The sequence below is a fragment of the Balearica regulorum genome, chromosome 3 (assembly GCF_011004875.1).
Source record: "Balearica regulorum gibbericeps isolate bBalReg1 chromosome 3, bBalReg1.pri, whole genome shotgun sequence".
NCBI classification, from domain to species: Eukaryota; Metazoa; Chordata; class Aves; order Gruiformes; family Gruidae; genus Balearica; species Balearica regulorum.
The window spans coordinates 124,735,600-124,989,101 of NC_046186.1; the positions used below are offsets into that span (position 1 = coordinate 124,735,600).

Below are 253,502 nucleotides of genomic sequence, written 5' to 3' on the forward strand. Positions count from 1 at the left end.
CCATAACACGTTTATTCTGCTGCAGGTCTGAGTGCAGTCCAGCACTGCCACATACGGCAGATCGGTAACAGCCATCTATCCGAGCCCACTGTGCTCATCCCCGCTCAGAGCCCAGAGGTGCAGAGTAAACGGCGCGATCGGCAGACCCAGCCAGCCTCTGGAGCAGCTGTCGTACCTCCGTGTCGCTAACCCTGTGCAACCTGCCCCTGCCCGGGGGTCTCCCAGACCTAACGGGACACCCAATCAATCCCTAACAGCTTACTGCCAGCCTTTATCCCGACATGCCTTCAGAGCTGTCTTTCCATAATCTTTTCATGGAATCTCAGGGATCAATTTAAAATTATTACCAGGGTTGCAGAGATTTTCATCTTCCCACAGGAACTGCTCTCACTTTTTCTGTCACAGCAAGGATGGTGGTGTTCCTCGCCTTTCAGCATCCTGCTGCCATACTTGACTCAGCTTCCTTCCTATGGTGATTCATCCTGCCACAAGTTTATGTAACTCTCTTAAAATCTGACTCTTTCAAGTTCAGAGAACTTTCATCCAAGCTCTTAATTCTCTTGAGTACACAAATACTACTCGACTGCTCAGGCAGTAGCGGATCTGTGGTGGCTAAGCATCCCTCTGGATAGAGTGACCTCTCATGGATAATGCTGGTAACTCTGTGAACAAGGGAAATTTTTTCTCAGCTAGGTGTGGGAGTAAACAAATAGCAGTATTAATAAGAAACTAGGAACAAAATTCATGTTAGGCCCAGGTAGTTTCTACTGTTCAAACACAATGAACCACAACACATTTCATTTAAAAGTTAAAGATTATTACGTGAAATTCATTAATATACAAAGTATATGACACTTCAAACATAGAACAACGCATGCAATTAAACTGCATTGTAGATTTGATGTTCACCATCACCAGGCTAATCAGGATGCTGAGCTTAAGCAGCAAGGCAGCATTCATTCTGAAATACACACTTCTGCACAAAGCCCTTCATTTCATACTTTACAGAATAAATTAGTATTTTATTGCAAAATAGACCATTTTAGGTCTCCCACTTCTCTGTCCTGGGACTCTCCCGCAGGTGTGATGACAGGGAAGCACAGGCTCTCCCCCTCGGCCGCTCCGGGCGTGCGCTGCATATGCTGCATTATGACACACTGCAGATGTGACCACGTGGGCCTGCTGAAGCGACTCCGCTGCCTCGGCTACACCGAGTGACTCGGATGTCAGGTGACGGCACACGCAACTCGGCTATGTTCGCTTCGATTGCATTAGCACATGTTGTAAGACACCTTGGCCCCGCTAGGCTGTTGTCAGAATGCACCATAACAAAAGGTACAAAGCTGAATTAGAAGCAAAACCCCCTAAACTCCTCTGCTTGTTGCATTTAATTGCTCTACCTTGTAGTACATTTCTCTTTATCATCACTAGTCATCCCATGTACCGTAACATTTACAGTACTGCACTGTGGGTTTGTTTTACGCCTTGCCTTCTTTGTACTTTAATCTTGTTTAAAATCCTTTGAAATAAAAATCTACCAGAACTGGAATAGTCACGAGGCTAGAGAAAGATGCTTGACAACAGGGACAAATCACATTTGGCAGTAAGGAACAGAACAGATTAGCGCCTCAAGTGCTGAACACCGATTCCTCAGCCAGGCCCTGCACACACACAGCTGTGGGGACAGCCCAAACCTGGACGCTAGTCTCTGCTGCACTGAGAACACGGTGCTTCCTTACCTGAGCTTTGTGCTGCTGGACCTCAGAGCATACCTTCTTGATGCCAGGATGCAGGAAAGCAAGCTGAATCCTTCTTCCACGTCGGCTGGCTGAGAGCTCCCGTTCCTCCTGTTGTCAGGATGTGACCTCGATTGTTCAGTCCACAGGTCGAGCCGTCATGTCAGAGAGCTGAACTCTGCTTTTTCCACTAATTTAATTCTTAACATTCACTCATTTACCACAGTCTGATTTTCTGAGTGGGTTTTCTTTAATGAAAAGGACTAATGTTTGTTCCAACTCATTGTGATTTAAGTTTCTATATTTATTCAGCCACCTGTGATCAGTCAAGGTAGAAAAAGCCAAAACAGCCACCAAAAAAAAAAAAAAGCAAAACTGTATGATACCTGCAAGTTATTTATTACAAAAGTATGTTCTTAAAGACCCTCCACATTTGAAGTCCATTCTTTATAAACTCAATCATAAAAAGAGAACATGGTGAAATGAAAAACCGTCTAAACCAGTATCTCACGGGAACAGAAATTAATCATGCGTTTCTTTTACTTCACCATTAATCTTCCTCATACAGAGTACAACCCTGCAAGAGAACATATTCTCTATGCAGAACAAATGGATTAACATTATTTGCATCCATCTAAAAGAAACCCCTCCCACCCAACACATGCTTAATTCCGATGGCTAATGAGTTTTGGGTTTTTTCCCTCATTATACTTCAGTTGTCGGGATATGGAAAGGGCCCTTCTAGTGGAGCTCTCGGATACCTTCTCAGCTTAGAACGCAATACAACGCTCCCACCAAGAAGGGAAAAAGGAAGGCAGACTGACCTGACTAGTGGATGATTTCTCTTCTTCGTAACAATTATAGCAATTCAGCTGGAAAGTGGCTGGCTTAGTGATTCTCTTTGAAATTTTTAAGGTTCAACTTCTGTATTACTTTCGCAATCTATCTCCAAAGGAATCATAACTTAAACATGGGTTATCTCACAAAACCTACCAACAAAGGAAATTGCAATGTAGTGTTAAACTCATTCTTCAGTGTGGTAACCAGAAGGGATAGAACCTTTCACCTGTCGGGGGTCTCGCCACACTTAGTGGTGCAATTTAGAAAGTAATAGAGCCACCTCTGCAATAGTTAACCCGGGTGGCAACAACAACCTGCTCCCATTTCAGTCCCCTTCCCATCATCCATACTTGGTCCTTCTTCTTCCTCTGATCCTTTCCAGCAGTCCCTTCAGATAACCCAAGCGAGATTCCCCCATTCCTTCTCCCTCCTGCACACCCGACCTGACTTTTCTGACCTGGCTTTGTCCGAAGAGGCTCTTCCTGACCCACCAATTCTCTCTGCACGGAAACTGCGCCCTTACAGTCCAAAGGGGAAAAACAGGCAAGGCTTACTAGAATTCGCTCTTGTTCCTCAGCAACTTGAAATCAGTTCCTAAGCAGAAAGGATTTTTATTTAAGTAGTTTTCAGGAACAAATTGCAGTAAGAAGCAAGACAAAACAAGAAAAACAATTCTGAAGGCATGTTCAACCAAGACACTACAGGCTTACACACAACAGGCAGTCAGGATCAATCTGTTAAATTACTCATCCTAATAGCTTAAGTGACAAAAATGGTAAGGCATCAACATTTTTACATACTTTAATCAACTGTTTCATATCCTCTTCTAATGTTAAACCTCAGCTTTCCATAGTGTATTAAGTTTTACACTTACAAGACTAGTGGTGTTATCCTACATTTTACTAATAATTAGACTGAAACAATGTCATATTACAGGAGTAAAAACTCATGTGCATGAATATTTGACTGTTTAATAACCCAAAAGAAACAGAAAAGCCCAGAAAACACAGTATACTCCATGACAAGAACTAAGACACTGTATTGGTCACATGTTCAGGAAACCGTCGCTTGGAAACACATTAGTTTGCAGTTTATCTGCTTTCTGTCTCAAATGGTATTGAAAACCCAGATCCCTTACATTTCGGTGATTTTATGACTTCTAATGCCTATTAGGGCTTCTTGGAGCCATTCCTTTTAAATGTTGCCCTAGATGGCATCCAACTTAAAGAAAATTCTGCAAAGATGCTAGTCTTTGAAATGCTGACAGCATCAAGGAAGCAGCGAGCTCCGGAATCACCTTAGCTGCACTAAACGCATGTCATCACAGAAGTGCAATGGTGGCTGTACCTTGAGAGGTGTGTTTTAAAAAAACTGACATAAAAACCCCAGTGAACTTAAACTGGGCAGGACAACAAGTCTTCAGTAAATTATAAAGTTCAATTATTGCCTGGTTTACTGAGGACTTAAGCATTTGAGCAAAGGGTAGGTAGAAAATTGGAGAATTAAGATTACTTAAAACAATGTTTTCTTTTCCTGCAAACTAGTACATGGATATTTACCTCAATCGGATAAGCCGTTCAGGTAACTCCTTCACTTGCCCTAGTTTATGCTTACTTCCCTTGATTCTGCCAGATTTACTGCTCAGAAAAAATATCTATGTCAAAATATTTTACAAGCCATTGATTTAATTCCTTCCCTCTTTATACTTTGGCACTTATTTGGGGGGCAGGTGGTAAGTGAAGGGAAAAGGAAGGTGAAGAAAAGTGGAAAGAGAGAAAACAACTATTTCAGTATGAACTTTAGCACACAAAAAAATGGAGTTACATTTGAAGGCATTCGTTTCAGTGCACAGCAGAGATGACATTTTAAAATAACTTTATTTTTGATCCTCTTTCAAAATTATGATTTAACATCATCAGAAATGAAATGAGAAACTTAACCAGCATATTTAGTTTTAAAAGCATTTAATGACATAGCATATATTTAACAGATAGGGTAAAAGTCTAGAGGTACAGTTCGATACAACTGAAAGCCAGTTCCAGTACTACTCTTGACTACAGGCCCAGTCATTGAAAGTTCATTCCTATTAAATGTAATTTTTGATTGTGCAGTAAGATGAAAATTTTTCATTACAATAGTTACAGTGACAGAGAAATGCACACTATGTATCAAATAGCAAGGTAATGTAGCAAAATTATAACACACAGTGCTGCAGCTGACAAGCAAGTAACCATTTGAGTAACATTACTTTTCCAGTAAATGCTTCAGTTCCACTTTTACACTTACCGATGATTTAGAGGGTTTATTATACATCTAGTCTTATTATACTTTGTACTAGAATTATCTGAAACATACAATATAATGTATTTCAGCAAAAAAAAAAATTTTGAAATTACAGATTATTTAAAACTGTATCAGCCTGCTAATCCATCTTGTACACCAACATTCTTATCTGTCGTACTCGATGCAGAAAAGCTTCAGGTTGTGTTAATAACCAACGCCAGGATATAAATGGTTTGCCTGTAAGTTAATGCATACCTGCACTCTGTTACAGCAAAGATAATACACTATCATTTTAATAAATGTTAGAATTGTAATGGGAGGCTCTACTAGTCAAGACTCAGCATAACAACCTTAAATGGAAGTGAACATTTTTGAAAATTTGTACATTGGTTTTTGATGTGCACAGTAGATTCGAAAGCACCGCTGCCTTGCATACCAATAGCACTAGGAGTGGGTTATTTTCCAAGACAGCCTCACAAAATTGAGGAACAGTTTAAATATTAAGATCTAATCTACATTAACTTCATTTAAAAAAAAAAAAAAAAAAAAAAACAAGAACAAAAACAAACCCCCAAAACCTGGTCCTCCCCCTCCTACAGAAGCTGCCCAATGCACCTCATACATTTGTAACTTTAGATTCTTTTTTGTTGGCTTTTTATTTTAAAACGCTCTATAAATAAAAAAATGTCAATCACATTGAGGAACATGAGGCACAGAGAGTAACGTATTGGTTCTGAGCTCGCATGCTGGAATTCCACTGGAACGGTCAGAGAAGTGCAGTGTGTGGAGATGGAGTTCACTTCTTTTTACCAAAAAGGCTGAATCTTTTCTCTTTATCTTTTTCCTTGTCTTTCTCCCGTTTGCCAGGGCTGGACTCGCTGGTTATTGTGACGCTGGCAGGTAGGGTCTGGGCACGGCTGGAGGCTGGAGTGCTCTGGGTGGTCGGGGACACTTCAATTTTATCGGAAGAGATAGCTGATGTGATGGCCTGAATCCACGTGTTCATCTCCTCCTTCAAGAAGCCCCAAAGGCAGAAAGCCATTACAATCCGTGTGTCACACGCCCTCACTAATTCACTCAACATTGTGGAAGGAACGGATACAAGTGGGAAACTAAAGGAAACACGGCGCTAACTCATCAGCTGGCACTCCTCTGGTTACACACCTGCAGAAGATGTCTACTAGAAGGTGTACCTGAAAAGCCCTGCTGCCCGGGTGGTGCCAGCGAGAGCTTCTGAATCTACACATTACACGCAAGACCACAGACCAGGAAATTAAAACGCACCCCTGAGCTCCTAGCAGCTATTTTTCTCCTGTTGTACAACAGCACAGATATCACATCAGTAATAAACAATAAGAAAAACAAACTTACATCATCTTTGGCTTGGAAGAGGTATTCGTTGCCATCAGTCAATCTGTAAAGAAAACAACCACCACAAACTTAGCTTGGTAGCAGTAACACTGCTTCCGCTCCTGCTTGTTTAGCTACAGCACATCAGACTGAGACATACGGGGCAGTCATAACACCTGTACGGGCACAAATACACCCCAGCGACTCGTGGTTTGGGATCTTGTACTGTTGCGCAGAGGCAGCCAGGCACACTGCATATTCTGGTCTCTAGACATGCTTATGGTAGCGGACGCGTTTCACTATGTCAGGACGCGCTGCAGAGCTTGCGATCTTCAGCAGCTGACGGTTGCTGGTTCAGTATTTGCTCTTTCGGGCAGATCTTTGCTCTTTTGCAAAAGACAGTATAAAAGTCGACTCAATGCTTTAAAAAGACAAAAGTCACAGGCAACACCCAGAGTTTTCATGGCTTTTGTAGAAATGTATCTGATTTTACTCAGACGGTTTAACTGGAATACATTTAACAATGTATGTGAAGATATGTATTAATTAAAAAAAAGACTGAGTAACATCAGATCAGGCATCTAAAGAAGAAGGAGGCAGGGCCAGTAGGAGCTGTGTTGCAAGGCTTCCTGATCTTTCCCCACAAAAAGAAAGCATTTTAAAATCTCTTTATGAAATTAAGTATTAAACAGTAAAATAACAGCGCAGACAGACACTAGGAAGAATATAATTCTGCCTTGCTTTCTTCTTTAAAAATATTAAGAAAAATATTTCCAGTGTACTCTCTAGAGACCACAACTAGACCTTTCTGTGAAAGGCCTGCGTGCGTGTGAGATCTGTAGAGACCTCAGCCTCCCAGGTGCCCAACAACATACCCCTTCTCAGCTTGGAGAGACGGACTTTGACATGATGAGCTGGTGAGCGCTCGGGGGACTCTCCTCATGAGAATGAGCAAAGAAAACACTCTACATGCAATTACTCGAGAGCGCTGATGCAGGTACTGTGTAAAGGAGGGCAACTGATTTTTCTGCCTAACTTTATATTTGGAACAGCATATCCTTACATTATCAGTTCAGAGGCCTTTAAGATATTATGAAGGACGAATCACGTAGCTGCAGGCCTGTCTTCAAGAAAGGTAAATTTCCCTAAATATTTTGCTATATATTTCCCTAAATACTTGCTATAAAGCAAATTTTGCTGCATATGGATTCTATCATCTTTAGGGGATTCTTGTATCCCTATAAAATTTTAAAAAAATCTACCTTGGAATACACAAACTGATCAGTTCATAAAATGAGTCTCCTTTGACAGAATCACCTAGCAGCTGTGTATTAACAGAATACTTTTTCACTGTTTGCACTAAAAGATTGATCAGCAAAACAGAAATACAACTTCGGAAGGAAAAGCCTTATTTTTTTTAACCTTTGAACAGCAAATACTTCACATACATCAAAATGAAATGGTCTGTAACTACACGTTCTAGACCTGAAAACGTGATAGATGTCTTCAGTAGTCTCCTAAATCCATACCAAAAAAAACTAAACAAGAAGCTTGATTTTGGAAAGAGCAGAACCATGAAAATTCGGCTCTTTTCAATTAATTCCATAGGGAGCAGCTGAAAAAGCTCAGCATTTTTAAATGCAGGCCCCTAACTTTAGGCAGACATGTCTAGTCTTGTCCCAGATGTAAATAAAGTGCACAGATTATTCTGACACTGTTTTGTGCTTGCTGCCTTTGATAAATATACCATGTCTCAGTGTTGGGAAGAGCTTGTTTGGAAAAGCAGATACTGCAGTTAGTAATTATGATCAGTTCCTAGGCAGGATTCTCCCACGAATTTGCACGGTGAACACACCCACCACAAACTAATGGCAAGATGCTTCAACAGGTTTACCTTAGCTTGAACACATGCTTTTTCTTTTTATAATCGACCGCTATTTCACAGACCGCTTCTTTCAAGCTGACAGGAATCTCATTGTGGTAGGGGATGCCGGAAGCAGCGGCTTTTGAATCCTTGTAGAAGCCCATCTCTTGGTTGTTTATGACACAGTACACGTTATGCCATGATCTTCGAGACACAGAAAACAACAAAAGTATTTATAAATCTAATGCTCTTACTCACAGAACTGGAGAAACCAAACACAGTTATTTCTATAAGATAATGGAGACCAGGACAGTCCGAGGATGTGAATACAGCATTCTCTCATAAAAGCGTGGCTTCAAGACAAAAGTACTGACTTTGGGCCAGATGGAATAGAGCTCTGTGATAGCACATAAGCACATCCCAACAGTGGGAGGATTGTTTGGCAGACCAGGTAGTTTGCATACTTGGGTGAGAAACTGATTGACCTTTTAATGACTACGCTTTACTGTAGAAGGAATTCTCACTGCTGCAAACGAACGAATGCATGTGAAATGCTCGATTGTTACAAACACTCTTAGTAGCATCATCTGCCTCATTTTCTACTGCAGCTATAAAAATCAATGATTACTAGAAATAAGAGTCCCTAGATACTAGTATTGGTAGCTTCACTGCCTCAAAGTAGTTCTCTCTCCAGCGTGAGGAACTCCAGCTGAACAAAAATCATAGCAGTACTGTACTCATTTGTGCTCTGCAGTCAGCTCTGCTGAGTACTTCGGCTCCTACCAAAGCCTTCAGATGTTGGTGTAGCTCACCACTTGCTACTCAACGCTTTCCCTGTCAGCCAAGTCATAAATTTGGTTTCAAGGGCTCTCTTAGGTTAAGAAGGACCCCAGTCTGCTTTTCCAGCACAGACAGAAATCTTAGAAGTTTTGCCTGTTTGAGAACCGCAGGATCAGGTCCTTAGGAATGGAATCAACTGAGGCACACAGAATCATCTTCACCCACTTTTCTCTTCTGAACAGATTAGAGAGTAGGTGGAAAGTGCTAATGTGCAAACAGAAAATGTCAGAAGAATATGGACATTTCTATTCTGCCACCTACGCATTTTTCTTTTCTGGTAGTAACGTACAACTTGAGAGATCTGGAATCAAATCCCACTACTGCCACAAATTCATCATGTGAAGTGGGAAAGTCACGGTATCTTTATGCCTCAGTTTTCCACCTTCCAAATATGGCTAACATTGCATTTTCTACCATGTATCTTTAGATTGCAACTTATCAAATATGCTGTTGAACCATGCACGCACAGTTCCTATGACAACAGGAACATAAGCCTGATGGGTCTTTAGGAGCTGTGAGAAGACAATAGCAGCAGGGATAATATTTACTGTCTTACATCTTGGTGAGTTCAGATGCAACTACCTGCCTTAAGCATCGAGTACTTTACCTGCTCGAGGCTTTCTTGCTGTGTGTCTCCCATTCATGCTTGCGATGTAAGAAGCCCTCCATCTGAGCTGAAGGAATCTCCTGTGTTTTGGCTGGTAGGGTAGCAGCAGTTTGGGCCTGAACGGCACTCTTGGCTTTGCGGTCTGCCGTCGGAGAAGGGACGGGACTAGACTCTTTCGAACTTGTCCTCTGCTCTGCAGCTCCATTGACCATTTCGTTTGTTTCTGCAGTTTCTGCCACCTAGGGACAGCGGAAAAAAAGTTCAGCTAGAAGCCTCACAACGCAGAGGTATCTTGCAGTTAATCTGTTTCCCTGCACAACGTGGCTGTGTATAAACTTTGCCTGGAGAATGACACAGGCCAATAAGATCTTTTTCACACTCCATGGAGACACAGAAGGCCAAGGAAATTAGAAGGTATAAATGGATTAGTACCCATTTTATAGGTAGAGAGATGGGAAAATAACAGCAGCTAAACATCAGTGTGAATTTTACTGTGCTTTGCTCTGCTGGTCAATTCGTATTCTTTTATATATTGTTATTCCTAAAATGTTTGGAACAGTAATAATCACACTTTCTGCAAACCTAGAGGAACAGTAGAAGTTATACACATCAGCCACCTTAAATACATTTATGACATTACTGGGGTATTAAAAGTCTATACAAGATATTAACCACAAGTCAGCAGAAAAAGATGTCAAAATTGCCCAGGAGCATTTACAAAAATTTGTGCTGTTTATTTGTTTCTGTAAAAGCTCCTTTCCCCCTTTCCCCATTCCCCTAGTGACACAACAAAATCAAAACATGCAGAAATTAGAGAGATTACACCATGCATTTCATCTCCACCATCCCAGTTAGGATATTGGATCTTAAAGACAAGGGAAAGGAGGTCACGTGTCAATTCATCGAGGTCTTTTTCAGACTTTTGGTATTAGGTGGATTGGATTTGTGTTAAAGGAACTGAAAACCACCACAGTCACACAACATCACACAGCTATTTACCCCCAAACAAAGACAGAACCAAGGCCTTGCCCATCACTTGCTTTGTTGATCGCGTTGCCTGTCGCACTGTGATCGAGATAGCCTAGAGAGCAGCCGTGTTTCCAGCAGCTCTGACTGGTCAAGCTGTCGACGTCTTCAGGAGCCATTCATCCAAAAATCATTTAAATTGGAATCCTAATGGCTATAAACTTTTGAAATGCAGCTTGGTCCCAGTTTTTTTTCTTGTACCATTACTTTGACATGTAGAGCCATTGGTAGCAGCTCAGAAGTTACACAACCAGTGTGTATTATTATTATGATTATGATTAGCAAGTTACTAAAGCTTAGTGCTGCTAATGCTCTAGTAGATTACAAACATTCTGGACTGTTTTTATGCAGACAAGCAGGTATTTGTGAATGGCACGATAATTAGACATTCCCACTTCTGCACATGGCCTGGACAATTCAAAAGCAGCCAAATTATTATGCAACAAACTAAATTTTGCCACCGATTGCTAGAACTTCTCATACCTGCCAAGTACACGTTGTTGTACCTCACACCTTTGTACCTCATATAGTGACCTAGGAAGATCTAAGTGTCAACTTGCTATGAATATGGGAAGGATTGGTTAACTGCCTTTAAGCAATCTAAATCTCCAGACACTACACCACTGAGACAGGGAAAGAATCACAGCTCACATTCCACTTCAGTCACATCTATTTTACTCTGTCCCTAAAGATATGTAGCCTTACAGCCTAGTTTGTGAGAGGAAACATCTACCCTGCACTGTTATCCAGTGGAAGTAAAAATCAATGACGCTGCTGCTTCTTCACAATTAGGACAAAGCTGAGCCATCAAACCTCACTATTTGTATCCAAATCTCAAAATATACCAAAAATGCTGCATCAAAAGGGGGAGAGGGTAAATAAAGAGATGAGGCTGAAGATGACCCAAACACTGCCAGCACAGCTACTACACCGGTAGGGAAATGAACAACCCGTGATTCACCAACGAAAGCTCAATAAATCAACCACCACCAGTGCTGACCACTGCTGGCCAACAGATCGCGGTGTGCATGGAAAAGGACAGCCCTTTGCAAATCTTACTGCCCAGTGACACTGAACTTCAAACTCTCTGCTTTTCAACTGGCTGGGTCCTGTCTGAGATCTACGAAGCCTTTGTGACCAGCGAATAAGGAACTACATAGACCACAGTAACTTACCTCAAAAACTTACATAAACTACCCAGAACTACCTGTGACCTAAACTGATGCTGGAGGCAGCACATTTTCTGTAGCAATACCAGCAAGATGTGAAAGTATTACTGATTTTTGGGTACCTATAACCACTAATCTGAAGTCAACCAGACCAGTTTCCAAACAGCAGCCACTGCACAACTACTTAACGTGTTCTTATGGGAAATAACATGTAATTCAGTGCTACAATCTGCAACCCAGTGGTTTTAAAAGGTAACCGCCAACTTTAATCACACAATCAGACCTGCAACTTCCACTTAAAATTCTACTGATTTTAAAAGGTCTATGAAAAGCTTTTCTGATGCTCTTTCGGGTTTTATTTCCTTTTCATGTGTTATCTACAATTAACAGAAAACAAGCAAAATAAATCTGAATCATGAACAGCTATGTGAAGAATGTGTCATGAAAATAGAGAAAAAACAGGAGCTAAACAAACTTTAATGGAAACATGCATCTGGCATGCAGAGACAACGCAACGGAGGACAAACATTAATAGCAAACTGTACTGTTACAACAAAACAGTTATCACGTACATGAATACAGTTTTCTTAACCGTGACTGAGAGGTTAGTTGCAAGTGCTTTAGTGGCTAAAGACTACTCCTGAGATACTTAAATCAGGACTATAACATGCAAAAAGACAGCTGGTGACATTGACTGGAGACATCCCTTTGATTTTCAGAGTGCTTGAAGCAACGTTATATTTGGTTCATCAACTTAGGTCTCCGCGCCACAGCTTAAATAATAGAGACGTATTTGCCTTTTTCAGATGCAAATAGGTGGCAGCCTATATATTGTTCTGGCATACGTACCATTTTAATGTTTTAAGCCAGTACCATAGGCCATAATAAACAGGTGAAATCTTACACTTCTAGTGCTGAAAATGATGACCTTAATCAATGACTTAATTCATTTTTCTTCATCATAAAAGTGTAATTTTTATATATATAGGCATACTAATACAAGTAAAAAAGTGTATCTATATAAGTTACTTTTACATACTACTTTTTAGCCAGAATACATCTGAAGGCTTCCCAGATGGTGGAGTCTGAAGCTACAGCTATACTGCTCTGAGAACTGTTGTACTCTTACAGGCACAGAGAGCCAACACTGGTATAGGTAGTCACCAGATCATCTGCATAAATTTATATGGAATTTTTAAAAGCATTAAGAAGCTATATGTTGTTATCCTGACAAAAGAAAAAAAAAAACATGCATCATGAAGTGGAAAGACAAGTTACAGCAAAAGTACAATTACTGAAGCACATCCTTTCAATCATCTTTTTCGCTTTATGAGCTCAGCCAATACAGAACAATTTAGCTACTGCACAGCTAGCTGCCAGAAGTCTAAAATCAGATCAACAGGAGCATATTTCACTCCCCAAATCAGAAATACAGCTGTGTACATCTGATGTATTGCAACACAAGATTCAGTGAACTGAGCTAAAAAGCTCTCATGAAAGACCGAAGTGCAGATGGCAAAGATTAACGTGGAAATGCATTATGTATCAAAAACAACAAAAAAAAAGAAAAAAAGAAGCAAACAGGCGATGTGTAAGGCTGTGGTAACCAACAAGATGAAGATGATCTGGGATGCGCTTGCAGGCCACTTTGTGTTCCTTGCCACAACTATATATAATTTCATAAACATTAGAATGTACAACAGAGAGCTCACGTCATCATTTAAAGTTAAAGATGAACCGAAAGGCTTTATTTAAAGGAAGAAAAAGGTAGAACCGCTTAGTATCCTAGAGCATTGATAGAGTCTGTGTGCAGACCCAAAAGGAACTGGGACGGGCTGTTTGAAAGATAAACTTATGCTGAAAGGCATTTCCTCCCCAGAGTCCCAGACGGGGACCTGCATTTCCTTTGCAACCCTGGCCAGAGCTCTAATATCCACGGATCTGAGCCTGCCAGGAGCCTTTCCTGCACTTAATATGACCTCAGAGAGTGAGGTTCAAAAAAGGAAGAAAGAGAAGTGTCGTTTTTCTCACCACTCAAAGCGTTAATTGAAGCAAGTAGGCTTTACAGGAAGGTAATGGAGAGATAAGCCAGTTTTCAACTACTGTGTTGCTTTAACTATATATACATATTTACTGGTATTTTTATGGCTGCACATTAGGATTATTGGCATGCATCCTGACTCCACTGGGACATCCCCTATCAAGAAGGAATGAGTAAGACATGGACCATTCAACCTGCATCTATATCAAATAAAGAGCTGGGATCTTAGACCAATGTATTTTATTTAGGTTTTAAAGAAAAGCACCATGACCTCTCCATAAGGGTCTGCACCCTACTCGCATTTATACTACTGTCTCTCCAGTGTCAGTAAATGGAATTGCTGTAGTGTAAACTGGACAGGACTGAGGCAAAATGGGGCCCCAAAACAGCTGTTCAGCAAGATCACAACCCTTCATGAGGAGTGAATACCAACATAAATCTAGATACTAGGTTTTCATGTTTTATTTCACGTTTATTTTTATCTGCGGTCAATGAGTCCATTCTGCATGGAATGTTATACAACTAACCTTAAGGCTTTTTCTTTGTCGATAGTTACAACTCTCCCCTCCCTCCCAGCCTCTACTGCCGAGCTCACTTGCATGTATTATCTTTGGCCTTGTAAATAACTCGCTCGCTAATGCAGCTGATTTAATAATGTTGCCGTGCTGAAACCTGTTAGTATAACTCGATGCGTCATACCTGTCAGATTCTAGTTCTCTTCTTCATTATGATGTAATCTCATTAAATCTCAATTACTCATATAAAGGACGATTTAGCTGGAAAATCTTAATACTATTAGCAACATGAAAAACTCACAGTAAATAACATGAAATAAATGTGTCACCTTAAAGCAACTGAGTGTCAGTGGGGAGATTCAAATAAACAAGGATTAAACTGAAGCAAATATATCTCCAAGGGGCTGCTAATTAAATAAAAGTCAACTGATGGGAAGGAAGAGAAAAGCAGCAGGGAAATCCGAAGCCAGAAGATTAAACCAGTACCAGTAAACCATACTGAAAAACTGTGTCTTTTGCTGCAAATGATTCTGTATGTCACAGTCCAGACCACGATCGGTCATTGGCTGTCCGTCTGCTAATAAAGTTTTTGTAGTTTTGGTAGGTTTGGGAGCGGTAACTAACCCGTGGAGATTCCTGGTCTGATGGCAAACCATTTTGGGAAACCTGTTCTCCTTTTGTCCCATCCCTGTTGGGAGAGAGGAAAGAGAAAAGAAATTGTATTAACTTCTGGAAAGTCACTCATGTTTTTCCCCAAAATGAGATTTTCCTGCTGAGTATCATACATCTCAGAAATTCAAGAAAGTTCTTAAAATCCTCAGGCCCAACTGAGTAAATCCAATGTTAAGTGAGATGAAAACAGGCTTTCCTGACAGTTACCTTACAAATAAGTCTACTCCTATCACACCAGTCATTTTATAATGTTAATGTTCCAGGGACGTGGCTATCTGTAACTGATGCTCCTTAAAGAAGAAAGCCAAGATTTTTCAGAAATTTTAATTCATAACATATGTGTAACCGGGTGTAAACCCAGTATTTTTACTTTAGGACCGGGTACACTTCAGCAGTTGTAACACTGCATCATGATGAAAAATTGGAACATTCAACTTAGCAGTGAATTTAGACATCTGGGAAAGTTCCTGTCCCCATAAACTACATCCAGCAAGTCTTCTAAAGAGGGCTGCATTACAAAATGATGCACCCTCCAGACTCTCCCTTTACCATGCCCGTTCAGCCTGAGAACTCTGTCTGAAGAAACTGTGTGAATTACACAGCTCAGCTTCCCACACCGTGGGCTTACCATTGCTGCTGGGAGTCTGCATCCTCTGCAATCTTTGGGCTTGGCTCTGGAGTGGGCGGCTGTCTCTTCCTCTCCTCTTCCTCTTGTTGCCGACGTACTTCCAGCAGTTCCAACTGAGAAATGAAACATTTTTTGTCCACTTAAGAGCACTGCACATTTTTCAGGGGCATTTCTAGAAACTAAAAATAACTCTGTACATTTTTCTGAAACGTTACCGAAATTAGATTTTATTGGAATAAAATCTGAAGGCATCAGTCTTTAAAAGTATTAATCATGCAAAGTTTGTTGCACTGAATCTGTCAGTAAAGGCATACAGTATCAGACCCTTCAACATCAAGTAGACTGCCTGAGCAGCAGCTTGCCACTGTCCATGCTTCTTTTCTAATTCATTCTATGGAACAAAACCCAGCTATTAAAATATTGAAAAGTGACATGCTCTTGTCTGCTTGCCATACATAGAAATAAAGTGTTCCACAGTCGAATCCCTGAAGTTAACCATCTAAATAAAACCAGCCTGATTTCTGAAGATGCTGAGAAACTCCAATGCATTTTATCTGCAGCTGTGACACTCGGTGCGTGTGAAAAATCAAGCCACTTCAATTTTAGTGTCTAAAGTAAAATTATTCTCCAAAGATGGTGACATGCTCTCCAAGCATTAATTACTGACATTGCAGCTGTGCTCAAAATGTGGTTTTTGTTGGGGTTGGGGTTTTTTGCTTATTATGTCTTTCTAGGGGTACAACATAGCCCGGTACTGGAGCAGTCTGTCAAACCCCTCCTCCTTCTCCGTCTCCTCACACTGTCATCTTTAACTGAAAATAATTTCAAGGATTTGGATCTAGGTCGTTTTCACTCGGAATCCCCCTTCCCTTTTAGCAGTATAACCTGGATGGCAGAGGGCTGGAACAAACTGCTCAGTTCTTGAATTTGCTTCTGGGTCATCACTCCTGGGCCTGATGCAGCTCTTGTTGACTACTAAGGTCATTTATCACTTAAGCCTTCCTTGAAGGAAATGAACCTGAGAGGTTTTTAATGTTGCTGGGAACACGGAACTTCAGGCCCTGGGTGATTGGCCTAGCTTGATTAACAAACAGATCAACCAAGGGAGATTAGGCTGGTGATTCTGAACAATCAGATGGCACCAGAATGAAGGGAAATGGCCAAGAGAGGTTATTCTCGCCTATACCACTCACCGTGGTCAGTCTTTCCAGTGCTGCAAATCTCTCATCCCAAGTAGCGGCGGATTTTTCAAATGCTTCATGTCGCTTAATTAATTTTTCCACTTCATCAACACTTTGACCTATTTCGCGACTGGATAGGTAGGGCTCCTGTCCCAGCAGCCAGGCCTCAGCCACACTTGCATCTCTTGAAAACTGGTGTACCTCCAAAACTGAGCAAAGAATGCACAGATATCAGCGCCACAAGCATCAAAAAGAGCATCATAAAGTCATCAGGCATCTTCTGAATTTACTTAAAAATAACTTGGGAAAAAAGGAAATGTATTTGGCTAAGTATTTTCCTTAATTAAGCTCACTGAAATTAATCATTTAAAAGACAGAAATTTGTCCTGCTAGTTTTGATTTGAAGAAAAATAAAAGTTAAGGCCCACCTTCACTTCTTCCACGGACTATTTAATTTTGGAATTTCAGAGTTTCCTTTTTGTTCTAATCTGCTGTAACCTACTAACTTCAGAGCAGAAAGTCTGTTATCTGCTGGTTTTCTTCCTCAGAGTGCCCTGTCTACAGAACAGCTAGACTGTAGGCTGTAGCTCCCTTCACAAGCAGTATTTCTGTACTTTATGCTTGTCTCGAGTGCTATAGTTCCAGATTTCCTTCTGTCTTCACAGCTGAAAAAAAGCTACCACAGCTTTTGCAAAAGGGACTGAGCTATTTTGATGAATAATATGGTGCAAACACCCAAACTGAGGGACAATTGCCCATGCTACTGTATTTCTTAAAGCCTGCTGAGGCTCAGAAACAACAAAGTATATACGGCAGCCCAGAACCCCACAAAATGAGTACGCTGCACTATCCGTGTTGAGATCCTGGACATCTGTCTGCTGGAAAGGCTTCAGTCCGTCTAGGAGATACAGATCACTTTGCTAGAGTATCAGAACTGGGTTGCCGTTGCTGGTGTAAAACTTGCAAAATGCCGCAATGCTTAAAAGTACACCTTTTGTCAGTAAACTGCTCAACGTGCTAGCCTCTCAGATAACGCAGGCACGTTACATGCATAAGGTAGCAGGGCTTCACTTCTCCCTGTTTTTTAGTAGTGCATCATTTGTAGAAACACCGTTGGAATGTGACCATCTGCAAAATATGGTAGACCTGTTTCACCCAGCTCCAAATTTGATCATATACAATAAGACCTCTGGTGCAGGTTTCTTGGGTTCAAATTCTCAGTTATTTTACAATCAACAGGTGTGAATCTTAGTTATGACAGTACAAACACACTTTGAAGCACTGTTAAATAAAAGACTAAGGAGCTGCAGGTTTTTTTCAACACTCAGAAAGACACAGTGAAGAGAGAATTAGATATGGCCCCGCCCAAAAGTAATCCAAGGATGTCCTTACTCAGTCTCAGCCACTCCCATCTGTCTTCCCATTTGTCAATCATTTCTTTTCTCTTTTCTGTCAGCTGCAGCAGCTTTTCTTTGATCTGGATTGAAGAGAACGCAGGACTGTTACACAGGCACCAGGCTTGCCCCACCGCACTGCGTAAGCTGTTACCACCAGCAAACGGCACTGGCATTTACAGACAGGACACACTGTGCTAGACTGTCAGGAAGTGACTTAAATGTGAATAGAACAGGTGTTTTTCTCTTCAAAGTATAAATAAATATGCCATTTGTATTAAAATATCACATTTGCATAAGCACACAGTATCTGTTAAAACTACAGCACCAAGTTTATTTGATAAAAAGACTATAATGGACAAACAAATCTAAATAGCGCAACCATGTATTTTATCTTCTGCCCTTTTCCTAGCAAATAATGCAAAATGCGCTGCCCACGATTGTTACAAAAAGCCTGCAGCTACCTGCACTAACAACGCTGACGTGCCAGCGTAAGGCCCGTGTTATTCTCAGGGTGAACGCTGGCTAGCAAAACCTCATGGTTGGCTCTGCTCTTGCTCAGAGAAGTCACCTTTCCAAACACAGCCGTCCCAGAGCGCGCGCTCTGCAGAACCGAATGCAACAGCTTCTTTGCTTTTTCTGGGCTGAAAATGATACTTTCAATTTCGGTGCCATCTCTGCTACCCGATGTGAATTCACAGACTTAAATTACACACTAATTTCACAATGGCAAATAAGTGGAACAGTCCCTGCAGGGATGCATGTCATTATAAACACACAGCTTATTAATCTGTAGATTGCACCATGCAAGTTTCTCCAGCTGAAACAGAATCTCTAGGCCAGCTGCACTGCGGTCGTTACACATTCAGGAAGCACAGTACCTCCTCTGATGCATAGTGTTTTCTGGCCAGAAGAGATTTGCCGAGCTCAATGCAGGTAGTAAAGCTGTCGTTCCGGGCATCGATTTCTGCTTTGATTCCCTGGTGATTGTTCATTAGCAGTTCAACAGACGAAACATCCCTAAAATGATCAATCCATGGTTCAGAAACATGTCTTCCAGATTTAACAGCGGCTACATTTTCAAACAAGTAAACTAACCCAGCAGTGTACAATAAAAATATTAATTCCTAGACTGTCTTTGTAGTTCAGGAAGCAAGACTGTTAGCAGCCTTTCCTTAGGAATGGCACCATTCTGGTCCAAATCAGAAATCAAACAAACAAAGGTGTGGGACTTAATCTCTTTGATTGCAATTTTACATTGCAATTTCTTCAGCAGCCCTCAGGCTCTGCTGGGCAGCACTACACAAAAGCAAGCTGCTACGCCACCACCTCACTTTGAGAGCCTGTCTCTGAATTTCTGGCTCAGTGATGCTCAGGCTTTTCGTCAACTGACCTGCAGCCTTCTCTTCTGCTTGAGAGGAAAAACTTTACATTACCTTGGCTTTTCTTGGGCTTCTATCTGTCGGATAACGTCTTCCATCCAAAGCATGAGATCACGAACCATGCTGAAGAAACGGAACTTGTCTCCTGTATCCACCAGTCTCACCCTGCGGCCCTCGCACGCATCCAACAGCGCCTTCCACGCTTCTAGGACCTCGTTCTCCCTCTTCTGGATGTCATCAGCTTTGTCGCCAGCATAGGCAGCCTGAAGGCGTGCGGCATCCTCCTGCAGCTGTCTCACCTGGTGTGTTTTTGTAAGAGAGAAACGCATCAGCATTTGGATACTTTTGAGTCACAAATGCAGGAAAATTTTAGCTGCTAATTGATCATTTGAATGGCTTTCTAAGGTCATTGCAAATATATTTGGGGTCTGTTGATACTAAAAAGGTTTGTTCTGTTATTAAGTCAGTATATCCCTCTGAGAATATTTCTTAGAGAAGACTGTTGGGTCAAAATAACAAAGATTTGCCGCTGCCTAAACCTCCCGTAAAACTGGGTGCTAATGCAAAGTGACTGTTAAATGTCAGGGGAAACGGGGACCATTTTCATCACCAAATTTTGAATGCCACTCAGGAACTCCTGTATCAAAACCACTACTCTGACAGAGGATGAAAACTATTTTAATGACAGAGAGGCTTTTCCAAAAATGGAGATAATGACTTCAAACCAAAGAAAACTGGGAAATTCAAAGATCTTTCTACTGTTAGAAATCTCCTTTCCTTTCAAACACTGTCTTGGGACATCAAATGCTATTTCTTGACTTTCACATATTTTCGAGCCAGGAATCATTTTATTAGCTCTTTTCCAATAATCTTCTCTTTTTTTAAAAAAAAAAAGTTTGAACATCAAATTAAACAGTGTTCTAGCTACAGGCACAGAGATCATCGCGCCGCTGTCATAATGAGCCATCTCAGCGCGCTAGCTGTTTCACCCAAAGCTATCCTAAGTGCTTTCACTGCAGCTCTGCGCTATGATTACACATTCCTTCATTTAGGCCTTGATTATAATTACCTTTCTGAGAGACTGGGATTGGTGTTCTGTGAATGGCTCCCATTTTATGTATAAAATCTACAGCTTCTGAAAGTAAAACACTGGGAAAATCAAATGGTTGCTATATCCCCTTTACTCTAGTGTAAACAACTATGTAAACTGCAACATTATCAAGAGTTGGCAGGCAGCTTGGCCATAAAAGCCATCTTTTCCGACCTGCTGGGATAAATGTAGTCAGTCGTAATTCCTCCACTCCTTAAGCAACTTGTTCTCTTCCGAAATTCTTATTTTGGCAGCTGAACATTGTTTTTTGGTTTAGAATCCCCTGTGTGCTGTACAAAGGGCTGCCACCTTCTATTTAACATACCCTGGCTTCAAAAAGATGTGGAATTAGATCAAGTTTGGCTGCTTTTAGCCTGGACTATGTACTTTAAATCTCTTCAGACTGCTGTTAGGAAGCATCATAAAAAGCAATATTTAAGTCAGAACGCCCACATTCATAACCAAGTCAGAAAGTCTCTATGTAGGTCTACAGACTTCCTCTGCCTCTCAGAAAGGAAAAACAAAAAGTGCCTAGTGGAAGAGGATTTGCTTGGGGCTTTTTTTGTGGTTTTTTTAATGAAAACCCCAAACAGCCAGGGTTACACATCCCTTCATATCTGCCCCTGTCCTCCAAGTATCCTTTGGAATATCGATTCTTCCATGGGACAGGATAGTCGCATCTTGCGTTCACCGAGGTGAACATGGCTTAAGGAGCAGGCAAATCTGAGGTGGCTTCCAGCACAACTAACATAACGCCCAAGAACAATGATAAGGACAGAAAAATCTGAAATCTGTATTTCATACTACCTCTGGTGCATTAAAAATTCTTTACAGAATTTTTAGTATCAGTTCAACGTCTTTCAGAAATTTATGTAAGAGCCAATATGTTAAGTCAAATGAATCTTTTTTTCTTCAAATGTAAGCTATTTTCCAGCCACATCAGCCACACAGTGTACTGCTGGTGCTGCTGCTTGAGGCAATCAGAGAAAGGTCCTCTGAGGAGCTGAAGTGTGCTGCCCACGTGCCTCTCCATCCACCCTCTATTCCTACCCACGCAGCAGGCTGAGACTGTCCGGAGACATCACGGCTTTTTACTTTACTTTGAATCAATACAGAAGTTCTCTGCCTTTATGATTTCTTCTTCAACCAAGGACAGGAAATGGAATAACGTTCAGCAATTACCTATGTATTCAGAAATCTGTGTACTTATGGATTCCTATTTTAGATAAACTAATTAACCTAATGCAATGACAGAGAAGCAGAGAGACAGATAAGAAAATGACGCAGGTGAAGTTGTTCCCACAGAAGCACACTTGAAAGCAGCTGGCAGCACTCTGTCTCCCAGCCATGGAGGGGGCCAAGAGCAGCAGAATTCTGCAGCTCAGGATCCTATACCCACAGACAGCATCGTTCACTTGCTACGTACCTGGGTGCCGAGTGCCTGGATATCGTGCTCAAACGTTGTGTGCATTCTCTGTAGTGTTTCCACTGTGTTTTGGTCTCTACCAAGTTCTTCAGGTAGTTTCTTATGTTTGTCTTGAATACGCCCTAAGATCTCCTTGGCATCATGGTAAAATTTGTGCAGTTCATAAGAGGCTGCTAGAATTTGTGTTCTTGTGTCAATGAGCTCCAGGAGATCAGCCCAGGCCTCATTGAGTCCGTCCTTCCACTCTGCAATTGTCGCAGCATCTGAATGTCCAGAGTTGATGAGCTCATCCGCCATGTGGTTAACAGTATCGACACGCTCCTGTCCAATGTTTCCAGTGTCTCGGGCAAATTCTCGGAATCGCTCCTGTAGCATCTGAAACGCAGAGAACCAGACTCATGCAGCGCTGTAATTGCAAACTGATCTGAGCAAACCAAGCAAACCTGCCATCCATTTGTATTAATCATCTACTCTGTGCAGCAGGCAGAAAAGGAATGTCAACCTGCAGCCACCTCCAAAGGACGTACCGTTACATGTTCGTAATCCTGTCCCAGCTCGTGGGATCCTGCCACCACCTCCCTTTCAGCAATCCATTGTTCCAGGTCATCCACCTCGCGGTTAAGCTGGAACAGCCTGTGTCTCTCATCCAGCTTGCCCCGTCTCTCTTCAGCTAGATCCTTCAGGCCTGCATACAGCTTATCCACTTTGGACTGGCGCATGCTGATGCGCTCACTGAAAAAAAAACAGAGAGCATTGAGTCCTCATAGCCCTTTACAAATAATAAAAGTAAACGGGGAAAAAAAATCTACAAGGAATAAAAATCACTTTTGGGGTATTTAATCCAGAGAACACGTGTTTGCTGCATGTACAAATTTGACTCAGACACACCGGACCAATCCTCTGCTGGCATAGTTGACTGCACTAACTGGAAAATGTCTCTGCCCTGTACATATAACCCCCCTGGCTTTAGAGGGTGAAGCTGGGAACCAAGCTCTCCATTGGTTTGACCACAGATCATACCAGTCCTCTCCTACAATCAGAGGCAGGATCTGGGCTGCTGAGGAAAGGAGCATTTCTTTTTCATTTAAATCCTACTTTGAAGTTCAGAAGTACTCATGGGTTTCTTCCTCCCTAAAGCTCAGCATTTCCAAAAGTGATTAATATTTCTACTTGCTGTAACTTTTGCCTGTATTTTGTCTGAGCCATATAGCCCTGTCAAATTGCCTTCGTTCTGCCTTGTAAAGTTGATTACGCTCTTCCAGTACTCAGTCAGCTCAGCCAGGAAATCCGCTCTCATCAGAAATTATCATGACCACAAGAGAGTGCTTTTGAGTTAAATAACAATCTTCCACCAGAGGCAGAGAGTGTCTTTCCTAAGATAGTCCTAACTTCCTATCTGCGAAGGCAGAGCAGTTGAATACATCAGCCTCACAGTCAAATCAGCCTTGCAGTCAAAGCCCATGGAGAATTCTGTTTGCTTAACTGCAGCTCTCACAGCAAAACAGTTCTTAAGCTTCCTGAATTCTCCCACAGGGAAAGTACGTTGAGATAAATTTACCAAACCCAAGATGTTAATGTGCCCATGTTTAGAGGAACAGATTCCAGTCTCTGATTCTACTGGAATCTCAAAGAGAGGAGGCAGATCTTGGGGAGCACTGCCCTACAGAAGGATAAATGACTGAGACCCTATGGGCTGGACATAAAAGTTGGCTGTGAATACGGAGTGAATACGGATGCTTGTCCCTCAGGATTGCTGTACCTCCGTAAGGTTCAGCAGTGCTGGCAGACCGGACACCACTAGCCTGTGTAAAGGATACAATGGACATTTGTGAAGGTGTCAGTACTACCCAGAAATCAGCAGCTGCACATACTGTCCCTGTTCAGGACCCCATCTCTGGCCAAATCAGGGTGGTCCGACATGCATCGTGAACTGAGTGAGGCTGAATTCCTCTTCCTCTGTACACTCTTCTGAGCTACTTACTCTTTGTTGTAGTCTTTGTGTGTCAGAATGACCCAATGAAGTGACTGACCTACTAAAAGAATGCATAATCCAAATAAAAATGGCAGTTAATACCTTTCTGGGTGATTATCTGCCACCAAAGTTCTGCTGGTCTTTGAAAGCTGGTGCACAGTTTCAGCATAGTCTTCTACAGCTTGTTCCAAAATCTGGTGTTTCTTCAGCATGGACACTGCACTCTGTTCATCCTGTAATGGTGACAGAAAATGCCAGTCAAGTCCTCCACTTCAGAGAAAGACATCACACACCAAGTTCACCTTGGTGTGCAAGCAAAAAGTGGTAGCCAGAAAGACTGATAAAGAACTGCTCCCAAGTACAGCTTGAAGACAAGTTGTTCTGACGATGGTATATTAATAGTTGAGTTCACAGCAAATGGTACCCACAGAAAGCAAAATAACAAGTGAAAGAGTGCATGCCGCAACTCCTCTGGGATGCAGAAGAAAATTACATCAGCTATGCACTGAGCACCTCGAATTTCCTCCTCTGGGGAGCTCTTTGTGTGTTTACACAACACTGGTGATTATGTAGGGCTCAGAAAAATGGAATCATTTTAGGCACATCTCGTGGTTCAGCCCCAGCCGGCAGCTGAGCACCACACGGCCGCTCGCTCATTCCTCCGCCCGTGGTGGGAAGGGGAGGAGAATTGGAAGAAAAAGGTAAAACTGGTGGGTTGGGATATAGACAGTTTACTGGGACAGCAAAGGGAGACGGAACTAACAACAATACTAATACAAGAATATACAAAGGGGGTGATACACAATGCAATTTGCTCACTGCCTGGAACCTGATGCCCAGCCTGTTCCCAAGCAGTGACCCCTCCTCCCTGGCCAGCTTCCCCCCTTATATACTGAGCACGATGTCACATGGCATGGAAAATCCCTTTGCCCAGTTTGGGTCAGCTGTCCTGGCTGTGTCCCCTCCCAATTTCTAGTGAAAATTTACTCTATCCCAGAGGAAAGCCAGGACAGCACATCACTTGTCAGGCTTTTCAACCACAGCCTGCGTCAAAGAAAAGAAATCCTGCGGAGCCCATGCCAAAGGATTCTTCACTAACGTGCCTGGAGAAATTACGATCAAAACTTTCTATGTATTGCTATGATTAAGAAAAACAACCCGCAATTCTCAGTGTTAACTGGTATTCTCAATAAGCCTTTTCATTAAAATATTTTTTACGATGTACTCTTCACATTAATATCCCTTTTTATTTGCATTGCTTAGATATAAAAAAGGAAACAAATCCTTTTTAACTGAAGACTGAACACCCATTGAATGTGTTATACTGATACAAAGCAGAGTTTTATTTTGTCAGGGCAATGAACATAGTATATTTATGTAAATAACAAATAAGATACAGCACTCTAATACCTCCTTGAAAATGAGAAGTTCACCTACTCTTTGGTATAGTCTGATGCTGTTCCAATTTCACTTCACTGGGAGTAAAAACTGATGACTAACAACATCAGGTTTCACAGACAGGTGCGTCGTGCTGTTCCCAGTGACTCAAAACTAATTGAAAACTTGACCTAAACCGGACTGTACTGGTAACTCTGACCTTAGGGCAAAGGCAGCACACAGCTGCCATCCACGGTCTGAGGATGCTTCGCTGACTCAGTGCAGCAAGGCCTATCCTCCACACTATCAGAGATGTCGTAACAGATAGAAGAGATGATCACTTGAGATTTCACAAGGGAGTTAAATTTGTTTATGGTACCATTACACTACTGACATATTAAATTATGTCACCTCCCCCCCTCTAGCTAAGCAATTAAAACCAAACTAGTGTCGCTGTGGAGCTGCTCACCTTGGCTTTCTCTTCTGACATCATGTAGAGTTCCTGCTCGCTCATCCAGGCCTCAGCCTCGGCAGCATCGAAGTAATACTGCTGTGCTCTGTGAGACTCCTCCAGGCGCTTGTGGCGTTTCTCTGTCTCCTCAATTAGGAGGTTCCACAGCTGCTGCAAGTCTGCAAGTCTCTGCTGAATTGCTTCAGCATTAGGGCTACTCTCTGTGATAATGTTTTGACTTCTCTCAAAAATGTCATCAATACGAGGCTGATGTCCTTGGATTTCTTTCTGAAGGGTCTACACAGGAGAAAAGCAGACTGATGAGACACTGCACCAAACAAGAAAGAAAGGTTAGGCAGTAAAAGGCGTGCCATCAGCTTGTGTGGGCAAACTGCAGCTGTGCCCTCTCCGAACGTGCCACCCCCACCCCGCCCCATAGCACATCACCACTGCAGCACCCATCACTGTACCCCAAGCCTTTCCTTCCTGAATTAGTCAGCACTAAGGAGAAGTAACAGGTATGGAGCTCTAACAGCACCTACTTACCTGATTTTTCTTTATTAGTAGCTGCACGGTCTGAAGGTTGTGTCCGTGATCGGTGGATGTAGCTATAGGCATCCTCTCTCCGACCCACAACTGAAAGTAAGAGAAGAGCAGCACATATGATTTCAAGCAACCCCAGATACAGCTAGGCCATCTGGTGCACAAAAGATGCAAAAAGCAGCATTACTCAAACATGCTATTGAGAGACAGGATCAAAAGGTTTCTTCCTGTGATAGCTCTGCAATAGGTGTGACATTTTCCTGTTGCCTGAGGAATAGGATTTCTTTTATACTCACAATTTCATCTTCCACATCCCGGTTGAACTGGTGGATCTCTTTGGAGGCCAGCAGGTTTGCCTTTCTTTCATTCAAAGGTTCCAACAACTCCAAAAATTTCTTTTCTACAGTAAGGCGTTTGCCATCTACTTCATCTGTACTCTTCCCTTCTTGACTTAAAGCCCGTGCCTGGCTTTGCAGCTCCTCTATCTCCTTCTTACGAACATCCATTTGATTCTCTAGCATCTAAACAGAAACATGGCAAAAAGGTCCTGAAAACCGGGGTAAAAGCAGTTGATATGACTAGGGTACGTCAATAGCGTCATAAGAAGGAAAAACAGATGCTGGTCAGTAAGGATTTACCACATTAATAAGTATTGTAGCATTCATATTGCAAGGAACAAGGCTTAAACACAGATTCACAACTGTGGCCACCTGCTGATATCCCTCAGTTATGCCTGCTTGTGCAAATGGTGAATTTGGCCAACGGCGCAGCTGAATCTCTTCTATCAGTCATTCACAAGTCACCCTGAACAACTCTGGAGCACAGCGAATTGCACACAAGAGCTTCATTGCTCCCTGCTGCCCCTGCTATTCCTTGCTGCCTTCACAGCAGGGAATCTGGGACTGAACAGCTTCGGACAAGTTTGAATCGCAGGCAGGCGGCCATGTACGGAGAGGGAAAGACCAGTGACTGGAGGACTACAGCGGGAGACAGAATAGAGATATTAATGTGGGGAAGGCAGGCAGGATAAGATAGAATTTGTATCAAGAAATTTACGGCTGTTTTGTTTCTGGGTGTGTTTCTGGTTCTTCTTAAAGATACATGAAACAACAGGAAGAAAGAAAAGCAAATAAATTCTTTCCTAAACTGAAAGGATCCCCCATCTGCTCCTTTGAGTGCAGATACCTGCTGTTTGCCCACTCTGCAACCTGCGCTCCATTTACCTGCTGCTTCTTCAACAGGATGTTGACACTGGTGAGATCTTTTCCGTAGTCGTCCGACTGAATTTGACTCTCCAAACCATTCAGCCACTTATCCAAATCAGCACAGCTCTGGGTAAAAAGCTCCGCCTTGTTTGCATCAAAGAGACGCTGAGCCTTGGTCTGGGTGGTGGATTCCAGCTCTTGCCACATTTGATGGAGACCTGTCAGCTTTTCTTTCACTACAGCTTCAGTCTCTGGTTTCTCTGCAATGAGCTGCATTCCCTCCTGCAATGCAAAGAGCAGCAAAATCGTACCTCCTCGCGAGCACTCACAGACCGTTAGTTAAATTATTCTGATTAGCAGGCACTCAGGATTCCTCATCTGCTGGCAGCATCAACCACTCATTTTCTGTCTCCAATTATCTAGTGACTTCTTCCAGAACATCAGCTCCCAGGTCCATCTGTTGCCAGGAAGAGGGTTTCTTGGCAATGGGAAGGTCAAGCAACGCCTCCTTTCTCTTCCCCACTACACACGCTCCTTGGTGGAAGCTCCAGGGACGCTGCTCAGATGGGAGTGAGGGTTATGTCAATGGGTAAAAGCAATTACCATGGGTCTAAGCTAATATCGGAGAGGACCAATCTTCCTTGGGAAGCAGGAGCCCTGTACCTAGGTGCACCAGCAGAGCACTTGGACTTCAGCTATCTTTTTGCCTTTACAAAGATTGTATTAGTTTGGGAAATATTTTCTTTACTTCTAATTACACTTCTACCTTTGCAGCTGGGTGGTGCTGACAAGGGACGAAACCTTTTCAGATGTGAATGCTACTCACAACCCAGCACATCCAGTAGCTGTGACCACCAGTAACATTAGCACAGTGATTGTCAGCTGTGGTTCCATACACAACTTTGGTACTTCGCTGCAATCTGATTTTTCAGAGGCACAGGGTGAGGATGTATTAGCATCACTAAAAAAGTACTTCCCGTACTAAGAGCAGCCTTCTAATTACACCATTAAAGGGTATTGCTATTTGCAGATCACAGAAAAGCCTCTAATGGGATACAGAGTGCCAAAGTGGGAGAGGAAATGAGCAATTAAGCTAACTTACACTGAACAGAAACCCACTGTCAGAGCTAAAGACGAGACCTCCTTAGTGTTCCAGAGCTACACGTGAGAAACCAGGAAAAAAGTACAGCTCATCACAGCATATTAAAGCCTTCAAAGTAACTTGATACAGAGCTGTGAATCTTAATGAATCACAAAACTGGCTGTACTTTACCTCATGCACTACTTTCGCACGGGGAAAGGCAGCCTTAGCATAGCCCTGAATGAATGAAAACCAGCATGGGAATCCAAATTCAGTTATTTGCCTACATTGAGTTATTTCGCAGGAAGTCCTTCTACATTATTAGCTCAAATCACAACATTAGCCCCTTTTACCCTTTAGGTATGAAAACTAGGTTATGCGTACCTCCTAACAGATAAGAAAGACTAGGCAAAATTAAATCAGCAACTTCACCAATGACTATTCTTTGAGAATGTCTTGGATAAAAAACATTTAACGTCAACGAGGAATAAAATGGGTTAGGTGGAGACACACTCAGACGTTCAGATGTTCTTTAGTTACCTTTTCAATCTTCTCCAGCCACTCTTTGTTGGATGCAAGTTCTGCCATAAACGCCTGATGCTTCAGCCATTTGCTATGCAGGTTCCTTGCCTCATCATAGGACATATCCTGGGCTGTAAGCATCTTTTCATTGATCCACAGCGAGAGCTGAAAAGGAAAAAACACAGGCATTTGTGAAATATTGCAAAGTATCAAAATGTTTCCAGATCAAGGATAAAGAAATGCCTCTACAGAAGAGTCGCACGAGATTCAGAGACTGCTTTTACTCAGCGTTCAGTTTTGTACCATTAATTCACACCACGTTTGTACCTTTTCCCCATAGCCTTCTCTCTATATAGGCTTACATAAATAAATTTATTTGTCCAATCTCCAGTACGGTTTTGGTACTCAAGACTTTCCTTTTCCCATTGTATAAAATCCAAGAAGGATTTCATTCTGATTTTCTGCAAATGGAAAGACATTGAGAACAATTTCCAGATCAACAACGGAGAAAATCAATACTTTAAAAAATAGCGTATTTGCCAAGGGCAAATGGAATGTGAAAATGTTCATAGCAGTCAGCATCAAATTTCCTCCTAGGGTGAGTCCGACTGCTTTATCTATCCCTTAGGTGTGGATAAAAAACACTTTCACGGGAATGTTTATAGAATTTGAAAAAGATTCATTTTCTGCATATTTAGAGTCGCCTACCCAAGTGGAAAATGTCAAAACAAATCTCAGCTTTGTTTCTAGAATGCCGCTTCAGTGACGCATGCCGTCCTGCCGAGGAAGCGCCCAGACAAGAAGAGTAAGAGAGCCCCGGCGAGACTTGCCAAGTCTCCACTATGTGCTCAGGATACAGGACAACAAATTCATTCAGCATTCACAGGCCTTTTTAAAATTGTCCCTTAAAAGCACTGTTAAGCTCCACAAAAGGGAAAACTTATCAGAGCAATCAAAGAAACTCCTCATCTGATCTTGCTATCAAGTCTAAAAAGAAAAATGCTCATGTTAACGAAGACCTTCTGTAGGCAGTGAAGGTTACAAGTTACAGCAGGCTACTGTGCTACTTAACAACGCTGCAATGGCTGCATTAAGGAGTACAGCATAACCTGAAATTAGTGGCCTTACTCCTGCCTTTCTGGGTAGGAGACAGCTGTTATGCTCCGCAAATCACACTGCTTGTCTTTCGTTGTCTGCTTTTACTCAGCCACGGCATTAAGTCTTCTGAGGATTTCAAAGTGCTTCCCAAGGAAAGGCAGTGTCGTCCATATTAACAGATGGGGTGAGCCGAGACACAGAGGATACGCGGTACTCAGTCAGCCAGTGTGTGGCAGGATAAAACCCTCATTTCTGACTCTCACAATGTTGTTCTGTTCCTTCTGGTAACACAGAAGTGCAAATAGAGCATTTAAAGGGTGACTGTTAAAATCTGGGTTTTGCAACCACTCTCGTCACTGGAAGTCAGTATCTTCAGTGCAAAGGTAGATTTAAAAAATAAGACAATAATTCCCTAAAACGGTGCCTCAGATTGACACTTGGAGTATTTATTTCTCCAGGAAACCATAAGTGAGTTGATAACGCCAGCAGAGTTAGCTACTGGGCTACCTCCTGTCCTTTGCACCTATAACACAAAATTCTGTTTCTGCTATCAGTTCTGTAACACTCTGCAATGAAAACCTGGCACAAACTAAGGGAAATACAGAGACAAACCCCTTGTAAATCTGGCAGAGCAACAAGGGAAGGTGAAAGAGCACCAACTGCTGCTGCACTTCCCAGACATTGCAAATACCCAAGTTGACACAGCCCATCTTGCGGCGTAAGGTTCACAGATGTCTGTGCTGCATGACAAAACCTGCCGGCACACTCCGTGAACAGGCAGAAAACTTCTGACGTGCAGAGTCTCGCCAAGTGCTTTCACTCTGGCGTCCCTAGAGAAATTAGCCCAGACAGTGCCGGGACTTGGAAGCACTTACAGGGAAGATCAGCTTTAATCTCGGCTAAGGTGAGCTGTGAAAGAGCAGGAAGTCGAAGAAAACTAAATGGCAAAATTTATCACATCTCCTCAGGACTTTCTGCTGTCACTCTTTATTTCATTCGCTCAGCAGATTTATTTAACACATTTGTGTTTATGAATGTGAGAAACAGACAAAAAAAGCAACACCCCAGGATTAACCTGAGACTGCATCTGACTACTGACTCCAAGAAAGTCTGCTGCGTTTTCCCTCGCCTGTGACCTGAAGGACAGATTTCTCATTGCTGAGCTGTTGTTACGAGCATTGTCCTGCCACCTCCTCGAGCGCCACTGACCCGGCTCACTGCCTCGCCTGTGAGTCAGAGGCAGGAAGGAGCGAGGGGCAGGAGGCCACATTTACAATAATACTTCAGCACGGGGTGACCGATGAGGAAAGTGGCTGCCCTGGGGAAGGAGCACACTGCAGAAACCACTCTTCCTTTCCTCAAGTTACAGACGGATGGGAAACCGTCCCTAAGGCAGCAGGCAGGAAGGCCGGAGGATCATTGCTAGGTGAAACGGAGACTGGCTCAAATCTGTTTTCTAACAATTCCCAGCTTCACGGTCAGCGCTAACAAAAAAGCAAAGGGCAAGGTATTCCCTTGGCTCGCTTCCACCCTGCAGGACAGCGCCGCTCCACCACACAATCCCTCCAGCCACACGAAGGTATCAGCAGGCACTTTGTAATCACGCTAATGCAAATTCCAAGTCTCATTATGGCTGTCTTCTCAGAAAACAACCATTCAATTATCATCAAGGCTAACGTCCTCTCAAAAAGGACTGGAGAAATTTGTTACATTTGGGTATTGTAAGTTCTGTCTTTCAACCGTACAGTCGAGACACCCATGCTTTAGTGGCTGGAGAGAAACAATCGAGAGGAAAGGCATTCAGGCGGCCAGACACTAGAGCTTTTATGTTTTCCTTTTTCTGTCAATGATATAGGGGGAAAAACAGATCCTAGGGAACACAATCACATTGACACAGAAGCTAGAAGAGCTCCAAAAGCCAGAGGATTTTTGTACTAGAGATGTTGCAGAGGAAGGAAGAAGCTGCTGCTAATAACAGCAGAATTTTTGCTAGTCTGTCATGTTTTTACTACCAAGGAAGGAGCAATTTAAGCGAAGTTCATGGTTAGCTTACACAATGCAGGAAAATAGACTGCATCTAGGCAACCAAGCAGTAAACATCATTTGCCCAGTTCATGATCATCATTTTGTTTGTTTCTTGAAGGAAATTTCAGCTGTGGGGCAATTCCATTCAGACACACTGCAGTGACTTCCAGTCCCTTGTAGCTGGCTATGATGTGCAGCTAATGTCCCGACTCCTGAATTTAAAAGCACAGCTTTGTCATAGTCAGCTGTTTGCAGGCCTCAGATAAGGATAGCTAGTTTTTAATACACGTCACAGGCAAGGCTCTTTAATATCTGTCAGTACTGCATGAAAGAACCTCAAAATTACTTGATTAATTCTTCGTGCTAGGAACAAGATTATTCCTAACTTTAAAATGTTGCCTCCAGTGTAAACAGTCACTAGAAAACCTGGAAAGGATTTCTTTTTTTAAATGTTATAGTACTTAACAATTTTAAACACATGCAAACTATCAGATAAATAACACATTAAAAATTATCCAGTTTAATCCTGCTCCCCTCTTATTCCTAACCTCCTATTCTTCTCACTAATGTTCTGTAGAAATCACTTGAAATCTCCTGCACCAGGCCACATGCATAGATACAGCTGTAAACAAAATTCTTAATGAGTTCAGTGCTAATCCCACCCCATTCCACATGATTAATTTATACCACAGCAGAAAATCTTCATTGCTTTTGGCAATTTTCCCTGTCTTTAGCTTAGATAACAAAAGGAAGTTCAGTTCATGAGGAAAAAACCAAACAGAATAATTTTTGCAGGGTTTTGGGCATTGGCTTGTTGGGGTTTTTTTAATTGTTTACTGCACACTAAATACTACTGGATGACTTGACTGCAAACTGCTGAGTATTCCAGACCTCATAAAATACGGCGTAAGAACATTCTTCTGCAGGATGCAGCTTTTAGCAATAAAAATGGAAGGACATAATTTACCTCTTGACAATCCTGAAGAAACTTCTGAAGATCCCTGTTATCTTTCAGTCTCATCAGAAGTTCACTGGCTGCTTCACGGTTCTTCCTATGTCTAGTAAAAAAAATAACAGAGGAGAAAAAAAAAGCTTGAAATGGGCATTTCATGCAAAACCATCACTTGTTCATTTCCGTAGCCTCCCTGGGCTACACGTATTGAATAAGCACATGGTGTGTGTCTTTTACTGCCTTTCAACCAAAGGGCATTTTTGAGGCTCAGATACGCATGCGTTATTTAATGTGCTTACTTAAGTTCAGCGTCTACTTGTTTTTGTGACCAGTTAAATACACAGGGAAAATTATGAAGTCAGCAGGGTTTCACAAGTGTTATGTACAGAATTTGGCCCACTAATTCCAAGACCACAGGAAAGTTCAGATTGTTTGCCAAAACACATAAGAAAACTATCTGCAAAATCGCAACAATAAGATTGCACGTTACGTGGCTCTTGCAAAGTGTGTGCTTGCTGCAATGCTCTTTATAATATACCTTTGCTATAGCTCAGCGCCTCCTTCTCCTGAACAAAGCTGGAGTGGTTTATATAACCTTCCAAATGCTCTGTTGAACAAACAATGCCTGCAACACACCTGTGTGTTTCTGCAAATAGAAGCTTTATGCACATTGGAACGTATTTTTCAGAGCATTTAATAGAGAGGAGAGAAGAAAAGGTTTGTCTAGAAGCCCTATTTTTAGTTCCTGTTTGCCCCTTGAAGGATGAGTCATGCTGGCAGTCCCAAAGGTCTTGATGGGCTCTTCAAATGGACATGGTGCCTGAAGAGCTGATTCCCAAGGTATCTCTTGAACGTGTTTTTAACTAATGCTTAATCTGGGGTAGTTATCCCTGTCCTTCAGTACTTTAATTATTTATGAGGTGATTTAGATGGAGGAGGCAGAGTAAAGAAGGTAATTATTTACCACTCATTGTGTTAGATTTGTTCGTATTTCACTGGGCAGGGTCTTAAAGTGAAATATTGCTGCCCTTTGTAATAACCTAAGATAAACAGGGATAGAGAGTTGGAAATTATTTTAAAGGGTGGCAATTTATAAGATGATCTCAGCACGTACTGGCAATAGCTAAATAAATCCATGCTAGTGGAAATCTCCAGAGACTCACGATACTCTAGAAGACTATAAATTACATGTCGATGACAACAACTGGATTAAGATACAGCTTTTCCTGATCTACAGTAAGTTGCCAGAGCAACTGGCACCAATTTAGTGACTCCAGAAACACAAGGAATACTTAGGTATATGTTTTACATAAAAGGAAAAGGTCTGTAGGCAAAGGAATAGGAGAAAACCCTTTATAGGGTACAAATTGCTTCTCTCTTGTCTCAACAGCTTCCTCTGAATAACCAGGCAAGCAGCACCTATATAGCTGTAGGTCAAGAAAATTGATTTACAGATCAGATGGCAAGGAAGACATATGTAACCATTAAAGCAAGAGGCTGGAGTCCAAGCCCAGGTAATCTTGAAGTTCTGACAGGTGTTATCTGAGAGAGCACAAAGGAAAGGACACACAAATTGTGCCTTAGGAAACATCTCTATAACATAGCTAACGTCATTGGGTTTGATTCCACTCTTTCTTGGCTGGTTCTTATATGCCTGGGCAAATACAGTGCATTACTCAGGTTGCTAAAATGAAGCAAGGAATTGCTTGGGTGATTTTATCATGATGATATCATAGGTTTAAGGCTAGATTACATTATAGACTCATGTATTCTGGAGAGGACACAAGTTGTGAAAATAGAGAATTTTCATGACGCTTATTTGAATAGAGTTAAGAGTAAGTAAAGAAGATCTTATGTTGAAAAAACTTCAAGTTTAAAAAACTAACAAAAATATCTCCCAGACAGTGTTGGAAATACTACCTTCAAGAACTGTGAAGGGAAACCGTGCAGAGATATCAAACAGATGATGACATACTTGGTTGGTTGGGGGTTTTTTTTGTCCTCAGCATAACAAATATGATCTTTGGCACTTAGAGCTATTTAACTGTAACAGGTTGGCTGTCCAGGATGACCTGGAGTGAGACTGAAAGATGAGTTCTGAAGAACATCAGGGCTGAACTGTAACAAGGTTTAAACTGGATACTTGAAGATGTGGTAGTAGTAGCATTTTGAGGACACGCACTGCTGCAACAGGCAGGAATTCCTGTATTTTCATCATAGAATTGCCGTTATTTTTAATGGGAATAAAGGCCCTTAAGAAGTAATTTAGTCTGTTCTGCCCCAGGCTGGCTGTATCTAAACATTATTTATTCCTTGTTCATGTTTCCCTAAAGTCTTTAAAAGCTCCAGTGACAGAGATTTTAGAATTTTCTGTGCATAATCACACCTACCACTAGAAAGCTTCTCCCACCCTCTACCACCAGTACGCCAGAAGAGCTTCAGGTAGAATAAACAGGCAGACAGACTGGAGAACAGATGTCTTTGTAATACAATTTTTCATCCAGATACTAGAAGAGCATGGTGTTCAGGTGCAGAGGCCCCAGCTGAGCCAGCCGGGCATGTCGGGGTGGTGGACAGGCTGGACTGCAGCTCTGCTCAAGGCTACAAGCACTTGGCCATCACTGGAGGGTGGAGGAAAACTCAAAGCTTACTGTTCAGCTGCTGATCGCAGTCATAGCTATTAAAACCCTGCTCTTCACACGACAGGGAAGGGCCAGAAACTCAGACCTCGTCACACTTAAGGCTGTCAATGACTGCTTCTTACTAATTTGCTAAAACTATGGAAGAGGATCCTACACTTGTACAAAAGAGTTTGCTCCGCAGACTCTAATTATTTAGAATGACTTTGAATTCATCTGCCTGTTCACATAAATAATCACACATACAACTTACACCATAGCAGTGTCTAGGGCTGCATTAAAAGGAGGCTTCCCTATGCATTTACTGAAGAGACAACCTCAGATCCAAATGCCCAAGCTAAGCCAGACCTACGTGGCAAAAGCGAGGGTAGAGAATGTACTGTAGTCAGTTAAAATACGGGGACATCTTCCTTCCGTGGCAACATTATGAAGAATCTAAAACAGGAAAATGAGATCTGTTCAGAAAAAGGAGGTGTCTGACTCAAATTAATCCAAGAGCAGAGCACCAAAATTTGCCACAAAGTTCCCATGCTGTCTCACCAGAGGCCCCTGAGAATGCTAACAATGCTGAAAACTGACAAAATCACTTGTCGTTTAACTGTAAGCCTGTGGGTTTCAAAGCCTGTGCAGGAATAATAAATCTTACATGTCATGTGAATGCAACTGCCTGCTAAGAATACTGAGACAAATGCAAGGCAGTTTTAGCTTCTTTAGTTGTTCCAGCAATCAAGAGGCACTCTCCTTTCTGAATTGGCAAGAACAAAAATTATTTCTATTCTCTGTTGAGCAGAAAGATGCACAAATACAAAAGTTGACAAAAAACAGATCCAGATCACAATCTGAGTCAGATCTGCCACTGTCTTTAAATTAAATCTCACTTGCAGAATCAGAGAGGCCATGTGTAGGTGCACAGACTAGGGTAGTCCCCTTGCACTCTTCCAAGAGAAAATGGAGGAGAAAACACTTCCCCTGTGGCTGGCAGAAACAGCAGCAGAAGTCACCAAAGCAGGGACAGCTGCACGGAGGAGACCAGTTTCTCTCCTAGCTGGAAAAGCTAGGTAGTGATAGCTTTAATCAAACCCACCCTCCCCTTCCCTCACCCTGTCTCCATGTCCTTATTCCCATTTATTATCCCCTGTGAACAGCACTAAAAGATAGTGCTGAAATGTTTAGCTCCTATTGCACAGCTCCACTCTGCTTCTGGACTCTCCTCTCCTTCCTTAGCCTGATGCCTACCATGTCTATCTAGATGGTAACCGTTTTAGGGCAGGGTCTGTCTGCTGTGCCAACGGACAGTGGAGTCTCCTCTGGAATTGCTTGAAAGCACGACTGTAAGAAACACTATTAGCAATACTAAAAACTACAAAGAGCTCCAGATGGGAAGTACGGAGCCACTGCACATATTTGTACTTGTTTGTTTTGGTCCTTTGTTATACATCCAGGTGGAGCTTGGTTGGGAGAGCAATTTTTTGTACAACCAAAGAGGCTTCCTTTGCTACCACTCCCACTACACCCAGCCCTAAGGCTTTGTTCTTGAGGCTTATCAGCCTTACAGACTCAGAGAGCAATCACACGGATTTCCTGAATAGAGTGCACCGGATGGTTTTTGCAGCGCTCTGCATAAATAGCTTTGGAATTGAGGAAACGGGTTGGAAAAAAGTGACCTTAAAAATACAGTCCCTAGGACTTGCCTGCCATTCAGAGTAGGAACTCCAGCACACGTCCCGCAGCCAGGACGGCCCAGGTGGCCAGCTGGGATGCCACAGGACAATGGGGACACAGAGGAGTAGCTGCACTGGGGGGAAACAGTCCCCAGAGCAGCACAGGCAGGGCAGCAGGAACCTCTCTGCAGAGCACAGAGGACAGAGGCTGAAGCTCTCTCCCACTCCAGCCACCTCAGAAAGGGCTGCAAGAAGCAGCTGACCATTTGCGGCAATATCCTCGGATGCCATCTGTTAATATCCCAGAAGTTGCAGAAAGAAGACACCTGACCAGAAGGCCAGGATCAAGTCCTCCGGCTTTCGTAAGTGGATGGGAAAACTTATAGCAGAGAACATTGAAAGTCAGAGACGGTGAATAAGGAAAATTCACTTCCTAGCTTTCACCTTGATTGCTTTCATATAACCTCCTCTTCCTGGCCTTTGCAGATTCTCTTTGGGATCTAGAGAGTCAAGCTGGTTAGACAGAAAAAGAAAACAAGAGGTATCCTCAGGGTTAGGTTGTCAGAGGGCTCAGAGGTCCTCAGCAAGCTCTGGGAACAGGAATATCCGCCCTTCTTGAAGCCACGAGTCACAGCTGAAGTGGGAGCATACCCAGTGGGACATGTTTGCCAAAACAGGAAAGGCACAACATTTTCTCGACTACTTCAGTTCAGTTTCCCCTTGGAGATAAAAGCATCTGGATAACTCTGAGCTTACCAGCTGTGGAAGGATGCAAGTCTGACAGAAGGGTCATCAATAACATTTGACATAAAAGTTCTGTATGAGCTTATTGCTGTGTTCTGATACTCATGATTGAAAGTGCCTTGAAAGACTCCACTATTATTCACACCAAAAGCAAAAAGAACCATGAATCATAGCTGTCAAAACCGAACATTTGATTTTCAAAGAAAAAGAAACTCTTAACGTTCTATTGCATCCATGCCACAGCAAGAGAGACAAAGCAAAAGACTTGTTCTGGGATGAAAGACACATTTGTACCAATGCTTCCTAATGTGCTTTCAGAAGGGCCAGACAAGTTGGAAAAGGCGATCAAAGCCAAGTGGGCGGGGTAGATACAATGCCAATTACACTCTTGAAGAGCCACATTCCTTCCTCAGAGGAAGGACAGGAATACATTTTTATCATTAAATCAGCTAGGAGCTAGCAGAGGAAACTTGTGGAAGCAGGTATAGCTAACTGCTATAGCTCCCACCATAATATAAAGTCTGTTAATACTCCAAGAATTATATAGCAACACCTATATAGCCAAATTCTGGGTAGTGAGCTCATTGCCATTTTCTAACATGTTACTTTGCCTTCAGATTCCGGTAAGATAATCTCTCAGAGAACAGAATTAAAGTATGAACAGCTACATTCTGCCATCATTCTGACCTTACCTGTCATCAATAGAGTCCACTTTCTCCTGGATTTTATCAGAGTTAATGTTCCCATCACTAACTAGCCTCCTGCCAGTCTCTACAACTGCATTGATCTTTTCTTCATTGGCATCCATTGTGGTCATGAAGTCCTCCTGTTTTTTAATAGCAGCTTCTGCTCCTTCCAAGGTAGTGGGCATTTCCGTGTGTGCCAAAACATACTCCTGTGATTAAAGCATAAATCAGAGAGATAAAAGTATTACACTCAGGCTATGCTGTCTGCTCCAACAACAGCTTCACCACATCTGAAAAGAAACATCTCCCAAGAACAGTTAGATGTAAAATAGAAAAACCAAATTATAGTTAAAAAAAAATAAGGTGTATCTTGACCACTTGCCTGGTTATTAAGAAATGCTTCTGCTTGCTTGGTATCTCTGAGAAACAGCTGGTAGGCATGAGACTGGGAAAGGAGATTTTGCCTGTTTTCCCACATTTTGTGAAGCTCATTCCATCCAGTGTCCAAAGCTTGTAGGCGCTGGCGTAAGAACATGTACTGAGCGTCAGTTTGACCTTGTGTCACCATCTCACCCATGTCCCGCATCTTCTGATAATCCTCCTCATAATTGTTGATTTCATTCTTAATATTCTCATGTTGAGTGAGCAGCTTCTCAGCTTCTGTCAGTGTGTTTGGCATATCTTCGGATGCAATTGCAGTCTGTGTTCTGGATAGCCAAGACTGGAAGTCATCCAGATCTCTCAGGAACTGCTGCAGCTTGCTTGCCTCTCCAAGGGACTCTTCCCGGTTCTTGAGGGTGGTCTTCATTTCTTCCCATACATCGTTGATTTCTGCCAGCCGCGAAAGGATAGCTTGTGCCTGGTCAGGGTGCTCCGATTCCAACTTTTCTGCCTCTTTTTGCAGGTCGCTTAGCTTGGCTTCAATGGCTACCAGGTCACGTTCCATGCCCGTCAGCTTCCTCTGCAGGGCCATCACTCCAGCTAGATCATTACCCAGATCCTGTGTGGATTCAATCACTTTGGTCTTTTCCCTGATCCAGGATTTGGTTTCGTTACATTCAAGATGGTAGTTCTGGATACTCAGAGCAGAGAGCAGAGCATCCTTCTTCCTGTCTACCAGTTCTCTGAACTGGCTCCATCTGAAATTTGTGAGGAGAGAAAAGCAGAGAAATTGAGATTTGTGTATAAGAAGGGAAAAGGATATGGCAACACTTCTGAGTGAGCAATTGCTCACATTAGCTTGGCAAGCCATGAAATAACCTAACTATTCATGGGTTTTTTCAGTCCTTCCCATATCATCAATAGTTTCAGCAAAACAACCATTAACCAAGCTATGGCATATATTAGAATATGACAAGTACCAAGTCCTTAAAAGTATAATTTTTCCTCAAGTGAAAAATTGCTAGTTGCTACATTAAATGTACTCTCTCGGCTTATTCTGAAGCCAAAAAAATGAGTTTACATGAAATTATGTTGGTTTCTTTTTTATCATAATAGTCATTACAGTAAATTTCCAGCTCTCAAAACAAGGTAGTGATACATTCAGGACCTGACTGAAGTCAACAGCAAAACTCCATCTGTTAATCAAATATTTGAAAGACACAGCTCTTTTTCCTTCTGAAGCTTTAAAGGCCTACCTTGAAGATACTTCAGGTAGCAGTATCGGAATATCTTAAAAAAAACCCATAGAAGAAACACAAATGACCCCACTGTACTTGTTTCAGCCAGTGTCATGTTCATGAGTGTGAGGCATTCGATTACCTTGTGTTGAGTTTATCTTGTTGTGCTTTGATCTCCTTCTCACTTGGATGGCCGCTGTGCATCAGCTGTCTAGCAATTTGGTTCACTACTGCAACACGGGATGCCTGATTGTTCATTTCTGGTTCTAAGCTTTCAAATCTGATGGAGGCGGGGGGGCGGGAAACAAACACAAAAAGATCACACAGGCATTAGAGAATCCGAGCCACAGGCAAGCTGAGAAAAGCAGCTGGTGTAAACAAACTTCTACCCACTATTCCCCAAACTTCCTGGCAACAGCATTCTCACCTGTGCTGGATCACCTCCAGGTCCTCCAGTTTCTCTGGAATCTGCATATTATTCAGCCACTTCTCCTTTTCGTCAATCCAAAGCTCACAAGCATCTGCCTCACTGAACATCTTATAAAGAGCAAGGGTATCCTGCAAGGCCTGTTTACGCAGCCGAGTCAGCTCAGCAACCTCTTTGTATCTTTCCTCTATGCCGGACAATCTGCCTTGCACATCTGGAGATCCAGCATGTTCCTGCGGTAGAGCCTTTGCTTGTTCGTGAAGCGAGTCGATGGTTGGCCGGTAGCTTGCAATCTCTTCAGCCACATCTTTGTGTTTCTTGACCAAGGACTGAGTGGAATATTCATCATGGCCAACATCATTGCTGGAGACAATTTTGAGGATGTCCAACATCCATGCATCAATGTCATCCGCGTCAGCCTGGAACTGGTGAAGGAGAGAGGCTTCCTCCAGACGCTTCTTCCTAATGGCAGATAACTGTTCCAAGTTAGCCCACTGCTCCCGGATATCCTTAATTCTTTCTCTGATTTTCTCAGACCCAAAATGCTCCTCCGCAATCATGTCTTCACCTTCTTTTATTGCCTGCTGAAAGTGACCACTACGACCACTCATTTCGTCTTCAAACGCCTTATGTTTACTCAAGAGACGGACGACACTGGTTAGGTCCTTCCCATAGTCATCAGATGACAGGATCTGTTCCTTCTCCCTGATCCAACCTTCCTCTTCAGCCATTTCCCAGAAGAACTTCCAGAGGCGCCGGGACTCCTCCAAGCGGGCCCGGCGCTCGGCTGCAAGCTGGCACAGCTCTTGGTAACAGAACTCCATGTGAGCGACGCGGTCCCTGATAACCTGCGGGTCACACGGTTTGTAACCTGTTCAGACAGAGAATGTACATTACAACTTGGACTGACTCATTTTCATCTCTACAGCTGGGGCATACACAGAGTTCTTAATTACTCTTTATTCCATTTACAAAGTTTACGTAAAAGAATTCATAGCTAGTCTCTTGAAAGTGAGTGTGAACTATTCAAGCTCCACCATACAGTAACACAGATCAGAGAATACTGTTCTTTGCATAAAGACAAAAATACCCCAAACAACCAAAAACAAAAGGAAAGATATTCATGACTGTTTTCAGTGAAACAAAATTCACTGCTCCAGATTTATACTGGCTTCATACACATAACTGCATAAAATGAACATAATTTACTCTAGCTAATGACACTGGTTTAGTGGAATTGCTTTTATTTAGCATAAATTGGGACAATATCGGACTGGGTACAATAATTTGTATTGTTTGCATTTCAAACACAGAACGGGGAATTAATCATGACTACTACAAAGTTACAGCAGCTGCTGGTTAGGAGCGTGACATTCCATGCAAAACAGAATGTCACAATGAATTCTCGAGCAGGTACCTGGACAAATTAATCATTGACACAGTGAGCAAAGAAGGAACAAATGAAGCTGGATTCTCTTATTCTGGTAACCTAACGTGCCTTGCAGAACTAATGAGGCTTATAGATAACCTCATATGTAATTAAGACAAAGAAGGACGTGTTGGTCGCTAGTTACCTTCTCCATCGGTGGCAAACTTCTGAGCAGATGCATTGACCCCTCTCACTCTCTCAGCCTGAATAGCAATGTCAGCTTCCACAAGAGCATGTTTCTGCAACAGGTCTTCAACCCCTAACAAATGTTTGCCATAGTCTTGAGACAGCAGAAGCACCTGATCAAAATGTAAAAGACAAGTAAAATGGTCTGATGGCCATAAGCTGTTTGTTTCTTAATGACTCCAGGGATTAGACTGTTCTCTGCTGTGACATTGATTTAAGTCCAGAGAAACAACAGGCCCATAAGGAGAGCTATTTCAAACGTATAGAGACATGGCTAATATGAATTTGAGCCAAAATTTTTAAAATCACTGGCAACCATGAAGAACTTGACAGCTCTTCAATGCAGTTTTAAGTCTAGGATGATGAGAAGCTAAGTTAGCTCAGCAGGAACAATGAAAAGCACTCAGCCTAGGTGCTGTGAGCTGCCACTGAGCTACACACATCTTCCTTTCCTCCAACAGCTTCCAAGTTCTGCTGGCTGATGGACAAGAACAAAGTCCTGGTCCTCTCCCTTCCCAGATCCCAGGAGAACAGACAGGAAGAAATTCATGCTTTTTAAAGCACAGAGGTGAAGAGGTGACTTGTTCCCCACGTAAATTGTGATGAACAGAAATTATTTAATTCCCTTTCACCAAAACCGTCATCCTTACCCAAGCACTGTGACCAAAGCTTCTGGCCCTTATGAGAGAGGCATGAAGCTGAAAAGTTTTTTATAGGAGCTGAACTTGTTCTTTTTCCTTAGTTGTTTTTAATCTTTATTTTTTAAAAATCATCATAAGGTATAAGGAATTCATTCACTGTTCTTGAATGTGGATCTTCTGCATTTGTCTATTTAACCAGAGCAGCAAAATGAATCTTAAAAATTTATAAAAAAGGACACCCACACCTCTCTGAAACATTTGGCCTACAATCTGAAATGGCCAACACCCACCTTCATCTCATCCATCCAGTCCATAATGTACAGCATTTCCTGGAAAATCTTTTGCAGACCAAGATTCATCTCCAGCCGCTGTCTCCGTGCCCTGAGCAGCTCCAGGAGATACTCCCATAGGCGTATAACGTTGTCCTTTCTTGCAGTAATGCGTTTGATATCATGGTAATTTTCAGTCTCAAGCTCCTTCGCAACCGCAACCACAGCCTGGACTCGTTCTTCGTACGCTGCAATGTCTGTTTCAATGGCCTCGTGCTTTTTTGTTGCAGCCTCTACTGCTGGAAGGTCAAAGCCAAAATTATCCTGTAAAGACAGAGAGATTTCTTCAGTAATGGCTGCTGAGGAGAAAAGCCTTACTGCTCATAACATGATTGTGCAGAATACACTTGTTAGCAAATTTGGGATCTCAAAATGATCTGAAAGTCACCTTTAATAGAATCAGAGATATCTCTGATAACCAGAAAACCACTGATACAATCAGAGATATCATTTACTACCTTTGGGGGAAGAATCATGGTGACCATTAGGATTAGGCTGGGGCTTTGGATTTTTTTAAAGTCATCTCTAATATTAAAAAATAAAATTAATTCCTGGGCTAATTCCAGCAAGTTGACCAAACTATTCAGATAAAGAAAATCTTGACTGTGAGTAGGTATTTCCACATCAGTATCTTCTGAGTACAGGCTGACAGATTCAGGGAAGGGCTATCCCAAATGCATGAAAGATAGCACATACAGTACATACACATATATACTAAATATACATTTGTACACTCATACAACAAATATAAATATACATAGATTCAGTAAAATATGAGGCATAGGGGAGGAAATGTTCTCTTTGTAAGAACTGTATCCTAGAATTACTCATGGGAATCCTTTTAGTCACACAGACAATTTCTGAAAACAGCACCTGAGAAACGAGACGTTGATTTTCACTCAGCCAAGTTTCTCTCATAGCTGCCTTGCGATCAAATCTGCGTGCAAGTTGTTCCAGTTTCTCTTGTCTGATGAGCTCATTTCGCAGTGCCAGTTCTCTTTCATGTTCAGCTTTTTCCAGTCTTTCCCAGGCCTGAAGATGTACAGAAAGAAACCCATGCATCTTCTAAATACACATTCTTACAGGACTATGATAAATCACATCATCTTTGCATGAAATTGGGACTGAAGTGACTACACCCCAGCTTCACTAAACTGGCTTATCTATTTATATGCCAATAAATCTGGTTTGCGTTGCCTGGCCTTACACCTTGTTTGCTAATATAAGCGCATGACTTAAAATTTTGTTGTCAATTCATTCATTCATTTTCTGAGTTAGGGGTATAAGACTTGTTTATCTCAGATGCATTTTCTCGAGTTCATTTGGGTTTTGTCTCCAACAAAGCCTAAACAAACCACCTGGCTTGAATGTATAAGAGAGTATTTGTTTAAAAAAAGTCTTCTGAGCACTACCCCCTAATAAGTGGATTCTATCTTTCTCCCATAGGAAATGAGAATTAGAGATTCACGCCCTCTCACCTCTAAAATCAACGTACACTTGTTGTTCTTTATTACAGCCACTTTGGAAAAGAAAACAACTGCAGAATTCGGTTACTTTTGCTGCACACAAGTCCGTTTTTCCCCCCAAGGCCAAAAGTTATTCACATGGATGACATTAATATTACAAAAATAGAAAGTCTCAGAAGCATGTTGAAAGGCAGCTAATCACCTTTCAGATCTTCTTACAAACAAGAAAAATACCCCCAATTAAACACAAACTACCCTAGATTCTTCTAAATCCTAACAGATGTGAAACTGCCCAAACCCCAAGTATTTTAGGCATTCACAGGCACAGGGGCTTAATGCAAAGAGGAGAGCTGTGCAGTTTACTGCTCTCTAGGATGCAGACCGAGGCCACAGACACGCACAACAGCTGCTCTGGGAATGCCAAGCATGATCAAACACAAATGAGGAAAGCTCACAGTTTTACGTTGTTTGTTATCCCTGAGAGAGCTTGTCAGCTCTGCTGCTGTTCTGCCAGCTGCACCAGCATAAAAAATAGCTGCATAAACCCTGAGAGGGAACTTGCAAGACCAGTCATGGCGCTTCCTTCACTCTCCCACACTGCCGCAGGGGGGCTGAGAGGCAAACGGGGAGGGCTACAATACCTAAATGTTGTTGCTACTTTCTGTGGATGAACTCCACAGGACCCCGGAGGAGCAAGGCAGGGCTACGAGATCCATAACCAGAATGACTGAGCACTTTTCCAGTGCAGAAGATCTTACAGATGCTGAGGATACCCAGAGACGCAGTTCAGATCAGTGAGTCTGAGCTCTAAGAAAAGGTCACCCCTCCCCACCCCACCATCCTTTATGGTCCCTCACATCAAGGCTGGACAGCACATGCGTTTCTCCCCACTACACCAAGAGAGACACTGAAAGAAACAACAAAATCCTGCATCACGCAGGAGGAGCTGGCTCAGTTTACCTTGTTAATGTCAGAGATGAGTTTGCCCTCCCTTGGCATGTATACTTTCTGATTGTTGGCTCTCATTTTGCTTTGGATGGTAAAAAGCAGCACCTCTAGATTTCCTTTTTCTGTAAATCTAAACAAAATTTTGCAAAAGAACTGAGTTACAATAAAGCTTTCATTGCTACTAAAGTATTATAAAGCACTTCCTTAAAAAATTGACATTATGAACGGAGCATTCAGATAAACACCACCATCTTGTGTGAAAGCTGGAAGCAATTGCAATAGCCCACACATCCCCTGGAACCAGCTGGGTCAAACAGCAAAGAAACTTCACTGAAGTCAGTTGTCTGTGCGTTTAGATTTAAACCCCCTTGAGAGGCAGAAGACTGCCTTTTTTTATTCTATTACGTGCATTGTCCTAGTTTCTCTATCAACTCAAGAAATGGAAGTTTTATTTAAAGCTCACTGCAGTCAATAAACTCTTCCCACTGTTTTCCCCGAGTTGTACGCCTGGGAAATAAACAAACCCCATAGGCACTAGGGAATAGACTGCAATTTTAGAAGATGTCTGGATACTCTGTAATGGTTTGCATTGTGATTATTATCCATTAGAACTTGTATTAGACAAAAATAAAATAAACAGATGATATTATGATATCATAATGCTAAAAGAAACTTTCCAGAAATAAGTTGCACAGTTTTGGTTATATCAGTTTTAGTAAGCATAGCTATGTTTTACAAAGCCAGACAAACTTCCTCTTGATTTTGGATAAGCAGTAAGATTCTTTTAATAGCAGTGTGTTGGTATTAGCAAGCATGCCTGGTGACATTACTTACTAACACGGTATGCTATTACCACTCGTATTATAAGGCAGGCATCTCAGTGAAGGGACAGCTTCCAGGACTCTCAGGTCCTGCAGGCACAGGATCACTAAGACACACTTTTTATTATTATTGGTTTTGTTGTCATTATTGTGTGAATATTGAATAGCATAAAGCAAACAGGCTCTGAGTAATAACGATGAGTGCCAATTAGAAATACGATATCTGGGTTTGTTCAGAAAAATAAATTCTTAAGCCAAGATTAAAATTACTTGGATGTGTTTGTTTTTAAAAAAATCAATGATTGACTGAACGAAATAAGACCACTGTTGTTTTAAGCGAAGATTAAAATTACTTGGGTGGTTTCTCTACTGTGCGGTAAGTGTTGAATGCCTGTAGCTGCTGTTGCACGCCAACTAGCGAGTTGGCAAATTTGCGATTGTTGAGGATGATAATGGTTTGCTCGATCCACTCAAGAAGGTCAGAAGCCAGTGATTCATATTTTTCAATCATTTTCTCCGTTTCAATGGCATTGTCAAGCACCTGCAACAAGCAGCACAACATAACATGAATAATGAGGCCAGCGCTCTTCAGTCATTTAAATCCAACAAGCTACATAAAAGAAACTGTTGAGAGACTTGACTTATGAATCAGACCACTCTACTCCTGAGCGCCACAGGGGCTGGGATCCCCAAGGAATGAGGGCTTTGCATTTTTCAGCAGTGAATTCCCATGATCCTAGGCCAACAGAGGGGCAGAGGTGAGGCTTACAAAAGGATTCATGTTCAGTCCGGCAGTTGTAAAGACAGGGGCAACTTCGCCAAAGGGCGGAGAATGACTGTACATTTTTTAAACGAGGGACTTTTCTGGGCTCCAGAAGAGACAGAGGACCCAGTGGGTGAGGAGCAGTTAGTGAGAAAGGAAAAGCAGCAATGATGCAAAATTAACAAGAAAAAGTAAAACACCAGCCAAATGTCTTCTAATACAAGGCAGCTGGAAATTAACTACTCCTCACAGTCATATGGGAATATTTAACATTCAAAACACTTTCAAAAGCAAAGCTATAAACTACCATACAGTGGACTCTTAAAAAACTAACACCCAAGAGGGAGGGAAAAAAAAAAAATCAGAAAGATTTCAACTACTTTATAACAATTTATGATTTGAACTTGCAAACCTTTCCAATACGTTTTCCTTCAACAGCTAAAGCTTTCATCTTGGAGAAGTAGTGGTAATATGTCACCACGTAGGTGATGATTGACTTCTCATCAGGATGATCAACGCTGATATCTGCAAACCAAACAAGAGTTGTCTTAGCATACTGAAGGTGCACAGGTTAAAACAACAAAGCTAATAATGCTACAAGGATGCATTTAAGAGTCAGAGAGATGGGTTCAGTGGCAGTTCAGCTCCTAATCAGAAATAAATACAGCAGCTTTGGACTGGTTCTGGATTACTTGGTGTTGCACAGTACTGAACTCTGTCACTAAGAAGCGCTGCTTTATCTATTTGTCTTGGTGCGGACTGTGGTTAAAGCACGCATCTGTGGGCTTGGGCCTTTGGGCCTTCGAGTCACGTTCCAGACTTTGCCACAGCTTCTGCACGGCCGAATAACTTTTCCAGTGTCTGTGTGAGTTGACAGAACCACTGTTCATTGAGAACTTTGACACTGTATCAGTATTTGGAGAAAGAAATTCAAACCTAATTGTATGTCTGCCCAGGCAAATCTTCTGAGAGATACAGATGGAAAATAAATTATTTCCTTTCCTGCAGCAATTCTGAGGCATTGGAAAATGCACATGAAGAAACTCGCCCAAACAGATAGCCTCTCTTTGCCCTGTGACAAGGAAGTTTTTTGTCCTAGCATTGTGAGCATGCTTTCCAATACACACGAGCACACTCTCATGAAAGCACAGGCTAAAACTCACTGACAGTCTGTGAACGAAGCCACTATTTGCCGAAATCCACATCACTCATCTTCCAGCTCACAGAAATTATTTCTCAGAGCAGATCAGATCAGAAGGATGTCTCTAACCGGAATGATTTTATGTATACATGGCCAGTCCCGTGATTATGTCAGATGGGGGAAAATAAACACAGGATTAAGGACTCTGTCCTCTGCAGGAGACATCTTGCATTCTCTCCTTCCCTCTCGGGCTGTATCACCAGGTGAGTCAGCAGCACCCAGCTGCTCTTTAACACAAAAAGCTATCACAAAGCTCTACCCTGTGACAAGGAGGGGTGGGAGGAAAGAGGCCACATCGAACTGTGAAGTGCTGAAACTGCAGGAATTCTTACCCTCGGGGTCCAGGAGCTTAGTAAGACCAAGGTGTTGCTCTGCAAGGTTAAAAGCATTCTGCAGATTGTAGTGTGCATTTGATTTCTTCAGCTTGTCAAAATCAATCAGATCAGGCCTAGACAGGATAGAAAATTCTTTAGATTTCCCAAAGCACAGTGCGGCCACCCTCAAACGAGCAAAAGAACTAAAACCTGCAATCCTCAGAAAACCTGGTCCCTCATGCTGCCCTGTGCATGTCAAGGGCAGTATGGAAGGAATGAAGTAATGCCTAGCACATGCCATGGCAGAACCTAACCCATGGCAAAAAATGGAGGATAGTTTACCAGGGCTAAAGGTGACCTGGAAAACAAAGGAACAAAGCTGTGGTCATGCAGTGTCTCCTCATGCCCATGTAAGCACGCGAGCTGTCCCAGTGACTTCACCTGAGCATGCCGATGAGCAGCATCCCCAGCCACATCAAAGTCTAGCACCCGATTTTGCCATCCCTGCGCAGGGATTTCTTTCCCCTCCAGGCTGCTGTTGTATGTCGTGTCCCCCTCCCACCCCCAAATTCTAGGTGACCAGACCCAATCATCAGTTACTCAATGAAGTACAAAAGCTTTTCTTCCAACCTGGTCAGTCACAAACCAAAACAATCACATGCATAATTTATTGTCTCGAAACCAAATGCAACCTGTTTTGACTTGTGACGTGAGCAGCTGTTGCCCAGATGAGCTCACAGTGACCACAAGAGCTGTAAAGCTCTGAAGTGAGGCAAGTTGCTGTAAAACTCTCAGCGATTCTTCAACTTCCTCCTCTCCACAAATTTTAAAATCAAGCTGCAAGGTAACAGCGCAACCCAAGCGCACACTGCAACAGTCCAAGCTTTCAAAATCCATGAAGACATTTACCCACACGTACCTGTGCTTATGTATTAGTGCATTGAAAGCCATCCCATCCCTCCAGCTTGTCGTGAAGTTGTGAATGTTGACATTGGGGTAACTGAACAAAAACCAGAGAGAGCACAATCAATACAGCATCCCTGCTGCAGCTCTGCATGCTCTGTCACTACAAGCTGCTTGCAGGAGTCACACATTTATTGTCAACCATATCACCATCCCACATTCTATCATGACGACTGTTCTCTAATCAGTCATAAGTGCCCCTCATTTACTCTTGTACACCCCGCAGAATTGATACACAGTCCGGAGAAAGGCTCTAAATGAACTTTGAAGTAATCACTTGAAGCTATGGTTTTATAACTTGCTGCCCAACCTGCAGCCTGCGAGGTTTCAAATCCCTGCAAGTCTAAGGCCTGCTCCTGATTTACCTGCTGGCAAAGAATTATTTTCAGGTACTCAATATATCAAGTTCAAGAGCAGGAACAGCTGGAGGAACAGAGAAGAGTAAAACCTAATACATTAAAAAAACCTAAATACATTAAGTTTTCCTTGGAATTGTCTGCTGTCCCAGGGCATCTTCACAGAGTGACCCTAGTCACTGTCTGACTTTTAAACAAAGCACATATGATAGCCACCTTTGTGCCCCACAGGTACACAGATGCAAAATTAATTTGTTTGGTGATCTGGGTATTTTGCAAGTCTCCAAAAATTTCAGGCTGCTCACAAACCACTTTCATACGAGTTCTTGGAAGAAGAAGATAAAGTACCACTAGAATAAATGCTGAAGTGCCCCAAATCATCACAGGGGCATCCGGGTTTCATGGGGGAAACATACTGAATCTCTACAAATGGGTATTTAATTATGCAAGAAGGTTACTGTCAGAGAAAGACATTTTGGAAATATTTCCATATATATGGAAAGAGGGAAAAGTTGGTGGCAAATATACGAAGCATCACTATTTCTTCAGAGTAGGGTGAAAAAGAGTCAGCATATTACTATCTATTCATGGATTATCAGATTGGTATGTTTATCACACAGCATTAATACAATTAATTCAGAATTTTCTGACTTGTAAACATCAATTAACTTCTCTTGGTTGAATCCACTTAAGGAGGGATATGTGTTTGCCCATTTAAAATTATTTCAATGAAAACTCAAAATGCTGTAAGAGCTTTAGAGCTAATCACTTAATCCACACTCACCCAGCTGTCTTCATCTGGCACCACAAAAGCAAAGCATCTTTAGCAGATTTCTTCTCCTTGTTGTCTTCAGTTTCAACACTGATATCTTGGATCTAAAATTAACATAGAAGTTTTAAATATTTCTCTGAGAAAACACATTTTTTTGCCTTTTTTGAAAAGATGAAAGAAATTATATCAGAATGTAAGTAACAAAGGAAATCTATGATGACAGGCAGGGTGGAAGTAGGTAAATACTTTTCTCATTTAAGAGCATTCATCTCAAAAGAAAGCTTCATCTGCCCTTGTTTTACTGCAGGATTACTCTTTCTTTAGTTCATTGGCAAAACAGTTTAAGCTTCACCAGAAAACATATTTCCAACTGTCAAGGCAAACCCTGCCCAATTCAGCATTATGGTTTCACCCTGCGAGGTGTCTCTGGCAGGATGCTGAGCACATCCAGGAGCCGAGGGGGTGCAGCAGGTAGGGTCCTCGTGAGGGAATCCACAGGCAAAAGCTAACCAGGAGTTTCATGGGAGCAAACATTGTGGGACCTCAACCTTGGAGGAAATAGTGTTTGCCCTTAGCAGCACCACAACTATATATTCCAGATTCAGGGCTGTTACTCAGTTTTTAAAAAGAGGAGAGAAAAATAAAAAAAAGGGGTGGGGGGAAACCACTTATTACTTCATATAGACAAATACATCTCATTTTATAGATATAGTTCACTGCCTTTTAAAAGAGTGTTGTAGCTTCAGTGAAGTTCCGTTGCTGTCACTGAAAGTTAGGCAGACGCTTTCATATTAGGAGAACACTAAGCAACACAAAAATTAAGAGAATGTTAAATTTATTCAATATTTATTACTATGTTGTTTATTATAAATTATATATTATATAAATTTATTATATAAATTTATTATCCTCTCTGTAAAAGGACTTTCCAGTCTTTTTTAACTGAGGGCAAAGACCAATGTGCAACTTGCTGGCGAACAAGAAATCTCAGCCTTTAGCTGGGACACTAAAACAATTCCTGTGGGCACCTTTCATCTGCTTCAGTGCCAAGTCAGCCAGGTTAACGATAACCACCACGGCGGTGAAGAGCTGCCAAGGGCAGCATTTGCTCCTAGGTCGGCAAGAGTGTATAGCCTGGAGCGTCGTGTTTATTTTACAAACAGGTACGGAAAACTCAAACGTGTGTGTGTGTGTGTATGTATGTATGTATACATCTTTACCTGGAATCTCAGGATAATAGTCCAAATAAGGCCAAGGGTCAGCCTGTGATTCCCATCCACAATATCATGGGATCCCATGTTTTCTAGGTGCACTCTTTGCTCTTTCAGGAACTGGAGGGCTTTATCAACATTTTCCAGGCAATGGATGCGCATCCTTCCCTTAGTTGGTTTAGGCTAGAAGGTAAAAGGGAAAAGAGAAACATGGATTACTGTAGATGGAAGAGGCGGGGGGGAAGTGCATGTCAACTCTTCAGTCCAGGCAGATGAGTCACCACGTTGACCACTCCCCGCCAGCAATACTCCATGCATTTGTTCTTCAAATTCCGTGGACAAAACTGCTCCTTGCATTTACAGCACATCATGGTGGACATGCCAACATCCTAGGCCTGAGCCACACACACTGGGTGCCAATTTCATTTGCCTTTCAAAGTATTTTGCCTACTTACTTCCTTCACGTTTTCTGTCTAGTATATTCATTCACTAGCTGGAAGATTTTGTTTTGTTAAGTTCATGCTAGAACTTATTTTGTTAAGTTCATGCTAGACCTGTTACATTTTCCCAAGATGCTTTTATTCTCCCTTACAACTTCTTCCACACTTCAGAAGATTCTGCAAAGACAAAGATACGAAACAAACTGATAACTGGCACACACAGGCAATAGAAGGAATGGTAATGAACGCTCCAGAGAGTTTCTGTAAACACAGATACACACTCTGCAAAAAGGCAGCTCAGGTTTGGACCGTAAGCTACTCAAGAAAATTCCTCAAGAAAGAAATAGCATTGCTTTCTTTTTTTTGGTCAGTTGAAGTAGGATAAATAGCATGAAAATAACAAAAGAGATTTATTCAAAACAATTTCTTCATAGGGGAAAAAAAAAGGAGGGGAAAAATGAGCCACACCCATGTAACAATTTTAGGAAGGCTCAGTGCAAATGACAAAAGCTATGAATATATTAACAGTATGTAGCAGTCTGTTGCAAAACCGAATAAAACTAAAGCAACTTTGCTTTTGCAGATAAGGATTCCAGCTGAATAGCCTGTTCAGTGCTCACTGAGATGTCACCAAAGGTACTCAGCCAAACTACTAATTGACATAATTTCCTTGTTTTCTGCAGTGAACATAATTAACTGGCCATGGAAATAGCTCAGGCAAAATCCTCGCCTCAGACTGCATTCAAGGGGAAGAGTTTCAGCTGGAGCCATATTACGGTCTCTAGAAACAGCAGCCTGCACAACAGCGTGTCATAACGATGAAACGCTTGCTAGAAAGATGCCCTTCAGGGCACATAACCCCCCAAGGTCATTAGTTTCACTTCAGCTTTCAGTTAGCGCAGTTCTCCAGAGGCCGTGTAACAATGCAGAGAAAGTCAACCCACAATTCCCAGCAAAAGCAAAAATTGCCAGGACCCTGTCACTGCTTTTGGGTACAGAAGTCCCTCCAAAGAGGCCCAAATTGCATGTATGCCCCATGCACATAACCATGCACCCCAACCGCTGCCAGTGTAGGGTGAAGAGCCACTGCATGAGCTGGAGCAAGAGTGAGGTTATGCTGTTGGCTGAAACAACCGGAGATCCATCGCTATCAGCAGGGACAATCCAGGATCCATCCTTTTGCTGGTACCATCCCAGGAGTGTGGTAAGCTGGACCGTGGGTTTAATTTCATCTTGCAAAATACAGGTAGGAAGGCTGTTCCCAGGGCAGGACAGGGAGCGCCCAGCTGCAGGGGAAGGCGGAGGCGAGGCTGCGCCCAGCAGCTGCCCAGCTCCAGCCCACTGCCAGACCTGAGAGCCTGAGATCAGTGTTACACAGTGTGCTCGCCTGTGTGGCCATGTTCCCAAAACACAGGCACGGCTGTGGCAGCAGCCATTTCTAAGCAGCAGTGGCAGACTGGACTCTGTCCTCTCTGTCCCCCTCACCCTAATGCAGCTCTTCTCACTTGCCTAAGCAGTAACTGCACTGCCTCTAATGCCTAAGTTATTTAGCAGAAAATGGGGTTAAAAGCGCTTTTTCTGCCCTCAGAAGCTCCAGCACCAAGGTGACAGAGCTAATAGCATTTGCAATAGATGTTTTATTTAGTTCCTGAGACTGCCTGCTCCCACCCACGCTCTGTACGATGACATACTCTCCGATTAACCATCTGGGAAATGTAACCTTCACGTTATTCGCAGGAATTTTTCTCCCACAACCGCAATGACTGTACGTGAAGCAGCAGAGCACACACAGTAAACCTGAAGAGGACCCTGCTCCCTGTTGAGCAGGAGCGCACTGACATATTTTTCTAGTGCTCCAGCACTAGGTGCACTTTCTAGCTCAGAAATTCCCCGTTGGGACTGTAACAGTTTATTAGCAGCGTCATCTAGGGCAGTTCAAACTGTGACTTACGAATGGCCTGAGAAGGCACTTCAAATTTCTGCACAGGCGAGAACGACAGCACTGCCTGGCCAAAAAAGAAGCGTCAGGCACCCTGAGAAGACAGAAGGTTCAATTTTTCTGTGCCTCCGCACAGGCAGGCCATACGGCTTAACCCACCGTTCTGCAACAAAAAGAGGAAGAGGCATCCGGGTCCGGTTTGTACGAGGTGTGGCTGCGCTGGTCACACTCTCCTGCACAGCCTCAAGGGGAGACAGAGTGAGACACAACTTTCGCCTTCACTGGGCTAAAACAGATCCAGAAATTACCAGAGGAAAAGAAAGCACGCTGAATCCATTGTTTATTGTATTTACCTAAACTCAGAGTCTTCACACGCACATTGCCAGTAAAATCTTTCACATAAAAATCTTCCCTTTTCCAAAAGAAAACGTGACAGAACTTACTACAGAGAATCTGCTTCAACAGTTTGACCTTTGAGCATCCCGGAATTGTAAGGAATTTACTAATCCTTTATATAGTTATGGAAGAAACTGAGCTAAATGCTTCATTTTATGCAGAAAACAATTCTCAGCTTTATTTTTCTGTTTGGGAGAAGCTGGTTAACAGTGTGTGCAAACAAAATTACAACTGCCTTTTCATACTGGCTGGATTCTTTTCTGCTTTGCTCAGTGAGGCTCTTGCATGCTATCAATTTCTTTCCGAACACTGTGCTGTACAGAGGACCTTATGTAGCAAGGTCTGGACTGAGCACTAGGATTAGGAATTGAGCTGAGCAAAGACAGGGAGATGCAGATGTTGCCCTTATTGCATGCTCTTATTTTGAGTTTCTCCAACCTGCCTTCAAGGACTCTGGGTTTTCATCACCAAAACATCACAACGGCTTTTGAAAAATGCAGGGTTCACGCAAATGAGGCTGGAGGTCTTACAGAGGGCAAAGAGCAGTCCTGCTTCTCTGAGTAGCGTCTGAAACCCTGGACTCTGCTCCACAGGCATATGGCTCCAGCTCCAGAATCTCAATCCCAGTTTCGAAAGTGACAAACCCATTCCTGTTTGTTCTACTACATCAATAAACACACCATATTAAAATAATTATCTAGGCTAGTTTCTGCATTTGTTTATTGTTTTCTTACCATTTGATGTTTCTTGTCTTGATTTTAAGCTTTCTGCGTAAGATACTGCCTTTAGATTTCTTCTTAGGAGTCATGGAGATGTCGGAACCTAACCAATACCAGCTAAAATAAATTCCAAAAGGCTGGAGAACATCAGCAAGTGGATGCTACGTGCCAATCCTCCTGGAATATTTTTTGGTGTGTGTAACTGTCTCAAGGTTTAGTGCATTGCGTTATCTGTATTCTTGTTTGCAGAGGAAGGTGTGGTGGAATGTACTGTTCAAACAGAGACTGCTGTCCTCCATCGTGAGATAACGAAGCTACAAAAAGAATTTGTGGTCATGCAAACAGCTGCCAATGCGATACGCAAACGATGATGCAAGTGCAGATCCAGCATTTTCACAGCATGGCTCCTGCACCCTCCCCACCCGAACTGCTGCGTAAGCTCTGTTTGCATTTTTCAAAACCTGGAGTGAAAAAATGAAAATGAATCACGCACCAAGAGTCACACGACTGGTCTGAGCTTCACCGCTGCTGTTTGACACTACAGTCAAATCTTGGCAGGCAGGTACGAAAATTTAAACAGAGGTGTCACGGTTGCTGTCTGAATCCTCAAATAATGGGGCATGTTGGTCTCGGTTATTCCTGTATGAATAACATCTGCTACCTGCAGTGAACATGTCATACCCAATACCTCACGGAAGTAAATGATTTGGCATAGAGAGAAAGATGTTTTGAGCAAACTGTAGTTGACAAACATTGCGATTGGTTACCTCCATCCACGCAGGGTACTTCTATGCACATCAGAGTTTCCTTACCCTCACAGATGCATTTAGAAATCTCCCTCTCCTGCCTTACTGTACAGACACTACACTGTGGGCCATATGTTCAATTCATTAACCAGAGTCTTAAGCCATGGAGCGTCCATTAATAGGAGTGCTTGATGACAAGCAATTACACAGTTGCATCCTCATGTAGCCTTAGGTCTTAGCTAAAGACCCGTATTTCTTTGAAAAGATTGCTTTAAATCAGGTAGTTAAGAGTATAGCCATCATTTAAGGAACTGAATCAAAAACTGATACCCAGCCGTTTCCTGACACCCAGTTTTCCTGACATGCAGCCGCATTTTTCACTATAGGGATTTTCTTACTCACCACTCCCCTGCACTGCTATCAAGGGGGCTCTCAGTATACCCAAAGAATGAATTTGCCCCATTTATTTAAATTCATTTTAGATACTCCTCTAACCAAAAAAACCCCCAAGCCTTACCTATCCTAGTAAAATTAAGTAGGCTCAGGAGCATTCCTGAGCAGCGGGGTAAAATTAACACCACGGCTAAAACTGCTGCAATGCTTCCCAGAGTGGGCTTGGCCCTCTCCAACCAGCTGTCCCCACGACCCCGCCGTGTGCTCCAGGGAAGGGAGAAGGGCTGTTCCAGGCCTTGGGGCAGCCTGCACGCAGCCACCTGCATCCCATGGCTGTGTTTACTAGCACAGAAACGGGCCAGCTGGCCACAGTGCCCGGGAACATTCCTCAGCACATCTAATTCACCATTACCGAGACGGTCTAAGGGGCTGGAGAACATTTAGTGCTCTGTGTCTGTCAGGCTCAGGAGCAGGCAGTATGCTGCTGGAAGCACTCAGCATCTCACCAGCAAGGAACCTTTGAAGGAGACTTCCTTTGATTCCTACTGAAACCAATAGGAAGGTATTTAATGGTGTCTGGACCCAGCTGAAACAATAGACTCCTTTTTTTTCTTTAATACTTAAAAAGACATTTGCAGTGCTGAATCTACAGTTTCACTGTACTTCTGCTGAGCCAAGGATTCACCAAAAAACCCCACCCAAACCTAAAGCAAAAAAACCACAGAGAATATTAATAAAGACTTACAAGTCTCTCTCCTGAAAGAACCTCCAGAAGTTTGATGAGCATCCTTCCATCGCGAAGGTCAGTGTACAGGTCTGTAATTCTGCATGACACGCGTGCCAAGTGGGAATTAACCCACTTTGTGAAAGTCTTCTTCTGAACTGCCTCACGTTCATCTGTCAGGAAAACAACACAATGTTACTCTAAATAAATTACCATTCACATACCTAACGTGATAAAGTGATGTTCAAATGCATCTAATATATTAAATGGAAGGTATGGTTTGTTTGCTTAGCAGAATCATTGAAGAAACTGGGGCTTTTCACTGAAAAGTCACCTTTCTTCCTATTTGTTGACATTTCCTAATGTCAGTGAGAACTTTACTGAGTTACTATCTATGGGATAAATCTGAAGCATAGATCGCAGGCTGACTTACTGCTCAGATAAGCAGCTTTCTCAAGGTGTGAAGAGGTCTGTTGTAGAGCTACAGTGTAAAATCCACTTTGGACTCATCTAACTAATTTGATCAAGAGTATCTTCCACCACTGGAAGAAGTCAACTTCTGCTCTCGAATACACAAACAAATCCACAACAGATCCTCTGAAATACCAGACGTCACTTTGGTTTAAGATAGGTATAAAGGAGAGCAGAGACCAAAGCTTCCCATTTACTTTTTTTCCCTTCTCATTTCGATATTTACTTGCAGATTCAACATTTGTAACTGTATTTACACAATGTCAAGATGAACTTTTCCATAACTGCATGTTTGAAGGAGACTTGCATTTATTTAAAGCTATAGAAAAATAGGCTCTTTCCACTTGCCCTTCCCAGAGTCTTTCACAACTGTTTATACATGAAAACATTGGCTAGGAGAGCTCTCTTAATGCACAGACTCACTACAGGCCATGTTAATTCAGAAACTCCTAAACAGCTATCTGCTGAGCTGAGAAAACTCAGACAGAAAATGTTAGACATCTTTATGGTTAAATTCTTTTGCCAAGGGCTTTGGATGAAGCCCACCCTTGTTAGCAAGAAGTCATTTCACTGAGCTGGGAACTACTACAGACCAAATTTGTCAAAACACAGGTGCTCAAACTTGGGTCCAAAGTCCATAATTAGACACACGAATGAAAGCGGTCTGCTTTTCCAAGCAGCTCAGCATCTATGCCTCCCATCAGTCTCTTTAAAGTTGTTGGCACGTCAGAAGCAGGACATGAAGACTGGTAAATCCTAAACCAAAATATAATGTGTGCAGCTCTGAAAAACTCTGAGCACATTGTTTGAAACACAGAAAATGTTAACAACTGTGCAGATCAACACAGTTTGTATCTGACTAGCCAAGGTTTCGGTCGATACTGTCCCTCGAAAGGCAGGATGTGCCCCCTTCCTGGCAGCGCAGCGTGGTGGGCCACGATCCCAGCACCTTCAGAACCAGCTATATATCAGCCTCCACACCCGGAGGACCTTGGGGACACCAGCAAAAGCCTGACTGTGGTGACAAGAAATGAAAAAGCCACCAGGGCTGAAGAGGATAGAAAGTTGGTAAACAAGAAGGAAAAAAAAAAAAAGACAATAAGAAATCATAGAGTAGAATGGTGGTAAGGAGGAAGAATCTGAGAGGGAGTGGGAGAGCAGACCAGCACTTCAGTGGCCATTTGTCCAATTACATAAACCCCACCCTAAGATTTCAGTTCCTCCCATGTATTTCTGAATTTATTCTTGCTACCCGACCAAGTGGCAGGACGTGACCAAACCTAATGCACTGAAACCGTCCCATTTGTAACAGTTTTTACCTACCTGTAAGGTGTGAAATTCAGAAAACAGGGCTTGGAAAGATGTAAAAGGTGGGGTTTGTGATAAAACAGCAATATGCTTTCAATGAATTAACAGTTTGCGTTGCTCGTTTGTCCCCACTCTGTATGAAGCAGATTGCTAAGATACAGGAAGCGAACAGGAAATTAGCAATAACTGCGGCTTGCTTTCCAGTGCACCAAGAAGAGCCAACTGCAGTTTCTCCTAGGCGGCACCGTGTGCTCCTAGCTGCCCAAACCTCTGCTCCCCACCACGTACCACCAATGCCACGTGATGCACGTGCCCTTTACTGCCAGAACATCACAGCGTCAGTAGCACCGGGCGCCACTGCCCAGCATTAATAAGCCCGGTGCGAACAGGAGAATGGTCAGCTGGTTAGAAAGCCCAAACCTTGTCACAGCAAGGCAATACTAGAAAAATAAACATTATCTTTGCAGGCAAAAGCTGCAGCGTCTCCTGTGTTGCAACTTGTACCAGTGGTGTAATAACACAGCTTGTTCAATCTTGGACTAAAGAAGAAAAAATCCAACACATTCAACTGGTGAAAATAGTTATCTATCCAAGTAATGATTTAAATATAGCCTACTAATCTTAAATATACATTTTATGAACTATTTATAGCAAGTTCCTGGGAATGCTGTATCTGCATATCTGCTTGTCTAGTAATCCATGCTTTTAGTTGGAGTATTTTCTTGAAATGAGTCACAGAATAAAAACCTTGCAATAGTTGGTGCTTTTTAAAGAAAATTTCAACAGAAATTACCACATCTCCCTTCACCAACTTGAACAAGCCCCAAAACAGCTCAGCAAGTTTATTTAATCACTGTAGTCTCTATACAGAAGCACAACATTCAGAGATCCCTGTGGTTACATTCATTACAAAGAGAAATACGGATGTACATGATCCTAAAAATAGAGTTGGATATAGAAAATATTGTGTAAAACAAAAAAAAGCTATCAAATTTCATCATGAAGCCATCTATTAAAAAAAATCTTTGGTCAAAAGTTATGGTTATCAACAATCCTCCTAATTGTTCATGATAAAAGTAATGGGTAGGAAAAGAACATCCATGTGGTTTTAGTAAAAGAAGATGAAGAATCACGGTCTGATTTTGAACAGATTAAAAACATGATGTGGGAAATACACTGACATGTCACATCAGGTTGTGAAAACTTTGGTGCCATTGTATTAACTGATACCAGCTTAGGATCTTCTGTTGTTGAGAGCATGTCAAAGGAAGCCAACAGATCAGCCAGCTCCAGGCAGCCCTTCCAGGAGGGGGAAGAGGGGTCCGTCCTGCGGATGGCACCAACGTGGCCCAGGGGCCACTCTCCCAAAAGAGCTTCCCCATCCCACCACCATTGCTGGGCCTAAAAAAGGATGTGAAAGTGTGTTCTTCGGGCAGTGGGGATTCAGGGGAAAAAGCCTGAGAAAGTTCCAGTGCTGACGACTCTTCTGTGTTGCCTCAGCATCCTTAAGCACACTAAATTACCAGCGAGGGAGAGGCTGAGAACACCTACAGCCTCCCCCCGTCTAGCCAGAGGCCCTCCGTGCTTTGGTAGCTGATGCTTGGTGCCGTTACACGTGCTTTCTTTCGTCTAGTTCAAACGCAGTTGCTGCCTCTCCCCTTCTGCCTTCCCATTTCCTCTGTCTCTCTGTGGTCCTCGATTTCCTGTTTACAGCAACCGGCTGTTTTTTTGGGCTCCTCACCTCTGTACCCGCCCTGCGCCCTCTCTCGTCTTCACTCCTCTCACCTGATCCCCACCCATCCTCTGCAGCGCTGTCCTCCTCCCTGCTTGCCCCGCTAGATAAAAATAGTATGAAAATCTCTACTGAGACCACACCTGCGATGGTTTCAGCGCTATCTCTGCATGCTGAGCCTACTATTGGCTCTTCAACGTGTGTCTGAGCAAATTCGCTGCTGCAGACTTTAACAGCTTTTCATTTTCTTTTCGTCTCTCCTCCCTTCCTCTGATTCACAGCAAGAACGGCCAAAACCAGTGAGATCCCTGCCTGCCAGGGTGTAGCCTCCAGCCCCGTGGGAAAACCCTGTGGCACCCTGCTAGAGCCAGGCCCCCACCTGCTCGTTGCCAGCTTTTGGGGACAACTGACAACTTATCTCAGAAAAATGCCACCGGAGAGACACAGCAGCTCTTTCAGGCCCCTAATGGGCCGGTCACCCAGGAAGGCCACTCTTTATCATGCGCTTGGCACAGGCGGAGTGCAGCTCTCTAATTCGCCGCTGACACTATTAGCCATAGAAACACCAGAAGGGAGAAGGTACAGCCATTCTTACCCCCGCATCGCTTAACTCCTCTTGTGCTCCCGCAACGTGGGAAAGCAAAACAAGCCCATTTTGAAAGTTGTGTGACTGGGGTTGGTCATGTTAAAACCTCTCCTGATTATTTCTACATGGTGTTTCACAATGACTGCAGGTTTTTGCAACGCTTTTACCAACCCTTTCACCAACCCTTTCAAACTGATAAACTGTATTTTTCTGCTCTGGAGTTTCAGGTAAAAACATGCACAGAATTGAAACCAATGAATTTTGGTTATATGCTTCAGAGAAAGAAATACATATACAGAAGAGTGGTCCTTGCAGCTCTGACAATTCAGCTAAGCACACAACTGTGACTCTTTTACCATGCAGTCCTGTGCAAAAACCTACATGCTAAGGGCCAGGTGCATCCCTGAGCGATGATACCAGGGAGTTAACGTCAGTGATGGGCCCTGAAGCGCTATTTATGAATCTCGTGATCGTTTTGACAAATGTCCTTCATACTTTCAAAAACACAATTTTAGATTTTGAAGATTAATTAAAACTGGAGGACATGGGTGGAGCTCTGAGTGTCCTACAGCTTGTAAAAACATTTGTTTCCCAAGGGTAAAGAGAAATGCGCAACATGCAAAACATGCACAGCAGGAAAACGGAAGCCACTCTTAACAGCAGTATTGATAATAGAGAATCCAACTTATCTTGAAGCAACACTGGGAAGGAAATTTCCTTTATGCGGAAATCCCCGTGACAATACTACTAGCTATCCCAGCTCTGTGACTGTGATAAATCAAGGACTGACTTTGTTTAGGAGTTTAGTAAATAAACTGCAGTTTGTACATTGAAATTCGCATAAACTAGGGCTGGACAGGATCACAAGCAGACATCTAGCCCCTTCCCCGCTTGAGGAGAGTAATTTCTTCCTCTACTAATTGGATGAGAAAAAGCCCTAACAAAAATGTAGCTAACTTTCTGAAAGCCCCGAGCCAGGAGTGTCAGTTGCTGAATGCCCAGTGCAGGACAGCAGGAGGGAGGTTGCACGCACCATCCTCCCTCTGTCACACGCTCAGCTCTGCTGAGTGAACTCAATAGGGCTGTGCCAGAATAATGGAGAATTTGTCTTAATAACTGCCCTGGAAAATGCATGGCTGCAGGAGCTGGCTGAGAGCAACGCGGGCCCCATGACCCCTTTGCTTCTCCCACACGCCAGAAAGCGTTATCACAGCCCCAGTCCCTTCGCACGACCGCAGCACTAACTGCTGCCGCGGCAAGGTTACCTGTGCGGCCGCCTGGTTTCTAAAAACAGCTTGAAGACGATCTGCTCCCTTCCATACCGGTCAAACCACATTTTCAACAAACTGACCTTGAATCCATTTCAAACTGAATGGCAAACATGTTTGGCGCACGCTGCTGCCAGCCAAGCACAGGTAAAACGACTTTCAGTGTGCAACAACAGCTCCTGCCGGCCCCTGGATAGCAAAGGCCTCCGACCCCAATCAGATAAACAGTGAAGGGGGTGCTCTCAAAGAAAACAGAAATTAGACACAAAAAGAAAGCTGAAAGGAGCACTAGGACTGGTTGGTGTGTACACAGCAGCCCTCAGAGGCACCGAAATTCTCCCTGCTGAGCCCCACTGGCAGGCAGCTTGCTCTATGCATTATCAATGTCTGTGGATCCCTGTTAATACCTCGAGCAAGGCAAATTAAGGATGAGTTTGAATCCTTAACTCCAAAAGCGCTGTCTCCTGCAGGTTTAAGTCTTTTTTGATTTCCATGCTGAAAGTAATTTTTCCAGCTTAAAATTATTATTTTTTCACTATAGCAACAAAGGCAGCCAGTGTGCACCATACACGAAGCATTGCTAAACACACTGACTCAGAGATCAGCTGAGTGTTGCTCCAGGCACACCACTTTTGCTGATATCCAATATCCACAGCTTCCCAGAATTCCCCGGATCATAGCCTAGGTTAACTGTGCACAGAGAAAACAGAGCTTCCTTTCACAGGACAACATTCCCATTACTGTAGGTTTGCAGGATGCAAGATATCGCTCTATGTTTTTCTCCTAGATGTGAGGATACAGAGTTAAATAGCCAGTAATATTTACAGTTTCACAAATTGCAGCCGTGCTTGAAAGTTTTTCAATTGAGAAAGATGCCTAAGAGGATGGCAGATCAGCTGCTAGGACCAGAATACTGTGATCAAACCAGATTTTATCAGGAAACAACACAAATGTGTGTACTGCAATAATCTTCACCATTTGTTATAGTAACAGAAGACCGACACCAAACATGAAATAATACTAAGACAGGTCTAATCTCTGTTGTTTCGGGCAGGCTTGAGCACAGGCTTGTACAAAATAACTCCGCTGCGCCTGGCCCCGAGGCCAGTACGCCAGACCCCTCAGCAGATCTGACAGGACCAAGTAAGTGCTCCTTCGCTCACCACCCCAGCAGCACCTTAAGAACAACGCTGGGGGCTCCTGGTCCTTACATTTCCTGTCCGAAGCGAGGGCTGCACGCTCAGAGGCAGGCTGGGGACTGCCAGCAGCTCTGGCCTGCGACCTGTGCCAGGGAGGGAGGCTGAGGTTGGGTTTTGTCCCAACCTCACCTTGGGGTGAGACCCTTGGCTGGGACCCTCTGTGGGACTGCCAATGCTTGTCAGTCAACTGACACAATACTAAATATAACCCAGAGAGGAAAAAAGCACCTCTGTGTATCTGTACTACATCAGCTGAGGAGAGAAACATCTGCTCAGATAAACCCTCACAAAACGATGGCCTCTCCACAGGGTCCTGGTACACACTATGTTAGTACGCATGGCAGTAAGAAGGCCAGAGAGAACAATGCATAAGCATGCATGGTCAGGCACAGAGTCTAAATTAAAATATATTGGAATTGATCACAGGGAAGAAAATGATGGAAGAAGGAAGGATGACTCAGTCAGGAGGAAGACTATTAGGTGTCTGTAGAGAAAAGGAAATAAAGTTAGTTTCTTTTAACATTCAAGTGTCCTGTGACTATCTCCCCTTTAGTAGTAAGACAATAAACCTGAACAGTAGATGCTGCTTTTCTCCAGCTGCAGATAACGGGAGTTGATGAAAATAGAAAAAAGTGAGTTTACTGTAGAAGACAGAAGTCTATAACACACACACATGCAGAGGCAAGCAACAACCTAGAAGGAAACCTGCAGGAAGTCAAACTTACACACATCTTATACAGAGAACATGATATACATGGGTCCGATGCTTAGAAACAACAGGTGAACTTTAAAAAAAAAAAAGCATCTCCATTTTTACTTCAATCTTGCAGACAGTTTAACATGGAGAAGTGACTTCAGCTGACGGTTTTGATGCAAGTAGGATGTATTTGTTATGGTTATTTTATGGCACACAGTAACCTGTGGTGTGACTTCCCCACCAAAAATGGTGAGATTGCGCCAAAGCTTTTACGTGCTCGAACATGACTTGGACAAGAACTTGAATGCAAATGTGAAAGATGACAAAGCAACAAGGTGATTTTGTTCATGCTGTGTTTAGCTGGTGATTTCCATGAGGAGCAAAATCCTTGCTGCTTTCCCGACTCTGCTATACAGAGACCATTGTTCAGAAGTCAGGGGTGTGTTCTGCAATCCATTCTCTTTTACTAGGAAGCTCTGGCCAGCTTCTAAATCCTATTTAATATCTACCCTTCTCTACTAAACATTACAGCATGTGACTACTTTCACTGCTGAAAATGCTCTGAAAAGGGAAAGCAACATAATGCAGCGTGTGGAAAAAACAATTCCGCTGCTTTCACCCTCTGATGTTACTAAACCTCACGCACACAATAAAATGATGCACAGAACAATGTCCAGTAGCCAGCCAAGCACTACAGGGTGTGGAAGGGCAGGTCCCTTCATTGTCTTTATTTTTACACAGAGTTTATGGCATTTTGGTGTCAGCGATACAAAAATAAAGCTGCCTGAAAGGCAGCTTCGGATTCATGTAGAAGAATGATTATGTTCATGTGCAGAAAGTTGCTGTAAAGTCTCCCACATCAAACAAATAAAACATAAAAGTCATCTGGGTTTTACAGATTAAACTGGAAGAACTCAGCTTTTTTTTTTTTTTTTTTTTACTTCAGAAGATAAAAATGACACATTTAAGCAGATTTAGAGAGAATATGTGCTCAGCTCTCCCTACATTGGTGCAAGCTATGCAAACTGTTTAACTTCAGGAAAACTGGAACACAGAATTGTATAAATATTTCCTGCATCACGACCAGCTCCCTGCCACACAGCCCATTTCAGAAACATTAACCATTCAGGTTTTTTCCTGGTACCCTAGGCTACCAGCTGACTTCTTGTTTTTCTGCATGAAATGCAAAGCAGCGACAGAAATGCAACCTTTCCAGTGGATGCTTAAAATGGTTTAACTCTTCTAGGTGCTGCTTTTGGAAACATTTACACCCATCTTCAGCTTTACACACCACCCTCTGCCCCGGTTTCAACAGAACCCACTCACATTACTGAAGTCCCTTATGAGAAAAACGCTAAAGAGGACCAAGCCTGGTCTCCGAAATGTATTGAGAAAGATGTTACAAAACCGTTTTTACAGCAAAATAGCAAAAGTACAGTTGAATAAAGGAATAAATTTATGGCCTAATGAGCGTGCAGTATAGAGTTCAAATGGATCTCCTTTTAAAACCAGCATGAAAAATACCTCAGTGTTGTCAGCATTTAGCACAGGATGACACAAATGCCTTATGGCTGATTTGATGTCAGTGGTTTACACTCATTGCCATTTTTCCCTTCGCGTAACAGACAAATCACTTAATGAAAAGGAACATGGAAAAAGCATCGGCCCATCCCAGGACACTGACTGTGAAATTCCCACAGAAGAACAATGAAAACCTGAGGTCACTGCACTATTTCAAGTACACACAATCTTGTGGGGTCTTTGCAGTTTCCTTCAAAAAACATTATGAGCATAATGAAGGGAAGTGCCGGGGGGGTTTCGTGAGGGGAGAAGCACTGTTATTTTCCACGGTTGCCCAAACCACTGTCTGATTAGGGGTGTTAGCAAGGGTGAGAGCAAGGCTTGGCACAGGCAGAGAACGTGCCAGGTACTCCACTACAGAAGGTCCATCTTAACTTCTTCCCGCGTTCAGCAAACCCAGCAGAATGAAAGAGTTTTACAGTGGATTCCCACTTGCCTATAGGAGGAAAAACAAGTGCAGGAAGGAGGAGGGCGGTTTGGGTTTTTTTATGATTTCTGTTGTTCTCTTTTTCTTTTCAGCACTCCTCCCTCTTTGCAGCTGCAGGTAATGCCACAGTTCTCACACAAGACTACTAGCAATCTGCTATTTCTACAATCCAACTATGTGACCAGACTGGGATCCTCCTTATCTAGGTATTTGGAAATATGAAATGGTAACTGTTAAACAGAGATGAGTCAGTACGGGATGGGCATCACGACTCGGCATTCACCGTGGACAGAAAAATGGATGCAGAAACCCCTCTTTTACAGAGCAAACTGAGGCACTGCGGACAGCTTACAGCAGTACGCACCACCGGAGGAAAGAGACCTGCTGGTGATGCAAGGCTGGATGCAGCAAGGGGAATTCTGATGGGCTATCAAGGAGAAAGCTGTCACCATGAGGGTGTTCAGAAACGAGATCCCCCAGCTGCTGTGGGCTCTCCATCCTTAGGGGTATTCAAATCCCAACAGGACAAATCCCTAAGCAACGTGACCTAACATTGCAGTTGACCCTGCATCGAGCAGGTGTGTTGGACCAAATAAACTCCTCTTCTGACCCAAAGTATTTTGTGATTTTAACAGAACAGCTTAGACAAGGCTGGCCCAGAAGTCTGAACTGCCAGTGGAATCCCACTGAGGGATTTCAGAGAGCTGTGGGATCTTTTCTTTCATCTGAGGCACAAGTTGAGACATCACATGGAGAGAAAAGTCAAAGCTGTGGTATGTTTTGACCAGGCTTCTTAAAAACCTCATTGAAATCAGAAAGGAGAATAAAGAAATGCCAAACCTTTGTTGGGCTCATGTTTAAATCTAATTTCACTTTAATGACAGAAAAACATGAATAGAAAATAAATAAATCTATGATGAATGCATTAAATCTCAGTGCTAAGAGATGTTATCATTATAATTAATTGCTGTTAAATTATAATTTTCATTATCACAGAAATATTTTAAATGGAAGAACGTGTATTTAAACAACCACTGAGTTGATCAGGGATTAATAACAGCTGATTTCATAGCCTTGCTGAACAATGCGTTTAGTTCATCCAGTTTCCATGGTCACGCGACAATTTACTATTGTTAATTGCATGCTATATTGTAGAGTCAGATGCAGTCTGCTGTGCTGACGAGTTTTACAGCACAGCAGACTGCTGTGAAGAAGCAGTAACACCACAGGTAAGCCAGGCCATGGCTCAGCAAGCCTGACATCTAAGCTACATCCCAAAGGTGAAAGCTGAATAACAGCAATAAAAATATTGGAGATTACAATAAAAATTACTTGTATAACTGAAGGAGCCATGGTACTTATAACATGCAGTGATTTCTAAGAAAGGAGTTTTAAAAATGAATGAATTTGAATGAGATTTGAAACAAACTGCTAATAAGAAGAATTAAAGGAAAAATCCCTAATCTTCTCCGGCTCTAATCTGCAAACCCATCACGCAGAGCTCCAGCTGAAGTCCTGGAGTGGTTGTCTTTTGAGCCTGGCAGAACTGGTGCCTTCACCTGTTAGCTTAAGAAAAGCACCAGAAAACTGAACCACAATGTAAACTAACACACACATTCCCATTAGTCACTCAAGTTCTTTTTTTAAGAAATCTGTGTGGTATTTAAAAATAATAAATCTTTCTTTCCATGCCATCCCTGCTTTCTTGGGACTTCTGAGGTACAAACAAGTTGACATACATTCTAATTCCTCACCTCAAAATTTTCCTGCTGGTCTGTTTGATTCCAATCCAAAGGTCATTTAGTGATCTGCTTTTGTGGGACAGAGTGTAATGTTTAAGCAAAATCATTTTAGCCTTTGGAGTTATGCAAGAGTGGGAAAAAAAAGATACCTTTCCAGCACAGTGTTTCCTGCCCATGTAATAACTTTCAAAGCAATACCAGAAAAAAACCCCTTTGTTTGAAACTCTCAAAGATCTCTCTGAGATTTAAAAGGTGACGCAAATTTGAAGGAATTAGCTGGGTCAAATTATACTTTGAACACCTTAAATGTGTATCTTCAATCCAGAAACATCACTTGTTTTTCTAGTCTTAAAAGTGAACTTGTAAGTCGTACTGATTGTGCAATGCATTGACTACACAAACTGAAAAGCCTTACCTGGGTACAAAGGTGTGGCTTCTGTTAAAGTTATCCATGAGAGCTCCCAATAACTTACCTTCACTTACTTTAATTTTTATCACACTGAGAAAATTAAGTCCCAAACATCAGCTCCACTTAATCAATAGAAGCACCCAAACACTCCTGATCAAAGTCATTTCACCGATGCCTTCTTAATCATGTTGCACGTGGGCTACGTATTCCGGGCTTTCCCCTCCCTCGAAATGTGAAACAGTGTTGTTGGGTTTAAGAAAAACTAAAAAATAAAAAAAAACTATGAAATACGGCAATTAAGTAAGGAAGCACAGAGCACAACAACTTCCGAAAGCTACGTGTCTGATTAATGCTCCCAATTGCAATTAATGCAATATTAATGTCATTAAAAATAATTCAGGTATTGGTTAAGCACAGAACTACTGCACATTTGCCTTACATATGTGAACAGGCTCTTTGAACTAAGACTATTTCTGTGCTTATACCCATCTTACACTCCTTCGTAGCCAAAGCACACTGATACGTGTGTGTACAAAGGCATGAAAATGCGTTTATCGCCTCTTACACAGATTGCGTGCGCCTTATTTGTGTGTTCCTGAAGCCCGAGACATGACAAATCACCGATTTTTCAGGTCTCCAAACTTACAGGCACATTTCAGCCTAACTCAAACGCACAAGATGTTCACGCATAAGAAAAAGCTCCATGAATACGTTTCTGAATAGGATGTCCACGGTGACCTGCCACTGGTGCCAGGGAAATGTTTTCAAACTTGGCAACAGGAGCAAAACCAGAAAGGAGAGCTGACTTATGTAGCACAGAAAACAAAAGGTGTTCTGGCATTAGGTAGGTCCCAAAGTTACACTTGAAAACTGCTAGGAACTGGTTGGGATCGGCCGCGCTTACGGAGACTGGAGGAGAGTAAAGGACAGACCCATACCCAGCCCACTAAAACACCACTCTCAGATCAGTCATTTTAGTCATTCAGGGAAAACAGAGCAGGAGAAGTCGCCTCTCAGCTGCTGCTTTACTCTGTGCTGGTCCCAGCCCTGCCATCCCCAGCCTAGAGCCAGTGCAGAACTACGCTCCATCCCTATGGAGGACGCCACTGTCAAGAACATGCTGCACGGCTCAAGATTTTACACATTAGGCGTCCTTTAAGCATTATCTGTTCTCCAGGACAACTTGTGACTCCTTTTATTTAGGAAAGAAGTATCCGCAGCGAGGAACTGGCTGGAACACAGCTGGCCCCAGGCACAGCATCTTTCAAGTCACACAGAGCATCATTAGCATCAACGTGCTGGCAAGTATCAGTGCAACTTGCCTGTTAAGAGCAAATGTTCCAGTAAATAAAGATTTGTATCATGGGGATTTTATAATACCCTATCAGGCATCATTATTAACATACTTATTTTGGGGGCAAGACAGAGAAAGGATTTAGTAATATGTCACAGCAGTGGATTTATGGAAAAAATGTGCCATAACTCCCGTGTCTCGCTCCGTGAGCTCCTTCCATAAGGACTTAGGCAACGGCTATGAGCAATCATGTCCAGATGCAACCAGCACAAAATCTGCTATTAGAGGCTGCTGGATTATCAGCACACCTGTAAAAGTGACAGTGGCCAGGACGTCACCTAGGGAACAGTCGGGAAATTGTCTACAGGCATTGCCAACTTTCTAAAACGACTTCCTTGAGCTAGAAGTGAAGCACACCTTCCCGTTACCAGGTGAGGCCGTGAGGATGAAATGCAACTCACACCCGCAGAGAGGGAATGGGGTACAATTCACCTGTGGAAGGCAAATACAGTTCCCGCAGCCATAGCTAAAATAGTTCCTGATACTTAAGAATCTCAATCCAATTAGACTTCACCCACTTGAACAAAGAACAGCCACGTACCCTGTGGCTTTTGTCAGCACCTCCAGCCCCAGTGCGCAGGGGCACAGCACAGCCCCCTCAGCACAGGGGCTGAGAGTGGGTGCACTCCCCTGCACTGTGGGTGCAGACACTGCCCTCCCAAGGAATTACTTTTATTTAAACAACGTGACACACTGAGCATTTAAAGGTAGCGTGAACCCAAATTATCGAACTCCCCATGCGTGCGAATAACCGAAAGGTCAGGAGTTCAGAACACAACCAACATCTGATGTTTCTAGACACCTCCCCTATTTATTCAGAGCCGTATTTGATTGCCATTCCGTAATGGCTATTACTCATGTTAAATTGCCATCAAAGTACAGTCACATCCGCAATTTCAGTCTCTTTCATTATCTTGCCAGACAACCTGGAAAAGCTGAAGAGAGGAACACACCCTGAAAAAAAATGGCTGTTGCACTACCAGAGTAAGTCTAGTGTCCCTGGAAATAACTGTGAAAAGATACTAAACTAGATGCAGAATTAATTATTACCCAAGGCAAACATTAGTTGACTACAGATGAGATGGCCATGTTTCGCTTTCCTTTTTTCCTGGAATCCAATTGGAATCAGATCATATTTTCAAAAACTGAAAACACTGAACAAAATGAACACAAAGAAGTGGACTTTGGGGAGTTTCTTTTGGAAGGAGAGGGCTGAACCCAACATACAGTATCAGTGCAGAGAAGGTGGAACCAAAGAGCAGTTGTTATTTGAGAAGAATGAAGGAGCAGGCCTGAATTTGAGAGAAAATCCCACGAGGGAGTCCCTGTGCACTGTACCGTTGTGCAGTTTCATTGCCTTTAGTGGGGCTGCCTGGGTTTAGATTATCTGAGAAGTGGGCTCTGCATATTGGCTGATTTTCTGAAGAGTTTGCCACACCACTAAGATAAATTTAGGTATCTTTATTAAACCATAGGGTTTTTTTCCAAGAAAAATCTGGGCAGCCAGCACTTATTTTGTTCAGATAAACCCTCAAATCACTTTGTAACAACACATTGCTTTGTTTAATCTTTGCAGGCATAAGGTCACCCCTTGCCTGTGATTAGAGTCCTGTGGTAGTAACAGATCATTTTTGTACCTTGCCACCACACTTTCTTCACCGTCTCTTTGGTATGTAATTCTCCAGCTATTCTACCTGAAAACTCAGTTCTGATAGAACTAAAATAGACAAGACAACTTAAAGAAACCAACCCCAAAATCAAAGCAATCCTCAGAAACATAACCAAGGCAGAGATGTTTGCAGTCTCTGCAAGGGACAACAAATGTGATTCCTGTGCAATGCCCATTTGGGATGATACTTTTTGTTTGCTAACACAGGAAGTATTCAGAACATGCAAATGAGAAATCACATTTGCGATTTCCTGCCCCCACCCAACAACCTTAATACAGTTTTACTAAAAAGAGTGCAGGATTGTGCATCCTACCGATTACACAGCCAACAGAAAACTGACCCTGTCTGGTCTAAGTTTGTCATGTACGTGTAATTGGGCCTGTGCTTTCAAGAGTTCCAGCTCCTATTTTTTATGACCAAACCAAACTTGACTGAACATGGAATTATCTGCATTTCCAGTTACCTCGTGAAAAGGCCACTTGGTAATGCCAGATCTTTCACAAGACCTCGGAAAAGCCACAAATGTGGCCCCTAGACTGTGCCACAGTGACTGCCTGTGCCTCTGCTTAACTGTACTGTTCCCCTCAAAAACGGAAGGCCCTTTTTCTTTAAGCTTCTTTCTAAGTGAAACAGTGGGGCATTCAGCACGGCTACGAGACTGGTTAATATTAGTTTGGCTACAGTAGTTCTCTTTCAACAAAGGAGGCTCTCAGCCCGGGATACCCTCGTTCTAGCAGCAAGTGTACAAGGTCTTTTGTGTTTAACGTGGGCTCTCCTGGCCATTGCGACCTCAGACTCCACATCAAAAGTCACAAGCATGAGTGGTCACCATCCCTCTTGTCCCTTCTCCTCTGAAACAAATGCAAGGATTCAGCTATATGCGTTTTTAGGAGCAACAAGCAATATTTTAGGCTCCCATGCCCTCCTTAATTACATTCAGGCTATCATGAAGGACAGTAGGGGCAGAATTACTTTGGGTGCTAACTATGTTAACGATGTGAATGAAACTACGTGCTCAAGGCTGAGTTAAGAGTAAGGCTCTCCTCCCCAAAGCACCCGTGCTCCCATCGGGCATGGTACCCTCTGCGTCTGCACACCAGGCCACCACCACCACCTTCTTGTACTGAATTTCAGAACTGCCAGAATGCAGAGTAATCCATGAGTTTCCTACTCTCTCCACAAATGACCCTTCACTCTGAAAGGACTAATTTTGAGGTGGGAGGGGAGTTGTTTGCCAATACCCATAAAAATTTTGGAGTCGCTATGTCACTTCACTTGGACACTGGGAAAAGGACTGTTACCTGCCAGCCCCAGATATAAATTTCCAAATGAAATTCCAGATTTGATTTCTTGTGCAAAGTAGAAGAGCAAAGTAGATTCTAAACCACCTTATTTATTTTATTCTATCTCCTTCACCGTAGCTTTTAAAGTTAACAGAGACCGATTCTCAATATTTGGCTTAACGGCTTTCCCAAACCTGTCTATTCAATGAAGATAAATCATCTTCACGTAAGGAAAAAATATGCCATTGTCATACCTTGCTACTTAAAAGCTGATACTTAATACTTCTCAATTCAGCTTAAACAGGAACAAAAACACATTCAGAGCTGTTAGTAATCAAATACTCCTTCAGTGAATTCTTACATGAAACTCAGACTCCGAGCAGAAGAGGTGCACCTACCAAACCCCACGTCCTGCACTGAGATATCACGGGGGAGCAGTTTAGTACAGAGAATAGGACATGTGGATTTTGTGAATCGCGTTGCAAATCTCTAATTTGATTTCCTTCATCATCTCTCCTTAGCTTACGTAGCATTTCATCCACTTTAATAGTCAAAGCATGCACCCAACAGAAAACAGAAAGACGAAAGAAATGAAGAAAAAGGAGGAAATCACAAAACAGATTTGAGAAAGAACTCAGGAATGAAAGCCTACCATTGTTCTGGCTTTTTATCATCGCTTTCATCTCTGCCCATAGTCTTTTTTATTGCCCCACTTTCCACAGAAGGTAATGGCAAAACCCACAATCAATTTGAATAGGGCTCTTGGATAGGAAAAATATTTGGAATAGGAGCCTGTACTCCTACGCGGTGACAACACGCCTACGAGACATTGGGATGGGCTGTGGCATTTCGCTTGAGACATCCAATGCAGAAACACAAAAGGGCCAGTTCCTGTGCTAGCACGAACGCCTGCACTTCCAGACTCCCAGAGCTACAGGGATTTACACCAGTTCAGAACATCACGCAAATCATTTTACTGTTCTAACTCCGGCCACAAATCACCCCCAGGGTATTCAAAATACCTTACTGTCCCATGTGAAAATATCTGCTTACAAACTTTGTTTGCCTCACAATTTCAGAGCCGCAGAAAGTACCCCAGAATTGCCCTTTTTTAAACAATATTAGGCTCCAGAGCCTAGAGATTTCTGTTTAAGTTTCTTATACACACAGTTTAAAAAACAAATGTTACAAACATTAAATAGAAACTGAAAAGAACAGGCTACAAAAAACCTGAGGCAACAGCTCAGAGTTGTGAATTTTCACAGTTATTTCAGTGTGGAGCCAAATCCAAACGTTTACTTTTTCAACTGTACTGACACTGACCATATTAGCAGAAATACCTTACCCTGTGCTCTTTTAACTTGTGTTCTGTATTGTCACAAGTACCAAAACCCATAACCAGAACAGGTAAATTTCTGGAAATTATGAAGACATAAAGGAAATTTCAGAGCTTTTTGAAAGAAAAAGCAGGAGTTTGGGACAAAATGTTGTCTTTGGTAGCTATGGGATTATAAAAAATCTGGTTTATTTCTCTAACAATGAGAAATTTCTTAGTCCTCATTTAATCTTGAGCCATGGTAACAGTTTATCTAGCAGTAAAGATGGAGCTGCCATCTAAAACCGGGGAAAATACAAAATAATGTTAGACTTTATTCTTCGCTGTTCATTTGGAAAGTAAGTCTTTCACAAGAACTTTCTGTTACATTTTCCTCAAAATCTTGTATTTAGTTTTATGTTTGGTTTGGGGTTTTTTTTTTAAATATCAGGATTGGGAGTGAAAGGTTTGAATGTTTTTTTTAAAGGTCCTGGTTGTTTTTGAAGTTTATCCTTCACAGACAAAACTATTCCAGAACCTTCTGCAAAACCTTGTTCCATGGGTTTGCTATACATCATCTAGGCAAAAATTTAAGAAGTGTGGAGGCAAAGTTAGATAGTTTATGTGCAATAAAATTAACAGACAACACATGTGGTCACTGAAACATGGCTTTCACCATCAGCCCCTGAACGAAGGAAGGGCATGAAACACAGATTCCCTGTCTCCTGCTGCAATATTTAGGAATAAATAACAGCGTCTGTGTGTCATTCCACAATTTCTACAATGTAATTGTAGACTTTTATTTGTGGAAAGTGCAGAAATGATAAGGCCTGCATCAGTTCTGTGATACAAGGGGATGTGCAAAGACTTGAAATCTGACCAGTTGGTTTTATGAGTAGACAAATACAAGTCCTAGCAAATGATTTGCTACAAATGTCCATTTTAATGAAGAACCTGGACATGTTAGTTACAACACTTACCCAGTCATTTCCTCAAAGTTAAATCCCTAAATTATACACTCAATTAGTTGGGAAGATCGCCTTTATAACCTGCAAATTTTAAATATTTCTAGCCAGAGAAGACTTTCACCAATATTCAGCTACCATCTTTGTTTCAGATAGCAAAAATGCCCTAAAACTGAGCCTACCATTCAGATATGTGTGCAGAAATCTTTAAATTGGAAATAAAGGCCCAGTTACCACAGAAATGCACATTCAAAACACTGCATTTGAGAGCACTTAAAAACTCTTTGCAAATCTGACGGGGCTTCCAATCATGTAGCTTGTGCTCATGTGTTCACCAAAACCAGAAGACTGAAGTATGCTCTGACACATGCAGGCTTTGGAATGGTTGCAGACAGCAGAAAATGAAGCAAAATTTGCCACAGGAACATGAATATATTTGCAACTTCAGTGGATCTGAGAGGGTGTTAAAAAAAAAAAGTCCATGTAAACCAGACACATTTAATCTGAAATGAAATTCCACCTTCCCCCATCTCACCTTTAGCAGAAATTACCATGACAAGAAATGCCAGTGACCAATTTGGTAGACAAAGTAGGATGTCCTTCAGTTCACTAATCACCGCCTGTAGCTATGCAGGTCACTGCTCGCAAGAGACCAAAATCCTTTAAAAGGTAAATCTTGCAACAAGAAAAACAGCTGTTGAAACTGTCTTTTCAAAGGGCAGCCAAGTAACTTCAGAGGATCCTAGGTGCAGCAGCAGATCTCCCTGCCCTAGTGCAGGACAGTACTCCTGCAAACTTGTCAGTTCACAGTGGGAGCTCCCTGCTTATCCCTGGGCAAAGGCAGGGATTTGGGGATAAGATTTTTCTTGCAGGAAAAGCTGTGAGAAAACCCTGCTTCAGAATAGAAAACCAGGAACATTTTCCTGCTGTTCTGCAGCCTGGATGGGAACCAATCTATGCATACAGATCCCTGTATTATTGAAGCCGATTATCATTGACCACTTAAAAATAGAAACTGCGTGTGTGTCTTTCTACGCCAAACCGGAACCCAGACCAAACCTACTCGAGTCACTGCAGATCAAAGAGCTCCCCTGCTGAAGGGCACTGCTATCAGAGCAAGGTTTGTTGCCCCAGACACCCAAGATACTCATACAATTGCATTTTGTTTCCTTGTGCAGGTAGTGCTGTGTAGCCACAGTCAGTCTTTCATCCTGCGAAACAGAGTTCAGAATTGATCTAAAGCTGGCTTAAACACCTCTGACGGGAAAGACAGCTCACCTTTCCTACAGGCTTATTCCAGTGGTCACTACATTAGGCGTCAAGTTTTGCAAACCATACTATTTCTAACATGGCTCAAAAGCAGTAATAAAACAAAAGCACCTCCACCCAGGCAGCCTGGTCACCAAAACACATCAGGTTCCCACTAAAAATGAACAGTTTCCAACCTGAAATGCAACATTGAAAAAAATACACAAAATCAAAACGTACTGCAAAGCAGGGTACATGACAGAGCTCCTTTGAAAGCTGGCTTTCCTCTGGGGATTTATCAGGAGCACAAATCTGGCCCAACCCCACTCCCCAGGATTTTACATTTGCAGTTACCACTGGAGATTTCACACCTAGGGCACAGCCTTAGAGCTGAGACCCAACTTTCCAATTACACTGCGGGAGCTGATAAAGTCACGGAGCTACTGAAGGCCAGAAATGTTAATAAATACCAGGCTGTCCTGTTAACCAGGTGGGAAGAAGCCAGTGAGCAGGGATGATAGCTGCTCTGTGGCACTGACACTCGCTGGCCTTTGCTGTGGAAGGTGATACAGCTGCAGGGATCTACTTCCAAATTCCTGACTTGCATTAACCTCTTCCTGCCAATTCGTTACAACTGCGCCAAGCCAACCCACAGGATCCTGCCAGTTAATGCAGCACAGGTGACAGCCTTGGTTTGTAACTTACCTGGTTTGCTTTTTACTTAATTCCTCAACTGAGCAGGACAAATTTTCTCCACTGACATACCCTGCGTAAGTTACATGGCAACAAGTTCTCCACAAACAAGTTTTGGGGTCCTGTCTTTACTTGCAGAGAGCTACTCCAGCCCTGGAACAGGATCCCTTTCTACCGAACAAGTGGCCATGAGAACCAAAACTCCACACCTAGGTTTAAGATGATAGCAACCACTGATACCATCTCTCACTTATCATTCCAGGACTGGGAGAACTAACCATAATAAGAACTTAACGAAACTTAATAAAGGAAACAGAATTTGCTACAGCATTTTTTTCACCACACCTGCACTGACATTCTCACAAGGACTGAGTATGCTAAACTTGGATTACCACACACAAGACTTCAGGGTTTCTTTTGACACAAAGACAGCCTTGATTACACAAAGACAGCCTTGATTCAGATCCAGCAGTGACTTCTGCCACATCCTGCTTCACTCCGGCCCATCAAGGTGAACGGGAGGTGGGATCTCCTGCAAGGTGATCCTTCCCGCGTGCAGAAGGAGCCAGCCTGGTCCCTTCAGAGTAGTCCCACATCCACTGGCTTCACACCAGTGGGACAGGGCTGGAAAATCTGCTTTAATTGCTCCACCATCATCACCAAGTTGAACAACAGCTTCCCTACAATCATCACTTCAAGGCTGGCTCTTCTCTCCTCTCACATGAAGCTGCCAGTGCCAAACCTAACGTATCCGCTACACCTTCGGAAAGAGGAGATGAGAAAGAGTTATCCTCCAATCATTGCTGATTCATACTTCTGTTTTGTACAGGGTCCGAGTACTTGCTCTGTGTTATTTTAGTCAAAACAATAAGCTCTTAAGTGCTTTTTTTGCGGAAAACTCCCAATCTTCGCTAGCTCTGAACAGTACCTTGCCATAATCTAGTGCAAAGCTGTGGATTCACATGAAAACTCCAGGAATTGTGAAAAATGAGGGGCAAATTTAGTGTGGGAAGAACATGAGTAGAGGCCACAGTAACCCTGCATGGTGCCCATACTCGTGCTGCTCTAGAGAGCCAGAGGCAAGAGGGGTGAAACAGTTATAAAGGAGGCAAATGCAAAAATAAAAAGGCTGGAAAGCTTCAAAAGGTACTTTTTACCAGAGACTGAAGAGGGTTTGAAACATATCTGCTCTTACTTGTTTGTACACCTCCACAGTCAAAAAGGTAAAACTGGTGATAAATTCATAATTTAAAAATACTACATATATTGGGGTCACCCTTGCTGGGTCTGAGTCTGGGTGCACTGAGCAATGCCCAGTGCCACACAACACCCGATGCTTTCACCAGAGCCTTCTAGCAAGAGGACAGTAATCAGCCCAACATTTTACAACGACAAATTAATGGCTTTTTCTATATTCTTCAAAGAGCCATTAATCCAAGGAAAGACACCTTCTGTGTCAGCAGAGTTAAGCCACTCCCTTTACAGCACACAGTATTTTGTATCATTATTTAGCATTTCATGGAATATCTAGTGCATAATTTTAAACATTTTCTGTACCTAAGCTCCAGCCTGAACATCATTAGCAGCACTATTTTTCAAGCCTGTCTACCTTCTCTGCAACAAATCCCTCCCTACAACTGCAGGAGAATTCACTGCATTTTATCTCTTTTGTTAGAGGAAATTGTAGTACATTTAAGGAGAGCACTGCAAATTTTTTTTAAGTCAAGACAGTGCATTCCACTGAAGGGAAAACTCACTTTCTGTGCTTTCAACACTGCGGTCTGCTTTCCTCTTTCAATGTGATGTAAACACATAGATAATGGATTCCTGAAGCAGTGACCCTGAAAATGATAAAATCTGCCTTCTTTAGACTGCTAACTTAAGCAGCAAAGAAAGAGGCGCAAGCCATTATTTTTTTTCCCCGTGCCACAAATTTACCTCATTCTTTTTAAAGCAAGTACCACAGCCTAAGATCTGACAGATGTCCAAGATAAAGCCTCCAACGTATTCCCTCCTGTGCAAGTTTGGAGCCTGGATTTTCCATGCCTTGCCTGAGGAATGTCTATGTTGCCAGTGTTTAAGATACTGTCATTTTTTCTTACTATATCCAGTACGCAGCCATTACTGTGAGCCAGTTTACAAGATAAACACAGTACTATGAATGAAAGATTTTTTTTTTTTTCCCCTCCCTCCTTAAGCCAACAAATATGAACATTCTTTGCACTAACCAGGCTCTTCCTCCTTCTCTGACAGGAACCACAGGACCACACTTGTGGCACAGACCAGAGTAAAATAAGAAACATGCACAGAAGGGCTGAACTTCACTGCACTCAGGCTGCTCTGGGATTATTTACGGAGTCACATGGATGTAGAAGAGGAGGACGTTTGGTTTTGGTTAAGAATTCTTTTTTTATTTTGAAACTGCAATGCCAGAGTTCATTCATCCCCAGGACGTGCCTTACACAGGGAAACAGCAGAGCTTGTTTTACCCTGTCTGAGCCAGAGAGATGCTGGGTACAATCCTCCTCCACCACGCTGCTAGTAATCTGTTGGAGGCCTACCCATTCCCCACGACCATCCCCCAGAAGAAATGTCTGTTTTCTCACACAAATAGAGAATTTAATGGGAAGACATTAAAGGACATTCTCTCTCTCTAAAAGTAGAGTAATACAAAATGAAGAAAATTTGGAATGTTGAACTACACAAAAGCTTTCTCGGAGCTCTTCTACAACCTGAGCAAACGAATTTGTTTGGCAATTACACAACTATTCTCCGTTTGAAGAAGTTAAGCCACCCGCCTTTACAGGAGGTACACAGGGAGTTAGAAAGGGCTCTCGCACTGCAAACTGCACCCAAACAAAGCTAGGATTTTTACGATTAATTTCCAGATTTATGACTGTATTTTATTTAAGGATAAAATAAATAGACTGCTTCCTCACTTTCCCCCTTATTGTCCTAAGCGACTTGGTCTGGGTTAGCCCTCATCCGTAATGCTGAGTGGCTCAGAACCCTGCATAAGACTGAGGACACCTTCAGAGAGATAAAAGCCACGCAGTATCTCTTAAAGGAACACAAAGTTTTTTCCTAAAGCACCACTTTTGGCCCCTCTCATTAACACTTTGATGCAATGAGAACAAGCCCAGACTAACATGTTTACAGGCATCATATCATAGCAACACCTACAAAAAAAACCAGGACAGGCTTACCTTGTAACTGCTTGAATCTTCCTTCTAACTGATTATAGTTATACGGCACCTGAGCTGCATATCCTGGGGACAATGGCCCAGGCATACTGGTTGATTTTTGTAATTCCATTTACAGGTAACACAGGGATACGATGAACTGCAGCATAAAGGCACCACAGGTTTCTCTACCACACATCCAAGTAAATCCCAGCTTCCTCAGTAGTTTGGCTTCAGTCCCTAGCAAAAACGCTTTCACTGAGCCCTAATTAAATAACAGCTTCGGTTCAAAATCCAGCAGTGTGGGTTGGCGGTGAGTTGTCTGTAACAGATTCAAACTTAAAGCACCATGAGGGTTTTTTTGGTGGGTTTTTTTTCCCCCGCTCCACTACAGGCAACTCTCAAGTGCTCGAATCTGGTTTCAAATGCTTGCCTGGCTCTGGCGAAACAAAATCAAATAAAAGCAAGCCTGCGATTCAGCCCAAAGTAAAAGCAGCATGGAGCCACGCGCTGCCGTCCTTGCCAGTGCTTCCAGGAGCCGCGCACACCTCAGACCTTTCTGCTGGTTTGTAATATAATCAGCAGCCGCCCGGGTGCAGGCTGATGTCACTTGATTACCATACAGCACCATGGAGGAAACGAAGGCTGTACCAAGGGTGAAGGGGCGGCGGAGCCGGGGAAGAGCTGGATGGCTCATGCAATGCTGCAGCAAGTTCTTCCGCTGGGTGCAGCCCGCGCCGCCCTGAGCTCCGGGAGGAGAGGCGGCAGCAGGGACCCCAGCCCTCCGCTCCCAACACGCCGCCGGGGCCACAGCAGACAGTGGTATCTTCCTGAGCAAAGCTGGTGGAATTACAATCTTTTGTTAAGAGCCTCATGTAACGGAAAAGTCTCAGATTACTATCACATGAAAAGGAGGGCACTTTATTTATCTGCAAGACTGTTCACTTGAAAAAGTAACACACACACAGAGCAGCACTCATTCGGTATTTAGCAACAGGCGAGGAGAGGAGGCAGAAAGATGTATGCTCTAGCACGCTGGGAACAAACAAAAGCTGTGTGCAAAGATTTTTTCAACAGGTAATTCCTGTTGCTTAATTTTACATTACTTGTTGATATGGAGGATTTTGACATCTCCTATGTATGTGGCTCCTTGCCCATTTATCAGCACGCTGGGTATTACTGCAAGATTAATGGTTGTCTGGGCTATGCACTGGAGGGGGAGGGCCGTAATGTAAATAAGGATGCCTTGCCTCTCGTTGGCACCTTAATACCCTCCTGTAACATAAATGTGCCCAAGAGCAGCAGCAGGGCTAGGTACTAGAAGTCAGTTCCTGCAGATGGTATTAGAGAGAGGATGTCAGTTCTCCCTCAGGGGCATGAGCTCCTGGCCCTCCCTTAAGTGAAATTAAAAGGTCAGTTCCACATCTTCTCAGTATGGAGCATTTGCCTGTTCATTTTTAAAACTGCTGATAAACTTCACATAAACGTTTACTCCTTTTTTTCTTCTCTTGCATTTCCAAATTCCTTTCCAATGGAATCCATGTTCTCTTCTCCTCCCACTCCATCCCCTCATTAAACATTTCAAAATGTTGCCTTTGTTTTGATACTGTCCTTTCACAAGTTTTTAGTCATATAGTGATTTATGCGAGGATAATTTCTGTGGGAGAAGCTCCGTCCAGCCCACTGACTCGTTGCAGCCCTAGCTCCTGCTGTAAGGTGGAAATTCAACCAGCCGATACCAACACAGCGGGGAACAAATATGCAAGAAGTCCAACCACGAACACTGCTAATTTAGGGGGAAGTGATGGAAGTCAACACTTCTCAACTGCAGCTGGGGTTTCCAAAAACACATGGACTGTTGAAAATGCCTGGCACATTGCTCCCAAGGCCATAAATACACTTAAAATATTTATGGCTTTTAACTATAGTGTTTTACTTAAAACAACAACATAGCCCTAGCCCAGAGTTGCTTATTATATTGCTACAGAAGAGCTTTTACTAGCATATTTCAGCGAAGCCCTTTCTAGCAATATAGTTGTATTTACACAAGACTTTTGGTACTACAGCAGACCTCAAGTAGCGCCTAAAACATTTTTGAAAGTTGGCCTTCAATCGGCTCAGCACTACCTACACTTGTGCCACCAAAGACTACTCAGCTGCCCAAGACAGATTTTACAGCATCAGGGAAGAAAGTGACCGTCCGCAGGGGCAGCTAGAACATGGCGGGGACCAAGGTACTGCAGGCTTATGCCCTGAAAGCACATCTGCAGGACGAAAGGGGGACCTGAGGAAGCACCTGCGCTTGTCGCTGCGGCAGGCAGGATGCTGCTCTCTGACAACAATGCGCTGATGTGGCATGGCCAGTCCCCCGTTCCTGCTAAACCTTCCCCTGATAATCTCTGTACAGCCAGCTGTCCCTCCAGCACGCACGGACCCACACGTTGTGGTTGCGACCGTGGGATTTCCAGGCTGGGGTGGGAGGGAAGAAGGGCAATGCAAAAATACGAAAGCCTCCAAAATTTACAGAAACAGAGCTCGGTAAACTGAGCTGTTAATATACAAACGCAAACTCCTCCAAAGCTCAAGGAGCATGTTTCACCCAGCACACAAGTACAGGCTTATTTCCGTCACAACATTTTTTTTCCTGCAGCTTTCTACCAACGGCAGCTTTTGCCTGTGATGCCTGACCTATGTTATAATTAAACGAAACCCTTCCCCTCGAGAGCAGGCAGGCAGCCAGGCCCTACCTGCAGGCATATCAGCTCATTACTGTCCCACCTTGAGCAAACAGGTGTTGCTATGTGAGCTCAGAAGGTAAAACTAAAGTCCAAGTGACTGACATGGGAGCTGCAGCATTTTTAACACCATGAAGGCCGCAAGTCAGGAGCCAGGAACTCTTCCCCAGCTGAAAGCTTTCCCAAAACCTTTGGCAGACGATACACTAATGCACATGGTCATTATTAAAAATATTAAAAGTAAAATATTACAAAAGCGAAACACTAAAACCTCATCATTTGGCTTTGACCTATACAAAACACAGACCAGCTTCCCCCCTCATCATAAAACATTCGCACCACACACACAAATTTACACTTCATATTGTCCCCTGTGGGACAACTGAATCTGGTAAACTGAAGATTCCCAAGCAATAGTGAACAAAAGTTGGGGTTTGAGTGGGTTTTTGTCTATTTCCCCTCTCTGTACCCCCCAATTCTGGCCTGCCCAGTAGCACTAAATGCTACCTTAAAAAGAGAAGGAATTGCAGCAGGAATGGAGCAGTACAAGCTACACAGCGAGTAGGGGGAAAGCTAAAGGACAAGGGAAGAATCTCTTTGAACTGAGCTTACATTGTTCAAGGTTTGAAGAACAGAGACACAAGACCCTAACACATAGTGGAGAATTCAGCAGCACTCGTGAAATTCTGACCTCATTTTAGCTGCCATCCAGGTTGGAATCAGGGCTGAACAACAGGTCCCCGAGCAACAGATGCGACAGACATGGTTAACGATGGTATCAGCTCCTGGGGATGGCCCCAATAGCCAGGTGCTGCTGACTCATCTGCCAAAGCATTACTGCTGCTCTGCTGGGCCCCTGCCGTACATTTTGAAGGCTCCACTTCACCAGTTGGTGGTAATTCAGTAGAAAGAACGCAGCAAAATGGAGATCTGTCTGTATTTCTGAAACTCCACACCGTATGTAGCAAGGCTTCTTAAAAACGGGCATCCAGCTAGTTCCCATTTTTGAGTCACATCAATCCTAAAACACTCCTTTGCTGTTGACTCCAATTAGTAAACTTGAGCCCTGTTTACTGTTGCTGTGTAGCAATGCATCAAACCAATTACAAGGTTCTCGCATGCAAAGCCCTTTTTTATACCTGGTTTCGACTCATTTTCTCTGTTTCTCTTTAACTGACATTACTAATTAGATAATACATTATGGAGGTGAATTAATGTTTTAAAGGCCATAGATAAGGTAACTTTTAGCACTGCTCCAAGTGTAACTTATCAAATCAACACAGCTTGAAATTGTCCATGATGTAATTCATCACTGATTACACTGTTGGAGAAAAATAATGGCCAAATCATATATTAAGTTTAGTACATCAGGGAGGGAGGGTGTTGCTGGGTTTCTTCCTCCCTCTAAATTTTGTTCTCAGTTTTCTCTCATGGCTGTGAAGTAATTTTTGCTTGCGTCCTTTGAATTGTAGCCCTCCTATAGTACTCGACTGGTAATGAAGGCTTGCATTGTTTGTGTACTTGTTAAGAGTTATTAAAGAAAAACACAAATGATTATCCACTTAACCATAATGCAAAATGTGACTTGGTTGACATGATTAGAGCTTTGCAAAGCCTCAAGGAGAACAAGAGGTTGATTACAGTAATAGTGTGACTGTAGAAGTAACATCTGGAGGCAGGTGCTTACCCCAGAACAGAAAAGAATCTGTCCCGGGATCTGTCTTTACATGGTTATGAGAATTGCTGCTGAAGTGAACAGGCTCCTACCACAAAGGAAAAAACTAATGTTTCTAAGGAAAAAAAATAATGTTAGACCTAGCAAAATTACCATCCAAATCCCTAATCATTGATGGTTCTAAGACTGAACAGAACTATCACTTTTCTGAGCCAAAAGAAATCCCTTTAGAAAAATCTTAGCATAATCTCAAAACAAGTATAGGCGAAAGACCCTCTAAGAAATTCCTGGCCAAGGATCCAGTCTGTAACTTGTGCAGATGAGAACTGGTAAGCCTGCAGCATTAAAATTACTCGCACAGCCTTGCTAGAATTGGAACAGCTAGAAATTCCCTGGCAATCTCATCCATCAATCTATACTATCTTTCACCAACAAAGTCAACCAATATTGGCCAGCTTTACTGGGTCAACGATGAAGATAGTACGTGTGGTGGACACAACGTTCAAAACAGGCCCACCCTCAAAATACATTCACACCATGCAGACGTGAAAAAAACAAGAAAGCAATGCACAAAATGTTCCCTGGGTACCATAAAACAAATGCATGCTTTGTACTGTTGTGTTGTGAAAGAGAGACGCAATTTTACAACTCCATGAAGACAATTCTCTTCCTAATGGGAAGCAGAATGCACACCAGAGCTTACAATAATTAGGAATCTGGTCAATCATCACCCTTGTCTTTCCTCTCTGCTCTTATTTGTTCTTGTAAATTCTCTAGTTGGTGACTAACTAGAAAAAAATTACAAGATAAAAAAGATGATTTATTAATCTCAAATGTCACAGAAATCACATAACATTTGCTGTTCTCCTGAAAGAGGCTAAAGTTCTTACATATCCCCTCAGCACCACAGGTGAGAACTGAAAACTCGTAATCACGTTTGCCTGCCTTCACTCCTCTGCCAATACCCTCGTCTACACAGTAAAACCAGCATCTTTCCCTCTGTACGCAACAGAGTAAGGAAAGATGAGTTTGGCTGTGGATTGTTCTAGAATGTAATAGAAAATAGTTATTTTTAACATATTTGACAACTGGCATAACATTAATCCTGAAGGATTACCTGTTTTCCCTCTAAGTTTTTATCTAAGATGCTGGAACACAGAGAGAAGCAGCCCACACACTGAGCAGAAATTAGCATGCCAACTTAATTACCTCTTCTGCAGGTATTAGTGGGAACAGAACCATTCATCTTATAAACCTGCCATTTCCTGAGCAACTGTCTCAGTGAAAAAAATACTAACAAAACAAGAGATCTTCTCTTAAGTAACATTTCTATTTCAGTAAGTATTTCGATTTTTCTGTTCAAATGGAATTTTAGGTCAGTGGCAAATACCAAGGCATTTGGTCCTCCAAGTCCCTTCCAGATATATTCTCTGACACTCATGTGGGCTTGGGAAAGCCAATACAATCAAAACGTAAGGGAAAGTGGCAGATTAAAAAGCAAGAGACAAGGATTTTTATCACAGAAGGGTCTGTTCACGTGTTCTCCTTTTGCCATGTCCAGGTTGGCCTTCCAGCAGCTCCGGACACAAACCAGCTTTGGGCTCAAGACGAACCTGTAGGTCGCGACGTCTGAGACCAAAGCAGCACAAAACCTTTGGGAATCTTTCCACAAGTCAGGCCAGAAGATCAATTTATTACTGAAACTGGGTCAGTTCCACCTGGTTTCGGGTTTCAGTTTACACAAGTCCCAGATTAACAGGAAAGTTGACATGACTTTTGTAACAGTGTGTCCTTGCTAACTGCAACAGTGGAACCCTGCCAGGAGAGCCCGCAGGAAAGAGCCACATGAGCCACTCGTGTTTGGAAGAAATCACGGTTGTGTTGGTTTGGATTCCAGTCCAAAGGGGGTTTTCTGAACTGGACTGCTCCCGTAATCTGTCAGCTCATCAAAGCAGGGAAGCCATCCCTGAAAAACTGTAACGACTACATTCACAGGTTTTGTTTGTGGCCCACGAAATGCACTTGGTTTGCTCACCGACTTGGATGAATAACCCTTAAAAAGCCTATTAAAATCAAGCATGGTGCACAGGTACGCACTTAACATACTTGCTTTCTGTGAAATTTTGGCATGAAAACACGTCTTGATTTTCATCCAGAAAATCTTTTTTATGGGTTTTGATGTGCTTTTTTAGAAGCTGGAATTATTTTCATTGCCTCTCCCTCCTTCCTTTCCTCCTCTATCAGAACTGCATCTATGTTTAGATGTAGGGGAGAAAGAGAGATTCCCACCCTCCTTTTTTTTTTCCTTTTGCACTTTTTTTTTTTTCCAGTTTGACCATGAACACAGAAGATTCACTGTTGCTACACCATAATCGCTCAGCCATGAAAATTCAATCTCCTGCTACTCCTAGCAAAATGGAAATTGGGTGAAAACAACAAGCAGAACACAATGATCTTTACAAATTTCCATAAGCCAGAGTATTTATTTCTACTATTTCCCTTGCTTCACATAGGTAGAACAGAAAGCATATAAACTATATTAACATTCACAAATACATCCCAATTGTGACCAACCACGTTCACATGTGGTCAGTTTAGGGGAAGGGAATAAAAAAGTACCTCTCCATTTTGCCAGTTCCATAACTGGAGGAGTTTGAGCCCCTAAATTAGAAACCACTGAAGTTAACTGGGCTCCCTACAGAATTTTAGATCCTCTTATACCTAAGCAACAAAGTTCCCAAAAAGCCGAGGTGGTAAAGGCTTGCGCTGATCCTGGTTAGTTCATTCAAAATGAAAGAGAAGGAAAATGTTAGAAAAAAAATTGTTGGAAGTATTAAAAATATAAATACTAGATGCAGAAACATGAGCTGAAAGCCTCATTTTTAAAGCCAACATAAAAGAGTCATCTCTGTTTATTTTCAAAAACCTTCTTTCATCAAATCTCACACACCAAATTTCCCCATCTGGGAATTACCTATCCTCTGCAAAAAAGCTTAGTGATCAATTGACGAGTACTAACTGTCCAAAACTTGTGAACTTATTATTCCTGAGCAAACCAGGAATTATATAAAAATTTCATTAAAATTTCATTTTTATATAATGTATAGAATACATGTAAGAATGTATTATATACTTATGTGTACAAATACTGTCCATGTCTGACACCCATCTGCCTTAAAGGCTTGATGACATTTAAAGGAAGGAAAACTTCAAAAAATTATCATAAGACATACACATACAAAGTGTATGTGTGTGCAAAAAAACCTAGTGTTTGCATTGCTCATTAGGAGAGTTCAAAACTGTTAGGAAGACTGCTAGAAACTAAAACCATGGAACTTGGAAATGGATTTTAATCATCCTCTCCACTTGCCTGTTCCCCATCCCTGTTGCCATTCTTTTTGCCTCTTCCCCATCAAGGCAATTTGTCTCAAGGCAATCTGGGTTTATATCTCTCCAGGATATTACCTCAGATAAGAATCAAAGCTCTGATCCGAGAGAATGATTTCATCACTAATCTTTGCCCATTAGAAGAGCTCCAAGGTTAACAGAAATTAGTAAACATTTTTTAATCCTGTATTGAATTTTGCTTTGCAGTATGCTCTGCTAGACATTATTTATACTTCAGGGAGTGCTTTCATGCAGTATCCAAGCAACTAATAGAAGAAAAATGCAAGGCACATTGCAGATTTGGCTGAATAAATAAAATAAATACAGAGACATTACTAGTTAGATGCTAAAGACTCGAGACGAGAACATTCTCTTCTGCATACGCATTTTTTGTGGACAGACTTCTTTTAAATTGCAGGCTCATGACTAGGTTTTGAAATGCATCCACAGCCAAGCTCATCCCTGATACAGTTCATAATTTAAAAAAAAAAATTAAAATATCAGCATGTAGTTTCTATAAACAAGAAATTCTTTCCATTAAGACAACTCAGCAAACTATCTAAAGACAATCACATCATTTCAATGAAGGCTCCCGTGGTTCCTCTGTATTAAATATCCCTAAAACATTGATTCCAACAGCAAAGAGAACATTGCAGTCTTCACGTTTCCTGTGATGGGCCACTCTGGGTCAGCTTCCCAGCTGTAAGTAAGCATGGTCTCACAGAAGCCAAGGGAGAATGCCAACTTATACCAGCTGACAATCTGGCTGGTAGGTCTCCTCGTAAACCACCAACTTCAGCGTGATTTTATCCCAGCTCTATTATTGTGCCTGGCTTCGCTCTCACTAACCACATGGAGGGTAACTCACAGTGAGTGTTTTTCCTCTCCTTGAGCAGCTGGTGCAGCCAAAGCATTTTACTCCCCTTCACAAATCCTACCCTGCCTCTCTCCCTGCCGGGCTCGCCTGTCCCTGCTTCAGCTGCTGCAGAATGCTGCATCTCGCTCATCTCAGTGTTGTAGGCAGCCAAAAGCAGGTCCCCCCGTGCTTTTCCTCTTTACTGATGCCATGGTGATGAATGGGCGATGAAAACTAAAATAGACAGGAGCGCGCTGCGCTGTGCCAGTCTGGGAATTAAGGCATAGTTCTCAGCTGAAATCAGTGCAAGGAAGGAAGCACACTACGAAAGTCAGCGCAGTGCCAATGGGCCTAATACCCAGGCATGATAAAGCAGATTTACCTGCTTTCAGGATTACCCTCGTGCATATCTCATCGGTAATACCCTAAAAGCAGATACGCATCTCCACACATGCACACAGAGTCAGCACACATATATTAGTTTTCCATCTTCTTTCTCTAGGTACAGATGGCTTTTTAATCACTTCTTAACCACAGTACAGAATTCTCTTGTACCTTATTTTGCTAAATGACTGAATTGCAGTCCAAGCACAGAGTCAGCCCTTTGTGAATAAGGACTGGTGTATGCCTGGAGTTCTCCACGAGAAGCTATGAGAAGCAGATATGGTACCTGTAATCCAGCCCAGGAGCTTAATGCGCAGGAATTCAAAGACCTGAAGATTGATCAATATAGGGTCATTTGCAGGCAAGATGCTGGGCTCTCCTGTGTACCTGTCCAACTCAATATTGCTTAGTCTTGAAAGAATTTTATCAGAGACGTAAAGTGACCATAGCTGTGAGACTTTCCAGAGTGGGGCTGCCAGCAACTGCTCCTACCCTGCTCCCTCCCTAAAGCAGCAAGAAGCGCATTTTTCCAGCTCTGCTTGTCCTGGCTGAGCAATGTATGCTGGATTATGGTTATTCACCAGGACACAAACACTTTCACTGTGTTACAAAGGAATCATAAATACTATCCATGGACCAGACAAGCATGCATGATTCCAGAAAACTCCTAAGGTACACTCAGCAGTACTTTTGTTCAGAGGCTCAGGAAGCTACATCGGACCATGGATCTGGTGTCTAACCAGACTACAAAGAACCTGACTTACACCTCCACGTAGTTTGCACACTACTTGTTTGATCCTAAAGAGAAAGAGCAAACCCCCAAACTATGCGTAACAGATACCAAAAATCATGTTACTGTAACAATGAGATACAAATTACCTCTGCACCAAATTACATTTTTGATGGGACATCATTGAATACGAGTTGTTCACGTTTACTTGAAAGTTATTTTATGTTCCGTACACATACAGGGACACTGTATGTCAATATTATTTATTGTCTGGTTTTTGCTATTTGCTTTAGAAACAGTTCTCCACCAGCAACTTTAAAAGCGAACACGTTAATCAGCAGTGACAGATGGGCCAAGCTTTTTCTTGTTTTATGGTAAGAGCACAGTGTTCATCAGTAGTCACAGCCAGCACTGCAGGTGACACGCATAAGGACAGCAGCTTCTCTGCTGCCGTGCTCTCTCTCTTGATGCCTGCATGACACAGAACACACAAAATGATACTCCTGCTTTTAACAGCAGCCTCCCACAGATTCTGGTTAAGTACTGCAGCTTAGAAACTACAGCCGAGAAACTGTTCCAGAAGCAAAATTCAAACGGAAAGCATTGGGCGAGGCCGACATTTGGAAAAGCTTTTGTTGAAATAATTCCATCAGCTTTTATCTGAGCAAAATAAGGCTTTTCAAAATAAGCCCTTTCGTGCTCACCTTAGTAAGTCCGCATTAGGCCTTTGGCCGCTAAACAAGAACATGGGCTAACAACCAGCACTGCCATGCCAGTGCTGAGAAGATGCATCTGCAGTTTCACTGCTGTAAGGTTTTTATTTCTGTTTAACATCAAGTGAATCCTTCACATGCCCTTCAAACCTGACTTACAAGCATCAATACACTACCGAGTTCTCTTTCCCTAACCATTTGCATTAAAATTAGTGGACTGATTTTCAAGTCCCAGATAGCCCAAGGTACTGGATACTCATGAAATGTACTGCAAGAGATTATCCTCAGTATGCTCTTTCAAATATTCTCTTAAGCTCGAAATCGTTGTATTTTATCCTTTTTTATTGACTTGAGACCTGAAACTTCATTCTGACTGTGCACATTTTTTCCATCTTCAGTGTATACTCAGACTGAAGCAGTAGAAACTTGCTAGCTATGGGAGAGACGCTGGACAGCAGGGGCAAGCAGGTGCCTGATACCTGAAGAGTACTACAAGCTGGATCTTTCTTTTCACTCTTTTGGGGGGTGATTCTGCTGCCTTTTTGCATTGGAGCTGTGGGGGGAATCGCTCAAATATCAGGGCCTAGCCCCACATATGGTAGCCAGCACTTTCTCATTGTATCTTTTATCCTTAAGAAACGGGTTTTCTGCTATAGTAAAAAGAAAAACTTTTCAATAGTATAACTTCAGTAACAATTTCAATGATTTTCCCCTTTTGCTTCTGGGAGAATTTAAGTTATTAGCATGAATTTCAAGCCTAGTTTCTCTTTGTGCAAGAGGGACAACTAAGGAAAGCTGCACGACAAACGCGGTCTCCTTGCCTGTATTTCCCTGTAAGGCTCATGAACAGTGACGTGCAACACTAGCAAGTGTCCTGACCTAGGTACAGTCACTTAGGTGGAGCTGAAAAAGGAATGCACAGCTTCATCTGCCCTGTGCAAAGAAGATATGCCTCTGTTATTTCATAAACTTTGAAACTGTTTTTAATTCATACGCCAGACAGCTGAGTCACAGACTTTCTGGTCACTCGGGTCTGAGGACAAAAGGGCAAAATACAAATGAGCAGAAAAGCGAGTAACTTTAGCCAAGCATTTTTTTAATATTCAATTAGCTAACTGAAGAAATGAGAAGTTTTGGAGGCGACAATTCTCATACTAACTCAAAACAGCATCTGAGACAGCGAGCATGGTACATCTGAATGTCACAGTCCTAGACCGAGTGTGAAAAATTCTCCTAAACAATTGAACTGTTTCTTAAGGCTTTCGGAAGAGCTCTACGTACCAAGGTGCTGCACTGCAAATCTTGTTAGCTAATGGTCCTCGACAGACGAAATCCAACACCTGAGGATTTGTGAATGAAGAATTTTGCACAAACATGATCTCTTTTTGGCTTCTACAGAGCAGGTAGAATTACCTGGTCTTCCAGCAAGACCTTCCAAAGAACCACAGAGAACAAGGACAGGTGAAAGATGATTTCCTACAGTGGGATATCTTACTTTACGAAGTAGAGATCAGTTACCACCTTCTCCTATCAGTTGCAGAGTGAGTTAGTTCAACATGAATGGCAACCAATCTGGTTGCATATCCCTTCAAATCTGGATTCTGATTGAAAGCTGAGTTCCCAGATGATTTATTCGTTTGAAACTGAAACAATCCTTCACATTCCGGTTTTCAAGGTATACAGACCACTTTAATAACATCAGTTATTAGCTACTGTGCTGACTACAGTGCTTTTCTACTATTACTATACTGGCTTTAACTGAGCTTTTCACCAATACATTGTCTGTTCTGATCACAGATTATTCTGAGCACCACCTCCTGCTTTGCACTTTAAATATTTCAGCATCCTGCTGGAACACGGGGCCACTGTGATTCTTTCTAGAACAGGCTGTCAGATCTCTAGCTACAGAACTCACTTCTCACCCACTCACTCTCTACCTTTCTTTACCTTAAAGGAAATAAGCTTCATTTGAATTACAGTAAACTAGAATCAATACAAGACCGAAGCTTCACAGAAGAGGCGCTTCACAATTGGTTGAAGAATGTGGACAGAAGATGTTTGCACCAGCAGAAAGATTCACATTGAATATATAACCATTAGTCAGGCAGCGTAAAATGCCTACGGCTGTCCTACTTTCAAACGCAACAGTTTGCATCTTATAGATGGGGAATAAAGAACCAGTGCCTGGTCTGTTTGTTTTAAAACCTTTTGTACCAGGCCAAGGAGCTACCAATACATGTGTATATTGTAAACTGCAAGACATTGATAGTCTTTTGATTTACCTTCTAACTTCAACGAAAGGCAGACATACTGAAAGAGCTGGATGTCCACAAGCAGTGTCCAGATACAACTAACCTGGGACCTCTGGGTAAAAAAATGCTGTTGTCAGAAGATGGCCAAACTTAGAGACGTGGGAAGATACTCATGCCCGCAAAAAGCCAGTACCTAAGTCAGACTGGAGGATTATTCAGTAAATCCAGGCCCTGCAAATGAAGCACAACTACTTCTGCTTCAGAGAGCAGTGAAACTCACCCAGGAGAAAGTGATGGTGCAACAGAGAGACAAATTTATGGGGTCTGGAGCCAGAAGATTCTCCTGATATCACCCAGCATGGCTTTGTGTGCACTACCAGCTGCAGGCTTTCACACAGTTATCATGTCTGATCCTGTGACAAGCAGCTGAATTAGAGCACATCGTTCCAGAAAGAGCCTGTCTCAATTTAAAGAGTACCATGACAGATTATTGCTATCCCAGCTCCAGGCTGTAGCTAGTAAAAACTTGGAAGTGCCTTTCTGGGGAGATGCACAGGAACATTACCCACCAGACAGCACATCCGAAAATATACGTTGGACAGTGCCAGGAGTACCATGGCTCAGCCTTTAACTATAACCTTTGATTTGCAATACAAACCTCTCTTCGTTCCTCTCTCCCTGCATCATGATCAGGCTTTCAAGCAGTGCTGCAGCAGCGCAGGATGCTAAGTCAAGTTTTGGCAGCACAGAGCACTCTCAACACTAACAGTAGAGAATTACAGGTATAAAATGTATCAAATTAAAATGAGTAAATCTTATTAAGAAAAAAAATAAATACATCATACTCTGGGAAAATGTTTAAATATGCCTCCAAATTGAGTCTTCAGCAAAATTATTTGCTTTGACATTGGTATTTGTTTTAGGCTATCTAAATAATTCAAGTACTTTCCTTACATTACTTCTCCTTGAAATAAGAGTTTCACGTTTATTATTCATTGCTCAGGTGGGGAGCTCTGCTTGCCATAAAACTAAGTGGAACAACCAACTGCAGTAAAGGCTAGATCTGGGACCCAAATGCAGCTAACGAGCTTAGTACTAAAAGCACTTCCCACCCAAGGAATACAGTATAACCTACAACCACTAGTGCGGCAGGAGTAAAATAGCTTCTTCCTCAAACAAGATCAAACTCTAAAAAAGCCCATCAAGATTCTTCTCACCTACCACCAATCTACCACCACAGCATCAGTCGGGCTGCTTCTGACCCCACTTAGCACAGCTGGTCCAGGTCAGGCATTTTACCTGTCACTTCAAATGCACACTGTGCTGAGAACTCCTGTAATTAAAAGTCTTCTAAAGATAGCAAAATTTAAGACACCTCCTTTCTGCGAGCAGTTCCATTAAGTCAATACGATTACTATTCTCAGTAAGAGTTATATGATCTGCTCTCTGCCTGCCCGAACTATTTTATTTCCCTGTCGCTCAGCTCCAAACCTGATCCTGCCCTGTGCCTGGCACGTAAAGGTGTTCTGCATCTAACGCGCTCCAACAGTCGGCATCAAGAGGAGAAAGGGCACGCTGCACTCCAGAGTCACTCTCATTGGAATCACAAATGAAACAGATGATACCTTTGCCTCAGTACAGTTAATTTAATAAACCTGCTTCAACACGTTCTAAAGTGTTCGGTTTAAAACTGTCCTTGTAACTAAAATTTCACTAGCAGAAAGCTCAGCATATTTTGAGCTGATTTCCATGCTTACAGTATGTCCCACGCTACTGAGGCATTTTGTTCAGAGGTCAGGAATGTGGGCATGCTACCATAAGAGTCAGGAAATCATTTACAGAACGGATAAAAATTGCTTTGCAGGGCAATGCTTCAGAGCTGAGAGGACATGACATAATCTCCTTGCTGCATAAACAAATTTGGTTAATGTACAACCTTTAATACACAATAATCAAATGTTCTAAACACTGACAAAAGAAAAGACCCAATCAAATTTCATTTCTCTGCTGACGACAGTGGAATTCAGCAGAAGAAAACCTGTGTTTCAGATGCTCTGTTTCTTCAGAAAAAAATTATAATTTCAGCATTATTTATGAAATGACAACTATCTCCACCTACCACATTCCTCCATTTCAGGACAGGTGAGATGTTTTGAACCCCTCCAAATGAAAATATTTTGAAGCAGAATTTTGTTATCCTTACGATTTTTTCAAAGTCTGGAAACAAACATTATTGCTAATCACAGAAACCCAATCAAAACAATATGAATACATCGCCAAAATGGTTAATATCTGATGAGACTGATGAGGTGAGAAACAGAGTCAGTGTAACAACCTTCTAATTAAAAAAACTGTCCCGTACACAGAGCAGCGGAGTTCTGCTCACGTGATCAGTGCTTACCAGCCAGGGCCTTGATGCGGGATCGTTCAAACAGTCGAGCAGAACTATTTTCATTGTCCCAGTCATCGACATCCCAGCGGTTGTTGACATCGCTGTACTGCTGTTGGATTTCAATATTGTCATAATCTGTCGCTACTGTTGTCGTCATCCTGAGTCTTCTTAAGCTATTCTCACCATCAGATTCTTCTTAAAAACCTCTGTAAAAGAAAAATATATAATGATAATTCAGACAATATACATATATTGGAAGTTGTAAAATCCAAGCTCAAGACTTCTGGTTTCAAAAATCAATGACTTTTGCTTGAGGCCTTGGCACAAGCTCAAGAACAGGTTAGAGACCAACCAGTCCTTCAAAAAGCAACTGAATGCTCCAAGTCTTCTTAAAAACCAAAATACTTCACAAAAGCAAGATTTCAAGCCAGTAGCTTTGCTGCATACACGTATACAGAACTCTCATGTTCAATTCGGCAGAAAGTGGAGCATGTATGAAACCGTGCGGTAAGATACTTTCACAATTGTTATTTCCAAAAGCAGCCTGTTGGCTTTATAAATCTGTGAATGTTGACTAAAGCATATGGAGCTATGGATAACTCGGCTAAGAAAAACCTAAAGTGCAAAGAAGGCTTCAACACCTTTACAAAACGGTATGCACTCTGATGAAAAAATGCAAACGCTTAAAAAGTCTTATAAGCATTTGACCAGCAGAAGCCTTTTAACGTAGATCTGAAGAAACATTTCTTTCTTTGCATGCAAATGCTGACTTTGTGACCAGTCTTGGGAATTTATTTGTGAACTAACCCAGACAAAAACAAGTAACTGATGCATTGCTTTGAACTCTCGCTAGCAACAAAATGGTAGCCCACCAACACAACTCTTTACATGAGGTTCTCCTCTTTCAGACAGTCTGATACTCTTAGAATATTCATAGTGTTTTCTAACTGGAATTTGCATGTACTTAGCACTAAATATAAAAGGGCCTAACACCTCCTTCTAGGGGAAGAGGAGGGAGGTTATAAACGGCTGCTAAACGAGAGGCTGCGAACCCGCAGGAACAGCCATTGGCCTGGGAGCACAGATCCCAAGCTGTCCCCGTCACTGGGGGTGAAGTAGCTAATGGCAGCGTGGCATCCTCCGTAACCTCATCCTTCCAAAGTCAGTGCTCAGAGACACCCCAGGGCTGGCCCTGAATAGCAAATGCACAATCTGCCTTTATAAAAATAAGAGAGTTATAAAAAAATGCAGTTAAAATATTTGGGAAAGTGGGCATGACTAGGTTTTAATAGAGGCAGTCACATTACAGGAAGACTGAGAAAAATCTCTAATTTTGTGGATCCATCTGTTCATTTCCTTCTGCTCCCACTCCTGCAAGCTCTCAACCCCTGTGCTGTTTAAAACAGCAAAACAGACAAGGGCTCCGTCCCAAACGCTGCACCTTTTACCTCAGCAGAAGCTGCAGAGCGGGGCCCCCGCTCTTCCCTCAGAGAACCCAGCGCTGGGCGGTTTCCGCTCCCTGAGCTGACCGCGGCGACACCCAAGAGCCGCCGTAGACGGGCGGCTGTTTCCTCCCGCCACAACCGACCTCCCGGGGTAGCCGGTGGTCTGTCACCTCCGGCTGTCAGAGAAGGGAGAAGGCCGGGGCTAGCGGCAGAGCGGGCCCCGGCCGGTCCGGGCCCCTGGTGCCACCTACTGACGGAGGGGAGCAGGGCAGGGCAGCCCCGTCCCGCCAAATCCCCGCAGGACGGCTCAGGGACGGCGGTAGCGGCCCCGCGTCCTGCCCCGAACCCGGCGCTCCCGCAGCTCACACGGGAAAAACAACGCGTTCACTAGCATTTTCGCAGGCATTCATTTTTCCTAATTATCCTACGATAAAAAGGCCGGGTTGGTTTTCCTCCTATTCCCCACCACAGATAAGAAGGTTCCTCATAAATTTACTTGGAAAATAATCCCTTCGTTTTGCACAGAAACGGGAAACGAGCCGCACTGGAGGCTGTTACATAAGAAGCTGTTGCCGAAGCCCATTTTGTGAGCGATTCAACCTTCACAAAAGTGGGAAGAAATCGCTTCAGTTATGGTAAGCTGCCAACAGACTGAAAGAATATGAAAAAGAACAACCTTGCTCTGGGTAAGGTCTTTAAAATGATACTGCTTTGCTGCAGACGCCTAGGCTGACATTTTCCAGCGGGAGCTCTGGGGATGGGTCCTTCCCTTGGCCGAATGGATTCTGCCGCTACGAACAAACAAAAGGATGGAGGCAAAGACGGGGGAGAGGATTAAATCCCATCTGAAACATTTCTGCACAACGTTCACCGCTGATCCTCATCTAGCATCAAGCCTGGACAAAAGCCTCCCATTGATTCCTGTACACAGGCAGAAATCAGGGTTAATTCCAATTAAATCCGTGGAGTAACTGCGGTATAAACAACGCGTGGTATCAGACTGTTCTGCAGCATCAGTTTCAACCTTTTCAGCTTTCTATATTCATCAGTGCCCAATGCAGAGGAGGAGGTATTGCCGCTGGAAAAGCAGCAGCTCAAGCTATAAAAATAAAAGCGGTGACCCTAAAAGCGGGATGCAGCGACATGCTAATTTAGTATAGATGCTACAAGCCATCAGATTACATTTATTTCTGTATCATCTGTGTTTAGATGTACACATAACTGGATCCAGAATAAATTCAGCTATAACTTGTGCTTTATCACCTCTCTTAGCTAAATTGAGCATGCAGCAAGCCTGTTATCCCACATCTACAGGGCCAGAAAACTCATATCCTTGTTCTGATTCTGCAGAGATGCTGAAAATAAAAGCGGTGCCTCTTTCACTGCCTGACAGCAAGCTCCCTTTGCTGGGATGCGACACAGGGACAGCAAAGAGGGGCAGCAGACCAACACTACAATAAAAATAAGTACCTTCCAGCAAAGCACTTCTGTGGTGATGTAACCCATGGGATAGAAACCTTGGGATAGAGGCCATGAGACAGAAACTATAGAATGAGTACTCTGGAATAATTAGTTTGTAACCAAGGTAATAGGTAACGAAGCTAACTGACCACAGCAAGGTACAATGCTGCTATAGTCCATGTACGATCCCTACCCAACCAAACAATAGGTCCAGAGATACCAATCTTATGAAGTAAGTCGTTATGGACAGGTGCATCCACAACAAGGATACTGTGCACGCCCACAAGAAGAGGGTCATCCAGCGGACACGGGCGTGCAACCACCGACAACCACCAGAGACCCCTTGAAGACCACCGACTCAAATCGCTGAGCATGTGTGACAGGGAGGAGAATAGGTAAATTAAGTCCAAGAAATTATTATCATAGGACTGCCTTTTCTGAGAAAAACAATGAATATGTATATTTTGATCCGATATAACCTGTGTGTTGGTGATCACCTGGCATGCACGTTGGGTGGAGCTATCCCCCGTGCATCCAGCGCTGCGATAAAGAATGCCTGCCTGTGACACTACATGGGTGTTACGAGGTTTATTCCCAGGGTTTGCTGACAGTGAGGTGAGGATAACACAATTCAATCCCAACTGAAAAAAGCTGCTCTGCCTTCTTCCAAAGAAAGACCCAGCTATGTAATGTGCAACCTCTGCCTTAAGCCTGCGCTGAAAAACAACTTTTCCTAAGACTCCTGCAGCAGCTGTGGTCCAGCACAACTCCCTGGTGTCTCCGGGAGCAGGGAAGGAGGATAAACACCAGCTCCAGCAGAAATCTCCAGGCTTCTTACTGCAGAAATGGAGGTCCTGCAGATGGGCTGAGCTACAATGGCAAATCTTGTTTCTAAGTTATGGGTGTCACTTTTTGACAAATGGAAACACCAACGCTGTCTGCAACTGCCCAGAGAGGAACAGGGAAAAACATTTGGGAGTTTTTCTGGAGCTCTTATTGTAGCTGAGTTCACTATTAATGATCTCAAGTGAGATCTGTCATCCATAAAATTAGACATACAGTTGAAAGACATAAGCTGAAAAAAAACCTGTATATAACATACACATACGTGTACCACATACGTTTACATCTTTATTTTAAGCCTGACACGCTATGTGCGCTAACTGCTCAATACCATAACTTAATTTGGTCAGACCTCCCCTGCTCAATGATTTCAACAAGTATTTTTTGAGTAGAGATTTGTTTTATTGACTGTGCAGTCAGCACAAAGCAGGAGGCAGCTGTATTGTGCACCATTAGCTTACCGCAGCACTCTCCAATCATGCGCAAAGCACCCACTAACACCCTTGCAAGAAATCACTATAGAATATGTGGCACAAGCAGAAAGCACAGGGACAGAAGAAAGCCTGTGCTCCAGCAGGAACAACCTTTGTAATTTAAATATCCCAGCCTGGCTTTAAGCTGAAATACCAATCTAACAGAAGAACAATGTTTTCTGTGGAGAGCCAAACATAACATGAATTTCGGCTGTCAACATCCTGAGCAGTCTTAATACGGAGGAGTCTGAGCCGACCCATTCTCCGAATACGACAGACATGAGCCTACTGATAACAAGACATTTTAGAAGTGTCAGGTCCCAACTTCACTACCATTCACAATTCAGATGTGGACCCTATGTGGCCTTTTCAAAGAGCTTAAAAACAGAAGAAAACAGGCATTGGGCTTGAAAACAGGCACTGGAATTTCTCAGCTAATCCACCTAAATGTACATGCCAGCGCTGTGTGCACCTGGGCCTTCGGGACATGAGCAAGCAGTTACAGGGATAACAAGCACAGGGATGAACTAATAAATAGCACGCAACTGCTCCGGTCCCCAAAATACTCAGCACAGGCCTGCCATGCTGGGCAAAGAAAGGTTTTGTAGTTTTGAAAACATAAAATGTAACCCTATTGCCTTCTACAGTTGATACAATAGTAGAAGAGTTCATGAGACTAAAGAGATCAAACCATTTCATTTCAAAGCGTTCTTTTAAATGTATTGCGTAATTTGAGGGCGGAGGGGGTTGGCATTATCTTCAAAAAGAAGAAATGGCTCGAAGAAAGAATCAGCTACCAGGAAGAGCATTTTCTCAGACAATTTTCAAAGGCAATACCCAGGGGTCAGACCTTTTGTATTTACTTTCATAAATAAACCAGATTCTGCTCTGTTTGTTTCTCAGATAATAGAAAATAAATGGTTTTATTATGACCATCTGAAGAATTAATTCATTTTAAAAAATTCATTGGCTACTTTTAAAGGCAATAATGTAATTCACAAAACAGGCTAAGACTCTAATCACTAAAATTCTGCCATAACCACACATCTGGAATTACTTCCTAATAGTTGCATTTATCTTTAAAGTAAACATTATTTTTCCAAGAGTCACTGTTTTTCCATGAAACATTCTAAGTTGAGTTAGTTTCATGTTACTCTTACTATCTACAGATTGTCAAGAGGTTTTTATGGTGTTATGATTGAAGGAATTATATTTTGCACAGCAATCCCCAAACGGTTTAATTCCTTATGTAAATAGACGGTTCCCTGCCTAACGCACAGTTCAACCGATTGCAGTTTTTCTGACAGTTCAGATAAATCGTCTATGACTGAACGGCTGCGAGGACTGAAAATGGGATACAGGCGCTTCTGCCTCTAGGTTACTAGACCAGAGACAAGTATGAGCACAACCACTGTACTAAAGAGAATGGTCTCTCTCCATTTCCTACATATCAGATATGTACATCAAAGAAAGCAAAATTACAACCCGCCTCCTTTCTGGTAGCCCTCTCTGAAACCAAGGCTGGATGAGCACAGAAATCAATTCAATTACCCTTTTGCAGCACTTCCACCTCCGGATGCTTTCGCTCCCAATCCGCACTGCTTCTCTCCTACTGATGGCTTGGACCAGGGTAATTAGTTCAGCTCTTTAGCAACAAATTCACTTTAGAGTAATTATTATTATTAAAAGGAGGAAAATCCAGTTAAGATGTAACTGAACTTTGCATTTATTCTGAGCAATATTCAGCTCCCTCCTAACAGACATTTATTATTTTTTAAAATGTCATTTTAAACCCGTATTTAAGCTGGAGAATGGAAATTCTTCTGAGCTCCCAGCATCCAGCCGCATCTTGCCTTACCATCAGGGAGATTCTCACCATAGCTTCCACAGAAAGGAAACCGGCCCGATCACAGGTCAACAGAGACACCTGCAGAGAAGCTCAAGGCTGTATGCAAAGTAATGTACATAATCAAACACCCCCACAAGTCAAATTCTGCAAGTTAGAAACTCAGAGCTCTACAGAACACCTGAATTGAAAAATTGAAGTCCTGAGCTTAGAAAGACTGGAAAATGCATGTCTCAATTCTACCCACTTCTGAACCTGAAGCCTAAGGAGCTGGTTTCCAGCCCAGAGGCCATCGCTTCGTGTTATATGAACTCCAACATGGTCTTCAGAGAAAGAAGCTTCCCCTGTCCCGATAGGGCAGCATGGGCAACACCATCACTTACATTTTGGTTTGTTGTTTCAGCTGCTAAACCAATTGTAAAATAATAAAAGTAGTAATACAGCAAGGCTTTAACTCCCTTGACCTCCAATATCCTCTCTCTCTCTCTTGCGTGCAGGGTCTGGCTCCCAATCCCATCTTTCCTTCTACAAACAGAACTGCACTGTTTCTGCATTTTCCAACCCCATATATTTTGTCTCTGCTTTCCTGCTTGCTGCCTGAGTCAACCCACTTTGTGGTGCTGACTACTCGGGCTGTCCATGCTCTGGGATGTGGGGGCCGAGAGCTGAAAGCACCCTGAAAGGTCACAGGAAAGGGGCAGACAGGCTGTGCTACCAGGGAGTCAAATGCCACAATCAGCGGGTAGGGCACAGACGCCTCAGGAATGCACAAACAAAGCAAGACTGAAGCCTCTTTATTCCCAATACAGGCTGGAAAAGCGTGCAAAGGTCATTAAAATCATGCAGCCTGTCCTTCATGAGTGAGGTCTACTTCCCACATCTCAGATAAGCCATCATTGGAAAGCCAGCAACCAGGGAGTTAAGAGTGGTTTACAGGCTCTTATTTTTCTTCTGAGGTCCCCAGGATATCACGCTCTAGCTGGGAGACTGCTACACATTACATAAGCATTGAAACAACTTCAAAAAGTGTTTGCGCTGTTTGCTGTAAACAAAAATACAGCTCACTGTACTGGAAACCCACATGTTTTCAGCAGGGGTGACTGTTACACACCCGTGATTCAACATGTGTAACGCACGGGACAAAGATTCAAACCGGTCCAGTAAATGCAGTGCTTACAACTAAGCACAGAGGAACTAATAATGACTGAAAAAAAGTTGAAAACCTCTATTTCAAACCTTTCCGTTCCAGCAAGGATCATTAAAATCTTCTAGTCTGCTTCCCTCCACATTTAAAGCTCCAAAATTTTACCAGTTTCTCATGCATTGCCCAGCAAATCTGGACTCCAACATTTTTTTTCCTGAAAACTCTAGAATATATTAATTGATATACAGAGTCTAACCTTGTCCTCTGTAATCTGAGGTAGCTCCGCCCATTATTTGAAGAGCCTCCTAAAACCAGAAAAGGGTTGGGAGGGGAGGCTTCATACTGGTTTCATCTGAGATCAGACACACAACAGGAGTTGTGGGTTGAGACTCTCCAGGTTCCTACATTTCCCTATGGAACATCCCAGCTTAGCTACTCCCTCTGAATCATCCTCCAGACAAGCACATGCACCTCCCTCAACTATATACAAACTATGAAAAAACTAAACAGAAAAAACCTGAGACATTTTGGGTAGGAAGTGGCAGTTTTTTGAAAGAAGTTGAAAAACAGGAGTACAAAAATCAAGCAGAAGGGTACATTATTACTACACGTAACACTTAAGGGTGGAGTAAGCACCAAATCCTTTCTGGGACTGCCCTTCCTTTTCCCCTCATCACTTGAAGAATGTAAAAGAAATATTTTGTCATGCTGCTAAGGGGAGGAAGGTGGGGAGGGCTCTGGTAATCAGCCCTTTGCACACTTCTAGCGAGCAATACTCTTCCATCTCTGCTGAAAGGAAAAGACAGAGACTGGATGGCAGCGCAGCCTGCACCGAGTTACACACACAGGCACGTAACACGCGAAGACTGTGTCCATAAAACTCCGCATACTGTGAGTGCTAGTCCCAGGCTTAAAGAATACAACCTCCTTATTCAGTTCTTAAGCAAACCACTAAGTACTCAACCTCTTTCCTCATGTATTTCTGGTTTTCCTTCAACCATCACTGCTGGGCAAGGTTTACACGAGCCAAGTCAGGGCTAAAGGCAATTTAGTAGTTTTGTAAGACTAAAGTTCAGCTCAAACAGGTACATCACAAGCTAGTCCATGGCTGCTCAAGCGAGGTCAGTGAATTAAATACGGCTTCAATCTCACAAGCCACCTTTATATCCCATGTGGCCAAAAGAGCATCAAAAAAAATAACTCAGCATCCAAAAACTCTTGTCTCGTGAAACATCAACTGGGCATTTTCTAAAACCTGTCATCCTCTTTTCTGCTCCTAATCAGGTCAATAAAGAAATGCCCATAGATTTCAATTTGTGCAGCTCATAGCCAATTGCTTTTACAAAACACTGTCATCACCCTCACAGAGTCTTTCCTGAGTTAAAGGCAGCCTGTTGGATTCTGATTATTATTATTATTATTATCTGGGAGTGTTCTGCTATGCAAATGGCTTGGCTGGAAAAAACCTGGGGGACCAGCTCATCAGCTCGGCTGTACAGTTTCTCTCCCAGTTAATAGATCTCCCACCCATGTTCAGAAAGAGCTGCGTATCTGTGTAGGGTAACCCATCCAGAAGGTACCTTCTACAAAGCCTAGGCTTTGCAGACTTGTTCTAGTATGTGACTATCCAAAAGCAAATGCAGCTGGTCTCTTTGAAACTAAAAAAGTGAAAAATGAGCAGGAAAATCAGGGACTATATTCTGGACAGTGACCGGAATAGCATCCTGACAAGTAATACGTGCTTGTGCACCTGTGCACACTGATCTGTGGGGTCATCTGCAAGGAACAGTTGGCATGCCAATACTTTTTTCTGAGGAATATGATTGTCAGGCCAAGAGCCTGTCAGCTTTTACAACCCACATACTTCTTTTACTATAAAACACTTACAGAGAAAATTTTAACCAGGGAATTGCTTGAACTTTTCAATAAAAAAAAATAATAGCAAAAGCCTTCTGATGGTGGTAAATTAACATAAAGTGATTAAAAATATTAGCAGGCTGGATTAACAAAATGTTCGCTGTATATAGCACAAAGGTACTCATAGTTATAAGCAGAACGAAATCAACAAGAGGAAATCAACTGGCGTTGAAATCGAAAAGGCTCCAGGTCAGCTCAGCCCCTTCTGGAATTACAGGAAGGACCTTTCTTAGGTAGGCTCCCACTGTCAAGATAACATTTGTTCTGATACATACTTAAACTTCAGCACAATTCAGATGTTTCACAGTTACAACAGAAGAGACAAGGAAGTGAAAATACAGCCGTCTCGGTATTTATGAATGGACACCTACCCCGGCAGATTTTTAGAGAGACACGCCATGGAGCTGGGACGTTGTTTCAAAGGAGCATTCAGATTTCAAACCACCTTGTAATTTTGGTAAAAGCCTCTGCATTTGACCCTTCTCAATCCTGATCGTGGAGCAAGACAAAGGTGCACTTTCCAAACACCTCTAAAGAATCCAGCTGAAAGTACTCGTGGATAAATATGCTGGGTCTTTAAGCTGGTGGAGGGCACCTGGAACATCTTGCCTCATGGTCTGGCAGGAAGGAAAGGTGACATATTTCAATAGTTATCAACAGGCTTCCAAAGAAACTACCAAAAAACTCCTTCCACAGTCACCAACAGTTTAAAGGACAATATTTAGTATTACCATGTTCTAGAAGCTATCTGTAGGTTGACCTTCACCAAAAGAATGTGAAAATAAAGGGCAATTGTCTACAATGGTATTTACCTTTTTCTTCAGTGGAACAAAACAAAACGTCTTTTTTAGTATTTTTCAAGTGCTTTCACAGAGCAGAGTTCCAATGAAAACCGGTTACCCTCAGGAAGGAGTTTCTGGTCTCTACTCTCTCATGACCCAGCTTACGAGAAGCAGAGCACCGAGCTTTGGAAACCAGCTGTGTGTCAGTAAAGGACTGAAAACTGAGACGCTCCCGCTGCCTGAAGCCTGTCAGGCATTTGGTTCTTCTTTGGCTGAAGGCATCACTGTCTGTGCTCGGAGAACAGCAGAAAAACCTTAACATCTCGACCCTAGCCATGACCCCAACTTGGCAGGAAGTCCCAGACAACCTGACTGCCCCGGGTGACATCAATGTTTCTTTTGGTGATGCTCCAGAACAAGCACTTCAGCAAACTGGCAGTGCCAGGTGGTATCCAGCCCATCACAGGCTGCTGAGAGGCATCACGGAAACAGCAACCGGCTGAAGCATCTAGCTACTCTGTCACCTGAAATTAAATATTCCTTAGGAAAACATTTAAAACTCAAAAGTCACTTGATCAATAAATACTGTGATTGCCTGTATGTGACCATAGAATTTATAGATAAAAGTTTACATCTGTTAAGTCAAATGAAGCGAGCTACAGCCAAGTTTCTGGGGATGGGAGAGGGACTAGAAATGCTGTGCAACCTGTCATCTTCAATCATAAAGCTGGAACTGGAAGTTTCTGTCTCACTTCTCACTCCTACTGAGAAGGAACGTCCCTGAATTACATTCACAATGAGAGAACATTTGCAATGAGAGGACAACCGAGCCTGCCATTGCTCTGCGTGAGCGCAAAAGCTAACTCAAAGCTGGCTCCAGTGGATTGACACACATCCGTGAGCATACTCCTCCTCCTGCGGTCTCTCCCCGGGAACCTGAGATGCGATAGCTCCGACCTCCTTACAGAAGAAGGGCTGCCAAGTGAACAGGCCTGAGGATTCAGCCAGCCAGCTGCTGTCTCCCTTGCACTTCTATTTTCCCTCTCCAGTTCCACACCCCACCCTTCCTAGCCTTGTTAGTAATGTATCTTCCAACTTCTTTGACAGTTAATAAATGTACATAGTCGGCTTTGCGACAGGAACCACTGGAGGTCAAGAGCATGGACCAAAGGTACAATCTGTACAGAGAATACAAAACGCTGTTTCCCAGTGCTGTTGCCCAGCTACTGGAACACTATATAGCTAACACGCACAGAACAAAAAAGGGGTCAGCAAAGGATTACTTTTTGACCAAAGTAATGCTTCAAGCACTGAGACATGTTTGATAAACTGGAACAAAATGAGAATGTCCCCGGGTATAACAGCTACTTCAAACTAGAGAAAGAAAGAAGTTGATAGCACCTGGCTACCACACTCAGATTTGGATGTACGTCCAGGTTTACTTGCTGGGGAGAAACAGGGCAACACACAGGTCCCTGCCAAATCAACATACATTCAACCTATAGACGAGTAGGAGTGAACCAAGGCCTCTGTGCCACTTCCCCTTCCCCGGACCCCCACAAGCTTCCTGTTTCCTTCCCACTGGGAGGAGGATGCGACGCCCACCTGAGTTGAGGCACCGCCAGAAGAAGATGCAGCCATGGGAGGCTGAGCACGCTCTCAGCCTTGGCAATCCAGGTGTGTCTACCAGGGAGAGAACACAAACCAGGGAGTAATCTCAAGCTACACTGCTTTACACCTAGACAAACCTCCTCTCTTTTATTTTTCAGCCTTTTACTTAAAGGCAGAGAAAGGCTCCATCACTCTCAGCCAAGGAGGAGATATTCGGGAAAGACAGACTACGTACAGACCACCTCCTCCCTCCTCGGAGGTGCTGGTCGGGGGAGGCTGCCTGATGACAACTTCCAGGGCAGGAAGAATGAGCCTGAGCTGTTTTGGCTCTGCCTCCAAACTGCAGAGCAGCAGTGGGAAACCGCACCCAGGGAGCCGCCTGGGGAGAAAAGGATGTTTTGTTGTGTAGGCTTTTGTTCCGGGCTTTGTTTATTAGCAATATTTCACAGCCAGGCAGGCAGAGCATGGAAGCAATTTAAAGGGCTAGCCTGGAAGAAATAACCTGCTACAGTCGGCAGGTTTTGAACTAGCAAACAAACAAACAAACAACAAAAGCCAGATCCCGGGGGCGGGAATGAGGAAAGATTTACTAACATACTTCACAACACAACAGCAGGCAAGAGAGTTGAATCAACAGCTGGTTTCAGCAGCACACTAAGCTCCAGCACCAGCCCACGAAGAAGCAAGCCCCAGTCCAAGAAGAAGCTTAAGACAGCAATAGCTATACCACGGCAACGCCGAGAGAACTTCTGCCTGCTCCCATACCAGCACTTGGTACGGGTACCAGAGATTCCTGAGACCTCTCTAGCTGAGCTAGCTCTGCTTTAACCAGAGATGCTTAATCAGCCCAGTGAGGTCTGGCCAGAGAACTGGCCTAGTAAAGAATTTGGTTTTGGACAGTGTGCTGGTCCCAGAGGAAGCTCATCAAAGACAGCTCCAGAATGAGCATTTCCTTCAGATGTTGAAACCCAAGTCACAGCCAAGATGATGCAAAGCTTTGCCTCTCAATGGCCAAACAGTGCAGCACTGGAGTACGTTAAAGGTATCATATGGATTCTAGTTGTTATTTCTTTAATGAAAATAAACCCAGAATTACTAACAGAATGGGACAACTTTTGCTTTGGTGAGATTATGTGATACTTAACTGTTGGTTAGGGAATGCCAGCATTTCTTTGAATTCAGAACTGGTTGGAAAGCAAGCTGAGAAACCGAGGAGAGCAGTGTGATATTAAATCCCCCACTTGAAAACAACACGTGTTAAAAATTGTTCTGCAAATTAGCACAAACTGCAACAGTTTCGGTGCAAGGTGGTCAATGCACCCACCACTGATGAGCTGAGAAGGAACAGCACTGCCCCAGCACATCTGCACATGAAGCCTCTGAAGTGACTACATCCTCTCTGCCTCTTCAGCGGGAAAGTATCAGAGCACTGTGTAATCTTTTCAGTATTTCTCTCTGAGTCCATGTTTTTTTTCCTTCTCTCCTTTCAAAGGAACTACAATTTTTTACACCAAGATACTGGGATGACAGGTGCCCCCAAGGAAGGCCTCGGACAAGGAGGGAGCACACCAGCAACACGCTTGTCTCTGCTTAGCAGCATCATGTTTTCACCAGCACAAACCTCGCAGGCACAAGCGCTGGTGCGCACACACAAAGCCCGGTGAGCACAAACCCTGCCGCCTGCAGCTGGTGCAGCACTGAGCACGGGACTCCATTTCAAAACTCTACAGTCATTTCCCCTCCAAGAGACGAGGTCCTCTTTGCGCACGTGCACATTTTTGACGGTGCAAAACCAGAAACGTGGCTGAAAGCTATTTGAAAAATGATCCTTCCCCAGCAAGAGAGGAAAATGTCAGCAGTCATATGAGTAAAGCACCAAGTTAGATAGCGTACAGCTTAATTCTACCAGGCCAACAAGGTTTCTAGTTCAAGTAACTAAACACAGCTCAAGCTGCTGGTTCCCAAAGAGGAGGAAACATGTCTCACCGTCCCCAGAGGAAACAAAACACACATCATCCACTCATTAGCCTCTTGGCAGAAGAATTAAGAGCACCACATCCAAACTGGTCTCCTCGCTTCTAAACTAATCGTTACTGGGTTGGTGGTACTAACCAGAGAAAGAAGACAGGTAAAACTAAGCATACTGCTTGCATTTGCCCACATTGAAGTTTTAAATGGACACCAGCTGTTAATTCCTTTCTACATTCTTCACATTTTTTTGGCCAACTCCCAACGAGACTAACAGAAACCTTTCCCCTTAAACCTTCATCTGATGCATAGATAAAATAGTCAGGCATTTTCAGGCAAGAAGAAAAAATATATATCATTATTGCCTTAATTTAAATGCATGCCTGTAGGTCTTCAGTGCATCCCTGCCCTTTGAAATGGGTTAAAGAGCCTTAATGCCATCTAAATTAAGTCAATTTGTTGTTCAGGGCATTTGTGACCAAACAATTTGAGATTCATCCTGGGAGGAAAAAGCACACAGTCCAGAATTTAAAACCCTGGGAAAGATGATGATGGATGTGGAGCAAAAACCCAAAAAAGCTACATCTTAAATAACTTGGCTTATTATTTTGGTTCTTTGATGTTTCAACTATGGTTAAGTCTTGTTTGTTTTTTTTTTGTGTAGGTATTTTAGTGCACATCCTTATATGCTGTTTGACATGAGATGGAAATATTTATCATTTTATATATGATACAGTGATGACTCTTTCCAGGTTTCTCGTGTCAGCTTGCTAATACCTAGAGTACTGCCCTGTACGCTTCTGCACTTTCTGTGAAAAGGGCTGGCACTCCTGCAATCAATTACCTACATTGTCTCGGCTGCTTTAAAAGGACCGCCACAATATTCTTCCCCAAAACTTCACGGCAGTACTCATACTTATGAACAGCATGAAAAAAGTCTAGTAAATAACTTTGTAAAAAGCAGGGCAGTCACATCAGATGAAAACAACAAAGTTTTCCTTGAGACATCTCGTTGGTCTCAGACACTACAATCTATTTTTGCCCACGTGAGCTTGAAGGACTCTGCAAGGCCCTGGCTTTGTGTTAGCCACAGTCTTGTTACCCCAAGGCACTACTCCGGCGAGCACAGCTCCTCCAGCCAAGGAAGCTGCACCCAGGGCAGCCAAGCTGCAGCTGTGGCGACACGACCTCCGGCCAGCCCGACCTGGCCAGCTCTGCCCCAGCTGGCCCCGGCAAGCCCGGACCTTGGCTACACAACCACCGAAAAGATGTTTTCCCGGCATCGGGGCTGGGAGAAGGGCTCCCCAGCTCCCTCTGGTCCCTGGGGCCACGCACGCTGGCCCCCTGAAAAGTGCCCAGAGCAAAAGGTACTTTCCTCTGAGGTGTGCGTTAGTCACAGTTCTAAATACTCTAAACAAAACAGGCAAATAAACAAGCCAATGACATCTAGCTCTTTCAAAATATCTTAACTATTGTTATTGGCACTTTGTTCTAAACAGCTTCTGGCAACATGTAAATATGGCTTTATTTGCATACAGCAGCTTTGCTAGCCTCCTATACCCAGGGAATGGAAACTGCTTTGCGGCAACAGAAAAAAATAACACCACTTTGGTCCAAGAGCTTTATGGCTCTTTGTATTGACCTCACCAGCAAACAGCAGTTACCGAACAAAGTATTCTCACAGTAAGGTCTCAAACCCTATCTTGTGAAGCACTCAGGAAAAAAAACCAAGCAAATACATTGTATTTCTTCTGTGATCACTCAGTTTGCAACTGGTTACCAGGTGCAAAGCCCAAAACCTGCCTACGAATCCCAGAAAGTCACAACACGCAGAAGCTGAAGAAAAAACAGCATACAGCAATGATATGTAAAATATCTAATTATTATTTCATTCTGAGTTGAGTTTTTTTGTCTGGGAAATAGATCCTCACTTGGCACCTACCCAACCCAACAGCTGCATCACTTTTCTACTTCCACAAACACTCTAAAAGTTAGCCAAAACCCTGTTTGTGCTGGCAAACACCCAAGATTTTATTATTATGTACTATTAGTTCATAGTGAGAAATGTGCACTACAGGAAAAAAAAAAATCCAGAGAAGCTAAATAATTGGGTACAGATGCTGAAGATTTATGAAGCTCGATCCACTGGACAGTATCTTACATACTGTTTCTATCACCTGTTTGCTTTCTGAGTTTTTAATAAGATAACTATGCATGCTATCCTTGATGAATATTCTAGAATTCCTCCTTCAAAATCCAATAGCTTTTGATCTCCACTTGTCTCCTCTCAAGAATAATCTCTCTTCATAGTTCCATAAATGCCAGTTTATACTCGTTTCATATTTAAATAAGATCTTGGCTGTTGTTTTCATTATCTGACAACTTCTGAATGCAATCAGACTGTGTCATTCTTACTTCATGTCCCAAAAATTAAACCTGGCACAATATGCCAAATCCTCAGCATTTAGAATTCGTGATAAAATATCTCATCAACCCAAAGACACTGTTCTAAATACCTAATCATTCATTTTCACCTTTTTTTTTCCCCCCCCATTTACTGGCAAACAACATCTGCTCAACATCTTTGGGGACTATTGCTTCCCCGGTATTACAGAGATGCCCAAACCTCACTGAGGCCAATACTCAGGTTAAGCTGCCTACAGAATGAACCCAGCCCCAGCCAGATTTCTGAACCTTGGTTCATTAAATTTATTCTACAAAATACTCGGAATGTGCAAAGTACCGCAGCTGACAGCAAATACTATGAAAGTAAAAACACAAGAAAATCACTGGCATTTTTCATAACTGACGTGTAATGGTTTTGCCATTTCAAATTACATCATGAGTGCTTTCTTTCCACCAGCATAAAATGGCAAAACAAGGTACATTCACTTGGTTGTTTTTTCCAAGAATTTGCAAAGGAGGATAAATCACTAAAAAAAGTTGCATTTCTGCAAACCAGTGCATGTGACCACTGACATTTCTCCTCCGGCACCATCAAGCAAGAAGCATCCGGGCTCCCTCCCATCCCTGCCCGAAGCACACCGTGACTTGGTCGGATAACCTGACATTTGCCTTCACCTTTCCCACAGGCCACAGTTGCTGATAAACTCTTCCTGAAAAAAAATTATTTCATCCTTTCCGATGATGTGGCTTACACAACATAGATTGTATGAAGGTCGTGACCTCATTACAGATTTAGACACTCAGTTCCCCTCTGAAAAAAGTACATCGTCTGGTAAAATTGGGGGGGGGGGGGGGGGGGGGGAATCTATGGAGATCAAGTTTTTCCTACAGCTCTGAAATAGACTTTATCCGTCACAATTGTACCTCTGGTTCAAAAAAGATAAAAATTTTAAAATCCCTATTTAGACAAGCACAGACTACAGGGTTTCCCCCTGTTCACCAACTGGCTGGTGCAATAGATGCCATGGTGCCACATCCAGCCACCCTGTCTCTATACTAAACATGAGTCAGGAGACACTGAGGACAGCACACTGGTTCCCTTTCTACCCCACGGAACTCGGATGGCAAAACGCAATGTTAAGAAATGACAAGTACAGAAAAGTTCCATTTTACATCATTAAGTGTTCTGCCATGGACGGCAAGCCAACATTTGCTGCTTCAGAGAATGACTACCCATTCTCTCCACTTTCTTTGCAAATAAATAAAGTGAGGAAAGACTTCCACTACGTACTGACTCCACCCCTGAACAGATTTTGAGCTGCCTTCTACTATTTCCAACAGACAGACTGATGGCCTGAAATCCTCAGTCTGATTTTATTTGTTTCTTTCAAGTCTCTAAGAAGTGGCTCAGAAATGGTGGCAAAATGGTGCTGTTTCCCTGAGTGTCTGCACAGACTGCCCAAATCTGCTCTAAATTCCAGCCTGAAGCATGAAAGTAGAATTACATTGAATTTATCAGGGGGAGTATTTGTTTGGTTGGTTTTTGTTTTGCTTTTATCATTGCATTTGAATCTGACCAACTGCCTCCAAGGACAAAAACGCTGCTGCAGTCGTTATGGCTGGCAGTATTCAGCTTCACTACAGCTCTGCTTTCCTGATTCACATTCCCTGCATTCAGGGCTTGCTATGGAAAACCTCCACCTTTTCCCTGAATTTCAGAAGACCTTAGTGCCTTTAATTGTCTTGGGTTATGAAAATATATAAGGCAATTTGGATCCAGGACGTGCCACTGACCACTTGCCTTTGCTACCGAGCAGATTGGTCCTTAATGCAATATTATCGTATTTCATGGACCTGCAATAAGAATAAAAAATTATACAAGAAGAATAACGTACCGCCATTTTGTGGGCTTACAGAGTGCTCAGCCACAATAAACCAATTTCTATTCCTTGACTGCCTCTTCAGTGATCAACTGCAGAAGAAAAGAAGAATCCCAGACCATTTCTTGTTGCTTAGGACAACAGCTCAGGACCTATCCAGAACAAGGCAATCACCATACCATTTTCTTGAATTAATGGTGAGAAACAAAAAAAAAAATATCACCACAGATATTAAATGTTCACCCTGAGGAAGGGATTATATCCCACAGACACCAGCATGGAGATGCAGACTCTGGCTCATCCCAAGTCCGATGAGTGAAAGCAAATGCTTCCAGAATACAGAGTACACCATACTAAAGCTGAGCAATCACATCCATGTTTAAAATAGCTATACCTACCTGAGGTAACCCAGGTAGTAACTCACACAAGACATCTGAGTATAGAATTTGACATTGCAAATGCAGTTTTATTAATTAACCTGTAAAACAGCAGTGTTGCCTCTCACATAATATGAAAAAGAAGAACCAGGCTCTGGAATTGTTTAGAAAATAACAATGGCAGGTGGTTTTCATTTTTCTCTGGGTCTTTTAAGTATGACAGGGTGATACGGTCATGAAGGAATGTTTGCAGACAACTGGTAGAATCTTATTTATATTTTAAAAGTAAAAGCTAAGATTCTCACATATTTAAGACTTACACCTGTAGATTTACAGTTAAAAAAACCCCACACGGCCCTGAAGCAATTTAGAAAGCACTAATCCTGATCATTTTTCACCTAATGACTGTTTACTACACAGTCCTTTTAAATGCTTGGCAGCTCTCCAGATCTTCTTGCCTTTTCTTTCTCCTACAGATCACTCTAGACAGCCATCTTGGGTGAAGAAAACCCACCAGAGGAGAACGCTTTCTGCGGTCTTTTCAGGCTCTAAAAGCTTTGTTTCCCGAGGGAAATCCTGAGCATTGTTTTACTTTCAAGGCAAAAATAAAATCTTAAAGCTTTAAAAGCACTGCCAAATAAGAGTGCAGAGAAAGAAAAAAAGAACAGAAAAGTTCTTTTTTGAAGGATTTGAAAACTGCCATTGGTTTTACAGTTTTAAAGGCAGCGGGACTAGTTCTATTACTCCTGCTGGGAATAGATTTTGACATATTGTACAGATCCACCCCGTCACTTGTTTCAAATGACATTCGCTGTCATTTGGCATCTTTAAAAATGGAACAATTATTTGTGATGAAATGATCTTACTCTGCCTGCTACCCCACCAGCTGTTGTAACCCAGCGTTACCACTGCAGCTCGCATGCATCTGGAGAAAGCCCAACTCTCCTCATTACCAAAAATGCGGCATAACAGTTCATCAGGGAAAGTGCAACACTACTGCAGGCTTCCAGCGACCTCCCAAGTTGCGCTGGCATTGCTGGTTGTAACGTTCCCAGACAGCTCCCGGAGCCCTGACTACCATGTTCTCAGTGGCCCTCCACCCACGACGCAGCATGCAAGAGTCCACTGCCACTAATAAAAGCGAGAAACAGCACAGGAAAGCACAGAGAGTGTTTCAACTGAAAAAGCAGCAGTGCAATTTATCCTTCCCTGGCACAACTAAAACGTCTGCATGCGGAAAACACACAAATACAGGGTGATGCAGCAACAGGGTCAACTGTTACTCATGTGAGGTGCAGGGTGCTCAATATGCTGCAAGCCCAAACACCGAGCCCCTCATTAACAGCACGCCATCTAAACCACCGATAGACCGGAATGAACACTCTGAGATCCTGACGTGGGCAAATTCCCTCCTCCCAAGGCACGTGTCAAAGCTCTCTTTCTCTGGGCATTGTGGAAAAAGTGAGATCTAAAGGCACAGACTTGAGCGAGGATGGTAGCTGTTCTGTTACAGGAATAAAACAAAAACATGACCAACCCAATGCATTGCAATCAATATTTTAAATTAAATCAGTCAAGCCCATATTCAAATCAGGTCAACAGTAATTAAGCATCCTTATTTGGAAAAGTAAAACCAGAAAATGTCTGGATCAGTACATTTCTCAAAGTGAATATATTAATGGGAGTGTTTGGAAATGCATGATGCACTGGTAAGAGGCTTTAATATAAACCTCAGGATTACACTATGTCAGCTTTTTGATTATTATACTCTCCATTAAAACCCATGTGCTGTGAAGACAGCAAGAGGTTAAAACAGACCTGCAGTTGTTGCTGAGCCCTTTCTTTTCCTAAGGATCCTGCTGTTAGTTTCTATTTGTGCAACACTTGGTATCACAGCCGGACAGAATGAAGCACTGAAGGTGGAATTTTATATAAAACATTTCTATTAGTGATGGCACCAGTCAACACAACATACAGAAAGAGGCCTCATAATTTCAACAGTGACAGCAAAATTGTCCCCTCTTATTTCTAGAATGATCTGCTTGGTTGACTCCATCTTAACACACTGCCTCACCACACAATGATTCAGCCATTTTAATTCCTGAATGACTAGCGTTTGCTTTCCCTTCGGCATGGCACTGTACATCAGGCTCAGCCGTCTTGAGAGCAGGAATCTCTCCGCATAAAACACATGCAAGTGAAGGTAAAAAAATAAATAAATAAAAAATTTAAGTGAGGCTAGGGGAAGGTGGTAAGAGGTAGAGCACACTGAATACGTAAAAATGCAGAATTTTTAGATTGTCCCTGGCTTATTTTTCCAAACAGGCATCTCAGGAAAAACTCTGCAATCTAGTTCTCTTGAGATGGTAATGATGAATGCAGGCTGTATCTCTGCTGCCTTTAATAATAGCTCCGGAGAAAAAACCCAAGTTCCCAAGCCGTAGGAGTGAGCTGGCGCACACCAAAACAGAGGCTGGGTGTGCAGACACTTGTAGGCAATGCAGACGTGGCGCAGGAGCAGCAGAGATGGGGCGCAAAGCTGATAGTTTGCCAACACAACTTGCGAGTCACGTAGCTGCATGAGTCATGCTCCCACCCTGAGCTCCCAAGCATCCCTCCTGCAGGCTGCCCTGAGCTGCTCAGGGCAGGGGCTGCGACCCACGGCCAGCGCGGGGAGGTCCGGCTCTCTCCTAGAAAGGTCCTCGGCAGGTGCAGGACTTCAGAATCTTGACAATTTCACCATTCTCTGCCTAAAAGCCAGTCGCATCTATGCAGAAGATGGGAGGCAGATGCAAATCATCAGACAACGCCACAGCGCGGTATTTATGCAAACACACGTTAATGCCCACAGCACATGGAGCCAGCACGGCACGACATGGAGCTTCTTTCGCTCAAACAGGAGCTGCCAGTAGAGGAACAGTCACATTAGCATCCTTTGTAACCCACAAGGACATATGTCACTGCATCACTTTGCTTTTGGAAAGATGTCAAAAGAAAAGGTTACCTGCAAAAATCAGGGTTTATTTTTGTCATACTGCAATACTATTACTTGCACTCTTCCAGCATTTAGAAGGGACAGCTTACAGCTCACGCAGACTGGCAGAATCAAATAGAAACGAAACAGTAAGTTCTTTCAAATATTCATTTCTGACATTCCACAAAACTAATGCAAGTTCCAGGCAAACAGACCGGAGCCTTTCCACAGTAGCAGTAGATCAACAGAAAACAAGCTCTAGGCAATAGATGAATCTACACTACCCACTTTGGTGCTTCTTATCCTGCAAGTGCCCGAAGTACAATCCCTTCATTCAGATATTTCACATTAATACTGTACTCAGTGACTGCTGAAAAGGTGCTGTAGCCATAAAAACACTCTGGTCAACCATGACAAAATGATATTTGTGCTGACTACCACATTCTTGTTTACCAAATACGTTATAAAACTAGCATGAAAAACATGTTTATTACCCGAGTTACAAACATCAAGAGAAAAATACTCATTCACCAGAAATTTTAATCTATCCAGAACAGGCTGTAGAAGGACAGACCCAAACAAGCCATATTTGACACCGATAGATTAGACAGATGGTACAGTATGGTATAAAGGGGATTTGTTCCTGCTTGACTTTGACGTGGCTGAATTACTTATGAATTGCAGACACAAAACAGTTATGCTGGATATTTTACAAAGATTTAATGCCTATTAAAACTTCATACCATTCAAAATAACCATACTCTGTACAACAAAATAGAGATTGTTTTGCAACTTCTCTTGCACGCTTTTCAGAGCCTATCATTATGTATTAAAATATAAAACGGATATGAGCAGCATTTAGTATTTAACTAGTTCTATACTGTTCCAGAATCTTTTTGCAACCTGTGAATTTATGCAAGAACAGGCAAATTAACTGAGCGATGAATAGAAATCCTGATTTAAAATAAAACCTCTGAAGGCTGCTGAAAGCCTCCAACTTCAAAACCGAAGGCACTGGGCACAAGAGCCCTCTGTATTCATCTGCTCCCTTCAGCTGTGGCTGCTATCAGATTCTCTCAGGACTCCGGTGAAACACAAGATTAAAAGATGTTATTGCAGGGGATACAGGAGGGGGAGAAACTCATAATCACTATCACGTTTCTGGGGACTATCCAACCCCAGTTAACACTGGGAGCCCCTACATATGGCAGCAACAGAAACACTGAACACAGACACTGATTTAAAACAGGCCGTTTCCCCTGAAGCTTATTATTATACCTTAGAATAAGCATTCCTGGCACCTTCTGTAAACATCACAGGTCACAGTCAGCATCAGTGCAATTCCACAGCCTTACGCATACTCGTACCTGGATGGATTTGCTGTATCAGGAGAGCGGCAGTGTCAAACGATAGCACTAGACACAGCAAAGCAGGGAATTTCTCCAAACTGGCCCAAACCAGAACAAACAAGCATACAGTGTGGGTTACAGAGCAGGAGGGAATCTGGAGAGCAGGAAATTACAGCCAGCCTCAGACGTTCTCTACAAACCAATGGTTGCTAGCTATCACCTTACCTCCGAGATGCACCCAACTAGATACCAGGACTGTCATTTCAGGGGACAAAAATGACTCTTTACTCACAGTCTCCTCCCAACTCCAAAGAAGAAAGGATGATATCATCGCCCATGCCAACTTGCATAAGCAGAGGATCTAAGCTCTTATATACAGGTGTCTGTCAGGAGTAATCCATCCGCAGAAAAGTTATTAGCTAAAAAAGAATAATCATCATCAATCATCCAAAATAATAGTCAATTGTTTAGGGAGTTAATAAACAAACAAGGTAACAGACTGTGGATTTGTGGAAATGGATATTCATGGTTTCATTTTACCTCTCTACTACCACAGAACCTTTCTCTACTGACTTTTGCCACTGAGTGCTAGAAGGGCTCAATGCCTGGTTTGTTCTCGTTAACAGAAGGCACAATTGCTGGATGCCGAGTGCCCCTTTGACACACGCGCACACACTCTGAACTGGCAAGAGGACACAGAACAGCATCTGGGGAGAGACAGCGGTGACTGCACAGCTACTGCACAGAGAGCAAGAGCAGAAACAACAAATTAATTAACCATTTCAACAGATGAGTTAAAAATTAGTCTCATCATCATCCCTTTAGCAATAGAACTAGCAGAAAGTATCAAAAGTAATGCTATTACCCCCCCAAAGCAACAATCTCTGTAATTCTCTATGTGCCTCATTTGAGACAAAACAGACAGCACCAAGATTCAAAACTAGAGTAACTTTCTTACCTGCAGCATAATGCTAGAAGCTTAATTTTTACAGGTGTTAGACACCAACAACTCCCATCAAAATGAATTGGGTCTCCAATGCTCCAAGCCTAAGGCAAAACTGTCATCTCTCTCCCTTCCTTAACCTGAACAGCGTAGTTTATAGCAGCTGAGTCTCTAGCACCGGCTTTCCAGGATCCCTCTCACCCTGCCCAGGCTTTCTGAAGGCTCACAGGGTCAGAGCAGGCAGAAGGGCATTGTTACCTTCTTGGCAAGTCCAGGCAATACCCACAAAGATTTTAACCAATATAAAATTTACACCCATCAGTATTTTTCATTTTCGGTGAGTTAGATGGGAAAGTGGACAGACTAGAAGCCAGGTCACAAAACATCCCTGGGAGAAGAGGAGCCCTACGAGTATCAGGTGCTCACAGGGCTATGCAGGAATTCTCTAGCCCTAGAAATGCTGCTAGGGTGGGGGGGGTTTTTGTTGGTTTTGGGTTGGTGGTTTTTTTTCTTTTTTTCCCCCATTTCAGGCCTTTCCCCCAGATCACATAGCACCTGAGCGCACATGAGCCCAGCAATGCAGCCAGCACCCCAAATGCTACTCTGGGTAGAGCTCAAGGCCTGGCTGCTGCACCACTTGCTGCTCCGTACAGTCCTACTCCCAGCACGGAGAGAGAGAAGGCTATCTCGTCTGCGTACTCAAAGGTGGGTCATGAGCAAGTTGAGGACAAGGGATCTCCAAGTAAACCTACCAAGAACAGTCAGCCATTAGTCTAAACAACTTCGGCTTTTTCCCCTCCTGAAAAAGTATGGCTATTCTTATCCACATAATTTTCAATTTTGCTCACCTTTACAAAGCTGGTCTCAATTTTAAGCTACTTGAAAAAGCCAAATTTGTTGCAGTCAGAAAAATTAAGTTATTTAGTGTAAAGGCCATTATTTCCACCCTTGAAGTACATCTCTGTTAGTTTGGCAAGCATCAGCTTGCCTTAGTATTTAGGTTGCACCGAGTAAGCTGTTTTTTTATCAATACTTTTAGAGAACAAGTGAGGCAATTTCAGAATGGCCAAATGCCCTAGCAAAATGACTTTCACAAGAGCATTTCAAGACAATCACATAGACTGCAGTAAAAAACAAGGGGGGGAGAAAAATAGCTTAGAAGCCAGGACACAGCCAAAGAGGGCTGCAGCGCATGCTGTGCAGGAGCCCGGGCAGAGGCCTTGGTTCAAAATCAGCAGTATTTCCTAATGAACCTGCCCTAAGTCTTTGCAAAGCAAGTTTAAGATTAACAGGGAGTGCTCTGGTAGCAGAGAACATATGCTTGCCCAATCATTGATTGAGACTGCTTTTCTCACTATGATTGAACCACTGCTCGGGAAAGAAGAAACGGGAACTGATTCTCAAATAAGCCTCCCAAGATCTGATTCATGTTGCTAAATAATTAGTGTTTGTCAATGAAAAATGAGCACTGAAGCCAAGGTCCCTTAAGCTATCTCAGACACTTTTACTTTTGTATACACCAAAAGTCATTTAAAAAAAATTCAAGACACCGCTACAGCAACCTGGGCAAATACTGGGAGGTTCACAAGGACCACTACTTGCTTGTAGAGACCACGTCCCACCACACACTTTTCCAAACCACATTTAGAAATGAAAATATAACTGAATAAAACTGAATTGGACAAAAAATGCTGGGGATGTCAAACAGAGAATGGTGAAGGTGGCACATAATAGGAAGCATTAGGATCCATCACTGACAGAACGGAGAAGTGCCATCACACATTCATGGAAATGCACAACCAGAGCTGGCACTGTTCAGCCATCTTCTTTTTCTTTGATAACTAAAATGTAACACAGAGGAGAATAAAAATTAACTTTTTTGGGAGGCCAGCCCCGCGGTTACAGCCTATGGGCATGTTTTGCCCAGATAACAATGCCAGTGTCCAGAATTCAATCTCTTCTGTATGCTACTGAATTAAAACAATGCTCTTAACTGCTTGCCCAAGGAAGCACTAACATGGCATTAAAAGTACGTCAGCATCTTTGTATTTAAAACAGTTAACAGGACTCAAGACGTTACGAGGGGATACCAATGGTCTGCAGCTCGGTTCTTTGCACAACATACCACGCTCAAACCACTGACATACCTTTCACACACATTAGCGTTACCTTCCAAAGACAAGCTACTAATTTCTACCTTGATTACTACAGGAAGGGTAACTCATAACAAATTCATTTCGGTTTATATTCAAGGCAAGAAAGTTACATTTAGCATGAACAAAGGCACAAGATCTGAGGGATCTAATACAAATCTAATGCTTAAATAACACCAGCTCCACTTACATCTACAGGTGATCTGGTCAAGAGAAAAATCACTGGCTAATTTAGAGACCCTGAACAGCAACCAGAGGCCACTGCAAACCAAATTGTAAGGGCTAGGTGTATGACACCCCCTCCCCTCTTAATAGCATGGTTTTTTCCTGGCGTTTCATCTGTGACTGAAGTTCAGCCTGACCACGCCCCTTTGGGTTGACATGCTTTGGGCTTTTATTTTGGTTAGAGAGCAAGTTTGGGGAGCGTAAAGCTGTGACCAGGGAAGTATGGCTTGGTGCCCGGACAGGTAGGAGAACACAGAGGGACGTTCCCTTTCTTGGAGCACCTCCTGAAGGTGGGAACTCCAAAGCAAGTTGCTGGGGCAGAGAGGGAAAGCCTTAGCACCTCTGAAGTACTGCAATTCCCCTGCGATGCAGCCAGACAGACTGACGACACAGAGATTTACCGTGCCTCTTCGCTTACCACCAGCAGTCAATCTGACAGCACATGTCACCCAATCCAAAATGGCATTTCTACTGGGGTAAATCCAGGACAAGCCCATTATGCCACATATAATAGTGTCAGAGACCAAAATCATTCCAGTTATGCCTTGCTGGGATCCACCCTGCCTGCGTGGGAGCAATCTCCAGCCAGCAAGCGCCCACCTCCATGCCCCAGCAGCACGAAGCGGCAGGACAGGGGTGCTCTGCACTCACTGGGGAGCCAGGCCAGGCTGCGGGGTCCAGGCATGGGGCTCTGCCTCAGTTTCCCTGTTGCAGACCAGGTCAGTAATGGCTGGCATGCTGGCAAAGCCCTCTGCGAAACAGAGTTGGGCAGTGCACAGCAAGAGCTCCAGCTGGGGACTGGGGAGATATCCTGCTCTGGTCTCCTTTCGTAAGAAGACTGCAGCTTGAAGTGGCTGACCATCCGACTGGTTTCCAGCAAAACGCAACTGGTTCAACCGAAGTTAAGTTGATAAATGAAATATTACTGCTGGTCTCCTCCCTACCCATAGAAGCCAAGCTAGAGAACAGGACGGAAAAAACGATCTCTTTTCACTCTGAACTTCAAAGGCAATTAGAAGAACAGTACTTCCATCACTCACCTGAACCAACAGCATTATATGGACAAATTAGATTTTATTTCATGGCAGATGACAATTCAACCCCTCATTTTGGCTAAACAGTGTTTGTTGAAAGCCTTTCTGGACTTCATTTCCATGATAAAAGGTGTGCATTGTTTGGCTCCCTTCCTTGCCTCATAATATCATTAAGATGACATTCAAGGCGCATGACAGGTACGTTTTTTCCCCCCGTTAAATATACAATGGTCATTTCAGTTTGTTTGCCCTCTATTTCACCCTAGAGGAAATTCTCTTTTCCAATACATCTTTTGTTGATGGCAAGTTTAAGGAAACTGTTTTGCTGAAACGGTATTTTATTATTAAATTTTACATTAGTTAATGTACAACAACATTGGGGGAAAGAAAATAAACACCTGCCTTTCATTTGTACATTCTTACAGCACGTAGGCTGAGGATATCAGCACTCAGCGCACCCATTTGAACTTGCCAAGCCCTTGATCTTCCTACCAAACTCCATCATTCAGGTTGCACCCACCCTTGTAAGAGGCCTCCCAAAAGGCAACTAGTGGCTTGCTACAACTTTCAGTCCTGCTGCCATGAGCACACAGGGCTGAACCCACAGTCCCCAGAGAGGAGGCAGGTCTTGCACCCCCTGCCAACGGAACAGGGTGCTGCTACCTGCTACCCACATCACTGTTACGCATCTGCTGGCCGGGATCAGAGTCTTGCCCTGATGAAATTCTCTGAATGTAGCTGTCTATTTTGAATTCCTACTTTTGCATTCTTTCTGGTCCGTTATTTCCTCCATTTGATTTCTAGATACTCTTCACTGTCTTTTGATCCATTTCCTGCTTCTTTCTTTCTCCCACTCTCTTGTACTCTTTGTTCAACAATAACAACAGATTAGAGTTGAAGAAACCAGAGTGAAGAAGCCTCGGCTCAACTCCTACAAATCTCCAGCCTTGGGAGTGAACCTTTGACACGCTCCATATTTAACTTCTCAGGTAAGACAAACGAAAGAATTTCTCTATTCACAGCTATTTCAAACGCTGTAGAGAAGGCTTAATATTTTAACATTAGAATTGTAATAGCAATTGCAAAAGGAATGGCCTATTTTAAGCAATACACTGACTTTATTGGATGGCTTACAATCATGGCACTGTAACACAGTGAGAGACTGTGCAAGGCAAGAGACTGCGCACGGCAAGAGACTGACACAGACCGGTTAGTGCATAAGGCTTGCACTTTTCACAACGTTTTGGATTCTGAACAGAAATAGGGTTTGGAAGACTTATCGTAGTCTCCAACAGAAACCACCATGCAGCAAAAAGCATAAAATCAGTAATTACGACAGCTTCTCAACACATTCAGCTGCTAAAACCAACCAGGTGTTACCTCAGGCTACAGCTAAAACCAGGTCTAGGAGGTAGACGTACACTGCAGCACGACTAACTGGGACAATAGCTCCTTTCTTCCTCATCCCTAAGTCCTTGAAATCAAAAATAATTCATTAAAAAACCCCCACCCCCACACAAAAAAAAACCCTCCACCAACCCAAACTCCACAGCTAAAACTAACTATAGGCTTGTATAAAAATCCCCTCAGCTGCATTACTTCTATTTTTTTCGTTTGGTTTCTTTTTGCTATGATACTCAAATTACAAAGCCTCCTCTCTCTTTTTGTTGGTGTTACAGATAGCCTATAGCCTTCACTCTGAAACCAGCAACTCAGGAAGAAGCCCAGGAAGTTGTGTTTGGTTTTTCCCCCCCCCAAAAATACAACTTTTAAACAACACACAATGCTAATACTAATTACACCACTGACCATTCAAATCAGCCCCATGATATGTCCTGGGGCTTCCCATTTCGTGGCTACCTCAGACTGCCAACATCATGAACTCTCGTTCAGGCCAGAGTGAAATACCTCAGTACCAACAGACCAAGGATAATTCTTCATTGTTAGAGACCCGGGGTCCACTAGCAACAATCAACATCAAAATGTGCCAAGTGCTAGTCATTCAAAACCAAAGCTTACATCATTTCCGCAAACACGACATTTTTTCTGGAAACTGGCTCATTAGTCCTTGTACGAGAAACCCAAACCCCAGGCAAGACTTACTCGGTCATCCTACTGATACAGTATCACCACTGCTAAAGCAGGAACAGGCTGTTAACACAACTATCTTGCAGTATTATTATTAAGAAGAAAATAGGCTACAAAAAGGTTGGACACTGGGCTTTAACCTGTAAGATCACATCTTTGAAAGGAGCACTAAAAGCAGAGCGTTTTTCAGATGTAAAAATCGACAGCAGTTATCTTGAACAAAACACCGGCAAGCAGGGGTTCAGACACTTCTGCTGTGACCTCACGTCTGTGTGGCTCCAAATACCTGAAAACAACAACCGTGACCCTACTCAGCATCATTGGAGACTCCCAAACCCACCATAACCGCCTGATTCAGAGACAACCACCCCAGGGAACAACAGGGCGCTCTCTCCAGCAAGTCTCATATCGTGTCTCCAAGACAGCTCACTGACCTCTCGGAGGAGTAGCGAAGGGTCTTCCAAGTGATTCTGGGGAACAGATTCCTCAGGTGCAATATACAAGGACCACATATCGGCATGAAAAACTTTAGCATATCGAAGCAAACAACAGTAGCCATCTAGCCTCTGATTTTTGATAGACTCTAAAATCTTGACTTAAAAATTATATTCTACCCAGAGAACTAACATGAATACTGCTTTTTTTTTCCTGGCACTTATGTCTGAAAGCCAGCAGATCTGGAAGTGGTAAAATCATGGTCACTGCAGTCTCGGCACCCACCAATCTTCCACTTGGCATTTCCCAAAGGTGAACTGGGCCTTCAGGTTGACTGCAGAAAAGAGTTCCAGCACTCTGAAGAGAAATAGCTGCATTTTCCAGGCAGTAGTTAACAAAAGTCAAAACCAGGACAGGCAGATTTTTAAAAGGAACAAGAATTTATTGCTCCTGATGACAATAAAAATGGAATATTTGTTTCATTTTAACAATATAATCACGGAAGGAAACGAGGTACAAAACATTCCAGTCTGCTACTATCCACTGAGGTCAATTCAGAGAAAAAGAAACCAAGTGGTATATTTCACCATGGTTAATTTTTTTCCCTAAACAGTTAACTTAGGTACTTTCTGTTTTGGGAAAACAAGATTATCATTTAGAACACTAGATCAAAACAGAGGAGTTTGCTATTTGCAAGAGCAATTCAACTAAGATTTAGGACCATGCTCCGTATTCCATAAATGCGTGACCAGAGAGTTGAAAACATCCCAGCCTCAGCCCACTGCAGTGCCACTGTTGGCACCTTGACACCAGCGTCCCATTGCTTGAGAAAGCAGCTCACCCAGAATTAGAAAGGTTGGGATCTCAATACAGTAACGTGAAGCACAGACAAAACGCATTGAAGTTAAACGTGCAGCTCTACCTTTTGCATGGTCAAGAGGCCCAGGACCCTAATCCTACAGGACAAAGACCAAGCTGGCGGTGGGATCACGTTCCCCACCTCGCTCACCAGGTCCTGAGCTCCTTTGCCAAACCAGGCCCACGGACAGAAGGTTCAGACAGAAACGAAATGAGACCTACAACCTAATACCAACATGTACGTTCCCTCAAGACCTATCAAGTTTATACTGTAAATACTTCTGACCAGCGTGTGAACCACTGTCAGGCATAAAGCAAATTCAAAATAAGGTTTGTTATTACAGTAATATTTGCATAATACTTATTTGTATGTATTATAAGCATAGTTTCAGGATAATTAGCCCAAGGTGAATCGCCCATCTCTTTAATCCTTTAATAACATGCTTGGAATGCAATTTGGAAATTCCCCTCTGATAGAGCAGTCATGCTGCCTGCATAGTGACCATTTCTCAACGTTCATTATCATCAAGCATTTTAGTCTTTTAAAATGGCAACATTTTGATCAATCCACAAAACAGAATATTAAAAATACATACAAAGTTATATTTTTGTCCTTGTTTTATGTACTTGCACACCCTTCTATCTCTCTTTAGAGCATAAAGTGATAATACGGCCAAGCTACTAAATATCAGAAAGGAGATACATTTATATCAAAATACACATAAAACTTATAATGGAAAGACTGCCACAGGCGCCAATCTAATCAAGTTTGCCGAAAATTAATTTCAGGTCCAAAGCTCTTCCATGGCTCCTTGGCATCCTGCCACAGCTTATGACAACCAGAAGTTAAAAATGAAAACAGCTGTACTACCCTAGAACAATGTGAACGCGCTGCTCTGCAAATTGCCCTTAAGGTGACATGTAGGTCCACCACCCCATGCCAACAATCTGAGGAACTTTGGGACTCTCTGAATTCTCACAGCAAGCTGAGCCACTGCAAGCCCAAGTGATTCATGTTATTTTCTGCTAGTCCGCAGCAGCTGTAGAAACATCTCTAAAAGGGTTGGCATGCCCTCCACCAACTCAGCGCTCCACCTAGCACTGGTATGTCCACGTGGTCCTCACCTGTCAAGCTTGGCTTCAGCCAACAGTCCATTACGTCTTCACGGTGTTTCTTTTCCACTTGTTTAGAAGAGGATCCTAGTTAAAGCAATCAAACTTCTGGTTTACCTCAACCTATCAGCAATAACCATGTAAACAAGCATCTCTCAATCCTGCTACACACCTACAGTGTATCTAAACGCTGATCTTTGTTACACACAATTCAGCAGCATAATCTCACTCAGGATTTACTACCCGATTAGGATGACTCAGACTAAAACCACAGATCAGATAAGAGCTATGTACTCCCTATCACTCACACCTGCCCACAAAGAGGGTACCATCATCCTTGACTCCCAGAGCTATTTACCAACATTCTGGTATCTTTCAACATTTTTTACAATCCTTACGTTTCTAATGTGGTTCAGAAATGTAACTGAGCAATATAAAATTATCTCAGATACGTTCTGCATATTTTCATATGAAGATTATTTAAAACCTCAAGCACGTTATTTAAAGCCTCCTGACACATAGAGATAATCTGAAAAAGACAAAGTGAAACTCAACTGGATTGCATTTTTTTAATTTACCTCCATTTACCTTCTACCTGAGTTTTATTGAAGCGTTACTCCTTCGAGCCAGGTCCTGACCAGCAATAAAGCTACTTTACACACTTCAGCGATGGAAAGCTGCAAAGCTGGCTTAATAGGTCAACTGGGGTGAGGGAATCCCCCCGCGGTGCGGAGCAGGGGTACCTGGTACGTCACATCCTCTCCCAAAACAAACTATGGAGCATAACCACTGCGCCTCATTTTATCCTAGGCTGGTGCAACAGCCTTCCTTTCCCAAAGCGTTGTAAACCAGCACAACCTAAAGCAGCCTTGCAGCTGCTGCACAACAGGCTAAATGAGTCTCCTCCCCACAGGGAAGCTCAGGGACTGCGGCACAGGGGACATGAAACTGCTCTTCTCCAACCACAGGCCACGTAGACCTAACACCTGGGGCCAGAGATTTCCGTGCTGGTGCAGGCACAATGGCAGAGTCACTTCTTGTGGTCCTCAAGAGCTAAACTGATCCCAGGCTCGTAGTGCAGACCAGAAGCTGATGGATATTTTTCCACAAATGAAGTAATCCATTTGCCTTTTAAAAAGTGCAGCTCATTGCTTGTCCTGAAATCTGCATGCACTAAAAGGTCATGACTTACAGTAGTCCAGACTTCTGTTCTGAATCTCACTATTCTGTAACATTTCCACTTTTATTTCTCCTTTTACCGCATTCCTTGTCCAGGTCCCTGCAGCAATGCAAACACGAATCCAGGGAGCAGTTATTTCAATCCATACTTTCCTACAGCAGACTCGCACCAGGGCTAAACACAACCACCTGCTGACTCAGTATTTTACAGCCTTGCTCCAGACCATCAACCGCCCCAGCCCCCACGCTTTCCTCACACTATCCCATTTAGAAGCTAACTCATCCTCTTTCCCTAAGAAACTAATTTAGGCATCACAGGTTTTAAGTTTAAATGGCTTATGCCAATGCCTAAAGCTGCACAATCAGATTCTTCTGTTAACAAATTTGACACAGGGCTGAAAAATCAAATTTGTCTATTTTTACCCTTAAACAAAACCATATACGGGCTGCAGTGGTAAACCGCTATTCATTTCAATATCCAAATACTGATTGCTTGCATCCAGTCTCTTGTGCCAAAATCCCGTCACCAACAACCAGTCCAGGCATGTTGGAGGCCGCTGAACTGATTTATCTCTGCGTTGCTACTTCCAGACAGTTCAAGACAAATTTGAAGACACTACTACTAACCTACACTAAGATAAAAACCCATCTCATTTCTCCTTCAGGTAACAGTGAGGATTATATAAACAGCTTTCCCTAAGCTGGGGCTGCGGGGTTTGTGCTTCACTTGTATGGCTTTAATACAGCTTTTTTGTTTCTACCTGCAGTCCTATCCTGCCTTCAGCTGAAGACTTGAAAGGGACAAACAGAATATATTTTAAAAAATAAAAATAAAAAAATCCCCCAGAACCCTCAGTCAATAATCCATTTTTAGGAAAGAATTTGTGCTAAAATGAGGTAAGTGATAACTTTCCAGATCTCCTGTTATCCAGAGTGCTATTTTAGGGAGAGTGTGACTGCATTCGCGCTTGTCGCATAGTCCTGCTTCCAATCTCCTGGCAGATCCCCAGCACATTCCAGTATTTAACGCACAACGCTTGTTGGGATGCAGTCCCACTTATCTCCCAGACACATTGACTAAGACTTTCCCACATAAACTGACCCACCCATTAGTAGCAAGAGGTCACTCAGTACAATCAGCCTTCAAATGAGAAAAACAATCAGGAAAAGCTTCTCTGATGCCCAAAACACAAAGAGAGTAAAATACAACAGGCTCCAGTGTTTGTTTTCTCAAAACTTAAAGACTGCAAGACAGATTTTCAACTGGTACAAACCAGCGTAGCTCCACCAAAGTCAACCAGATTTTTTTCAGGCTTAGGATCCGGCCTCTTAAAAGCATTTAAATTACAACAAGAATATGTTACTCTGAAAAAAGGTTAAAAAAAAAGTTAGCAAATAATCCATTCACCTTTGACTATCATGAAACTGTAGAGAATTATTCATAGTAGTATGTACAGAAAAAGGTCGCAATATTTTAAGTTAAAAAATAAAGTGAACATTAAACTAACTGGGCTACCTTTACCACATACGGACCCTACATGACAAGAAATACCTGTTAACTTAAAGTGAACTGCAGCATGGTAGTTTAAAGCCTATTTTTCTCCCAGCTTATCATATCCAAGTCAGGCTGACTATAGGACCATTCAAATTTCAAGACGTGCGGATCCCATGCGTTTAGAAAGTTCAGGCACCCAAAACCAGTGTACGCTGCTCAACTTCCCCGCTTTCAGATTTTGTATAATCTAAGTGGCAAGGCAGGAAATAAGATCACTAGCTTTGCCTGATACAGGGTCTAAACAAGGATTCTCTACTGGATGATCTTCCTATATCAAAATGCCACTGACTTCCATAAGGCAGATTTGGGCCCAAAGTACCCTTCCAAAAGCACAGAGGCCAGTAATTTGCTAGCGAGAGGCAAAACCTGCTTTCTCCAAGCACAGGCTAGAATGATTAGCTTCACGCATTCCAGTGTTGCTATAAATGTATATGCCACTAGCATACTGGAGCCACAAGCTACCCACCAGTGCAAAGCTCTCCATCTGCAGAGACTAGCTATAGATCACCCTTAAACACTTTAACTAAATATTTGTTTACTAAGAGAAAAGTCAGTGAAAGCCCTTGGGAAGAAAAATCTCATAATTAGTTTAGCTACGGACAAAAGCCAACACTTTCAAACTCAGATGCCCAAACTAAAACCTGTAGGTGTTAAAATAAATTTATCTACGTTGTTATTTTACCTACAGCAGGCAGCACCTTCTCCCTTCTAAGCCAAAAAACCAGAGGATCTACTTGCTGTAATCAGCTGGAGCACTTGTGGTGGCTAGGCACTAAGCAAAATTGATTTAATGAGAGGAAAAAATAAGCATTTAGTCATACTGCACAAAACCATATTTTCTACTCTGCGTTACTGACTGCAGTAACCACAAATCAACCCCACTGTAAACCTGGCTCTAGACCTGCCCAGCCAGCCCTCACCGTGCCGTAAGAAACGATATATACTGACAGCTTTCCTGCCCTTACAAATGCAACGTTCCCTTTTATCACATAAAAGAAAGGATCAAAAGCAGATACTCCGTAACATTCTCTAATAAATTACATCAACAGAAGGATAGGATTAATTCAAGATCAAATGGCAGTAACTTACAAAACCAAAAAATGCAGATCCAGATTACTGCTTGATGGTAAGAAGTCCCCACAACGCCTTGAAGATGACCTTGACCATGTACTTGGGACTGTAACGCTACTGGGGGCCGAACCCCCAGTGAAGACTAAAGACCTCCCAAAGATGCCTGTTCATCTAGTTGGGAGAAATTTCTGCCTGGTATCAAATTCAGCAATCAGTATAACCTTAAAACGTCAGGGCCAGGCTTCCGAGAGGAGCCTCTATGTCACCTCAGAGCACCTCCCACCCAGCTCACTGCCTCACCCAGCCAGCCCCCAGCCACTGACGCCTCTAAGAAAGTGCAAAAATAGAAAATACAACTCCACAAAAGTCGGGGAGGGGGTTATCCTTCCTGACCACTACAGGCACCCAACTGAAGCCCTGAATTGTGAGATTTTAGCACAGTCTTTATCTTAATGTGATGCTATGTTTTAAGAAACCTGAAGGCAAAATTAAAAAAAATTTAAAAAACCCAGACAGAACTAAAAGGTCTGTAGTCCCTACAGACTAAGGCCAGAAAGGATCACCAACAATCATTCAGCCACTTTCTATGGTGGTACTGAACAGCTGAAGCATAAGCGCTTTATTCATTAAGTTGGCTACTTCACGTACATTAACCTATGTGCCATTCAATCATGCAGGCAATGAAGCAGTAGTTTTGTTTGCTTTAGGTCTGCGTATCTTCATCTCTGATTACATCTTCCACCAGCTAAACTAAATCTTTTTACCCACGTATACAACTACGTATCTTCACAGAACCAATATACTGCATACCCCCTCCTACAGACCCAGTTACACGGAGGACAACTGCCCACCTGCCCACCCGTGACTGAAGGCCATTTCAGGGATCACTCCACATTCCCGCAACTGTGTTGAGTCACGATTAACAAAACCAAACCTAGTGGTCACTCCAGTACAACTGAGCTGTCAGTCAATCCCTATTCCTTTCTTAAAACAAACCAACCAACCTTTGCTGCTACTTCTTTGCAAGTCTTTTTCAATGGCAAGTCCACAGTTTCTCCAATTACTTGCAGAAGCATTCCTGTTTCATATTCTTACAACTATACTAACTCCAAGCAGTATGACTTTAACAGAGAAGGAGAAATGTTTTCCTCTTGTGTGCAGCTGTGGATATGTGAACTGTAACAGAAGACTAAATCCAAGAACATCATTCCTGAATGTGTTTCACAGACCATAGGCAAATTGCTCAGCAGGTGTAACTTCAGGATCTGGCCACTGCTTCCAAAAAGAGAACAGCCTATGTTTGGAACCCCAGTAAACAGAAAAGCTCCTTAATTTGGAACATTTACCTGTGAACAGTTTCACAGACCAGTATATTTTTAGACCTATGAACAGAGTATTAATGGCACACCTCTCCTGTTCCAATGGCACGGCTGGTATGACCAGCTAGTCTATTCGTAGGATCTAACAGGTGTGTGTCAGCATCTGTCGGCACAAGATTTTCACACTGAGTGGCTCTTTTGTTCAGTTCTTGCTGCCCTCTTGATGTGAGGGGTTGCTGTATAAATCAAACCAACATACCATTTCTTTTTAAAGTTCTAATGCGCATTCAAAAGATTGTGAAATAAAGATGACTGCACGACAGGATAACATGCTACTCTGGTGATAGTGGTGACACACCAAAGAGATCCCTAGTGTGCTAAAATATGTGCAGCTTGAAAAAAAAAATATAGGCTTGTGTGATATATAAAGAGAATAGCAGGAGGAAAGTGAAAAGACATGAAAAAGTAAGAACATACTGAAATTTTCACTGTTCAAGAAGAAAAAAAATAACCTTACAGAGAACAGGCTGAGAAAAATCTTAATGGTGCTGAAAAACAATAGCTAAAGGTACTGCTCAACCTTAATCTGTCCTTGGCCATAGGGAGATGTATACGATCCCTGAGCACAAAGATTATAGATTGGTGTATATCTCTTCCTGATCACATGCATTGCAAGTAGAAGTAATGTTTTCAGACGCAACCCCGCTCTCCCTAGCTTTCTCAAACAACTATAAAATCAGTTATGAACTCAACCATCAACTAACAATACATACGAAAGTTTTTTCCGTGCAAAACTGGGCTCTAATGAGGAATGGACAATAAAAAAAATGCGTCTGGGATTAACAATACAAGAAAATGAAATAAAGCTGGACAAAATAGAAAAAAGCTGCCTGCTTAAATATATAGAACTGATCCCTATCAGTCTGTTAAAGCTGTTAAATAAGTTGAGATCTACTAGGCCTAAGAAAAATTCCTTACGTGTAGTATGTCTGCAACCCTTTTTTCATTAAAGGAGAGCAAAGCCTCAAAAGGCCCAGCTGTAACTGCTGCAACATTGTACTCATGTTCATTAGAAAAACAAATTCACAACAGATCATTTTAAGAGTAATAATAAAAATCTGACAAATGAAAGCCATATGTGGGGGGAAAAAAACCACTGGGGAAAGCAGCCTTCAATGCAGTCTCTTTGCAGAACACCGACTACACCTCGGTGCCATTTGACTGTACACACGTTTCAGCTCCAACACTTGCTTTACCAGGCGAGTGTTATTTGGTGATAACAATCAAACACAAGATGATTTCTAAGGTGTAAATACACTAGACAGCAAGAGAAGACAACTAGATTTGCACGTTTAGTGTCTCTAGGCCAGATTCCTGCTGGTTTGACTTGGGAAAGTTGCCATGAGCTTAGGCTGAGGTAAGGGTCCAACGTACTGGCAACTCCCCAGCTACATCAGTTGGGAAGAGCAGCAAGCCCGCGGCGCGAGCTCGTGTTTCAGAAAAGCCCTATATGGCTCTACGCAGTCTCCATCATGGACCGCCGGCCTGATCCCATCAGAAGCTTCCACGGCACGGCGTGCATCGCACACCACAGAAAATAGCCTGCACCGCTCTCCTTCGCAACGCCCTCGTTCAACTGAGGGTGGAAAAGATCCAAGAGGTTGCTGGTGGCTCCTCACTCCAACGTAAGGCCATCCAGTTCCCACAGCCCAAGCACCACAGTTTGCAAAGGTTTTCCTACAAGCATGAAATGGCGAGCAGGAGGCCTGTGGTCAGAGATACCAGCCTGGACTGGATTTAGGAGCTGATTCACGGGTAATGGGCAATGATAAACTATTGTACTGGTTTTTAACTTGTGCCCAGATCAGATGACTAAGGAATTTAGGTGCCTATAGAGATTAACTGTCTGAATAACTTTTGCAGTCTGAGCCTTAAACATCTGCTTAAATAGACCTTCTCATCTGTATGCCACAAAATACGTTCACATACTCCTCGCTAATAAAATACAATGCTTATTTTACAAGTAATACAACTACAAATATTAAATCCTGTAACTGATCCACGTTAAAAATAAATCCTTAGTCAGGTGACGCAATATAAATGAGCATTACAGGCCCACCCAATAAAGAGGTTTTAACTGATTAAATTTTATATACATTGAAGGAAAACCAAAACATCTTTCATAAAACGGTTTGGTACGCCTACTTAAAAGGAGCTGAGAGACACGCAGCAGCATTCTAGTTTCCATACATGTAGCATGAACACCTTGCCCCCTCTCTGTTCCACTTCTGTGCGCAGGCAGAGTTCAGTAACACACAGTAATTCCAAGAGCTGCAGGATCCATGCCACCATAGAGATGAAACAGCATCTGTAACGCTTTGTGCCACACAACTGCTGCAAGCTCCTTTTTCATCCAAAAATGCTGCATCCTGCTTTAGCGAGTATCATTTACTGCACTTAACCTGCATTACAGAAAAACGCAAAATGGGCTACGGTTCCATAATCTGACCTCTTTTTCAGTACCAAGTTTATGCTGCTGCATGAAATAACAAAATATTTCCTACCTATTTTATTTATTGCCTATCTAGCGCTGGCTATGACACGTGAGTGAGCCCACTAGTCCATTCCTATAGCCCTACAACCACTGCTAAGTCATGTAGGCATCACAACAGCCATTTCTGTTCCACCGAGAAACAGCGAGAAAAAAGAATGCCAACAATTCTTTAGAAATCGCATCTAGCTGCCATCACCCACCCTTCCTAGCTTTTATCCCATACCATTTTCACCTCCTATCTCTCCCTCCAGAGACTTCCGAGGATACGCAAGTCCTCTTCCAGCAGAGATTTCCTGCAATGGCCTGAGGAGTCACAGTCTCCCTTGACATTTTCACATGGCTGATATCTCTTTGAATAAATTACTTGACACGACCTGCCTCTGTAACCCTTAGACTGGGGAGCATTGTTCCCCAAGACGTCTTTCAGCACAATACATTCACAGGACTGAGTAACAGTATTTTTTCTGAACCAGCTAGACAGTTCAATAAGCAGGTTTCGTAATATTTCTATCCTGTCGATAAAGGTCAAAGGCTGTACCAAATGCTCTGGATCTTGACAGTTCATGTTTATTCTCTCTTACAGTAACCCTGCTTCTGATTCTGAACATTTATCATTTGTATCTATGGACAACATTGAGTAAGTACAATCTAGAAATACAGATCACTACTCACCTTCTTTAAACAAGAATGCCCTTTTTACTCACAATTAAGATCTCAAAATTATAAATTCCATTGCTTACTCTAGTTTTGTATTATCATTCCAAGAGCAAAAGAATCAGCCTTAGAAGAGGACTTCCTAAATAAAACGTCAGACCCTGGGTGCCATGAACAAGGATTTTTCAGAGCTGCTGCAGTCTTACAGTATCTAGCAGAAGTCTGCCATATTTTTTTTTTTTTTTTGTGTTAAATCGGGCCTATATCCATCCAACTGCAAGAGCTATCTGAAAGAGATAATGAAATCAAGGCCATACATTACGCCTTTTAACCGTGCATTCACTTAAGGAATACAAGAATCTATAAAAGCAGCGGATGAAAGCAATCGAAGCAACGCATCTAATTATTGCGAAAGCCAAACACCGCTCCGTCTCGGCATTATTCCCAAGTCCAGCACTCCCACAGTACAAAGCACCGCAGCGCTAAGGACCTGACAGCCGGCCGCGAAGCCCCCGATACGGAGCAGGACGCCCCTCCGCCCCGCCTCCCCCGGGCCGCCCGCCGCAGCCCCGCAGCCGCGCCCGCCCCGCACCCCGCCCCACACACCGGCCGCACCGCCGCCCGCTCCCGCAGCGGCCCCCGCCTCGGCTCCGCCGCCCGCGGCCGAAGAAAAAGAAAATTTAAAATAAATTATAGATATTTTAAAAAATAATAATAAAATAGGAGTACTAGCGGTCCAGAGGCGCAGCGCGCCCGCGGTTCTCCGCACCGCGGCGGGGCGTGCGGCTGCGCGGCAGAGGCGGCACCGCGGGGAGGGCGGGCAGGGCGGTGGCCGCGGCCCCCGGGGAGAGGCCGGGCGGGCCGGGGCCGCCGCAGGGCGGGGCGGCTCCGCGCCCTGACAGCCCGCCGGGGGGGCGCAGCGCCGCGCCGGGGCGGCGAGCTGGGGGCGGAGGAGGGAAGGCCGCACCCGGGCCGCGCGGCTCCGGGGCCGCTGCTCGCCAGCCCGCCAGCCCCGGCGGAGCGTGGAGGGGGGAGAGGCTGCGGCGGGGCTGCGGGAGTCGCCCGCGGTCACCGGCTCGGCGGGCCCGCCGTAGACACACACGCACGCACCCCGGGAAGGGGGGGGGGGTCACCCCCGGCCCGGCCGCCCCTACCTCTCTGCTGCCCGGGCGGCGGCTCTCCCTGCTCGGCGGCGGCTGCAGCGGCGGCGGGGAGTGACCGGCGGCGCCCGCAGCCCCCGCGGCGCTGCGCTGCGCTCCGCCCGCCCGGCCGCGGCGGTTGCGAGGGGCGAGGGGCGGGGACAGCGCGGCGGGGCGGGGGCGAAGCGCAGCCCCCCGCCCCCGCGCCCCTTCCCTGCGGAGGCAGCGAGCGGCCGCCGCCGCCGCCCTGCGGCGCGGGGAGCGGGGCCCAGCACCAGCAGGTGTCCCTCGGCACCCCCGGAGCCGGGCCGCCCTCCCCTCCGGGGCACCGGCGCCCAGCGGCTCGGCTCGGCGGGGGCTGCCCCGCTTTCCCCGGTAAGGGCGGGCGCTGTCCTGGGGGAGCGCGGCGGAGCCCGGCGGGGGGCAGCGCCCGGCCTCTGCCTCACCTGGTGCTGCTGGTGGGGCCTCGCCCTGCAGTCACCCCCAGATCTTCCCCCTCCGTGCAGCGGCCTCCCCGCAGGCCCTCGCTCACAGCCTCCCCTGAACGTTATCCACTGCTGCCAACTGCTCCCAGCTCTCCTTCCCTTTCCTTACATTTATTTGGTTATTGGGTCTCTCTAGACTTCACGCTCCTCCTCCTCTGACACCCTCTCCTACTGCGAAGACAATGTTGGCTCACCCCCAGCATCCATTTCCTCTAGTGCTACTCTCCCACTGCTCTGTCATTGCTAGTGGAAATCCCATCCTGAGCTTGACTTCCTCCACTGCAGAGTCATCCTCTCCCACTTCAGCCCTGCCACCTTCCTACGTAAACTGCCCCATTTGCCAGTGTCACCCAATCCCTCGAAAGTCAACCCCAGCTGCCCTGCAGCACTTCCCCTTTTCCTCCTCCTCTGGGCAGGATTTTGCATATGTCTTTCTAGAGAAAATTGCTAACACACAGCCAGCATGCCTTTCCTCCTTCCCCCACACCCCTCTCCCCACCTAGTCCAGAGGCAGACATTTCTGTTTCAGGTTTCCTTTGCTAACCCTGGCCTCTCTGTTTGCACCTGTGTCCTCATCCTCTTCATGCCCTCTTCCCATGGTTCCCTCTCATCTGCTATCCCCAACCTCTTGCTTGCAATACAGCTATGGACTAGCATTGTCCATCATTTAAAAAAAAAAAAAACAACCCAAAAAACCCAAAAAAACCCGACCATCCACCATTGGTTTAATTTGCCTCTTTAGTTGTCATCCTCTCCCCTCCTGCTTCTCATCCCCACACTCACTCCTAAACACAGTACTTAACTGCTGTCTGGAGTTCCTCTCTTCTCCGCCTATCTTAAATTTCCTCTTATCTGGCTCCTGCCCCTTCACACTCCACTACTTTGCCAAAATTTCCAATATCCACTTCCTGGCGTAATCTCTGGAATATTGCTTCATTTCCATCCTGTCAAAATTATCAGCCTGGCTCTTTTTGATATTTTGTTCTCCTCTGGTTTCCAACACTGCCTCCCCACCACTCCTTCAGTGCATCCTTACTCCCACTTCCAGTGAGAGTTCTAATTGGGACATTTAATCATTCCCTCGATACTTATTGTTAGGTGAACTCACCCCACAAAATACAAACATGTAACATACACATTCAGTAACACTCTCTCTGTTTCCAAGCTTCTTACCATACCCCAGTTAAAATCTCACTCCACCCTTCTGGCACCTGCAGGATGGCAAGCCGCTGGTTCAACATATACAGAAGAGCTCCTAAAACACCACTGAACACGCCAATAACTTATCTGCTACCTCCTGTCCCGATCACATCAGCCGGTATCACCACGATACTCATCATCCAGGCCTTTGGTATGGACACCATCCTTAGCTGGACCTGGCTCCTTTCTTTTTCCCCAGGCCAGGCCTAGAGCGCTACCCTGCCTTATCCAGCCAGGTGGCCAGTGCTCTCATGCAGATTCTCATCACCTCACCCTTCAGCTGCAGCCACATCCCCTTCTGTAACCTTTACAGATGTACCCTCACCTATTTGAACTTACTCCAAAGACTGCTGCATGTTTCTTTTCTTCATTGGTCCTTTGGAACAAGCCATCCTTTTCTCCATCTTTCCAGTGGTCTCGCTTCCCAGATCAGGCATAAACCAATAATCACAATTTCAGCTCTCCCTGCACCTGCCCGTATTCAGCATCAGTACCTACCTTTGACTTGCCCAGGCTATCAGACAAGTAACCTCATGCTTTCTCTCATTCCTAAGTCCCTCAAACTCAGGAAAAGTTCCTCAGGCGTTCAGAAAGCCTCTTTAAAATGTTCGGTTACCATAGAGCCTTGACAAGACTTAAGCGTGTACTTCCATGTTTGTCATCTCTGGTAGTTCACATCCAGTTCTTAGGATGCAGTAAAAATAAAACAGCTAAGGGGCAACTCTGTCCCACTCCTCCTTTTCTCGCTCCTCTCTTGCACTGGTTCTACTGGTCCACTGATCCCTCACCACCTTGGTAAAGCAGAATTCAGCAGCAACAAGACAACAGTTCTCTGCTGGCTCCCTGAGCTGAACTGGCTTTCAGCAGCAAACCCTTTGATCAGCACAAACACCTTGCCTAACTGCACCCTTAGATGCTAAAATATCTAAAATGGGCCGTCTTTGCTTTCTTTATTTGTACAGCATCTTGTACAATAAAAACCCACAGTTAGGGTTTCTAGATAAATACTAGAAGGTACTTGCATCTATGTAATGTAAATGGTGGTAGTAAAGAGGGAAAAAGAGCCCTTTTTTTAATTTAACAACAGTAATTCCAAGCAAAACCCTTCTTAATCATTACTGTAACAAAGGATAAGTCAATCGCTTCAATCACTTCAAAAATTATATGCAGAGAGAAAAGAAAAATAAATGAAAACAATTTTTCCAGCCTTCCTGATCCCCCCCCCGACAGTGGTACTGAAATTAGCTGAAATATCTGCAGGATTAAGATACTGCTCCTGATCAACAGGCTCACTAAACCTGGCCAAAATTAACATGAAAAGTTCTACACAGTTTCTTTATTGTGTGGACTATATGTTAAAATATTTTACAAAGCAATTTTTGTTGGTCCAACTAGAGTTTTCTCTTAGAAAAAGCTGAACAATTTGGCTGTGAACAATAAAAACTAGCAAGTGCCTAAGTATATGTACTCTCTCACATTTCAGGCTCTGAAGGATAAAACTTCTCAGATTTTTGATCCAGCACAAATGTTGCTTTTACTATAGCCATCAGTAATAGGGATTCAGAGACCTTAGTCGTGTGTGTGTGTATATATATAAAATTAAAAAATATATTCAAATGCTAGGATGTTAAGAAACATCAGGGAAAAAAAAACATCCTTCACTCAACTATTAATATCTCTCAAACAAGTAGGCAGTAAAAAAAGATTGTAATATATGGGAGTGAGCAAGAACATCTAGTGTGTTTTAAGATTCTGTCTGTCTTAACTGACATAGCTCAAAGGAGGGTGGGCCATTGGTTATCATGGAAATAACTGGGTAGGAATGAATGCCTGAAGAAGCAAGAACCAGAATAGCAGGGGTATTGTGGGCTCCAACCAGTTAACCCAGTTACTGACAGTCATTTTCTTCTTTTTAAATAGCCTACATTCTGTAAAGAACAGGGCAGGTATCAATGTTTTGCCACTGATGGTTAAAACCAGCATCTCCAGGCTTGACAGAGAGGATGTTATTTTCATTTTAAAAATTACTGCAAACATTTGCTAGTATTTTCAGCATGAACGTTCAGCTTGCAGGGTTAGAAAGCCAAAACCTCCAACTTTGTGACAGTGAAGGTGGGAATACTTACAAGTTAAAATACCAGCACTTCCCAATACCAGCAAGTACACCAGTTAGACAGACAGGCGGTTCACTCTGACAGCCACATTCCCACTCCTCTAATCAAACTGAAAGGAGTAGAATGAGTAGCCAGATTAGAAACTGTTAAGTGAAGTGGAAAGGGGCAGCAATGTTGGACAAACAAAACACAACATGTCGTTTGTTGGGCCAACAAAAAAAAAGCAGCAGATCTAGATTAGATATTGAGTCACAATTTTTAAGGCAATACCAAAACTAGGAAAAAAAATCTATTTAAGGATGGTGGCAGTTTCCAAAAAGACAGAAGAGATGCACACAAAGAGATTAATACTGCAATAAAAAAGTTCCTAGCTATACATTAAACTGAAAAAGCATTGTGTTATCAGAAAGTTCCAGTTACACAGGTTCACCATATGACTGAGATAGGAGATAGGTTCCTCCCACCAGACACATCTTTCCTCCACCTGTAACGCCCAGTTTTAAACACATGCTGAGGCTGAAAGGCACAAATCTAGACTAGTGATTTGTCTCATAGCAAACTTGGCCAAGCTCTTGAGAAGCAAATCAAAGATGGGCAGTATTCTGCCTAAAGGAAAAAATTCTTAGCTTCCTCACTACGTGCAACCCAGCTCTGTGCTACACCCTTACCTTCAATAACACCTTGTAGCAATGCATTCCCTGTGATCTCTTTACAAGTATATTTCTGTTTCCCAACAGTCCTTGCAAACAGAAATGCTTTAGATCCTCACTCCTTGGTTCCCCTTCTCTCTACCAGCAGCCCAGGAAGCTGGCAAGCCCAGAATTCTGCATCAGGAAATAAACACACTTCCAGGGTATCTCCATGCACAGTACTTCGCAGTGACCTAACTGCGGGTACAAGAGGTGTGCGTGACAGAGGCAGCATCTCTACTGGTAAGAAACAGCAGGAGCATAGAGACCCATAGCAGCTCCACCCTCCGGCAGCATATCAGAGGTCTAGGAACACTCTCTTGCTGAGAAAGTCTTATTTCTCCCTCTTCACCCCAAACACCTCTGCTCCTGTCTGCTTACCCCATCCCCACAGTATTTCTTCTTAACCATTTGCTCTACCATCAGCTCCTGTGAACTTAGGACCTACTTCTCCATGTGCCCAACGCACCCAACCCTGGAAAATAACTAAAGCGTAGGGCACTTACAAAAGCCTTTGCCTTAGCCAGTTGCTGTCTCTTTCCCACGCCACCAGAGTCAGCAGTGGAAATGCTGACAGTGTGAAGAAAAGATGGCCTTCCTGCTCTCCGGGCCAACATCACAGCAATCTCCAGCATGCGGGAGGAGTCCTGGCAGGAGTTCGGGTGCTGGGCCCGCAGCACTGTGGAGGGACAGGAAGCATTAGCGAGAACTGGTAGAGGCACAGGGCCAGCGTACCACAACATCCCTTGCAGACATTTCCATTGTGTTCAAGTCAGTACATTAAAAAATAAAATAAGTGTCTTGGGACCTACTTGTATGTCCTGCAGGCTCCGCACAGAAGAAACCCTATCACAGAGAATGGCTACAGCTGCAAAGGTACACCTGAAGCCATGTGGCAGACGCAAAGTAGGTTTACTCCAGCTAGCTCATACACCAATACACAGCTCAGCTGCAGCAGCAAAGGCCCAAGGGCAGCTGCACAAAACCACCCTGGAAAGTAGGGTAACACTCACGGCACACACCGAGCCCTGCACTCCCAAGGCTACCCTGCTGCCAGCACTCGGCTAGCAAACTCTTATCTGTTGCGGGGTTGCACCTACAAGTTGGAGGTGGGCATTTGACTACAGACTAAACATTGTTCCCTGAAAAAGCCTGACATTTAGTAAGGAACACCTAACCAGCAGGTCTAAGTTTCTCGCCCCTTCAAAACATCCTTTGTGGTGCAGCAGTTTGAGGATCAGTCACCTGCATTAAAGGTGTTAACGCAGCAACATTTCCTCCCACGTACCAAAAGAGAAATGGTGGGGTATGCTGACCAAAGCATGGGGTATGCTGACAGCATTTATCTGTCCTAGGAAAATCTGCACTATTCTCTTTATAAAAAGCTTTCCCCCGTGTTGCCAAATGTTATTCTTTATTCTCTTCCTTCTTTTCTAGTGTTTAACCATAATTTTACTCCTCTATTTCCTCTAGGTACATTAAACAAATACACATTAGCCAGTCTGTGTAATTTGATGAAACGGAAAGCTGCAATGTGTATTTGGATAGGATATACTGGAACAGTTAGTCCATTAACTGCTTGGTGGGACAACAATGTCTTTCTTTTTAACACCCAAATTTGGATTTTTTTAATTTAAAAAACCCCAAGTAACAAGATGACATGCAGACATGGAAAGACAAAAACAGCTGGAGAAATCAACAGCAAAGTAGCCTCTTTTACTAATGTGGCAGAAAATACAGATCTCTAGGGCACCTACAGGAGAGAGAAAAAAAGAGAACTTCAGTGAACTTTAGTCATCTTTGGCAAGTGAAATACAAAAAGGGAGGGAAGTTAAATTCTTAGCTCCTCTCCCAGATTTTATTCCCTTTTCTGACAATATGCTTACTTTTCCTACAGAAACCGTAGCTGGGTAAAGGTCAGGTTAATACAACAGCACATACTCCAAAAACCTATCACTGTAAACAAGTTAGAAAAGGTAAAAGGATTTTTAAATGCTTTCAGTGGTGATTACCGTGCTCTGATAATGTTCAGTTTTAATTGTTGAGGCTGTGATTCCTTGTTCAGTTCCATGCAGGCGGACCACGTTTGCCTGTACAGGGAGGTGTCTGACATCAGTGGAACCTCATTGCAGGTGCAGTCATTGGCTCTCACTGCTTTAATGTTCGTACCATATAGATGGATGAAATGATTCTCATAGCAGCACATTAAGAAAAACTTCACCGGAAGAAATAGGCTGCTCTAACATTCAAAGCTTCTGCTCGAAGCTGCTACTTCCTACGCACATAATTTCCACATCAGATCCTGCACACGCACCACACCAGGGCTGTTACTCAGGTGCAGGTTTGCAAGTGCAAGTTGTTAACTTGTAATTCCGTGGGAAGCTTTAAGAAGATTCCCCTTTCCTCATTTAGCAGAGATCTCTCATCAGCTTCCATGAAAGATTGCTTAACAAAAAAACATCCTAGCCTATAACAAACAGAATCCACATTCCCTCATCACTCTCAAAGTGGGATGGGATATACTGTACATGCAGCATTTGCTAACTAGGAGGGTGAATCTATTGTTGAATACAATTTTATCAATCCCCAGCAGTGCCCAGCCACGTGTCCACAAACCACCAGCAATGTTCATCAGAACAACAGGGGAAGCGTGAAACTGCAGTTTGGAAAATTCTGGCATCAAAGGGAAACGTATGCTCATCTATTTATAAATGAGGTCTGAAGCTAGCTTCACCGATCATCCTATAAATAGTGACTTGCATGAAATCCAAAGTAGCAGATCTGATTTTTCATACCTTCTCGCTCCTTATTCTAAAGCTGCAGTTTTCTGCAAAACTTCACTTCCTCTCTATTGCTGTAGTATTTTTTAAAACCCTTTGGCCCTTACTCCTATGCGCTTGAATTCAAGGTCCAAACATCCTTTTTACACAAGGGAAAAAAAAAAAGCCAAAAGTACTATTTAGTCCTTTGCAGAAGGGATACAAAGGGAAGTTTTCTTCCTCCAAGGCTGTACCTAGCAACATTTACTTAACCATTTTCACTATTTCCTTGAACTATCCCTTTTGCAGGAGGGTAAACATATCAAACCGTTGCAAACCCTGCCTCCAGTTTGAGGGAAGATTGCTGCCTCATTAGCACGCTAGCTAAGGTAGGAAGAAGTTTTACAAGTCTGCTAATATTCTGATATTAACAGAATATCCTATAGGATTCAAGCCACCTGATAGAAATTTCAGCACAAAGTAGAATTAGTGGATGGCTGACCGGGATGTTGAGTGGCAGAATTACATCTTTGTTGTAGGCTGGTTTCCTTAGCTCTTACTCTCAACTTTTATCTTTATTATAATTAGCCAGAGGTCACAATGCTTTAGTCCTGTCTTTCAGGCTGTATAATATTACCAAAACTGCCAAAGCCTAGGAAAAGTTAGAAGGCTATTATTTAATACATTCATCCTCTAGAAACAAAAACAAAATCAGAAAAACCAGAGCAAAACTTACACAGCAGGTGATGTTTCTTGCACATTTCCTCTCCAGGAATCCTGTCTCCTGGAAGGCAGCTTTATTTCCAGTTAACTGCGTATTTACCTCATCCTCAAAGGTTATGACGTTTTATCCAGGTTATTTTTATGAGCTGTTGACATTAGTGGAGAAACCTTAATGTAAATTTTACATAGCCAAACAAATTGTGATAGGCCACAGTAACACTGGCTGATGGAAAATCCACCGCTAGTCCACCAGGACAGATTGGATCATCTGCACGTCAAAAGTTACATGCCATTTTTCCCCCTATGAGCAGTAGCTGCACAAGGATGCACTCCACACACTTATTCTTACGTCTCTGGAAAACACCATGTTGTGCTCTAGTGCTGGGTAAGCAAGAGTTCCAAACCCACATGGGATCCTTTGCAGCAAAACTGAGATTTGGATTTCATGAAAAAATCCAGAGGTTTCTGAATTTGCAGGTAATCCAGTTTCTTATAAAAGGCTTTTATTTGGGGGAAAAAAATAAAACAGCTATTAGGAAAGTTTGAAAAGTAGGATAGCTGATGGGAAAGAGAGGCCCTATAAAAATCAAAGACTGCCTCTCCTGTTTTGCCCAAGCACTTTTAGAGCCTTTGTGCTACCCGTAGAAAATGTCAGCACATTGTGACAGCACAGTGATTTTCTCAGCCAACAGATGAACTTTTTTTAAGCACCTGACAGACCAGAATTTGATTTTTTTCCTGCATTCACACTCAAGATATCTCAAAGCACTTTACAAATCAATGAGTTACAGTGGTTCAATCATCTCTACGGCAAATGGAAGCCTAGAATAGAAAAATGGCCTTTAATAAATGACAAGAGCTTGATGCCAGAATTTCAAGATGAAATATATAGACTGGTAAAGATTTGTGATTGCACCTTTCCCCTCAAGTGCCTGGAACTCACTTGAACATGTGCATGGTTATTCAAAATACATATTGCTATGACAATGGCCAGAATTCACAGCGTTTGGATCTAACTCAGGTTAGGTACAATGCTGAACAAAACCAAAGCCACAGGTTACGTAAAATAAATTTAGCGGTACAAGTAACCATAACTTATGCAATTCACATAAGAACAATGTCTGAAAAATATACTGAGCTGGATAGCAGCGTTTTTAAAAAGGTGCATACACACGTAGAGTACAGCCCTCAGCAGAGCCCTCCACAAGACCATGTACCTACCCAGCCTTGCTCCCAGACAGAGACCACTGGGAAGTGTTTTCAGCTCAGGCCCACTGGTGGATATGAGGTAGCTCCACCGATTTAGTGGTGTAACTGAGACCAGAACCTGACCAAAAGTTTTTAGAGAAAATAAATGGGGGGATTTTTTTAAAAGCATGCACCACACTATATTATGGTTCTCCCCCAACCTTATAAACACAGCTAAACACCATAGAAACAAACAGTAGCCGTGTTTACACTGGAGGAAGTTGTAGCTTGTCAGGAATACAGTTGTATAAATAATTTAAAAAATAACCCAGTGCATACTGCACATCCTTTTAAAAAGGGAAATAATAGAACGGAAAATTCTGTTTTCCCACCATGCACAGAAAGTCATTCTAGTGGCTGTGACACGCAGGCCCATGCTAATGCCTGTGGAAAGTTTCCTTCCCTGAGCTTTGGATCAGGACCACGGTGAAAACAGAGAAAGTGATCTACATCTTTCCAATTAAGGTGGAAGAATTCAATGTCCAATTTTCACTTGGAATACAAATCTACATATATAGCAGTTATGTTTTTATAACATACAATACGAAAGGAAAATAAAGGTTAAACATAATGACAAAGAATGCAGCATGAAAACACTGTCATTTTTGTGATCTTCAGCTGTTTTTGTTTCATTTTAGAACAAGAGAGTCACAGGAACCTAAACGAAAAAAATAATTTAAAAAGCCCCAATGGTAATATTAGTAGCTTCATGCACACTTGGATATTCTGCTTGAGTAGAAGCCTTGGGGTCTTGTTGGGGTTTTTTGGTTTTTTTTGGTTTTTTTTTTTTTTACTCTCACGAAAACAGTGCAAGTCAACAATAAAAATATACATCACAGAACTATTCCACATCTGTGCTTTGTTTGTAAAGCCCTTCCACTAAAAATCACAGTTAGGTCTAAGCAACTCATAGATCTGGGGATGGGAAATATATTTCACAGCTTTTCACCCTTCAGATTCTAATCTAGCAGAGTCATGAGAGAGGTATTGCTTCTAGCCAGCACTTTTTAGGGCCATAGAACACTTCCCACCAGCCAGACACTCATAATACACTATGATCACAGACAGTAACTAATACACACAATAGCAGTCCCAGCAGGGAGGCCAGGGAATGAAAAAGTTTCTTGTTTCAGCAGAGATACCCCAAAAGCCAGATTATGGCATATTAATAAAAGCATACAGGAGAAAAAAATTAAAAATCTCCTACTCCCTGATGCCTCACAAGCTTAGACATGCGCCATTACCATGGTCCTTCAGCAAATGAAACAATCCAACCCACAACACTAGATGTTTGTCCTGTGTGTGTTTTTATTGAAGTTAAAATAGAATCTGTGGTACCTCATCTAATTCTGGTCATCAGTCCTTCTAGGATGCACATCTTGCTGGACCTCAGGAGAAAAAGAAAAAAAAAACAAACAACCAAATCCTCAGGTCATGGTTTTGCCCTGAGACATGAGCCAGTGATCATGCTCTGTTGTTATTGCTGCCTCCCAAGTTCTGCTGCTATGTCAGGAAGAGACCTAATCCTTGGAAGACTTGCGTAAGAGATGGTCTGCATCCATCCAGGGCAAAACACTGTTACTTTAGGAAGCACCCTGGGGGAGGCAGCTCCCTCCCAGACCTACTTTACCTTGTTTGTTCTCTACCTTCTGCTAGAATGGCCTCACAAACCTACTTTCTTTTCTGACATGCTCCATGGAATCCAGAAATGTAACATAAATATGTGTTTGCTTTACAATTTGAGCCTCAGCTCTCAAACGAAAATCAGTCCCACAGTAAGGGACAGCTCAAGCTGAGATAATACAGATTCATTATTTACCTTTTGCCATATTCAGTGGCTTGCAGTTCTCACCATTGCTAGGACAACAGTAGTGATAGCAATAATTCATTTATTCCTCTTTCAGCACTCAAGAGTATCCTGGTCTGTTTGCCCTTGGAGTTCTGGTCTCATTTCACCCCTTTATTCTCACATGTTTTGCCACTTCTACAGTAGCCAATACTTTATTGACTTATGACCTTGAACTGCTTGACACAGGAAAGCAGCCTGGACAGTTCCCTACTCAGAACAGTGGTCCCTTAAGAGGCTCAAGATGGAAACAAGTTCCAGATTCAGACCCATTCTTAAAAGAATGACAAATTTTTTTCTAATTTTCTTTGTCCAGATGAATCCATATGGGTAAATTGCACTCTGTAGAGCATTCCTATACAACAATGAGCACCCACAGCTGCTTAGAGGGTGCCAAGGACATTGCTGCAGCTGTGCAAGGGAAGGGTCATTTCATCAGCCAACAGCAAGAGCCAGTGGCTGACAGGTCACCGAAAGGCGCTGCTGGCCCCTTCCATCAGAATCAGCGCTACACAACATTGCAAGGTCTCCAGGAGTGTGTTTCAGCATGTTTTCGAGAGACTTGCTTAAAAAAGGGATGTCTCTCTCTGTGCTGGCTGACAAGAAAGCTGCACACAACAGGAGCGTGCGGAGGACGTGACATACTGCCTGGAACAGGGTGAACACCTGAGGCCATGTTTCTTCAGGCAGCTGAATTTGTCATTCTTAAAACACTATCATTTGATTGCAATGGTCACAAAGAGCCAATGCATCCCAGCAGCATAACTAAAACTTGTGTATCTGCCACCAGCTCAGGCCTGGTGAAAGATTTCAGTTGCAATTACACTTGCAATTAATTGTACTCAACATGTAAATTAGACTTCCATCTTGCTCAAGGGTCTGCAGTAACACCCCCCTCCCTGGCTGTATAAATCACTACGGGATTCTGTAGCACACAATGACTCATGCTCTCAGAGAACAGCTCTCAATGGAAGCTTTAAACCAGCTTCAATGGCTGGTAATGAAGTGCTGATTTTGACTAAAAGTTTGGATTCTTTCAGAAGCATCTCATTTATGTACATGCATTCCACCCAAAAAATCACTTTGCCTTTGATCTTCATTCCCTTGAGGAACCTGGTTGGCATAAAAAAAAAAGAAAAAAAGAGTTTATTTCACAACTTTTTTTTTTTGATTGATTGTTCGGTTCTGGGGTCAGAGAAGCAGAGGAATACGCCTAAGCTTTTCATATTCCACACATGAGGAGCACACTGAAAAGTGTGAAATTTGTTTTGTCCTTTTATTCAGAAGGCTTTTCTATGAATCATATGCATGCTGTTTTCTATCCTGGGATGGACCTAAATACTTTATTACTGGAGGCCCAACTCACTACTAACATAAAGGTCACTGAAATCAATGGAGATGTGCTGATCTATTCCATCAGTGTTTTCCTTATAACTTTAGGTAGAAGAAGAATAATGTAAAATTTTACATGTTCAGAAATCTTCATAACTGACTGACATTATGACAAGGGAAAAATCTGGGTCAACACCCTCTCCTACTCTCCTTTGTTTTCCTGGAGAAAAGGATGACATTACTTCTGTCATTACTGCAGATATTGCTGGAATGTGACACCTGCTTTTGAGGGTAAAAAAAAAAGTTGAATACAGGGAAAAGATGAGAACGAAATATAAAATTATTTTAGATCTAAAAAGCATGCCATTTAATCAAGATATTCATTATAATTTATCAAGCAGAGGTCAAGAAATTATCTAGTCAGTTTTGAATGCACTGAATACTCTTCAGACATGAATCAGTCAGGAAAATACAAGATCTATCTGCTGAAGATAATTGTAGACAAATTCACTACAAATAAAGTGCAAATTTTTCCACCCATGTGAGTGAGTAACTATCAGAACCAGTCACTTCAGGATGTACTGAGATGACACGAACTCTCTAGCAAAAGCAGAATAAAACTCATTTCTGAAAGTGATCTTGTGACTTCAACAGGAACTTCTAGCTAGATGAAGAAATTACTCATTGAGCTTTGATGACCTGTGTCATGGAAACCATACTAGATAATCACGGTGGTTCCTTCTAGCCTTAGGGAAAAAAATGTACACACACTTCATTCACTTCACTTTTGGCACCTACAAACTAGAGTCACATGTTGATAGGTTAATGTAAATAAAGACTAACTTTCATCTCCAAGTAGAACAGCTGAATTAGATGTTATATGTTCTTCTAAATCCTTAGCAAAAAAACCTCAGAGAAACTATGCAGGAGGAATGGGTGAAAGGATCAAAAGATTTATTAGGGGCAAAAATGTAAATGCTCAAATCCAACTCTGCTCTCCCTTACCTCCTATTTTTAAGGAACTGATAAGAACTTAATTATTGTTGAAAATCCTCCCTTTCAGTCAAATGTTGTTGACTTTGGCCAGCAGCTCCAAAAGATATTGGGGAAGAGGATGACAGAGGTGTAATTCCATATGAAACCAAGCTAAAAATTACTGTAAGATAGTCCAGGTTTGTTGTTGCTCTTATTCTCTCTGCTACAATTGAGTTACAGAAGGAAGCTGTAGAAGTCTTATATGACTCTGGATAGTTGTCCGACTCCTTCAAAGCATTGATGAAAAGGCCTCTTCACATCCCCTAGTCTAGAGACTGTAACGTCATAGCCTGCTGCTTTATTTTAATTCACAGCTGAAAGTTTGTGATAAGAAAAAAACAGGAAACAATCTTACAAATAAACAAAGACATGTTCAGGGTGGATCCACATCCACCTAAAAATGGAGACTTTCCATTACGGAATGTACCTAGTAATAATCCATATCTGATTTTCACACCAAAGGCATATTCATTCAGTGTATTTTTACACTCTAAAGTTCAACAAAGCCTCCAATCAGATCTTTGCTACAGTTCAGAAAAGCCAGTGGTAAGAATGATAACCTCAGTTTCCGTTCCACAGCTGTTTGGAAACATCTGACTCAACTAAAATAAAGGTATGACAAATATACTGTAGTTGTGCACATAATGACAACAGATAAGATCGCAGTACTTAAGAGCCTCTGTGGCCCACCATAAGCATCCATCTTTAAGGTATTTACATTTTTTCCTTTATCTGTAACAGTTACAAAAAGGCCTTTTTTTTTTTTTTGCTATTTGCCATGAGATTACTATATCAATTTGAAAATTTAAAAAAATAATTAAAAGGCTCAATTTCTTTCTTTCTTGTACCACTTATGAAAATACACCAGCTTCAGGGATGACTCCCTTCCTCTCTGCACTGAAAGAGTTTACAAAGGCTCAGAAAGCCAGCATTGCCCCAAAGGAAATGTTTTTGGAAATAATAGCATTTCTGAGGGAGACTGGCATCACACCACCCACAGACTCTCGCTGCAGCACTGGCAGCTGTGCCTGCTTTACTCACCCACAGGCAGCCTGTTCCCAAGATATGCCACCAGGTGTTTACAGGAGATGAACAGGAAGCAACGGGTCTTTGCAAGGCCTCACAGTTATGCTTTCTTGACAAAATACTATTTCTTGACTATATTACCACAATTCAGTTTTTCCACTTGTCTCATTTTAAAGAGTTATAATCACATTTTTGGGGAAGAGCTGAGGGACTAGGGGTGAAATTATATTAATTAAAAAGAGCAGCAACAGCAGCTCTCTCCTGGTGAGGACATTGATCCAGGAAGAGACTGCTGTGCACACAGTGAACTCTGGCTCACGCTCCAGCTAATAAAGATTACAGGCATTGTATCACACAGACATCTTTCCTGACAGCTGATAGAGTAGCCATGTTGCTAGCACTTACATTTTTATCAGGAATTGTAAGATATTTGACATTTTTTCTGAAGACCTTGCTACTGGAGTCAAGTGATTGCATAAGAATATCAGCTCTCTTTACAGGTCATGCTACCAATCAAAGAAAAAGTAAATTTATTTTCCTTTTTAGCTGTTGAAAAATACTTTAAAATGCATCCGAGACCTCTGAAAGCTGAAAATCTGAAAGGCAAATATAAGAAGTTCACCTGCCTTCCTTTTTTCTTCAATCTCATGAGATTCAAGTCTACCTCCTTTTCAGGAAGATCTAGTTTGGGGAATCTGGAACTTCAAGGCTAGCAACAATGGCAGTGAAATGAGTGGGTGGTCCAAGTGAAGAGGAGGATGTCCACCTCAAAGCTGTCATCTCCTCTGATTAGGAACGCAAATCAATGGAACTTCAGGGAGTCCAGGGAAAAATCCACTAGTCTACATTGTAAAATGCCTGGTGTTATCTGGCTACTTCAGCTTTTGGAAATGAGATCTTCGCACAGACATCCAAAGTGGAAAACAAAACAGAATCTGTCCCAGATGACATTCTTGTTAGGAGAGAGGATGTGGAAATTCAATTAGCTCTTTACCTCTCGGATGAACCCTTCAGGTCATGGTTGAAGCACAGTAACACATGAGGGTGGAGAAGCCTGCAAAGCCAGTCCGAGGGCTGCATTTGCACTGTGCATAAACAGAGAGCTTCAGTTCCCAGTTCCGTACTTCGGATTTTCCATAAGGCACCATTATCATTTTAAAATATGACTTTTACGTAACTAGTACATTTTGTGCAAAACTGGTTAACTTTACACCCTCGAAATATCACGCGCTTCCCAGCATATAAATCCCAGACCTTGACATCTAAAGAATGCTTGGCAGATCCAACAAGAAGCATAGCCAAGCTAGATGTCAAAGGTATTTGTTAGGTTTCCAGTCAGCCAAGAACATTAACACCTTGCCCGTACTTAAAATGAGTAAGATTTTTGTGGCGCTAAAGACAGCGCATGAAGAAATGATTATAAGACAATTTTTACGCCTTCTGCAAAAAGTTTGTGTACTTGGTTGGCTTTGAATGCATGTGTCATGGAGAGAACCCTCCAAGATCTGCAAATATGAATTCAGAGTGCTGGCTGGACTTGGTAACCTCATCCAATTTCTTAGGACAGAATCTTTTTCATGTGTGCACATAGATGGAATTATCTGGAATTCAAAATAGCTGAAAGGGAGAGAGATTCTCTCAGGTGACAGCCTGCCGTTTCTCAGCTGCTTTTCACTGTATATCTCTTCAGAAAACTGCCATTGATGAAAAATAAAAGAGAGTCTGCCTTTCCAGTGCCTTGAACTCAGAGAAAAATAGGAGTGGAAGGGATCCCAGACGACTGCTTAGCCTATCTCCCAGGCCTGTGTTTGAGATTCTTATTTTGACAGGCCTTCAGTCACAGCTTCCAGTGTTCCCTCCTTTCTCTAGGCACCTCTTCAACTATTCTAATTCTAAAAGTTTGCCCTAATATCCAGCCCAGATGGTAGCACATCCTAAAGCAGGATGGTAGAAATTTCATACTATAATGACATCCTTCAGATTTTTATTGCTATGAATTCATTGTAGGCAATGGAGCAGTTTTGCACCAGCTAAGGGTCTCACCAATACCTGATGACATCACCAAACAAGCCATAGGCAAGCAGGCCTGCGCAGAATATCCACCTAGCTTTTGCAGAAATCAGAACATCTTTTCATATAAGTTCAGGCAAGATCTTTTAAAATCCAAACTGGATTTTACACAGAACCACTCCTGTTTACTGTGGATGCAGGGAGGGAGCAACATAACGTTGGCTGCAAGAGCTGGGAGGAGTGGAGCCCTCCATGCCAGAAGATAGCAGAGGCCACAGGATCTGGCCCTTGCCCACTGGCCTGCTTCCCACTCCTCTGAGTCTCCACCCAAGACACAGCCTGAGCTGTGGACTTTCCACCTCTTTCCAAAACGCTAGCAGGCTCTGGGTTTTGTGCTGAAGCCCCAAACAAGACAGCAGAGGAGAAGGCATGCACCTTCTCCCATCCCCAGGGCAGGAACCACCTGCCTGCCCTCCCCAGGGACTGCTGGTGGGGATGGGGAGGAGTTGTCCCCTCCTGGGAACAGCTTGCTCCCAAGGAGGATGGGTGGGAGGGAGAGGGAAGAGAATTGGATGCAGTAGGAGAAAGGAGAGGAGAAAGGAAAAAAGAGGATATCCTCCTGCCAAATACATTTGCAGTTTTTATAAACAGCAGAAATCTTCCTCCCACCACTGACTGAGGAAGAGCACATTAGAAATCCACACTAGGGCAGGGATGACCCACTTGGTACCAGATCACGGCAGTAAGCAGCTCAATCTATAAGGTAGTTCAACTTAGCATTAACAGGACATTATAGGCCAGATTCTATTCTTATTTTCCACGTCTTTAACTACACCATGACAGCCAAGAGCAGAACTGTACCACCCAGACACAGAAGGCCTTGCAGCTACCTCAAGAGGTGCCGATCTCACAGCAGTCAGCACTGCAAATGGTACAGACTCAGCTGGCAATCGCAGACTCTGCCTGCAAACTCTGTAGCTGCCCCCCAACCTGTGCACGAGCCTCACGCTTGCCTGCACAGAAAGATGCATGTACTGTACAGCGTGGTGAAACACTTGCAGATGCCTGCTGCGACACCACCGCTTAGAGCCCACAGGCCAGCTACTTCCTCTGCAGTGGATTTTCCAGTGCTTTCCCACATTGCTTTTAAATTATTTTATTGATTCAGGCATATTTCAAGGCTCCAATATAATGCTCATGTTTGGAAGAAAAATGGGATTTCCTTCTCTTCCACCAGCCTTTCCTACTCTGCTCCCTGGTTGTCACATCACTTCTGCCTACCTCTGGGTTGCAGGAAAACTTCCTCGTCAGGAGGGACAAGTATACGCCTGAAGGTCAAGATCAGCTTCCTCTTAGCAGCCAATTCACATGGGTAAGGCTGGAAATGGGACCAAGCAGGCCTGAAGCCAAAAGCATCTTCTAGCATAATCTGGTCCCTGTTGCCCTTGGAGTTCCAGGAGATTTGGGCTCTACCCAAATGACCCCTCCTCTGGCTTTTCCTGCGATTCTCAGGCTGCCGGGCCACGCCTGTGCAGCAGATAGGAGCCAATACAACCAAGTCAGCTGCCACCAACTCAGTGAAAGCTTTTCTGCTTCTTTCTGCAGCTCCACATGCACATGCAAACCTGACTCTAAATAGGAACAGCATGAAGGTTGTGGTCAGGCATGCCACATGGAGAAATGCCAGAATTTAAGGATCACAGACTTCACAACTAGGAATAATCGCATGAATGCCCCTCTTTCTTAGGCCACGTTCTCCCCCATCATCATTTCCTTCCCCGGCAATAAATTTTGGTTAAACAGGATTACATCTTGGTTAGGTTTGTCTTCCTAGGAGATTCAGAGATTCCAAGGGCAAGAGAATTCATTAGTCATTCATTAAGTACCATATTACATCGTTGCAGCAATTACTTAGCCTCCTTGTTGAAAACAAAAAAAGCCCTCAGAACAAACAAAATATACCAAGCCACTCCTCTGACTTTAACTTTTCAGCATCCTCTCCCACCTCCGCAGATGAAGAGCTGCTTGCGCAATTTTAATTCAGACTTGTTTGTATTAAACTCTTACACACTATTTTTTCCATTGGGCCCCAGCCTTCTTTCTGTCTCCAGGAAAAGCGGTCCCCAATAGCAACCAGGAGATACTCTGTTTTCTCCTCATTTTTCTACATGTTACTTGATGCCTGCCTTTCTGCTCTTAACACTGTGGTTCTCATTTCTTTTCATTTTTTTTTTTTCTGGTTGTTGTTGTTTTCCCCTGGTGCTCACAACTAAGATACCCCGCTGCTTCCTAGCCCTCACAGTCAATCCCCAATTTTTGGCTTCCAATGTCTACCTGTTTATCTAGTCAGACTCAGGCTCCATGAAACCTCTCAGTTTGTCATGCTGATTTACAATATTCCAATCTGCCAGCCCTCACCCTTGCCCTGATACATCCCAAAAAGGTCTGTTTCCTCCCTGCTGTATTAGACTCCCTTTCTAACTGATTTGCCTGGCTACTTGCTGCCCTTGATGAGCATCATATACCCAAGAGCAGCCTGTGCAGCAGCAGCAGCTGGTTAGAAAATGTCCGTGCAGCCTCAGCTTGGCTCCCAAGCTGCCTGTCATCACTGGATCAGGCCATTCCCCGCCCAGTGCTCAAGCAGTCTTGCAGTTGTCACTCAGTGAGTCATCCAAGGCCTGTTTCATCACACACCATCCAAATCTTGAACTGTATCCAGGACAACACATATCCAAGTACCTCCCCAACATCGGTTGGGAGTACTCACAGGCACGATGCTCAGTGGTATCCCAGGAAAAACTTTCAGTAGCAGCAGCTGCAGTACTGCAAGATGCTATGCATCGCCTTCTGACTGAGCCTCAAGCGGTAGAGGGAGTTAGCCACCACCTTGGGCTTCACAGGTACTTCCTGATGGCACAGCAGCACCAAGATACAGGAACACACAGTTCTGTGAGGAGAACATTCTAATGGTTTTTAGATGCTCCTTCCTTTGGTCCTCCTCAACCTAATTCTTCTCCTGCCTTTCTCCATCCCAGTCCCGGATTTTTCCCTCTGCTCACCTTTGGTTCTGGATTTTACCTCTCCCAAAAACCAGTGCTGGTCCTAAATCCCAGCTCTGTGCCCATTTGTGCCACATCTTAGTCCCTTCCCTACTTCTCCGATTGGGTCTCCTTCCCTCCTTATTTCCATCTCCCACTAAGATTATTCTGCTTTCTCTTTTTATTTCCTGCAGCCAGGGAATCAGAGGACAGGAAACAATGTTCCCCTGCACTTTATAACTCACAGCTTTTGCCCATCAGTAGGAAAAGGAATTGCCACAGTGGTCTGCTCAGAGGTGGCCCTGTGCCAGAACATGCTCAGTGCCAACAGACTCTTCCCTGACTTCAGCTGACAAACTCTAACAAGTCTCCCCTTGGTAAATGGTGTGACAGGTTTTCTGAGGTATTATAATGACTGAATTTTGGCTACCTTCACAGATGTGGCAAACCACACCTGTGGTAACTGCCTTCCTAAACAGCAAGTGAATAAATTTTAACCAATCTATAAAAACCCTACATCATGTAACATGGGACACACTGCATTCTGAGAAAGAGCTGAAATTGAAAGTTAAAAAAAACCCACAGCAAAACCAAGTTCAACTTGAGCCTGACACACAGGGCAAGATCCTTTAGTATGAAGAGTTCAAACTTGACATTTACACGCTACTGAAAAAGAGGAATTGGAAGTCTCAGACAATGTATCTGTGTCTTCCATTAGCACAGCCACGGGAACTTTCTATATGTTTTCTTAGCAACTGAAGCCTTTTAGGAGATATCAGTGACTTAAGATAGCCTCTGCATGTGGCTTTTGAGTTTTTTGGGGATGCTTTACCAGTTACATTTTTTGTTGAAAAACCAAAACCTGTTCCCACCCTTCTGATCTCTGCTCTGCTGCAGCCACACTCAGCCATCACCTCAAAAAAATTACAGGCAATTAATTCCACTAGATGCTCTCCTCTCTTGCAGCTCTGTTTAGGAAGTGCTTGGCCATGTCAAGCTCTTTTGGGTATTTTTCCACTGCTCAAAGCCAGGCCCTTGTGGCCCTCTCAAACTGCTCTTTTGCCCACCTCCAGTAATGCTAGAAAGGATTTTTCTTAACCAAAACCAAACGTCCTGCCTTCCCTCCTCTGAAAAGAACCAATGTAAATTGATTGCTAAGCCTGAAAATCTATCACTAACATTTCCTAGGACAAGAACATTTATTTATCTTCTCCTGAGATACACAGCTCAGCTGTGCAAACAATGAACACTTCTCAGCAAGCTAATAAACCTGCAATTAATATCCAAGAACTGTCTGATAGAGAAGACTAAGCAGTTCTTACAGCCATAAGAGAAAGAAATCAGCATAAATGGTATTTAACCCATGAGCAGCCAGCTGAGCAAAAACCTATGGCTATTCTAAGAAACAGCAAAGTTGTTGGAAAAATGGCCTAGCAATTTAAAGCAGACCTTTTGCTGGTAATTTAAAGGTGGAACAATGCGTGGGCTCAAGCAACATGAAAGTCCTCTGTGGACCTGGATCTATCTGTGACCCTTTCTAGCCCCCTATGTTGCTGTCCTGGAATCCAAAGCGCTGAGATCCTATACCTTCCACTTAAGTTTAAGCACAATAAATCACCCGGTCATGGTCATGCACCAAACACTAAGGAAATGGTTAACAGATCTCCACACCCTATTATCTGCATCCCTTTCCTGACTGCTTGGAGTCTCCCAAATCCCTCTTAGTCCCTCTAAAGTAATTGCAATAAGATGTCCTGTCATCACATAGAAATACTGCATTTGCATGTTATGCTTCCGTAGCGCTTCTGCACTGACTTCCAGAGGGAGTACCAGGGCAGTGCACAGTTGCTCACAGATTCTGTAGAATTTTTAGCGATGAAGTAACCCCTTAACTCATCAGAACTAGTAACACAGGTCTATAGGCTTTGAAGGCTATGGATGTTGATATGAATATACAGCTCCTTTGAGACTGGTAAAGGCCTAGCCAAATATTGAAAATTAATTTGCCTAAAATTAGCAGTAAGCCCTAGTAATCAACTTATCTCAATTTCATAAAGTTTCACCAATCTCAACATTCCCACCCCTTGCATGGGAATCTCTGCTTATTACTAATGAAGACTGATGTTCAGCACAGACCTGTCATTTAAGCAGACTACTCATACTACAATCAAGACAGATGTTCCTTTTGTGTGGCACCAGAGGCTGTACGGCTGAGACGTAGCGCACACACATACTATACTCACTTTAAGAAGGCAACAGGGATAGGTGGGAGAACCAGGGCAAAGCAGCAAGGCTGCCAGCGCTTAGCACCTCTGAAGCTTCACAGCTCTGAAAATAAGGTTTTCAAGGGTCCCACATAATTCAAAGTGCTGCGATTTTTAATGACCACAGAAAGAGCTTAGCACACAGACCTACGCCTTCAGATCTGTCACTTTGTTCCTAGTGCCCAGATATCATCAACACTGCCATAAAAGAGCTGTGAACTGGAAGAGCAAAGCAGACATTGAGATGTAAATGAGCATACAATCATCTCACTTGGCTCCAGGATCTTTTACTCACCCCCACTGACTTTTGAACTAGTAGAGAGCTTAAAGCAGGGCATAAGCACTCAATTATTATGGACATGTGTTTACCCTGCAGATGTAGCTGGATGGCCTGGCAACTTGTGTTGTAGGAAGGATATAGGATAATTTACGATAAAGTCAAGTATGTGTTCCTCTAAACTCTGCTTATTGGCCTCAGATCCTTATCTCCTTGACACTCAAGAGCCATGCCTTACAGATGCTGAAGTGCCTGGAACTCAGCTGGCATTATGGGAAATCCCAAGAACTGGAACAAGAGGCTTCTTGCAATGAAAACCACTCCTTGGACAAGTGCCTAAATTATTTTCCAGGGCATCTCTAAACTGGACCAACCTCTGCACAAGCCTGAACAGCTTCAGCTCCCACTGAAGTCCATGTGAGTCACTTTCACTTATTTCAGGTTTGAGTTTGTCTCGCTGTCTTTGCTATAATGCTCCCAGGAACGTGCTGTCCTTTTCTGCACATTCCACTCTCTCTGCTTGCTTTGATTAGTGTCAAAGCTGCTGAAACTTTGATTCACCACTACCTGCACTCACCCATGTACCCACAATGTTCACTTCCCTGTCCTGCCTCCCTGCTGCACTGTACCACAAGCATCTTGTGGTCCTCCTGCCTGGCTAAGATGATGACATATACCTTGTGGACACAACCTCACCCCAATCCAGCATCACTTAATGCTAATGGAAAGACTCTTGACTGTGACAGTCATTTTCTTTCAGGCCTAAGAAAGCTACTACCTCATTTCACTGACCTAAGTCTGTATCACAAGTTTTACTACCCTTTGTTGAATTCAAACCAGAAGTGCACTCTGACCAATGGTTCATTCCCAGCCATATTCATCTTTGCTTTGATTGATAAGGCTTCACATTGTTCTGATCCATATGAAGCTGCTCAAGAGATGGACCCATTCCATGCAGGCTTTTCTTTTAATTTACCCAGGTGCCCTTTGATCTCATGAACCTCTGTATTTAATTATGTGAGTTGAATGAGCTTTGTATTATTGTATCTCCTGCTGCACTCTGCTCAGGTCTTTCTTTTCTTTTTTGTTTGAGGAAGGAGAATGCAATTCTTGGAAGCATAGCTCTTTAATTTTAATATGCTACAAGTGCAAGAGCAAGCTCACCTTCAATTGCTCCTCATTGTTGATGCATGAATAAACAACTGGTGGGGAAGAAGAACATTACAAAAAGGTGTTTCTAGATTAACAGATTTGCCAGCCATAAAGGGCCTCAGTGATTTTCCTGGGGCACAAAGGCCTTGGTGGTATTGCTCTGCCACTTGCAATCAGCATAAATGCAGTACTTTACAATTATCCTTGACTGCTGAAAAATAACACAAAGAATAAAAAAAAGACAGAAGTATGAGAAACAAAGAAAAGTCTATACTGCACCCCAAACTAGCAGTCCAGAACATGGAAGGAGAACTAAGGAACTGCTGTTTTGCAGCAAGCAAAACAGGTAAAGAAGTGCAATACAAAAGAAAATGCAGCTGGGAAAAATTCCTCGTATTACATTTTTGTCTCGACTGAGAGTTTGACCTCTTTGTACGCTAGAACATTCTGGAATGCACTGACTGTAATGTGGTCACAGCAGACCTAAATTACTGTGTAGGCAGGTAAGGACTCGGATCATTGGTCTGCAGTGAAATGGAATTACTCCTAGGGACCTCTAGGCCAGCTTTATAGCACCAGAACATTAAGGTCAGCTGGCTTGAGGATTTGGCCACATATGCTGGACTCCTAGCCAGAAGCACCTCATTGCAATACAGCAGCTGTACTGTGGAGTTCCCCTCTGGGGAGGATCTTTAGAGCCTGATCCTCAGCAGGTAGTGCCAGGCACCCACAGCTGAGCTAGAACAAGGTACTGCTATCAATGCAACAGTATAGCGCTCCAGCTCGAGTACTCTGCTCCTTTGCTTATTAGCTGAGCTAGTAACACTTTCAGATTATATATTTTTAATCCCTGCCTGCAGGGATCTGAGCCTTTAAGAGGCTCTGGAATGGGCCAAGTCAAGCAGACTGTTACATTATGTATGTAGCAGCTCATACTTGACAATATCTATCAGGTGGGATTCAGGCAACAGGAGGACCACCTTTACCTGTGCCTCAGTCTTTGAGCCGCCACTGAACAACACACTTCTTGTGTCATCCTAACTCACAGCAGCGATTTACATGGTTCCCTAATGCATAAAACCAAAATCTGTATCTAAAATTAAGTTTCTATATTAGCTATGCATGGTATAGCTCATTAAAAATGGATAGTCCTTTTAAGCTCTGACACATAAGTAGGGAAATATATTGCTCAATATGCACAAAGTACTGAAATGAAATATCCATTATCTGCATGCTTCCCTTTCAGCAGAATACTATGGAACATGGTGGTGATTAAAACAGCAAGATTTTGCTGTCCTGCCACAGACTGTCCCTGTTGTTGGATTAAGAGTATAAAGTCATCGGGAAGGTGGAAGAAGTGAGGTCAGCGACGGGACTGACCATCCTGTGGCATAGCAAGTCTCACGCCACAGGAATGGCCTTTCTACAATGGAACAACCCGACTTTGCCTGTTTCTCCTTCAAAGGTCACACTGAACAGGACTGCAGGAGCACTGGAAAGCAGCCAACTTCAAGTTCCCGCAGCAAGCATGAAACACTCATAGGTACTAAGGAGACTTTTACTATGGACTCCCTGGTGTAATGAACTCACAAACCTGTCTCTCCACAGGCAGCAGACAGTACTGCAAGGCCACAACCCTAAAGGCAGAGGGCTTCTCACACCAAGAATTTTCCCCATACCCAAACATTTAATGAAAGGCCAGCTTTATTAATGAGGCCCCATTAGCCAAATCCAACCCTCATCTGTTTCCTTTTTGATGAAGGGGGCTGCTGTTCTGAATGTACTGTCTCATTCAGAACATTGCATTGTTTTGTCGGTACATGCTTCCTCTAGTCCAGATCTTTGGTATAGGTTAAGCGCATGAGGAGAAATCATACCCAAACATTTTGGCAAACCATCCCATCTATGTGAAGGTTTGTAAAAATGGTAATAAACCAAGGCACAAAGTGAATTGGAAGTTCCAGTGACAGAGGCTGCAAAACATAATACTCATTTATCTCTTGTGGCTCCACGCTTTCTTTAGATTAGACAGACTGCTTACAAACATGTTTCTTAACATCTGTGAATAGTGCATGAACCAGCATTATTGAAAGCAAAACAAAAAAGACGATGCCTTATGTGCTGTAATAGGATTAAACTGTTTTTCAAGCTCAATTAGCTGACTCACTGTTTTAACTTGCTCCCAAGAAAGCATCAAAGCAATTAATGGAATATATGGCAAATATCTATTCAAAGGATGAATTCTGCAGCATGTAAAGGTACAGCTGTCTGTACATGAGGTGTGCACAAAGAAGCAAATTTGGCTTCTCCAAAAGATATGTTTTGTACCAATGATTCAGTCACAGAAAAGACATGATTTACCAAATGCGGTGCTTACAGTAATCCTGCAGCCTCAGTCTCCTCTTCAGAGTAACTTGCTAGACAATAGGTCTGCATGAACAAACACAGGAATCTTTATTAGACCTTTATTAAATCCTCTGTATACACGCCCAACTGTCCATCCTCACTGAATTCTTTACAAAATCTCCTAAACTGTAACTGCTATACTTCAGCCTCATTCACATCATCCTTGGTGCTGTAGACTCATTGACTAATTAGTGACGTAAGCTCCTGTAACCTAGGAGATCAGGAGGCACTATTTTAGATGAGCGTTAGAATATTCAAACACATTGCCTGAGATTTGGATTTTGGCTCTGTTGAACATTTTATAACATCAGCAGATTCCCAGCACAGCTAATTAAAGCTAGGCATGGCTGGCACTGTCAATCTAGTAATATTGCCACCATTATCATAGTGCCTTGGTACCTTAAATTCACGATAAGCTTCCAAGATTCCTGCAAAATAGGAAAGCATTGTCCTTATAGAGGAAGTGCTGATGCTTAAAAATTGACTGGCTTATAGTCACTATCTGGACAGAAAAGCTCAGAGGCAGGAATCACACACAGATCTTCTGAGTCCTAGCTGAACGCCTAAAGCCAGATACCCATCATTCTGTTCTAGCAAATTCCTTCTGCTATTTCTGTTAGGGAGAATCAAAGCTTCCAAAACCATTTGCTTCCAATGGCCTGAGAAACCACTCAGCCTACAGGTACAGGTCACAATGATATTGTCAGGGTTTCTTGCCTTTACAATCTTAATATGTAAGGTTAATATAAATCATGTAAAGACACAGTGTATTGACCCATTTCAGTGACAGGAATAGCAATTGCTAGATGAAAATTGTTTATAGCTTTGTAAGCATCCCAAATATACAAAAAGCATTATAAAATCATTTACTATTAATTATTTAAACAAAATTATTTTTCTGTAATTTTGTATGGCTGGAACTATTTTGATGCTTAGGCTAAAAATGAACAAAACTACAAATCTACCATAAAACAGTCTGGAAGTGTTGATGTTGTGGGGTTTTTTTTGTTGTGTTTTTTTTTTTTTAAATTGAACAAAGCTTATACCCCCATTTCATTACTGTAAACCACCCTTGTCAGCATGCACTGTACCAACACGTAGCAGTATCACAGGAAGGGGGCCTTAATTTTTGTTGAATAGATTTCATTCCATGTGAGAGAAATCATTGCAGTAATGCAAGAAACCCAGACAATGAACAACTGAGCATCTGAGGGTAATTTAGCTATGTGATAAGACTCCTGAACACGATGCAAAACAATGTCAAGCAAAGCCACTCCACTAGCAGTTCTGTTACATCAGCCAAATGCTTAGACTGGGCTAAGCCATACCTCTTAAGCCAAACATCTTCAGTTCAAATCAATATTCATTGTTTATCATGGAGAGCAGCCTTGATTCCAAGAGACATTTTCTGGGCATTTGTGTGCATTATGACCACTTTGCAGAGGACTGAAGGGAGCTTTCTGGAGTTTTGGCAGATTCAGAAATGAAAGGAAGGTAATGAGACACTTTTCTTATCAAGCAGCTGTTTGGATACTCAGCAGTGGGATGAATACTGCTTGAATCGCCCACATTCTACCTTGTCATTCTATTATTTTTTTATTAATGTTTTAATTGGCATTTGCAGTGAATAAGCATTTTATACTGTTTTTCTCTGTATTATTCCCTGCACAAGAATAAGCCCAGAGCAGCAGAGACTAGTGTCTATGTTGCACGCACTACCTTCAGAGACATTCCACTAGAATGTCTAGAGTGGTTTTCCAGGCAGTCTAGTGGAGGGAGAACAGAACAAGGAAAGATTAACAAGAACATGAATGAGAAGATCAGTGCCAAACCTGTGTACAATACTCGCCTTCCGTGAGCACCAGGCAGCTTCTTAACTGCTTCTTGGCTTCTGTAAACTGCATGTTCTTCTGAGGCATTAAAAATTAAACAAATAAAGATTAGTATTTTTTAATGATCCCATTACTCTCATCTCATCTCTCAAGTACTGACAAATAGGCTTCACATTGAAAAATGTCTTTCTTGCAGGACAAGTGGAGGGGGATTGGAAGCAGAGGGAAAACCATGGGCACACTTGCATTGAGCTGTGCTACAAGGGGTTCTAGACCACCCATAGAGCTCCCAGTAAATCTCTCTCTTTAGGTACTGTTAAATTTAAAGAAAATCTCGGTCAGGACAGTGATCAGGACACCAGCACTTGCTCAACAGGATGATTTCCTAGAGTAAACTTTACACATTTTGGCTGTATTATGTTCATTTGCCATTACATTTGGTGTTTACTCACTTTGTATCAGATATTCCCCACTTTCACCCCTGGTTAGAACCACAGTGTTTCACATACACTCTGTGGTTGCACAAACCACTTCCCCTCTCATGTGCAGTGACAGCAGTTGTATTCATAGAAGAGTTCTAGTAGGAACTTCCATGGGTCACAGCTTAATCTCCATTGATTTGTGCCAAAGAAATGCAACGACAGGGCTGCATCCTTTTTCAAAGATTGCAGTTTTGCCCTGCTCCCATTACTTACTACAAATAGGAAACGCATATTAAACTAAGGCTCCATTCCTTTTGTTAGGCTAGAACCACTGACTTTGCAATTTCATTAATTTGCAACTAGATGAAAGCCACAGTCCTCTCAGACAATTAGTACGTAAAGTGGCTTTATGGGACTGGATCCAACTACCGTTAAAGTCTATGGCAGCATTTCCATTAACTTCAACCCCACCCTATAACTAAAGATTGACTGGAAAAGACTTAATAATACATTACAAGTTATTTTGATTATGTTCCTACCAGTAGCTGCTGCTTTATTAAACATGCTGACCATCCACTGCCACAATGCACACGGATAATGCCACATGTCACAGAAACGTGAGGGTATTACTGCTTAAGCTGACATGTAGAATGACAGCGCAACATAATGCTTGAACACTGCCATCTCAGGCTGCTTCACTGCTCTTCAGAAGTTGCCACACATAGAAGAGAGGTGAAGCTCTAGCATTAGATGCAAGTAGCAGCCAGCCCGCCTTGTTAACACAACCTCAGTGCTGTGGTTTGGTGAATCAAAGCCCAGGGCAGATACCATTCCCAACCTATGACTGGCCAGAGAGTCTGGTAATAAGCCATTATGTTACGTATTTCAGCCATTTTGGCATTCATATTATAGAAGGATAGAATTTATGAACTTGCCACTGTGGCACAACTGTGGCATCTTCTCCCATGTTTATTTTCAAGAATGTCCAGCTTAACAGAGCTCTGCCCATCCAAGTGTGCAGATTGGTAACTTGCATCCCAAAGTGACAGAGCAGTGACACAGCCACGCTGGGCAGCACAGCTTCTAAAGGAATTCCTCATGACTGATCTCTTAATGACATGCATGTCTGTCTACCTAACTCCTACCCACCATCCTGAACCATATCTGTAGGGAGAGGAAAAAAAAAATCTATCTTCCCCGAAGCTCCTCTTCTATTTGTATATTCAAAACTGCTGTGGAGAAAAAAAAACCACATTGACACTTCATTGACAAGAGCTTCTCGCTGCCTAGGAAGGAAGAGTGCGTTATGGAGCAAACAATGCAGCCACGACCTGCAAGAAGCCTCAGCCATAAGCTTTGCTATTTTATGCTGGACTGTACCAATTGTGTGCTTTCTGTCACCTAAACCAGGACAAAGAGCTTCCTAGTGCTAGTAGTCTGTATTAGTGCAAGAATGCTTCTATGGCAGGATTACAAAGGCTGCTAGTACATCCATTACAGTGAAAAATTTTCTCAGGGGCTGAAAAAATGAGGCACTACACATTCTGTACAGTTACTCTACTAATAGGATCCACGTCACGAGCAAAAGATGCCACAGTAAAGGTTGAGCAATTCAGATCATAGCTGGACTAACTAGATTTTAGGCTTCCCTCCACATTAAATTTGACTGCAGAACATGGTCAGGAGGACAAAAGGGTGGAAGCAACAAGCACAGCCACCAATTCTCCTTTATCCCATCAGGTTTTTTTAATGTTGCTCAACACTTACGCCTGATTTAGATAGCTAGCTACAATTCTCCAGACCTAAGCAGACACACCAACATTCAGATACAGAGGTAACATTAAAGACCTGGCAAATGAAAGAGTAGACAGTACAGAGTGAAACCTGAACGCCAGGCCAACACTTGCTCACTTCTTCCTTCATTTTGTCTCATGAAAGCAGCACAAGACAAGCCCAGACTCCACTCGCACCCCAGGGAGAACAGCAGTGGGGACACTGTCTAGCCTCCGACATGAATAAGTTCTCTGACCCCATGATAGAAGTCATCTTTTTTTGGCACAGGGGGATAATCTGCATCTCCTCACCATGCCAGCACGTGTGATTGTAGGTTGGGTTGGTGACCTGTGAGAACATAACTGCTTTTATCCTCTCATTGTTGCCTTGAAGGGTTTTTTAGCTCACAGATCAATGACCCAGACACACTGGCTAACACAGCTTCTAAAGAAATTCCTCATGACCAAGCTCCAAACAATACATCCAAATGTCACAAAAAGTCAGTAAACACTCTGAAGAATCAAGTGCACATTCTAGACAGCAATATTGGGAACTTCTGGGTTTAGTATCCACTACAAAAAGTCCTAAAATGTCAGCACACTCCAAAGATTTTACTATATTTTTTCAGTCTCTGGCTCACAAAATCCCTGATTTAAGAGGAAAAAAAAAAAAAGGAGATATAAACCAAGACCCATCCCTTCCATATTGCATTTATTTCCTAATAATCATAGAATGGTTAGGGTTGGAAGGGACCTCAAAGATCATCTAGTTCCAACCCCCCTGCCATGGGCAGGGACACCCTCCACTAGACCACATAGCCCATGCTCACGGCAAAATGTGCGAGAGAAGGCTTAAGAGCCTTCCGCCAAAGCTCTCTTACAAAATTCCTCCTTTGCAGCTTCCTTCTGGACTGAAATTTGCCACCTGGAAACAACCCATGGAGACTGGAATACTGCTTCTGAGGCTTGAGGAACAGAACAGCTCGCTAGAGACACGCAAGGATCGAATCCCTTGGTTTATGGCCAACTTCTGTCAAACCTAGCAGCATGAACACCTTAGAACAGTAAACTCCTCTGTTCTGCCATGCAGCACCTGGCACAATAGAGCTCCACATGATGACTCTAGGTCCTGGGCACCACAGAATACAGAGGGTTTAGCCTAAGTTGATGTATCTGAAGAGACAAATGGAACAAGAAAGAAAAAGGAAGATTTATCCGAGATTTTTTTACTTCTATGAGAGGAAGGTTCTGTGTGCCATAGCATTTGATGTCACTGATAGAAGAGAAAGGTATCTTCAGAATATAGAAATATATTTTGTAACAAGTTTGAATTCAATAGAATAGTGATTTCTCCTTATGTACAATGACTAATGAAATGCTTTCACTGATGCTTGATGAAAATAAAAAGTGTCATCAATGAAACAACAAATCTGTTAGAGTAACAAGCTTAGAAAGCAGAGAAGATAAACAAACTTGGATAATAGATCTTCCCCCTGCACAGCACAGGGACACAAACAGCCAGTACAGTTACTATGAATTCACCAGAGAAGCTCAGAACAATTGAAATATCTTTAAAAAGTAGATCTGATACAGAGAAGTCATCAAAAAGATTAAAGTACAGGTATACTGGTGTGGCACGGGGCAGGATAGGCATTGGACTGTGTACTTATAGTCTGATTAACAAATGAATTCAGCTACTGTGTATGAAATAAACTACACAACACAATGCTTTTAGGGAAAATGAATCAGAGCCTGGAAACATTTACTCATGTAAGCCATGAATAGTAATGTTACAAGTAGAAACCAGTCACACTAGTAAGGATTTAGGCAGTCTGACCATTTCTGTTGGAATAGTGCAGTAATAACAGCAATTATCCATTTAAAAATTATTCTTATCATAATGAAAGAAACCTAACTCTGAGCTTGTCCATGGCACCTGCTGATTCCTTAAATAATTTTTAAATCCAAGACTGCAAGTTCCCTCAGACTACTCCCACTGATGACATGGGTTAATAGTCCAACTTCTTTAAGTGACACTGACTTTCCTTTGATTTTAATAAGCATCATTATACTGCCATAGTAGAACTGAATATACATGCCTAATGGTTGCCTTTTGGCAAATAATTTTCTTATTTGTCATGTACATGCCCTCTTATCCTGTAAAATAATAATACCTGCACTTCTAATGATATTTGCTCTACTTGGAGAATACAGAATTAATTTAATCAGGAAGGTGACCTGGCATTGACAGAGGCTCCAGATGGGAGAGAAAAATATTCGTATAGTATTATGTGGGAAAACAGAGTTGATGTGCACTATGTACTACTTGCACAGGACTACAAATAAGACAGTCCAGGATCAAGGTTCAGGTGCTTCTGAAGCGATAAAATTAAAGCTGGTTAGCAAAGATGCTCTGGGCATTCATGAGACTGAAAAGGCATTAGTTGCAATGGCAACAGCCTCTCTATCACATTAACTTGGTCTTCTGTTGATTTTAATTTTGGCATTTTGTTCTTTTAAGACATCTGTCTAAAATTGTACTTTGCAAAATTTAACAGTAAACTAACACAGTTTTGGGATCTGTGTCTATGTTATAGAAAAATCTGATTAAATATAACACTGGGCTTCTGCTACTTCATGTGAAAAAATCCATCTAGAGAAAGTATGCAAGAGCACCAGGGATGCAGAGCTGTTTTCCCCTTTGGCTGTTAAGTTGTTTAACTAAGTGCCTGGAATATCTTAACTGCATTCTCTGTGACTACAGGAAGAACTGAACTTACAGAGATTATCTGATAGCTTTACTGAGGTAGTCATATTTTACCACGCTAACCTCTGAGGTCTGACATTGTAGGTTTATTTAGAACGTACTAAATGTCCCAAAAGGCTGTAATTCATTTCAGGATTGGCTCCTCGTGCCTAATATCTGCGTTGGTGTTTGCATAGAGCAGTTTAGTTCTTATTGATTTTACCCTCTCTTCTACTCCCACTCCTCATACTTTGTCAAGTTACTTCAAAGACTTACAGCTCATTATGAGAAATGAAAAGTTGTAATGCACAGGATCAGGAAAATCCTCACTATTTTACAATAGATACAGATCCAACCATTTTGGTAAGACCTATATCTACAAATGCCAATTTATTATTCCTATAGCAGCGATGGCAGAAACTGAAGAGGTGCAGCTAGTAAACTAGCACAGTTTCCATTGATACCAATGGAAGGCTAAATTAGAGCAGTTTCATACATTTTTCTGCTAACTGAAGAAAACCGAAGAATTATCACAGCATGTTGTATAGGGGTGGGTTTTCATTGTGGTTGTAACATGGGATCTAAAGCACTAAGTAAACACTATCTTAAATAATTTTCCCCAAAATGTTCAAGGATTATTTTCCCATTTTACTACCAGTCTGTGAGAGAAACTTTTAACACACATAAGTCTAGTAGGATTATATATAGTTAGGACAATTACATCTTTCTTGAAGTAGAAAGTTGACAGGTGATTTTTTCATTGCTCTCACTGCAGCTAAGTGCATACACAAACTCCTCCAGCACATAAGGGGGGCACAGTTTGAGTACTGCAGGTAATAACTTACTCTCATCTGGTTTATGAAAAGCTGCAAGTTAGATTTTTGAGTTAAAATGTTGCGTCACTGACACAAGAATACAGGGGAAAATCTGTTGGGAATACCAGTGGAAAGTACAGGGAAAAATACTGGAGAAATATTCTTAATAAAACTTGTTCTCCAGTCTCGAACAATTGTTTTTTTTTCTTGTGGAGGGAAAGCCTAGAGTAAATTAGTTGTTTTCTTGTTTAACGTGCTATAAGAAGAAAAAAACTATAGAGTTAAATCATATGCAAAATCATTCTCTTCTCCCTCAAAAGGGCTTGCACCAAGGGTTTGTCTTCATTAGCTGTAGAGAGCAGTGACATATTATTTTTGTGTTCCTGTGGACTGCAGCAAATTGTCCCTCTTGGCTGTCATTGTTTCCTATGGAAGCAACAATGGCTTCCATTTATCACAAGCTGACACCACATGGCATGCAAAATTACGTTTCACACTGCAGCATCCAAAGAGATGGTGTAAATAAAAACCATTTATGTAAACCACCTAGCAACCAGAAAAAAAAAAGAAAAAAGTATAACTGGTTTGAAAAAAGAAGTACCTTTCCACGAATCACAGTGATTTCTAACCACAGCTCTGAAAGTGTTAACCAACTTAAAAACAATCTTACAGAATGTATAGAAAGAATCAAGAGGCTGATACTCCAGAGAAGGCAGTGAAATTTCACCATTAAAAAGGTTCTGATAAACATACAGTTTTCTAGAGACATCAAAGCATGGTGCAGCTGTTAGTACCTCAAAGAAGTATTGTGTTCCCTCCAACAATTCACTGGTGTCAGCTTGTGTTTGGTGTTATTGATATTAGAATAAGTAAATGTACCAGCCTGACAGTGACTCTAGGCTCTTTTTGTTTCAGTTGCTGGTGGTGGTATCAGTGTCTGCATGTTTTTATGTACAGTAGGTAAACCCCCGCTCATTTATTGAATGCCATTTCATTGTAGGATGCGTAAAGGGCTCCTCCCCAGCAGGGCAGCCAACATCCACTTCAGTTGTCTGAGAAATGCCTGAACTTTTGTGTCCTCTCACAGGAATTCTAGGGTATGCCTTGGCTATTTCTCTGACGTCTGGTTTTGATAAGTGACTTTCAGAGCCTACTGTCTCCTAGGAATTCTGCAGGAAGAGACTGGGTGAGGTCATTCAGCTTTTCACCGAGTTTTCTTTCTCTGTTTTTGGCTGTTCTAGTGAACATGACCCTCTAGCACTCAGGAATATTTCTGTTCCCTTAGGAACTATCGACCACTTGCTAGTTTTATCTCTACACACACAAAAGCTCCATGTCACTGGAAGGGGAAACAAGGTTGACATTAACCAGAGGAACATAAGCAGCTCGTAGATGCAGCTGTGAGCTGAGTTCATTTATTAGCTCAAGTGCTGGCAAAGCTTACGCTTGTTTCTCAGTCTCTCTACTGGTCATTGGCCTAGGTCCGAATAGCTGAAGGCAATGGAATAATAGCTGGTTTGTCAGCCTATTTTATTCATGAAACGGGGCACGGCAGGAATACTTGGAAAGAAGCAACAAGTAAAAGAAAACGCATCTTATTTTCTCTGGTTCACAACCACTCTGCCTCAGAGTGTGTGACTTGCATACGGCTCTTCTGTACAAGACTATTCATATCAGCTTTCATTTCTTGCTACATGGGTTGCTATGGATACAAGTCTGAGCTCTGCTTTTGCAGGCCAGGAGATTTATCACTGCATCCCAAATGATTTTGCTCAGAGTCATACAAGATTTATTTTTTTTAAATAAACAGGAGTGGAAACAAACATACTCTGCATTTCTCAAAATATTTTTCACAACCAAATCCTGTATTTTGGATCCTCTTGAAGTCTATCAGAGTACGTGGATCAGTCCCCTATTTATACTAGGTTACTGATTTAAGAAATGCATAACCATACAAACTCGTAAGAGCCAAGGCCTAGCAAAAGTTGAGGGCCTACATCAAAACAGACCCTTATGCATTAGCCCTTGTTCTAATCTTACTCATTCCAGCTTTTTCACATGCAAAGACAGTTGGGTTCAGTGAAGTCACAGCATAAACAGAGGCTTTAGAAATCCAAATAACGTGATTTATGATTGGGTTATTGTTTATCAAAACTACAGGAAGCCTGGGTGCTACAATACACATGAATACAAAACGGAGTATGTACAAAGTAATACAAAAGAGCATGTTATTGATATTAACTGCTAGTAATTCTAAAACATCTGACAACAAATCTTCATATTAAACAGACAGTCGGAAGTTCTGGGATAAATGTACTCCTCCACCTTCCTGCATGCTATTAATCATACAGGATGCACATTGTCTTACCTTTCCTCGGATGGGTTCATTAGCAGAGTGTCTGACGTTGTACCAACGGCTAAAGGAGGCCTGTTCCTGTAAAATCTCTGGATGCTCTAGGAGTTGCAAGCAGAGCTGAAAAATACAGTATTGTTAGGGAGAGCTTGTAGTACATGACCCACGGTAGCCCACAGAAGCATGGTACGTGCTGCACAAAAGATAAGTGATAGCTGCTTTTCTCAAACTGCTCAAGTTACCTGGCCAGACAAGTGAAACCACAATATTTACCACCAGGGGAAGCGGACACTATGAGTTGGATGCTCAGTTGTGCTTGCATATGTCACAGCAATGCAAGGTTTTGTTGAGGGGCAGCATTGCTGAAGTGGCTTCAGAGCAGTGGTTTTACTGGGGGCAGGATGAAGGCCAGACTGCTAGATTTTGGAAAAGTATTTCAGTGTGATCACTTTTAAAGTGCAGGACAGAAGAGGCCTGTCAGATCACTTGGCAGATGCATGAATATTTCCTAGGGTTTCTTCCTTGTTTTCCCATAGACATTTTACCTCTCCACATTACCCATCCCCTCTGCAGGACAGCTTCGAAACTGCACCATCAATGATTCAGTACCAGTTGCCACAACACCTTTATCAGCAGTCTTCCAGGCAGTTTTCTATCTGTTAACACAACAGTATTTCCCTCCAAATGAATAATTTTCACTGTTAATATTTAATGAAACACACACTGATGCATTACATCACACCATGACACAGCCAGGCACAAGAGGAAGAAAACAAATGTCAAGCACAATTTAAACGCTCTCTATCAAATTCTCCAAAACGATCAGCACTTATGAATTTTCAACTTCAAACACAGCATAAGACCAGATCCACTGGTGAACAAGTGCTCAAAGCTTTCTGAAAAGCAGGGCTGCTTAAAGCATTTCAAGTGGGTCAGGCTGTCTCACTAATCACTGTTGAAATGTAGGCCACTGCACTTCCATTTGCACAGTGGGAACGCAGCTAAGTTGTTAGAGGCACTAGGACACAAAACCCTCAAGTAAACCCTGAATGTGGAAGCAGAGCTGGAATAGACTAAATTTACAGTAGACATACAACTACCAGCACATGAACAGATACTGACTTACTGCTATGCCATTGCTGAACCAAGACCTGTGCCTGCCAAAAGATCCCATTCTTGTGAAAAAAATATATATGACAATAATGATATTCCATTAATATGTTTAGAGGTATCTATTATTAACTAGGTAACTAGATAATTATTAACTTCAGTGCATTTTCTCAAAAAAACACATAAAAGAATCGAGTCTACATCCAGCTCTCTGCTGCTACACCCAGACTGCTCCTAGTAACTGGACTGTTTAATTTAAGGACACTTATTTTGGTAACATGCACCATCACACAGTAATAGTGGCCATGGGCCCCATATAGCAGCAAAGGCCACATCAGGTACGTAAGTCTTTAAGTGTGATAACCTAAAGTCCTTTGTTAGAGCAGTAGCAGAGGAAACAAGATATGCCACTGAGAAGATAGGGAAACAGAGGTCAACAGTATGAGTTCCTCAAGGTCAACATAACCCACAGCCTGTGCTTAAGTGCTTGGCTGCCAGGCATAGCAGGCTAAGAGGGAATGACTATACAGACCACTAAGCAAAATGAATCTCCCAGTATTTTCGCTAACTGGTCACCTCAATGAGGTTGTAATTAACACAGAGCAGCTTGCTAGATTAGCATAGGCTAGTGTTGAGAAGTACGCTGAAGACCGTTAATATGCTGGGAGTGGTTAACTACTACTGACATGATTCTGAAGACAGAGCAGATAGTGCAAATAGAACTTTTGAAGTTCCTACAAAAGCATGCACACATATAGATTTGTAGCTGTTCGTGGAGCCCTACGAGCTTGAAGCATGCCTGGAGCTAGCTACAGCTTTCCGTGCAGGAGAGGGACATGTTTAGAATTGACAGGCATTCAATTGTAGAGAGAAGGAAGTGTTTATTCTGGTAGAACTATAAATTGCCTATCTGATTCCTGATGACAGTGTTTGATAACTGAATCTAGATATGCCATTGAGGAAGATCTTATAAGTGAAAAACAAAATCGGATGCAAATCCTAGTTCCCAATTTTAATATTGGAATACAGAGGTAAGAAGTACATTCCTATCAAGCACGGTAGTAGCTGCATGTACAACACTGCTATCAGACTCTGCTTTGCTGCATGGAAAATATCATTCTTTAGGGACAAGGTAGAATCTGAACTGCTCAAAATCACGTGAATAATGCCATTGTTGAAATTTTGAGTGTGCATGACGTTCACATAGAAGTAGTGAGGATTTTCTCCTCAGTATCTGAACACCTACACAGAAGATCAAAACTATTTTCTTAACAAATTACACAAAGTAAGTTTTGTTAGCTTTTGAATACGTTATCTCTCCTAACACATTTCAGTACATTAGTTTTGCAAATTAATCTTCTATAAAAAGTCATTAGTTCATTTCAGTGGAATTAGGGAGCCTTCATAAGTTAATATTTCCAATAAATAACTAAAAACCCCACACACATGACTGAAAAGAAAAACAAATTTGGTGCTCTGCTTTCCTTTTACAACACTGCAAGTCATTGCAGGGGGAAACATACATCCTTGTCTTTCTGCATTCTGACATTTCCCTCCATACATTTACAAGACTTGTATGAGGAGGATCATAAGGGTGGGTCAATGTACATCCCCAAGACACTCCAATGATATCACTGCAAACATTTATAGAGTTAAAATGCTAATGTAGTCATCTCCCTAAATGTAATGTTTGTGTTGGAAAGTGATTTGATATGTTCATTATTCTCAGCTAGAGGAATTAGCATTGCTGCAGTGATTTGAATGATTCTGCCCACTGTGCCTCACGGTTGCAAAGGTTTTTTAGCTGCCGAATTAAAAGCTTGACAGTTGCTCAGAATTTGGAGAGTGAAAGAATGCATTTTTTAGAACTCCGTACTGAGGTTATCCAAAAGGACTGGCCTGTGACACAGAAAAAAGCCTGTGTCTCTAACAACCTGCCTGTGTGTTTTTCAAATGGGGTCAACACAATACACAGGCAACATCCACTGCAGGTTTGGTATTGATGGTGAGGATGCTTTAGGAAGGATGCAATGATTCTTCATTGGCTGAATCATAATCAGGCAGCTTTGCTCCAGTGTTGGTGGTTCAGGGAATTGTAGATAGCTGGGAAACTTACAGAATATTTAAAATTTGTGGGTTCTTCATATGTTAAAAATACCCTCTTCCAGCAGTCTAACTTATCACCCCTCTGGGATGCATCTCTCTGCTTGATGCAGTAGACGTTAGTAGAACCTTGGCATGGGGGAATCTCATCACTGAAGTTTGAAAGTTATATTAATTTTTGTACAGCAATATACAACTAGTTTAACACTTTACAAATAAACCAAAACAAAACCAAAAACCCAACCAGATGGGTTTGGTAGGTGCAGGGCATCTCTAAAAATCTAGTCAAAGAGACTGCGTTCCAGCTGAGCAACTTAAGCTAGATCAACTGTTAAAAATACCTTTAAGGAGCTGGGTTAAAAAGAGGGGGAATCCTTATAAGCCTCAGCAGGGAAGAGTCCATGCAGCCAAGTTAGCACATAAACCAGCACCAGCTATTGTTTTATTGGATTCCTTGGGGGGGGGCAGTGCTGAGCAGGAAGGAATTTTTATGCATATATGCATACACAAAAGGACTATTTTTTCATCTATGTAAAGTCAAAACATACTGGAACCATAAATTACATCCTGGATCAGTGTTCAAAGTTTATATCCTTTTAAGGAATACAGCCTAAAGTTAGCGCCCCACTTCCAAGGTATAATCTTCCATCACTGTTAGATGCTGCTGCCTGATCACAGCCAGACAACTGGCTCGACACCAAGATCACAAGTGTGCCAACATATGGAAACAATTGCTTTCCTTTTGATTGGAAATGACATATTCTGGGTGTGTGCACAACATCCCCCATCAATCATCCAAAATGGTTCATTATTTGGACTTAAACTTATTATCCAATAGAAGATCCCTAGAGCCATGTGTGAAGGGTAGGGAAAGATATTTACACACCCCAGAAAGCAAAAGAGCCTTTGCACAGTGATAGCTTGTCTGAGCTGCACTGCATCCAGAGCTCGATTCCTTCTCTGTACAAGGTTGTGTTTCACGCACTGGCAGTAGCATTGCTCAGCTTAATGCAAAAGCAGCTAAATCTTGAAGTTATACCTGCATAGTAAGGCTGTGCTGGCTACTAATCACCCCTGAGACACCAGAAAATCTCCACATGTTGGCAGTCTCAGCAAGAGAAGCGAGGGAAAAAGTTCACTAGTGAGTATCTGACCATAGATTACATGCTGTGACTCCAGTAACAGCCTATCTGTCTCAATGAAGTTGCAATGGCAGAAGGCCTGTAAACACAAAGAAAACATCAAGAGAATTTTTGTTGAACCCATGTGGCTGATCTGCAGACACAGAGAGATCAGGAAAGTAAATTCCTGTTGAGAATGCAAGGAAAGCCTGGTTCTAGCAGTTTTCTGGGCTCATACAGCAAAGAATAGTGAAGGAAAACAAAGGCAAATAACTTCCTGCCTGGTATTGTGAAAAGACAGGAGAGGTCTGGTTTTTAAATCAGTAAATACTAGAGATGGTGGTACTTTTGGAGTTACTCTGGGCAGAGGCCTTATGCAGGCCCACAAACAGAAAATTAAATTGTAGCTTAATGGAGGTAAACATCTATTTTTCCATTGCCTTCCATAAAGCTTTCATGGGAATGTTTGAAGTCTACCAGCAATAGGACTATTTTACATTAATGTAAACTCTGAAGTCAGTTCTTCTACAGATTATAGAGAGAGACTTTCACATGGAGGACAGGTAGGCAGAAGTACATCCAGCTGTAACGTACAGCAGACAGAAACCATCAGTGGGGCTTTTTTGCAAGAGGAAGACTATTATGATGATTAAGGTCCTATATGGGCAAGAGAAATAGACTCAATTCCCACCTCTGTGTGGTGTTTGTGCAAGAACACCAGTCCCTCAAAGGCAGATTTTCAAGTGTATTGAGGCACTTCAAGATGTAGACAAATGCCACGTAGGATTTACAAATGCATCTAACATAGGCTAGATGTCTATCAACACCTGTTTGTGTCCTTTGTGTCCCCTGCCTGCAGGAAGATTACAGATGTCATCTATTCAGATCACAGCCAAATTCTACCTTCAGTCGTACACCCAACATTTCCATGTAACAAAGAGAGGAGTGAGCTCATATCTAAGGATGGGACTTAGCTCCAAGTAGAATAGGAAAAAGGATTTGCTGCATGACAAAAATAGGCCGAGTGCCTTGTCACATCTGACAAATGCCTGAGATGGCATAGCACAGATTTGTGGTGGTGCTATTAAAATAGACTATATTTCCACTGAATAAACTGATTTCTTGTTACAGGTAGGGTGGTAGTCACTTTCTCACTGGCAGTAAAAATGGACCTCAACATCACTGGGTATCAGGGAACTAAGCCTTACACTTATATATATTTTGAGAATTCTTTCCTAATGCATCCCCTCACTGCCATTTGTTGATGAGCTCTTCCCATGCTGGATTCTGCATAGAGGTCCGCATCCACACTCACTTACAAGGGCTGGTCAAATGAAAGGAGAAAAAAAAAAGATTCCAGTAATTTAGAGCACAGGTTACCAAAACAGGCCCTTTCTTGCTAAAAGCAGGGTGTGATGATCTGCCTGGGTTTGGATGTTTTCAATCATATAAAATAAAGTTAGGTCATACCCTCACCTAATATACATTCATAAAGTCAACAGCCCCTGCTGCAGACAAGGCTCTAGATAGTAGTTCTGATGCACTGCTGCTGCCTGCTAACTAGTAGTTAATTTATGATCCTTTACAGTCTTTCTACATATATCTTTTATAAACAGAAAGGCCATAGTAACAAATAACACTCGAGGAACTGTTTGTTATGAACATAAACTGTGATGAGTCACACAAAACCCAAACCACAAGACAGCTGATGAGAAATCAGCTTGCTTTTCCTGTACAAAAGCTGACTGCCCAGATGAAAAGACTGTGGCTTCTAACTCATTTGGGTTTGAAAAAACAGAAGTGGGCAATTACGTTTTCCAGCAGATACTGTTCTGGTGCAGAAGAAATATTTGTTGATCTGACTCTAGCTGGCAGACAGGCAGTTGTTGGGTGTGTACTGCACAAAGAATACTTTCATTTTTCAGCATGGTATAACAATGCTGAAATACCAAAGACCATGGCTAATTAAGTGGAGTGATGGAACAGAGTGATTTGATAAGATTTAATTGCTATGAACATTCTCATAGACTAGTTATTGTATCTGTCTGGGAAGGTCAGACGTTCAGCTGCGTTAAGCATTGCTCAACTGTAGCTGAGAGGATAAAGGGCACAAGGGTGCCCTTTACTCACTCTTGGTCCTGGGACTGCTCAGCAGTTGGGTCTCAGGGAGCAATTTAGAGTAGATTGTACCCATGTCCTGGGACCCCACTCTGCTGTCACAGAAGCTGAAAATCACCAGGATCAGTCATAACCCCTTGTCCTTGCTATGCCTCCACACTGACTGGGGGGGAAAGGAGTTATACAGGAGCTACTACAGCAAACTCACACTGCCCAGAGACCATGTCATGGAGAGCAGGGCTGCTCAAGCTGCTTCACACCAACAGATGAAGCACTGACACGATCCAACCATTAACTGTGTAAATGTTGTCATTTTCAGTTGATTATGTTGATTCTTTCATAATAAGGCTGATTATCTATATTTTCTCAATGGGAAACACTGCTTGGATAAGCCACTTGGAACTTTAATAGAATGACACTTGTTCCACAGTTTGGCTGACATCAGTGAAACAGGTTCCTCCCAGTATTCTCTATCTGTACTTCTATGGAAGCTTTCCACAAGTCTCCCATTTGGGGCTCCAGACTGTACCAAAGTGGTAGTGCTGCATTCTCCAGGGATACAAAGTCTATTTAAGGGCTCCCACCAGGGCAAAAATCACTGATCAAAGCCACAGAGCAACAACCAGGGCCATATTAGGACCAGCAAACTGGTATTGCCAAGGGGAAGGGCTTGCATTTCAGAGCATTCTCCTTCCTTGGACACAGATGGATGATCGCAGCATTCTGTTACAGGCCACTTCCATCTGCTTTGACACATGGCCAACAGCAAACAGACAAGAGAGCCAAGAGCCTTCCTAGAAAAGCACGAAAGATTTCTGCCACAAGGGTAGATAGTAGTGTTCAGCACATATTTAGGTCACCGAGTCAGGCAACGTAACACATAGAAGAGTGTCACAGGCTTCAGGATCCTTCAGGTGAATGTAGACATAACCACCACACTCAAAAGTCATTCTAAATTTTACCAGTCATCTCTGCAGCAGCTCTAACTTTTGCTGAAGAATGAGAAAACTGAAAGTAATTGCCTAATTGTCTCTTTCACCCTTCTCCTCAGTGTTTAGCAAAAGCTGTCATGGTTCCAAATGTGGCTTTTTATTTTCCACTACACAGTGTTAGCTAAACACAGTAAATCTTAAAACATCGTTTCATAACTCACATTTGGCTATGGATTCAATGCAAAAAAGTCTACACAAAAAACTTGCAGCAATTAGGCTATAACAACAACCATTTGATCTCTTAACACCAAGTGATACCATACGTATAAAAATTGTATGTATGATTTAACTATTGTCTCTGACTTTCACTCCTATATGCTAACAGTTGGACAGAGACCCTCTGAAGAATCAAGAGTACCAATTTGCTGAAAGATTTGTGCCTATCTGTATTATGATACTCTTTTTCTATGTTCTTCTCCACTAGCAGAGAAAAAGAGCCAACAACTGCCATTCTCTTTACCCTCCCACCTTGGAGGAAAGCAAGCCAGCACATACTAGTCCTCGTTGTAATGTAAAAAAAAATATCTAATTTCTTCAAATGCCACTGTCCTCGTTCTGCTGCCAGGGACATTCAGAGCTTCAAAATCTGCCCAAGGCAGCATCACCTTTGCTTCTAGCTTTGTAATGTCTTGCAGAATTAACCTACTTCATCAATTACTAAAGAGCCCTGAGCAAGCAGCCCCTCCTCCCTAAACCAGAACAGACAAGAAATTGTCCCTCTGTTCAAGGAAACATCTTCCCTTCTTTTCTGTCTTTTAATTACTATAATTGTTAAGGGTTTTGGAAGGATTTTAGCACTGCATAATCTCTTCTCTATTCCCTTCACATCTCACATTGCTCTGAAATTGCCAACTAGGGAGCCCCTCTCTCCAGACTTGAAAACCTGAGCTTCCTATTAGCCCTACTTACTCTTCAAGTGTATCAGGCTCTGATAGCTGAGAAAACACATTGGGTTCTTAAACAGAGTATAATTTGTTGTGTTGCCAAGTGTTTTCTGGCATTAAAATAGTAATTCATGTGACAAATTTTTTTAGTTGAAGACAATGCAGTTCAGCCATAACACTCTGGTCTTTAAGAGAGCTGTTATGTGCTGGCCACACTGCTCTCTTGGAAGATCCTTTGGTGACAGCAGCGGTCTCTTTTGATCCTCCTCGCATAGTCAGTGAGGGTGTTGGCTCATCAACCAGTTGCCTCAGAATAAATATGCATGGAGTTAAGAAATGCAGAATTGCAGCTGCTCTCTAACAAATTCTTCTTATAAAAATTAGTGATGAAAATCACAGTGGCAACAGTTTGAGTTGAGTCACTAGTAATACAGTGCTACCAGGCACATAAAGGGACACATTTAAGAGCACTGCTTCTACAGCTGGTCAGCTCAGCTGTTATAGATGTGCCTTTAGATGAGTCTTTCCCACTCCCATAAGTCCAATTTTATGGAAGACTTAGATCCTCAAATGCCCTACTTGCAGAGAATAAACCACCGATCATTATGCTGACAAAACACTACCAAGAGGGAGAAAGCCTGTCTGAGCAGTTTTTTTAAAAATTGGTCTAGACTTGCTCTCATTAACTTGCTTTAGAGATGGCTGGGAAAAAGGACAAGAGAAAGCATTCTGCCTACCTTGAGCCCTGGTGAGGCAGCCCTGCACTAGCACTGTGATCATCTGTGCTGCAGAAAGTGCGTGCAGCAGCTAGAAGCAAGCACTCAAGGTAGGAAGACATTTGGTCAGCTAAAGCAAGTTGTCCTCCGACAGCAGAATTCAAGTTTTTTACATGACAGAGGAACAGTTGTTACTAATGCAGAGTTATTTAATGGGTGGACTCTACTAGCAGAGGCTTTACAGCCATTTACTTATGATAGCAGATAGTCAGAAGGAAAGAGAGTGGTATCAGTAGGGTAATTCTTAACACATACTGTTATAAGACAACAAAAATCATATCAGCAGATAGGTGCTCCCCATAAAGTGTAGTTTGAAAAAAGTACATTATTTGCTATTTCTGAATATAAACAAAACCAAAAAATATAACTTATAAATCTGATGGCAACTATTTGACAGCATACACAGTACAATCCAGTCAGGTAACATTATTTAATATTGGAGAAAAACTTTGAGGTTCTCACCTATTCCACATGAAAGGAGTTGCTGACTGAACTCAGTTAGCAAAACCAACTCATGGACTGGTTTCTGAAGATGAGTTCTTTGGGTGCTCTGTAATTCAATGGAGTATAATGATAGATGTGGGACTCCTCAGCTAGCCAATCCTGCTTTAAAATCAGAAGAAAATGAAATCGCACATACATAGCTAAACACAAAGCTGTTGTTATTACAGCGTTTCCCAAGTTTCCCCTCAGAACACTACCCGCTCCAACAAAACTCTGCCACTACTTCTAAGCCCCTTCTGACACCTAATAATAGCCTTCTAAGGAAATAAATTCTGTGGCTACGTGAAGCCCCAAACTAATTTTAAGCCTTAATTATCAGTTGCTCTAAGGTTGTTGGTCTCATTGAGATGTTTAGATTTTTATTTTTACACTACAGTTATTTCATCTACCACAGTACTGAAAGAAGAAGTGCAAATTGTCCATACCTGTTTTGTCTTGGTGTCTTTTGTTCCCATATAGTATATTGGCTTGTTTAGCAACCTTACATTGGAGCTAATTAATCCTGCGTAATGTGCTTAGAGATTACTGTGCCACTAGTGAACGTGAGCAGTGTTTACTTGAGAGAGATATAAAGTCTCTGTTGAGAATTCTTGTGCATGATTCTAGCTTGCCAATATTAAATATTCCATAAGTACTTGAGCTGAAAGAGAAAAGCAGACAAGGAAGAAATTTTTACACAAATGCACATACTCTACATATTGATAATAGTTAAGTATGTTTACACCAAACAAAAAATGTATTGGTTAAGAAGTTGGTAGGCCCTAGATGATGTTATTCACTGCCCTGAAACCAGAACAAGGCTTCAGTGCAGTTTTTCCTGGTATAATCCAGGTTTAAGTCTCAGCAAATACAAAAATTAGATTCTGTTCCCATTCATGCTAATTTTGTTCTAGTCACTCCTGAGTCATACTAGAGAAATGAAGGTCTTGTTGTGGAAATAATTGCAGTGAAAGTGTTAATTTCTTGGTTCTTTCTAAATTAAGAATATGACTCATTCACATCTACTATTTGATTCTGAAGGCACAAAACTGATCCAAATTCCTGGACTGGATTGCCTATTTTTGAAGCAAAACCATTTTTCAGTGTTTTATTCCTGATTTAATTCTGGGGGGTAGGTGGTGTGAAGTTTTTTTGTTTGTTTTTTTTGATCCAGCCATGGTGCCAGCTCTCTCAAGTAATAATGACTTGCTAAAAGCCAATTTCAAAAGGTCTTTACTATTCTTATCAGCTGCTTTGGACACTGATTAGCTGAGGTCTTGACTACCTCATCAAATACTGTTTTTCTGATTCTGCTTGCCAGCAGTTTCTTTCAACTTATCTTAATGATCTTTTCCCAGAATCCCTCAATCGCCTCGGTGACTCTTCCCAGATATTCTCCTTAGTCTCCTACTCCTTTTTCTATGTAGCACCCCATAATGACATCTCTGATCATACCATCGACACATTAATAATATGCAGTTACCATTGTCTTTTCCATACTTTCCTCTGTAGTCTACCATTTTGATCCGACTCTCCTTTTCAATAGAAGCCAATTAAGAAGCAGTTAAGTACTTAAGTTACAAAAGGAAATAGTTCTCTACTACAAAACATTCACCCAGCTAGTTCAGTCATTTCAAGGAAATAGCAAGTTATACTTTTATTACAGTGATAAACAGAGTAGAACAGATACTGAAATACACAGTTGATGTTTAAAAAAGAAGTGCTCTCCAAGACCAAATGCTTTTTTCTGATAAGAAAGGAAAAGTCTTATGTATGCTGTAACTTAAAGTAATAGACAAGAAATCAATTTCACAGACCAATACATCAGTTTCTTGTCTCAGAATATTCAGCTGATAAGGACCCAATAAAAAGTAACACCGTTAAGTTTCTAACAGTACACTTTCATGCTGAAATAAAGTAATCATTAGCCTTATCACTGTGCCTGGAAGATTGTCCTATAAACTGGGCCCTATGTCACCCAGTATGCAAATATGCAGTAGAAAGCCACTTTTTCTCCCAAAAATCTCATCTGATTCTCAAAGAAGTAATTTCTTCCATTATCTTTGATGGAAGAGGGGGATTAGCTCTCTGAAAAGTTTCCAGTCTAGTTTTATACTATGTACCAATACTACTTACAAATAAACGTCTTTAACAGATTTTACTGGACTTGGCAAATATCACAGCTTTTCCTCTAGTGACTTTCTGATGTGTAGCTACAGCAACGTGTCTCAATTCAGGGTTGCTTATCAGGTACTTTTGTTTGTAGGTCAGCTGTACTAGTACATATTTATATTTACACATGCAATATACATAAATTATTTTAGGGCCTCAGGAACATAGTGTTGACAGGACATCCTGATCATTCAAACAAACCTACTATTGCAGGCAACTCTACAACAATGTTTAAAAACTCTACCCTTTTATGTATTCACTCTTATCTTAATTCAGTTTTTGCCCATTACTCCTACTCTCATTGTATTACAGCCTCATCACTCAAAGTCAAAAGCCACCTCATCTTCAGAGTGATTACTTTCTTGGGCCAATAAAGCCCCACTTATTCTTATCCAAGTATTACCCTTCAGCTAAAATTGGTTATTTTTTTGCTGTGACCCTGAGTGCTTACCCCTACAGCATAAGCAGAAATAGCAATGACATTCACTAATACTTTTGTTTCTTTTTGAATGGGTTTAAAAAAAAGACAGGTTCTCTGCCTCCTCTCCCAAATTTGGCTTTTGCATCCTATGATTATCATACTCACCCCAAGTGAACCTGCTCCAGTTCAATTTCTTGAACATCTTGTACATTCTTGACTCTCAGACTGTGCACCATACAGTAGCATTACCACTTCTCTATCTCTTCTGGGAAGACCTCATATATGGTGCTCCATAAGACTAGATTTTTCTACCACTATAATCTTTCAGGTCATTCCTGACACTCTCTCCAAATTATGTCTCAAATAAGCACATTGTCATTTCTTCCCAATGTTCATACTGAACACACACATGCACATGTGTATGTGCATACATCAGCCCAGTAAGACTGAATTTGCCATACAACTCACTGTCCATCAGCTCGTTACCCACTTTCCAATTTTTGAGCCAGGGCCCATCTTTTCTAGTTTTACTTGTATGTTCTTATGTTACCCAGGAACTACTGCATCTATTGCTTGTAAATCAATGTTGATTTGCATTACTATATTTGTATTGTGTAGAAAATCAGGTATACTTACAAAATTGTTAGAAAGTCTAGGTTAACTGTTATTTGTTTTTCTATTTGTTCTAGAGTCCTAAATGAAGTAATAATAAAATCTTGTCACTGGATGAAATTATCTCATTAAGTCAGAAACACGGAATAACTTTAGACACTGACTGGCATTTTTTTACATACAGACAAGGCAAACAACCTTTTTACTGAAATTCAGACATTTTCATATCAGGAATTCTGCACTTCCATTTGAGGCACAAACCTTTTTTTCTTGTGCATGTTTTGTCACTGCTGAAGATAAGCCCTTAGATCCTAAATGCTCAGCATTCATCAACAATTTCTAAGTCATTTGTATTTCTCAGGCTGCTAAACCTTACATATTCCAACTTCGATACATCTTGCACAGTTGATCAAAATGAGTATTCACGTTCTTGTGATCTTACTCCTGAAAGTATTTTTAGCTTTTTCATTTTTTTTGTTCATTTGCAGTTTAACTGGAGACTGGATGAGGCAAAGCAGGAAGTTTGGAATTGTATTAGGTTTATTATTATATAACAACCTGGATGCAATATAGGTATTGCCTCTACTACCTTCACAGGGAAAGAAAGGGGCCTAGAAGAGGCTGACCTTTCTTTGGGTTTACAGTTAGTTTTGCCCATTGTTCTGCCTTTCCCCCCATAAATTCTGGACACACACAGAAGTCTCCACAAAGGTCTGTGGCAAGAGAAAACATTACCATAATGGTGGCCCTGCGCTTTCACCAAATAGCAGCTTTTCCCTGCATGCAGTTACTAGATGTTTGATACAACCCTGAGGTCCAGCTCACTGGCTAAATAATTTGGTTCTTTGTTGACTCCCTTCTGCTCTGTAGTAAATCACTGGGATTGCAGTGATGACTTCTGTGGAAGGCAGAGATAATGAAGTGGAAAAAGCCTGGCCAATAATCTTCTCATTAATCTTCCAGCAGATGTTTTTGGTTTTTGACCTGATACTCATCTCCCTGCCTGTCTGCTAAAGAAGAGTTTTATTGCAAAGCAATCTCATCCTACAGTTGTACACGAGCACAAAAGGCAGCAAAGAAAGATGAATGCCTTTGAGTCCTCAGAGTCAGGGCAATCTGTTACATTCTCCCTCTTCAGGATCCTTCACTGGCCCCGTATTGGAGAGTTCTGACCTAAGAGCATCTCCAGAGGATCTGGGGTTCACCTATGGACACTACTTGCCAGATTTGGGAATTTAACAGGCCCAAGTTTCCATTACAAAGTTAAATCCCCTCTCAAAAGGGGAGAAGCAGGAGGCAAAACCTCAGAAGGCCAAAACAGGGTTATTCTGCAAGGTCTAAACTGACTAGAAGTCAATGAAATTCATCTACTATATGGTCCTGAGTATTTTCAGCTACACTTAGTAGCATATCATAGTAAAAAAATTTAAAAGGAGGAATTCCTCTACTTTCCACACAAAGATTTTCCTAGCCAAAGTTCACAAATGTAGTTGATTAGTGCAAGGTAATTAGTGTTAACTTTTATATTTCTGCCAGAAGAGGTGAGACCTGTGGTACTCAGAAAAAACACATAAAAGGTCTTATGAAAACCTAATTTGTGGAAGAAATAAGGGAGGAAGGAGCTTAGCTTTTAATCCTGTAATGAGGGACTTGCTAATGAAAAAGAAATTCCTTTAGAAGGCTTTCCCAGGAAATACCTCGCTTCGTAAGATTAATTTGTATAATGTCCCCATCTTTTGGGATTTGAAAGCTCTTTGAAACTGTTTATCCAGTGTGAGTGGCTAAATAACAAAAAAAGACAAAAAAGGTACAACATAGCTAGTTTATAGAGGAAGTCCCTTTAAGATAGCTATAGGGGAAAAAAAAGGACAGACATCCCAGTTACTAGCCCTAAACAATGCTCTTGAATTTCAACATCAGCTCCTAGTGGAACAATAAGGTTTATGGAACAAATGTTTTCTCTCTTTCTCTTCTGCTTCTATTTCTGGTTTGTTTTGGGGTTTTTTTGTTTACAAAGTGCCTAGCTTACCAGTGCCCAGTTCAATGCCTGGAACCTTCAAATTCTTCGTCATTTTGTAGAACTGCTTTGTACACACACAGAGCCCACACATACCCTGAAGACTCAAGCCTAATCCTGCACATCACCACATATTCCATGCCAAGCTCCTGACACTGACCCATGACAGCATTATACTGCTTCACTTTAGAGCCAGGTCTGGTGGGTTGGAAACCTCAGCAGCCCACTGTGCTCCTGAGGGCTTAAAGCTAGGACCCTGCAGTGGCAAAAGCTTTAAAGCAGATCTCCAAGTTATGGCCATGGCACCTGGGAAGATCCAGAGCAGCTTTGCAAGCAGAAGGCAATGGGGGATGAGTGCTCAGAAGACAGCAAGTGCTCTGCCTATCCCTCCCAGTCCAGCTGTTCGTGCACAGTTGCTAGGAGATCCCATCCAGGCAGCCTGAGGGAGCAAGACACAAACAGGGCCGAGCCTCAAGGAGAAGAGAGCAGCACAGGGCACCTGCACTGGCTCTGCCCACATAGGTTTCAGCCCAGCCTGCTCCCCAGGTTGCCTTCTCCTCTCCCTTCCCTCTCACTCTATGTGCAGTTCATATTCCCATTTCTTACCCTAGCCTGAAACACATCAGCAATTAGCACAGAAACAGAAATCAGCTCAATACAGAGCACTAAGAGGCTTCCTATTTGGCTGTGAGGAAACATTTGCTGAATGGGGACTGTTCATGCAGAAAGCTGCAATTGCAGAGAGTGAAGGGACATATATTGATTGAGATAAACGCCTTGATAGATTGTGTTTCTCCCCCTTCAGCAGTGAGGGATAGAATCTAGGGTAATACACATTTTTTGATCTTACATTTGCTGAGTTGCTTCATCTCACCATTTTCAGTTTCTCATGCTGGTTAGCTGCATTACTACTTTGTAAGGAAGTCAGTGAGGTTACCTTCTCCTGTGCTCTGCTCAGGATCTCCACCTAGTTGATTCAACACTTCAAGCAGTATGAGCGCTCACAGCCTTGAAAAGCAACTTACAGGGAATATCTCTTCTATAATTCCAGTTTACATCAAAGGACACCTTGCTACTGTTTTAGCTCCAAGCAGAAATGAGTTGAAAAGGAAGAATATGACCTCCAGTGCAATGTTTCTACAGCCAGCTTCCAATTCCTTATCAGACATGAAACTGTGGCATGAACCACAACACGTCCCCCTCCAGTTCGCATTACCCCATTGGAGGCTGCCCCTCCTGTGACTGGGCAACTGTAGTCAGTACTTCCTTCAGAATCCTCATTTAGTCCTGAGAAATAACGCTGAAAAGGAGGGGGCAATAAGTTGAAGTTCAAGAGAAAAAGGGAATCTATCCATTTCACTAACAGCTCACATGCAGAAAGGGGATTTCCCTGGTAAATTTCCTCAGTATAAACAAGGCCACAAGTTCAAATATTCCTGCCCATTTCTTCCCACAAACACATTTTAAAGGAAATATAAGCATATCCTAAGGGGTACATGAGGGTTTGAGTTTTTAAATTTCCAGCCAGCATCTGAAGAAAGTGGCCCTTAATGTGTCACTGGAGTCACTTACCTGATCACAGGTGAATTTAAGTTCTCTCAATGACAGAATTGTTCCCCCTACCACCCAGAATCAAAGTGTAATGTTGATGTAAATTTAAGTGGGTGCACTGCAGAAATCAGCACTGTGTATGCAAGGCATGGAGAAAAGTGTGTACTGTATCTACACCAACAGTTAAAAATAATTTTCTAAGCTTGGTATCTTGTGGAAGGATTTAGTCATTCTGGAGAGAATCCTTCTGAAGAGAAGGCAGAATAGTAATGAGGTGGCACACTGGGTTTCCACTTGTTTGTTGGTAAGCCAATTGCTTCTGAAAGGATTGTAGGATGCTTCCAGAGAGGGATTTACTGGGGCTCTGAGGAAGGAGCTAGAGGTGGTTAGGGAGGGATAGTTAAGTTTCAGAACCCTAGTGACACTATTTACTGTAAAGTGGGTTGAAGAAGAAATAAGCTTGATTCATGCAATTTTGTTTTCTTGGATTAAACTTACTTGACTCTGAGCTTAAACTGATTGGCCAGCTCTGAGATTCAATTTCCCTAAGCTTGTGCATGGGTGACTTGACTTTTAATATTAAAATTTTCTTCATAATCAAAGAGAAAATCAATATGAACAGATAGTGTACAGCCCTAACTCCACCTATGGCTCATTTTTCTACTCATGTGTTCATTGGGCTAGACAGGCACTTTCCCTTTTCTGCATGCCTGGGTAATGCAATCCCCAGTGGTGGTACGCTGTCAGGAAGTATCACCCCCAAGTATGCAATGGAGTGTGGCTGTTGAGGCAGGGCTTCAGAGAGACAGCACAAGCAGGAGCTGAAGCCATTAGTGATCACTACCAGCTAAAATGGAATAGCTAGAGGAGAGGAATGAGGAGGGGAGAAACAGGAGACTGTTCTTGGATTAGCATTATACAGGGAGCTGTATCAATGGTGAAAGCCTGAAATAAAAATGGAGAGGCAAATCCCAGAGGGACAGAGGAGAGCTACAAAGGTTTCTCAGAGTTAGATGACTATAAAACTCTAGCTGACCTCAGACTCAAGGGAACTGGAAAAAAAAAAGACTGTCAAGAAGAGAGTGACTTGGAATTAGCCATTAGGATATAACAACTCTGATCTGGAGCAACAAAGGACTAGAAAAACTGGAAGCAGTTCAGTGTAGAGAAGCCTGTTACAGTCTTTACACTTTATGTTGCAGCTACTGTCAAGATGCAGTTCAGCAACACACTTCAGAGGACTCCTAGAACTGTTTAAGGTGCTTCCATTTTTTATGTTGCTCCACTTGAAATTTTAGGTTGTCAATATCATGCATCCAAATATATATGTCTTGGGTAAAGGAAAATGGTAACTAAGAAACAAGAAGTCTGAACTTCCATCTTGGACTAAGAATAAATATCTCTGTCACCGACAGATGGATCACAGCTCAGATATTCAAAACAAAAAAAAGATGTTTGAGGAAAAATAAATTAGTGGGGAAGCATGAAGCAGTAAATTGGTAGGATTTATCTGAGATGAGCATTATCTGTAACAATTGTGATATACAGAAGCATAACCAAATAGAGTCCATGACCATTGAGCAGCACATGTAGTAATCAAGACAAAAGACACACTGATACTAAGGGTAGCAGCATCAGTAAAGAGGCTTGCTTCAAAAGATCCCTTTACCTATTTTTCCTAATAGTTAGCAGGGACATTTCTTTTTTCTTTCTAAATACTTGTTTCAATAACATTAGTTCAGTGGTTGCTTCAGGTTACTTTTAAATAGGTTGTTCTCAAGTATTTTCATAGCTGCAGTTCTTTGTGGTTATTTTGTTTACTGTCTGAATTAAAGCATATTTTTAAAACTCAGAGGGTATTTTCCCTTGCTTCTCTTACCAGATGCATCAGGTTTTTGATGCTAAATAACATACAGCTGACATTGTCTTTTTTATTTCAGTAAATAGGAGCATCTAAGGTTAAATCTGTCTCCTATCTTGCAGTATAGAGAGAAAAAATACGTTTTTTCTATTCCACTTTGCAGTGAGGGCAGCAAAGATAATACGTTATTGCTAAGGTTCTTCAGAATTGATAGTTCTGTAGCATTTTAGCAGATTGGTCCCAGTTCTGCAAACTGTCTCCTTCAGGCCACTTGGCAAGCCTTACCCCACAGACTTGCTCCAAAGAACAATAATGTATCCAGGCCTTTCCCCTAGGACTGAACACAAGTTGGATTTCTATGGTGATTTGCTTCAAGGCAAATCCGTATTGAGCATATCAAATCTTGTTAATTAACATAGCCATGTCATATCCACTACAGCTTTTAGTGTCTCCATTCCCCCACAGACAGTTTTTAAAATGTGTGAGTCCTGGCCATGGCTTTTAGAAAAAAGGAAAGAGGACATATCTCAGAGGACAATATCTCAGCTTTCCCACCTGATTTCATTCCCTACACTTCACAAATACTATCTAAAAAGATGAAAAAGCAATCAGTGAGTGAAGAGTGCTACCCGGAGGTAAACAGCTGCTGGTCAGCAGAGCTGCCGAATAGGAAGCCGATTTGCTGCTGAGCTTTATGTTTTCCTCTTCTCACTAACATCTCAGTAACAGGGTAAAAAGAGGATGGTACATGTATGACAGAGGAAACTGGTTGGGGCTGGAGGGGAGTACATCATCTAGAAACAGAAGGTGAAGTTTTGCACCAGTGACATAAGAGGGGTTTCATTAGGTGTGCAACAGCAGAATTCCTCCCATTCTCTTTAACCCAGTACTAAAGTGATTAACAAGGCTTTGCCATCAGACACTAGAACAGCTCCTAGCATTCAGTTGTATCACAAACTGCCTGAAAGGTTAAAAACAGTCACTGCAACCCACCCTGCATGCATATATAAAACACTTTCCTGATTTTCTTCACTATTAGATAGTGTAAGAGGCAAAATAAGCACTGGAGGCCTTATTAGGATCTGCTCTTTTTGCCTGGCTGAAAATGTGTAAGCAGTTCTCATAAGCAGAACCATCATCTCAGTATTTTCATTACAATTCAGTTCATTCAGAACACATGTGCATTTTAAACATACCTTGATTAAGCAAAAAATTTCATAAGTTGTGGCTTTATCCCTTCTCTTTCTTTTCTTTTTTTCCCTAAAATATTATAGAACTTCCACTGAAAAGAAGGACAGCTCAGGAATGCAACATTTCCTACCACCCAAAGAGTAAGTTTTATGGCTAGATCAGCACAAAATTGTTCTTTCATACACGATAATTTCTATAAATAATTGTGTACAGAGTTGTAGCACTCTGCTCATAAGAACATCAGGAGTGAGTATTAACAGCATAAAAAGGAACTCTTACTTGTTCCACAGAACAAAGACTGGTCACACAAATAGAAGGCAGAAGTGCACCCATGCACTGCTGGCTATTTAAAGAGAGATGTGAGCATCACCAACGCTTCTTACCTGCACAGAGTGACATATCCCTATATCCATTAAGTACAAACATACAATGGCTTGCTCAGGTTCCTGCATAAGAGGGAACTATGCTCTATTCCTAACCTGCACCTTGGTGCTGAATGAGCTTCACAGTCCCAAAGTCTAAGAGTCACAAAGATGTAAAGATTCCTTTTCACAAGTTGAAATTACTATAAACACTTTCTTTAACCTTCCTCTGTGCCTTAGTTTCCATGTCTGGCAAATCACACTTCCTACCTTTGATAAAGTAGTTCCGTGACTGGAAGTTGAAAGGCACTAAGTATTCTTATTCATCTGGTGGTTCTAGGCAGGAAAGCTTTGGGAAGGCATTTATCACAGAAAACATAGCATGCTTATCTGGATCCAGCAAACTTGAAGAGCTAAGAGTCTAGAGGAATAAAAAAAATCCATTTTCAGTTTGAGAAACATCAGACTAGGTTAAACATCATGGTGTTACTGAAAGACCAAAGGTAGAGAATAGGTCCTTCATCAGCAGTGGTGAATTTCAAAGTTCTGAATACTTTAAACAGTAGACAGTAATAATTCAGTGGGTTTAATGAACTTTGCTTCAGACAAAAGTGTCATTACAACTGTTAGCATTGTACCTTAGAAATAAGGGAAAGCACAATCTCGTCAATCACTCTGTGCCTACAATTCAGTTTAAAATGACAGAAATAGTTTCTTCCTTCTCACAGGCACATTACTGACTGCTAGATTATACTGTCTACATAATGAATTTAAGTAATCAGCATTATAGCATTCAGGCTATGGCTTAACTGTGATAAATAGTGCCTAAATCCTATTCATCTTGGTATATCACTCATTCTTTGGAGTACACATTACTATTTAGTCATCATTTTGTTTTGAAAGTGTCAGCAAACTTAGATAACTGAACAGAGTTTTTTTTTCTCCGAGTTATATAGCAGGTCATTAGTTTTAACTTGGTCTGCAAATTTTTTGTCTGCCTATTTCCTGACTGCAGACATGGTTATTTCTGATAAGAGATGTTACTGTTATAGCCCCTCCCTTATCTGGAGATACACATCACAAATGTATTTTCCTACCTAGTACTAATATTTTTCTCCCCCAATTGAACTAAGCTGCTCAGCAGTATGCTAGTTGTACAGTTGAGTAATACATATCAGAAATTTTATGAGGCTAGTTCTTTCTCAACAGGGGAAAAAATACAAAACATCAATAGTTGTACAAGACTCTCAGTAAGTCCCAAATGTCCCCAGCTGTGGTCTGTCCAGAGCACCAAGATGCCATCTAACAAGATGATGCCATCTGAACAGATGATTCTCTTAACAGTTGGATACGTCATTTCAACCTCTCTTTTCATGCTGCAAACATACCTCCTGAGCTTCAGCTCCCAAATGCCTTCTCCAGCGCAAAAACTCTTTCAAGACAGGACCTCTTCTGCCAAGACCCTCTTTCCCAGCTAGTCCTTTTCTGTTTATGCTGCTCACCAAGAACTAGTTCCCAGTGATGCCATTGACTGCACTTCCAAACAACTTCAGGTAAATTTCTGTGTATTGAACTTTTAAAAAGTCCAGTTCCAGAATCCTTCCTGCTCTATTTACCATCCCTATGCCTCAGCTAGGATTACATTGCTATTGTTATTAATGCTTCCCAGGGTTGTATGTATCCACTTATGCCTGCTCCCACTCTTTACAGAACAACTTCATAACTACAAATTACTAATTGCTTGTTTCCTTGGGATAGCACAGTACCTGGCATGTTTTCAAGCTGTGAACTTCACACAAGAAAGTTCAGGCTTTTATGTTTCTGAAGCCATAGTGATACTGCTTTAAGTAGGAAAAAACAAAGCCAGCACCAAGAAAGTGACCTAGTGTCTTAATCGCATCCACCACTTCTCAAACACTGTCCCATTAATAATGCATTTCCTTGCTCGGTAGTGTTCTTCCAGTTGCATGACCAATTACTGTTCTCACTGAAATCCATGGCAAGATTCCAATGGAACATAAGTTAGTGCCTGCAAGGACAGAACTTGTGGCTCTCCATTGTTTATTTCATCTCCCTGCCAAATACAAGTGAATGCCAGGTTATCATTCAGTTAATGGAGAAACCTAGGGATTCTGGGTATACCTCTAATGGAGCCTAGTTTTAGTGTACTACACAGATCCAGAAACAAATCGGTCTCAAAAGCCTAAAGGCAATTGTCCCTTTTTCCTGGAATAGATACCAGTACACAGTTACGATCAACAAAATTTACTTCTTGACACTGATCAAATGCGTGTGAATCAAAAATATGGCTTAAAGCATTTAACACTGCAAAACAAGTTTGTCTCTAGCTGGTTGTGCACATCACTAAGCTCCTAGGTGGAAAAGACCTTCAGAGAGTGCGGTATTGTCCTATTGTCCCCTTTCAGGAACTCAAATGCAGGAAGAAACATTACAAGACTTTCCTATTGCTAAAATAGAGCAACCACAGGTGTTAGTCAACACCAAGAAGCTATTTGCACAGCTATGAAAGAACCCCTGCTACCATTTCAAACAGCACATCTCCTATACAATCATATTGAGCCAAACTTCCCATACTCCTCCATTAATGCTGTTTAGAGTGCAATTCTGATACAAAGACACTACATTTCACAACTGATTTATGAAGTGATTCATCAAAAAGATTTTCATATATTTGTACTTACGTATATTAACTATCATAGTAAGATCACCTAATTGTGGAAGACAACTAGTATCCTCATATTTACTTAAACCATTCTTGAATTTTAACTAGTAAAACCTTTTAATCTGTTTCTGCAACCCTTTTAACCATGAGGTTGCTCTCCCCCTTTGATCTTCCATTTCAGTATTTCTTATTCAGTTATATCAGTATTAATATGAAATGAACTGGGGCAAGCGTAGTTATTTTAAGTCTGTGCCATGTGTTTTGGTTTTGATGCAGAAATAATAACTTCTGACTCTGTAATACTAGAACTTACACCCCCACACAAGGTAGCGTGAGGAGCCTTGAAGAATGAACAGAAATTCCAGTTTACAGTATTGTCACAGTATAAACAGACTTTTAAAGAGATATAGCATGCACCATTTTTTTCCCCTCACCATCTTTCATTACACCATTCCCTTCAAATTAGAATACTTTCAGCAGGTAGTAGTACACAGCCACACATTAATCAGTAAGCTCTCTTGACTAATCCAGTTCATTCTGTCTAGTAAGAGGATTCCAGCAGCAAACATGCATACAGTTTTCCAAGAAGAAAGCAAGCCATGAAAGGCAGCTCCAGAGGATATCAAGAAAATAAAAAGTGACAGATTGGTGTCAGGTAAGAGAAAGTATGGCAGGAAATACCATCATGCTTTTTCTCTGGATGAGGGCTCAAGAATGAGTAGGTGTAGCAGAACATTCCTATTCTGCATTACAACATTAAGTATCAAGAGTAAACAGCATAATACAAGATTACATCATTCCTGACAAGGCTGAACACTTTCATTCTGTTCACTGCTTAGCAAAGATTTTTTAAAATTTTTTAAATCAAATATAAACCCATATTTTAAATTACCTGGTCATTTAGGAGTTAAGGTCCAATTTTAATTAACACATCTGGTCTTAAGGTTTAATGATGTGAACTTTCTTAAATTACAGTAGAATTGAGTCAGGCACACAATTTTCCTTCAAGAAAGCCAGCATTGTCCAAAATTCACAAATAACTTGGAAATAGTGGGAACAGACTTTCAGAAGTCTTAACCCTTTTAGATAGGTAGAAACTATTTCCACTTACAGCAAGAATAGAGCTGGCCTATACAGCGTTTATTCTTACTGCATTACATTTTTAAAAAAATAAGTAAAAATAAAAATAAAGGATATCTAATCATAATTGAGTGATGTTAGTGTGTAGCAGAAAAGCAAAGAGGTGTCAACTTAGTTTTGCTGTTTAATTAGCCAATTGTTCCTGACTTTTTTCCCTATCTTACCACAGAAAATCTTTGGCTCAGCAAAATCAATGTTGTTTTCATTAAATCTAGAGATGCTGCTCTGATGTTCTGCACGCACTGTATTTCCATAAATCAGATGATTTTTGACCCATAATACTTTAACATAATCTGAGGATTAAATAAAACAGTAAGATTAATGCATGCAGTGCAAGACAGTTCACTAGCTGCAGTAACACAGCATCATATGACTTGCAGCACAGAAAAATATTTCCAAGGAACCAAGTTCTACAGAGGGCTCAAATTTCCCCAAATGTGAAGGTGTCTCACCCAGACTCATCCAAACCCATCCAGCTCCAGAACCCCTGGACTCACTAGCACATAGGCCAGCCTGAACTCACCTACCCGGGAAGCTGACAAATGGAAGTTACCACTATCTCCTGCTATGCCACAGGCTCACCATTAAGCCTTGACCCTGCTTGGACTGCAGGACTGCGTCCTGCCTCCATCTGAAGGATCTTTCAGACAGAGAACAGAAGTTACTTTGAAAAGTCTTCAAATATCTGTCTTGGAAAAAGTCATCCAAGTTATAAAAAACAAACTGGTATCTGTTCACTTATAATAGCCTTTTCAGGAGAGCAACAATAACACACTGTCTTCTAGACTACTTCTTTTCAACATGCTTTCAACAATACCATCTCCTTCTGGCAGTCAGTACAAGCCTCCATTTTGCGTAGCATGTCCGCAAGGAGATGCAGGATTATTTGCTTATTGCTGATGATCACCTGTACAAGAGTCCTACAAGCTTGTACTTACCCACAAGTAAGGCAGGTGCCACTTCATGCAAATCAAGTATTTCCCTGTGCATCAAATTACTTCAAGCTAGCTATATGCCTCAACAAATACAGGTTCCCAACTGTACTGCAGGCATTTGCATGAATAAAACATGGCTACACAACAACAATTAAGAACAGATACAATGCATTCAAGTTTGATTTCAATGCAACATAAAAAGAGCCTAAAATGTCTACAGAGGCATTTCCCCATGGCCACATATCAGGATGTCAGCAGCACTCAGGAAGTCAAGTATTAATTCCTCAGCTTGATAACAGATGGGCTTTGGCCTCAGTAACCCTTAAATTCACAGGGACGTACTTTTTTTCTGCATTACATATTATTACCATTACCACCATCTTGGGCCTCCACCTTCAGTTAGAATGAGGAAGCAAGGGAAGAGGCCCCTTGGAACTCCATTCACTTCAGAGAATTCTACACAAGTATACTCCAGAAGCACAACTAGCTGTAAGACTTCCCAAAACTTTGAAGGTGCAGAATGTGATATTTATTCCATTTTCCTCTGAAAACCCCAGCCAGGGTTTCTGGGAAACATCACACCTTTAGTACTTATGTGCTCAGCACAATCTTCTCTAAAAATGAAAAGCATACTACGTGCAAATTAGAAAACCGTTAAAATACATTATGGCACAACACAAAGTACATGTGTTTCAGTTTTGAATATCAAAACCACTCAGAGCTAAACTCACTAGAGAACTTGCAAGTATTTTTTTGTCTCTTGTCATATCCCTGATGTGAGGGAAGCAGATATTTAAAATAGAAAACATCAATATTGCTGACTTGCAGAGGAAGGTTATTGATGTATTCCAGAATCAACCTTTTCATCGGATAAGCTCAAAATGAGCACAAAAACAGAGGCTGAGTGTTATCACAGATCTAGAAAAAACCCTCGTGACAGACAACAAGAAATCTAGCCTACAGTATATAGGCCACAGATTACAGGAATTATATTTACTTAATACCATATTAGAAATAACTTCTGCCAAAATACTTCTTGGTTAGGAAAAGCATTCTACAATCCTTGGTGCTCATATCAAGACTTCAAATATTTCTTTTGTTTTCAAGATTAAAAAATCTGCATGTAACTTTTTCACATATTTCAAGTTCCTCAAAATTCTCTACCCACACATCTTCTCCCCCCAAAATTAAGCATTTTAAGTGGCTGTTTCCCCACCCCCACAAGCCTCACACTTCTAGTGGAGTCAGGGTAAAATTACTGAGTCCTTGTGAGCACCCAGCCTCACCCACACCAAACACATCCAAAAAACAATTTCATCTTTGGCTCCTCTTTCTGTGCACCTAATGTCCTGTTTGTTTTCCATCTTCCTCTATTATTGTTGCTCAAAATATGAGCAAAGCAACTTGGCTGGAAATGCCTTTGGCTGCGGGGGTATCTTCTGCCAGGTAGCTTCAAGGAAAATATAAACTACTTGTGTTTGGCAGGATACAATTTTCAGAGAGGATGTAACAGCTATTGAGCTACCGCTACACTTGAACTTTGCCATTTACCATTTGGGTCAAACAAGAGTTATTGACAATGACTTCAACAAAGGATGCTTGTGTATAACCACAGAAGTCAAGTGCGGTTTGAACTATAACACAATTTATAAATAACTCCTGCAAATTCTAGAAAGGAGATTTTACTGCACAAAGGCCCAGTGAAAATAAATCTAGTAGTCAGTAGAAATACCTTTCTAAGCACACCTTGCTCTGCAGATGGAAAACATGCAGTGTTTCAATTATGAAATGTCCTTTCCTGAAATTAAAAGAAAACACAAATTTGAGGATGTTGCCTAAATTGAGGCTATCTACCCTTAGACATGGTACAGAGTAGCCAGTGGAAATACCAGCTTAAGTATCCTCACTGAAGGGGATCAGGGTACAGCCCAGGCAGATGCCAGCAGGCTCTGCCCACGCTCAGAGCCAACCCAAGGCCAGGTGACCACATTACTACATTATAACTGTGCTTTATATACAACACAATTCTCAGGGACTTACAGCTTGAGCCTCCATCATAGCATAATGGCACCAATCTTGATTAACTGAGAGTACTGCCAGGTCACACAGGTGCCTGCTCAGATATGTCAGAGATCTAACCAAAGTCTTCCAGTATGTACTAATCCTGACAGAAGTACTTTCAAATTGAGTATATAGGTCTGTTCCAGCCCTGAGAGACTCCTCGTTGCCTGTGAAAAGAGCACTATATTTGAGAATTACATCCGACACTACTAAGAAGTATCCAATATTTATTGCAAGCACATAACTCAAGTTTCTCAGGACCTTTCATGTACTTGATATGATGTATGTGGGTGCATCATGTTGAATCAGGTTCCAACACACGTTCTTAACTAAGGAGCAAATATACATCCATAAGGAAAGTAACTGAAATCTTCAATTTTAGTAAGAACATCAAAAAAGCGAAAAGATCAAAACATGTTATAGCCAGTATGGAGGTAAGCTGTAGGTAGACAAAGAAAAAGGGGTGAGAGGCCACACATTTCATTATCTTCTTCCAAGACTTATCTGCATTATTACAGAGAATTTTAAACCAGAGCTGCTAGATAATCTTAGTTTGAGGCAACATACATTTATTTTAAATTACCACTATATCTTAACTAATTATCATAAATAACATGATCTATAATACAGAGCTGTTACAATAGATGTCTCAGTGTTCCAGCCCTGTAGATAAGTTTTTTGGTGAGATTACAAACAGTAGAACTTAAGTTTATTATTTTGCATCTAAAATATGAATCACAGTGTAAAGATTCCGTTCCATATGGTTATAGATAACAAATCTCATTGTGCACAAATAATCACTGACACTTTTAACCATTTATCCAGCTTTCAAGATGCAATTAGATATTGACATTCATAGTGTAAAATGTCTAATACAGCAAATAAAAATTCTTACTTCATGTGAATAGAGACAATTTATATTTATCTCTAGTATAGAAAGCATTCAAATGCTCTTGTGATATTTTATGGAGGCACAGAAAATATCATGCAGCAGAAACATCATAGTTTTGTGCTAAGTGATGTTTTCTTCTGTTAGTATCTAGTGCTAAATCCTGAGAAGTCAAGCTTGGGAATCTCCTTTTCATTGGAAAAATTTGTTCGATCTATGCGAGAACTTGGGCTTCCAACTTTACTCAGCCAGGATTTCCTGCAAGAAAAATGAGAGAGTTAGCATATAAAGAATATTTTGTTCTTTTCCATTTTCCCTTCCTTTCTCCTTTAAAAAACAATACCCTATTTAAAAGGTGTCAATATTTCAAATAGTATTACAAAATATTATACAAAACCACATCCGAGTAAAGGCTCAAGCAGATTTACTTTAATGATCCCTTTTAAATGCTTATTAATACCATTAAAATAGACATATATTAGCTTTGCAGATTCAATTCTATACTTTTAGCAAAGACCTAAAAACCATTCTAACTGAAAAATACTAAGAAAGAATTCTAACAGCCAGTTTACCCTTTTCTGAAAAGAAGTGGAAACTGAAATGAAAATGATTAAGTTCAAAACCAGAAAAATCAAAGTGATGTCACAAAGCTATACTAAATAGTAATAATAAATTTTATACAGGCATTCTTAAATGACAATTTTGCATATATTTGCATTACAATCCAATCTTTAATTATGCTGGTGCTTGCCTTCTTCCACAGCACGCTAGAAAATAGTACTGAACACAAATTACCATAAGGTAGTTGAGGCTGGAAGCTGACAGTGCAATGGCTGCTCCCACATGCACACCCACTATATTCCTATCCTGCAGTAATTTGCTAATTCACAGTAAACTATCATGTGATAAAAGAGGTTCACAAAACACTTGAAGTGCAGTAAATGACACTACTTAGAGAGCTTATTTACAAGAAATACTTTCTCAGTATTTTCTATTGTACTAAAGTTTCAGAAATAACTGTTTTAGTGTATCATACTTAAAGAGAAATATTTCTATACAAATACTTTTTATAACTTTATGCATAAACTGGTACACATAATTGTGATTAGTATTTAAAATATGTCATTATTCATTTAAATTCCAATTTGAAGTTGTCTTAACAGTTATATTAATCCATCGAAAAAAATCACTGAGCATTGTAAAATGCAATGTTCTTGCAGTGAGATTTGATTTTCCCATCTTTGAGAATGAAGGTTGCTTATCTTGAGCCAGTAAATAAAACACACCTGAGACAAAAATGTATTTTGTTAGAGAGTATGTGACAAGTTGTTTGTTTTTTTTTTTTTTTTTTTTTTTTTTAGACAATTTCTGACACAACATAACACCACAAAACATCTTAAATGTCTTAGCTGGCTAAGCGAGAAGTCATTTTCTCCCAACTGTGCTAGTCCTTCATAAGACTGGTCTCAGACTACCACAAGCAGTTCCAAACCTGTATTCAGTACCCTCACAACTAACCCGATTCTTCAAACTCCACTCAGTCTCTTGATTATGAAGAGATACACATCCTTAATACTATATTAAGAAAGCAGGAATGTCTCCTATTAATGTATTTTGAAATATAACCCTAGGAGTATGCTTGGTGATTATAGACTTGCAGTGTCACAGAGCTTTGTGAGCTCCTTCCTATCTGACCACTAAAACAAATACTTTTCCTTTTATTCTCATTTTAGAGGTGAGCTTGTCCTAGACAAGACACAAATATATTCCTTGCCCAGACTTCACAACTGTACGTAGACCAAAATTCATCCACAACTGCTTCGAATTCCCAAGTTCCACTGCATGAAAAGTAACTCTGCAAACTTTGCACAGAGCAAACTTTGTTCATTGTTCATTGAATAAGGATATAGCACAAATTATGAAAGTCTAATTAAAACAATCCAGCTCCAAACTCTTTATAGGATGCATGTATTTTATTCCCTATTTAATGCAGGAGGTAGGGAAGAAGTCTTACAGGACTCCTCCCTACCTAGAATTTACATTACTACACGTGCAAGATATTAGCTACAATTACTAGCATTTAGAGTTTTAGCTTGCCATTTATAGCACACATTTTAAAATTCACTGCTGCTACCCACTTCTCTCCAGGAGTGAGAAAGACAGCTTCCACCTCGCTTGTCACATGGGTACATCTGAATCAAACGAGGACATTCCTTTAGGCTGTGCCAGGGCAGTACACAGCTTACCCCTCGGTTTTAAGAGATCTATTTCTGCTTTAAGATGACAACACTGGAACAGGAGCTGATCTCCAAATAGCTAGTTCCTACCATGTTTTATTTCTTGAGTACTGCACATCCATACAATTGCTCCTGGCCTCGCGCCCATCTCGCTGTTCAAACTGGCCGCATGGGGACTAGATCAACTCAGATACCCTTTAATCACAAATTTACGATATATACAGCCTCCCTGTCTGAGGGAGAGGCCAGGCAGGGCAGCACCCCAGGGTCTCTCCTCATGGTGTGCCACATTCCTGGCACCCCCTTCCCGCCCTCCACCACAGGTAGAGAACACCCAACTGATTGGTTCCTTCAGACAGGCAGCACCTCATGATTGGCTGTTGCCAGCACAGGCTGCCCGCCTCCTTCTGGATGGTTCTCCACAGTCAGGAACCCCCCTCACCCCAGATGGACCCTGCAACTGGGCCCCATCTATCACATCTAGGTAGGGCTAACTGCAAAAACACCCCAAAACAAACCTCAACAGCTTTCCCAAGCACATCTGACACCCCAGGCATCATTACTGAAGCCAGAGCACATTTTCTCACCATTCTGGATTTCACTTCCTCAGCCTGGTGAGAACAGCCTGCCTGAAACACCTTCCTAAACTCATACACTTTCTCTATCCCCATATTCATGGCAGCTTACTCATAGGAGTTTAAAACCAATTGGATCCTTTAATTATTTCATTAACTAAACCCAACCTTGCTAAGCAACTCTGGCTTGTTACCTAGGCAACCATGCAACATATTATTGGAAAACAAGATCTAAAGAGCTGGTTTTGTACCCTCCCGATTTAGGCTCTTGCAGCAATAGCCTGGCTGGTACAGAATTCCAAGCAGGCACTTTTCTGGCAAGAAGCTGAGGCACACATGCCTACCTGTTAACTCATCAGAATGAAGCCTAATGAGGCCAAATCTGGAGAGTCCTCAGAAAGTGTTATTTAAGGAGCCTCACCTCTGTAACACAAGGTAATGCTAGCACAGATCTAAACACTGCACTTTGGATACTACAGGTAGTAGAATAACTTTACCATTTCCCCAAATAAGATTATTTTTTTTAAACTGGACTGTATGCTGTAAGATTTCTCCAAAATAAATGCCTTGGTTGACACTATTCTGACCAAGGTGTTTTCCCACTCCACAGAACAACCCTGAAGCAGAAACAAGCCTTTCCACACCTCCACGCCAAGCCAGCCCATAATCGAGCAATGCAATTTTCCTGCGCTAGACCCTGTATCAAACCATCAATATGCATAGGATGCTTCTGCAGTAGGTCCTTTATTGTATGCAAAAAAGCCAAGCTATTTTATCCTGAAACTGCAGCAATTTACAGTCAGTACTGTTAGAAATGGAGCTGAAAATTACCTGGGGCAGCAATACTTGGTGAGCTAGGCACAATTTAGGAATATGTTTCTCTTCACCTTAACCCCAGTGTCACCAACAGTGAAACAAAAGAAAAGTGTGCTTTTATTTAGAGGGAGAGAAAATAAACACACTGGCTTGTTTATACTTTATTTCCCTTTGTTTGGGATAAAATATTGGAGAGAATGTTGCTTTTTGAAGATTGTATTTACATCTGTGACAGTGTATAGGCTAGGATTGCAAATATTTATAAAATACCTCCAAAATGTTGTTGTATTCTGAAACAGTACTGTCAAGATTTCATAAATGCTGATACTTAAACATTTGCAGAAGAAATGTGGAATTCTTTTTCATTGCTGTCCAGCTTCTGAGCTTTTGGAGAGAACTTTAGCCATGGTTTTTAAGCTTTTCTCTACAATAAGGGCTAAACTCTTTTTTATCTATAAACCTGAAATTCACATCTAGGTAAAACCTCTAGTAGTCTGTAAAGACATCTCACAGCTTACTGTAGCGCCATTCCATTATCCTTACACCTCTGCTGCTGCTGCAGGAGCCTTATAGTAAAATGGGAATCTGGAACTAAGATTTATAGGGGTCAAGTGTTGCAAAACACCTAGCAGGAAAGAAAACCCTTGATAACAAAAGTGTTCTGAAAATACTGTTTTGTTTGACATGTTTTAAAACAATGTGGCCTGAAAAAAGTTACATTCAGCATTTTAATTTTAGCAAAAGCAATCAAGGCCTTAGTGAGGTGGAAAAAACAGATTCTGAAGAAAGTGTGAAGGATTCTGGGGAGAATTACTAACATTTTGGTGCAGGATAAGGTCAAGGGGACTCAAGCAATACAGTTGAATTTCTCCTACCACCCTTCATCCTCTGTTCTAGTATTTATTTTTTTTCTAGCTCTCAAAACCAGGCTCTAGCTGGGGGTAGAAACCTGAAGACACCTGACCTGAAACACAGCCACCTCTAGAGCTCTGCTCAAGGGGCCTCTGTGCCACCACAAACACTGCCACAACCCCCAGGCAAAGGGTAGCGGGTGGTTTTCTGACTGTTGTGCTGGCTGCCTGACCCACCACCAAAACCACTGCTGGCAGCAGTCCACAGGAGGTCAAGATGAAACATCTGCACTTCGTTGCATGTCTGTGCTGTTTGTGGATGGATACCTGCAAAAGGAAGGGGGAAGAAGTAGAGGGAGAACAAGGCAAAGTGCAAGCGAGGGGAATTTAACATTTAACATCTAAAATTAAACATTTATTAGAACATCCCCTACCAGAGTCCATTAAATCAAAGCTGTGACAGATTACTTCAGAGGATTAAAACAAAAAAGAGAAAGGCAACAGTAGTCTAAAGAGTCAGGCCAAGAAGCAGGTGGGCTAGAAATGAAGCAGCAGCCTGCTCTGGCACAGGCACTGTGCCCCAGAATAGCACTGGAGCCTGTAGGTGTGGGGAAGACTGCACTCTGCTGCCTGTTCACTAGGCTGCTCAGGGCATCCCAACAGTAATTTCTTGGCCCATGGATATTTAGCAGAAGTTCTGGAACTCCTTTAGAAAGGGAAGAAATATATTTAATCAAAACTAGTGTTTGACTTTGTATTTTTAAACACAGCTGTCAGATGAATGTTGTTAATTTGTTTATATTTCTTCCTTTTCTGTCAAACCCTGCTGCACTGAACACCAGCATTTCTCTAGAGAATACATGAGGAGCTCTTCTTCGAGGTACTATTTGAAAGTAATGACAACAGCAAGGGCAAACTAGCAGAATTTGATATATTAGAGATACAAATTAAATGAATAAGCTTCAAATACATGTTTTAGTGTTGCATTTCTATTTATAAACCTGAGAAATTACTTGTATGTTAATCACATTGTATATGTTATTTGCAAGACTAATGTAAATACCATTAGTAGTTTGCATTAGCACAGAATTTGACTCTACATACCTCCAATTCACTTTGTTATTCATATCTGATCTATGTTACATGTCTTTACCTATTATCCCAGAATGAATGAGGCCAAGTCTGAAGTTATTTTTTCTTGTGTGCAATGCAAAGATCTATAGTGGATTTTCTTATTCATCATTTTGGTAAACTTCAAGTAGAATTTAATAGTTTACTTAAACATGGGATCATAAGAAGTGTATTTTTATTAAAAACTTATCAGAATACCTCTGTTTAAGCCATGTTAGGCAAGTCACATTTGGCTTTTTAGATCTTACCAGAAAAAAACCTAAGCAACATTGCAGAAATTTGTTCCAAAGAGTAAAGAGGTAAATGAAAACTAAACCCAAATTCAGCCCTTTCAGTAATTTAAATCAGCTTTTATGTCCACACTGACCTACGGAGAGTACAAGACAAAAAAGAATTTCCTGTTAAGCTTGTGTCCTGTCTTCCCAAAGCAGTAAACAGACCAGAAAGCCAGAAGCAGCAAAAAGGCCCATTGTATTTTTTCCTTGTTATATGTCTGCCTCTACAGGGTACGATTTGGCTCATGAGGCAGACTGGGAATTTTGGCTAACCCCACTCCATTGCACAGAATGCGACTGAAAGTTATTTCTCATTCCACATCTATTAAATCAAAGGCCACAGGAAGCTTAAGTGAGAAGGAACTGTTGCTGTTAGTGTACCAATTCAGACCTTCTGAAAAACGCTAGTTCTAACACATAGAAAGCGACTAGCACCCATCACCCACATAAACTGGATTTAAATGGCTGTATTAGAGTTGAACAAAGTAAAATACTACACTGCCTCTGACAATCAGTTTTATACCTAAAAACTATTAAACTCTTACTTTGGCCATTTCCAAGCAAACCTATTGGAAGACCATCATGAATCACACTTTGACCAATTCAGTTTTAAGTAAAACTCATTTCATCATACAGCCTGATAAAAATAAAAACAGTCACCACAGTAAAGGGAGCCCAGTAACAACCATCCAGTTGCAGAACTCCTATCAAACCAACATGCATCCACAGTCCAGGAAAGCATTCAAATAAGATAGAAAACTGCAGATAAATGTAATCAAGAATTTGAAAGACAACACTTTTCTTTGCCATAATGTAATAAGGATCAGCAAGGGAGACAGATAAAAGCCATATGAGGACCAATCCTCATTACCATACTTCCTGTACCCTCTACATAATTCTCAGCAGACAGATTCACACAGAAAAACACAGATTAATTTATCACGCAGAACTAAAAATAATGCCAGACCAAAACACTGAATTCCATCAAGCACCACTGGGATTCTTGCTATTTTCCTCAAGTCTCCTTTACTTTACAAGTACTTCAGATAGCTAAAAAACTGAAAACCAAGACAACTCACTGAGAAGTTGCAAACTGGCCCTTTCCAATTTAAGAAAAATGGCTGGCTCACTTCAAAACACAAAAGTGTTTCTATCAGAGTCCCTTATATAAGCATCCACATGTGAGCACAGATTAGGTAGTTGGTCATCCAGCTGTTCCTTATGCTGGAGCACATGTACAATTGCTTTCATATGCACAAAACATCTGCCTGCCCTTTTTTATAGTAAGAACAAAACCCACCCCTCAGATTGTCACTAAAACCTCAGCCAAAGCAATTTTAAGCTAAAATACTTCAGATATGTTGGCATTTCAGACATTTTCTTCTTACTATTAGGCCAACTGATTGACGTATGTTGGGACTTACAAATTGTCTTTAAGGAAAAAGTAACTGCAACATATATGGTGTCCAACCCCTATAGAAGTGGATGCTGTTGACAGGAAAATGTAACAGAATTTTTATAACTTGTAAAAGCATTTTGAAGTTTTCTTAAGCATTCAGCTAGCTCAGCTCCATTTTTTCTACTGTCTTTACACTACATGATTTAATTTGGTAATTTAAATTGCACACTTTCAAAGGAAGCAGTTACATCCATGTTTTTAGCTTGCAATCTTAAGGAGCTTTTTTAAAGCAACTACGATATGAAATAGTAGACGTTTTAGTATCCAATTTAAAAATCAAGAAAATATTTTAATATTTTATTAGAAAGCACAACTGTTCAGGAAAACTCCAAGTAGATTACACTAGCTAATAGTCTGCTTAAATTTTACACAATGAGAAAGTTTGGGCTTTGTCAAAACTTACTTTCAAAATGCTCTTTTTTTTATTATAAATATAGGTACAATAAGGGGGAAGCAAAAGCTTAACATAAGGATATGCATGATACAGCTATTACAGTCTTTGTTTGACAAGCTGTGTGTGGTTTCCAGCACACCAGAAGATGCTCTGGAGGTGAACCCAGCATGGTATATTTACAAGGAAGGTAACATTGCATACAAGATGTATATATAATATTCCCTGGACATAAACCCCCTTTGCAATTGATTAGATTTGTTACCAAGAACTACAATTTGTCAACATGTATTATTTGTTGTTTCTATAAATAACAGAAATAGATCTTGTATTTAAAGACTGCCATATACTTTGATTTTAAGTCCGTAAGACAACACAGGCAGGTATTAAATATATCATCTAAAGAAGCCCTTCAAGTCATGATCCCAAACTACTCTGATAGGAGGTATCTTGGATATACCAGCTGAGATCTTGAATAAGAGATAACAAAAGTAACTCAGCTGTAAGCTACCTGATTTCCTACCTATCTACATTATTCAAGTCTGCTTTGTAACATCTCTAGTTGTTAGGCTTTATACTTTCTATTAATATCACAAAAAGCTCAATAGAAAAAAAAAAAGACCTATTCACGTGAGCTGCAATAGTGCTGCAAGCACGCCTATGGCAAAGCCCGTTCCTGTGGTCTATAAACTGTCATTATGGATGTACTCACTTAGTAGAAATAAACACACTTAACATCAAAGCTCCAAGCTATTTAAGGAAGCTATCAGAGCATGAACACATATTGTGGTTCAATGTTTTTGTGTAAAAAAATTTTGTTATTTTAAACAAGGCTTTTAATATTTATTGAAATAAGATCTGATCCATGTTCTTGCTATTTGGTGGTTCCTGTTCTGAACTACATCATGGGTTTTTTTTAAACCTGATTTTTCAGAGTATTTATCTAAAAATGTTTTCCTGTTTATTTGCAACAGTGACAAAATGAATAGAGATATTTCTTTCTATGAAAAATATTTTCCTACAAAAATAAACCCAGACTGGAAATCCTGAACTATCTATCACCTTATAAGATACAGAGGTAACTATAGTACATGCTACTTAAAGTTACCACTTACAGAAAGCAAACCAGCAGATTTACTGATTTCTTTTTTTATTATGACAATAATGGGCTTGACCTTTCCTCCTAAACTTTCCACTAGTTTTGGACATCTTCCTCCTGCCTCATTAGAATCTGCCCTTTAGCAATACACTTTTTTTTGGTATTGAGAGCTTCAGACTTCAAAACTTCAAAACAAAGAATAAAAGCCAAATTCTACTGAAGGCAGCATCTTATTTTTACTAAAGTCAACAGTAATGCTTCTAATCAGGACAGTGAGATAGACCTGATTTTTTTTTTTTTTTTTACAAAATTTAAACAAATATCTACAAGAAATAAACATCTAAAGGCCCAAACCAAGGAAAACATCTTTGGAAGACAATTGGTCCATACTATTTTCACACATTCTTTCCAAATAGGCATTGTTAACTATTAACAACCATCTTGTCTCACAACAAACTTTTAATTTTCTCCCTTATGCTTCATGTGATATAAGCTGCCAGAGCAGAAAGATGCAGCAGGAAGCAATTTGGAAAAAAGATCTTTTGGCTCAACACATTAACAGACCCAGGAAACACTTCTCTAACTTAAGCGTGCAGTGAGCTGGGCGATGTTCTCCACTACAAAGAATTTCCCTTTTGGAAAACATTGATCCTTTTTTAGGATAACTGCAGATTCCTTCTAAATGTTTCCATTCAATTGTTTAAAAACATTTTTCACAAGAACTATGGGCAATGAGCTAAAAATATATGCTTTAATAATGAACCACTAAGTCTTTTTAAATAAGCAGTAGGTAGTAGGTAAAATCAGCTCTGGTTTTATGTATATAATTAAGCATATCCACTATGAGATTTTCAAGAGCATTGGTCAGGCAATGCCACCTTGCCACCTAACTACTGTCTGTCAGAAAGGTTCTTTACAACAGCAGAATAAGAGTAGTATGTTATAATTTCTTAATATACAACAGGTTTATGATATTTTGTGAAATGCTTGGTAAGAACAGAATTACCAAAGTGTAAGTGTTCCTAAACTCATAAATCTTCCCATTTTTTCATCTTTCCTCCAAGTTTCAGGGGCTGTCAAAAAGAATCAAACATCTCATTTGTTTTCTGTAATTTATGCCTTTTTCCTTGTTTCCCTTCCCCCTTTCTAGAAATTTTATTCTGCCTGGACAGTTACAGCAGATCTCTTTCACACTGTACACTGTTGCAGGGACTATGCAGGCTTTGTAATGTGAATTGAGAACTACAAAAATCCTAGAAAACCAGTAATTTCACTAGCAGCTAGTTTTACTGAAATTTATGTACAAATATTTCATTAATATAATGCTTGACAAAACCTAGGTTGAGTAGCTAATTGCCAGTGCCTCATTAAAGCACAAAAGGATGATCCTCAATACCACCAGGCTAGTCATGAATCACCACTCCAAAGCAAATTTCGTTTCCCATTACAAAGCTTGCATGCACCTCACAAAAGTCTTTCCAACAGAATTCATGGAACCAGAATAATTCACTGGTGTAGTTACAAATGCTCAGCTGTATTACATCTTCCCTGACTCAGTGTTTCCTGTGCTGGTGATCACCTATGGGCAGGTTTTGGCCCCTTCCTTGTTAGCTATAACATTCCCAACTCTGCTGTGCTCACATGCACATTAAGGGATTGAAGTCTGCAGTCCAAAGTTACTACTTTCTTAGAATGAACAAATAACTAAAGAATTTAAAATAGTTCATTTCAAAGACCTAATTTCAAGATAAACTTTGAGTTATTTGATGCTTCCAGGGACCAAGATTTCCAAAGGCAGTGTTGAAATACTGGCACTGAAGACTGGCAGGTTTCCTAGAATAAAACCTCTCAAAAGGCACACACTCATGTTCTTTGAATTTGCTCATCAAGGTCTGTTTGGCCATTTATAACTGCATAGAGAATAAAAGGTGTTTTCCTTTTTTTGCAATACAAAGACCTTAGAAACAAATAATTTAGGAGGAAGAGTTATGCAAGTTTACAAACATTAGTAGTGTATGATTGGGGGACCTGTTCTAAAAATAATAATTTCACAAAATTAATGTCAGAACACATCACATCATTATGCACTTCATAAAAACAGTAGTATGCACCAGCTTCCTTGTTGTCCAGAAAAGATAGTCCAAACACTTTATATAAGTCATATCAGTTAAATATGAACTTTACATTACAACAGCTGCAATGAAATTCAGGATATAGTACAAATCAGATTAAAGGGTGGCTAGACCACAGATTTGGCTCCAGATAAAGACACAAAAAGCCTTCAGGAATTCAAATGCCAGTTCTAAGCAAGGCCTGATTTCTAAGAATACTTAGGATTATGTGACAAATTTCATCACCAAACAGATGTAACAGATCAGGAAGGAGCTCAGCACACATCCATTTGGCAAGTCACACTTCAGGGTCTCAAACTGGGTACCAGTAAAAGGAGAAAAAAGATCATGTCTGAAAAGCAGTCTAAATTACTTGACTGACACCACAGTGGAAATCTACAGAAGTAGGTAAGCCCCCACCCTTTCACAGCAGTGTTTCATTCTTAGTTGTCACCCATCTTTTCTTCCCATCTTATTCACCTATAAGGCTGGTGAAAACAGAAGATGCAACCAGAAGCTACAAGCCCTTTTACTATGCAGAGCCCACTGCTGCCTCTGAAACAGCTTTCCCCGGACACCAGACAATGCAGTGGTTCTATGGAAAACAGTTTGTGACAGTGTAACTGAACCCTGGCCAGACAGGCACACAAGCAGAATTAATTACAAGTGATTAAGTCTTACACAAACATACTTGGTTTTGCCATTTCTGCTAACCCTACAGGTTGCAGCCCCACCTCCCTCAATACGTAACTTGGAAATAACTTCACCTCTGCAAGAGTCCTCTGCCACTCCACCTATCTTAGGTAAGGTATGCACTCTGTTTGCCACTCGTTTTGGGAGCAACACTGCTTTCAGTGAAGGGAGATTGCTGTGCCAGAGCACTGTCAGTAGGAGTGCGGAAGTCTCGCCCTGAAGTCAGTGGAAGTCTTTCCAATGGCACAGAATCAGGATTTCATCCTTTATACCCCCAACAAGCAGGCATGATCACCATTTCATTCAACACATTGCAAAAATACAAGTGCAAAGTTCTATATATAATATAAATATAATGCTATAAACAATCCAGTACACAGCTGGCTCAGTTTTCATTGCAATGCAGAGAATTTAGCCACAGAACTTTCATTAAAATTAAACATATGTCTAACTCTCCTGTACTTCTGTGAAGTTCTCAGTGCATGCTGTGCAGCATCAATAAAGTAACAACACTGTATGGCAAGTTAGAAGCTCCCTGTTTAACTTCACTCTCCTGTTCCTTCCTTACAGGACACAAACATAACATTTCAAGTGTAAGAGCTGTAAGAGTTATCATGAAGGTACCTGCAAGTAAAACAAAAGTATCTCTACTCTTACTAGAGAAGAAGTTTTTTAGAGAGCAACTTTTTATATAAAGCAGCAAAAAGGCTTTTTAATTAAAACAGTACATCCATTTTGGCTTTAAACTTAATACAGGATGTTACAGTGTTGCCTACATATTTTTTGGTTTACTTAAACAATGGAAATGAGTTCATAATTCAAGTATTGACAGCTCTTATTACTATGGTACAAACCACTCTGTTCTTTCATTCTCCTTTGCTTTAATGACAGAAACAACCTTTACTCTTTTATGCAATTTTGCTTATTTATCCTTATATAACGATATAGCAAGCAGAGAAGTACTACCATGTTTTCTTCATTTTTTTTATCCCCCCAAAACAGATAAAAATCTACATTAGCTTTAAGATAATTTCCACCCTGTTTTTGTTTTAATTGTTAGACATTTGAAATCTTGATACAGCACTGGTATGACCAGCAAATACTAGCTAGGAAACAGACCAAACCCTAAAACAACAGGGTACTTGGCAGAAGATAACAAAGACTTTTCTTTTTACCTAAACATGTATACAACCCTTACAAGGTTAAGCAAAAATACAATCAGAAGATTGAGAACCCTAAAGAGAACAAATTACCAGAACAGAAAACTATGCATAAACAATTCAGGCCTTGATCCCTATGCATAGTTTTAATGCAATTACATTTATGATGAGCACATGGGATGAAAATGGTTATATGGCTGTAGTTTTAACATAAACCATAAATAGTTCAAAATTGCTACATTTAAATAGAACAGCCACACAGTTCTGATAGAAACCTGGCTGAACACCAGATCCAAACACAGACACTAAGATGCAAAGAGCACTTCATGCTGAATAACAGGTAGCTTTCCAATTAATTTAGACATGGAAAAATCTTTTTGTCCTTCCAATTTTTCCTCCATCTCTATTCCTGTTACTCTCACAAATCAAAGCTACCTTGCCACATATATACTTTATGGCACAACCTGAGCATCTGCATGAACATGAGAATGAGGACACCAGCTTAAATCTCCTGAGGAGGTCACTCAGCAGGAATAAAGGATGCACAATAAAGTCTCACATCAGAGGTAAAACTGAGACAGAACATTTCCAACATATGGCAGAAGATCAAGTGACAGGTGGAGATGAACAAGCTTTCACTTGTAGCGATCCATACATTCAGATGTGGAAACAAGAGGAACTACGTACACTTTCAAATAAGGACATACATGATGCTATTTGAACAGAATCACTCATGTGATTCCACAGCAATCGCTTTGTAAGTGGCTCCAAAGTAACATGCTCTTAAAACTGGGGATTTTGTGTAAAATGGGATAAAGAATACCTAAAATCTCTATGATGTTACTATGTGACATTCAAATTGTACTCTTTCCTGATATGTTTTTAAAGTAAATTCAGTTTTAAAGAAAATTCCAAGTCCCAAGCAATTACTTATTATTTACTGTTCTTCAGGGCACCTCAGTGAATTCTGGAGGAGACTATGTTTGCTAAGGAATGCAAACCACTTCCCTTACGCAAAGTTCTTTCAGATAATGAAACTCTTGCATGATAGATGCTGGCTAGAGGATACAAATCATTCCAGCTGATCAGAAGAAATTTTTTTTAAAGCAAATTATTTTCCATTAACTTACATACATTCACCTTTTTTAATATGGTATTTGAGACAAGTTTATGTTAAAGTAATATACATTGAATAGCTATTTTTATCAGCTGTATCCAGGGAACATGGCCCAAGTGACACTTGACTCACCCCATAGGTTAGAAAGAGCTCAGCACAGCAGCGCTAGGAAAGCTTTTAACAGGGTTAGTATCAGCCAGCTACAAAATAATAAATAGCAACAGCCCTGATCACTGCCTGGGGGTGGTGGCTCAGCATATAAAATTGTCTCCTCTTCAACTGATATTAAGCCCTATGAAATCACACAAAATAAATTAAGTGTAACTATGAAGAGCACATTCCACCATACACCTTCCAGGAATCTCTAGTCAAAAAATAGGACTCAAGTATACCACCAAAAAACCCCAAACCAAGCAACTTCTATTTTGTAGAAGTTCAAAAGTTTTTTTTTTTTTATGCTAACAGGTGGAATTAGGCACAAAAGAAGCCTTTTAATACTTTAGAACTGAAATCCTAAAATGCTTTCTTATCAAGAAAATATTTCTGCACAATAGTTCATCACAGAGTTTCAGTTGTACCTGCAGGTATCAGGTGTTGCTAAAAATACCTTCTTTAACTTAAAATAGCCATGATGAAGTTCTCCCTTCTCTTCTGGCCTGCCCCTGCATCTGGTTTCAATTACATCCCAGTAAGGTTGGTTCAGGGCACCTGTAATGCTGTCAGATTGGCACCTCAGGAGTAGTTTAAGTATTCAGCTTCGTAATTCTAAGTTGTAAAGCAGTCAAGGCAGCATTGGTTGGACAGCATTAGTGGTCCCCAAAATCACCCCACCAAGATACTATACAAAGATACTCAAGGTTGCAGGCAGAGATCTATGTTACCTGTTACATAAATGTCTTTCCCTGTATTTTCACTTACTCTGTTCTATTTAGGTCATACATCACAGTTTGTTCTTTGCAATACATCATTAACCAGAACATCAGATTGGATCCATATTTAGTGAAATTCTGATTGTTCTTCACTATAACATCAGATAATGAAAGATGTTGCCACTCAATTGAGACTACATTCCACTCTGAACTTAGAATTCAATGAATCTTTTTATTCAAAGTTGTACATCATCCCTAACCTTACAGCACTTCCACTGTGAGCTAAAAGGATTTTCTGACCTTGTAAGAAAAAACATTAATTAACAAGTTAAAGTTAATTGAGTTCTTTAAGGTTTGTCTCAGTCTTCAGCTGCAATTAATTTCATAACAAAGTACAAATTCTTCAAGCCTCTGCATATTTAAAATCCTTAATTTGCAAATGGGCAGCATGAAGATATTACATTATAAATCACTATTGAGGTTTATTATAATAATGTGTGAAGCAGTGTGGCCTGTCCCCCGGCATAGTCCCTATCTTGCCTTCACACTCATTCTCTTCCAGTGCTGCCTCTAAGGCTTCTCCATGTCAGCACACAGAGGCAACAATCACCCAGACAACTCACTACAACAGTAAACCCAGTGCAAACCCAAAGCCAGGTGCAACTACACATTTTGGTTACACCAGAGATGTGAAATAAATGAAAATCCAGTTTAACTAGCCCTGATACTCCACCTGGCTTTATTTTACTGCCACATTGAATGTATTCTACTTTTTAAACTGATGTCTAAACACTAAATATCAGATCTCCATATCACTAGAAACACCGCCCAGCTTTGGGTCTTCAATGATCAGAATTTTTAATCTCAAATTTTTAAAGAAATAAGAAAATATTGAAAAACTATATAAGGTACCAATATGTACTCTAAAAATTAAAAACTTCATAGGGTATTTTATTTTGCCCCAAAGCACTGAAAGTTTTGAAGAATTCAGTAGGTAATGCAATTAGTTAGGACACAATTATTAAGCACATTAGACACAAAAGTATGTGAACTTTCATTTATTCAGACATGCAAAATTAACTCCACTCCAGGCAGGTATGGACATAAGAAAACAATATGATGTTTCTTAAAGAAGAATTTTACCTGCATTGGTATACCACTACTAATAGACCCAAATTATTACAAGATTCCTGCATGATATTAAGGGCAGAATTCCTGTTTGAATGCTTTAAACTGACAGAATTAGAGTATAACACAAGACATCTTCAGGGTGGAAATAATTTGAATATTTCCAACTAGGGTCAAGTTCATCATACACAGACACTAATTAAAACATGTTTAAAGCACTGCTTGACTAGAAAAAAGCTTTTGCACTCTGGGTTTTAAGCTGGGACATGCTGCAGTCAGCAGAGGCAGTTCAGGTAGAGGGTGACAGTTTGCAATACCTTAGGGTGCCAGACAGTGCTCCAGCCCATAGGACAGGACCCTGTGCCCATGGAAAACCTCCACAGCCATTTACAGGAGGTAACTCCAGCTTTGGAAGCCAGCCAGGATCGGGATGGCAGAGATGACAAAGCACATTAGCAACAGTTCCATATAGAATCACCTTTACCTTTGTCAAAAAAAAATTATGCAAGTTGTTAGACCAATTAGCTATTTTAGTAGTATCTAAAAATGTACCAGGCTTTTTTTTAGAAGAGGTAGAGAAGGTCTGCCACAAGACTGGAGCTGTAAGACAATGAGAGGTTAGCATGAAGATGGAGTTATATTGTTTCAACTGCTATTTACATTGAAGTTTCTAGTTCAGAGCATCTCACTGAATTCTGCCAGTAGAATTCATAGCAGCAATTAGTTCCATTTACATCCAAACAGTAACTGAGAGTAAGATACTAAAGGTACATAGAAAAAACCAGGAGGCAGAAGCTTCTACCTGTACTGCTGCCAGTCTCAAAGGTTTTTCAGGCCTCTTAATAGCTCTGCAGTGTAAAGACGGGAAACGCTTTTGTAAATGGTACTTCAGTACTAAACCGAACAAGCTAGCTCAAAACAGTGTTGTTAACATCTACATCAGCCAGGAGCACAGACGAGCAAGAGCAGGTTTGTAGAGAACAACGGTTGGTGCTGAGGACCCGACTTCCACACAGTATTAAACATTTCAGAATTCTTCTTTTGTTCCCGTGATTTCTTGAATTAGAACAGAAGAGATACAGGATCTATCAGAAAAATTACTAAAACTGATTTTTTTTTGAAGTGTTTCTGTTCTTCCTAATATTCCTGCCTAAAATAAAAGTACTGATTACTGAAAAATTTCAGGATTCCTCTGGAGTTAAGTACCTCCATCAGCCACAGACAGCTCCAGAACAGTCATCCTCAAATAAGTACAGATGTGGGCTAAGGCTTGCACCTCCCAGCTTGTAGGTAAATACCATGTTAAATAGACTTCAAATGCCTCTTGTCATGTCTGCTGCTGTAAGCCTAAAATTCTACTGTGGTTTGTTTTGTAAGCACACTACAATATCACACTGTTCCTCCTTTCTTTAATTCAAAGATCTTCTAATTTCAGTAAGACTTTGCAAGAATGGTATTTGAAAAAGAGGGAAAGAGATTAAGAAATACGCACTGAAACAAGTTTCGTTGCATTTTTATGAATTATACTTTTTTCTATACACAACACAGTAGACAAGATTAATTGTATGTATGTTTATAATCAATGTTTTCAGACTTCCAAATGTTTCATATTCAAGTTTCCCTCTCATACTCACTGTTGTGATGGCAGTGTTCTTACTAAGTTTAATTTGGCTCATCTTATATCCCTCCACACACTGCCTGCTGCACGAATAGAATACGCAGAACAGAGGTGGGATGACATGAGCACACATTTACGATTCCCTCCAGCTTAGCAGTCATATTTCTGCAGCCTCTGTTTTCTGGGAACTTAGAATTTCTTCCTGCAAACAGGAATTTTACACAGCCAACAAAAGACTAGTCACAGTTATTCAGCCATTTCACTAAACTCAGTGCCTATAATGTTCAAATAGCAAGAAACAGTATCAACAACAACTATTAATATGCATATCTAATTGCTGAACAGCAATTAGAAAAAATGTTTTTACCCAACTCTTTCCAACTTCTGCTTCCACGTTGTTGAAATTTCATTTTTCATTAAAGCTGTCAGTGTTATTGAAATCAAAGATTTTAATTACACTTGGCAATTCCAAAACTGCTGTTTTATTTGGAAGAAGTATTCTTCAGTATTAGCCAAAAGAAGATTTATATTTCAATTCACCCCTTTTCTCATGGCATTGATTCCCCTGCAAAGTAGATGGAAAACAGGATTCTGCTAGTGCAGTTGGTAAAAGAAATATCTAGAAGGCAAAAATAGATAGCAACTTCTACATATGCAAGTAGATTGACATCTAGTGTGAAAACACTGAACTACAAAGCCTATGCTGTATATCAAAGGTAAATTTAAAATAATATAAAAATTTGTTTAAATTCTTGACCCTGACAAGAGAACCAAATCCTCCAAATACAATCACCTTTAAATCACTTTTTTTTTTCTGCTACATGGAGCCAAAAAACATTGTTGTAGCGAATGAGGAAGTGTAGCTTCTAAAAGAGAAGACATAAGATGTTAGCACTAAATCTTAAAACACAGAGAATCAGGAAAAACTCTACACTACAACTCCCACTACAACTCACACTACAACTCCCAACCCACTTATGATTCATTTACTACAACAATAAACCAGGTGATGATCTCTCACAGCCCTTGCCACCACCTCACCAGGCCTATGCATTTCATACCCATGTTTAGATAGTAGATGCCTTCCAGAAACTAATAGCATCAGCCCATTGCTAATATTTGTGTGATGCCCTTGTCTGCGCAGCCCCCCTTGTGTCACTGTTGACAACAGCTCTTAACAGAACAGTTTTTCAGCCAAAAACAGTTTACAAGCCTCCTTCCAGATTAGAATGGAATTACACAGCAGCAGCTGTTTGAGATCTCATCCACATGTATGTTCTCACTCCAGGTATTCTTAGAGACAACACTCACAGCCTGTCCACCCCCAGCCTTATGCTCGGTGTATGAATACACTAGATGGATCAAGCACTGCTATCTCATTTCCCCCTCAATCACAGAATTCTGGAATTAAAAAGCCTTTGAAAAGGCCTTGAGGGAAAAGGGCAGGAGCATGGAAAATAATTATGCATAGGGACAATGCAACATAAAGATACTGATAAGAAATTTTGTTTTATGTATTTGAGTAACTGTCCATATTCACACAAGGAAGGCTTCAGGTCACAAAACTATTTTGCATTTAGCATCGCCTAATATTACCAAATATTAAGCAGCACTAGACAGCAGAGATGTTGTACATACAGGCATCTAAGATAATTTTTATCTCCCATTAGTTCCTATCTTTCCTAATATTATTCTTCAACTCAGTTTTTTTTTTTTCTTGTTAATTGTAATCACCAGTGCTTTTGGATTTGAGACATTGTGTTCTGATAACCTATTACCCTGAGCAACAGTTAATTGCCAAAATTAATTCTTTATGAGTAAATACAATTCCATATTGACTCAATATGTTAGTCATTAAAGAACTGACAGTTTCTAATGTTGTAAATATGACCCAAGGCTTATTTTTACTCAGGAAAATTTAGGACTCAAGGGAACCTCTGCACAATGAGTCACAAGTGAGTGATGACTTCAGGATAAACTCTGGAAATGGTAAATGCATCTGGAAAAACACAGTAAATACCTGCGCACTGTGCCATTTTTGCAAGGGCAAACCAGAAAACTGTAAGCCTACACACTGAAGTAAAGCTTTCCTGACAGTAACTATACTGTACACATCAAGTCAACTGGAAAATAGTTTCTTGGCACCATTTAAACACTACAGAGTTCTAAAGAGAAAGCTAAAAAGAGTTTGCTCAATACCGAAGACCTTGCCAATCTCGCATATATCCAGTTTTGCTCCTCAGGCTAATGATTTTCAGAAACTGCAAACAAGCAGACCCTGATGAAAAAAAAATCCTTATCTTGTCAATTTTTGTTTTGTTCTAGCAATCCAACAATATGAAACTAACTGGAGAAATGCCCACTAAGGATCCATGACTGCACCCAAGGGAACTACTCCAGAAACATACTGAAAACATAAAAGTTAAGCTGTTTGTTCAAAAAATGCCTAAGTTTTGTTTTCCTTGAGTATCTGACAGATCCATGGAGTAAGTTTTAGATTTACTTAACTGCATTCACCATATTTTACACATTAATTTTAGTTCATGTTACTTTTAAAGTTTATTCCCACCAAAAGCACTTTGCCTCATCTCCTCTTCACACAGTAATCCCAACACTCAAAGTCCTCCCCTCTAGCAGTCCTACTCTGTACACATGTTTTTTCTCTGGACATGGGCAGTTTAAAAGACAACCATAATTTCAATATGATAAATCAAGAGAGATTTTGTGTTTCTCTTCCTGTAGTTGCATACAACAGAAACCACAAATTAAATATACTTCCCCCTACATCCTAACATACAAAACCTCCACAATTCAAAGAAGGACTGCAGGAGATGAAAAAAGGAATACTGAATGGATTAAAGCAAACACATCCAGAAGCAACACATGAGATTCTTGCTGTGGAGCACCTCTAATTATGAAGCAGTTGATACTTCATACCATACTTTATTGGTTCATGAACTACACTCACCACGCAATTATTTTAACTTTGTTGTGAGGCTGAGAAGTTTAGAGCCCCCTCTCCAGATTCAGATATAGCTCTGGCTGAACATTTCCCAGAAAAACAATTCAGAATTCAGTTGAATCAACTATCAAACATAGATTCAGGATCTACATTTTCTTATTTGTCACTAGTATTACATTGGGTCTGATTAAAAAATAGACTTGAACATATCTTGGCATTACTTGAACATAATTTTCTTTATACCATCCTTTTTTTATTAGGAGAAGTGGACATAAAAACAACAAAATGTGCAATTAACCTGAACAAATATGACACAGAACAAGAAATACCTAGAAACTATTCATAATACTCTTAGTATCTCCTTTTCACTAAACATTATTAATCCCACACATTCTGATTGGATTAATGAAGTGCCAGAAAATCATGAGACCAGTTGAAATCTTATGAGATATTTAAAATAAAATTCAGAGGTTTTGCTTGCCTTTGGGTTTTGGCATTATCTTAACAGTGCCAACTTTCTCTTAAGGCTCAAAACCTTTCTTTAAAACAGAACTTCATTGCCTACATAACAGGTTTGTACCAAACATTGGGGCTTTGAGAAAAAACATCAAATATTGTCAAAAATCTTCAGTTAGCAATGTAGTCAAGATACAACTACTGAGTCATTAGTGAATCAAGTATTATCAGTGTGCCTGAAAACAGGCTTCATAAAACAGACTGTTGCTGTTCTCTGTAGAGTTCATTCACTAACCTCCCTTTCTATACATTTTATTTTATTCACCAAGTATAACACACCAGAAGTTATTTGCTAGAGCAATAGCCCTCTTTACATAATTTCTTGTTATAGTCCTTTCTCACAAAGGAATTTTTCACCTGAAAAAATAAAATCTTTTCATCAAGATCCATATGCTTTAAAAAACCCCTTTGAGACTGGCTTTATTTTTAATTATCACTAAATTGCCTAAGTTTCATCAAGTCAGAATTTCTTTGCCATCCAGTCACTTTGTTCCAATACAGTGGTACAAACAAGGAGACAACAAACTTAAATTGCCACAAGAGGAATTTGTTTGCTGTCAAGCTGTTGTTCTGGCTCTCCTACTAGGAGGGCAAAAGTGCTCACAGATTTCAATATTTGCTGGCCTTAAGACAGCTGTTGTTCTTTCTATTGGAGAGTGATAGAATCAAGGACAAAATTTAGAAGTACTTGATTCTCCTGCCCATCTTACTCTTTCCTCTGAGCTGGTTATAGAACCAGAACTAACGTATTCCTGTACATCAGCATTTTGACTACATCTTATGCCTTCCTCTTAAGTGAGCTCCATCTCATTGCTCCCACCAACTCCAAGGCTAAGAAAAAGGTGTCTCTGCTTACTGTGTCAACAATCCGGTACCCTTGGCAGAGGGCAGGCTCACAAGATACTGTTTGAAATACTGTCTACAATGGTAATAACGCACAATGTAATATGATACATTTTTCTTATATACTAATTAAACATAAATGCTTGCTTTAAACAAGGTAAGAGGTTTATGTTACACTGCCATGGACTAGAATTTTGTTTTCTGCAATAGATAGCAACTTTTTAAAAATGCTATGTTCACTGTAAAGGCCATGATGACTGTCTAATAACAATACAGAGTATGCATTATGCTTGCTTACAGCAGACTGGGGGGAACACATAGCACAGCCCTTCCGTGTTGTACTCCTGTATTTAGCTATGACCTTGAGCTTAATTCCAAAAGCCACTGGTGTGTCACACTGCTGATCCACTTTAAGAGCAGGGAGGCATTCTGAGAGGAGGAAAGGGTTACCAATCACAGTGGCTGAACATGACAATTCTGGATTGTATTTTAGGAGGTGTAGATCAGACAACTTATTTCTACCTAAAGACAGCTGTTTAAAATTAACACTTGCTACATACCAGATAAACCTTACTGACATCAATGCATTATTGAAACTACTATAAATTCTCTGTCCTTTCCCACTTTGTCCTTTGAGGTTTTTTCTAACAATGGCAACAATAAGCAACCACCTACCAGGGAAACCACCACTGCAAACAAACATTTTGCTACCCTGGAGCAGTGACTCACATTAACCAGAGGAACTACGTATTTACTGCCCTCGGTGCTCTGGCATTTCTGTTTCTTTTCTTCACTAAAAAAATAGTGGGTTAGACAGCACATATCACCTGGCAAAAAATAAGAAAATACGCTATTTCTGTCAAGTCCCTGGTATCTTAAAACACATACTGTGATTTTCAACAGGCAATGAAACAAAGTAAATGTTTCTCATAACAAGTGCCATGATGCAGTCAGGGAGATATGCACAGACCAACCCTTGCACCAACAGAGTCCTGCTAAAGACACTTGGGCTCCATATTCATACAGAAGCTATCCATTTCAAGATTAATGTCGTGACTTTTGATAGCCACATTAGCTGGAAAAGCATTTAGAGCCTTTTAGTAAGTTCTATTTTCAAACCACATGGTAACACAGACCTCTTGTGCCTTTCTACAGGAAGTCACATTCCCAGTGACATGATGCCCTTGGGAGAAGACAAGTTGCCATGTAAGACTCCAATCAAAGCCATTAATTTCATTTTTTACCTTCATTTGGGATGACAGTTAAAGCCTAGTGAGGAAGAGAAGAGCCAATAGCACAGCATGGCTTCCTCAGGGGCACCGCTGTCAGGGTAAAGGCACCAGGCAGGTCTCCAGTGGGAAGGATTCTACAGTGATCCCTGCACAGGTCACAGCACTGTCCCACAAGCTCCAGCATCCCCTCCCACATCAATCCCACACAGGAGCATGACATTTTAACTCACTAGGCAAGGCAAACACTGGCACCTCTCCCATCAACACGCTGCTTCATGCCCAGGTCCCATATGTGCCCCATACTTTGGAACTTCCATTTGTCTCTAGCAGGCATACCTTACATGCCTGACTACAAAACTTGAGATGGTTTAAGACTATTAGATCACTACAAACAGTCAAGCAAAATATTTAGCATTTCTCAGAATGCATGTGGCTCTATATTTAGGTTGTCAGCCTTCTAGGTGTTTCTGGTTGGGAATAACAGGAACATCTCTTAATACCAGCTAAACTAGTAAACCAGACACTAAGTTGAATAGATTTCTGTCAGTCTAAATGCACTGAATAATTGTGACTAAACTCAGGCAAAAGAACAGCTTTCAGAAGATGAGAATAACATACAGTTTTAATAAAAGACTACAGGGTCTGGTTTTTAAGTGTTTGTCTATGGGTCTGCAAGTCCTGAGAAATCTGCTGTATGTACTCAAACAGCATAGCAGACAAATCCTGCCTGCTGTTCTGGTCCCACACCAAAACCCTGTAAAAAGATAATGAGGACAGCATCACATTTCATAAAGAGATTTCCCGAATGCCTGCTGAGCTGACTTTATTTACAAGTACTCACTGAAACAATTAATTGCTCATACGTTCCACTCCACACTGCCACAGCTCAGAATTTTCTGCCTATACTATCCATATGGACATGAGCCAGAAAGAAAATTTCTATGTAATTATCCAATTAATTATTATTAATGCTAGCATTTAGCAATAATTGCCAGCTGGCATACATAACAATCACTTCACTTTCATTGTGCAGTAACTACAAAAGGCATTTGTTTTCTTATTAATAGCTATAAAAACCAAAGTTGAACAGTTTTGTTTTCAACTACAGAGGATCAGAAGGGCAAAGAGAATAGAGTGGTGAAGGACTGGACTAGGAGTCAGGAAACAGCTTGAATTCAGAGTCTGCAACTAAATTCCTATGCAACTGGCTCAATCAGTTCATCTCTGTGCTACAGGTTTCTATTCGTAAACTGATACTTTCTTATTCTTTGGCTTTATTGCTTAATTTTACTATCTGTTCTTTGGTAGTAAGAATCTCTTATACCATATGTTAATAAAGCAGAATGGGGTCCTGACTGACTACAGTCTATGAATTTTTCTTTGTACTGTTTAACATCTGGGGGATTTTGATATTAAAGATATGATTTCTTCTGAACCTAGCAGAAACTGACTGCTCCAGCTGGCCCAGAGAAATCAGCTGATACAATAATGCAATGATATGGTTCAAAAGTCCAAATGCAGTTACTGGAAAGTACATAAAAGCATACTATACCCTGAAATTTAGAGCAAGGTGTTATTCTTCAGTGCTTTATTGATATTAGCTAACCAATGCACAGAACCCCAACAACTTAATGGGAGAAACTTTGTTCTAATGGTTAGCATAGAACAGGATATCAATAGTCCCACACCTCCCCCTCAACTTCACCACAGATTTGCTGTATGAGACTGTTCTGATGCTGCTCTACAGCCCAGGTCCTCCATGCACAGCATGGGAAAAATCCCTACATAGCTACTCAACAGAATTGTTTCCAGTTTTAATTCATATTTGGGCTGGGAATTTAACAAGACAACTGTTTACCAAAATTTGCCCCAGCCTCATTCCAAATACACGTAGTACCTTCACAGCTACCAATTTCAGATCCATTACAATAGCAAAAAGTAAATATGAACTCTATCTGGTTTTTGAAGTTGCACTATACTGCTACTAATGTATTTATGAGGTCACTCATTGCAATAAATAGCATCACACACATCCCCTAGGCTGGGTAACAGTAGGTCCTAACAGCTGAACTTCATACAAAAGAGCTGATGCATTGCGTGAATTGGCCAATGCAGAAATCCATTAGATCTTGATCTTCAGGGGATCTATCCTAACATCCTTGGCACACTTAACATACCAAGTAATCTTCAAATCAAGCAGAGATGTATCTCATTTCACTTATGCTAATATTTGGCACTTTTCCCCCCTGACTGAGAGGATATAGCAGTTAGAGGAAAGTTGAAAACACCAATACAACCATGTTAGCAGGGTTCATCACTAGGACAGCCAGCATTCAATCAGCTTTGCTCTCCCTAGCAGGTCTCACACAACACATTGCAGGGATTACTGCCGAGCACTCGTGAGGGCAGCAGGATGATATAATATAGCAATTCATGCTCTAACAAAAAGGTCTGGAAAAGCAGCCGAATGGACAGCAGTCACTTACAAGGCATCATGGGAGCCCTGTTTGCCAGAACTCTTGCAAAGCAGACCACATCCTAGCTATAAATTTTTTTAAACACAAGTAGACATGAGTGATGTTTGTGATGAACAGCAGGGAACAGCAAAATACATTTTCCTATCACTGAAGCTGAGTAGTAATCCTCAAGTACAGTTTCCCAGCCAAGTACAGTGTGCCACATGCAAAAGTAAATTGCAGGAGCACAGAAAGTTTTGTGTACATACTCCCAACAGATAGGTTGCAGGTGTGGTTCACTGGAAAGCAGACAGCAGATCTAAGAGTTTGAACAGATTGATCTTCAAAAGGAACTGAATTTGCACTCCAACAAAGTGGTTTTCATCAGAATGCACTGCCAGTTTGCCTACGAGACTGCTGAGAAGCCTGAGCTTTCAGAAGCTTATGGCCCTGATAGTTCTGCTATGCAGACTTGCTCAGGACCAGTGGGGTACATCCATGCTGCCCAAAAAAAGCTTTCCTAGTACTGACCTTGAAATCTAGTTTCAAGGAATGGCATTATACAATGAACAAGGCCAGAGGCTCAGGATTAGCATTTGTACAGCATAACAGGATTTCAAGTGAGTTCCTACATGGTAGACCAAACCTGTTCTCAAGCAAAAATATGATGACTGAAATATCATTAAGTGATTGCTAGGAGATTTGCAACTTGGAATAGATTGGGTTTGTTGCTGCAGATGGTTTGTTTTCTAGTAAATATTAAAATTCTACTGCTTAGAGTCAAAAAAGGGAAGGAAAACTATTTGTCCTATCAGAGTGGTCATTTGGGAGTTCAAGGAATTTTTCCAAACAATATCAGCTGCCCATTTTAAAGCCTGCTTTTCTTTCATTAAATTCTGAATACTTTCCAGACTGATTTTCTTTGTTCTTTTAGCAGCAGGGAAACAAGCAGGAACAGCCCACAGCATCACAACATAGGAGCACAAGTCTGAACACCAGTGGAAATCATCTAAGGTACACAAGCAGAGTATTCATTATAGATTAAAACAGTCAGCTGTTTCACTCCAACTACAGAAAAAACATCATGAAGAATACCAGCTTTGAAAAGAAAGCTTCTAATCCTGTAACAGAGTGAATATAGTAAATCAACTCAAGAGCAAAAGGACATCAGATCAAACCCAGTGTCTTCTCCAAGTTTATATAAGTGATTCTCTGTACAGAGACTTCAATATCCCCTTCAGAGGGGCCACATAAAACAGAAAGACAAAGATACAAGTAACCTTAACTCTGCAGGATAGTTGGTAACATCCAGCATAGTTCAAGGGAAAAGTTTCAGGGCACCACATTAAGCAAATAAACACTATATTTCCCTGGAGTATAAGAAAAGGGAGTGGAGGGAAGAGTTGGAAAAAACAAAGTAAAATTGAGTTATATATTATGTAATGAAGTGACCCAGCAATATATTTTTTCTACTGCTGCAACACACTAATAGTGGCAGAGAAAAGAGCAGCATCAGAAACAATTTTGATTTTTTTCCTCCTGTTAGCAAAGGGCCTATCTCAAATACATAAGTGTGAAACATACTCATCTTCTACAAAAATATGGTAAATAAACCACACACAGCTTGCCCATGAATCACATCAGTACTACAGTAATTTGTAGAATAGGACAAACAGGTATCAGCAAGATAAAAAGGCTTCAGAGTTCTTTCTCCATAGAACAATAAATAACTTCCTCTTCCTTTCTGGCTACCAGTGCAGTGTGGTATAATAAAGATTTTGCTTGAAGTCTAATTCACCTAGCTAATTAAATGCTTCAATCCTAAAGAGATGAAGTTTTTCCAAGTCAGCATTTTCACCACCAGAATGCAAGATCAATAATAGCAAGATTCACAGGATATGTGCGTAATTACACCAGTGAATTCAGAACTAAATGAAATCTACCCACTTGACACAGGATTCATGTTTAACTATCTGCCCCCTCCTTTGTATGCCATCCATTCCGACTACAAAATCTTTGCATTCCTATGGAAGAGCTCTCACATCTGGTACTAAACATATGACATAATAGATCTGAATAATATTCCCTCCCAATTTTTCACCAGAAGCAAGGGCTACTACTAGCTCAATCCTGAATCTGTTTGCTTTGTTCATAACACTTGTTTTGGGGGCAGCAGCATTCTTATAAAGGTCTTTTCATCCTTACATTATGCAATCTTAATATTAGTTTAATGTTTCTTTCTCTCATGGATTATAAACACAAATCTCTAGACCCAGAATAACAGCCTTCATCCCTCTTATGACCACTTGTCTATCTTAACAGGCTTGTTCCCTACTTACTGGGCTATTAATCTTCAAATATAATCAGCTCACACAAGGAAAACAAACCCCTTCAGCCATCAAGTGGGAAGATCAGAGAACAAAACAGACAGTGTACTATAGTACAACTCACTTCTGGTCTATCCTGACTTTTGAATGCTTAGCTTTACAAATTCAGTAATGATCTTTTAACATTGCTCTGCACATTTGATCTCCATTTTTAGACCAGCTAGCTGAATTCTTTTCCTTCTCAGTAAGCTTCTGTAGGTTAGAATTCAAGTGGCCACCCTTATCAAATTGTAAGTTTATACAGTGTTAGTTACCCTTTCATTGTTAATTCTTATGCCTTGCACTTTTCAGGAGGCAAAGACCCACTATGGTTATCAGCTACAGTGTAGATATCCCTGGCTATTTCTTGGTTCACAGTAACATCAGTTAGTACCTACCCATGGAGAAACACCAGAATTTACATGAAACCAAACATTTTCATACCAGAATTTATCATACTCTTGGCATGGCTTTCTGGACAACACTGAAAAAAGTCAAAAGCACCCTAATCTTTGTGCCTAATCTGTTGAAACATTAGCCTTATGCAATGCAGTTTAAAACAACATTTTTAAATGCCCCAATTTCACTAGAAAACACACTTCAGAATTTGAGGTCAAAGAAAATGCGTTTGAATAAAAAAGCAAAATGAAAAGTTACATTTCTGAAGTTGTCCTTTAAGAACCACATTAGTAGTTTTTTTTATTTTCAAAACGTGTTTGAAACATCACATGCAAGCTGTGGGCAAGATGCCTGTATATAAACTCACTGATGTTTATATACAATTGCACATGTGTAATCCATGCACATGAATAAATTCAGTCTCACCAGCACCTGAGTCTTTTCTACATAGGAAGCTGTAACCAGTTTCTCAATTTCCTTCCCATTATGTTTATGCAATTTGATATAGGCAAGCATGAGCAAGCACTGCCATGTGCTAAGATGACTGGAAACTACACAGTATCACTCGTGAAACACTAAGCTCAAGCTGGAAAACCCTGCTGAGAAGCAAAGTACAGCAGCTTAGGTTCACTGCTGTACAAACAGTCCCACAGCTTTTGGCTGTTGTTGAAACAGGGGCAAAGGAAGACTGTGCTTTCAGAAGGCAACACAGACATGGTCCCAGCAATCTTGACAGAGTAAGCCATGTTTGACAGGACAAACATTTAGAACCTTAGATCACTCAAGCACTAATTTTATTTCATATTGCAAAAACTCAGGCAGGTTTGTCAAATATAGCATCCCTAAGAGGTTTCAAGGAAACCTACACTTTTCAAGTACATGCTTTTATTGATAATTACCAATTTGTTGGCAAAGATCTATTCTTAACTGTGTGCAAACAGTTATTCCCCTTGATAAGCTGGGGTACAAAAACCTCTTAAAAATACTAGTTTGAATTTCTACTCATTAGCGTTTCTGTAAATGTTGTGATGGAACACTAGACATCTAGAATACTTTCTTCAGCAGAAAAAGCCAGAACAATGGCATTGAACTATTCCACACCCTACTGTATCAGTAATAAGAGAATATTTTCACTTTGAAAATATCAAAGCATTATACATTGTCCCAGTAATATCAGCTCTAAAGAATGTATAAATGCTTAAAATGCTCAAATGAATAAAGCTTCCAGCAGAAATCACACATCTTACTAGCATTTGCATTTTGAAAACAGTCTCCCAGAAAGCTCAAGCAATCCTGCAGAGTTGCTTTAGAATAGTTACTGCGGTTTAACTAAGATTAAAGTCAAAATAAGTTTCTTGATTTTTTTTCAGTGTGGATGAAAGGCATATCACTTCTAATTACACAAGAAAACACCTCAACTGAGTGTTCAGACAGTAAGTCCATTTGCAATCCTACTTGCTTTCAACTGCAACAGATTTGAGAATTGAATGTTATCAGATAGTCATCAGCTAAGGAAATTAAAGCCTGGAATTCTGCAGCAAATTAGGACTTCGCATATTAACTTTGGTAAAGAACTTTGAAGCATTAATGCAACATCCCTGTGGAACCATCATTTCCAAAGAGGCAAGCCACCAGAAGGAGTGACATAGTAAAAATGAAGTTAAGCACCTTACTCAAGATCACATACTAAGTTTTCCAAGATATACAATATACACTAACACTTCTTATTCCAGAGGCACAAGTCCAGAAATTCAGTCCTGTTTAAATGCAGGAATAACATCCACTATAAACATAAAAGGAAAGCAGCTTTGTGTCTTCTCTGTATTTAAAATTTAAACAAATCTTAATATTCTCACCAGTAATAAGGAGACCAGGTACATGCGAAAGGCCTGCAGCAACTTTTTTTCCTTTATCTACAAAGATGCAAAGTATGGAACACCTTAACATTTTAATGAAGAAAAGGAGTCACATGGCTCCTAAAGCAAATGGACATTTCTGGCAGCTTCAGAGGGAGCTGGAAGGAAGAAAGGTTCTTCACTGAATCAATTCCAGCATCAAATACCAGAAGCTGCTGAGAGGTGGCCCCCTCCCCCAAATTAAAATACCTCAATAGACTTCTGTTTATGGTATGAGACTAAACTATAACATATATTTTAGAATAATAGCTGTGAGAATTAAACAATGCCCTTAGTAACCTTAAGTGTCAATGAGAACATTGAGCTTCAACAGGAACTTGTTTTATTCTCAAAAGTGACTAAACTGCTTCACCTGCACTCCTTCAAAAAATCTGATACTCAAAAGGTGAAGAAAACATGAGGATTAAGCTCTAAGACAGTATTTAGTGAATCCTAATTAACTGTATTACAAGCCTACATCTAGTAGAATTTGTTAAACTATTTTTATCAAAATGTATTACTATGAACATTTCAGTGATCAGAAATGAAAGCAAACACTTCATAAAGAATTCCAATTCCACTGAGCTACTGCAAATTCACAGCAACTGTAAAAATTTACTAGATTAAAAAATCTACAAGGTCATACAAGACAGCTATCTATATTCCTGCAGAAGAAACGGGGGTGTAGAAAACATTCTTTTTGCACTATTCCATATCCAGAAAGACATAACCACGGTTAAAAGCTTTAGTGGTTTACAGCATTTCAAACTAAAGAACAGTGACAATCCAGCAGAGTCTAAAGGACAGGACCTGTGCCAGGAGTCCGCTTCTATTCCTGGCTCTGTCACTGGTGGGCTGTGTGACCTTCAGTGGAGAGCTACCCCTCCCTTCCTTCAACCACCCCTGGTCCGCAGGGGCACAACTGCCTTTGGCTATGCCCCTAAGTGACCAACACGAGGGGACTTCACTAGAGGGCAGTAGGCACTGCTGTAAAATGGCCAGGGCAGAACAAGGGTAAGCTGCTAGGCCTCCAGTTCTGTGTGGTAGCACATAGCTTTCTCTTTCAACTAAGTATCATTAATATCTTATCGGTTTTATTCTCAGAAACTGGTAAAACTACATTTTCTGACTTACCTGACCCATCCCTTGTCTTTGCAAGCAGAGTACAGTTGCTACAATAAACTGCAATTAGTTCTTCATTTATCTGAAGTGCTAAAGCCCCAAACAACAAGGTCTAATTCCATTCTTTCCAGACCATCATCGATAACATTTAGTACTTTTCATTTACAGGCCCAAGGCTCTGAGCCTGTAAATGAAGCTCAAACCTTTAGTTTACAATTTAGCCTGTCAATTTCAAACAATAATCAAATAATCATAAATAAGAAATGAATACCCCCAACATCTGGTATGAAGAAAGATGGTCACATTTACCGTTATACTAGCCACAAAGATTATAGTTTAACAGAATTTAATTTTCCAGTTTACCTTTGTTTTCCCTTTAAAAAAATAAGAGCAAACCAAGAAAATCAAGCTTGTTATACTTGGACCCAAACTGAACTATAAAACCTCCATCATTTTTCTTGTCATCTGACTGCTTTTGAGATACTGAAATACTATAAATCACCTTCAGTAGTGATAAATGTAGAAACTGTACTTCATTACAGTAAGTGAGAAAACATTCTAACATTTTCACAATTTCACATTTTAGCAAAGTAAGAAAGAAAGCTTAAAGAATGTGGGTTTAATTTCACTCTCCTCCTGCCTTCAAAATATATCACTGTCAGCTTCCCAAGAACAGCACATCCAGGAAATATTTCAGCCATACTATTATGGTACCTAGCTGCCTCATTGACAAGACACACAGCAAACATTAAGTGCTCTGCATCAGAGCAAATATATTTTTATAGAAAATTAGCATGGCAAAAAGTCCTCACAATTTTATGTTTTCTGTAACACAGAAGCATATAATGACCAGTGTTCTTCACATGATCAACCTCAAATCTAGTAGTTGCAATTTTGTGTCTGTATGCTTTTAGACATGTGGGATGCTAACATTCACCTTGGCCTAACCTTTCCTCGATCAGAAAAGATACAATGGAATTTCAGTCAGTTTGTTCATTAAACATCGCCAGCAATTAAATCATTTCAGTAATACATTTTTACAACCTTAAATACAACCCTGGAAGTATATACCTATGAATTTAGAGCCTATTTTGAGAAGTGCATTCATCTTTGGATAGTGGTAAGAGTTTCTCACAGCCTACTTAATTTTAGAAATACATGTATTAAGATGGTTTAGTGATCTATTTCCTGCCAAATCCTCTCTACCATGTTTGACCATAAACTTGGTTTCAACCCTCCTCCTTGGCATTTCATTTCCACTGCAATTAGCTCATTCTGACATTCTCTCCTCCCACACTAACGCATCTCAGAATTTTCCTTCTATGTCCAAGATCAATCTCCCATAATGTTTTTTTCTATTACAGCACACCTTCGGTTACTGTATCATGCTCCCCTTCTGCCTCCTAGACATAAAAGTACCTCTGGAAGCTTTGTACCTTTTCTGCTAGTCTGATGTTACTCACCACTTCTTGAATCTACTGATCCCCAGTCTGCAATCACATTATTTTACAGATCAACTGTTGCCAAACCCAAGTTGATTTCCATATTGTCACCCTAATTCATCAATATTTCCAACCTCTCTGAACTCTTCACTCAACTGCCTTTGTCATCTTTTCAATAGGAGGCTTCTGGGTATATCACAGATGTCTCAAATCTACCTAAAAACCTAAACCACTTCCCTGTCTGTACAAATGTTCTCTGCAGATCCATTTCTTTGCACATGAACCTAGGCATAATGGTAGAAGTGTTATTCTTCTCTTAACATTTAGATTGAGCTGAAAAATTTAAAATAGATCCCTTCAAAAATAAAGAAAAATGTCAAAATATAAAATGAATAGATTTTATTCTGTATCTCAACATAAACTGGGTATTAAGATCTAGAATTTTTCTCAAGGAACATAGTCATAGTCTAAATATGAAGGGTTTGGATTTTTCACTAGCATTTAGTTACATTTCATGCCATCAGGGCTATTCTCTGCAAAAAATTGAAAATTATATGGAGGAAAAAGGTATTTATTCAATGCCAGTTGTACAGATGGGAATCTTGGATACACCTGACTAACAAAACAATGACAGCTACAGTGTTAAATAATACAGAGTTCCCTTCTCCCCTTTCATGCTGTAGAAAACCTAGATTTATCTACACAGATATACACTTCAGTAATTTTAAAGTCTTGTGTCATTTATTTAACATTAATTCTTCTTAACTGACATTGATATTAAAATTAAACATTCAAATTCACATTAATTTACTAGTTAAAAACATTTCCAAGACAAGCAGTCTATATTTAATACCATGCCTTCCTACAAACACTATGCCATATATACTACTTGTATCTAAAAAACATACTAAGATTTTACATTTCAAAGTGTCAGCCTGATTTGAAATTTTTGATTTTTGGAATAAATTCTGAACTTGGCAATCTACATTACAAGAGTCTTAGTATCCATTAAAAAAGGAAGATAAGTAGTATGCCATCATTCAAAGGTCAAAAAATTCTCATAGGAAAGTGATTTCTAGCCAGTCAATGCCAGTTGCTATGGCAACCACCACAATGGTTATGAAGGCTCTAACCTTATTCAGATGAATAAAATGGGAAAAAAAATCACAAGATACTATAACAAAACACCCTGTACTATAAGTCTTCCTGAAAAAAGAAGCTGAAGGACTACCTCCTCCACCCCATTTAACAATATCCAGGCTGGCAAAAACGCCTTCAGTCTACTATAAAAGCTTATGGCATTATGTTTTAGAAATGCTGCAACTCTGCTTTTCTTGTGACTGCAGTATTCTTCAGCTTACAGACAGGTAAAAGACTGAAAATGAGCTTTTAGTATCTAAGGATAATGGGTGTTACCTATCTGAAGTAGTAGCAGCAAAGAGAAGAGGACTATAAAATACAGTAGGGAAAAAGGTAGTGAAGAAAAAGATGGATTCTACCATAACAGTCTAAAAATAGATTCACTTCAAATGAAGCATGTACAGTTGAAAGTATCTACAGAACAAACAGCTCCACCTAGAGGTTAAAAAGCAAGGGATATTAAAGCAAGCTTACAGCTAAAAGGTTTTCAAGACTTAAAAATACCCTCTAAAATGGTCTGCAAAATCGCCAAATAAAATAAAAAATTGGCTTCAAAATGCATTGTAAAAAGTCACCTGATCTTTGAGAATAACTTTATAAAAAACAAACTGAAGACAAATCTTGAAATGAAAATATCTAAAATAAAAAACTGCTCATTCATACCTTAAGCTTCTCGCACGTCAGTGAAATTCACACTGAAATCCCAGGCCCAGGGAAGTCAGTAAATTTTGCCAGTTTTCAGCATGTAAAAAGTCAGCCTCCCAGCACCACTTCAATAAAGATTTATACCCATGTTCAACACCAAGTGAACAGTCCAATAAGGAATGAAACTTCTTGCACATGCAACGCTTTTTCAGGCCCCAATCCTTCATACTTACCTACCATCTTCCACTTATTTCTGCAAGAGTTACAATGCCTCTGCTAAGTTGTTACATGCTCCAGAGCAAACTATTTTGCTTGTCAGCTTTCACAGTAATTAATCTTTTCTAGGTCTGTAGGGAAACAATTACTTCCACATTTCAGGACAAAATCCAGGCTTCAGCACACTGCTTAAGAAACTACACCAGGCTCCAGTAAAAGAGCCCAGTTCTTTTCCCTGGCAGCATGAGAAGAAACCAAACCCACGGCCTGCATTAGCAAACACTCTTCTGTGCTGCATCCACAGCAGGAGATACACAGTCTCTGGATGCCTTCCCACACCTAATCCTTCAAGTTCTAAGGCAGTGAAGTCATATCTGACTACCCATGTCTCTCCAAAGATCATCAGTTACCTGGCCAACTGATTTGCAAAATACATCTTCTCTAACATGCTCTCGCTTCACTAGAGAGCTTTAAATAAGGGTGGATAGTCATACCTCCAACTCTCCTGCTTTAAATCTTTTCTCCACTTTATACTGATCTGGTCACTCTTCATCTAAAGTCCATGCATGCATTACAACAATGCTTCAAATAGATCACCAAGACTGTCCTCATAATTCCTCCCAGATTTTACCCCACAGCCTGCATAAAAAAAATAATCTTATAAAGGCATTGTTTCTTGAGCCTGTACTGGATGCTTCATAGCTGTGCCTCACAATACAAGTAGTGATACAAAACAGAATAAAAAGGGTCAGAAAATCAAGAGCAAAGGACTGCTGCTGGAAAACCGTTGGGTTAGAGGTCTGCCGCATTACTGCTCCAGAACAAAGCCATGCTTTGTTATCCCCTCCATGCTTCTGGTAGCATTGAATTGCCTCATGGTGTTTTCCCCCTTTTTTTACTTTCCCAATCTATTCTCCTCTCAAACCCCTATCCCTCTTTGTCTTCCTCCCATATTGCTTTTCCTATTTACCTGTTCTAGAGCTGTACCTTCTAATGGCATCCCTACTCTCTTTTTTGTTTAGGTTCTTGATTCTATGTAGCATCATGAAAAGATAAATAGTTTATGACAGACCAAAACATCGCTTACACCTCCCCCTAAAAAATACTAACATTAACAAGCCAGAAGCAGTAAAACTGACAAATCATTTTATTACCATTAAACATCATCTTAAAAGTCCAAGTGCAGCACTTCTGAAAATCAGGCTATATTGTGCCTAAACTTTAATTTGGAAACTTATGCAAGTGTGAAAATATCTATCCAAAAGACACTGCACAAACTATTCTTGAAAGATTTCTACAAGGTAACACTTGTTCCAGTATTTGAAATAGCACTCATCAGGAACCTTTCTTGAAATATCTTATAATATGGATTTATATACTGTATTTCTCTGAAAAGTTTTCCATTTCTTTCAGTGTACAAGATCTCAAAATTTTTAAGAAGCATCATACACATACAGTCTCAAGTTTGAATATCTAGCAAATACAAACCATAGCTTACATGCTAAGCTGGTGCCAGAATTTCCTCCTAATTATTTATCACAGGTTGAATACAAATATATGTTTAGGATTACTGGTTTATATTAATTTGCCATAGCAGAAGCAAGCCTCATTTTGTTTTTATTTAATATATCATTTTAAATAACCCCTGAATCTAGAACACAGGATTATGAATTCCTACAAAGCATGACTGAGCATTACAAAAAATGCTGTAAGCCCTGGAAAAAACTTCAAAAAAAACTCAGACCTATTTTGATCTTCTATTAACATGTACTAGCAGAGAGAAATAAGGGCCTTTCAAAGTACCTGTTCATATACAATAGCTTCCTTTTCATGTGCAAGTTCACCAATTTAACGCCAAAAATAAACTCACCACCTTTTTCATTTATCATATCCTACCCAGGGAATAAGAAAAAGTGAACTGTTTCTCCTTCAGCATTCTACTCTAGGATCTCTAGTTTAATAACCCGTATCTCAATGCACACTCCAAAATCATACTTCAACTTCAGCATTGCAACATGATTCCCACATCAGATGAAAACATTGATTTCCAGCATGAAATGAAGAAGCAGAACTCAAAACAACTTTTTATTTGCTCTGAATATCAAACACAGTGTACATCAAAAGCTTCAACATTTTTTGTTGCAATCCAGCTTGCTGACCCTACTTAAAATTATAACAATGAAAAATAAAACCTTTTCTTTCCTTTTGGAATAGTCTGCATGTCACCACATCTTTGAGAACAAGCCTAGTCTTAAGTCTAATTTTGCAGCTCTAATGCAAGATCCTCTATTACACTCAAACCTTTGGGTGTTGTGGTAAGCAAGGTTTACTTTAAATACCATCAACACAGATAACAGGAAAGGGAAATGGATGGACCAAACCAATGCGTTCTGCGGCAATCCTAGTTCATGCAAATACAAAAAGTATTAGTATCTAAGCTGTGCTTTCACTTAAATCTGCTTAATAAGAATAAATCAGCTCACTAAAAATGTTTAAATGAAAAAGTACTCTAACAAGTAGAAACCAAATCCTAATTCCTCACATTTCATTTTTGGTGTTCTAAATTAAGTAGAGATGGCACCAAGATACTAAATCAACAAAATATTCAGATCAGGCTATTAACAAAGGTCTTCCAGAAAGTAAGTATAAACTTGACTTAGGAAACAAAGAACTGATGCTTCCTTGGCTTTGTAAATGTGTTTCAGCCCAGGGTAAGCAACCTAATGTTAAGCTCAAGACCAAAGAAAATAATTAATACAAATACTTCTGTCACATTAGATACATGAAGTCTCTTTACCAGAAAGTGCAACACTATTTTCTCTACAAAACCCCAACTCCACTTTACCCAAGCTCAGTTTTGAAGCAATTCCTGTGTCGGAAAGTGCTGGCAGAACTTGCACCAGTAATTGTCCATCCATAATACAGCTTACAAGGGAAAGTTTTACCATCACTCAATTCTTTGTTGAGAGAACAAACCATTGAACAATTTTTAAAAACTCCCAACAATCTCCCTATATACACTTGCAAAAAATGATAGTTGGAAGCAATGAATTGGGCTTTGTGTTCTTCCAGGCATCATTTCCTCAGAGGGATATCTTTAAGCTTTTGGAAATTGGCAATTTAATAAAGAAAATCATTACTCATTCTTTTAAGACACCAAAATATTTCAAAACTTACTTCCAGATGGTAGAGACTACAGGCCTTTGTTGAAATGTGTATTTATGTATTATTTTTTTTAAAAATCAGGGAAAAAAATCATATTTAAACCCAGTTTACTTCAAGTACAGGCTGAACAAGCATTTCAAGAAGTTCTTCAATCTGTTTCTTAACAGAAGTTCTGAAGAATTAAAAACTAGATCTGTGCTCATGTATAGGAATAAAGGCTTTTTCCTTCCTTTCACAAGAAAAGGTTATGTTAGTGAAATACACTGATAAACTGTGACACTAAAAATTAAAACTGGGTGATGCTACACATTATTTTTAAAGCTTAAAGACTTTTTTACAGCTTAAAAAAGAATGCATCTCCTCAGAACTAAAACTGATGATTGAAAATACTGTTACATTACTGACATATGAATCTACTTGTCACTATTAAAAATGCTTCTGTAAATGACTTCAGTAAGACTAAAAAAATACAGAAATACTTACATTGCATTTACTTTATCTTCTGGGCCCTGAACTTGGCCTGTTACAGTTCCTTGACTGGTATTTTTAACCCAGCCAACCACTCCTAATTTCCTAGCTTCCTCTTCTGTGTACTGATTTGAAAAACAATAAAAGAGGACAATCAGCATCAGCACATAAACCACATGTACACCACCTAAAACCCTACTTTCCTTTTTAAGGCCTAACTTAAAAATCTATGGATGATGCTCATACTCAGGCATTAAGATATTCCTGTCAGCTCTGAAGTTGCAGCAGAAACAGCCAACTTTTGAACAAGAATGAGGTTTGACATACATAAATGCACAAGTTAATTCCCACTTCCATTTTTGCAGCTTTTAATACTTTTCCTCAAAAAAGTATACATAAGATGGCTCCCACCAAGATATTACACTGCTCATAAAAGTCATCTTTATTATATGTACATGCATAGAAACCTTCTGATGGTGTGAGGTTCTCCTCCCCCCCCCCGGGAGGCTGAAGACTTGCTCCCCTTATTTCAGGAACTTTTAGCACAGTTTTGATCACAAAGGACTACAAATCCCATTTGACTCCCTTGTACCTACTATTATTTCTTTCTATAGCTCCTATCACTGCTCATCTGCCTTTTCAACAGTGTCTGAACCCATTAAATTTGCTACATGTACAAACTTCATAGTTCCTTTTCTCTGGTTTCATCTTAAATCCTTTCCACCTGACTTTGACCCTTTAAATTCTACCCCCAACTGCTGCATTACTACTAACAAATAGCAACAAAGGTGATAATCTAATTATACTTGTTTTCTAATATTTTTTCAATATCACAACAAATTATGGTCTCCCACCTGTTTACTTCTTGTGATGAAATCAGGACCTTCCAAGTAACTTTGAGGGTTTTTTTAAACTTTCTCATTTTGTCTTTCACATACATATGAAATATATACATGGTTTTAATAATTTGTCTCTAAACACTGAAACAGTAGGGAACAGAAAGCCTGTTTTGCAGGAATCCATTATATTTTTGTTCCATGTAGGATAATAAAAACATTATTAGCCAATACACAGTACTTCATTAATAGCAAGTTTATTTACATTAAAGGTATCTCCTTTCTTTTGCTTCTTGCACATTTGATAAAGAGGTACAAGACTACATGGCCCATGTTTTTATCTTGTATTACAGAACATCAGCAGACTGATGACTTACAATAAGATCTGACAGTTTTCAATACATTTTGTTGAGAAATAGCCAAACATTTTAGAGCTCAGCTCAAAGCAAGACAGAGCAAACTTGCATCTGCCCATCACATTGTGTGGGCATACACTTTCCACTTGACAGAATAACTAAAAATTCAAGACATACTATATCATAATCCTCTACTTCAATTTTGCACTATTTCACAATACATATAAACTATGCATAAAAACGTAAGTCTAATATTAAGCATGGCCCACTATTCTCACACAAAAAATTGTTCTTATTTGAAACATGTCCTCTTGCTTCTTGGGCATCTGTGAAATGCAAAACTACCTGCTGCATGTTCAGAGCTGGTGGAGATGTTTGGCCAGGATATGAGCCACAGACTGCATGTTTGTAGCACACAGTATAAGGAAATGCAATAAGCTTTTTTTAAATACTGGTGCTATAATTGCCATTAAAAACACTAAACTGGAAGACATTGTTTGAGAAGCTAGTATCAAGATCTTCAGATTTAACCTTTCTAAAGGTTAACATGTTATAATACCCCGTGGCCATTTCATCACAAGTAATCCAAATACAATCTTTAGATACTATACAAACAAGCAACACATTAGCAAGCTTTTAAAAAATCCATTTTAATATAACAATAATATAAAACATTTTTTCTTTTAAATCCTCTTGCAATACTTAACCATCTGACTTAGAACTCAAACCAGCAGCTGGATATATTTATACTCTACAGACCTGCTGCCATATTTTTAGCACTGGAAATACTATACTGTAAAGTAGAACTGGTAAATCAGACATTGCCTTACCATCCTGAAACAAACACCTAGAAAAGAAAGAAAAAGACATTAAAATAATTTGAAATACCACTTCTAGGAATTTCACTTAATATAAAGTTACAGTAAACTGCATCCAAGCTATCTGCGGTCTTTTCTGACAGAAGTTTCAGAGAGCAGTTAGGAAATTTTAACATTGGGCAAACTCTGCAGAATTTGGACACAAGCTGGCCTTGAGCTTTCCTTTCAGTAAACGATTATTTTCATTAACACAGCACACGTAGGTCCCTCTAGTGAGAATTCTGCAGTATGGGAATTGTCTTGGACTTAATTTTCATTCAAGTTTTGCTGCCACCGCGGGGGGGGAGGGACGACACGGGACGCTTTCCCACATAGCCGCACTGACAGAAGACACGAGCACAAACGCTGGTAACAAAGTGCTTTTGACAGCACAGCCTGTGCTCTCCAGGGAACCGGGCGGGCCGTACCATGGAGGCACATTTACAACCTTTTATTTCCCCCCCCACCTTTCCGCTAAGGACCAGGCGACAGCAGCCCCTCCCGCTCCCCCACACGCCGCCGCCTCAGCGCCCGCCCGCCTCACTCGGCCCCGCACGCATGCGCGGCCCGCCGCCCCTCAGCCCCCCGCCCATCTTTACCTTGCACTCGGCCAAACACTTCGTAATCCACCGACTTGAGCGCGCCGGAGGCTTTCGCCAGGGCAGACATGGCAGCGGCACCGATGAAGGAAGAGCCGCTGTCGCGTCGCGCGTTGCTCTCCGGGCCGCGGCCGAACGGGGCCGCCGCGTCCTCCCGGCGAGCGGCGTCCGGACGGGAGCGCGCGAGGCTCAAGCTTCCCGCGTAAGCGGCCGCCTCAGGCAGGGGCGCTCCGGGAACCGGGGAGAGGGTGGGGCACGACACGGCACCCCAGACCGAGCCCGGGCTGGTGGCGGGAGAGACCGCCGCTCGGGAAACACCTCTCCCTCCGTGAGGGAGGCGGCCTCGCAGTTCTGAGGGGAGGCGCGGCCCTTCACCACCTCAACAAGCGCCCTGCGGCAGCTGCAGCCAACGGCGCGTCGTGAGGTACTCAGCCCTCCTGAAGGAGTTAGTTATTCCCTCTTCTAGTTAAGGTTAGAAACAGGTTGAGAGAACGAAGGTCTGAACGAGACTGCCTCCTGTTTCAGGGCTGGCACAGTAGATGTATACATGCAACCAGGTTTCCCACCTGAAGCATCCCGTGACAGGTAACCAGCATTAGCCTTCTTGAGGGCTTTACAAGAATCATTGAAACAAAAACATGTTTGCCACATGTAGCTGAACTGAGGTAATTTTGACTGATAAGGTAGAAAGTTAAGTAGTTGAGAGCTAAAACATACAAAACCCCCCAGATTTATCTTGGGCATTGTTCCCTAGCAAGGCTGCATGACTGACTGCTCTCACATCTCCACTCCACATTACTTAAACTTTCACCCAGAGTTTTAAAAGCTCATTTCTCTCCCTATTCAACCCCTGTGCTGAGGCAAATATCAAAACCAGCAAGGGGCTAGAGTCCTCAGCTGCAGCAGCAGGCCTTGGAGACAGAAAGCTCTCCTCATGCAAACTATTCACCAAACCTTCACAGTGATACCTGTTAGTGCTCATGTGTTCATTAGCAAACCTTTCCAGAAGCATTTGCATGAAAATTCTTTTATGCAGATGCTACACATGCAAAAACACAGGCCAGAAACTGGTTCTTTAATAGGCTGTCTCTCCAACAAACTCCTACAAAGATTTTCTATGGCTGCTTGCCGTTTAACTTCTCTCCCCTGTGTTTGCTTTTTCTAAAAAAAAATTCTAAGTGCCTTCAGGCAGAATTCTACACTGAAAACAACATTTAACCAACCTTAGAAGATGAACTCAGCCTTCTCTTACTCACCAAGACATAAAACCAAGTTAACTGTGACTTTACAATAAAAATTAAAATAGAATTATTTGCTCTCTACATTAGAGAACTCCCTCCCACACACCATGTCCTAGCAGTAATGCAGCATAACCTGAGTTGTTTACATGTTTGGATCTCAAAACTAGAGGGAAGTTAAAAATAGATCAAGACCTAGAAAAAATACTGCTTTTCTGAGACACATCAAGTAACTAGAGAAGCAAGCATTCAATTCAATGCAGAACAAAAAATATTCACATAGAATCAGAAAACTTCCAGTATCACAGGGAATAGGAACACAACAGACAAAGTTTCATCATTTGCTTTAACTATATAATATTAAAACAAACCCTTGCCTTTTTACAGGGGTCACACAGTTTGCTGGCATGGAATCAGCACCATTTTGTTTTTAAGAAGGAAGATTCTACATGAAGAGGAATAGAACACAGTATAGACTGAAAATCTTCTGTCATTTGCTGCCATCTTCCAGCAGTGAAGAGCAAGACAGGTAAAAAAGATAAATTTTACAATAGCAGCCTACTTGCAGTATAAAGCATTGTAACACAAGCCTTAAAACCAGAGCTTTTTCTGGTACTGATTACACTTTGTTGTCTGCACATTCCAGCACTGGCAGCCTTTGTTTTATCAAGAGAATCTTTGACTTTCCAAGTGAATTTTCTTGAGTCACTCAGGTCACCTCACCTCTGACCATTCCTGTCACTATCCTTGAGAGCTTCCTGGCTCAGAGATACTCTCATCTCCTGTCTTCCTACTGCTATTGTCTTTTTTCAGAAAAAATCAGTTTAAGATTTTTTTTTTTTATTTGCCATAAGAACATCTTGCCACTCTTTCTCTAGACAAGTCCAAGTTTCTCATTATTTCATGGCAAGTAGCAGAGATACCATGCAGAACCTCAAGAACTCCAGAAGATATCATGAAACACGTAATATTTTACAGTCCAAGTAATCAATATCAGTAATCAAATAGTATTCAAAAACCCCAATTAGCAAGAGGGCTATAGCATACACTGTTGACTTCATATAGACTATCTACATTTCTTGACAAAGTTCTGAATTCCCGCCCACTTTCAGCTGTTTAGGGTGATGTTGGCCTGAGAAGAATCAGCTGGTTGCACATCCTAAAGCTACAGCCAAGTGTAAAAAACACAAAACACTTGCATCTGTTAAGGCATAAGATATATTCCTTGATTATACTGCCAAAGAAAGCAAGTGATTATGAATATTTCCTGCAACAAACAAATTGTCATACCTTTAGGATAAACACAAAATGTAATGCCATAACATCTGTACATCTGCTGGAGATAAGATACAGAGTCTTCCATATTGCTGCCAGCTTAGGTATTACATGTTGGATTCAGTTTGCTACTCAGTAAATAAGGGTGACCCTTTTTATTACTAAAGTAAAGCAGCTACAGTCATGATTAATATCCAAGTGAGAAATTCCAGGCTGCAGTGAATTCCAGTGATGACCACTATGGCACCAGTTTGCCAAGGCCTTTGCTATGCTCGCAGCAGTTGCTTTTCATCATATTAATTTCACTTTTCTGTTCTGATTACTACATATCCTTGTTAATTCAAGTACATGCCAGCCAGCTTTTATTCCTCTGTCTCTTTGAAAAGACATTGTTTTGTGTTCTCACTTCTGACACACAGAACTTTGACTTTTACTCCCAGCACAGTATCATCTACAAACAACTACTACCACAACATAAGCTTGTACAGAAGTGCTTTATTCTGAAAGCTGCCCAGAGAGGTGCTTTATTTAAGTCTTTTTGCAATTGAGGAAAACTACTGTAGGTAGAGCTAATTTCACTACTAGGTCATCTGCCTCTAAACATTAAGCCTTCAAAAATTCCTGCTAGTATTTGTTTCAAGTGCAGTAAGTTTTTTTAATTACCTTATTTTTAATCATAACATAAAGAAAGGATATAGTAAAGCATAATATTATTGGAAAACACAAAAAACCCTGCAACAGTGCCATTACAGCTAAACACACAGGAACAGCACATGTGACTATACAAGGAGCTAAGGGTGACTCAAACACTTAAATGAGCAGTCCCACAGTACCTGAGCAGGCAGAGCCAGGGGGTGGCAGCAGGGTCCATCCAGGAGCAGTGTAAGACTAGACACACAGCTATAACATAGAGACAAAGTACATCTAAGAGACAAGGCTGAAGACTCAAGTCTGTGACTTAAAAGGTGAGATGTACTCAGTCCTGAGCTTAAATGGAGCTCCTGGACCAATGAGCAGAGGGGTGTGGTTGGGTCCCAGGTGAGACTGCTCAGGTCAGTTAGACTTATTGGTGCCCTTCACACCTATCAATAAAAAGTTTTTGATAGCAGAATCTTTTATTTATTAAGCTTTTGTTTTGGTTGTTATTCTGAAAGTTGTAGCTTCATTATGCTGTTTGTTCATCTCTGGCACAGAATAGTTGGAAAAACATTGAAATCTTTTTTTTCCTTTCAATACCCACTATTCCTGCTTTCTCTCTATGTGGCTGTCACCTCACACCACCCTATCTACTTGATGATTTCCACTCCTAAAATTACTGGGTTTGATGTTCACGCAGATGTCCCATCAGGCACATAGTCTCCTACCTTGCAGTCTTAATTCATCCTTCAACTTGTAACTATGCTGCTATTTTTCTGCACCATTTTAATTTAATATGGCTCCTCCTCAGACCTGTCCGTGATTGCTTTTCTACTCTCCTGCTACCTTTTTGTAGAGTTTCTTGCACAGTCTACAAACTATTAACATTCCTGACTTTTCTTTGGCGTTCACCCCTCTCTCTCAGCCATTGGCTTGCTAGCTGATATCTGTAGCTATACATCTTCTTTAGAATTTTTAATATTTGTGCAACTCTGATTCATCACTCTGTTTATCTGAATAAAATGCTAAACCTGACTCATGGCCAAATGGTCACCAGCTGGTTTTGATGAGTGGTTTCCCAAAGGATACTAAAGCCTCTAGATAAAAGAAGCTACTGCTCCTGTTGCCTGGCTGTTGCTGTTACTTGGGGAGTACTAGGAAGTACTAGTACCTAGGAAGAAGGTTAGATGCTATGTAAGGTTGGTTTATTATTTCTAGTTTGTTTGTTTTCTATCAAATGTAACATATATCAGTCTTACTCTTCTGTTCTTTAAAATAACCCATTGCCTTTCCTTTGCATTTACTTTTTCAAGTAAAATAGTGTACTTGCTTCAGTAGCTGCCTTCTTTGCTTTGTTCCCTTACCATGTTTTCTTTTCCTGAATTCTATTTGTTCTCATTACTTCATTTTTGAATAAAAATTAATACGTTTTTCAACTTCACAGACTTTACTTCAAGCTTGTAAAAATTTCTTCAGGGTCTTTATTTTGCCAGTCCTTATCTATATCACATGTAAATATGCTAAAAACTCTTTGAAGGCTTAATCTTGACCAACTGTGAAATAAGAGATGGTTTCACTTCGTTCCATATTTCCCTCTTTCTGCAGATCACTGTCTATCAGTAGCTGTCTTCTTTTAAGCACTAAAGATCAGATTTCATACATCAGAGAAAGTCTAAGTACTCTACAGAAAAGTGCAGAAAAAGGATGTCTGTTAAGAGAGAACATCTGACTATAAATTAACAAGCAAAAAATGAAGTAGTGTTTAGCAAAAATGAAGTCTTTTGTTAAAATAGAACAACATAGGAGGAAACTGTTTTCTTTAGCTGCATCATAAACAAAAAAAATGACTTCATACTGTAGAACTTGAATATCAAGCATATAAATGTTATAAAATCTTTGAAGATGATCTAGCTGGATACTTACATTGTGATTATTACTATGTAACCTAGAGAAAAAAATTAACAGAATGGTTGAAGGAAGTAGTGTGTTCATTTTTGAAAGAGGATTAGATTACCCTTCTGGAAAAATAAAAATGAAAGATTGTTGAAGTAATAATGCATGGACAAAAATAACAATTGCTAAAGTACTTGTTTGGTAGTTGGCTGATTACATACATTATAGATAAATTTGCAGTATGCCCATAGCCCAGGCAGGTGACCTGGTTACAACATTTGTCTCCTGATCCATTTATAATGCAAGACCTGAATCTAGCAATCTGATCTGTGTGGGAGGACCCACACACCTGCATGGAGGCCCACTGAAGCAAGTGGAGTGTTGTGCAGAGGAAGGGTCATGCCTACAGATCAGATTACAGGACTGCAGCCAAATTTTGTGTGGATGGGGCCTAAATTTGTCCCCCTTCTACTCTAAAATCGTGGACTGCCTTCACAAAGTGACACAGGTTACACAGTGACAGATGCAAAATTGTGAACCCATCATTTTACTGTGGCTAGGCTATATTGTGCAGATTTTATGTTACTTTGTGCTTTTTCCAACAGCTATTCTGAGAGCCTATACGTAAAATAGCAATGTTTTTGTACAGCAAATTGCATGGAAGACTTTTTGGTTTATTAAAGCCCTAATTCACGACATCCTGATTCTGTCTAGGGCATGAAGACCTATCAACTGTATTTTTGTCTTTAAAAAGCTTTTATTTTTCAAGTTAAAGTAGTGATCTCCAAAGTTCTTTTGCTTGTGTTCCCATTCACAGCTCAATAATTTTGTTTGACATCCTATATAGATAGGAAGATTTGATGAAACTAAACTTCTATTGACTTTTCAACACTTTTTTTATCATTGCCATGTCAAAGTCCTTAGTTTGCTTAACACTCCTCCACATAAAGATCTATGGCAATAAACAACTAAACCTCTACCAACAAAACCATGTGAAAATAAAGTTCAGATTTTTCAGTCTAAATTAAGCTTTAAAAAGTATTTTCACTCGTATGTAAAAAGGAAGCATCTTCAGGCAAACCAGTTCTAGTTAGTAGTAGTAAAAATTTTAATCTGAAAACATAGTAAGGGACTAAACCACTAGGTACAAATGAATGAGGAAGTGTGGTATGAGGAAACCAGCCCTGAAGACTTGCATCAGCAGTCCAAAGTTCCCTTATATCATAAAGTGTTGGTAAATAAAACATGAGAATATGAACTGATATATACTAGAGCAAAGAAAATCTATTTCAAACAAAAATGTGACTGATAAAGTTATGCTATTGAGTTCTAAAGCGTAAGAATCAGAGCGTGCAGTTTGGGGTTAAGTCTGTCCATCCTGTGCCAGCATGATGGATCAAGTAAGTCTTGGCTTGATGATTAAATCTAAATACAACCCTGCCTACCCTGCAAGGATTTAAATTCGCTGGGTATAATTTCATTACAGAAGATAAGTATAACTTGACTTTATAAGCAGTTTGTGAACAAAGGAATAATTTAACTATAATATTTTAATTTTGTGAATCCATGACCTAGAAGTTTTATGCAAATTAGATTCAATCCTAAACTAACATACATGTAAAAGCAATGTTATTCAGGAGAAAGTATTCTGCATGCGAATGGAATGTCTTCAACTTATGGAAGCTGCTTTTCTGGTGTTGTCTTTGTTAGCTCTGTTTTACCCAGATTATTATATAATGATTTGAAATGTTGTGCTTCCTGAGGTTTTACTGGAGACATCAGTGAGCTCCAACCGACAAGAGAGAAAGGCTCAGTGAAGAAGAGGAGCCCAGGCCATCCCCTTACGTTCAGAAGGAGCGCATTAGAAGTCTTAGTCACGTGACAGAAAAGCAGGAAATTTATCTGACGTTTCATTTATGAAATACCTATTCACAGGAAACATTAAAATTTGGGAAAAACATTGACTGAGATGCTGCTGATGGTTATATTTTCTCCTCTTATGCAACGCACTGAGGAGGAGGAGGAGATGATGTGGTCATTTAAGGCAGTTAGTTCTTTATTCCCATTGAAATATGGGAAATTTAAGCATTACCCTTCCCACTGCCATTAGAACAATGATGTCAGATTTTTGTGGAGGATTTAGGGCTCTAAAAGATCTAAGAAAGCACAAAGGAGTGTGGGTTGGTAAAGGAAGGGTTTATAATGGCGGTGGATTGACAGCTATTACACTTTGCAGTTCTGTGAAACTATTTGATTCATTCTCATTAACTGCATTAGCCCACTATTTCTTCTCAAAAGCAACAAAGAAAAACCCTAATTAGTATTTTGGAATCTTGAAATGTATTAGTGCAGCCTGTGTCATCAGGTATTTCAGTCAAGTCTTGCTGAATTGATTGCTGCTTCAATTCTTGGAACTGGATAACTTCAAATGGGAGGAATCAGTGTGATTTTTGTAGCAAGAATTCACGTTTTGGATCAACTTGAATGCTTTTGAGAAATCAGCGCTTATGTGGAAAAGGGTGATATGGTTGATAGAGTGTTTCTGGATTTTTAAAAAGCTTTTGACATAATCCTATATTAGATTACTCTGGGCAGTAAAAGCACGAGCCACTGTGAAGAACTACAGCACTATCTCATTACACTAAATGATTGGGCATTAAAAAGTCAGACTAAATTCAGTGTTAAGCAAAGTAATGCACAGAGCAAAAGCACACCAAACTATGCAAAGATAGATGAGCCATTTATTATTTAAGAAGGAGATTCTGGAGTTACTGTGAACAGTTTTATGAGAAGATCAGTGTAATGCCCAGTGGCTGTCGAGAAAAAACTTTAGAAGAAGAATATTAACAGAAAAAAAACAGAAAATACCCTCAGGTCATTGTGCAAACCCTGGTGGTACCAAATAGCCCATTCTAGCCATTCCTCACCTCAAAAAACAACAGAAAAGGCGACAGACAGAATCAGTAAGGATGATCTGAAGCCTGGAATAGCTTCATATAAAGAAAGACTAAAGTAATATTTTCCTGTGTCTTCTTTTTGAGACAAAAGAATATTAGTCTGTCCAGCAGGGGATACCACTCAGGTCTGTATAATCATAAATGGTGAACAGGCCTTGTTATTTCTCATGTATGAGAACTCATGGGCATCAAACAAAATTACCAGGTAACAAGTTTATGACAAACAAAAGGGAAGAACTTTTCACACTGTGCATGAATCAGAAATTGTGGCTGCAGAACATTTATGCCAAAACATAATGAGCTTAAAAAGCAGATAAATGAGGGGATGAAAAAACAATTTAGCACTATTAAACTCAATGAAATAGCCTGTGACTCAGGATGTCTGTCTGTGAACTGAAGAAAATGGAGAGTATACAGAGGGGAAGTAAAATTGTATGCATGCTCAGATCTTAGTCTGTAGTTCTTAGTTTTAATCTTGTTACAGGAAACTGTTCTTGCATATTTCCGCAGCAAAGACTGACTGAGCAAAGACCGAGGTCAGTCTTAGAAACTGGAAGCTTTCCTGGAAAAAAAAATGTTGGCATAGGCTGGAGAGAGAAAAATGCACAAAGCTGGTGAATCTAATGAGAAAAGAGGTGAATATCTAAGTTTAAAAAAAAAAATCAAAATGAGGTAACCAGAAGGAGATACTGAACAAAGCAACCCTGATGGTACCAGTTGCTCCCTGGAGAGCTAGAGGATGCTAGCCCACGTTTTGAGCGGAGGCATGATAGCATTGGGTACACAGGGCCGATGGTCTTGACTGGTATGGCCATTCTTGTAGCTTACAGTGTAAGCGCTGATGGGACGCAGAGGCGTTGTGCTCGGCAGCTAAGGCAAACCAAGCCGTTGTATACTCTGTTGGGATCCGAAAGTGATCCATGTTTGGCAACATCTCTGGTACCCCTGACACCACCCCAAATTCCCTTTCTTCCCAACTTCGCATTTCAAAATGCCCTGCTTTTCAGAGGGTGTTCATTTGCTGGGGATAACCAGAGTGACTCTGACCCAGTTGCTTCTAATTTCAGAGCCTGTCAGGCCTCCTGCTGATACCATTCTAGATGTTGATGACCAATCCCTTATTCCATCTTTCCCAGACAAAGAGGGCTGGAATCTCCAAGGACAACCATTTTTCCAACTGTGTCTCATCAGACAGATTAATTCGCAGCATGGTCATAGGATCTGAGCATGCATTTAGCAAAGCCAAGAAAGCATGAATCAGATTCTGTATTCATCCATTGCACTGTTACTGAAAAAGAAAACACATGGGGGTTGTAGATAGAGTGGTATCACTATCTGTCTGAGGAAGTAACAGTTAACGCCTACTGTATTGTCCTGCAGAGCTCTCTCTTGAGATTACAAGCTATCTTTTCTGCTCTTTTTGTTCAGGACAAAAGTTGAGTTTTTCAAGCTTCCTTAGTTCTTTCACCCAGTTCTTGGTACTTTGCCCAGCAGAAGGGCAGCTTCTGGCTTTATACTAAATATGGCTCAGTTTTCCACTGGGCTTAGCCTTTAAGTTACAATGTACAAATGTGGCAAGAGCGACTTTTCCCTTTCCCTGGAGTTTCTCTGAATTTACAGTCCTATTGTGTTCCTTAATTAGAACATTCTTTCTATCCTAGATGGCTTTTTTTGACAGTTGCATTTCCAAGGTTGTTACGAAGTGTTAATTTATGATCATTGTTTCACCTTGAACTCTTCTTAACAGGACACCTGACACAATAATAAACCCCACCAATTTACATTTCCTTGAATCCCAGTTTTAGTCAGTGGGACCTGCATTGCTATAATCGTGCCCCTGACACAATTATACTTCTTATCCCCATGTTACTAGGATATAAGCACAAACAACTGCCACGTTAGACCAAATGAATGCTAGATAGCTCTGAGCTTGTTTCACGTGATCCTCTCAGAGGTTTGTTAATCTGCTGGATGGCTCTATAATACCCTGTGAGAGAAGCTGCTGCTTTAGAAATGTGCCAAAAAGTCTACCGCGCAGATTCAATGCATAAAACCATGCAGCCAGAAGCAAAGTATAAATAATTCCTCAGCAGGAGAGAAAGGATTGGTTGCTTAAGGGGATATTTAAGTGAGCTTGCCTCTCTTCCAGAATTCATAAATATTTAAATATTCCTTATCCTCATGTTGAAACAGTGAACAGAATCCACCCAAAGAGTTAAAGCCTGAACAACCACTTGAGCTATAGCCATGATAAACAGAACAGTCACTTGTGCTGAATGCTGCTTGAAACAATGTTGAAAAGCTGAACAAAGATTTTTGGCTGTTACTTGGTTTATCCTGGGTTGGGAAAACAGACCTTATACTTTTTTTCTTTTGTTTGTTTTTAAATTGACTTTTCCATTTTGTTCCAGTTAAGCCTTTGGCAGACCTTGCATTTTCAGCTAATGCCTAATTCAAAAGAGGAGACACTGCAGATATTTTAGGATGAAGAATACCTGTTCACAGGTTCTATCCATCAGTGATATTCCCATGGGCTTTGAAGGCTTTTCTGAAGGAAAATATTTATAATCTTGTAATGCGAAGAAGCACACTGCTGCGCATGATACCCCACTGAAGCCAATGGGACTATTTGTGAAGTAGGATACTATCAAACAAGTTGATATTTCACAATTTGTTCCTATTTGGAAAGATAAATCCTGCCCAGAAAATGTATATATAGTTGCCGTTTGGATAACCTAAGAATTGGAAGGAGACTGAAATGAGAGAAATTAATAGACAAGCTAGAGAACTGAGAACTGCAGATGAAGATGCAACAGATGCTTTTACCACTGAAAAAACCTACCATCAGCTACTCAGGCACTTGGGGCAAGGTCTACCACAATTCAGCTTTGGTGAACACAGAGTAGCTATATGAAACTGCAAAGTCCATAATGAGCAAGTAACTGCCAAGGGACTGCGTTTCCTTGATTTCCTAGAACAGCAGAATCCCTAGAATTGACCTTTGTGAGTTCACTGTTGTCACATGCTCTGCTGCAGCTGGTTTTTGTTTGGCAAGGCAGTGAGACAGAAAAATCCGTATCAGTGCCTCAAGAGGAAAAATAATAATAATATTAATAAAAAAGTAATGTCTCCCCAAAGTTAGCTGCATTTATTTCATATCCAAGGAATTATTATTTATTTCAAATAGCTATGAGTAATTTGCAAAGAAATCAGCAGTAAGCTTCTATAATGAGGTTCAAGTCTATTAGTTTTTCTCTCTGCAGGCACAATAGTTTCCAGGGATATCTTCAGGAGTTTCAGATATGTAGAGGAAACAGACTGTCAAAGCCAGATTCTCTTGTGTGGATTTGAGACAATTCTGCTTTCCAAATCTTAGGCAATAAGATACCTAAAGACAACAAATCCAGGGAGTGGAGAGGGAGAACTAATTTTGCTATAAATTAGTTTATTTCACCAAGGAGGATTTTGGTCCTGATTTTGTACAGTGACTGTCCATCCATGTAAGAACAGTAACCCACTAACTTTAGCTGGGAAAGAGAGGAGGCCAAATAATACTTTGTGAGTTGTTTTAGTTGAGGATAGAGTTAACCGCCTGAACTCTCATAAACAGAACCACCAAGAATATAAAGTGAAGGATAGCAAAGTTCATAGAACGGCCTGGGTTGGAAGGGACCTTAAAGATCATCTAGTTCCAACCCCCCGTTACGTATATTTGGTCAGCCTTGTTTATGTAGCAAAGTTTTACAAATTACACAGGTGCCTGTATTAACACTTTAACCCTTCACAAGTGCCTTTTATTTCTGTTCCATATAGGCTAAACTGAGAAAAGTTCCACTTAGATGAGAACATGTATCTAAACAGGCATTATAGAAACAGAACAGTATCGGTGTTCCATCTATGTGCTTTGGGTGACACTGAACCTGCCTCCCCATCCAACCTGAAACATGTAATAGAGTATTTAGACAGCCTTACTTTAGGGACCTAAAATTAGTTACTCTGAATCACACTTTAGAAGAACCTATTTTTGTCCCATACTATACAGGAAGCTGAAGTTCCTTGGCACCTCATTCAACTGCTGTAATCACTCTTGCCCTCATCCTCCAAATAGATAATTTTTCTATGAAATTGAAGTTTATGCAATAGGAATGTTTCTAGGGTGTAGTCTTATGGCTCATGAAATTTTTCTCTATATTTAGGTAAAGCAGGGTTTCTCTTTATTTAAATTAGGCAAAGGAGGTCGCATGTCTCCAGATGAGATTTTTCTAGCAATAAGCCAGCATAGATCTGTTGTTTTTAAAATAAATGTTTCTGTTTCTTTGACTTAAAACTAGTGATTTGAATCACATTCACACACTTCAGAAGATTGGTTAGACTGACGAATCCTCCTGCCATTGTGTGCATTGTTTCTCGAGAAAGTAATAACCGCAGTTGAGTTCGTAGGGGCAGGAGGGGAGATGAGCGCTGTAATTACTGCTCTTCACTGTTTATACCAGGCTAGGAACCCAAAATCTTTAGAGCAACTCAGTTTCCTGGGGGCAGGGGAGTAAACGCTTTCACAGCAAGCTGTAATTACAGGCTC

The 253,502-nt window shown here is 41.4% G+C and overlaps 2 protein-coding genes across 5 annotated transcripts; both read right to left on the bottom strand.

Annotated features, from left to right (window-relative positions):
• Positions 1–4,523: 4,523 nt before the first annotated feature.
• SPTBN1 (spectrin beta, non-erythrocytic 1) lies at positions 4,524–137,474 on the bottom strand. Of its 4 annotated transcripts, none has more exons than XM_075749917.1 (36): positions 137,300–137,474; positions 96,067–96,263; positions 57,825–57,976; positions 52,456–52,629; positions 51,248–51,339; positions 50,064–50,144; positions 49,163–49,278; positions 48,042–48,154; positions 47,220–47,407; positions 46,058–46,175; positions 44,505–44,663; positions 43,593–43,895; positions 42,621–42,774; positions 41,047–41,917; positions 40,762–40,899; positions 39,383–40,139; positions 39,007–39,209; positions 33,286–33,376; positions 29,214–29,360; positions 27,611–27,874; positions 26,684–26,908; positions 26,391–26,480; positions 25,863–26,141; positions 24,119–24,249; positions 22,572–22,776; positions 22,045–22,419; positions 19,583–19,827; positions 19,028–19,166; positions 18,145–18,229; positions 16,765–16,961; positions 15,572–15,684; positions 14,896–14,959; positions 9,521–9,759; positions 8,104–8,277; positions 6,231–6,273; positions 4,524–5,871 (listed from the first exon to the last, which is right to left on the bottom strand). In XM_075749917.1, exons 2-36 carry the CDS (start codon positions 96,212–96,214, stop codon positions 5,656–5,658), a joined length of 7,089 nt encoding a protein of 2,362 aa, XP_075606032.1. In that variant the 5' UTR covers positions 96,215–96,263; positions 137,300–137,474; the 3' UTR covers positions 4,524–5,655. The 4 variants fall into 4 exon arrangements, with proteins under 4 accessions (XP_075606032.1, XP_075606031.1, XP_075606033.1 ...); XM_075749916.1 differs by lacking the exon at positions 137,300–137,474 and adding an exon at positions 136,869–137,017; XM_075749918.1 differs by lacking the exon at positions 137,300–137,474 and adding an exon at positions 136,444–136,465.
• Positions 137,475–199,200: 61,726 nt separating this feature from the next.
• On the bottom strand, positions 199,201–241,209 carry ACYP2 (acylphosphatase 2). The gene is made up of 4 exons (XM_075749937.1): positions 240,925–241,209; positions 240,299–240,315; positions 238,292–238,401; positions 199,201–200,137 (listed from the first exon to the last, which is right to left on the bottom strand). The coding sequence occupies exons 1-4, from the start codon at positions 240,992–240,994 to the stop codon at positions 200,023–200,025; spliced, it is 312 nt and encodes a 103-aa protein (XP_075606052.1). The 5' UTR covers positions 240,995–241,209; the 3' UTR covers positions 199,201–200,022.
• Positions 241,210–253,502: the final 12,293 nt, after the last annotated feature.

Coding starts and splice junctions, on each gene's coding strand:
- SPTBN1 (XM_075749917.1), bottom strand. CDS start 96,214: ATGACGACAACAGTAGCGACAGATTATGACAATATTGAAATCCAACAG. Junction 44,664..46,057: donor TCATCTCTGACATTAACAAG/GTAAACTGAGCC, acceptor GTACATCTTCAG/GCCTGGGAAAGACTGGAAAA. Junction 22,420..22,571: donor AGGATTACGAACATGTAACG/GTACGTCCTTTG, acceptor TCTGCGTTTCAG/ATGCTACAGGAGCGATTCCG.
- ACYP2 (XM_075749937.1), bottom strand. CDS start 240,994: ATGTCTGCCCTGGCGAAAGCCTCCGGCGCGCTCAAGTCGGTGGATTAC. Junction 200,138..238,291: donor GAAGATAAAGTAAATGCAAT/GTAAGTATTTCT, acceptor TTTTTCTTGCAG/GAAATCCTGGCTGAGTAAAG.